The sequence below is a fragment of the Colletotrichum abscissum genome (genome assembly GCF_030869225.1).
Source record: "Colletotrichum abscissum strain IMI 504890 chromosome Unknown Scaffold_6.1, whole genome shotgun sequence".
NCBI lineage: Eukaryota > Fungi > Ascomycota > Sordariomycetes > Glomerellales > Glomerellaceae > Colletotrichum > Colletotrichum abscissum.
Window position 1 is genome coordinate 313,644 of NW_026850503.1, and position 207,089 is coordinate 520,732.

General features: G+C 50.9%; 53 protein-coding genes across 53 annotated transcripts; 26 read left to right on the plus strand and 27 right to left on the minus strand.

The window, feature by feature from the left end:
• Window positions 1–2,301: 2,301 nt before the first annotated feature.
• CABS01_03141 (WW domain-containing oxidoreductase) lies at window positions 2,302–3,300 on the plus strand (the record flags this gene model as incomplete). The annotated part of the gene is made up of 1 exon (XM_060536518.1): window positions 2,302–3,300. The coding sequence occupies one exon, from the start codon at window positions 2,302–2,304 to the stop codon at window positions 3,298–3,300; it is 999 nt and encodes a 332-aa protein (XP_060392437.1).
• A 258-nt stretch (window positions 3,301–3,558) lies between these two features.
• CABS01_03142 (uncharacterized protein) lies at window positions 3,559–4,639 on the minus strand (the record flags this gene model as incomplete). Its single annotated transcript, XM_060536519.1, has 2 exons — window positions 3,559–4,430; window positions 4,483–4,639. The coding sequence occupies 2 exons, from the start codon at window positions 4,637–4,639 to the stop codon at window positions 3,559–3,561; spliced, it is 1,029 nt and encodes a 342-aa protein (XP_060392438.1).
• A 714-nt stretch (window positions 4,640–5,353) lies between these two features.
• CABS01_03143 (uncharacterized protein) lies at window positions 5,354–5,842 on the plus strand (the record flags this gene model as incomplete). Its single annotated transcript, XM_060536520.1, has 1 exon — window positions 5,354–5,842. One exon carries the CDS (start codon window positions 5,354–5,356, stop codon window positions 5,840–5,842), a length of 489 nt encoding a protein of 162 aa, XP_060392439.1.
• Window positions 5,843–7,828: 1,986 nt separating this feature from the next.
• Window positions 7,829–8,900, plus strand: CABS01_03144 (uncharacterized protein; the record flags this gene model as incomplete). The annotated part of the gene is made up of 3 exons (XM_060536521.1): window positions 7,829–8,208; window positions 8,281–8,361; window positions 8,468–8,900. 3 exons carry the CDS (start codon window positions 7,829–7,831, stop codon window positions 8,898–8,900), a joined length of 894 nt encoding a protein of 297 aa, XP_060392440.1.
• A 6,126-nt stretch (window positions 8,901–15,026) lies between these two features.
• Window positions 15,027–19,711, minus strand: CABS01_03145 (WD repeat-containing protein; the record flags this gene model as incomplete). The annotated part of the gene is made up of 2 exons (XM_060536522.1): window positions 15,027–19,494; window positions 19,554–19,711. 2 exons carry the CDS (start codon window positions 19,709–19,711, stop codon window positions 15,027–15,029), a joined length of 4,626 nt encoding a protein of 1,541 aa, XP_060392441.1.
• Window positions 19,712–20,503: 792 nt separating this feature from the next.
• CABS01_03146 (ubiquitin-conjugating enzyme E2 35) lies at window positions 20,504–21,140 on the plus strand (the record flags this gene model as incomplete). The annotated part of the gene is made up of 4 exons (XM_060536523.1): window positions 20,504–20,556; window positions 20,617–20,705; window positions 20,764–20,895; window positions 20,962–21,140. The coding sequence occupies 4 exons, from the start codon at window positions 20,504–20,506 to the stop codon at window positions 21,138–21,140; spliced, it is 453 nt and encodes a 150-aa protein (XP_060392442.1).
• A 1,533-nt stretch (window positions 21,141–22,673) lies between these two features.
• CABS01_03147 (heterokaryon incompatibility protein) lies at window positions 22,674–24,050 on the minus strand (the record flags this gene model as incomplete). Its single annotated transcript, XM_060536524.1, has 1 exon — window positions 22,674–24,050. One exon carries the CDS (start codon window positions 24,048–24,050, stop codon window positions 22,674–22,676), a length of 1,377 nt encoding a protein of 458 aa, XP_060392443.1.
• A 423-nt stretch (window positions 24,051–24,473) lies between these two features.
• CABS01_03148 (uncharacterized protein) lies at window positions 24,474–25,157 on the minus strand (the record flags this gene model as incomplete). Its single annotated transcript, XM_060536525.1, has 1 exon — window positions 24,474–25,157. The coding sequence occupies one exon, from the start codon at window positions 25,155–25,157 to the stop codon at window positions 24,474–24,476; it is 684 nt and encodes a 227-aa protein (XP_060392444.1).
• A 670-nt stretch (window positions 25,158–25,827) lies between these two features.
• CABS01_03149 (uncharacterized protein) lies at window positions 25,828–26,750 on the plus strand (the record flags this gene model as incomplete). The annotated part of the gene is made up of 2 exons (XM_060536526.1): window positions 25,828–26,240; window positions 26,297–26,750. The coding sequence occupies 2 exons, from the start codon at window positions 25,828–25,830 to the stop codon at window positions 26,748–26,750; spliced, it is 867 nt and encodes a 288-aa protein (XP_060392445.1).
• A 126-nt stretch (window positions 26,751–26,876) lies between these two features.
• CABS01_03150 (phosphatidylinositol N-acetylglucosaminyltransferase) lies at window positions 26,877–28,508 on the minus strand (the record flags this gene model as incomplete). Its single annotated transcript, XM_060536527.1, has 1 exon — window positions 26,877–28,508. One exon carries the CDS (start codon window positions 28,506–28,508, stop codon window positions 26,877–26,879), a length of 1,632 nt encoding a protein of 543 aa, XP_060392446.1.
• A 3,645-nt stretch (window positions 28,509–32,153) lies between these two features.
• On the minus strand, window positions 32,154–32,483 carry CABS01_03151 (uncharacterized protein; the record flags this gene model as incomplete). Its single annotated transcript, XM_060536528.1, has 1 exon — window positions 32,154–32,483. The coding sequence occupies one exon, from the start codon at window positions 32,481–32,483 to the stop codon at window positions 32,154–32,156; it is 330 nt and encodes a 109-aa protein (XP_060392447.1).
• A 3,301-nt stretch (window positions 32,484–35,784) lies between these two features.
• CABS01_03152 (uncharacterized protein) lies at window positions 35,785–36,522 on the plus strand (the record flags this gene model as incomplete). The annotated part of the gene is made up of 2 exons (XM_060536529.1): window positions 35,785–36,326; window positions 36,384–36,522. The coding sequence occupies 2 exons, from the start codon at window positions 35,785–35,787 to the stop codon at window positions 36,520–36,522; spliced, it is 681 nt and encodes a 226-aa protein (XP_060392448.1).
• Window positions 36,523–38,660: 2,138 nt separating this feature from the next.
• CABS01_03153 (uncharacterized protein) lies at window positions 38,661–39,344 on the minus strand (the record flags this gene model as incomplete). Its single annotated transcript, XM_060536530.1, has 1 exon — window positions 38,661–39,344. The coding sequence occupies one exon, from the start codon at window positions 39,342–39,344 to the stop codon at window positions 38,661–38,663; it is 684 nt and encodes a 227-aa protein (XP_060392449.1).
• Window positions 39,345–40,809: 1,465 nt separating this feature from the next.
• CABS01_03154 (uncharacterized protein) lies at window positions 40,810–44,450 on the plus strand (the record flags this gene model as incomplete). The annotated part of the gene is made up of 4 exons (XM_060536531.1): window positions 40,810–41,451; window positions 41,507–42,125; window positions 42,179–42,803; window positions 42,866–44,450. The coding sequence occupies 4 exons, from the start codon at window positions 40,810–40,812 to the stop codon at window positions 44,448–44,450; spliced, it is 3,471 nt and encodes a 1,156-aa protein (XP_060392450.1).
• A 1,150-nt stretch (window positions 44,451–45,600) lies between these two features.
• On the minus strand, window positions 45,601–47,285 carry CABS01_03155 (fumarate hydratase; the record flags this gene model as incomplete). Its single annotated transcript, XM_060536532.1, has 2 exons — window positions 45,601–45,790; window positions 45,847–47,285. The coding sequence occupies 2 exons, from the start codon at window positions 47,283–47,285 to the stop codon at window positions 45,601–45,603; spliced, it is 1,629 nt and encodes a 542-aa protein (XP_060392451.1).
• Window positions 47,286–49,145: 1,860 nt separating this feature from the next.
• On the plus strand, window positions 49,146–52,178 carry CABS01_03156 (annexin ANXC4; the record flags this gene model as incomplete). The annotated part of the gene is made up of 3 exons (XM_060536533.1): window positions 49,146–50,942; window positions 51,004–51,318; window positions 51,483–52,178. 3 exons carry the CDS (start codon window positions 49,146–49,148, stop codon window positions 52,176–52,178), a joined length of 2,808 nt encoding a protein of 935 aa, XP_060392452.1.
• A 298-nt stretch (window positions 52,179–52,476) lies between these two features.
• Window positions 52,477–53,157, minus strand: CABS01_03157 (uncharacterized protein; the record flags this gene model as incomplete). Its single annotated transcript, XM_060536534.1, has 1 exon — window positions 52,477–53,157. The coding sequence occupies one exon, from the start codon at window positions 53,155–53,157 to the stop codon at window positions 52,477–52,479; it is 681 nt and encodes a 226-aa protein (XP_060392453.1).
• A 701-nt stretch (window positions 53,158–53,858) lies between these two features.
• CABS01_03158 (uncharacterized protein) lies at window positions 53,859–61,170 on the minus strand (the record flags this gene model as incomplete). Its single annotated transcript, XM_060536535.1, has 3 exons — window positions 53,859–54,320; window positions 54,375–60,644; window positions 60,709–61,170. 3 exons carry the CDS (start codon window positions 61,168–61,170, stop codon window positions 53,859–53,861), a joined length of 7,194 nt encoding a protein of 2,397 aa, XP_060392454.1.
• Window positions 61,171–75,815: 14,645 nt separating this feature from the next.
• On the plus strand, window positions 75,816–79,546 carry CABS01_03159 (uncharacterized protein; the record flags this gene model as incomplete). The annotated part of the gene is made up of 5 exons (XM_060536536.1): window positions 75,816–76,482; window positions 76,543–78,273; window positions 78,328–78,923; window positions 78,986–79,247; window positions 79,338–79,546. The coding sequence occupies 5 exons, from the start codon at window positions 75,816–75,818 to the stop codon at window positions 79,544–79,546; spliced, it is 3,465 nt and encodes a 1,154-aa protein (XP_060392455.1).
• A 1,047-nt stretch (window positions 79,547–80,593) lies between these two features.
• Window positions 80,594–81,824, minus strand: CABS01_03160 (RTA1 like protein; the record flags this gene model as incomplete). The annotated part of the gene is made up of 2 exons (XM_060536537.1): window positions 80,594–81,196; window positions 81,258–81,824. The coding sequence occupies 2 exons, from the start codon at window positions 81,822–81,824 to the stop codon at window positions 80,594–80,596; spliced, it is 1,170 nt and encodes a 389-aa protein (XP_060392456.1).
• Window positions 81,825–83,123: 1,299 nt separating this feature from the next.
• On the minus strand, window positions 83,124–85,278 carry CABS01_03161 (ab-hydrolase associated lipase region; the record flags this gene model as incomplete). The annotated part of the gene is made up of 4 exons (XM_060536538.1): window positions 83,124–84,557; window positions 84,613–84,908; window positions 84,988–85,083; window positions 85,146–85,278. 4 exons carry the CDS (start codon window positions 85,276–85,278, stop codon window positions 83,124–83,126), a joined length of 1,959 nt encoding a protein of 652 aa, XP_060392457.1.
• A 1,003-nt stretch (window positions 85,279–86,281) lies between these two features.
• On the plus strand, window positions 86,282–86,738 carry CABS01_03162 (uncharacterized protein; the record flags this gene model as incomplete). The annotated part of the gene is made up of 2 exons (XM_060536539.1): window positions 86,282–86,306; window positions 86,371–86,738. The coding sequence occupies 2 exons, from the start codon at window positions 86,282–86,284 to the stop codon at window positions 86,736–86,738; spliced, it is 393 nt and encodes a 130-aa protein (XP_060392458.1).
• Window positions 86,739–90,532: 3,794 nt separating this feature from the next.
• Window positions 90,533–91,763, plus strand: CABS01_03163 (phosphopantetheinyl transferase; the record flags this gene model as incomplete). The annotated part of the gene is made up of 2 exons (XM_060536540.1): window positions 90,533–90,616; window positions 90,912–91,763. 2 exons carry the CDS (start codon window positions 90,533–90,535, stop codon window positions 91,761–91,763), a joined length of 936 nt encoding a protein of 311 aa, XP_060392459.1.
• Window positions 91,764–93,239: 1,476 nt separating this feature from the next.
• On the minus strand, window positions 93,240–94,842 carry CABS01_03164 (uncharacterized protein; the record flags this gene model as incomplete). The annotated part of the gene is made up of 2 exons (XM_060536541.1): window positions 93,240–93,410; window positions 93,529–94,842. 2 exons carry the CDS (start codon window positions 94,840–94,842, stop codon window positions 93,240–93,242), a joined length of 1,485 nt encoding a protein of 494 aa, XP_060392460.1.
• Window positions 94,843–95,954: 1,112 nt separating this feature from the next.
• Window positions 95,955–99,691, minus strand: CABS01_03165 (uncharacterized protein; the record flags this gene model as incomplete). Its single annotated transcript, XM_060536542.1, has 6 exons — window positions 95,955–96,236; window positions 96,316–96,935; window positions 97,010–97,110; window positions 97,544–98,862; window positions 98,916–99,009; window positions 99,078–99,691. Coding segments are annotated over 6 exons (3,030 nt in total), but the record flags the coding sequence as incomplete, so codon positions are not given.
• Window positions 99,692–100,467: 776 nt separating this feature from the next.
• On the plus strand, window positions 100,468–101,613 carry CABS01_03166 (uncharacterized protein; the record flags this gene model as incomplete). Its single annotated transcript, XM_060536543.1, has 1 exon — window positions 100,468–101,613. The coding sequence occupies one exon, from the start codon at window positions 100,468–100,470 to the stop codon at window positions 101,611–101,613; it is 1,146 nt and encodes a 381-aa protein (XP_060392462.1).
• A 552-nt stretch (window positions 101,614–102,165) lies between these two features.
• On the minus strand, window positions 102,166–104,239 carry CABS01_03167 (PHD-finger domain-containing protein; the record flags this gene model as incomplete). The annotated part of the gene is made up of 3 exons (XM_060536544.1): window positions 102,166–103,147; window positions 103,195–103,488; window positions 103,665–104,239. 3 exons carry the CDS (start codon window positions 104,237–104,239, stop codon window positions 102,166–102,168), a joined length of 1,851 nt encoding a protein of 616 aa, XP_060392463.1.
• Window positions 104,240–106,430: 2,191 nt separating this feature from the next.
• Window positions 106,431–108,566, plus strand: CABS01_03168 (uncharacterized protein; the record flags this gene model as incomplete). The annotated part of the gene is made up of 2 exons (XM_060536545.1): window positions 106,431–107,355; window positions 107,530–108,566. 2 exons carry the CDS (start codon window positions 106,431–106,433, stop codon window positions 108,564–108,566), a joined length of 1,962 nt encoding a protein of 653 aa, XP_060392464.1.
• A 1,096-nt stretch (window positions 108,567–109,662) lies between these two features.
• On the minus strand, window positions 109,663–109,962 carry CABS01_03169 (uncharacterized protein; the record flags this gene model as incomplete). Its single annotated transcript, XM_060536546.1, has 2 exons — window positions 109,663–109,699; window positions 109,763–109,962. The coding sequence occupies 2 exons, from the start codon at window positions 109,960–109,962 to the stop codon at window positions 109,663–109,665; spliced, it is 237 nt and encodes a 78-aa protein (XP_060392465.1).
• Window positions 109,963–112,084: 2,122 nt separating this feature from the next.
• On the plus strand, window positions 112,085–116,924 carry CABS01_03170 (uncharacterized protein; the record flags this gene model as incomplete). Its single annotated transcript, XM_060536547.1, has 2 exons — window positions 112,085–112,123; window positions 112,293–116,924. 2 exons carry the CDS (start codon window positions 112,085–112,087, stop codon window positions 116,922–116,924), a joined length of 4,671 nt encoding a protein of 1,556 aa, XP_060392466.1.
• Window positions 116,925–122,461: 5,537 nt separating this feature from the next.
• Window positions 122,462–122,836, minus strand: CABS01_03171 (uncharacterized protein; the record flags this gene model as incomplete). Its single annotated transcript, XM_060536548.1, has 1 exon — window positions 122,462–122,836. The coding sequence occupies one exon, from the start codon at window positions 122,834–122,836 to the stop codon at window positions 122,462–122,464; it is 375 nt and encodes a 124-aa protein (XP_060392467.1).
• Window positions 122,837–124,774: 1,938 nt separating this feature from the next.
• CABS01_03172 (uncharacterized protein) lies at window positions 124,775–126,401 on the plus strand (the record flags this gene model as incomplete). Its single annotated transcript, XM_060536549.1, has 3 exons — window positions 124,775–124,880; window positions 124,939–125,129; window positions 125,184–126,401. The coding sequence occupies 3 exons, from the start codon at window positions 124,775–124,777 to the stop codon at window positions 126,399–126,401; spliced, it is 1,515 nt and encodes a 504-aa protein (XP_060392468.1).
• Window positions 126,402–128,300: 1,899 nt separating this feature from the next.
• Window positions 128,301–129,161, plus strand: CABS01_03173 (uncharacterized protein; the record flags this gene model as incomplete). The annotated part of the gene is made up of 2 exons (XM_060536550.1): window positions 128,301–128,456; window positions 128,949–129,161. Coding segments are annotated over 2 exons (369 nt in total), but the record flags the coding sequence as incomplete, so codon positions are not given.
• Window positions 129,162–130,320: 1,159 nt separating this feature from the next.
• CABS01_03174 (short chain dehydrogenase) lies at window positions 130,321–131,679 on the minus strand (the record flags this gene model as incomplete). Its single annotated transcript, XM_060536551.1, has 5 exons — window positions 130,321–130,501; window positions 130,561–130,677; window positions 130,740–131,048; window positions 131,114–131,183; window positions 131,253–131,679. 5 exons carry the CDS (start codon window positions 131,677–131,679, stop codon window positions 130,321–130,323), a joined length of 1,104 nt encoding a protein of 367 aa, XP_060392470.1.
• Window positions 131,680–131,963: 284 nt separating this feature from the next.
• CABS01_03175 (uncharacterized protein) lies at window positions 131,964–132,320 on the minus strand (the record flags this gene model as incomplete). The annotated part of the gene is made up of 1 exon (XM_060536552.1): window positions 131,964–132,320. One exon carries the CDS (start codon window positions 132,318–132,320, stop codon window positions 131,964–131,966), a length of 357 nt encoding a protein of 118 aa, XP_060392471.1.
• Window positions 132,321–133,952: 1,632 nt separating this feature from the next.
• On the minus strand, window positions 133,953–136,734 carry CABS01_03176 (uncharacterized protein; the record flags this gene model as incomplete). Its single annotated transcript, XM_060536553.1, has 2 exons — window positions 133,953–135,151; window positions 135,210–136,734. The coding sequence occupies 2 exons, from the start codon at window positions 136,732–136,734 to the stop codon at window positions 133,953–133,955; spliced, it is 2,724 nt and encodes a 907-aa protein (XP_060392472.1).
• Window positions 136,735–137,370: 636 nt separating this feature from the next.
• On the plus strand, window positions 137,371–138,215 carry CABS01_03177 (uncharacterized protein; the record flags this gene model as incomplete). Its single annotated transcript, XM_060536554.1, has 2 exons — window positions 137,371–137,804; window positions 137,861–138,215. 2 exons carry the CDS (start codon window positions 137,371–137,373, stop codon window positions 138,213–138,215), a joined length of 789 nt encoding a protein of 262 aa, XP_060392473.1.
• A 314-nt stretch (window positions 138,216–138,529) lies between these two features.
• On the minus strand, window positions 138,530–139,854 carry CABS01_03178 (acyl-CoA dehydrogenase; the record flags this gene model as incomplete). Its single annotated transcript, XM_060536555.1, has 2 exons — window positions 138,530–138,623; window positions 138,674–139,854. 2 exons carry the CDS (start codon window positions 139,852–139,854, stop codon window positions 138,530–138,532), a joined length of 1,275 nt encoding a protein of 424 aa, XP_060392474.1.
• Window positions 139,855–140,187: 333 nt separating this feature from the next.
• On the plus strand, window positions 140,188–142,014 carry CABS01_03179 (carboxyl transferase; the record flags this gene model as incomplete). The annotated part of the gene is made up of 3 exons (XM_060536556.1): window positions 140,188–140,738; window positions 140,798–141,839; window positions 141,892–142,014. 3 exons carry the CDS (start codon window positions 140,188–140,190, stop codon window positions 142,012–142,014), a joined length of 1,716 nt encoding a protein of 571 aa, XP_060392475.1.
• A 1,887-nt stretch (window positions 142,015–143,901) lies between these two features.
• On the plus strand, window positions 143,902–144,498 carry CABS01_03180 (NUDIX domain-containing protein; the record flags this gene model as incomplete). The annotated part of the gene is made up of 1 exon (XM_060536557.1): window positions 143,902–144,498. The coding sequence occupies one exon, from the start codon at window positions 143,902–143,904 to the stop codon at window positions 144,496–144,498; it is 597 nt and encodes a 198-aa protein (XP_060392476.1).
• A 1,619-nt stretch (window positions 144,499–146,117) lies between these two features.
• CABS01_03181 (dienelactone hydrolase) lies at window positions 146,118–147,011 on the plus strand (the record flags this gene model as incomplete). Its single annotated transcript, XM_060536558.1, has 3 exons — window positions 146,118–146,235; window positions 146,303–146,619; window positions 146,682–147,011. 3 exons carry the CDS (start codon window positions 146,118–146,120, stop codon window positions 147,009–147,011), a joined length of 765 nt encoding a protein of 254 aa, XP_060392477.1.
• A 40-nt stretch (window positions 147,012–147,051) lies between these two features.
• CABS01_03182 (uncharacterized protein) lies at window positions 147,052–150,698 on the minus strand (the record flags this gene model as incomplete). Its single annotated transcript, XM_060536559.1, has 5 exons — window positions 147,052–147,129; window positions 147,423–149,286; window positions 149,347–150,162; window positions 150,221–150,523; window positions 150,589–150,698. The coding sequence occupies 5 exons, from the start codon at window positions 150,696–150,698 to the stop codon at window positions 147,052–147,054; spliced, it is 3,171 nt and encodes a 1,056-aa protein (XP_060392478.1).
• A 1,257-nt stretch (window positions 150,699–151,955) lies between these two features.
• On the minus strand, window positions 151,956–153,002 carry CABS01_03183 (uncharacterized protein; the record flags this gene model as incomplete). The annotated part of the gene is made up of 1 exon (XM_060536560.1): window positions 151,956–153,002. One exon carries the CDS (start codon window positions 153,000–153,002, stop codon window positions 151,956–151,958), a length of 1,047 nt encoding a protein of 348 aa, XP_060392479.1.
• A 1,025-nt stretch (window positions 153,003–154,027) lies between these two features.
• Window positions 154,028–158,960, minus strand: CABS01_03184 (WD repeat domain-containing protein mip1; the record flags this gene model as incomplete). The annotated part of the gene is made up of 3 exons (XM_060536561.1): window positions 154,028–154,247; window positions 154,307–157,950; window positions 158,406–158,960. 3 exons carry the CDS (start codon window positions 158,958–158,960, stop codon window positions 154,028–154,030), a joined length of 4,419 nt encoding a protein of 1,472 aa, XP_060392480.1.
• Window positions 158,961–160,826: 1,866 nt separating this feature from the next.
• On the plus strand, window positions 160,827–161,060 carry CABS01_03185 (uncharacterized protein; the record flags this gene model as incomplete). The annotated part of the gene is made up of 1 exon (XM_060536562.1): window positions 160,827–161,060. One exon carries the CDS (start codon window positions 160,827–160,829, stop codon window positions 161,058–161,060), a length of 234 nt encoding a protein of 77 aa, XP_060392481.1.
• A 3,675-nt stretch (window positions 161,061–164,735) lies between these two features.
• Window positions 164,736–169,545, plus strand: CABS01_03186 (kelch domain-containing protein; the record flags this gene model as incomplete). Its single annotated transcript, XM_060536563.1, has 4 exons — window positions 164,736–165,011; window positions 165,076–165,487; window positions 165,558–165,840; window positions 165,891–169,545. The coding sequence occupies 4 exons, from the start codon at window positions 164,736–164,738 to the stop codon at window positions 169,543–169,545; spliced, it is 4,626 nt and encodes a 1,541-aa protein (XP_060392482.1).
• Window positions 169,546–173,625: 4,080 nt separating this feature from the next.
• CABS01_03187 (GATA zinc finger) lies at window positions 173,626–176,997 on the minus strand (the record flags this gene model as incomplete). The annotated part of the gene is made up of 3 exons (XM_060536564.1): window positions 173,626–175,665; window positions 175,895–176,294; window positions 176,465–176,997. 3 exons carry the CDS (start codon window positions 176,995–176,997, stop codon window positions 173,626–173,628), a joined length of 2,973 nt encoding a protein of 990 aa, XP_060392483.1.
• Window positions 176,998–177,678: 681 nt separating this feature from the next.
• Window positions 177,679–179,320, minus strand: CABS01_03188 (uncharacterized protein; the record flags this gene model as incomplete). The annotated part of the gene is made up of 4 exons (XM_060536565.1): window positions 177,679–178,019; window positions 178,369–178,414; window positions 178,647–178,878; window positions 179,154–179,320. The coding sequence occupies 4 exons, from the start codon at window positions 179,318–179,320 to the stop codon at window positions 177,679–177,681; spliced, it is 786 nt and encodes a 261-aa protein (XP_060392484.1).
• A 4,110-nt stretch (window positions 179,321–183,430) lies between these two features.
• On the plus strand, window positions 183,431–184,156 carry CABS01_03189 (uncharacterized protein; the record flags this gene model as incomplete). The annotated part of the gene is made up of 2 exons (XM_060536566.1): window positions 183,431–183,673; window positions 184,004–184,156. 2 exons carry the CDS (start codon window positions 183,431–183,433, stop codon window positions 184,154–184,156), a joined length of 396 nt encoding a protein of 131 aa, XP_060392485.1.
• Window positions 184,157–188,351: 4,195 nt separating this feature from the next.
• CABS01_03190 (uncharacterized protein) lies at window positions 188,352–188,950 on the plus strand (the record flags this gene model as incomplete). Its single annotated transcript, XM_060536567.1, has 3 exons — window positions 188,352–188,393; window positions 188,440–188,553; window positions 188,708–188,950. 3 exons carry the CDS (start codon window positions 188,352–188,354, stop codon window positions 188,948–188,950), a joined length of 399 nt encoding a protein of 132 aa, XP_060392486.1.
• Window positions 188,951–191,025: 2,075 nt separating this feature from the next.
• CABS01_03191 (RecF/RecN/SMC N terminal domain-containing protein) lies at window positions 191,026–194,604 on the minus strand (the record flags this gene model as incomplete). The annotated part of the gene is made up of 5 exons (XM_060536568.1): window positions 191,026–191,395; window positions 191,472–192,207; window positions 192,258–192,330; window positions 192,380–193,270; window positions 193,321–194,604. 5 exons carry the CDS (start codon window positions 194,602–194,604, stop codon window positions 191,026–191,028), a joined length of 3,354 nt encoding a protein of 1,117 aa, XP_060392487.1.
• A 1,519-nt stretch (window positions 194,605–196,123) lies between these two features.
• On the plus strand, window positions 196,124–200,016 carry CABS01_03192 (uncharacterized protein; the record flags this gene model as incomplete). The annotated part of the gene is made up of 5 exons (XM_060536569.1): window positions 196,124–196,794; window positions 196,846–197,565; window positions 197,617–199,361; window positions 199,422–199,730; window positions 199,796–200,016. The coding sequence occupies 5 exons, from the start codon at window positions 196,124–196,126 to the stop codon at window positions 200,014–200,016; spliced, it is 3,666 nt and encodes a 1,221-aa protein (XP_060392488.1).
• Window positions 200,017–202,405: 2,389 nt separating this feature from the next.
• On the plus strand, window positions 202,406–204,652 carry CABS01_03193 (malate synthase; the record flags this gene model as incomplete). Its single annotated transcript, XM_060536570.1, has 6 exons — window positions 202,406–202,766; window positions 202,838–203,415; window positions 203,477–203,634; window positions 203,694–203,936; window positions 204,208–204,438; window positions 204,595–204,652. 6 exons carry the CDS (start codon window positions 202,406–202,408, stop codon window positions 204,650–204,652), a joined length of 1,629 nt encoding a protein of 542 aa, XP_060392489.1.
• Window positions 204,653–207,089: the final 2,437 nt, after the last annotated feature.

A 207,089-nucleotide genomic window follows, 5' to 3' on the forward strand; every position in this document is an offset into this window, starting at 1 on the left:
ATAGAGCGCAATATACCTAGTTTTCTTTAATACGTAATATACGGTACGGCCCCGGCGGATTGCTCTATCGGGGGGTTAGAATAGTTATAACGAGTACTAAAAAGTATTTAAATACGAAAATAATATAACTTAGTAATTATAAATAAGTTATAATTATTTAAGTTATTAGCTCGTCGGGCTATAATATCTTATTATATATTATTATTATAAGTAAATATTACTTCTTTACTTAGTATATAAAATCCGGTTTATTACGTAATTAGGTTATTATAATATTTAAAAACGGATAGATAATAAATAAGAAAGGCCTAGATTAAGTAAAATATTTTAAATAGTATATAAAACTACGTATAAAAAGTTAATATTACCTCCTTATTATTAATAAATATAAAAGTTATTACTCTACGGATTTTAAGTTATATTATAAAAAGAATAATATTATTACCCTTTATATACTAACTTATTCGTTTTATTTACTATAGCCCTTAGATATTAAATATTTTAAGCTTTTAAAAATAGTATATAACTAAGAAATTAAAAAAAATATATAATAAAATAATACTTATATTATAAAAAAGGACTTCTTTTCTACGTTTTATAGGGTATTTATATAAGTAATTATAAAAAAAAATATTTAAAAAGGATTTAAAAGAGCTAGGCTTATACTTTTAAATATAAAAAGTATACTATCTAAGCTTAATATAAAGTTATATACTCTAACGCCTCTAGGATCCCTCTTAATAATATTACTAGCTTAGACTTTTTAAATACTAAATAACTTAATAAAAGTATTTTTATAATTATAACTTATTAAAAATCGAATTGCCCGTTATTAATATAGCTCTCTAATTTTAGTATCGAAGCTATAGAATATTTATTAAAGGGGGCGCGAGGATTTATATACTAAATTACTTTATTAAAATCGGAGTATTAGATCTTTTAAAAAGAGAATAACTTATTTAGCTAACGTAAAAGGGCTAAAAAAATACGTCTTAAATAAGAAAAAAGTCTTATAGTAGTTAATAAGGAAGACTTTTAATTATAAAAAGAGGTAATAACTTAGATTAAAAAAGAAACGCGTTAAAATAATAGTCGTTAGCTAAGGACTAAAATAAGTTAATAATAATATAGCGTTTATAAGAATACCGGTTATAATATATAAATATACTAAATCGCTAAAGAAATATCTAAAAAAGAGAATACTAAATAGTTTTAATTAATTTACTTTTCTTAGTACTATTTATTAATTATAAATATAATATAGTTACGGTCGGGTAGCTAGCTCGCTTATCTAGCTAGCTCGCTTATTATATACGTTAGTTTTTTTTAATAATTAATTTAATATTAAAATTTATAATCGCTTTTAAGTATTTTATTAAAACCTCCTTTAAATAAACTATAATTAATTATTAAAGCCTTATTTATTTTAGGATTTATAAACATAGTTTTAAAGAAGTTATAGTTATATAATTTATTTATAGTTTTTTTATTTTAAAAAGAGTTATTTTAAGTTTATATTTATATATATATAGCGTAGTAGCCGCTGCGGTCCTATAGGGCAGGCCTTAGTCTTATAACATGTGTTAGGTCGTAATACTGGGGAATAGCAAGGAGTCTAAATACAGCCAGCCTCGTAAGTGGCATTTAAGCAGTATTCTCTAGTGGTCCCTCAACAGGACTAAGCGTCGGCTCGGTCGACACCGAGATGACTAAAAGGCAGGACCCTTGGATCCCTTCTTCACCGACCAGATCACCAAAGCTTTACTTTACCTTACGATTGACAAACATAGCTAGAAAGCTATCTAGAGTTACGACACTGTTACTTAGTATCGCAGCCTCAACTTTTGCAAACATACCTCTAAGACTAGCTGGCCGTAACACCGTAACACTTTCCTTAACTGACCCGCCCACTTCGTTTTTGGGCTTTCCAACTTACAACTCACGGAGAGAGTTACTAGGCCGAAAGGGGGAAAATTGTCATCACACGAGTCAGACATCAGCGTAGAAATGGAAGAAAACGAGAAATTGGACAGAATATGACTTCGCGTAGACTAATTTATGATACTTGAAGTATCTATGAATGGTCGGGATTAGTGGTACTTGTTTCCTATCGCCGGAAAATATTTGTAAAGCGTAAGATCCTATCCTAGTGGTTGTGTCATCCCCTGAAATGACCATGGTGATTTGAGTATATAAGTGAACCAATTTCCCTCAACTTTAGAACTCAAGTTACAACGACCAGACTTATTCTTCTCTTTAACAGTCAAACCAACCTCTCAAAATCCTTTGCCAAAATCAATCATGTCTTGCTACGCTGAAGCCCACGCCAACCCAAATGGCCCTGGCGACGCGCGTCCGACGGCCCTGAAAATCATCGAGGACGAGGGTGTGAAGGGAAAGCTCGCGGGTAAGGTCATTATCATCACCGGTACTTCTTCCGGCATCGGTATCGAGACCACTCGCGCCCTGTCCGCCACTGGCGCCACCCTCTTTCTCACAGCCCGAGACGTCGCCAAGGCTCAGTCCGCCCTCATTGGTATCTTCGATCAATCCCGCATGGAGATCATCAAGATGGACCAGGCAAGCCTCTCTTCTGTCCGGGATGCCGCCGCCGCCATTCTTGCCAAGACTACCAAGATTCACCTCCTAGTGAACAACGCTGGCATTATGGCCATCCCCGACCACCGCCTTACCGCCGAGGGCCACGAGCTCCAGTTCGGCACAAACCACCTATCCCATTTCCTCTTTTACAAGCTCTTGGAACCTGCGCTTCTTGCTGCAGCCTCCCCGAGTCTACCGTCACGCGTCGTCAATCTCTCGTCTACTGCTCACAACGTCCATGGAATAAATGACCCCGACAACTACGACTTCCAGAAAGGCGACTATGATGCCAGTGTGGCCTACGGACAATCCAAAACGGCCAACATTTACATGGCTAACGAGATCGAGCGCCGCTACGGGTCGAGTCACCTACACGCAACGAGCGTCCATCCCGGTATTGTCCAAACGGGGCTGACCCAGCACATGCCCCCGGATGCCTTCAAGGGGATGGAGTACTTGTATCCCACAATGAAAAGTATTGAACAGGGTGCCGCAACTTCAGTATGGGCGGCTGTGGGCAAGGCATGGAAACATGAAGGTGGCAAGTACCTTGTCAACTGCGCCGTAGCAGAGCCGTATGTTGAAGGAGATAATAAGTTTCTTGCGCTCGGATATGCGCCGTACGCCTATGATATAGAAAAGGCAAAGAGGTTGTGGAGTCACTCGCTTAAGATTGTGGGATTGCCTGACGAGGCGTAGGGAACCGAGAGTGACGTGGCCCCCAGTATGCAGTTCAACGAGTAGTTTCTTTTTGATTGATAACACAATTATACCCAGGGACATACATACCATCCGTGATATCTTTGTGATGTATTGATCACTTGATGTCTCAAATTCTGACTTATTGAGCCGGCCTCTAGCTAGGTAATAAGTAGCGGCAAGAGCAGCAAATTTCGCCCGACTGTGTCTCTTGTTACGAAGGCTCGAGTACTTGTTACCATCATTCCAGCGTAGCGGCTACCTCCTCGGTCCAGAGAGACGTATGGGAGCTTCTCCTCTCTTCAGCCTCCAGCAATTACTAGCTTCAACCAAGTCATCAGATCCCTCCACTGCCCACGACCACTTCTCAAGAAAGCCGGGGGTGGCCTCCCAGCTCCGTATGTCGTGCGGCTCGCCCCAAACAATGAGGCCCTTGCGGTTCGCAGTGATGCCATCTTCGTGAGATTCTGCGGTGAAGGGGGAGGTCCCTTTGGGCTTGGGGTCGGAAACGGTGATGGTGACGGGGGTACCTTGTCGCTCTCGAGTCGGTGTCATGCTCATGAGCTCACCGATGAGGTCTTGTAGAAGCTCCCAGTGGTCAAATTCCCCTTCGTGCCTTATTAGATTGTCACGAAAGCGAGGGAATGGAAAGAGATTGATGTACAGAGAATGCAGCCGGATTTGCTGAAGGCGGGTTGGGATGAGGCAGGGTGGAATATTAGGATTCAGGGGATAGACACAAGTGTCATCACGGTAAGGACCGCTGATTGGACAGGTGGTTGGAGAAGAAGGCTTATTAGTTTGGCCTGTGAGAAGTATGTTGAGAGTGCGTTTGTTCGCAACGAAAGCGCGAAAGACATTGTACTGGACGAGATGGAGGAGGTGGTCGGTTGAAAGTGGGAAGATGAAGGACGGGGGGTTTAGAGGCTTCTGGGCATTGGCGGCGGTGGGCGACAGTGGCCCTTGAATAACGCAAGCGCATTCGGCGGCAGGTTTTGATTCGCTTCCTGATGCTGACGAGACGTTCTGAGAGGCGTCATTATCGAATTCGTCGAGGCGCCAGCGTCTGACTTCAAATGGGCGCGACAACGTCCGTGAAGACATCGAGACTTGCTGCTTCATCCGCAGCCCTGCCAAGCTTATGAGCTCATCAATTCTCGAGGCTATGGCGGAAACACTTACGGTGTGCTCTTTGATTATTCCGGTTTTGAAGCTTCCTGCGCTGCGTATTATTGGCTTTGGCCTCGACGTCAGCGTCGGCGTGGTTGGAGTGACAGCTGACCCTGTTCGACTCGCGTTCACTCCCCGATGAATGAAGAGAAGTACCGGAATCTGCCATTTTTCGTAGCTACCAGGTTTTCGATTGTATGTCGCTGCTGTTAAATCTCACTGGGAAGTACTGACATTCAGAAAAGTCACCAAACCGACGAAAACGAGGTCTTTGATTTTGAAATATACCGCGCATCGACCAATGCCAGTCAAACCGTCAAACGTGGGGGCTAGGCAAGGGCACGCATGTGTAAACCTCCACGCTATAGGCTAAGCTCAAGACGGGAAAAGGGTCATCGGGTGGGGCCAACCGATGTAGGGGAGCCGTTGGAAATCATGGCTGTGTTAAACTTTAAAGCCTGCGAGAAGACACGCTAGGCCGAAGAGGGGAAATTTGTAATCACGGCGAGTTATACCTAGGTCTGAGCCAGGGATGGTTTCTGGCGGTATCCATACGGAGTACCCCGTAGGTACGGATAGAAAATGATTATTGTTAATCGATCTGGCTCGTCTGTAGAACACCATCAAAGAAACGGCTTTTATCAAGGTTTCACCGCTATCTCCGGGAATGACTGCGGCCCGAATTGAATTGGTATTGAAGTCAATGTGAATGGTCACAGCCAGCTAATATCAGAGATTAAGGTGCCTGTATCAATGCGGATTATGATGGAATATAAAGGCTAGCCGAACCTCTTCACCATCTGTGCCTTGGTCTTGAATCACCACCTCTCAATTCTACCTTCACACTCACACAAAGTTCCAAAGATTATAGCCTCACACCACCATGGCCACTACCCCATCCTCATCAGACCTCAGGAAGGTGATTGAGGCTACTGCAGAAACGTTTTTGGCATCGTTCGAAGACGGTTCAGTCCAGAACGACCCCGCCATCATTAACCGCACCCTCACACCAGACTGCACTCGACACATACTCCCTTCCAGCGTGTCTGAGGTCCTTGGTCTGCCGGCAAATTTCAGCATCGACAATGTCACGTTCCAAAAAGTCTTTGCTAAAGACATCAAAGCCCTCAAGTTCCGCAACGGCATCATTTCGAACTTGGTTATCGACACTGAAGCTCGCCGCGCTGCGTTCACATCTATATTTGATGTGGTCGTAGTAGGTAGCGGGGAAAAATTCGCCTCGGAGGCCAGTTTCACCTTGTACTTCAACGAAAATGGTTCCAAGATCACAAAAGTGATTGAGTTCCTCGAAAAAGATTCGACTGTAAGGATGGCAGGCGTTCACAAGGAGAACGTGCCGAATATCAATTGAAGAATCCCCCTCTTACATAGCGCGGTGGTGCGTTTCGTTACAGGCCGTTCGAGATCAAAAGTCAGGGTGCGCCTCTGTAATTAGCCCCTAGAGATGATAGATCCATGAGTACGAATAAGATGTGGAAATCTTTTTCTTAGACTTTATAAGCTAGCAATTGGGACTGGAAGGAAATCAAGTCACTGACCGGTTTACCAAATTTTCAAGAACTATCATTATTGCCTTTCCTTTGCTAGATGCCTTCCATCTGGCGCAGAGATTTAGAACTATTTATGGTGTTTTGGTATTACGATGTTAAGGTGTGAAGAATGGAATCAAATCCCAGGTATGTTACGGCCAGCTAGTCGTAGTGAGTGTTACGACCCAACATTGTTACGAGCAGGTCAAGGCAACCAACTGTGACACAAAGCAAAAGTTTCGATAATGATGACTCCGGTCATCATTATCCTTTGTTCTGCAAATATAGCTACGCCATGACAGGACCAACTGTGTGTAACGGGCTGGGCCCATATGAGGCCTTGCAGGATATCGCGGCCATGAGCTACCCCTGATCAGGCCCACCGCGGAACCTACGATGCCGACAATCCGATGGCCGCGGTACGGCCTTGATCAGGCCAACGGCAAAGCGGAGATTTGTTGTTTTTCCTTTCTGGTCCTCATCTGAGGATACTCGTAGTAGTCGTCATAGCTAGTTACAGATACACTAACCGTTACACTCCCATAACTCTTCAGCGATCAACTTAATAAACATCTTCGGATACTTTCAGGCTTACCTTACCCTGCACCCTAACATTAGAGATACGACTGATCACTATATCTTCTGAAGACCGTTCTAGATGTACTCGACCTACAGCACCACGGATACTATTACAGCTTCATACCTCAGTTTCTATTAGGAGACTCCTCACTATCAGAAAGTCTAGCCATAACACCAGAATTACAACCAAGTACTACTACTATAGGGCCTTTTACAGCAGAGCAAAAAGGGTGGAACTCAGCCGGCAGCCACAAAATCTTCTAACCGTCAGAGATTATCCAATAACTAGCGATCTTTGCTAATGCTCAGTGTAAGATCATTACACGGATCCGTTGTTACACCACCTCTGTGACTGTCGGATTGGAAGTCCAATTCGACCGCGGCATACGGCCGACTGCGCAGGGGCCAATTGGGGGCCCTATTTACGATTATCGTAGCCAGCCCAACCTACGGTTGGAACCTCCTTTTTACACCTACGCAGAAATTCATATAGTTCAATTGATCTCTTCGTCAACCCACGGTTCGAACCAACTACCCTGTAATAGGGATACCAACATTGACTTTTTGCAGGCGTGGGTTCTTGGGCACTTCATTCAAGCCACAGGTGGTAAATTGAGCTCCCTGGGCGGGGCCTTCTGCCGTCCTTTCAAGGCGTTCTATTAACCCTATCCCACCTTCACCACAACTTTCTCTCCCCATCAACCTCACCCATTACTCAGGCTTTGAACATCCAGCGATCTGGACGACAAAGACACTGTTATCCGCGCATGTACCAATTCAAATGAACACAGGCCATTTGCTGATAAAACGGTGCCCCCAAACACCAACCTAAATCGTGCATCCAACTCAATCATAGTGCCAAACCAAATCAATGGGGAAGGCGACACCTTCCACAACGCTCTTGCCTTTGCATACCGTCTTGCGCTTGGCCGATTCACCACAGCAGATCAAGAAAATCCTTCTTTGCACTTATCGGCAGAATCGTACGAAGCTCTCCTTCACCGCTTACAGAGCGAACCTTCGCCTAACCTAGACGTCGGCTAACTCGACCTCAAACTCGGACTTAATCAAAACTAGCTTGACACTCGAGCTTGCGCTTCCATTTCCTTCTTGGATTCCGACTCTGGCTTCTCCTCCGACGGTGATCAAGCCGCTCGCTATTCCTTCCGCAGCAATCTCGACAACTCCGATTCGAGTACGATGCCGAAGATGGCCTTTTGACCTTCAAGATGCCCGAAACACGCGTCCATACCGACTTCGCTGCCTCAATCTGCCACAGGGTTACTGGTGCGGCCGAGCCTCTCATCGAGGATTTCCGATCCAGGGGCACCCCCGATATCGAGCTGAAGGGCAAGTCGAAATCGCGATCCAAGAAGGTTCCTGACATTGCGTGGGGTCGTTTCCCCCTCGAGACGAACCCTCCTAATGTCGCCGAGGTTGCCTACTCCCACCCCAGCGGACCCCAGGACCCCAAAATCCTGAAGGTCTGCCAGGGATATCTGGAGGGCACGCGCGGTCGTCGCAGAATCCGGGCTGTCCTCGGCTTCAAGATCTACTACCCTACTAACCCAACCAGCAATTTCGAGGCCATCCTGGAACATCTCAACGAGTGCTTCGCCGGCGTCTAGGTAATACAGCCAGACAGCTTCGCGAAGATTTTGATGGACTGGAAACCGTTCAGCGCCGATGCGAGCTTGTCGCTCTACTTCTCCGACATGGTCAGGGATACGTCGGACGTTCCTCACGGACAGGTTCGCCAGTGGTGAGAAAGTTCCCGTCCCCCGTCGTTCCAGCTCGGCCGCTCTCGCCAGAGGTCGGCTGTGACTACCAATCTTTCCAGCGGAGCTGTGCTAACTAGCTCTTTCCAGTTTCGACTCCCATAAACACTCCCACGACGATTTCGCAAACATCCACATTCCAGTCAGCGAGCTTCGAGACATGCTTAGAGTCGCCATCGCCACCGCCATCCAGGACCGCGATATCCCTCACGACGGTGATAAGTCGGAGGAGGAGGCAGAGATGGCAGACGGAGATATTGATGGCGTGCGAACGCGACAGTCAGAAGTTTGCTGGGGAACACGCAAGAGGGCGTGTCTTGGTGGAATGGGGCAACATCGGCAGACGGGGTGGAACGGACGAATCGGGCAAGATGGCGGATCACATGTATTAAGAGATCTCGGCCCGAACAAAACACAGGTTATCCGTGAAGGAAATTTGCGGTCTGGTGTGTATCTTGCCGGGTCTGGCATGTCTCACAGGCTGGCCTCCCAAGAGGTTATTGAAAGGCATGTCAGGCTGTAAGCTAGACGCGCGCTCCAAGAGAGGAATTCAACGAATGCTTATCGCAATTATCTTCACGTTCCGAGGCTAGACGACATGTGTTTGCGTAGAACCACTACAATATAGGAGAAGTGATTTGGTTTACTAACCTCCGTCGCTCATCATGGGCTATTTCCTGTCAGTATACGCGTATCAATCGGTACAGCACAGACCACTTATATATTCTTCTATTTTGTTTCTTCATTTACAGCCCAAGAGTGGCTAATAGGGGGGTGGTCATCCTTGGGGAGTAGTCTGCTTTGCTGCCGGAGGTACTGCGAAACTAGGTCCCGCTACGCGCGTTTCATAACCCATATCCATCCCGTTCAATCTGACGGCTTCTAGCGCACTTCCTTACTAAGCACACCGGAAGCAGGTTATTAATGCTGGATGAAGCCTAAGGAGCACATGTGGAGCGGGGTACCCAGATTCCAACCTGGGAAGCGCTACGGCATGAAGTTGTTGAAGTCTGGCTGTCCGACGGCATGCGGGAGTTCTATTCGCACGCCTTAGAGTACTCTAAGTTACCGAGCGTCTGACGGGCTAATATCCAATTTACCGTCCAAAACGGTATGTCTTCGGCCACATGATGTTCCGCATTGTCCGTTTCGAGGAACGGTACCCACTACTTTAGGTTGCCGAAGCCATCACGAAGTAAGCTGTTCCGGTTCCATCTAGATGATTGCAGTGAGGGCCGGATTAGTAGTTAGGTCGGTGACGACCAGCGAATACCTAGTGTTGTATGTTTTTGCTTTTTGTTGATGCTGCTTTTTGTGGGTTGGTTGAGGTAGGTGACGTGAGGGATCGATGTGGAGGAGTACGAAATGTTGAGGCGGGGTGGACTGCGTGAAAAGAAAGGCTTAGTTTGGGATGAGATGAACGGCGAGTCGTAGGTAAGTAGCTGGTTCACACCGTGCTTCCTGTCGCCGTGTCTGTTTACGTATAACCCAGGGCCAGTACTGCCTTCACGGTACCTCGAATTGCACGGCTGGGTGACAAACGCACGTCTCAGGTAGACTCTGGTGTACTCAAGTATCAACGACGAGACTTTGAGCTTTAGAATGAACTAGGAGTTGCGGTTTCGTCGTCATCGTTCAGGCATGGTGCAGGAACATGCCAGAGGTGCCGTAATCGTGGGGCTGACGAGCAGACGGCAGCCTCAGAAAAGACAGTTTGCAGAAATGAGGGCTTGCATTTCGAATCCAATCATACCAAGTAATTGTACCAGAGTCCTCCAAATGTAAGAGCATTCAATGTCCCTGCAGTTCAATTCTCAGAGGGTCTAGAAAGTATTGCCAGGCTCAGGGGCCTGGCCTAACTGTGGCACTTGATGTCTGCAGGTTTGCTTCTTCGTCTTGCGGATTATATTGTATATTCTTATACTAATTATGCTCTATACAGCTCTTCTTTGAATAGTGTTCGGGTGGATTGCCGTGATTACAGATATCTGATATGTCGACCTTGAGGCCAATAGCATCGGAATCTACAGCAATCTGGAGATAAATATCGTCTGGGATTCTGTGCTAGAAGTTGAGAGATCCTAGCCATGAAAGGTATTCCAGAGGTATCTAGAAATACTTTGAGATATTTCCTGAAAACCTGACCAGGAAGATGATCAAAAGATGGCCGGCCCGCACGGTGAGCAGTCTGTCGGGCCAACGCGTCGGATGCGATGGCACTATGGACAGAGCATCTCTCTCTCTTACTTCAGTATAGAGAAGCCCATGGAAACATGGAATCGATAGTGAAACTACCGTTGGGCGGCCTACGACATTGAGATGGAGAGTCTTTCTCACAAGATCATCGCCATGTGCTTCCCATGTGCTTCTCCTATGCTACGTAGGAATGAAACGCGGTGCCATCTGAGGCAAGAAATAGGTAGGATGTTTCTCATCGACACCGTGAGTCTATGGCTCTTTCCACCCCTCCAGACTTATACCTCCCCGCCATATTGTATACGTAAACACCCAGAAGGAAGCCTCGGAATGAGAGAAAGTAAGTGAACCTCTTCATGAACCGTTCAACCAACCATCATCACCACATTCGCCTCAAAACACAGAAAAGAACTCTATAAGCACTCAGTCTTAGTTAGCATGAATCAACATCGAATGATTAAATACAAGCAACGAGCAAAAAAGATCTCTAGAAAATTTCTCCTAAAAGTTCGGGCTCAGGGTGTTGAACACTGGCCCTATGAAAACCCCACCCCCCTAGGGGAATTTTCTGCTCGGTATTTTACCGCTAGGCTAAGGCGTTCCCGGGCGTCCCCGGGGCAGGTAAAAGTGAGGGAGAGGAAGTTGTAGATAAAGGGTCGATGGGCGGGCGGTGGGCGGTGGGCGGTGTGGTGGCGGTTTGGCTATCCAGGTTGCTGAGTGGTGATTCAGGCCTTCGAGTGCGGCTTCAATCGTCTCACTAAAGTTTTTCCTTTTCTTCGCTATACGTACCCATTATTAACTTGATGAGTTAAGTGAAATTTCATTTACCCTTTTCATTCCATGTTCACTGCTTGCTTAACTTTCCCTTTGCTTGATGATGACTTCCCCCTTTTCTTACCTAAGTCTTACCCCCTTTTACCCTCAAACAGGTTAGGACTCAGAAGATACCGTACCTGAATCTGCATCTGACTACTTCAATACATGTTCAGTCACCTGAGTGGTAGCCCGTCACAACGGCTTGGGGTTATGATGGCTTTCGCCACACACATGAAGGATATACAGCTGCCAAGGTACATGCTTGACTTGATCATCCGTGCCATCACATGAGATCAATTGAGGAGTCATACACAGAACAGATAATGTGGAAAAGCCAATAGGTAGTCCACGTATCTATCTTATCTCAATGAGAGAAGCCTCAGTGAGAAGTAAGTGGGATGAGTCCTCATTGTTGAATGAGCCCGTTACACGTTGAGGCTCCAGACCAGAATCACTATTTTCAAGACCTAAACTCAGCCGGATTCCACAGCGTACCTTCTCTTATTTGACAAATTCTCGAAAATCATGTTGACAAAGATGGCTCAGCTACCGACGTATACCTAGACTAAGCAGTACTTGGGAGAAAGCCTTGGTGATCGTTCTACAGACAGATATCTCCGTTATGAATCAAATGAAGAAATAAAAGCAGCATGGTGCCGGTGATGTGAGTAACATCAAGTTGCCATTTCAAAGAATCACATACAAAATGTAGCATAGGCGTACAGGAGAACATCTTCATCTCCATTCTTCGCCTGTCGTCTACGACCGGTCCGCTTATTGGCTCGCAGGCACCTGACAAGGGTAAACCAGGGTGGAGCCGGACAGGCCCCACGCGCCCTCGCACCCTGGAGGTCGGGACACCTCGATAGGCAGCCAGCCAACCCGACTTTCACATGAACCTTCCTTTTGTAATCTCAGGCGACCTTACATGACTGTCCATCAAATCCTTTCTTTCCCCTCCCTCTGTTTTCCCCCTTTCTCCCTTTTCTCGCGTTCCCTTGGGGCAATCTTCGACATAGAGAGTCTTCTTCCAGACCATCCCCATCGACGAGGTGAACGCAACAGCCCTTTCCCATGCTACATCGGACTCCTTGCCGCTTTGAAATGAGAAGATCAAGGCAGATTCATTCGGAGAAGGAGCAGGACACCGGTTTCCCCTAGAAAGACCCATAGCCCGCCGGAGGCCGAAAAGTGGCGCTAAGGAGAACCATCCAGCTTTCAAGAAGCCTGCTCCCACCCCCGAGGAGAAGGGTCATTTTGATTACAGCACATTCTGCTGCCTTCTATCTGCTCCGACCCTGTGTCATGTTGACACCGAAGATGGAAAGCAGGAATGGGAGGCTTGTAAGTGGACTCTTCCTGGGAGTTGCCTGACGGCCCCAAGTGCAGCCTCGATCATTTTCACCTCATCGACTCGTTGTTTTTTCTCTCGAATGCGGCCATAGCTATGGAAAGAAACCTCGAGATACGCTGCCATCGTCCCTTCTGTCTCGTCATCATTGTCTTCATCTTCATCTTTGCTTCTGTTTTCTCGACCACTTTTTCTGCTTTCTTCGCGAAAGGCCTTGCGACCGCCCCCCGCCCCCCCCTTCCCCGGAAAAGTACAGATCGGAATCCTGAGAGGCAGTGCCTGCATATGTGCCTGCTTGCTTTGCATACACCTGGGGCAACCATACACAATCACTCGGGCAATGATGAAATCTTCACATACACGGGACCGTGTGCCACTTTGCCTGGCATTACTGGCATGACTTGCAGAAGAATACTGAGCCTACAACTTTGCACGGGGGAGAATCACACCTTACAGGAATTGATATCACTTAGGAAATCTTACAGATGATGGCGTGGGAAAATGTATCGGGTTGCCGAAGCCTTGCTCGCGTGGTGATCGTCGTGGGGTGGCTCGACGGCCCAACCCTCCGATACCACAGTGCACCGCCGCGCCTCCATGAACGGGTCGGTGCTGAGCAAGCGAAATTTATCTTGGCTCAAAATTTGGTGTGGGACCACCATTGAAAAGGTGGCTCACAAGACTAGCGGCCATTGAGAGGGACAGTGATGATCATTGACCCTCGCAGGTCTACATTCTGAGTCTCAAACATAAGACAAGCAAACATGGATGGTTAAAAAGATGGGGAAGGGAGAGAGGGACTGTGCTTGACATGATAGTCTGGTGTTGAAGAAGAAGAGAGATAGAAGAAGAGTCTTGGGAGGGGAGACGTGTTTATATATCCCTCGAACTAGACGGCGTCCCCCATCAGGAAAGCATTCGGTTAGGTACAGAGCGGAAGGCAGGAGGAGGCAGGAGGAGCCAAAAGGAGGCAAGAGACAAGCGGTAGAGGTAAGAAGAGGTAAGAAGCAAGAGACAGGAGGTAGGAGGTAAGAAGAGGCAAGAGGCAAGAGGAGGCAGGGGCCGAGAGGCGAGAGGCAGGAGGTAAGTACCTTGGGTAGACAGCGTCAAATAGAAGAAGAATTTCAAGCCACCATAGCTGAACGCCGTGCGGATATGGCGAGAGTAGAGGCATCTATCTCGTCTCTTAATCTCATAAACACTTATAAAGACATGAATACAGTCACCTGGGATGGTCGCTGTACTTAAGTGTTGACCTCCCACAGATCGACAAGCCGGCGTCTAGCGTATCTTCTGGCTTGCCGACCCGACGTCTGGGACTGGGCTCAGACCACACGTTGATGAACTCACAAGCCAGCAGCTTTACTATGTATCTCATGAGGTCACAAAGCAGTCGCCGAGGAGGAGAGAAAACATGACCAGGGTTCTTGTGATACGAGGTGTCTTTGTTTTTCTGTGTATGCTGGGCCTGCTATGTTCTTCCCTATAAAGTGTGAAAACAGTAGGTATGGATGACCGAGTAAGACACGGCGCCCTAATAACTGCGAACCTGACGGCATTTCGACGTCTTTTGGAGTCAAGGTAACCCCTATTCATTACCGTTTCAGCGTCTCAAAGGAGTATTACAATTTCAACATTTTCAACAGTATGAAATCTCCAATTCACAAAGGTCATCAGCCCTGGGTGTCTCATTGTAGACCCTCAATCCTCACAGCGAAGAGGTGGCGTAATCTGGCCCTGATTAGAAAGACACATTTGATAATACTGTTATACGGTAGCGGATCACGACGCAAAATCTAGAAGAATATCGTGCTACTTGCAAAAAAGGGCAAAAGAGAACATCGAAATAGTGATCGCTTGTGGGTTCGAACCCACAGACTGCAGCTCGATAGCTTTGCACTTCAGGATTAGGGGTATAACCATTTTAAGCTTCTGGGCAAGAGTCCCTTTTACTGCTGCTGAGAAAGGTCGGAGGTGTCTAGTCTATATCCGTCACACCTCGGAGTCACCATCAACCCGCCAATGTCACGCACCCCGCGGACCATCCTCAAAGCCAGACATCTTTCCAAAGTGATTCAATCTGACTCGTTCCACTCGCATATTCTTCACAATGATTCTTGGCTAAGCGATCAGCTCAGTATCCCATGGCTGATCCGTTACGAGGCCACGGCATCAATAATATTAGCTGAGGACTTCAATGCTCTCTTTGAAATCATCTTGGTATTCATACAAACACCCGTCGCTCACAACAATAATACAAAAGTCCACTAGAATCATACATCCAAATCATTTCGCGCTCCTCCAAGTCCCACCAGCAGCCCCGTTCCCGCTGCCCAGTCCAGAACCAGGTCCGACACCAGCTCCGGGATGACCACCCCTACCCTTTCTCAAACTAGAAGCGCGGGACCAAGCAGCCGCGGTATCGCCCGCAGACTTCTTAAGTCTATTCCCCAGACTGATCCGCGCGGCGCTCATAACCGCACCGCTACCCGCTCCTCCCCCTTGCATCCGGCTAGGGATCCCCGCGGAACTCGCTACGCTCTCCCAGTCGCCCCTTTCAACCTCCTCGTCATCAGGCTCCTCGATAGTAGGCGGCGGCAGCACGAATCCGCGACCCATGACGCCTCCTGAGGGAGCAGAAGAAACGCCTGAGGCTGGCTGTTGACCCTTCCTCAGCGCGCCCATCATGGCAGCCCACGACTCGACCTGCCCGCTCGACGCCTCTTCTACGCAGTTACACTCGTCGCCAGCAGGACAGGTAACCTCGCCGGCGGCATGCCACTCCGCGAGACATGCCTCGTGGAAGGCGCAGCCGCAGCCTAGACACGGCGGGTACAGGGCGTCGACGGGCTCGCGGCAGTATACGCAGAGGAGCTGGTACTGCGGGCGGCGGCAGCGATCACACGCACCGACGGCGCCGCCGGAGCGAGTCGCGGAGGCGGAAGTGTATTTCAGAGGCTCGAGCTGGGTCTCGTGGACGCGGCATACGCCGGTAACGTCGAGACCGCGGCCGGAGGCGACGAGGGCTTGGAGTTGCTCCTTCTTCCCGAGGAGAATCGGGGAGGTATTGTGCGGTTGCTGCTGGTGATGCTGGGTCTGATGGCTCTGGTGCTGTTGATCGTGGTGATGCTGCTGGATTGTTGTCGAAGTATCGGCGATACTGTAGGTGTCTTGGAAATCGTCAATCGAGCCAGTCCCTCCCTGGTCTTGCTGAAGCACGTTGAACTTCATAATCTCCAGGCGAGCCAGAGGCTGGTTCCACATTTGTAGAATCTCGGCGTAGACATAGCGATACGTGGCGTACATGTCAGCGCGGTTCGCCTCTAGAAGCGGCGTGGTCATCCACCCGTCGTCATCGAATATGGTCTGATCCTCCATATGGACAGACACTCCGATAGGTACCATGGAGAATAGATCGTCGCGGTAAACCTCGTCGTCCGAGAGGGAGGTGCGAGCCGTGCCCGAGTCGCCCATGATGGTGGAGCCTCCCCAAGTGACAGCACCAGGTGCACTGGGGGCGAGGGTGCTCAATATGGTCTCCGCTGGACTCGGTCTCTTACGACCATGGTTAGGCGGCGATGATGCTGCGGTCGTTGTCCCCGTTGCAACACCGCTGAAGGGTCGAGGAAAATTGATAGCGAAGCTCGAGGTCAGACCCGAGTTGGCTCTCGACAGCGTCCTTCCACTGGGCGACGTGGAGAGACTTGGCGTTTGATCCCCCTCCCCGAGATATTCCTTACCCCTTGGTGGCGGTGTCTCGCCGCACGAGTAAGAGTTTGAGCCTGGGTCCCCAGTCCAAAGCATTTCTTCAGCAGAACCTTGTGACCCAGAGTATCGGATTGGTGTGTGCAATGTTCTAGGCGTGGTGATGGCTGAATTTGTCTGACTCCTGGTGTTGTAAGTCCAAAGAGATGCATCCGTGGGGAAGTAATCGAGTGAAAATGCCGGAGTCTTCATCGGCAGCGGTGTGTCTGGCTGCGTGAGGTGCGATTCGGCGTAGGCAACACTGTCTTCGGTGAATGCTTCACTAAAGATGCAGGACAACATAGCTAGCATCTGGATATCTGCAGTCTTCTCAAAGTAATCAAAGAGATCGCTGATGAAATCCCTCGCTAGCGGATGATTGCCCCACTTCACTCTCCCGTTGAAGTCAGCAGTGTCTTTGCCATTAATCGTCTTGGTAACCGGCGAACCCTCGTGACGGAATCGCGCAAGAGCGTCTCTGGCTATGATCAGAATGGAGTTTTGGTGACGGTCCATGTTTGACAATTCCAGTGGGATATCTCGGCGAAGAATCAGTGAGAGGTAGCGCCAGACATCTACCAGATCTTGGCAGCCATGCTTCTCTGCGACCTGTGCATTGTGCTCGCAGACCTCAGCACCATCCCCAAATATAGCATAATCTTCTGCGAATTCCTTCTTCGCAGGCAGAATATCCGATAAGTCGTGGAGGGAGACGACGTTCTTCGATTTTGCGCCTGGTCGCCTTCTAAGCGATCCTGTGCCGGTTCCGGTTCCCACTCCCGTGCCGCCACCGCTTGATCGAACAGAGCGATTGTCACTCCAAGTTCGCTTGAAACGATGTCGGGGCTGATACCATAGGCTCATCTTGTTGATAGATGTTGATTCCGAGTCACTCGAAGAGGATGAACCGGTGGAGACATCAGAGTCGGACTGCTCGTCTGTAGCGGACATCTCGTCGTTACCATATCGCTTTCCAGGCGGAGAATCATGCGCAAGACGGCCGAAACCGGCGAATACAGGCTCCCCTTTTGACCTCTCCCGCATGGGTTCTGCCGGCGTGAATAGCAATGCCCTTGCCTTTTCTTCCTTGGTTGGGAAGAAGCACACCAGCCTCCCGTCATTGGAAAACCGGGCACCGCAGAACCGTGGCAAGGGTGGAATTGTAGGCCTGTTGTTTGGTGCCAAGGTGCTTTCGGCCTCTGCGTTCGGAGGCAATTCTTGAGACATGGATGCGGAACCGCCGGCCGGGATATCGTTCTCGTCTTCGCTAGAGCTCTCGGAACCAAGGCCGTCTAATGGATCGTCAAGATCCTTCACATTCTTGAAGAAATTTGTGCTCGCCGCCAGGTCGATCTCGCCTAACAGATAAGAGAAAGCAACATCCAGGCAATTCTGCTTTCGCTCCAGAAACTGTTGGCAAAGCTCATGAATTTCGTGCTCGATCTTCCGATGCGTCTTGTCTGACATGAAGCCGGTCTTCTCAATGTAGAATCTTGGTGCTTTGGCTTTAGGATAGTTAGATGGTATGTCGACTGTAACTTTTATGAAGATGGGGTCGCTGTTGGCGCCCCACGGGCCATTGAGGGATGCGTTGAGCGTCAAGTTATCCATGTCGATGTGCTCCCATTTGACCTTGGGAAGCTGCATGCTGATGCGGAGAAACTCTTCCTGGATAGTCTCTGGTTCTCCCCACTTGTCATCATCCATGTAACCTGGGCTGAACATGCTAGAGTCCTTTGAATCTGCCCTTCTAGGGCTGTCTGTAGATGTCTTGCGCTTGTTCATCATGATTCCCTTCATCCAGCCGATATGTGCCTGGCTACGATCCATCTCTCTGGAAGTGCTTTTGGCTTTCATTGATGAGCCCTTCCAAGCCGCACCAAGTTTGGAATAGGTTGTCGGCCCAGACCGCATACCCATAGTCAGAGCACTCTGACGGTATTGCGCGCTATTACGGGGATCGCTCATTGTGGCACTCCTCCTGTCTCGGCTGACTGTGTCCTCAACCGTTCGGAAAGTTTTGTAGGCAGCGCCTTTGCGTGTGAGGACGACATTCTTGTTGGCCGCCATCCCCTTGACATATCCCACAGACTCGAGAATAGACGGGTCGACTTGCTGCAGGCGCAGCTCATTATCCTCTCCCCAAGAGACGAGCTGGAAGTCTCTGTTATCTAGCGCATCTTCGGTGATGCTCCCTCTACTTCTCCACAAGAACTCCTTGGCCTTGTGGTTGCCGTGGCCAGGAAATACTGCTACTGGCTCAGTCGGCCCTTCCTCAGGGTCCTTGGGAGGTGTTCGCCAGTCGTACAGGTACAGGTCGCCTGGTTCGTTCTGAGGCATCGCAAGGAGCCCCTGGCCAAAAGGGGTATGACGAGCGCGCCACACCGGGAACTCGGTACGTATAACGCGATCCGGGACATCTTGATCGCTCGCATAGTCCCAAAACTTGATGTGCTTATCCAAAGAGCAAGTAACAATCTTGGTTGACGTTGTCCGATTCCAATCAATCCCGTAGATCTTTGAGGTGTGTGCGCCGATTGATTTCAGGGGCTCGCTTGGTCGTCTTTCGTCCCAAATGTGTAACCACCTGTCGTGAGATGAAGCCAGGATGTGCGGGTCCTGGCGGTTGTACTTGACTTGCGTGGCGCCGGCAAACCAATCGCAGAAAGTAAGGACAGGCTGTCTCGGGCGTCTGAGATCCCAGCAGTGGACGTAACCATCGACAGCACACGAAGCGAGCTGGTCGGGGTGGTGGGCGGACCAGTTGATATCGGTGATGGCTCTGCTGTGGCCTTGAAGTGAGTGCTCAATGGCCCCCGATGTCGAGTCATCTCTCAAGTTGAGGTTCCATACAAGCGCGCGATGATTGGCAGTGGACACGACCCAGTAGTCGCGAACGGCAAAGGGCGACCATTGGACATCAGTGACAAGCCAAGGGGAGCCATGACTGCTGAGTCGACGAGGAGGATTGTAAGGTGAGTCCAAATCAATAATGGATAAACCTTCGGGTCTAATGGATGTGTCAGCTGGGGTTCAGTGGCTCGGAAGCCTCACAACAAGTTCACTCACGATGCTAAGGCAACATCTCTCTGAGAAGGAGCTATCGTCGCCGATCCTACTAGACCGGCGACGTGAATCGTGCCATCCGCATCAAAGCTCTCGCTGTCGAAGGCTGACTTGATCGGCTTGCCCTTCTTCGGCGCATCAAGCTGGTCGAAGTGCGGCATGATGGCGGTTTTGGCTCAGATGAGAGAGATGCCTCAGAAAGGCATCTGTAGGCGCTATGTCTTTGCCATGATCCGATAGCACGCGACAATGGGAGAGTTCTTCCGCAATGTAGGCTGCTCTGATAGTTGCTCTTTGACTGATGAGATGTCTTGATTGGATGGAATATCGCAACTTGATATCGAGGGTCTTTAGTTGAGGCTCAGAGGCTGATGCACGCGACGGGATCAGGTGCATCCATCGCTGAGCATCCTGGGCGGACGCTTGTGGATGGACGGGATGACAGTCGGGGACCCACAATCGGAATAATGTACCTTCGTGCAGCAAGTCTGCAGTTGTGTACTTACTCCCCGCCAGGACCTCTAGGCCAATGATAGCTCGCTAACACCACCGTCAGTCTCCACCCTTTTACTGTTATCGGGACAGCGTCGAGCCAGGCCTGGAGTGTGTCATGCTTCTGGTCCCTCCCGCGGGGCAATCCCAAGCAAGGCTTTCCCAAGCACATGCCCACCATACCCAAAGGTTGCCTTTCGAAACACTCCACCAGTTCCGCCTACTCGTCACCTTCGTCGCCGCCGCTCCAAACCGATATCCCGAGTATCCGATTGCGATTTAGTTTGCGACCTTTCTTCCTTCCCCGGCGAGTTGAAATCAAGGAAGCTCCATCTCATTCACCACTCGCTTAACCCCGCCATCAGCTTCTTGGCCTTGAACTTCGGTTTCTAGAGGAAGCTCAGACACCATACCTTTCCTCCCTCACCCTCGAACAATCTCCAGAGCATTTGTCGCCCAGCATGGCTTTGCCTAAGCGTATTGTGAAGGAGACGGAGCGTCTCATGGCTGAGCCGTAAGTCTCCTGCCTAGCTAGCGACATCTCGATGTTTTGCTAACAAAGACCGCTTCAAAGGGTACCCGGAATCAGTGCCGTCCCTCACGAGGACAACCTCCGCTACTTCGATGTCGAAATTCACGGACCTACACAATCTCCGTATGAAGGTGCGCAATACATTTACGGAAAGTTGACTGGATAGGAAAGAACTAAGAGGTATTACAGGCGGTGTCTTCAAGCTCGAGCTCTTCCTTCCCGACGACTACCCCATGACTCCCCCCAAGATTCGCTTCCTTACCAAGATCTTCCACCCGAATGTCGACAAGCTGGGCCGCATCTGTCTCGATGTTCTGAAGAGTGAGTAGCAGTACACGAACAATGGAGGTTTGACGCAGGACGGCTGACAAAGAAACCTTCGTTTAGACAACTGGTCCCCTGCCCTCCAGATCCGCACTATTCTCCTCTCAATCCAGGCCCTCCTCGGCGCCCCCAACCCCGACGACCCCCTCGCCGCCGACGTCGCGAAGAGCTGGAAGGAGGACGAGCAGGCCGCCATCGCGACGGCCAAAGAGTGGACCACGAAATTCGCTGTGCCCAAATAGAGGAGGAAACACTGGAGGAAGCGGGAGGCTATGCTGCGCTTAGGAAGAAAAGGCAGACGACGGCGCGTGGAGGAACAGCTACGGCAAGAGCCAATGCAAACACACTTTCCCTAGACCGATTTTGAGGCGGATGCTGCAGAGACGATACAGCCCTCCTGCTGTCTTTGACTTTGTAGAGCGGGGGCTGATTTGGACGTTTCAGGACCTGGAGTTGCAATCTTGAGATATGGCATTGCGGTCAGCTTTTCTGGTTTCACGGGAGGACCCATGCATTATGCCTTTACGACTTTCAACAATGAGAAGGATTGCTTTCATCGCATGGTGTGTTTGTGAGTGTAATCCGACTTCAGGCCGAAGCAGCCCGTTTGGCTACAAGTCTTGCCGAAGACGATATATCCTCTTAGCTCACGTCGACAAAGTCGGATGACCAAGCACTTCTCTTCTCCAGATTGAGAGACAGCATGATTGAGGAATGCTTCAAGTACAACCTATGGCATCGAAACTCCCAGCCGCGTCGATGGTTTAGTGGTAAAATTCTCCGTTGCCATTCAGCAGCGTCGGGGAGCCGGGGGTTCGATTCCCCCTCGACGCAATCACTTTTGCTTTTGCTCTATCGTGCTCTTAATAACAGAGGGTTGGTTAGTGGTCTTGTACTATATATCTATCTCACTGTGTTGAAAATGGGGCTAGGTAAATCAGAACTGATCAGTTATGTTCTTATTTCACTTGTTTAATCGAGGTGTTGACATTCTAGCTCCTGCTTCATATAATGTTGATCTCCTCATATTCTAGTGTGTGCCGTTCAGAAGTCAACTCGCTAGAGTAGACATCAAAATCAGAGAGCTCGATGTCTCCAATATAGCGGAATACTCGAGGTTGAGTACCCCCTTTGCCAGTCTCCGGAGCAGGTGTAACTTCTCGTAGAATGAAAGGAACAGAAGCACCTTCTGCGAACCAAATTTGGTCATGCTCCATTGCAAAATGAGAGCCCAGCCCGAAAGCCTGTCGAGAAGTACGATAGAAACATTCGTTATCAAGCTCTTCCCAGACTTGTTGGTCTACACACAAACGAGGGAAATGAGGAAAGCCAAGAATCTGGAACCGTTCAACCCACGCAAAGATCTCTTTGCGAATGAAATGCCCCGCCTCGGACCCGTTGAGTCGTGTGTGCACAAACTCTCGCCGTCCCGGAACGTAATATTCGACTCTGTGTGACTTATCAAGACCGCAATCGGACACAAGGGGCTCCAGATGCAATGCGTAGAGCTCTAAACATTCGTTCAGAACTGCTGCTGCTAATCTGTCCCACAGGTTCAGTTGAGGTTGACAGAGCCTCAAATGGTCTGGTTCGAAAGTAACCAACCATCGTCAATGCCATCTCGTAACTAGACTCTGGAATAAAGTGCTCATGGACTTTGCTCAATATCGTACCTATCTTCATGCCATGCAAAACAAGCTTTTGTCCAATGATAGAAGGCCTTCTCAGTTCGCGCGACCATATTTCTCCCTCGCACCGTCCTAGGACTTTGAGAGTTACCTCGGTCTGAGGTAACCCACCATATCGGTTGTGGCGATCCGTTTTCGACGCATTTGGTACCGAATAATCAGGTACCCACGACGGTAAGGCTGTGTAACGGCGGGTCTTCTCCTTTCCGATATGTCTGAGTTCTGATAGTAATGGAAGCCGTTCGAGAAAGCACGCAGCGACAGATGTGAAGACATCCTCCACGCTTTGATCGTAGTCAGGAATGATAGGGCTCGAGACTCCTTGGGGATATGATCGCGGTCATCCCCAAAGTGAAAGGAGCGGAGAGTGGAAATGATGACACTGGCACATGCGAGCCATGCGGGCCCCGATCTCATGCTCCAGCTTTCGTTTCCCGTGTAGAACACAAGTTCGCTTAGCAGATTGCGGACTCCGTTAATCTTGTGTAGACCACCTCCGATGCCAAGATGCCTACTGGTAGGACTTTGCGGCTTGGACAGGGCTTGACCATTGGGGAATAGTTTAACATGTTCGAACGACCGTTCGATGTGTGTTTCCAGGGAGTGGCTCCATCGAGACTCATGGAGAAACTGCACGAATGCACCGAGGCGCTTCCAACTCAAGACAACTTTTCCACACATGATATGTGTTTGAGCTGGATCTGCCAAAGCAATTTCCTGAACGACCCAACCGCGATCGAACCAGCGATTTTCCCCAAGGAACTTTGCAAGAATGAACCATGACGTTCCCCATCTGGAACATGTGTCGGGCCCCAAAAGATCGAGAACTTCAGGTTTCCTGCAGTAAGGGTCCTTGTACAATTGGGCCTTTACAGACTCCGGCTTCCTCAGTGCCCGAGATAGACGAGGGACAAACTTGTCGTGGATCCACTGAACCTCGGGATCAGGCTCCGAGAGCCCTAGCCACACAAGAACATTTTGCGCGGCACTGTAGATGCGGTGCATAAGGAGCACTTGATGTCTCTTTTCCTTGTTGTTGGCCTGGTCGATGCAGAACGCGTCTATCCACAGTGGCATTGTTTCCAGCGCGGACTTGACTTTGGGCGGACATTTCGGAGTCGTGGAGGAAGGTTCGTCCGCGCCAGCCTTTGCTAGGCATCGGAACTCGAGGATGGTACAGAGGAAGTTGAATAGATTCTCAGATATCTTCATCGATCTGCCGTCGCAGACTACCTCAAACGTCATTCCTGGCCCTGGCTCCAGGGTCTGTTCAGAGTTGCCATACTTGGGTAGCTGCCAAGTGTAAGAGAGCGCGGCAAATATTGGTTCATCATCCAAGCTGACCTCTTTCAGCGAGAGGCAGAGTCCGTGAGGATGATGGTTGTCTCGCGAAATGCTGAGGAGGCGTATGGAGTCGATTGTTGAAAGAGCCTTGTACTGGTAGTCCGCCAGTGACGCATTCATAGCTTCAAGATGGTGCAACAGAGCAGAAGAGGTTGAATCAACTACGTATGTTTTAGGTTAAGGAAGTGAAGGGACGATTAAGAGTTCGCAAATCAGGCTGCATGATTTCTACTTCAACTGGGGAGGGATGTGTCACAGCCACATGACCTGCATGTTGACATGTACGTAGTTCAGCGTACAAAGCAACATTAGTGTAAGCACTAGACATCCAGTCACGTTATTTTTGACCTGGTTTTTGAATCTCTGCAATGCCTCGCGATGTAACAGAGGCGGGAGTTGGTCGTCCTTAATGATATTGTAGGGTATCTATTCTGCACGCCAGCGTTGGTGTCTGCTCAAGCCATGATCCCTTCTATTAGCTTGCCCGATGTGTTTCTAAGTCATCTCTCAACTCCATTTGTATATTCTTGTGGTATGACCATCTTAATGCTCGGTAGAGGGCTTCTCCGTCTTTTGCTCAGATCCACCATCACTATTTATCCTATTTCCCTTGTCTCTGATCTCGCTGGCAGCAAACGCCACAAGAAGCGAAAGAGCAGTCGCGAGCACAACCCCACTCACAACGCAGTATGCCATATAAGAGTGAAATCTTTGATGCCTTTCGACAGCCTGAAGACGTTCCACAATCTCGCCATGGTCTTCCGGTAGCCTTTCGATCTTCTCCCCCCGATCTGTCCACCGGTTGATTGCGTATTCTCTCGGGTTGTCCAGAATCTCAACGACATGCGTGAAGAGACCCCTGAAAGTGCCGAAGGATGATAGGTATGACTTGAAGGTGGTCGGAGATGTTACTTGTTGTTTTCTATTGGGCGCTTCATATCTGTAAACCCCCTTGGTTTTCCTTGGACCCCGTATGAAGCCTTGGAATGGGTTGTCTTGGTGGGGACTGCCGTATCTGCTTTGGTTACAGTTTATGGAGGACTCAAGGATCTCTTGCGCTGATTGGATAGGGTTTGAGAGTGCCTGGGTGACATTGATGAGGCGACGATTGTGTAGTCCCACAGTTCGTGCGGTACTGGACCGAGTCTGGAGTTCATGCAAGATCATTCGGCTGGTAGCCAAGTGACTGTAAAGCCGCGGTGTTGTTTGTAGGATAGTGTTGAACATGATGTTGATCGTCGATGGTGTTGACCTTTGAAGGTATTGGCTGGTTTGAGATGTCGGTGTAGCTTGTAATTGATTCCTTCAGTAACATAGCTAACACGATAAAAACTGCGAGTTCATCTCAAGGCGGAAGTCCCCCTTTCTAAACCACCAGACAAGATAATTCGGAGATAGAACGTTGAGTCCAGCTTCCGCTCCCGCCTTATTTCCACACATTTCCATAACATCCCTATCTCTGGTAGAGTTGACAAGGTCCTCGACTGCTTTACATCGCTCTTCTATATATAGATGGATCAAAACCTCATATCACATTGCGAGACTTCATGGGAGCCACGGAAAAACACTCGTTCACGCAGAACTAGAAACAGCGCAAGATCATATTCGCACAGTTTGCGATACAAGTTTCATTACTTGATACGGTAGAAATGTAAATGGCGGCAAAATTGAGTCATATAAAAGGGATGGCTCTGGTGATATCAAGGTATACCAAAAAACCTTGACGACCATCTCAACAGTCTGAGGCTCATGCCCTCTCCGTCACATACTTTACCATCCCTCATGACCACAAGACTTTTCCCGCGTAAGTAATATATCAGACATCATCCTCGACAACTTCAACCACAACTCGAACACGACAAGAACAAAAATCACCGCCTCATACCAAACCAGAACAATGGCCTCCCAAACCCTCCTCCACACTCTCCGGAGGCACCTCCGCAGAATAATCACAAGACCATCACCCTTCACAACCACAACCACAGCACCGCCACACACCCGCCTCTTCTCAAACACATCTACCCTCCGCGCCAAAGTCGTACACCCAGACATCGACAGGTACATCCGCTACAGCCTCCGCGACGGCCCCCCGCGCACATCGCGACCGAAACCGCTCTTCTCCCTCCCGCATCAATGTCCGTGGCCGAAAATCATACCAGCGACAGCCGCATCCTCGAGCTTCACATCGGCATTCCAACCTACACCGTCACAGCGGAGAGCGTCCTCCTCATCATCGATAACGTCGTCTCTCGACGCCAAAAAGCTCAAGGACGAGGAAGATAGGAAGGAGCTCTCCCGACGGTCGCAACGGTTTGAATCTCAATTAAATGCCCTCGGCATTCTCCGGGAGGATCTGATAGACAGAGCGAGTCACGCCTACCGAGAGAATCATCGGCTCTCATCTCAGTGAATGCCCTGAACGTCATCACGGAGCGTATGGTCAGCAGAGGCAAGATTCTCTCCGAACTGAAGAGGAGGTCTGCGGCCGGCGAGACCATATTCACTGATGATTGTGACTACGACGGCGCCGGAGGAAGCACCAGGGACAGCAACAGGAGCAGCGCCGGGAGCGGCACCGGGGACGGCATCGAGGCGTATCTCTCCGACACTGACTTGGCGATGTGCGGGGTCTTCGTCTATCTCCTTTTCTGGGGTTTATGCGCAGCATGTATCGCCAAAATGTCGAGTGAAAGTCCAGAGACTCGGGAGTTGGAAAAAGTGACGGCGTCGGATAGCAGCCTACCTCGCAACGCCGCAGAAGTAAAGTCAAAGGGTGGCGACGAGGAGGTCCAAGAGCTGCAATATCTCGCGAAGCCATAGAATTCCAGTAGCACACACTCATTAGCCAGTCTCAACATCACTTCTCCGCAATATCATGATTCAACTTTTTCCAAAACATCTCTCATCAAATTACTTTACACTACGTGCTCATAAATGCCTACTACCTTACCCATCATCCCAAAGCCGTCGACTCATAATGATAGGCCTTGCCGGATCCCACGGCCCATAAATCTCGTTCTTGTACTTTTGCAACCCAATCAGCCACCAACTACACCCGCCCATCGCAATCGCGGAGATGAGCACGCTGACGACCATGCCCGCGACGGCGCCCTTCCAAGGCCAGCAGGATATCCCCATACCGGCACAACTACCGGCTGCAACACCACTGCCATTGTCACCCACGATAACTCCGACACCGGCACCCGCGCCAAGCACGAGAAACACCGTCATGGCATAGTGGTACCCCCAGCTCCGGTGCCTCGCGTACCGCCGAAATACGGGGAACAGCCCAAAGACCTCGATGCTGAAAAGCGTGAGGCTGAAGACCTGACCCGTGGACGGCAGCCGCGAAGCGAGCACCGTTGAGGCCATGAGCGCCGCGTTGGTGGATAGCGAGGCGGGGATGTTGACGCGGACGCCGCCCGAGTAGTCGAAGAAGAAGATGTTGATGGTCAGGAGCCAAAAGGACATGGCCCAAATACTGTCGCTCGAGGTCGATTTTGTGAGAGATTTGAGGATGGGGGAGAGGCCGAGAAGAGTGGAGTAGATGAGGATAGCGCTCTTGACGGTGCTGAGACGCTGGTTGAGGCGGCTGTTGTCGTCGCCTGGCAGAGGGAAAGAGGATCGCCGCGGGAGAGGCATGCTGCTGTTGACTTCTTGGCTGTAGCGGCGGTAGACGGACTGCGAGGTCGCCGACGTGGAAGAAATGAGGGAGCTCGCAGAGGCGGAATGCGAATGCCGCGCCAGACGAGGCCGCTCTGCGCCAGCGGTACTCGACAAATTCGTCGCGGAGCTCGTGGCCGTCGTAGCCGTGGACGAAGCCGCGGCGGCACTACCATCGTCATGCAGCGGCGGGCTCCGCTGCCTCATACTCCCCGTCCTTCGACTCGGCTCCAATCTCCGCCCCGCGGCCGTGGCACTGCTGCTGCCGCCGCCCGCCAGACCCAGTTCTTTCCGCTCCTCGTCGGCCTCCCAGCGCTCCCACAGCAGCCACCCCAAGAACGTCGCCATGCTGCTGAACGACACAATGGACACGGGTGACACGCGTTCCTGGGATATTAGGACGAAGCAGACGATGAAGAGGATGACGGAGCAGACATGCTGGACAATCACCGTCGAGTCGGCGACAAGGGGCCAAAAGTCGTAGGGCTGCAGGCGCGGGTTGCGCTGGAGGCTCTCGAGAAAGGTGTTTTGGTCCGTGTAGTTGTCCGGGTAGCTCTGTTTCACCCACATGAGCTTCTTCCAGGTCCGCTTGCGACTCCGGCGAGAGCGGGAGCGGTGGCTTCCAGCGACTGCAGAGGCAGCATTGTGGCGGAGGCGTGCGCGGGCGGCGCGGTGGTCTGCGCCGAGGGTGGACACATCGGGGAAGGAGGGCACGGGTCGGCGTGGCGGGGATGTCGCTAGGAAGGCATCTTCGGGAGCGAGGCGGGATCTGTCCTGGCGCTGCTGGTGGAAGTTTGTGGTGCTGTTGTTCGTGCTGCTGTTTGTGGTGCCGGTGCTGAGGGCCGTCGGGAGGGTGGAGGAGCGGGTGAGGGGCGGGGGGAAGGAGCCAAAGTCCGTTGGTGTTGTCGGGGACATGAGGCGCGGCTTGCCCTTGAGGGCCTCAGTGTGAAGGAACGACAAGAGTACCAGGACTCAATGGGGCGTGTTGGTGATGATTGTTTGAGGCGTTTGACCCAGACCTTTCTCAGCCTCGCGATCGCGAATGGACTGAAGTCGGCGCAAGGCTGCAGACCAAGTTGATTGGAGCCACGGAGAATGCGCGCCAGGAAGGCAGTGGCAGTGGCAGAGGAAGTGAAAGAAAGTGCCAAGAGGGGCCAGGCCACGCCAGGGAAGGCACTCTAGGAAGGAGTCAAGAACGACACAAAAAAAAGGGTGCGTGCACGGACGGGGAAAGGACATTGGTGGGGAAGGGACGCCGAGTCAGTCGATTTCGACAAGGGTGCATCGCCCGGACCAAGTCGCTGGATTCGGTAACTCTAAAGAAAAAAAAAATTCATACGAAGGATAGTTAGACTGATCGGTGGCCGAAAGAAGCGTCTTCCGCAATCCATCAAGGGAAAGGTGTGTCTACTGCTGCAGCTGGATTCTGAATGCGCATCTACTCCGCATTGCTAGGTATTGCCTCAAGATGATTTCAAAATGGAGGGTAGTAAATCTGGGAAATATCCCGTCCGTCCAACCACAGTTGCTACTTCAAGCTTAATTCTTCTTTTGTCCGAGTAGACTATCTGTCGTTCCGTACTCTGTACGTACCTAGTAGAGTCTCGGAACCATCACCGAACTTGCAAAGGTAAAGGTTGTTGTCCAAAGTATCGTCTGCAGTAGTCTAAGCTTCATGGATACGCGGACAGATCGTAGACGGATCATGGGAAGGAATAGATGCATGCCTACTATGTACAACCCTGCCACGGATTGCGTCTACATCCGCGTCCGCGTCCGCGTTCGCCTTACCCAGAAGCTAAAACCAAGTTAACCGTCTTCTTCATGACGCTGTCGTGGACACGCAGCTCCCGTCATGAACCACTAACGATCCGCGGCCCCCTTCTCGACACACGACAACCCAGCTCTCGGAGACTTTCCCATCCTCCTGGAAACCCAAATACCACGGTAGCTTGCGCGTCCATGACCCATGGAACCCCAAGAAAGGGAACTGTCGTCGTTCCTAACTTTCCGTGGCGATGCAAAGACACCAGGCACCACTGTCAACAATGCATCCGAATGCGTTCAGAATCGCGACCCGCGGCATTCCAAGCCCCGGATTCTGAACACCACCACCACGGTCCAACACCAGTCCAACGACAGCACACCTACTATACTGTAGTGACCTGACCACGGGGCTAGCGGTGCACTAGCATCCGCTCGACAGGTGCCCGATTTCCGAGAGAAACGGGGCCTCTTTGCGGAGTCCCACCTCGCCATGTCCTGCACCGCCTGCCTTTGCTCAAAGGATATCACCGGCAACACCGTTCCCCGCCAAACCCTTGTGCCCGGGGGAATACGAAGAGCAATTCCAGAAGCATTTTGAAGCCGGGCAGTCTCATTCCTGTCTGCCTAGATGGCCCCGAATTTCTTTGCAGGGAGGCCCGCACCGGCACAAAGCTTGTTCGTTGCTTATCCCTTGGCTGATTGGCTGTCCCACTGGAATCGACCCTCATGCTGCGTTCCTGAGGGCTGAATGGATATTCCCTTCACCCCATAGCCGGTCAATGGCGACATTATCCTGCATCGCTTTGGTGGTTTAGTGGTCGTGTGCTCGTCGGCGATTCCTAGATCCATACGGATACAGGTAGGCTGTCACACTGTCCATCGTCTGTCCCCCTTTTGGTGCTCTTACCAATCTTCTGGGCCCCTTCCCGTGCCATGCGCCCCTCCGCGTTGGCATGGTCAAGGCCCTGTGGTCCAGACTCTTCGGCGCGCCCTACAGGGACTAGGCCGGGAGTGTGGCAGGCTGCAGCGATGGCAGGCATGCCCTGTGGGCGCTGTGAAGACTGATAGTTCGCCTAGAAGGGACTGCTTATTTTGGAACTTTAGCGGGCCGACCGGAAGAGCGCCCACGCTGCCCTTTGCTGGGCGATACTACTGATAGGTGGCCAGGCAGTGGGTGCTGCTGGGAGTGTCTTTGGGCAGTGAGACCAGCTCAGATCTGACTCTGGCCCAAGGGGCTCGAGGTACCTACTGACGTTTCGGCGGTACTAGTGCGAATAGCCTCACCATCAGCTCGATGGGACGATTCTGAGTGAGTCGGGGCTGGCATCGACGATCCATTTCCCCTTTTCCTCCAAACCTAGGCACGAGAAGAGAGCAACATGACATCAACGAGCGGGCCATCTGCGACAATTCGGCTCGACCTCCTTGGTTAGAAACGTTGCTTTCCTGTTGCAAGTCTTGCCGGACGGGCTTGGCAAAGCAAGAGGTATGCGGGTTCGGGGTCCATCAAAGTCTCATTCCCATGGCATCCCGTGCTTTTGCGTGCCCATGGACGGTGGGCTGGTCTGAGAGCATCTGTTGAAACCGTTTTGACGTTCAGACAACCTCACCATGGAGGGCAAGAAGAAGCGGGTTTCGCAGTTGCTGCCGATGTGGGCCTCGGTTGCAATGGAACGAAACAGTCCACACTGTCGCAAAACTCCCTAGGAGGCAGGCTCCAACTTCCCAGGACGGGGATTTCATGTTTCTCCTTCGTCAATGCTTGCTCCGTTTGGTTGCGGTCACCCTGTGATTGTGACCCTGGCGACGAGCCGGCCATGGTCCCAAAGAAGAGAGACAGCTCCGCGGTGTCTTCAGTCACTACATTGCAACCAAAATGGCGAATGTGCACACTAGGTATTTGATAGCGGCTGGCAGAAGCTATGTCGGCATCTGCCGCGCCTGTGGTGTGGTGATTTCAAAAAAAGAAGTCCAAGCAATGGAACCGGAGCGCTAATCAGTGGATCCTTGGCGTAGATCCATTGCTTGGGTTCGCCAGCTGCGATTTGGCTTTGGCGCCAATTCTCACCTGGCATTGGACAGAGAAACCGTCGCATTAGGCGTTGGCTGGTGTTGTCATGATGGTGTCTCTGGCGTTGGTAGAGTCTAAGTTGATTTGGAACTTTTGCCGTCCCAGCCCCAGGGCAACTCGATGATTGCATGAACTGAGAAGATCATTGCTGACGATTGAAGTGTTGCTGACATGCTCTCTTCTTTTTTTTTTTTTTTTTTTTTTGATTATTTTTTTTTTGGGGGGGGGGGGGGGGAAGAGGCAGTGTCTTGGCGCTGGTTGGATGGCCGTCTTGTGCAGCGTGCTGCGTGCATATCCGTGGTATAGGGCGCAGCTGGGTGCAATTTCGTCTGTACGAGGACTGCAGCCACGGAAGCGCCAAGCATCGTGAGAACTGGCTGGCTGGACGGAGGCTTGACTAAGCATCCTAGACACGCCAAATCGACAGGGGCCATCGGCATACGATGGAAGACGATAACTGATTCGCTGAGTAGGCCATCGACAAGGACGGTGACCGCGGACAGGCAGGTGTAAAGCGCGCTATAGTCCATAGCTTTATCCGTAGAGGAGAGGCGGAATCCCGCGTGCCGTGCGCAATTCCATGGACCCATTTCCGTGGGAAAGCGTGCCGTGAACATGGACTATTAGTCTATTACCTGGGGATCATGGAGGAAAAATAAGCCGAATAGTCAGTGTCCATTATTGTGGCTTGGAAGACGATTGTCGACTGGGTTCCGTCTTCTTCATCTCTGTGGTCTCGATAGGTGACGGGTATCTCCTTCAGCTGCGGCAGAGCAAGGGGGATGATTTGTGTGCTCGTCTTTTTTCATTTCTCTTCGCTTTTCCTGGTCGTTTCTTTTCTCTCCGCGAGATTCAATGGGATGGGTGCCGGTGGGCTGCGGCTGGAGGCGACGATATTTTGGGTGCAAAGACTTAATAGTCAGGGAGCTGGAGAGAGGACACTGTGGGAAGTCCGGTTGTGACGGGGGGGTGGTATTATGTGATTCGCTCTCTCGTACGTCTTGGAATCGCCAAGAAAGGCAAGGCTCCTGGTGGGCTTTGATCGCTGCCATCTCTTCAGAAAGTAGAGAGTCAAGACTCGCACAGGGTTAACTTTGCCCACGTGCTCCCGTTGGCAATTGTGGACGGGCAGAAGGTGGGAAATGAGAGCTGAGGGGCACAGAGGATCCAGACGGGGGCACTGGGGGGGTTGGCCAAGCTGCGAGGGATCACTCGAGGAAAGCTTGATTCTCTTCCTTTTCTTCCTGTGGCGCCGTGAGATGTGAGAAGTGGGAAAGAGAAGCCCAGGTCACTTCCTCCGGTACGAATATTCGGACAGACCAAGGTACAAACTACAAAGTGTGCATTTAGCGGTACCTACCTTACCTATCTCGCAAAATACCTGAGGTAAACTGAGGTGGGCAAGTACGGAAGGTAACCGTTGGTCCTGCCATGGAGTAGGTAATTAAGGTACCTTAAGCTGTCGTGCTTGCGAGAGAAGCTGCAGCCTCAATAGCAACTATTGCAGGGAAGGTGGGAATCATTGGGGGAAGCACAGCTGGGAAAGCGCACCCACGAATCACAGCACACAATCGGCCAATGTGCCGTCGAGATGGGGGCATCGCTTACACCAAGTATTCCGTACAGATGTTGGGCTGACCAGACGCAGGCCCAGAGCAGATGCGGGCTTGCATTCTCAGCTTCAATAGCTTGCTTTGTTCGTTCGCTCTCGATGTTACTTTCCTGCACTTCTCCTGCCTGTCCCCCCTCCTCTTTCGACCATTGGCAAAATTAGACGAGACAACGGAGTGGAAGCTTGACTTAACAACCTGGCTTCGCTCCCGCAGCCTGTGACGGCAACCGTCGAGTCTTTCCCCTGACATGCCAATTGGAATCCATACAGACTCCATAGGGAGGCGCCTTTTTTGTCTTTCATGTCTTTCGTCTCTTTCGTCTCTTCTCAACCTCGGTCGACAAGCAAATCTACGCATGGAACCCCCCGTCCGGCCTTCGGCCGTGACACATGAGATCTACTGGCAAGGATTACCTCCTCTTCAGGTATTTGCACTCTGGAGTCTGGAGTCTCTGGGATTCTGCCAGGTTGTTGGGCAGTCTCATTCTCGCATTCAAGTCTGTCTGCGTAGTATGTCTCCTTCTCCATATTCTCGCGTCCCTCGAATCCCGCGGCCCCTTGAGCTGCCCGTGCAAACACTGACCATCCCTGGCAATAATCGTGTGGGTTGGTGCCCTATGGTCTGCAGAACCCCCGAAAGGCATGGGCAATCCGCAGCGGAAGGGAAAATCCAGGGGACCTCACCAAACCTGCCTGCCTGCTACGCAGTAACCCGCCAACTAACGCGCCTTTTGGGTTTGGGCGAGGTGGTAGTGCAGACGATCCAGCTCACCCCCGCGTCCACCTTGGCTCCTCGTCGTTCGATCCTAAATCGGGATACAGGAGAAAAGATTTGGAAACCGAGCTGCTCATGATTATGGAGTCGTGCTTTGAGGTGGCCCTCCATGTCGCATCTCACTTTTTCATTTTTCACCGATGATGGATGATGGAGGGGGCCGAGCAAACCGGGTACCGAAAAGAATGCAGACAAGAACCAGAGCCGCAAGGCCCGCGGGCCTATCAACTCTATGCAAAGAAACGAAGATCGCCAGAACACAGCGCTCGAGATCGGCTACTCGGCAGGCTCTCTCCTCGTTCTTGTTACAGGCCTCCAGAGTCAGTCATCATTCGAGTGTGCCGCTGCCGCTGCCGTTCCGTGCGTGCCTATCCCATCCCATCCCATCTGTCCATTTCGGAGAGAGCGCAGCAGCAAATCACTCGCCAGTCGCCCTTGCTTCTTCACACTGGGGGCCGGAGCTTAAAGACAAACGATCCTGGGCGCACCTCCTCACCAGAGTCACCACAGTAGGCATGCTGCTATGCTGAGGTACGAATGGACAGGACAGGCCCTGGCGAGGTCCAGGAGAGAAAAGAAGCTTGCGGCCGACCATGTTTGAATCGAGACACCCGCTTGCTGCATTAAACAGGGTGCACCGCAGCCCACAGGGTCCAGACCATCCCTGCATCCCTGGCTGAGCCTAGATCCTGGTCCTGGCCTGCCGCCCGAAGGCAGAGGGGGGACAGCGGCCGGTCCCCCAGCACCCGCTTTTTATGAGGGAAAGCAGAGAGCAGACCAGAGGGGATCTGAGAGAGACTTAGACAAGGAGGACGAGCATGGCCCTGGGCCCTTGATGGCTGGCTGCAGTGGGCTGGCTAGGTCTCTCTCGAGAGAAGACGGAGCGAGGGCCAAAAGGTGCGAACAGAAACGCCGCCGTCTTGGGTGAGGCTAATGTCATGTTAATCCCAATGCGTAAAAGGTTGGGTTTGCTCTCCTTTCTCTGTCTCTCTGCTCTGGATCATACATAATAACATTACCACCTCACCCGCCCCATGCCTCTTGTCTCCTGCACAAACATACTTGCAGCTACTCACGGATACCCAGTCCCATTTCTGATCAGACCCCATCTCTCCTCACTCCGGACGAGTCGAGGGTGTCTCTTATTCTTCCTATATTACTTTCAGACCTCGCTCGCCTTGGCACGTCAAATCCCACGAACACCTACCTCTTCCGTTCTGCTCTCAGCCGTCTATCCTTCCGGTCCTCCTCGCTGCCCCCGGGTCTCACATCTTCCATTAGTCGCCCCGTCCCATCTTCTTCATTCCTCATAACTTGGGAACACACCAGAGCCCGTTACTTGTTTTGTTTCACTCGCCTGCGAGCTTTCCCGCCCTCCATTACGCTGACTTTTCTGCGCTCGGTTTCGCGCCTCGACTTGTCTCTGGTTGCTCTGCCGCTGTCACCGGATCTCTTTTCCTCTAATAAATCGGCTTGCCCAGACCTGGACATATATCCCTTCACGTCTCGGCACACCCCGCACCCATTCAAGCATCTTAATACAACACCACTGCCCTCCACCTTGAACTGCCACCTCCCCTACTGGTCGTTTACAATCATCGTACATTGCCGAACACCGCCTTGGCTTGAGAATATTGGTGTAATCGTTACAGACGCAGTAGTACTTGGAGCACACATCCAGCACAAGTCAACAGGCTAGTCGCATCAACTCAGACGACCTGCTTCGTTGGAGGAAAGGCAAAGAAAAGGAACCAGGAGGCTTTCTTTGTGGCTGGAACTACTTCGACATCGACGGACATCGTGGGAAACAGACTTACCAGTCGAGCATACCTGGACATCATCTAAACCCTCGACAAACAGGACTGAGACAAGACACGACGACAAAGACGGAATCTCTTCGCGCATCAAAACACCAACTCTTGTATACATCACAATCACCAATTACCAACCCTAATCAGCAAAGAAAATGAAGCCTTCATCACTACTCTTCGCCCTGGGTTTCACCCAGTTCGGCTTGGCTGCTCCCGTCCCATCAACCATTTCAGATATGGTCTCACACGTCAAGACCGAGGCACGTCGTCTGACGAGGGTAACACGCGTGTCTATGCACCGCACACGGCCCATCTCTGACGTCTATGACATCGAAACCGAGTTCAACAACGAGCCAGTAACACCATCCGAGGACATGCCCCCGTCAATCGTTCTCGCCGCACCGCGGCCTCTGAAAACCAGCTACCTCCAATCCCTGTCAAGGCACCCAGCACCTCACGGCAAGGACAGAGTGGTGGACGTTGTGGGTGACGGAACCCCCGAGACGATTACGCCAATGTCGCTCAAGGATGGCCTGGCGGAGCTGCTGCCTTCTGGTCGCCTGCCGTCCTGGAAGCAAATCACCCGGCCGACAATGAGGATCTTTGAGCAGCACCCCGATCTGATTGTTCTCGGCGCCGTCATTGCCCTCGTTCTCGTCCTTTTGGTGCTGGAGTTTGTCGGTACTACCTTCCAAGGGTGAGTTCACATGCATCAATTAGCTATCAAAGTGCAATCGACTAACAGAGAACGCAGAGTACGCCAGCACTATGACCCGCAAGGAGTGATCCGGCTAGAGGTGGACGAGAAGGCGTGCAAAACACCATCGTTCCGATGTGACTCGATGCCTTACCATGACGAGGAGGAGCAGGATGCCGAAGAACCGAGACCGTGATTCTATGCAAATGGTTTAACCCAGGAAGGGAAACGAAAAAAGAAAAAACGAAAACAACAACACCTACGAGTCTCAGGACTTACGGACTACTTTAATGTGATTACTAGACATTGCGATACCATCTTCTTACTAGTATTGAGCGCGGCGCTGGTTAACGGCATGAATTAAAAAACAAGAAAAACTCATAAACAATCAACCTATCTGTACCCTCTCACCTCTGTGAACTTTGAGTGCGGCAAGGAAGTGGCCAGGACAATCACAAGGACGTTGAAACTTCACGACAAGAGGGCGGCTCTGAGTTTGAGACGGCGTCGGTGAGTTGCGGAACACCGAAGAGGAACCAGGATCTCCAAGCTTGGATGGACTGATCTACTTAATCCGAAGTCTTGCAACCTACTACCATAACCTCAAACTATGAGGCACGGTTGAGAAATGGGTCTCGTGTATCTGTTGCGGTGAGCGAAGGGGACGTTCCACAGTACTATGCCCGCACCATATCTGTATCTCGAATACCGCCTCGAAAGCCAGTATTCTCGGAATTGCACATGCAAGAATTGTAGTTGAAGTAGAACCTTGTCACGCAGTCAGATGAAGTGCTCCAGCCCACCTTCCCGGCGTATGATAAGGTGACTGGTGATGAGATAGCGGCTATTGCGGCCCGTCTACCTTATAGCAATGTTGCCGAAGTGCCGTGATCCGCCATCGACTACTCCCCCCACCTCCCGGGTTGAAAAGTATCTTTGAGCGATCGTTGGAAATGGGAACTACTTGGTACGGAAAAAACGCTAGAATGAATACACTCATGTTCTTGTGGTTGTTGTTGACAAACCCGGGATTCAAGTTCCGCCCTCGGTAATGCGGCTCAAAGACTGCAACGTGACAACACTCCAAGGTGCGAACTGCTAGAGCCGTCGCCGAAGGTCGAGGCGCGCTTGCGATGCTCTAGGCTCATACACGCGTCTCCTTTAAATAGTTCCTTTCACTTGATTCATTTACAAGGACTTGGTAGAGGCGGAGGGCAGCGGAATACCCACGGGTGCTGTGTCCGTCCAAAGCATGAAGCGTAAACCATCATCACGACACCCCTCATGCCATATCGGACAGCTCCGCAGTCTTTGCCCCAGCACCACAACTTCACTCCCAATTAAAGATCAAAGCATTGTTCCAGGTTTCATTCAGTCTTCTCCAAAAGACAATTAACAATCATGTTTTCTTAAGTTGATGTATTGGTCACCCGCCAAACGCAAGAATCCCCCTCAAACTTACGATATGAGCTCCTACCCTTTGCTTGACTACCACATACGACCATACCCATTGGAAAACTCGGGATCCCGTCCGCTCTCCCATAGATAAGCCAATGAGGGCCGGATTAGTAGTTGGGTCGGTGACGACCAGCGAATACCTGGTGTTGTATGTTTTTTTGGATTTCCTTCTGATGAAGCAAGGTATCGTCGTTTTGTTGTGGTTGGTGACGATGGGTGGAGTAGGATACGGTTGGGTGCTTTTTGGTGGGTGAGGGGTGAATCAGACGGGTCTTGGGGTATGTCGTGAAGGGGGATTATGCAGTGAATAGCATGCCCAGGCAATCACTCGATATATTCGCTTGTGGTCGTGCCGTGACATGATCTTGCTCAGAGGAGAGGGCCGTGAGAGTTGGCCGTAAGGTGAATACGATGGAAGTCTAGTAAACTAGCAAGCCAACTGCGTCTTGATGGTTCCTTGCTTAATAAACCAGTAAGATAAACCATACGACATCTGCGGGATAGAATCTCAAAAGAAGATGGGGCTACCGACACACGCCGAGTCCTGACTACAACATAACTGCTTGGAATCATAGAAAAGCGAATATCTTTGACTGCCTTTGACAACATCGGTCTCAGACTTGACCCAGACATGAAACGAAACTCAATGCTAAGCTCATCGGATATTCTCTTGACAGTGTAAGCCCAGAACAAGATGAACGACAGGTATCGATTTCACATAAGACTTATACACCGTAAGGCCTACACTTAGAACTTCGATTTTCTCATATCTAATATGGAGATGGCGGAACTATCGAGGACGAGCCTGGATTCTCTGGCGCGACGTTCCTCCCATGCTTCCCCGTGTCCCAGCTTGACCACCCCGCCCATGCCTTACTAGTGGTAGAACAAAGCAAAGGGATACGATCCATCGTTGAGCACGCCCGAGGCAGGCGATATGGAATGCTCTTGCTCCCACAATTCCTGTTTATATCTCCTCCAAGCCTCGTCTTCCTCCGCGATTCTCTTCTTTTTGGCCTCTGCCTCCAACATGGCCTGGTATTGCCCGATGGCGCCGTAGGTGCCGAGGGAGGCGAGGGTCGTCAGGCCGGCGACTTTCCATATGACGGGGATGGCGTTTAATTTCTCTGCCATCTCGAGAGTTCCGTTATAGCCGCTGGAAATCTTGTTCTTGAGGGCGGATATCTTTATAGGAGAGGCGGGGATGATTGCGCTCTGCATCGGATCCGTCTTGTTGACTTTGTTGGCGCTCGGATTGGGAGCCTTGACTCTTCTCGTGGGAATGGTTCTGTTGAGGAGCCCAGATCTGACGATTTCTTTTCCGCTCGGCTGACGAGGCCAGGTGAAGGCGCTTAGCTTTGGTATGGTGAGCGTCTTGCGTTCCTCGAAGGCTCTCCTTATGGAGCAGCGGTACTCGGAGGGGCTAAGTCTCTTGTTCAGGGTTGCGGTGGTTGAGAGGAGACATGACTGCTGATTACCGAGTCTGGTAGCTGGGGTGATCGCGGCCTTGAATGTGGGCATAGCGAGTCGCTGGATGGCGAGGTTGATTTTGGATGCCATGTTGTGAGTTATGGGTGATGAGTTTTCCCTGCGTTTGGTATTTCTTTTTCGTTTTGTAATTTGGGATTGGTTCAAGGTGGGATGAAGTAAATAAGAATCTGGTATGGATTCAGAAAACTTGGCTTGACTTATATCTACGTCTGGAGTATCGGAGAAAGGTCAAGTAACTAAGGTTTGATATGTGGTCGGTAAGGAACGTCCGTGGTAGAACAGTGTCAAGCTTTGAAGACGGTGCTCCATTTGTTAGTCTGATGAGTTTTGGTGAGGCTTGTGACTCTTAGGAAGAGAATGTAAGATACTCCTTCCCGCAGATATCAACCCATTACGCATACAGGTTGTCGGACGTGTCCTTTGTTACGGACTTCGCCTGTATGCGGACGCCATGCATATTTCCTTAGGTGTGAAGAAGACAGCATGCAACGATGTCTTGATAGCCTACTATGGAGTATATACAATACATGTGATAAATTTACTAGCTTCTTTCTGTTCTACTCGAAGGACGGTGATGAACGGTATTCCAATCGTCGTTTGGCTTTAGGAGGGTCATGCCTTGTCTTGACGACGCTCGATCCATCAAGGTGCTCCGTGAAGACGCAGAGGTCATCGTGGTATAGTATGGAAGACTCTCTCGTTAGTACTACGTGGTATTAGTACAGTCTGGTGAGGCTCATCAGCCTTTGCGGCTTCACCTCAATACTTGGTTTGACACAACTGATCCTACCAAGCCTTCGTGCACAATAACATATTTATCAGCTTATCGTGTCTCATTCAACCTCATTTTTCTGCTGTGACATTCATCCGTGAGGCATTTGTTATGAGAGCTCAGTTTGCAGCGTACCTTGTCCCAACCAACAGCTGTAAGTCCCAGCATCAGTAGGCTGCAGATCTGAACCCTGGCCCAACCCCTCCTTTGCATCTCCGTTGGTGTACAGAACTCAGAAATACCATATTCTTGGCTTCGTCATGTTTCGGAAGACGCAACTACTTTCGCCCATGGTGCAACTCTAACAGGGCAATTGATAGCCGCGTGTAGTTACTCGCGATGCGCCATCAGAGAGTGTGATTATCGGCGGGAAGCATGTTGGTCGACGGCTTCACGTACAACCATTGGATGGAAGACTCATGTTATGATGCAGCTAAGCGCTGCGACCTGCATGTATGTATGCCTCATGACCCCTTTTCTAACCGGAATCTTCTCAGGCTTTTGGCAAATCCCCGAGCTATCACATACCTCGGACTCTCCTCATGCCACGCCTATCTTTCGCCTCATTTCTTCAAAACCTGTGATATACTATGAAACCACGATCTCTATCGTAAGCTATATTTTGGGTTACTTCTGCCAAAGTTTCACATACTAGACGCGCCAATTGACACAGCTCATCACAACTCTGGGCAGAAGCTTTCGGCCCCGAGTCACTAGTGGGCCAATTGGTGTGTTTGAACAGCAGTGTTTCATACACCCGTGATGGCAGAAACCAAGTCCTCCGAGGACACAAAGTCCAGCTGCGTTTCGGCCTTGATCTCTTGTTTCAATCTCGGATCGAAGAAGAAGCCTCCCGCCTCACCAGGACCGACGTCAAAGCCAGCCGTTCCATATGAGCCAAAACCACAGTCGCCGACCAAGTCTACCGATGGTTCCGTTTCGAATGGCAAGGCCGAGTCAATCTCATCCAAACACGCGGGAACCGGAAACACAGACGCCGACAGCAAACACAGTCGAGAGTCTACCGAAGCACATGTTGAGGTGCCCTCCTCAGACGTTCAGCTCGTCAAGTATCAACCTATAATCGTTACAGAAAACGCGCCAGTCGACCTATGGCATGAGGCGCTCAACAAGACTCATCAAGACACCAAGTCTTGGATGGGAAAGTTCGGCGTCGACCGCTCGAGTACCATCCAAGTCCAAGAATTGACGACACTGGTCAGGCAAAGCGAAGAAACATACCAGGATGCCAGTTCAGGACTGAAAATCGGAGAACGGAACATTTTGTGGAGGGACTATGCGAATCGAGTTGTGGCTTGGGTGACTATGATCGGCGACATCAGCGTACCATTCGCCCCTGTGCCAGTCTCGCCGGTGTGGTCAGCACTCAGAGTGCTCCTGCAAGTAGGCTCGCCCAAACGGACTCCTATCAGATACTGGGTCTTGCTGACTGGTACAGGCCGAAACAAGTCGAGTTGAACAAATCACTGCTGCTTTTGGTGTCGCCGACCGCATTCTCAGCGTTGTCAGACGGGGTCAGATATACGAATGTGTGTACGGCCTTTCTAGCGCGAACTTGACAGAACCCTCGAGAGTGCTCCTGAGGGACTCTGTCATTGAGCTGTACAGATCCTCTCTGGACTTACTAGCCACGACATCAACTCAGCTAAACGGACAAGAATCCTGGGCAGCGCAGTTTCTCACGGCTCTCACTGACCCAGACCGCGCAGAATCGTTGTTATCAGATCTGATGGCCGCGGAGAATGACGTCTCGATGAACGTAGAAGCTTGCGTCTGCGAGTCAACAGAGAGGAATCTCGAGCTGTTGCAAAGCCTTCACAGCCCTCTGCGACGAATCGACGATAGGGTAGTGCAGCTTCTAGACTGTTTCAAGGATATCGATAGCCGAGACAGAGAGCATGCCATGAACTACATCAGTGACGTCAAGGTTGATGAGATTCACGTCGCCAAAAAAGAGTTGAGGACTGAGGGAACCTGCGAATGGCTTATACAGCATCCGAGCTTCCTTGCGTGGGAAGAACCAAGCTCGTCATCAATCCTATGGCTCAACGGCCAAGGTATGCCAAACATCCTCCTTTTCGCGTAAAATAGTGCTAATTGGTAGAAAAAGTGGGAGCTGGGAAGTCTTTCTTGACGTCTAAAGTGATTGATCGCTATCGGTCTCGTCCTGGCGATACCTTGAGATCATCAGAGAACGATGAAGGCTTTGCTCACTTTTACTGCGATCGCTCACTGATTGGCCGAAAAGATATAAAGTCTATTCTCAGCAGCTATATCGTGCAGCTCTTGGCGGTGTCACGCCACCGCGATCGATGGCACAAGCAACTTCTCATGTTTTGCAAAGATGCTGCGGCGTCTCGACGAAGTTTAGAAATATCCGAATGCGAACAATTTGTACGCGAACTGGTCAACACGTACCCGCGATCTATCCTGGTTCTTGATGCTCTGGACGAATGCGATCAGAGGTCAAGAACGCAGATTATGAGCTTTTTCCGGAAGTTGATCGAAGACTCTGACCGGCCCGTCAAAGTGTTCATATCCAGTCGCCCAGAAACCGATGTAATTGAGTTAATGGAGACGTCGTCTTGCATTCAGATCAGCACCTCGGACAACCATAAAGATATTCAGAAATACATTGACCTCAAGCTCAGCCAAGTCGGTCTTAGCCCTGTTTGGAAGAGACAAAGTGTTCAGTCACTTGTGAGAGAGACTCTTCTCAAGAAACATGGTGGAATGTGAGCCCGCTACCTACAGCTGCAAGTTCCGGAAGTTCCACTGATGTTCACTGTGCGACCAGGTTCAAATGGGTTCAACTTCAATGGGATCAGTTAGAACCGTTGAGGACAGAGATCGATGTGAAGCAGCGACTCATGAAGCTTCCAGAGGGCCTCGTGGCCTCTTACGAGGAGATATGCTCTCGGCAAGCCAGACACGCATTAGACATTCTCATGAGAGCCGCTATGTGGGTCAGATGGGCCGAGGTACCGCTACCGACAAAGGTTCTTCTTCAGGTCGTTAAACTGCCGTTCTGCAAGACCCATGAGGAGTTTGAGGCTGCCTTGGACAATGACAGCATCAAGGAGGCTGAACTAGGCGACATATGTCGTCATCTGATCATCTTGAAAGAGATACCCTCAGGGGAACGCGCCACAAATGCAAAACATTGGAATTGGAGATTTCCGCATGCCTCAGTCGCAGAATTTTTCGACAATAAGCTCAAACACTGGAAGGAAAATGAAAACAGTGAACTATACATTGCAACGTCGCTGCTCTTACAGGCGTCTTTACCAAGAGAGCACAGAGATGAAGAAGAGGGGAGCTACATAGGCAAAGGAAGCGCTGATCTGCGTGCAAGCTCATGGTACTTCCGTTGTCAACCACTCTTGATGGACATGAAGCCTCTCATGTCCCCCGCAGCAACCAATGCCAACTTCACCTTATCTGCATATGCCCATACCAGCTGGCCAGACTTTATCCGAAGTATATACAAACGGCGCCCCAGAACCCAGGAACTCTCGGGAGTCCTGGGGTATTGTCTAGGTCTTGGTGCCACTGCCGATACTTCGAGCTTTCGATATCAAAGTGATCTGGATGGTAAGGGGGCACTGAGGAGAAAGTGGCTGTTGAAGGATCATAAGGAAATGCAGCCATGGTGCAACCCTGTCTTCGCAGCCTGCGACTTAGGGTCACTTGACTTACTAGAGCATCTGCGCCGAATTGGGTATGTTTTCGACGAAGCAACACCTAGACAGACAGACTCTTTCCTATCCATTGCTGCAAGGCACGGATACGACGAGATTTGTTCATTTCTCATTGATAACGGGGCAAAGATCAATGTCATGGACGAACACCATTTTGATATGGATAATAAGTATCCATTACATCACGCATGTGGCACTCTCAGTACCGTCAAAATGCTGCTTTCGAGGGGGGCGGATCCTAACCTTCGCTATGTACATACACCTTTGTGCGAGGTGGTTGGTGATGGTGTGTCCTCCACCGATATTCTTTCGACATTGTTGGATTGGGAAGCGGACCCAGCGGACCCAAACCTACCTTGCAAATTCGAATTCCACGGAGCTCAACTTTTCGGAGGCAACGGAGTTCTGTGCTGCCTCATGTCTGCTTTCAAGTCCGACAATGCTAAGGGACTAGAGTTGCTTTTGGACCACAAGCTTGATTTGACCCTATGGAATCACAAGGATGAAACGGTCCTTGAGAGCGCAGCTTCTCTAGGTGCAATTCAATGCATCCGCGTCCTCCTCGACAGGAAGCTTGGCTACAACGTTGACGGTTCAATTAGGGAAGTCTATGACAGCATGTTGAGAGCTGCAATGTTTTCGAGAAGCGTGGATCGGTACGATACTCGATTGAGGAACTGAAGGTCGATCCGAAAATTCTCGTATCTAAACCTCTGGAACCTATAAAACTTCGGATCCATTACTTCGTGGCATTCTACCTCGCGAGAGAGCAACATTGGGCGCAGGAGGAATTCCTCAAGATTGACATACACCACGAAGGTACCCCAGTGTCGCCTCGTAAATGAAGACTCCGAATGAAACACTTGTTTTCTTTTGGTCCACCTCTCTCATAATCTCCTCACGCTTTGAACTTACTAGGGGGCCTCTTACTTGAACCAACAAAGGCCTTGCCGCTACTTTTCTTCTAAGCTATCATTGCTTTCGGCATAAGTTACTCCGCAAAATTCGTGATTTGGTGATGATAAAAGTGATTACGAAGGTGTAAGGGGCGGACCACTTTGTTGGCTCTGCCCTCTTGAAGTGGTAGCCGTCCCGGAGTTTCCACTCAGCCAATGGCATCACGAGACCAGACCAAAACTCGTCTCGATTCGGCAACTCGTACGGATTCATGAAACTCAAACCCGACGTTCACCACTATCTTCAAATTCTTATGACCTTGTGACTCGACTCATTGGCAAACAGACTTCCTGGGAGTGTGTCTCACAGCCACTAACAAGAAAGCATGTCAAAAAGTAGCCCTTAGTGCTGGTCACGGTTTGCGGCTGGCCATATCCGCTTAAGAGCGTGCATACTCTGTACATTACCTTACACACCGGAACTTCCACAGACGACACACATCGTCTGGAAATTGTTGAGGCAGTGCCGCGCTCAAGCTCACGCATGCGAGATGAATCCTCCCATCCGAACGGTGAGACGGCATCTTGACAGCCATGCGGTGCGCGGTGCGCTATATGCGGGGTACGGGATTACATCACATGTGAAATGGCGGGGTAATCAATACAGACAGCATCACGCTCTCATTCTATGCAAACCACGCGATTTTGTAAATGTTTTTGTTTTACGATTTCAATTCTACAAACACGGATCGCTCAAGACCGCATTGTTTCCCTTTTCACAGGTAACAGGATATCGTTACGCAAGGTAGGTAGTTTTACACAAGGCGTTGGAGGGGGAGGTTTTGGTGGGTTTCGGGGTTAGCTCTCCACTTTATATCAACACGTAACAACAACAGCAACATCATTCAACATGACCGATCTCCAGTGCGCCGCTTCTACTGCTTGTAAGCGCTGGGTCCGATCATGAGCTCGGGGCGGACGAGCTTGTCAAAGTCCTCCTCGGAGAGGGCGTTGAGCTCGAGGGCGGACTCCTTGAGGGTGAGGCCCTTCTTGTGGGCGTTCTTGGCGACCTTGGAGGCCATGTCGTAGCCGATCTTGGGGTTGAGGGTGGTGACCAGCATGAGGCTGTGACAGTGTTAGCAATAAGACGTATAATTTTGCAGATAATATTGGTGACTTACGACTCCTTCATGATGCTGGCAATCTTCTCCTCGTTGGCCTGGAGGCCGACGACGAGGTTCTTCTCAAAGGAGCGCATGCCATCGGAGAGGATGCGGACGCTGTGGAGAAGGTTGCGGATGACCAGGGGCTTGTAGACGTTGAGCTCGAACTGGCCGTTCATGCCGCCAATGGTGGTGGCGACGTGGTTACCCATAACCTGGGCGCAGACCATGGTGAGGGCCTCGCACTGGGTAGGGTTGACCTTGCCGGGCATGATGGAGCTGCCGGGCTCGTTCTCGGGGAGGTTGAGCTCACCAAGACCGCAGCGGGGGCCACTGCCGAGGTAGCGGATGTCCTGGGCGATCTTGGAGAGGGAGGCGGCGAGGGTGTTGAGGGAGCCATGGGCCTGGACGATGGCGTCGTGGGCGGCAAGGGCCTCGAACTTGTTGGGGGCGGTCTCGAACTTGGTGCCGGTCATCTTGGAGACCTCCTCGGCGATGCCCTCAGCGAAGCCCTGGAAGGTGTTGATACCGGTGCCGACAGCGGTACCACCCTGAGCGAGCTGGCGCAGGTCGGGAAGGGAGGACTCGACTCTCTTGATGCTCTGGCTAAGCTGGGCGACGTATCCGGAGAACTCCTGGCCGAGGGTCAGGGGAGTAGCATCCTGCAAGTGGGTGCGGCCAATTTTGATAATCTGCTTGGCGTCGAACTCGTCAACCTTCTTCTGGAGCGCATCGCGGAGGCTCTTGAGGGAGGGGAGGAGCTCCTGCTCGATCTCGAGGACGGCGGCGATGTGCATGACGGTGGGGAAGGTGTCGTTGGAGGAGGCGGAGCGGTTGACGTGGTCGTTGGGGTGGACGGGCTTCTTGCTGCCCTTGACACCGCCGAGGATCTCGATGGCGCGGTTAGAGATGACCTCGTTGGCGTTCATGTTGGACTGGGTGCCGGAGCCGGTCTGCCAGACGACGAGGGGGAAGTGGTCGAGGAGCTTGCCCTCGGCGACCTCAGCAGCGGCCTGCTGGATGGCCTTGCCAACCTTCTCGTCGAGGCCGTAGCGCATGTTGACGGTGGCGGCGGCGCCCTTGAGGATACCAAAGGCCTTCACGATCGGGGGCGGCATGCGGTCCTGGGGCTGGTTGATCTTGAAGTTCTCGAGGGAACGCTCAGTCTGAGCACCCCAGTACTTGTCCGCGGGGACCTGGATCTCGCCAAAGGCGTCGCTCTCGGTACGGGTTTCGGCCATTCTGGGAGCAGTGGTGTGAATGCTTCTCTGGAGGGAGAAAGGGCTGGTAAGGTTTGTTGATCTGGAGTTCGTCGCGGGGTAAAGAGCTGCGGGGGAAGAGGAGGTGTATCGGGTCGAGCATGTGGAGAGGCTCTTTGCGCATGTCCTCGGCATAACGGTAAGCCGTGTGTTTGCCAGGCCGGAAGCGGCGCGACGAGCTGGTGCCGATCGAAGCATGGTGGGCGGTTTTTTTTTTTTTTTCCTGTTGGTGGTTGGAGAAAGGGTCTTGGAGAGTAGAAACGGCGGTCTAAGTCGCAATTTCTAGCTTATACGGAGCCAATTGAAGCTTTGATGACCTCGATGGGTGATGAGAAGGAGTGCGTGAAGTTATTGCCAGATTAACCAAAGAAGATCTCCAAGGACGAGAGGAAGGAGAAAAAAAAGGTCTCGTTTTTGCCGGCTCAATAATTAACAGGAGTTCCATCACCTCCGAGTTCGTTCCGTTGGGGGGAGCTCTGACACTGTGGAGCTTGATTGTGGCCCGTGCAGCCCGGCTTATCCCGATAACCCGATTGCGCAGCAACGACCACCGGCGGCCCTGCCTTTGGCCGAAAGTCTCCGGTTCCCCATGCCTTACATAAGCAGCCGAGAGTGGGATACCTCAGTCTGTCATGGAAGATTACCTAAGGCATCTGGGAGCTCCTCTCGTTGACGGAATCCTTCGGCTTTTCATCCCACCCGCCGTGTCACCATCTAGTGTAGGTCCCGAGCCGAAATCGTCGACTTCGACCGGAATCCCAGCGTGCCATCGTCAATGGTGCAGCAGCAGCGGCAGCACGCACTCGTTCAGCCCCCAAAGGCCCTTGCATCGTCCGCAGCGGGAGCATGTTGATAGGACGAGTAGGGCAACATGGCGGGGATCCCGGCCCCGCTCCGCTGCAGCATGTCATCACAACACAAGACGGCCCGTTGGGAATTGCTCTCGAGTTTGCAGAAGCACCCGTTCCCCCCTCTTCGCCGCCGCCGCCGCCCACGGGGTCGGAGAGCTTAGCTTCCCTGGAGGAACCCGTTGCCACGGACTTGCCGCCGTTCACAGCCTTCTTCTCATGCCCACATTGACGGTTGACCCCAGCCCGCCCCCTGGCTTTCCGGGGGCTCTGTCCTGAGGGTCTTGGTGCACGCAGGACGCAGTACGACAGAAAGGCGGTGTTGGCAATCTTTGAGGGGCCTTTAGATTTGAGGCCATCGCGGCCATTGGACCAACCGGCGCAACCACACAGCCATTAGCGCCTGACGGTCTACCTAGACGGACAACTTTTGATCAGCAGATCCAAGAGACACGGCTACCTCATGATGCCAGGCCGGTGCTGCAGGTAATGTCATGAAGCATTACTCGCCAGTAGCTCATACGACACATTTCCCGCCAAGTTAGGTAGCCACCGAGGAGTCAGAACAGGGGATGGACAATGCGAGCTCCATTAGCTTACTGCATGGTACCGCAGCAGCTGTTGCTAACCAACTAACTTGCTGCTGATGCTGATGCCGTCCTGGTCAGGATGAGGAAGAGACGCTATGCAACTGGGTGGGTTTCACATCCTTCAGCCCAACTCTTCTCCTTTTGGGTGGCTTGCTCATTGCTCACTTACCCCATTTTCCCATGCCTACCCTTACATTAGTGCATCTATCTGTCTCCTTTCCTTTCTTTTACATGCATCCACAGCCTCCTCGTCTTTCGTTTCGTATCCAACCCTATGCTCGAGGCTCCAAGATCTGTACAAGTACTTGAAGTCAGCCGCACGCTGGTCAATTGAAGCTAAGAGAGCACGCGACATCTCATCTCTTCTCTCTCCCCTCTGATATATAAGAGCAAAAAAAAAAAAGAGGAGCTCCCGTCGCCCTACGCCCACGGTCCCTGTCCCACACACACACACACACTTGGGCCAGAGAGTGCCCCTCATTGCCTGTCCCGCACGTTTTGTCTCAACTTCGAGCTCCAAAACCCCACCTCGATTCCCGTCAACTCGCATTTTCGCAGCCAAGTTCAGACTCAACAGCGACAAACCCAGTTTGAGTGTCCAGAGTCTCCAAGCAACTACCATGTCTCTCCAGGTTGACGACCGAGGCCGTCGCACTCGTTCGCGCTCACCGGGCCGTCGCGAGCGCAGTCGGAGCCCCGCGGTCCCCGCCATGGTTGATCCCCCGCGCGAGCCCAGCTATGCTTACCCGGAAGACGACCTCGATGGTGGCAGATATGGACGCGAGAGAGGAGGCGCAAACGTCGTCACCGCAGAGCCGGGCGCCAGCCGCGCCATGTCAGGAGCTATCCCTTACCCAGAGGACGGCAGCGACGCAATGTTCCCAGGCACCAGGTCACTCTACGACTACGACGACCCGCGCGGCAGCAATCCTGCTTACCGTCCACCCCCATCCCCGCAAGACAACTACTACCGCAACTCGCGCGAAAAGTACGATGAGCCCCGCGACGACGACAAGCTCAAGTACTTGCCCGCAAAGTACAGCAGTCACGGCCGCAGCAACAGCAAGTACGGCAACGAGGCCGAATACGCGCCTCAAAAGCCGCCTCGTCCTGACGCGGGCGACTTGTACCCCCCAGCGAAGCCCCCTCGCCCTGTGTCGCCCGGCGGCTACGCTTACGCTCAGCCGCAGCCCTACGAATACGCAAAGACCGACGACAAGGCCAAGAAGAAGGAGGAAAAGAAGAAGGCTCTGGAGGAGAACCTCGCATACGGCTTCGACCCCAATGCTTCTAGACCAGGCGGCCTCGCCCCTGAGCCCCGATACTCTGGTCGCGCACCGAGTCCAGGGCCACAGATCTCAGCCGGCGCCGCGCAGTACTACGCCAACGACCCGCGCGTCTCGTCCAATGTCTTGACGGTCGAACCCGGCAGCCGCAGGCGGGACAAGTCGCCCCAGCCGCCTACTCACCGCATGTCGAACCTATCTGTAAACACTGGCCACCACTCCATGAACGTGAGCATGTCGCTAGCCAACGCACCGGGTTCGCCGCTGCTGGAGTCGTACCACGGTACCTATCAGGACATGTCACCCATGCCGTCACCCATGCTGCTCCCCTCATCACACGACCTGCAGGTCATGGAGCCCCTCTCGCCAATCGGCTCCGACGATGAGGGCCGACGACGCCGCCGTGCGCGGTTCCACGACATTGAGGACGATGCGTCGAGAATCGCAAAGGCGCTACGCAGCGACAGGAAAAACCCGGACCCGGAGCCTTTGATTGAGATCCTCCCCGGCCTCACCCATGACCAGGTCATGGACCTCCGCAAGGAGTACAAGGCCCTCGTCAAGACGGGCGCCGACCGCAAGGGCGTCAACGTCGCCAAGCACATCCGCTCCCGCCTCAAGGACTCCGACCCGAACCTGATGAAGGCCTGTTACGCCACGGCGCTCGGCCAGTGGGAGAGCGAGGCGTACTGGGCCAATTTCTGGTACCAGGGCGACAAGACGCGTCGGGAGCTGCTCATTGAGTCGCTCATGGGCCGCACGAACCACGAGATCCGCCTCATCAAGGACGGCTTCAGCGATAAAAAGTACGACAACAGCCTGACAAAGTGCATGAAGACGGAGCTCAAGGAGGATAAGTTCAAAAAGGCCGTGCTCATGGTGCTCGAGGAGCGCCGGATGGAGGAGTATGATCCTTATGGTCGCCGCCTGGCTATTGACTATCACTCGGTTGAGGACGACGTCTCGGACCTGCGCAAGGCCGTCAAGTCGGAAAAGGGCGGCGAGTCGCTCATGATTAGCATCGTCGTGCAGAGGAGCGACTCACATCTGCGCGAGGTACTCAAGTTGTACGAGCGGACGTACCGTACCAACTTTGCCCGCGATGCGCTCAAGAAGAGCGGCAACCTAGTGGTGAGTAATTTCCATGGTTACACAAAGTTAGACTCAGAACTAACCCAGCTTGTCTTCGCAGGGAGAACTCCTCGCCCACGTCCTCAACGGCGTCATCAACAGACCCGTTCGCGACGCTCTGCTAGTCCACCACGCTCTCACGGCAAGCCGCAAAGATGACCTGCGCCGTGAGCTGCTCATCTCCCGCCTCGTCCGCTTCCACTGGGACCGTCACCACCTCGAGGCTATCAAGCGCGCCTACCGGGAGCGTTACGGCCGCGACATGCAGGAGGCCGTCCGCGAAGGCACCAGCGGCGAGTGGGGCATGTTCTGTCGGGAGTTGTGCATCTATCGCATGCCCGACCAGGTGAAGAGCTACGAAAAGGTGCCGGCGCAGGTGCGGTGAGAGGTTTCTGGAAGTCAAAATGAGGAGCGGAAGGGGGAATAACTTAATTTTATGAAAAGATTGATGATGGGATATAATGAGAGCATGGGAGATGGGAGGTTATGTGAATGAAATATTGATATCATATTCTTAACTCGTAATGTCACTTGAACCAGGCCTTCCGCGAGCTTTTCACCGTGAAACTTGCTCCTTGGTGTAACCCCTCATCACGACCGTGGGTGACCCTGAAATCGAACAGCCTTCACAACCTCATCCCTCCTAGCAACGGCCGTCTCCCCCAGAGCATACGAACTCCCCTGCGACCGATCATCCATCTCCCCAACCCTCTCACTGACATCCGATCTCCTCTCCCAGCTCCTCGCCCGTCTCCTACTTCCAGGTTCGACATTACCCCTTCCTCGATCATCGCCGCGCCGTTGATCATGATGATACCCGCCGCCACGATCTATACCACGCTCATCACCGCGTCGTCCGTCGTCATATCCGCCACCGCCCCTGAACTCCCGTACCCCTTCACCCCCACGGCCGCCACGCATAAGATACCCATCCCTCCTATCTCCGCTAACCCCCCTCCTCACACTCCGGCTTCGACTCCGACTCCTATCCCTACTCACAGTCCTACTTCTGCTCCTCGTCAAACTCCTGCTCCTACTCCTACCCCTCTCACCCCCCCACCTCCCGTCATCACCCTCGCGCCGAACATACACATGCCGAACCCTCTCACGGAAGTACCTCCCTCCATCGCGAGATCTACTTCTTGCTCCATCCTGTGGCCTTCTCCACTCCTCATCGCGAGATCTGCTTCTCCGAGGAGGGGGAGGAGAAGCCTCATACTTCTTAACTGGGGATAACAGCCATCCGCCCCGCGAAGGGCTAAAGACCTCTTTATGCCTCAGACCATGGTCTCCACTACCAGAATTATGGTGATGATAACTCCTCGGGCCGTGTCTCGGTATATCTCGTTGTCCCCTTCCCCCTCTTCGGGGCTCCCTCATCGTATACGGCCGTCTTAAATCTCCGCAAGATCCAGTGCTGGTACAGTTATGCCTCCTCATCGCATTTGTAGGTCCCAAGAGGCATCCTCGTGATCCGCGTAATTTATCGTCGACCTTGAATCCCCATCTCTTTGGATCTTGCTGTTCCACATCATTAGCGACATTCAAACACAAACACCAAACCTCTTTCTCCTTTAGTCTCAGCCCTCACCTCTCCGCAAGACCTTAGAAGGCAAGACCCAAATAAAAAGGCCACAGAGAAGGGAATACCAACCTCACCAGGACACCTCGAAACACCTACAACATCACCACCCCACTCCCCCAGCTTCTTCACAGGATAAAGCTTACTCCAGAACCCCTTTCCCTTCTTCTTCTTCTTCCTCCTCTTCTCACATGTCTTGCACTTCTTCCCCGTCTCACACTCCTTACACTTCCTCCCCCTCTCGCCTCCACAATCCCTTGGTGTCATCCTCCCACCAACCTCACATCCAAATCCAATCCCACAACCCCCCCTTCCCCCTCCAGCCTGCAACCCATACCCACCAGCACAACACCCCACCATCTCAAAGCAACATTCATCTTCCTCCCAGCACCCTCCACACCCTCCCCGCCCGCCACAAACATCATCCCCCTCCTCGTCCGAAGTCGTCTCTGACTCCGAGGTATCTTCACTCCCGTCATCATAGTAATAATACCCCCTACTACTACCCCCACCCTCACCAAGTAAACCTACATCAACACCTTCCTCGATAACACCCTCATCATCAAGACAAATCACCTCGCCTCCAACATCGCTGAGTCCCCCGACTGGCACCCGCTGTCGAAGGTCCGTCATCTCCAAAAGAAGAGTGTGTTTCGACCCCGATGGGGATGTTGTCTTGTTAGGTCGGCGGTGTTCGCTTCGATTCAAGTCATCCGACTTCCGACTCCCAAAACCTTGAGTAACGAGGCAGATGATGCTTGGGATCAAATGTGCTTCAAAACAAAAATGAAAAACAAGTAAGACCAAGTCACAGAAACTCGAGGGAGAGAACAGCCGCTCCTCGCCCTTTTGTTTGCTCCCACCACCAAACTTCCCCTCCTCTCGAGAGCGCGTGCGGCTACCCGCATACCCAAGGTCACCCAAGTACAACCACCAAGACCAAACAACATCCACGAGAAATCTGGCGGTGAGTATAACGGAAGATTCTCATTCACGTATGCTTAGGTACGCATGTATGGCTAGTAATGCGCTCCTCTTCTGAACTTCCGAATCTATTCGTCTCATAAAGGCAACTGAAAATATGTAAGTTTGACCACTGCAACAATAAACCAAGCGCAAACCCGATGCTAGACACGCCAATGCTGTACGTATACAACAGGGAAAGAGAAAAACACCATAACACGCCCTTCGCGACCATGCGCACGCTCCGTTCCCCCAGACCTTTACGGTCCGTGGCTCGAACGCCGAAACGACCCGTGCTAGTCAATCCCATTTAAACATTACAACGTCTTTTCCCCATACATCGACATCATACCCTTGGCACCCCGCTTCTTTTACAAGAACCCCTTGGTGAGACTCGGTGCCCGACTAAGGCTGCTCTTCCGCTTGGGTACAGAAATCATGGAGGCGGTGTCATCATCAACACTAAACCCTGTGCGCCACGCACCGCGGACGCTTCCCATCGCGGACGCCGCCCCCTTTTCGAATCTCAATGCCTTGATGCCTTCGAGCTCACGCTCCAGGCGCATCGACCTCTCCTTCTCCTCGCGGAGTTCCCGTTCAGCACGGCGTGCCTGAAGCTGGTTCTCCGACTCGGACGACTGAAGCTCCTCGATCGTTTGCAGGAGCTTTTCCGCCTTGTCACGCATGCGGGCAACATCGTCTTGCAGCTGTGTGTTCTGCTTGTCCTTGCGGTCGATCTGACCTTGGAGGTCCTTGACGATCCGGTCAACATTTCGAACCGATCGCTGAGACTTGTTCTTCTCATTCTCATGCTCCTCAAGCTGAGACTCAAGCTGAAAGATGTTGTTAGTGACTATGAGAAGTGTCTTATGGTGGGCTATCCTTACCTCTTGGATGCGCTTGTGCAAAAACTTGATATCTTGGCTAGCGCTTGAGTAGCCCTTGGTCTCAAGGTCGACCAACTTGATCTGAATCTCGTTCAAAGACTTCTCCAGGGTGGCCTTAACCTTCTGGAGCTGTGTGCTGGCCTCGCGCTCAACCATGGCCTCCTTTTGCATTTCCGCAGCCAGTGCCTCGGCGCGTCTCATCTTCTCCACTGCAGCAGCAGCAATGTCTTCATGCTGAGCCAGGCTGGACTTCAACTCCAACATTTCCTTGTCCAGGTTGGCGGCGTCGCGGAGTGATGCGCTGTCGCCGTTGGTGAGATCTTCCAGACCAGCCTTGGCTTCCTCAAGGCGAGCCTCGATGCTGCGCTTCTCCCGGACAAGAAGATCTCGCTCAGAAGTGACTTCGTCCACAGAGGCGCGGAGAGACCGAACCTGGGAAAGCAAAGTCACGACCTTGCCTTGGGCCTCGCTGTGGGCGTTGACCGCCTCATCGCGTGACGAGACGACATCAGCCAGAGTTGACTCCAGCCGGGCCTTTTCCTTGGACCAGGTCGAGCTGTTGAGAACTTCGTCGTCCCACTTAGAGCGGAGCTCATCAAGCTCCTCCCGCAAGCGAGCAATCTCGGCTTGCTTGAAGAGTTTCTCCTCGCGGGCCAGATCGAGCTCCTTGGTCAATGTGGCGAACTCGGCTTGGTACTTCTTGCGTGTTTGCTCCATGCTGGTTTCCTTGTCCTCGATATCGTTGGCTCTCTGGTTCCTGTAGTCCTCGAGCTCGTGCTGAAGACGCTTCTTAGCTTGACTTGCGGCATCCAAATCGGTCGAAACGTCCTCGAGCTTCTCTTCAAGCCTCTGGTTCTGGCGTTGAAGGTCCTCAATAGTGGCGTCCATCTTTTCTCTTTCGGACATGACCTCGGCATACGTCTCCTCGGCCTCCTTAGCCTGCGTCTTGGCGAACAATTCCGCTCGGTTGGCCTTCAAAACGGCAATCTCGGCTTGCTCCAGTTTACTGAAATATTCATCTGCACGACTCTTGTATAGGTTCAAGCTGGACCCAACGTCGGCGAGTTTGGAAGTCTGGTTGTCGAGTTGAATCTGCAGATCAGAGAAGTCCTGCAAGAGCTGACTGCGGCTGGCAGCCTCTTGCTCGCGAGCCAGGCTCATTTCCTCGAGTTCGGATGTGGTGTCCCGAAGCTCGACTTCAAGGGCAGCTCGGTCGTGGCGCATCCGTTCGAAATGGTTCTTGACGTCCGAAAGTTCCGAGATGGCATCCCTGTGGCTATGCAGAAGTGAGCGACGCGCCTCCTCTTGGCTGTTGAGCGCGTCCAGGATCTCTTCGTGCGATCGGGTCTGAATATCACGCAGGGACAACTCGCCGGTCCTCACACTCCGCTCCAGAGCCGACACCTTCCTTGCAGAGTCGTCCAGCATGTCGTGCAGGCGGCTGTTGACCTTCTCCAACTTTTGCACTCGAAGAACAGACGAGTTCTCGTCGAATTCCTCCGGGGGCGAGGAACCGCGCTCGATCTGGCTTTGGAGGTGTCGATTTTGCATCTCAGCAATCTGAAGCTGGTTCTGCAACTCCTCAACCTCGGCCTTGAGATCCATGCGGTTGTTGAAGCTCAGGATATCCGCAGTCTTGTCAGAGCGAGCTGAGTCCATATTCTCTGGCTCGAAACGGCGGGTGGGCGTCGAGTTGTTCGAGTACTGACGATTCTGCATCTTGGATCGCCTAAAGGTGGGTGAACCATTGAAAGGGGCCTCGTTAGGGCTGATCTCTTCCAGCTTGGGCCTCATAGGAGATTCCATGCGAGAAGAGCGCAGCTCCGCCAACTGGGCCTCGGCATTTGTTCTAGCAGCCGTCTGGACCCGAAGGTTCTGCTGGAGATCCTCGACTTTCCTAACCAGATCGAAGTTCTTGCTAAGCACGCCCTCGTTTGTGCCGTCTGCTTGAGGCGGGACAACAACGTCGGGATCGACCGTCTTGAGGACCTTGAGCATCTGCGCCCTCAGCTCTTGCAATTCCTTCTCCCTACTTTCCATGGTAGTTTGCAGAGTTCGGACAGTGGCCTGAGCCTGTGTACGGAGCTGGCGCTCAGACTCGATGGTGCGATTGGCCTCCGCAAGTTGCACAGTAGCAGTCGATGCCGTCTTCTCGGCATTCCTCGAAGCCTTAGCTTCTCGGGCCACTTCATGGTTGAGATCCTCCAGATTGAGCTGCAACTTCTCGGCCTTCTTCTCGAGGCCAGCGATGGTGAATTGAGCTTCGCCAAGCTGTTTGTTCAACTGAGCATTTTGTTCATCGGCTCGGGTCTTTTCACGTTGCAGACCCAGCACTTGACTTCTTGAAGCTTCGCTGGCTCTTGAACTTGAGCGGGCGATTTCCAGCCCCTTCTGCTGGAGTTTGTTGAGAAGGGCACGATTGTCGTTCTCCGAGGCTTTGAGGCGACCCTTGACAGTGACCAGCTCGCGCTCGAGTCTCTCCTTCTCCTGATCGTTCTTTAGACCAAACTCTCCAGAAGAAAGGATAAGCTTATTGAGATCCTCGACTTGATGATTGAGATTGGCGCACTCGTTGTCGAACCAGTTCAACCTCTCTTGAGCAGCCTCGAGATCTTTCCGAAGGCTCTCCTCTCTCTCTCGAGCAGCCCGAGAAGCAGCCCGTTCGCCTTCAATCTCGGCCTGCACGCGAGCTTCCTCGGCTTGAGTCTTGGCGACCCGGAGACGTCTGATCTCCTGTCTCGCTTCGTCGCGTTCCCGTTCGGCGGTGTCGCGGGCTTCCTTGGTTCGACGCAGGTTATCTTGCTGAACGTACAGCTCTTTCTCTATAATGATCTTCGATTCGTTCAGATGATCGTACTCTTCTTGTAAGGCGTTGAACTTGTGCTCGCTCAGTAGGAGGACGTCGTCGCGTGACTGCCTCTCCCTGCTAAGCTCCTTTTGAATATTGAAGAGCTCGTCCTTGAGGTCCTTGATCTGAGCTTCCAAGACTTGGCGGTTCTCGTCTGCCTGGGCATCTTCAGAAAGCCGTGTTTCGAGAAGTTTCTTGGCATCCTCGGCTTCCCTCTCAAGCTGAGACTGTTGTGATTTGATGGCTGTGATCTCGGCCTGGACTTCGCGAAGCTTGGATGCAGCGGTCTCCTTCTCGGAGACGAGAACCTTCTTTTGCTCCTCAAAGGTACGACGCTCCATCTCAAACTTCTTGTTGTCTCCCCGAAGAACGGACAATTCGCTCTCTTTCTTGCGGACAAGATCCTCGTAGTCGGTCGAAGTCTTGGATAGTTCAGAAAGTTGCTGTTGGACCTGGCGGTTCTCGAGAGCCAGTTGGGATTCTCTCGACTTTGACGATTGCAAATCTTTCTGTGCTGTCCGCAATTTGACCTCGAGGTCCTGGTCGATCTGGAGGAGTTTGCTCTCCAAGTCCCGTGCTTTGCGATCCTTGAGACTGAGCTGGCTCTGCAACATCTTGATCTCGTCCTCGAGCAGTCTCTCCTGTTCGCTACGCTCCGATTGCTTCTGCGAAATCTCTTCGATAGAGCGCTCCAGCTCTTCGGTGCGTTCTGAGAGCTCTGACTTCTCCTGCTCTAGCCGTGCGATAAGTAGTGCAGCTTGCTCCAGTTGAGCCCGGTACTTTTCAACGTCGTGCTCAGCCCTCTTCTTGGCTTCTAGTAGGTCGTCAAGTTGGTCCTCCAACCTCTCTTGGTCTTCTATGGCGCCGGAGAGCTTCTCTTCGAGTTCTGCTTCTCTCACTTGTAGGCGCTTGAAGATCTCTTCCTTGTCCAACGCGAGGGCACGTTCACTTTCCAAGGTCTGTTGAATTCGGACCATCTCGTTGTGTACATTTCGGCGATCCTCTTCCAGCTTGTGGCGATCATCAGATTCTTGTTTCATCTTGTCCTGAAGCTGGCGGATCATTGCGTCCCTCTTCTTGACCTCTGTTGCACTACGAGTAGCGCCCAGGAGTGGCTTCATCTTGCTAACAAGCTGCCACCACGGATTCTCCATCAGGTCGAGGTAGGTGTTGAAGTTTCTCTGGATGATGCGGGTGGCCTCAGTCCGGAACAGCCTCTTGTAAGCGACTCGTCGCTGGATGTAGCCACGTGCAACTGACTGGAATCGAGACATGATTTCGGTGATAAGGGCATCACGCTGTTCTTCCAGTTCGGCTAGCACACCAGCTCGGAAGAAGACCTTCGTAAGGCCCACGCGATACAAGCTCCTATCTAGGCCAAGCTTCTCAAGCATCATGGCCGCTACAGCTTGACCCTCTTGATAGCCCTTGGGCATGTTTCTGCAAAGCACTTCATAGCGTTGACGGAACTCGGCAAAAGGAAGGCGATTAGGAAAGCCCGTCCGGGCAATGCGGATACCCTCGAGAACACCATTGCACCGCAGCTGATCAAGCACGAGCAGTTTGTTGAACTGCTTGGGCTTCTTCTTGTGGTTGGGCAGAATACAGCGGACGAAGTGAGGATGGGTAGAATGAAGCTGTGCCATCAGACTGTGGAGCTGCTCCTTGTGGCGCTGTGCGACAGTCCGGAACAATCCCTTCTTGACCCGGTTGCGGCTGGCACCTAGATCGTCGTCGACATCGGCGCAGTCGGCGAATAGATCGGCAATATGCTTGTCAGTAGAGGAAGCAAGGAGGCGAGTGATGTTATCATTCAGCGGATCCTTGTTCTTCTCCAGCCAGCTTTCGGTGGAGTACTCGACTTCCGCCGCATAATGCGTGAGGATGAAGCCTTGGCCGAGTCGAGAAGGGCGATACTTGTTCGATTTCTTGTCCCATAAGGAGTTGAGCTTTTCGGTGAATGACTTGTCTGTGGCCTTGGGCATCACACAGTCTTCGTCCAAGCAAGAGAAGATACCAATGGGGTTGGGTAATTCGATGAGGTCAATCGTGGGCTGAAGGTCGCGTCCAAAGTCTATGAACTGCCATTCAATCTGTTCCCTCGCGTACTCTTCTTGCTCGAGCACAAACATGTGATGGTTGAAGAACTGCTGGAGCTTTTCGTTGGTGTAGTTGATGCAAAGCTGCTCAAAGCTGTTCTCTTCGAAGATTTCGAAACCAGCAATATCCAGGACACCAATGAAGCGCGAGTCGTCGATGCCCATGCCTGTACGATCCAGTTGACGGTTGATGCGAGTCACGAGATTACCGAAACCTCTCTCGTAGATACCCTTGGACAACGCGTCGAGTCCCAGTCGGACCTGCTCGGGAGTTTGAACCTTTTCAACCCATTCACGGCCAGCCTTGACTCTGGGGTGAAGCAGGCCCTGCAGGAATGGCTCGAGCGGAACACCAAGGAGCTTGCAAACCTTGGCTGCCTGTTCCTTGGCATCAGGTGCCAGCCGGGCTTGATCTGCGGCACGACTTTCCTTGACGACAGAGATATTTCCGAGGTGTAGCACGGCGGCGATTGTGCGAATGATTGAGTTCTGGTCCTTGTCTGAGAAGCCCATGACGTTGAAGGCCTCCATCAACGAGTCCCACTCTTCGCGGTCGGAGACGCCGACGATTGTGTCGTGGCCAGCGCGCGTGTAAGCAAAGTCCTCGACATCCAAGCCGTCAAGGAGGAATTCCTGCTTCATCTTCCTGTCTGCGCCCTTGAGAAGCTGGTAGAAGATGTGGTAGTTTCTCTCATGCCCGTTGATCCTCACCACCCTAGACTTCTCCAAGAGGTACCAGTCGATGAAGGCGCCAGAAATGGCACCTGCCTTGTTGAACTCGATCCGGATGAATTTGCCGAATCGTGAAGAGTTATTGTTACGCACCGTCTGAGCATTACCAAAGGCCTCAAGGATAGGGTTGGCTCGGAGGATCTGTTGCGACAGGTTGGACTGCTGAGACTTATTCTTTACGGGGGACTCGGAGTGCGCGACGGCTGCAAGGTACTGGATCACCTTCTTGGTGTTCTCGGTTTTACCAGCACCGGACTCGCCGGTAACAAGAATACTCTGATTCTCGCCTTCGTCTACCAGATTGCGGAAAGCATGGTCGGCCATGGCAAAGATGTGTGGTTTGGTGTCTTCCCTACTCCTCCCCTTGTACATATTGATATATTCGTTTGTGTAGATGGGTAGTGGGCAGTAGGGGTTGACTGTGACCAAGAAGAGGCCGGAATAGGTGTAGATGAGGTCGGCTTGGTATCTCATGTGGAGGTTATGAACGACAGACGCCTCGTTCAGATGGGTCAATTCAGCCATATCGTTTGCCTTGTCGAACTTGGCGGGATTGACCTTGTCGACGCTTTCAGCGTCGACTTCTCGTTGCTAAACGTTGCATGTCAGCGATCTATGTCATGACGGCACATGACAGTCAGATAAGAGCACTCACTGTACCATCGTCACACTGAACGAGTATCTTGTTGCCTCCTGTCTCCTCAACCACCCAACCTCTTACGAAAGCAGCTTGCGGGTCCTTAAGCCACACATAACGTTTTCCAGAGAAGTCGTTCTCGCCCTCGATGCCTTTGACTGTGTCAGAACCACGGCGCATCTCCTCCGTCTTGATGAAGGAAGGCGCAAAGGTCCCGGAACCAGAGCCACTGTTTCTCGAGTCGGAGCGATTGTGACGGAAGTGGCCGGTGCCTGAGAACATGATAGGGGCCGCAGGTGCCGCAGATGCCGCAGGTGCTGCTGCGGGTGCTGCTGAGGCAGTGGAATGGTTTCTGACGTGCGATACGGGCGTGGTAACGGCTGACAGCGGAGACGGTGATGAGAAGACTGCGGATTTCGGCCGGCCGCTGCTAGGACCGGGCGAGGTCCTAGCAAAAGGATTATTCCGTGGTTGCGCCATGATTTGAGGAATATGAGAAGAAGCAGGGTATCGTCAGAAGAGCGCAGCCCTCAGGGCGGCGTGTCGTATTGGGTTCGTGTCTTTCGTCGCAAAACGTCGCTCATAGAGTACACATTAAGATAGAGGCAAAGCTGACGAAGGGCAACGGAAACGACGAATTTCTGAAAGAAAACAATATGAAAGACGTCGCGGGATCGCAGCCTCTTGGGCGAAATTGCCAGTGACGAAAAGACGAGATCAAGGCAATGTCGGGGAGGCTGGGAAAGTGGAGGATTTACAATCGACGTAAGGATGGATATTGTATTGTTGACTCTGGACTAACAAAGAACAGGGATTCAGGAGTACGGTTGCTCAGGGTACGCCTGAGCAAAGTAAACAATGGAGGGGGCCAATTGGGGGGGCCCCCACGTGACAGACGCCAGCGACAAAGGTGACGCGAGACCGTCTCAAGTCACGCTAGCCGGATGCGAACTAGGGGGAAATGGAGTGTATCCCCACTGATGGCCACGGCCATCCTTGCAGCCTCACGGCCTTGAATTTCCATTTGACTCGGGCCTTCCAGGTAAGGTAGGTACTGGTAGGCAGGGTTGGAAAAAATACTACTAGTATTTAGTATTAGTCTAGTCTAGTACTAGTAAGTCTAGTATTAGTCCACCCTTTGAGATACTAGACTAGTATTAGTACAGCTAGTACTAGACTAGACTAGTATTAGTATACTAGTAGTATACTAATTAGTATAAAATATACTATTTATAGTAACTTTGTTATTATAAATAGAAATTTGAAATTTAAGTCTAATTAATTCTAAAAAGATTCTAAAAAATAAAATTTTACTACTTTAATATATATAATTTATAGAAAATACTAATTAAATTATTAATATTTTTAAATGCCTAAATTATTACTTTAAGTCGAGTTGGGTAATATATGTGGGAGAAAAAGTTAATAATTTCTATTAAGTAAATATATAGAATAGTAGTCTAGTAGTTTAGACTATAAACTATATAATTCCTTAATTATGTGGGCTGAGGGTTTAAATCTCTATATAGGCGTTGGTTTTTTATATATTAGGCTGGTTTATAATTATAATACGTAAGAATATTCCGAGGAATTTTAATATATTCTATTAGTTTTAATACTTTCTAAAGCTTATATAAGCTTATATAAGTAGTATTTATAATAACTTATAAAGTTTATAAGCTAGTGGAATATATATTATACCTACGTAATATAGAGAATAGAGAAAATAAGGTTATTTTTATAATAATAAAATTTAAAAAGCTTTTTTTATAATATTCTAGAAGATTCTAAAGGATTCTAGAAGTTTTTAGAAGATTCTAATTAGTAATATTCATTTTTAATACTTATTAATATAAATTATACTAGTACGATAGGTCTATATATACTTAAAAGTATATTACTAATATATTTTCTATTATTAATTAAATGGAAAGTTATAGAAATACGTAGAATATTAAGGAAATAAAAAGAAACTTTAAGAATATTTAAGTAAGTTCTAGAAAGTTTAGATTAGTAATATCTATTATTAATACTTACTAATATATATAAAGTATTAGAAATAAGGTTTAAAGGTTAAAAAACTTAATTTTAATTTATAATATATTACTAATCATATAGAAAGATATAGAAACGGATAGAATTTTTAAAAAAATATAAAAGATCTTCGATTTTCCTTTTAATTCACATTCCGCTTCTACTTTATAAACAAAGATATATTATTATATTAACTTATATATTATTACTATCTCTATATTATTATACTTTATATACTTATATTTTTATAAAATTATTTTTATAAAATGGATTCTTCTCAAGACTTTAGCCAGAATTCTACTCCTCCTCCTCCTACTCCTACTACTACTAATATATCTATTAATAGTAGTATTACTACTAATAAGTTTAAGGATTCTTTATATAATAAAGAAGATTTTAAACTAGATATTAGTAAAGCTTATATTTTTAAAAATAAGCTTTTTATTCGAAGTCTTTTACCTATTAATTATAATAAAGAAAGAGAAATGAAAATAAAGTACTCGAGGTAAGTAAATTAATATTTATATTAGTTTTAATATATTATATATAAAATACTAATAAATATATAGTTGTTCCCAAAGCTGGATAGTAAAAGTAGAAGGTTTTTAAACTTCTAATTTTACTAAGCATTATCGAAAAAACTACCCTTTTATTGCTTATAATAAAAAATCTGAAAAATCTCTTAAAAAAAGTAAGTTTATATATTTATTTACTATAATACTAATTTAGTTACTAATTATATTCTTAGTAAATGATATAGTACCTAAAGAGGACTTTTTCTCTAGTTTAGAAACTAAAAAAAGACCTAGAACTAGTACTATAACTGAATTTACCGAAGAAGAAGCTACTTTAAAAATATTAAATTTAATAATTGAAAATAATTTATCATTTTCAATATTAGATTCTAATTCTTTTAAAGAGTTGTTAAACTATTATTATAAGTAAGTTTAACTTTATATAATAAAAGTTTATGAATTTTATATATATTAATACTTTTAAAGGGCAAATCCTATTTTAAATCGACATAAAGTAAAGAATTTACTTGAATTTACTTTTAGTAAATTTCTTTCTATTATAAATTTCGAATTAGAAGACAATATTAAAAGCTTAGGGAAATTTTCTCTTATTTTAGATATTTAGACTTCTAAATCACAAGATGCCTATTTGGGTATTATATTAAGCTATATTAATAGTAACTTTGAGCTTAAATATAAGCTTATAGGTATGTATTTATTTATTAAATCTAAATATATATATATATTAACTAACATTATTATAATATTTAAAGATCTTCATGAATCTCATACAGGTTTTTATTTATATATAGAGATATTAAACTCTTTAAAAGAGTATAATAGTCTTTCATTAAATAATATCTTTAGGTAAGTTTACTTATATATATATAAATAAAAGATATACTAATATTTTATGGTATTACTAAAGATAATACATCAAATAATACTAAGTTTTTAAAGTTTTTTAAAGATTCTTATAAAGAATCTTTAAATAATAATTTTGAAAACGGTATTAGATGTATAGCTCATATTATTAATATAGTAGTACAAGATATATTATCAGATTTTATATCTAATACTATTATACAAGAAGATTTATTTGATTATACTAATAATATTAGTATAATTAATAATACTTTAGATATAGAGGACGAAAGTCTTTTTTAAACCTCTAATTTATTAAGTAGTAAGTAATATTTATAATATTTGAACTTAATATATATTAATAAATTATTATAGGTCTACTTAACCGTATACGTAAAATCTGTATTATGGTTAAATATACTAAAGAAATAAAAAGACTTTTAGTAGAAGGTATTAATAGAGCTAAAAGATCAGAGCATTTACCTTCTAATTATAATAAAAGAATTATCCTTATAGATAAGTAAGTATTTTAAATTATTCATTATATAATACTAATTTATTATAGATAATTCAACTAGATAGAATTCTACTTATAGAATGTTAAATATATTCTTAGAGTTACGAAAACCTCTAGAATATATATTTATTACTACTAATAATAAAAATTTTAAAAAGATTTTTATTAGTAATAGTGAATTTAAAGCTATAGAAGATCTTCAATCTATATTTAAAATCTTTATAGAACTATCTACTCGACTTCAATCTTAACTTTATATTAATTTAAATAAAGGTTTATTATATATATATATTATATATAAAAAATTAGACTATTTAATATTAAAGTTTCGAGATTCGAGATCACGATTACCAGAATTAGTAAGTATTTTTATTAAATATTATTGTATTTTTATTAAATATTTATTAATCATATAACTAATTTTAATAGGCCTCTTATTATAATATATTAGTTAATAATTTAACTAAAGGAGTAGTTAAATTATCTGACTATTTTGATAAGAAATTAACTTCTAAAAACTTATTAAAATATAAGCCTCATATATTGGGTTTAATTTTAGATCCTCGATTTAAATTATTATATTTTAGTAATAATAGAATTTTGGATCATTATTATCCTATTAAAGAGGATGTAAAAGATTTATTAATTGAAGAATATAATTCGTAAGTAATATTTCTTTTTATTATTTATTAAATATATACTAATTAATATATAGAGTTAAAAAAGAAAAAGATAATACTTTTCCTAAGGAAGATATATTAAATATTAATATATCTTAAGATATAGATCCGGATAACGAGTTTTATATTAGTAACAATAATATAGAACTAGAGTATAATACTTATTTAAACGAAAGTATTCAACTTAAAAAAGTAAGTTTTTTTTATATATATTTATATATAATTATTTATATTTATAATTATTAATTATTTAATAGGTTAATCCTTTATTATATTGGAAAAATAACTCTATACGACTACCAATATTAGCTATTATAGCTAGAAGATATTTAGCTATACCAGCTACTTCTGCTTCAGTAGAAAGGGTTTTTTCTATTTCTAATAATATTATTACTAAAAATAGAAATAAATTAAAACCTAGTACTATTAAACAGCTAATTCTTTTAAAATATTAAAAAATTAATACTTTAAAAGAATTAGAAAAAACGTATAGTATTCAAGAAAATGATATAAATAATATTATAGAAAAAGAGGAGGAAAACGAAGAAAACGAAAAAGAAGAAGAAAAAGAGAAATAATAATAATAAAAAGAAAATAGGATTAGAAATATCAATAATATTTATAATAAATAAGTATTATTAATTAAATTAATTAATTAGCTTAATTATATAATTTATTATACTTTTTAAACTTTAATATATAATTAATATTAAATGCGTATTTAAAGCTTTTTAATATTAATTTAAAAGCCTTAATAGTTATAATTAAGTAATTTTACTATAATTAATATATAATATTAATTATAATATATTATAAAATCTTAAAAAAGTACTACTTAAATATAAATTTAAACCCCTAGCTTTTAAAATTAAGAACTATTTAATATAAGAGATTAGGCTATAAGTACTTAACTAGCGAGGCTATAATATAAGTATAAGTATATTATAAAACTAAAGCTTATAAAGTCCTTTATAAGGGCTCTACTTCTTAAAAAGTTCTTTTATAATACGAACTATATACTAGTTACTAAGTTATTAATATCTTATTACTAATTATATTTTAAATTTATTATAATTACTCCCCCCTTATATAACTTTAGTCCCTAAAGTTATTACGTAATATCTTTTTTTAATATTAATAATAAAGCTATTAACGTCGTTATTTATAATAGATTTTATAAGGCGTTAATAATATCCTTTTTTACTTAGGAATAAAGTATTATTCCTATTTCCTTATTTAATAAATACTTTATTATTATTATTTAGTAATAGCGCGCCGATTAGTTACTAAGTTAGTAATATATATTCGTAATAAAGTATTTTAATTATTATAATATATAAGAGCCTACTTAGCCTCGCGGTTATTATTATTACTAAGTTATTAAGTATAATAAAGGATTTTTTTTTTATTATTAATTACGTATTTACTTTTTTTTCTCCCCTTTTATTTAGTAACTATTTTATAAATTCTTTTTTATATAACTATACTTTTTTTTTTATAATATTCTAATTCCGTATTATTTTTTAATTATAACTCTCTTACTATACTATTACTAAGTATTTACCAAAATATTTACTATTTTACGTATTTAAAATATATTTAATATAGAGTATAATCTTAAGAAGGGCTTTTATAATCTTTATAATAGTACTCTTTATATACGCTACTTAGTTAGTATATATTACGATATTAACGAGCTCGTTTATATTACTAGCGCTTATATTACTAAGTATATTATTTATTAAATTAATAAAAAGAAGTGTTTTATTATAAGTTATTAAGTCCTCGCTAATTTATTACTAAAATATTAACTAACGATGTTTTTTAGGTTCCTAAGGAGCTATATAGCGCTACTTAGTTTATTTAAAATACTTTTATAGAGTTTTATAATATTAAAAAATAGGGTAGCCTTAACTCCTATAAGTATAGTTACGTTTTTTATACTTTTAGCTATACTATTAGTACGTAAGAAAAGGTTATTATTTATATTATTAACTTATTAGTGAGTAATAAGGTAAAGAAGGTCTATTTTAAATAGGCTACTCTTTAGGAGCTCGTTATTAACTATAAGTATTTAAACTTATTAATTTTAATTATGGTAAGTTATTAGCGATCGTTTAGTAAATTTTTTTTTTACTAACTTAGATTTCTTTTTTTAAGCTAGTATCCTTAATATTAATAATAAAACTAAGATTATTTTTTATTTTAGTTATTTTTAATTAGCTTATTTTTATAATAATAATTATATAACTACTTTATAAAATAACTTTAATACTCTAACTTAATATTATAAAGAGATTCCTAAGGGTATTATTATTATACGTATTTAAAAGTTTTTTATTTTTTTTATTTTTTATAAACATATTACTAAGTTTTTAATAAATAAGGTACTTACTTATACTGTTATTATATATAATACTATTTTTATTTTTTATAGTCCTAAGACTTAGACTCTTATTAAAAAGTATACTCTTATTATTAATTATATTTTTAATAATAATAATAAATAGGACGACTTTAAGTTTAAGTTTAATAAGCCTTAGTATGAGGATACTAAATTTAAAAAGCTTAGTAACGACTTAGAAAATTCTTTTTTTTAGTATCGTAATAAATATTATTACTTTAATATTAATAACTTACTAACCCTTACCTATAACGCTCTTTTTAATATAAACGAGGGTACCTTAGTCCTTAGTTATATTACTTTAGATTTTAATAAAGTTAGTATTACGTTCTTCTTATTTTAAGTAAAAGCTTTATAATAGCTTAACGAGGCTATTACTTATACTAAAGTTAAAGCTACGGGTTATAATAAGTAGTTCGACGTTAATATATTCTTTATAAATATTAATATTACTAAGGTCCCTTAGCTTAATTAGGATTATAAGAACGTTACTTCGGATAATATTCCCCTTTCTTAACTTATTATTAATAATAATAACGTTATACCCCCTATTTTACTTTCTATTCTTATTATACTTCTTATTATAGCTCTTATTATACCTCTTATTATAGCTCCTATTATGCCTTTTATTATAGTTTTTATTATACCTCTTATTATAGCTCTCGTTATACTTTTTATTATAGCTCCTATTATACTTCTTATTATAGTTTTTAATAGTAACTAAGTAGCGAACGCTCTATAAACTACTATTATTAATATATATAATACTCTATATAACTTTAATTATTTCCTTTTTACTTATTATAGTATTAATAAAATTAACGGCTTTATTTTAAATAATTAGCTAAGTATATATACAAAGCCTCCTTATTTCTTACTTACTAAGCGGATTATTATTATTAATTATTAAGCTTTAGAAGTATACGCTAGAGCTACTATTATTATTATTAATATTACGTAAGTTATTCCCCCTATATAACTAGATTTTATTAATTTTTTAGTAACGTATTACCGAGGGTTATAATACTATATATTTTTTTTAAAAATTATACTAGGCTAGATAAAAAGGGTTCTATAAAGTATTATTAATTAACTTATTTTTAATAACTTTTTATTACGAACTTAACGTTTATTATCTTATTTTATATATACTCTTTTTTTATAGTATTTAAATCTTTTAACTATTTTTATTACCCTTTTAAAATACTTAATAAGCTCTTACGTATTATACTTAATAAGCTACTTAGCTTATTTAACGAAATATTATAAGTTTTCTCCCTTATTTTATATTATAACGATTTTTTTAACTTTTTAAACGTCTTACTCGTCCTTTAATTCTAAGAGATTTATTATTTAGTTACTAACCGTTTAGTAATTTCCCTATAACTTAAGCTAAGAAATTAGGAAAATATTATATATTCTTTAATACTATTTTAATAAATATACTTAGTAAGCCTATTTTCTTACCCTTTTAGTTATTATTATTTTAATATATCTTAGTACTAGTTTATTATTTTTAAATTATATATTTTTTATTAATAAACTAACGACCTCTTTATAATTAAACTTTTTTAAAGTATATCTTTTATTATAATAAGTTACTTAGTTCTTAGAGGCTTATACTTATGCTTATATAGCCTAGGCCCTAATCTTTTTAATTTTTTAAACCTTTTTTTAAACCCCCTAAACTATAGTTTTATAATTAAATATATATTTAACGTACTTAAAATAGTAGCTATATAGTACTATATATAGGGATATTTTTATAATAAAATATTAGCTATTATTATATATAAACTCGGCCTTTTTTAACTACGCTACTTATTTATTTAGCGAGCCCTTAGTATAAATTTTTAAATACTTTTTTAATATTTAATAAGTTTATTTTATTTAGCCGTCTATTTATAAATAATACGTAGTAAATAGTTAGTAATATATTACCCGTTCTTTAATAAACTCTTTTTAAAATACGCTTATAAAAAGCTTATTTTTATCTATAATAATACCTTTTAGTATACCGAACTTATATTTAATTTTTTAGTATAAAATACTTACTATTTATATTACGTTAAGTATTTTAATAATAAATAAGAACTTTACGAACTTTATTATATAATAAATAATAACTAAAATACTATTATATTTTATACCGTTATTACGAGCGCTTAGTAATAGCCCCGTAATAAAGTTTATAAATATTTCTTAGAATAAATATAAGGGTAATAGTAATAACTATAATTACTTATATAGCTTATATTTTAAAATTATAACTCCTAAATAATATTTATAATTCTTAACGTATTTTTAAATATTTTATTAAATATTTTTTTAATAAAACTTTTTCTAAATTAGCTCGAGAGTTTTTATAACTTTTATATAACTTACTTTATAATTATTATAATATTAATAAAAGATCTCTATTTAAAAAGACTTTATTTAAAAAATAATAAGTTTTTTTTTAAAAAATAGTATACCCTATTTATTAAATAAATATACTCTTAGCTCGCTAGTTATAGTACGAACTCTTATTAATTATAATATATAAAACTCGTTTTTAGCTTATAATTTTCTAACGAGCTCTTTAATTTTTAATAAAAAACGAGAAGCGAATACTATTTTACCCCTTATAAGCTCTTTTATAATAGGATATAAGATATACTATTTTAGTATAATAATCCTAGCTCTATCTAACTCCTTTTTATTTTTATAAGATTATTAACGAGCGTTTATTAATAACTCTTTTACTTTTTTATTTCGAATTATTATAATAATAACTATTATTATTTTATTAATACGCCCTATAGTACGCTATTAATATAGGGGAGAGGGTTTTTTATTTTTAAAATTAGTTAATATCTAGCTAGGATTATAAAAAGAGGCCTTAACTACTTAAATATATACTTTAATAATATTATTTTATTTTTTAAGTTAATTATTTTTTACTAAACGTTAAGTAATAGTTCTTTAATAAGACGTAGTTTTTAAGTTAGTATAAAGAGGACGTTTTTATAAAGTACTTCCCCTTTTATATAGTTTAGCTTTTTAAATAGACCGTTTACTAAGTTCGTTTTTTTTAGTTAGTATTCTAAATTAAAGTTAAATATTAATAGTTTATATACTTATTTTATAAGCTTTTTTTAAAAGTCCTATATTAATATACTAATTACTCTTTTAAATACTTAGTAATCCGTTAGAACTATAAACTTTTATAAAAGGCCCTAGAAATAATAAGCTTAGTACTTTAACCCTTTTATTATAATAAATAGTTCTTATTAATTTATAGCTTATTATTACTCCGTATTTAAGAGCTTTTATAACTAATAAGTAACGGGTCGCTATTCTTTATTAGCTTATTATAATAAGATTATTATAATAACTTTAATTAAAATATTAGTTTTTATTTATATAATACGTTATAAGTTTTAATATATAAGTACGGTTATTAAAATAAAAGCGACTTTTAGCTAATTAAATACCTCGTTTACTTTTTTAGTTTATTAAAAATCCTTTATTTACCCCTTTTTTATTTTTAATAATATTATTATTAATATAACGATACCCGAGTATTTAATAATAAACTTCTAATAAAAATTATAAAACCCTAAGAATATTTAGATATCCTTAATAAACTTTAGTACTTTTTAATTAATAATCGTTCGTATTTATAACGAGTTAATCTTAATTCTTTTTAATATAATAATATAACTTAAAAACTCGACCCTTTTTTAATAGAACGAGTACTTTAATAGTTTAGTAAAAAGCCCGTATAACTATAAACGTTAGAGGACTTTTTTAATATCCTTTATATACTACTCTTTTATTATTAAATAGATTATTAAATTATTTATATATACTATATAGCAAGTATTTAAAAAATTAGTAAGCGCTTAGTAAATATACGCTTAGAACGTTACGGGTACGTTCGTTAGCTTAAAAAGTATAATAGTATATTTAAAATAACCGTATTAGCTCCGGAACGCTATTTTTTATTAATCTTTTTTTAAATTAAAATACGGTAGTAAGTATCCCTAATATCTATTTTTAAGATCTATTTTATTTTATAAAGCCTATTTAAGAGCTTATTAATAAATAGTAATAAATATCGATTTTTTATAATTATTTTATTTAGCCCGTAGTAATTTATATAAAAGTATAGCGTACTATCTTTTTTTAATATAAAGAGGATTAGTACTTTAGCCTTACTAACTAAAAATATAATATAACTATTTATTAAGTTTTTAGTAATATATATATAAAGCTTATCGAGTTATTTTTTGTTTAATAAATAGATAGGATTATATAGTAGTTTAGTACTTAGAACTAGGTTAATTAAGTATTTTACTTTATTATATAGCTACGGTCCCTTTACTAACTACTCGTTAAATATCTTTATTTCTAATTAAAGTTCTAATAATAAACCCCCTTATAGTTTAGTCTTTATTACCCCTATAATATTTTTTATAATAGCGATATATAGTACGTATACCTTTTTACGATTTTTAATAATATTACGAGCTATTACTTCTAGTTTAATAACCGAGATAGGCTCGTATAACTATATATTTATTATTATATTAATATAAATGCCCTTTTAGCCTATTAATAATTATGATAATAAGAGGTTTACTATTTTTTTATCTTTATTAATTATAATAAATAGTTATTAAATCTTCCTTAGCTATTTATAATAGTTAATAAAGAAGAGCGTTAATTAATAAGCTTTCCCCTAGCTTACGGTTTTATTCTAAAAGTCCCTTAATAAAGGAGCTATAATAATAGCCGGGGTTAACTTTAAATAAGTTACGAGCTTAGTATTAATAATATTTATCTTAAAATATATATTTATATTAACTTTTATTAGCTTTTTAATAATACTTTATAGAACTATTACCTTACTTTTCGTAATTATTTTTATTAGTACTTTCTTAATACTTAGTATAAGTATATTAAATATATTATTTATATTTACTCGTTTTTTAACGAGTTAACCTCTATAACTCTTAGCTTAGTAATAACTTATTAAATAATTATTAACGTTAGTTTTAATTAGGGGTATGTTAGCTTATTATTACCCCTACTTCTTAACTTATTTTTTTAATACTTATTAAATATATAGCCTATTTTATTATATATAAAGTACTTAATATTATTATTACGACGCTTTTATAATAGCTCGGTGCGAGTATTTTTATTATATAGTTTTTATAATATTACTCTTAATAAGTCCTTAAAGCTTAGCCCCTTAGAGCTCTCTTTACTCTTTTTTTTATAAAAAGGGGATATTTAATATAATTATTTTAATAATAGATATAGCCTCTTTTTACCGTTTTTTTATAACTAATTACTACCCTTTTACTAATTTAATAACTATAATCTATTAGTTTTATAAACTATATTATATACTTTCTTAATTAAGACTTTATAATAAATTAGATCGTTTTATAACTAAAATAGTAGTTTAAAAAAGAACTAGTATACTTTTATTTTCGAATTCTCTATATTTTTTATATTTAAGTTATAATAAATTATTAACTACTTAGTAAGGAAATAAGTAGGGGTCTAGCCCTTTTTTAGCCTTTTTATCCTTAGCTTTTTATAATATTCCCGTTCTTAAGTCTCGGGGTTTACGTATTATTAATAAATAAATATTAAGAAGTTATTTTAAGAGAGGGGATTTTAGAAGCTCTTTTTATAATTATATTATTATATTTATAATAATAGGGATATTTTAAATAGGGCCTATTTAATATATTATTTTATAATACTTTTTATATAAAGCTTATTACTTACTTTTATAATAATAATTTAGTTTATTATTTAGGTACTCGTAGACTCTTTTTTAATTAGTTTATAATTATAAAAAGGAGGCTTTTTATATTCTCATTAATTTAAATATATTATTAGCCGCTTAGTAAGCTATTAAATAAGCTCCTCGTATTAATACTATTTTTAGTTTCGATTTTTAATTATTATTTTTATTATTTTATAAAAATAGGTTATTATTAGGCTTATAGGGTTTATTAAACTAGCTATTTTAGTATTATTCGCGCTTTTATACGTACCTTAACCTCGTATATTTAATAATTAGTTATTAATAAACGCCCCGTTTATAATAAATAGGGTCCTTAGAGTATTAATAAAGTAACTAGCCCATAAGAGTAATTTATCCTAATTATTTTTTTTATCTAGCTTTTTTATAAATACTAGTATTTAAATAGGACTTACCTTATAATAAGCTCGTTCCCTTAGATAAAATAAAATTAAATAATTAACTCTAAATAATTATAACTCGTTAATATTAACGGCTCTTTACTAATAACTAAGTATTATTTTATTAACGTTCTATTCGTTTCCGTAATTTATTATTACTTATACTAATTATTTTATAAAAATAAAAGTTTTAAAATTATAAAAAATTAGGTTATAAGTACTTAACTAGCGAGATTATAATATAAATATAAGTATATTATAAAACTAAAGCTTATAGAGTCCTTTATAAGGGCTTTATTTTTTAAAAAGTTTTTTTATAATACGAACTATATACTAGTTACTAAGTTATTAACGTCCTATTACTAGCTATATCCCGAATCTATTATATTTAAATATAAAGTAGGTTTTAAACTACTATACTAAACGCTTAATTAATAATAATTATAAAGTTTTTTTCTTATATATATTACTTAACTCGACTTAAAATTAAAATAAAAAACTTTAATAAAATCTTATTTATTTTTATATATACTAATATTAAATATAAAAATAATATAAGCTTATTATTTAGCTAATTAGATATTTTATTATTTAAAACGTTATTATATTTAATAAATAAAACTAAAATATGATTAATATATTATTAAAACTTAAGTAATAAATACTAGTTATATTAATATATATTTAATAATTTTATTAAATATATTTAAACGTTTTAAATTAGGTTTGAAAAACAATTTATTAATCTTAGGATGTTTTAATATAAGTATCTATAATAATAACTTTATAAAAAAATATTTCTAAATATAAGTTCAGTATTTAAAAATAATAATAAAAATCTTATTTAAAATATAAATTAAAAAAATTTCTAAAAATAGTAACTTTTTATTATATACTAATTAGTATACTAATACTAGTCTAGTATAGTATTAGTCCAGGCCGTACTAAACTAGCCTAGTATTAGTCCAGGCCGTACTAAACTAGCCTAGTATTAGTCCAGGCCGTACTAGACTAGACTAGACTAATTTCCAACCCTGCTGGTAGGTTGTTTGGACCTGCCTGCCCACGCTGAGCTGCCCTTCCGTGCCTGCCACTTTTGCCCCAGTAATCCCGCCCGGAAAGACTCGAAATTCGAGAACTGCCCGAGAGCCGTCCACCCGCCCCAACCTCCGTCCGTCGCAGTCGCAGTCGCAGTCGCACTTTGCGGCTACTTGAACCTTTCAAAGACATCAACGTTCCAAAGCTCGCTCACAGTCGCATCGTTCTGTGACGCAACGGCTCAATCCAGACAGAGCATTACGAGCTTTTTTTTGCGTCGCTTTTTTTTTGCGTCGCTTTTTTTTTGCGTCGCTTTCATCCGGCAGATTTGCTCTTTTCCCAAAAAATCAATCCCAATTCGGAGATTCGGATAGCCGCTGCTACGCGCCCACCGCCCACTGCTGACCGCTGTACGGAGTAAGTGCATGACGATTTATTTTTCCGACGAGAGCTTTTTTCGCGCCGTGAAATTCTCCCTCCTGGTGGCGCGAGGCAGAGCAAGTCATTTTCAACACCACACTTGCCAACCCTGACCTCCCACCAACACCACCCCCGTCTCCCTCTCTCCACCGCGAATGCGAATTGCCATGCTCCTTTCGCCCTTGCCCACCGACTCGGCTCACCCAGATTTTTCCAGCTTGCACCTTCCACATTCTAGCGCACCAAGCTAGAGGCAACCTTCCTCCACATTTGTTGAAAGGACTGGCAATCAGAAGTACCATCGCGACCACATACTTACCCGCCACCACTCCCTGCCTCTTGATTTTGGGCTGAACTCTCTCTTTGAACGGTCGAGTACCTGTACCTCTTTGTCACATTTCACAAGGTAGGAGGTCCAGCAGTCACAGTCGCCGGTACTCGCCATGAACAATTACTACCCTTTCGGGTACCCGCCGTACCCAGGCCAGCCGCCTGTTCAACAGCAGCCGCAGCAGCAGCCCTACTCCTATCCGATTGCGCCGCCTTTCGCTCAATACCCTCAGCACACCGAAAACACCTATGATGGTGTCATGCACTCGCAGACCTCCTACGAGCATAATCAAAACATGATTCCTGGCCTTGGCGGCTACGGCCATCTCCCTCAGCTTCCCCAGCTTCCTCAGAGCTTTGGTTGGCAGCAACCCCAGCAGTCGCAGGAGCAGCAGCCACCTCTCCAGCATCACTGGCAGCCCCCGAGAGAGGGTCCCAACCTCATCCCAGCATCGCAGTACTATCACTCCGACCAGACCCCGAAGCCCAAGGCCCCCGTCGCCTCCGGCGCTCTCCCTCCTACCGCGCCGAAGCGATCTACGAAGCAAACCTCCAACGATGCCGAGGAAGGCGAGCTTTCTGACGGCGAACTTGATGACGTGTACGAGCCTCAGGAGATCCTTCCGGAGGCGAGCTCACGCCAGCAACGCCAGAACGTTCCGAATGCCGTAACTGCAAATGCGCGCAATGGCAAGACCAGCGCCGTGTATCCCAATCCCAGCTCCTATGGTGGTTCAAGAGATGGCGGGATGAAGCGTCCTGCAATGGCCGGTGGTGATGGTGCGTATTCCTTATTTTTGAGATGAAGACTTTTGTCGATTTAGAGCTAACACTCAGCAGATCGAGAGCATTCCGGATCATACTCCCCTCATTTGTCTCCTCACGAAGTTCACCCTCGCACAGCGTCCAACAATCAAAACGGCGCTTCCACCTCGCAGCTGCATGCTTCTAGTGGACAGTTCATTCAGCCTCTCGCAACGGGTGCCGGTCAGCAACAAGGCAAGAATGCGGTCGAGGAAGCTCGGCAGAGGGCTCGGTCTGCTATTGGGAACCTCTGGCCTCTGGGTGTCCGCCGCCAGGACTTTGTCGATGAGGGCATTGACAAAACCATTGTCGACAACCTTTTGACTGACTTGAAGCTGGATACCAAAGCGCCCAGTCAGTTCTCCATCCCAGGCCTTTCCACTGCCATGCCCCTGCCCGGGCTCTCGTATGCCTCTGGTCAGTCTGCCTCTCAACAGGCCAGAACGGCAGGTGCAGCGCTGCCCCCGAAGCTCCCGGCTCAGCAACAGTCATCACCTTCAGCAGTGAAGTCGGCTGGAGAAGAGAGAAAGGATCGAATTGCTCGCCTGTTGGCTGCAAAGGGTGCAAAGGCAGCAGCATCTTCATCCACCACCACTGGCGCACAAGCTGGTACGCCGAACGATAAGGAACTCGTCCAACAACAGAAGAAGGATGCTCTGCAGAAATCCCGTGAAGCCCGTGCTCAAAAGGCAGCGGAGCGCAAAGGCTCTTTGCAATCCTCTCAATCAAAGGAACCTTCCCCAGTTGAACCTCCTCGCAGACCTCAATCAGCAATTGCCAACGTGCCGGTTGTGGCGCCTGCTGCAAATCAACTTGCTCGGCCCAACGCCCTGCAACCATCAGCTGATCGTCAGACTGCTCCAGCTTCGGCCATTCCTGGTCTTTTCACATCTGCTCCACAGCCTGCGCCTCTCCTCAACCAGCGCAAAAGACCTGTCGCATCCGACTTCGTGGCCAATACTTATGCCCATAAACGCCCATTCGGTCATACTCAGCAAGACACTCGGTTTGTCATTGATGTTAGTGACGGGTCCGATGACGAGGATGTTGAGATGGAGATTGGGTCTCCCACAGACGAGCCGTCAAGCACTCAGCAAGACACGCCCTCTGTTAGACCGGCGTCTTTCCGCGACTTTCCGCCCCTATCCAACGGTCTCCCTCAACGCCAGCTTTCGAGCCCTGCTCCAAGCAACATAACTACTCCTCAGTCCGGCGCTGTAGGCCAGCCAAAGCAAGCTCATATCGATGTCATGGATAAGCAGATCGAGGCCATGAAGCGCAAGATTGCCTTGGCCGAGGCTCGCGCCAAGCTCAAGGCTGCCATGGGTGATAAGTCGCTTAGCCAGAAGTCGGCGGGCCAGACGCCGGATACTGCTCTTGATTCGGATGGCGGCAAGCCAAGCATGCGCAGAGTCCAGTCAATGGGTGATTCCCATGTATCTGATCCGCCTAACGGCCAGCAGTCGCCCGCGATTGCCGAGCCCAGCAGTTCACTGCGCTTGCCCAAGCCATCGGACAATCGCATGCAAGGAGAATCTAGCCGTTCTCAGAGGCTCCGGACTGTTAGCACCAATCTTCCGCTTCTCGAGAACAGACTTCAGACGAAGAAGAGCAAACTCCGCCTTCTGCAGATTCAAATGTCTCGTCTAGAGCAAGAGATTCAGGAAGAGGAGACTGAGAAGCAGAATTTGACGCAGGAGATGGAACAGCTCGACCAGGACTCGAATGAGTCGTCTGAGCCTCAGAACCAGTTGAAAAGCAACTCAGGTAAGTCCTCATTTTGAAAAAGATTGAATTAGGTTGATTATTAACTAAACAAAGTCGATCCCGTTATCCCTACAACATCCACAGGCCCTCAGTCCGAGATGCCGACTCCTTTGCCTGCTGCCGCAGACGCTGAGCAGAGTTCCAGCAAAGTGGCTGAACAATCTAATGCTGCAAGCGTGCGTCATAGCAAGTCTCCTTCAATGGGTCACGACAAGGACATTCGCAACACGGCAGATGATGTCGAAAATGCGGTCACTGGTAAAGCCGCAGCGAGCCCTTCGCAAGCCCCACCTTCCACAGAGACCCCCATGCCTGCGCTTCATGAGACTCCCAGCAACCCTGAGACTGTGGGTGATGATGATGAGTCGCAGCCAATCACTAGTGATGATGCCTCCGATGTTGCCATGGCCGAGTCCGATGACTCTAGCTCCTCCGAGCAAGAGCCTGAAGACGACTACGAGCCCGCTGAGAATGTTGTTCCGGCAGCTGCCGCGAAGTCTCCGTCCATCAGCCCAGTCGCAGCAGATAGCGCTGTTTCGCTTGTCAACAGTGACACTGACTCACAGCAAACGAGTGCCAGAGCCTCACAGATTCCCGAGCAGATCTCGTTGGGAGTCAATGAGTCGACCCCTGAGCAGGGTGTCAACGCCGTGAGAGAAGTACAATTCATTTTGCGCCAAGGAAGCGCTTCGGTTACTAACTTGGTTGCTAGGTCCCGCTTGCTACACAGAGCACTGATGAGGCATCATCGTCTGGAGAACGCTTCACCCCTTACGAGAGTCCACTGCAGTATTTCCGTGCTTACCGATACCATCCCAAGTTTGCTGAAACCGTCCCTGGCGGGCTTCGGTCCCTCACCTACAGCAACAGGATTGATCCGAACCTACCCATCTGTCCAGACCAGCTAGCCAGCCGGGACTGCCCTCGGGGTGCTGACTGCATCTTCCAGCATTTCGAGTCCATGAAGCTGCCGGGTAGGTCGCCTTCACCCCGCAAGGACTAATAACCACGTTGCGTGTCCTCGAGGCATGTCGGGCGCTGACGGTCGCTCCTCCGCGCTTTAGACGACCAGATTCTCCTCCAGTTGGGTGGCACGACCCTTGAAGGACCCGAGAAGACGCAGTTCAACGATGGCTTGCGCAAATTGTTGCAAGAGATGAGATCCCAGAACATCAAGGACTTCCCCAGCATTGCAAAGGGCATAGTCGATTACCGCAACCGCTTCAATGGCGACCCGTCAAAGATCTTGCCTCTTGGCAATGTTTCGATCTGAATGGCGGAAGAGACACGAGCTTGATGAAGCTTCGTCTGTATCTCCCCATGTCCACATCGATTGGACTCTTTGAGTATTGGCTCATTTCCTTCCCTTTCCTTTGGCATCAGAAGATTTTGTTTCCTTCCCTTGGTCTTTAAACACATACCCACCGCATACCTCTCAGCAGAGGCCCTTTTGGCCAGCTGAAATGAGTCTTGGGCGGCGTTTGCGAGATACCCCCTCCTTGCGTTATTTTCAGAAATGATTCGGCCTGAGGCAATCAGGAGTGAGGCACAGGTACAATGGAAAACGGCAAGTAGGCAAGAAAAAAAAATAGTGTTGGAAAAGAGTGGTTGAGATCACTCCCATGTTTTGAGTTGAGACTACTGAGGTTTAGCAAAGCCTTTGAGTTGCTTGCTATCACCTCGAAAGAGCTGTTCAGGTGGCCCGAACTGGGTCGTACGTATTCAAATCAAACTCCATTGTCTTCATCTCTTGCTCAGATGGCTACTTTATGTGATGATGATGCGCCGATATGTCATTGTTGAGAACACAACAAAAAGGGACTTTGCTTCGGTACGTGAAGTACAACTAGATTTTATTTCTAACGGAAATACAGTCGTTTTCAAACTACGTACTGACGACCCCAAACTCTGCATGCCACTTCTAATTGAACCCTTCATTAAACTCTCGTACCCCGCCCAAAAAGCCACCTACTCCCAGATATGTAGGTAGTATTTACTACCAAGACAGGTTGAACAGAAGAAGAGAGAGAAAGAAAAGAAAGAAAGAAAAAGAGCAAGTAGAGAGAAGAAGAAAGGAGGAGCGAAGAATCGTAAGAGAGAAGAAGAAGAAGAAGAAAAAGAAGAAGAAGGAAACCATCCACCCACGATACTGAGCTTTTCCAGCAAAAGAAAACAGAAGCGATAAAAGGGGTAAGCAGTCGATCTATACTACTGACGCTTGAAGCATGGGGGAAGCGTCTGGAACAGTATTACATGCTTACATGCTTTTTGAGAGAAAAGATACAAGGGCATTTGGAAAGCTTGGCAAAGGCCCAACCCATTAAGCAGTCTCGATGGAGCTCCCATTGCTCTTTTCATATGAATCAAAGTTGACCAACCTCGGTCCCGAAATGATCCTCCTACGCCTGTTTGGCACGCCAGCAGTACGATCAGCCGGCGGCTTAAACAACTGCGAACCACACAGCGCAGGATGAAAGAAATTCAACCCCACGACGGAAACGACAATCATGACGCCCTCAAACGCGATGAAAAGATCCTGGCGCGCCATCAGGGGGCCCGTCCACCCGCCGCTGAGCTCAATGACGCGAAAGACGCAGCGGATGAAGATGCAAACGGTGGACACCACGAGGGCGCCCAGGAAGCCCTTGAAGCGCGAGGAGCGGCGGAGGCGGACCATGTCCGGGTGGTTGTCGAGGGCGCAGGAGAGGTTGGGGAGGTGGGCGTGGCGGGAGGCGCGGTAGGTGCGCAGGGCGAAGTCGGCGGCGACGAGCATGAAGGCGAACATGGTAAAGACTTGGAAGGCGAGGCCTGCGATCATGACGGCGTCGCCTTTTGCGGTGGGGAGGTCGCGTTTGGAGGCGACGGAGGCGAGGGCGCCGCCTACGGCTTGGAGGGCGAGGGAGATTAGGTCGCAGGGGATGAACTGGGTTTGTTAGCTTCCTCTCTCTCTCTCTCTCAGTGTCTTGATAAAGAGAGTTCCTTACGATCCTGGTGTACCATTTCGGCGGGATCCTCGAGTTCTTGGGCCCAAACGCTGTGACGATCCGCCGCAGACAGAGATAGATGCCCGCGGCGAGGAACGCCGGACCGACAGTCAAACAGCAAACCTGCACCAAGAAAGGATTCTCGTTCCACTGGTTCTTCCAGCTGAAGATGCGTCCCGAGTATCCAATCATCTCGGACACGATCCCCAGCATCATGGCGACGCTAAACAGGTTCGCCCGGCGCGTGCGGTACATGGTATACGCGAACCCGCAAAACGACAGGAAAAACAGGACGAGAAAGACGACGTTTGCAGCCAGGGAGACGCGGTACGAGTAGAAGGAGATGACGCCTTCCTGGCAGTACTCGAGGTCGGGCTTGAGGAAGCAGAAGGCGGGGAGCCAGGGTGCAAAGTCGATTTTGAGCTGTTTGATGACGGCTTCGGGAGGGGGATTTTCTACGCTGTAGCCCGTGGAGGCGAAGATGTGGTTCAGGATGCGGTCTGGGTCGATGGTTGAGGGATCTTTGTGGGCGTCTTGGACGATTTTCATCATTTTGTCGTAGTCCATCTTGGGCTGGGGTTGGCCGCGGTGCTCGCGGTGTGTGATGAACGGGGAGATGGATGAGGTGGATGGACAAGGAGGGGGAATGGGAAAGGGGCAATGGGCCGGAGGGGGCTTCAATGTCTTTTCAATGGCAGAAGAAGACAAGGGGAATGATGGCAAAACTCTCCGAGAGAGAAAACATATCGAGAAAGAAGAGGGAAAGAGCCTGGAGGTATGATATACCTCCAACCCCTCAGGGTAGACGGGACCAAAATTATTCGTGGGGAGACAGAAATCATGATTGAGCTCATCTTGGGAGCAATTGACCTCGTAGTTAGGTCAAGGGCAACATTGCACTTGATACGGGGTAAACGCTCCCCGTTCAATGTCCTCATCACTTCTACCCGGCTCATCCCCCGACATATGAGGAACCCTTTCGGTATCATCTCGTTCGACTTTGACAACGTTTGGGGTCTAGACACTTACACATGGCGCGGCTCGCCATGCAGGGGAAAGACTTAAAAGTCGGGGGGATAGAAATGAAATGCCTGTGAGGTCGAGCAGGCAAAAGCACACTGCATATTGGATAATTCGCTCATCATAGTGCTTTAGGTAGCTCCGTCATCTATGACAGTTCGTGGCGTCCCGAATAATTGAATCCGTATTGATTCGGGCTGAAAACAGTTCTCCGGGGTATTCCTACACTCCCATCAAGTGGAAGATTGTCTCGAGAATCTTCTATCAAGCATGGGACTTGCCGCCGACCTGGAACTGGGTCTGTTCAAATCATCCCAGAGGTGCCATAACAGATGCCGTTCTTTTCACCATATTTGCATCCGTGTGAACAGCCTGGGTAAATCGAAGGCATTCATGCTTAATCTTCAAATCACTTCCAGTAACAGGGCGGCAAGGCTACAAGGGTGTTCGTCCAAACTCTCCTAGTCTCGAGCTTAATCTAATTTTCTACATAGCTCTCCGCAATCCACAAGGTAACTTGTCCTATCGGCCCGCAACACAGATATACTTTTGCCAGGTGAGGGGGAGCTCCCGATCGATGAACACGTGCAGAGGTTGCATCAAACGATGAGCAGGAGAGCTTTGACACTTTATTCAATTATTGAAATGCACGTCTTCACTTATTGGGTACAGGCGTGGTGGAAGGGCCTCAGAAATGCTAGAGACAAGTGAAGCACCGGGAATCAGTTCGCCGTCTAGCTCAATCAGGACGAGTCTAGTGAATAGATTACACTACGAAAGATGTGCTGTTTTGCCGCCTTGGTCCAATCCATATCCTACACCTCCGAAGCCCTTGGCATTCAAGGCCTATGGCGCAACCGTCACGCGCTTCTTCTTTTTCCCACCGGTCTTGCTCTCGTCAGGAAGCCCCTTGGGATCAATGGGGTTCTTTGTGACCACGCCGCCCAAGGCCTTACTCGTTCCGAGACTGATACCCCGTCCCTCGCGCATACTATCCAGGCTCAGGTGGCTGCCTCCGCTTCCGCGCCGAACGCCGATGCCCTTGAGCTTGGACGTTGGAGACTCGCGATGGCTCAACGAGCTGTCCGGTCGCTCTTCGCCTTCGGCCGCGCGGCTGGATGGCCTATCTGGAGAGGGTGACGGCGACTCGTCGTCGGCTGCAACTTGGGAGTATGGAGTACGCAGGCGGGTGGTGTTATACGGGGAAGGGATCCCAGAAGGACGGTCACGGGTCTTGTTTTGGGAAGTCGGTCTCTCCACAGTCTCGATACCGTTGCCGTTTCGGCCCTCATCCACAGTATTGGAGGCTTCGCTGGCAGAGACATCGCCAGAAACATCGCTATCTCTATAAGCGTGTCTCTTGTATGCGTTCCCGGAGCCCATAAGACTCTCTTGTCTTGCCAGCTGGTAGCGGTCGTATTCCTCCTTGGTATGTTGGGCATCGGTGAAACTGTCGAGAGCATCGAAAACGTGAGGGAACACCTGAACATTGTTGTCTTTACCCCATAAGAAGTCGAGGTGCTCATAATGAGGGATCTCTGTGGCTATTGTCTGGGTTGGGAGCTCCTTGAGCATCACTTTGATGTCGACTAACGAATCGCTACCACCGTAAACAAGAACGATAGGCGTCTTGATGTTCCGTGTGGGGTATTTGGCGACCTTGGTGTACTTGCTAGAAGAGCTTATCGACATAGGTTGGTGGACATCGTCATCGTACATTTGGAACGACTTGTTCCGGATGATCTGGAACCAGTGAACCACACTCTTTGTGCTGGTGAAGGAGTACAGATGAGGGTACGCCGCAAGCTTTTGGCTGAGTGTGATGTTTTTCGTCTGCCAATTGAACAAAAAGGAAAGACCCATATCGATGACTCTAACAAAGATGGGCGGGTAAAGAATGGACTGCCACATGGTGGCGGAGCTGAGGATGGATCGACGGCCGAAGAGAAGGAACAGAACCTGAGGTGAGGCTTTGATCAGAGCGTCGACGATTCCGTTGGAAAGACCTGCTGGCGACATGGCCGGGGCCAAGGCAATGAAGACATTGACCTGCTGGTTGAGCTTGGGATGGATAGCAAGGGTAGCAAAGGCCTGGGCGGTTCCCTGAGAGAAGCCAATGTACGACAAGCTCTCCTGCGAAGTTGTCTCCAGGATGTACGAGATGCTGTCCGGGATATCGTGGAAGGCGAATTCGTCGATGGAAAAGTTCCAAAAATCAGTCGACTTGGGCGAGTGATGCACCGACTTCTTGGAGTACTTGTTGCCACGGTTGTTGCCAAACTACACGGATAGTCAGCAAAGGCGCGCTCAAGTTATCACAAGGCGAAGCACCGACCCAAACATCATAGCCCTTCTCGACGAGCACAAAAGGAAGACATCGCTGCTCATCGGTCAAGCAGACCCACACCTCGGAGTTCATGAGCAGTCCATGGTGTAGATACAAGACCTTCTTCTTCAGACTTCCCGGTCCGCTGTTGATCTTTTGTTCCTCCTCGCCCTTCTTCCATGCCAGGCGGTGCAGACCGAGCAGGTACCCATCCTTGGTCTGGAGGACATGCTCTTCAGCTTCATATCCGTACAGGCGGCAAAGATCCACAAAGTCGGAGGCGTCTCGCACGGAAGTGGAGATGGCTGCGCGGCATCACCAACGGTTAGCGCAATGTGAACCACACAAATGTAGGTTGGAACAGCCGCCAGACGAGAGACGAACATTTCTTTTTTTGCTCGGCGCGCTTCTGCTCCGGAGTCGAATATCGGTTAAATAAGCGACGGGAAGCTCTATAAAAGAGCGAGATGAGCGGCGAAGCTGTAGGGAAACCGGATTAGCTAGCTTGGACGCCACCGCTCGGAGGGAGGCGCATTTCGTACGCAGAGCCAAGGTAAGGACACGGATGATAGCCTCGAGCCCGACAAGCAGGAAGGACCCCACTAGAGCTACATATTCGACGCTGCGCAATGCCGTTAGTGCCAGGCCAAGTCTTATTCGCGAGTTGCGCTGCATTGGAGAGGGAGCTCGAGCTCGAGCGAGGGAACGAGGGGAAAGGCCAGGAAAAAGGAGGAAAGGGAGAGAAAGGAAGGACGATAAAACCGCAAATACAGGCAGAAGGCATCTCTTACATGTTCAATCGCCCAATGAAAGGGATAGCCATGGTGGTTGCGCAATTGGAACGAGATTAATCTAACGTAGAAGCCGTGGCGCGGCAGGAACGAGTATGTCTAAGAGAGAAAGAAGAAGAAAAGGTTGCAAGGGGATTTCAAGCCATTATCGCTGAATGCGCAGACGACAAAAAGCTTAAGTGATTTGACTACTGCGTAGTTTCTCGACTGGCAATGGCTGGACGCAAGAATGTGTGTCAGCGGAACGAATCTGGAAGTGAGTGGTCCGCAGTGTGTGGGAAGTCTGAGGTTTCCAGAGGGAAGAAGATGTGCAAGGTGAACGAACCTAAGGTACCTAAGGTGAGGTAAGTGATGTCACATGTGAGGATGGAAGGCATCCCATCTGGGCGGGAAGCTCCCAAAAAGGTCCAGGTCCAAGGTCACAGCACACCTTCCCGACTTCTCCCACGCGGCGCCACGACTCCTTGGGCCTCCTTGGCCCCTCTTGTGCTCCCCAAATCATTCCAATCAACAGATCTGACAGTGTGTCAGTGGCAGGGACGCTGGCGTGTGAGCACGCGGTTGGACGGAGGAGCCCGCATCCTTGCCAACTTGCTCCCCCAAAGTGGGGTTTTCTTATTGAAGGACTGCAGGGACATCCAACTCTAGCGGCCCTGCTCTTGCCTCTGCGACTCTCGCACCTTGCAGCACACCGCTGCACAAAGGTGGGTCTTATCCTTCCCACTTTGGCCAATCACAGCTATCATGTTTTTTTCCCTTCTTCCCCGGGGCCCGGGGGACCGCTCATCGCAAACTTGAAGCTCCGACAAGCGACAGCTCCCAAATAGTCGCACCACTTCCGTGTACTCGTCTCTAAGGTACCGAGGGAATGCCAAACCACCATCACCATGCCTAGCTCTTGCAAAGAACTGCGTACGCTCTCCCTTATCCTCCCACTCATTCCGCGACTAGACGGCATACTGACCCTTTTCCCCAGGCGAGGCTCTCGCGCAATGCCTCCAGGAATCCGAGTGCGTCATGGTCCAGCGCAACAGCGCCTCCGACTGCCTCCGATCGCCCCTCGTCGAGGGCCTCCCCACAAAGTGCCAGCAGCTGAAAAAGGGTTTCGGCGAGTGCAAGCGCGGCATGGTTGACATGCGCAAGCGCTTCCGCGGCAACATGCCCGTCAACTACAAGACCATGAACGACGCCGAGAGCGGCAAGGGCTACCAGCTCTACGCCGGACGACCGGCCTTTGCCGGCGGCAGGGGCGAGACAGACGGCAACGAACCCGCGCCTAGGGACTGGCGCGAGGTCGAGAACGAGCAGTACCGCAAGGAGCAGGAGGCCGCGCAGAAGAAGTGATTTGCCAAGGGCAAGAGAGGCAAAAAGAAGAGTCAATAAGAGGGGGAAAGGAGGGTGACCGCTGACAGGCGCGGTTGTGGGATACAATACTTGTACAAACTATGTGTATGATCTGAAGAGCGAGGCATAGGGAGGCGTCATGGCGTTCTCAAAACATACAAAAACGATGGCCCTGTTTAGGACAGGCCCGAGCTGCATCTTCTTGGGTCCTCACACGACGAACCACGAGGTAAAGCATGCTCATGTATTCGAAAGGAATTGTAAGATTCGCACGGCCATAGAACTTCTCCACTAAGAAGATTGGAAACTAGAGCATCTGATTATGATGAAAGATGAATCTAATACTACGGGACATAATCAGCAGTACAGTCGCAAGCATTCCGAGCAAACCCGTACCATCTCATCGGTGCGACTCACCCTGGGACTGTGTTATCTTCTGAACTTCGCTGCTTCAACCAATGAGAGGGTCAGGGAGACTCAGCCCAAACTTCCGATGAGTGAATGCTGTGTCAAGTCTTACCCATAGCATGGCCCAGATCTTAGTATCAGCCCCTCTTCGCTCGGCATGAGAGATACATCGTCGGCATCACCGCTAACAGACCGGTTTCCCTTAGTACGTGGGCAAGGCAGCCGGGTCTCAGGGAAGTCTCAGAAATAGAGAGAACGAAAAAAAGAGTTCACCCCTCCCGGTGCTGAACTGGGGGCTACATCTCTTGGTGCTCATGCTGGGAAATTTAATAGTGCTCATTTCGGGATTCGAACTCGTGATACTCGTATGCGCTAAGCCTGTCGTCGAGTAGGCTGGTTGGCGATTTTAATTGTTGACCATGAACCACTCCACCACCCAGCCAGTTTGACCTGACCAACCGACCTAGGAAGGCGCCTGCTGTGCTGGTGATAGGAATGGACTTGAAGGGGTATATATGGGCTTCCCATGTATTCCATCATGTGTATATTCGGGGCAGGTCATTTTACCACCCTCTCGGCTCACTCATGAATGAATCACTTAGATATATGCCGTTAATCTGACCATCGGTACTTGGAGAGGCTCACGCTTTGCAAACTCAGTTTACGTGCCTCAGCGCAGTTCAATGTGTACTAATATGGCTACAACCATAAACTCCTATCACGAAACATGTAGGCGTGGGCTCTTTTCTCAATAACACAAAGGTGCCTAGGACTACGCAGCGCCCATCCCTTGGAATCATCTTCAGTATGGACGGAAGTACTTATCAGGCGAAGCTGACCGAGTCTACTTTCTCTTTCACGTATACTGTAACTTCTGAAACTTGGTTACGGAAGAAGATATCATTGGCAATATAGGGTTGGGCTTGGACAGTTCAATTGAAATCGCCTTTGACACAGTCATCAAGAAATCTTGTTACGTATGCAAGAATTGGAGGCACATCTACTTCAGCAAGGACAGTTGACTCTACATTTTATCTACAGTCAAATGATCACGGAACGGGACCCTTGTTGAGAAGACAGCAGGTGCGATGAATTAAGATTATATTATCAGGCTAGTTCGGTTGCCCTTAGAAATTAATCCTTCCGTACCCCATCGGATCTCGCATCTGATCGTCGAGAGCTTCCTCCATATATCCGTCATATTACGGCCCCATTAATCGTGTGAATTCATCTCCACAGCCCCGTGCCCCGGATTATCCCCTCTCCACAGATCATCTCCATTAAATCGTTCCAGTCTGGTTGGTCGATACTCTCACAAGAGCACCATAATCCCTCGCACCAACGAAAAGGTCCAGACTTTGCAAGGGACCCTCCACGCAATTTCGGACCCGCGCCAAATCACTCCCGTGTAAAGACGGACTTAACGACGCGGGCCCATCCCGAGCGCTTCAGCGGGCTTGCCCAACTCTCGGCGTTATGATGGGCTGACATGAAAAAAAAATAAGAAAAAGAAAAGGTTGGCGCCCCCTTCCCGCTCTGTCACTCTCCTCCTTCTCTAGCCCGTCCTTATCTCACGGAGAGACCAGGCCAGGCGAGTCAGGACGGAAGCCCACCAACCTTCTCAGCCCTGTTCTCTATCTCGACGAAGAGACCAAGCCCAGGTGAGGCAGGCAGGGGACGTGTAGGATCGAGCGAGAAGGGAAGAAAATAAAGAAAAAGCGCCGTCGCTTCAGGCTCACGCGGCTCTCTCCAGCGGACTCTCGTCATCCGCGGCCAGCCGCGCCGGGGTGTTCATAGTTGTGCCGCACGTTATCCCCGGCGCGTGGACTCTTTCGGACGGATTCATCGACGCTTCAGGCCCATGCGGATGCCTCCCAGCGGGTTGTTGTAAAAAGAGTTGTTTTGAAGAATTCGGTTCTCGACTGGACTTCGGCTGGCGTCCCATTACCGCGTACACAGGAAAATCGATTGAAAAAAAAGTTTGCTCTACGCTTCCGAGATCAAGTCTCACCTAGAAGGGAGACGACCTGGCCAGCGGAACAAAGGAAGAAAGGTGCACTCCTGGCCTGCTCGACGTCGCAGCATGACTGTAGGCTTGTGATCGTGGCTTGGTTGGCGGTCATGGCGGCGGAACAAGGGAGGCGAGTTGAGACGATGTGGAAAGAAGAAACGCAGGAATCTTTGGATGAGTTTGGCTGAAGAGACTCGGCTACGTGGCGAATTCTGTGAACGAGGGTAGAATTGCGCTGAAGAGAAAAGGAGAGGAAAAGACCGGTAGAGATGAAGGACGGACGAAGACTGCTTTATAGCGAGCGTGAGACAGTGTAAGTCACGTCAATTTGATATCCAATGTGATAAAAAGGTGGAGTTGAAGTTGAGAAAAGGTTTGGGGCGGTAAAGGTGGAGGGGTCAAGCCGCGCATTCGGTGTGATCTGCAGCCGTGACACCCCTCCACCAGGGAAAAGGGCGCTAGCGAGCGTTGGTCCGCCTTGTTCCGGGGCTCGGAGGTACCTCACCTTGGGCGGTGCTCACCTCCACTGGGCCACGTCCCTACGGATAGGTGGGCTGCGGGCACTTTGGCCCCTCCTTGGTGCCCCTCCAACCCCCCCGGGCAGTTTCCAGCTTGAAGGGGACGTGGAAACGTCTCAACCTGCCCACCCCTTCCCTTTCCCACTCCAAGGACTAAAACCCACGGAAACCTGTGACAATCTCACCCTCGTCCATCAACGGTCCAAACCCCTCGGTGAAACTACGAGCGACTCGCAAATTCTCCCAAGAACTCGATGGCCTGATGTCTGAAACCTGATTCTGCAAATCGTCGATCCGTCACCCTCATACGTCGCCGGGCTGCCCGTCTGCCAAGAGCACCACGCAATCAAGCTTACCTCACTCTATCTACCGAAGTCTTACTCGCTTGCGGCTTTGCATCGTCACTCCGCTTACCTTACCTCACCGAACCCCTGTCGTCCAATTGCTTACAGTCTTACCCACGACGCTCGTCTCGGCGTCCTTGTCGTCTTGTCAACTTCTCAACCGGCAACGGCGGGGCAGATAGCGTGTCAAAAGACGCAACTTCAGCTTGTTGCCAATCTTTAACCTTATTCAGGGTTTCTTGGCAGGCACATTTCATCCCTCCTTCCGACGACAAAGCCGGGTCTGGAATTTGGGCAGAACACCAACGCCAAAGACAGAGCAGGCTGAAATCGTGCTGCCGACTCTTCGAGCAATTCATCCTGCCTCGGGTAAACCTTCGTCGAGGCTGCAGGTTGCGTCAACAGAGGAAGCAAACAGACGGGCATTACGGCACTGCGAGAAACCAACCAGTGTTTCCAAGTCCGACAAGCATCCTCGAAACACCCAGAAACTGAGGGAAACCACCCATCAAGATGGCCCCGACTATCATACAGTGGATCCTGGATACACGGCATCTATGGCCGGAAGCCACTGAAACGAAGCAACTCGAACAAGCCGTACGTACTGCACCCCGTTCTTGATCGAATCTGCATTGCCGTTTGCCCGTTGCCCCATGCCCGTTTCGCGGCTCTGTATTATTCAAACATGTCCCGGCGAACCATTCCAAAACTGCTCATCCCAAGTCGTCGCCCCTCCCTCCCTTTTCTATGCAACAGCAACTTCGAATTTCGAAGCTCCCCTGCCCCCTGCATGTCATTTACTCCTGGAACAATGGGGACCTTCATAGTGGAAGACAGAAGGAAAAAAAGAAACTGAGAAACAAACTGACACGAAACTGAACCCGCTGATTAGGCATCCCGAGCTTTCGCACTCCTCAGCGCCGATGAGCGTAAAGCCGTGCTAAAGTACTACCACGTTCGCGACGCGAAGCTGTCTCTGGGTTCGCACCTCCTGAAACGTTACGCCATCAGTCGCTTCTGCGGCGTCCCCTGGCACGATGCCACTGCCATCCGCGACGAGCGCACCAAACCCATCTTTCGCACTGCTGACGGCACCAGCCCGCTGAGCTTCAACGTGAGCCATCAGGCAGGGCTGGTCGCCATGTTCGCGGTCCACGGCTACGATGTCACCGCGAGGGGCCCCGTCGACGTGGGCGTCGACATCGTATGCACCTCGGAACGCCGCACCAGGGACCATGGTATGCTGACCAAGGAGGGCTGGCCCAAGTTCGTCGACGTCCACGCCGACGTGCTCTCGCCCATCGAGGCCAACTTCCTCAAGTGGCAGGTCCTGGCGGCGATCCCACCAGGGTTGAAACCGGGCGCCTCGCTCGAGGACGCGGCCGACTTCAAGCTGCGGTGCTTTTACGCGCTATGGTGTCTGCGGGAGGCGTACGTCAAGATGACGGGCGAGGCGCTCCTCGCGCCCTGGCTGGGGGATTTGCAGTTCAAAAAGTTCCGGCCGCCGACGCCTGCGGAGAGTTTTGGTGCCGAGAGCGAGGCGGTCGCGGATCATGAAATTGTGTTCAAGGGGGCCAAGGTGGAGGATGCGAACGTGTCCCTGAGAGCTCTGGGTCCGGATTACATGACTTGCTCTGCTGTCCGGACGCCGGAGCACAAGGAGGATGGATTGGCCTTCGAGCTGGGGCCGTACAAGATGCTGGATATAGACGAGGTGCTCGCTTTCGGAGAGGAGCACCAATAATTCATACTTGCCTGTATATTTGGTCTTATACAGATGTTTGTAGATCTGTCTCATGATAGAGGTTGACGGCTTTGCATATGATAGCACTGGCTATGAGTGATCTCAAACTTGATTGATTCTTAGGAGACCTTTAATGACTCGTATCTAGGCTATCTGTCTTTCTCCCCTTCTTCTGACGGAGCGGATTGGAGTCTGCCTGTAATCGGATAGGTTCAAGCTCTCTTAGAATTCTTTGAATCAGTTTCCAATTTCAATTCGTTGTGTGTCGTATTGAGCGACCGTTGCTTTTCCAAGACAGTCTTCTTCCCATCCGCCCACACCGTCGATCACAGGGTTGACGTTTAAAAACAACGCAGACATTCGTTCTGCACAACAATGATCACAGACACGCACTTCGTTCAGCATGAACATGAGAGATTCAGATATCTTCCTAGAACCTCGGTTCACCAGAGATTATATTCATACAGCTCATTTGTTGTTCTGTAAGCATAAGTACTAATCTACCTGCACCCCACCATCACAGAACCAAGTGTAAAAGCAGTGTTGAGACCATCGTGCATTCACAATCGTAGGCAAGTTTTGCATTCACTCCCCTCGGGATATGAACCCTGATGGGTCTCTAAATGTCTCTTGGAGTTGCAGGAACCTTGGTTTGCTCTCTCTCTCTCTCTCTCTCTCTCTCTCTCTCTCTCTCTCTCTCTCTCTCTCTCTCTTGATGTATTCTTAGGCCCATATGGCTAGATCCTAAAGGAAATCTCCCTTTGTCGCTGTTAACGTCGTCTTCGACTCTAAACGTATTCGTTGTTCCTCTAAGACGAATACCTCAATGAGAAGACCACAAGGTGACGGCAGAAAACATAAATTAGGCAGTTCTTTTTCACCCTTTAGGTATCGAGGTTCGCAACTGGCGCTGTGGCTTCAACCGTGAATCATTGAGAATGTACGCATCTCGAGCATCCTCTTGGACGGCGGTTCAACCGTAGATGTCATCAATCTCACGTTCGTTGAGAGACATCGCATCCCCCGAGGAGAGATGCAAGAGCCAATGTCATTCGATTAGCCGACAACCAAACGACGATCGTGCACGAGTACGGCATCATGCGCCTTGTGGTGGGAGACATCCTGACCATTATCCAAGCGATCACCATTGGACGCAGTGATGAGTGGGACCTTCTCCTCGTTCTCCTTGGTATCTGCCATTGCCCCGACTCCTGCATTGCTCATGACTACGGATTGGCCCTATAAATGGCGAAGTTGGGTGCGACACCACCTTGTAAGGTTGGGTGTACCCAGCCGAACTTGCACCGTCCCTCAAGGTAACGATCGCTTGCGAAAATGGTATCGGAGATACCCTCCTCGCTGACATCAAGAATGATGCCGCCGCCTCGAGTCACTGATGTATACCACATTCCAACACCCACTCATACACGCATCACATCTTCGTTACCTCGTTTATTTCGTCAAGGTCAAGAACCACTACAGGCTGTGGCTATACGTCTTTACACCATGTCTTACGTTGATTATCTCTTCTATGTCTTCATCGATACATTCGTCGATTCCGTTGTCAGCGACCTCGCTGACATCTTCGTCAACGCCTTGTTTGGCAAGTAAAGTATGGTTGAGTTGGAATCCACAAGCAATGAGCGACTGTATAGAGTCACTCACAACGCATGAGTGTCTTGGCGTCTCTTATTCTCAGTCTTCTCGAACACTCATACACCAAATCGACCCCCAAATCAGTCGCCAAGATCCAGCATCAACATACATCTACCAGAGCCAGTTCAGGCCGATGCGGACTCAAATCCCATATCCACTTCACCTTCAACCAGCTGCTCGTCTCCTCCTCCACTCCTGGAATGCCCCCAAACGCCTCGACAGGAAATAGCCAAAACCCAAGCGCCGGTCTCGGCGCCGCAGCCAACACCTCGGGCCCATCAAACTCGGGCCGCTTAGCCTGCAGCCCCGACGCCGTCGAGAAACATCCCGCCGGTCTCTCGCCGCCGGCACGTCCTCCGGCCGCGGGAGTGTCCCACCCGTGAAACCACCATTGCAGCCCAAGCCACCGAAAGTCCTCTTCATGAAGGACCCTCGCCGCATCCTCGCGGGTGCGAATGGAACCCTCCTCGCTCGAGGCGTACATGATACGGACGTCCAGATCTCGGCTCTGTCCTCTGTTTGCCACGTCCTCAGGCCGTACGCCAGCATCACGAAGAAGCTTCCGCCAGCCGAGGGGGCCTTCCCTCGGATCATACACGGTCCCGCCAATCTTTTCGAGATCCCGCACGATGCCGACCCTTGGATCCGGTAGCGGTGCGTCGAAGAAGGTGAAGTTGGGAAACACGGGGACGCCGTAGTTGAAGACGTGGACGCGCCTCCAGTCCAGCACGTTGAGGGCGCGGGCGCCGCGCGGTGTGCACTTGAACCAGAGGCTTTTGAGATTTTTTGCGGCGGTGGCTCTGAAGGCGTCTAGGGAGGGGCCTTCGGCGAAGGTGTGCTTGAGTGGCGATGGGTTGTGGGTTGATGTCCGGTAGTCGGATCCTTCTACGACTAGGTGCTGGAGACCGCGGCCTTTGGGGTCGTAAGCGCGGAGATCGTGGATGAAGTCGAAGAAGATAGTGTGGGCTTTTCCGTGGGAGACTCGGAGGTAATCCCAGTCCAGGTTGAGTCGGATGATGGATATTGTTTCGCTATGTTTGTCACGTCTAAATCGGCATGGTAGTTGCGTTGAATAGAACGATGATACGGCGTCTCGTGCTTCCCTGTTCACTCTCGTGAGATCGGGTAACAGGGACCGTTGCGTCTCGATGATGGCCTTATAGTGGTACCCAGAAATTCGACGACCCAGACTATTAATGAGAGTATCCGTTTCGTCGACAATGCGTTCATCTTCTTGTCTCTGCTCCGTTCCTTTTTCAAGGATGATATGTATCATCCGATGACGCTGCAACGCATGCTTCCAAATTAGAAGACGAATTTCTATCGGAAACTGTTGGAATACTACAAAGCTGGCACCTTTGGTTATTGCAGAGTCTGGATTGAATAGCTCAAGGTGCGGCCGCCTCGGCATCGTCGTCTCCATCTCAATGTCTTGATCGGACCATGGTCTTCATAGAGTTCCGGAGAGTCGAGACTCGACGACCTAGACACTGATTACACAACAGAAATGGACATGAGGCTTTGAATTCCTGACGTAAGATCGGGCAGGAATGCGGAGGCAGTGGATGTGGCGTTCGACGATGTCTCAAATCGTCGAGGCGCAGCTGTCATTTTGGGGTATGGTCATCTACGTCTTCCCCGATTGGGAAATTCGATTAAGTGATGTAGTTGCGATATGTCACGGAATCCACTCCGGTCGCTGTCGCGGACTCACACTTCTGCCGCTGGCTGGCCAGAATCGTTCCTGGGAAGATGTCATAGAAAATTCCGAAGTCGGTAGCAGGCTGTTGCAGCAAATGGTCAAGGCCGACTTTGTCCAAGGTAAAAATACTGTTGACTGTTGCTCCCAGGGTACCCAAAAGCGTAGCCGCGGTTTCGTCGTGTTGGACTTTCTTGAACCTCGTCTCTGGCCATTGGGGAGCTCTGTTCTATTGAACATTGAGAAAACTAAGATCTAGGTCGGTGGCTGGCGGCGGGCAGCAGCTATAAGAGTTGTTTGATTCGGCGATGATGTTGATAATGCCAGACTGGATTGGTAGGTAATGTTAGACTGGCCATCCTGATGTTTTATCACACTAACTGCACAGCTGCTGAGCGACTTTCACCCACCATATTTACCTCTTTGTTGTTGGTTTCCTCGATCTCCTCGTTGTGATCATCCTAGTATGCGTTGGTAGCGTCAATCCACTCATTCGTGGGAGACTGGACGAGATCTGTCATACAGAATCGCAATTCACGTATCGATACCCTGGGCTTGAACTAGACTATAAGTGCCGCAGTGCGTTTCTAGGTGTCACATGCATATTCGATGAAGAACAGGCTATAAACGGGCAAGGACGCCCCGTACTTTTTGTCTGAGTAGTCAGTCATTTGCTAACACCTTGGTACGCGAGATGGAAAAAACCATGCTGGAAAGCCCGGGGGCCGAAACTTCGATTCACCCTCTTCAGTGGCAGTTATGCAAAAAGTTGGCAAGAGCCAGATGGCTACTGACGTTGAATTTATACCTCTTGGCTACCAGCCCTCTGCGGCAGACTAAATCCGCAACCCAGGACCCTCAAGCTTCTTCCACACCTTTTCCGCATTCTCAGCTAGTCTGGGCAAGACAACACCAACACCACTAGGCGGCTCAGCCCGATATAAAGGAACCACGCGCGTAGCCCCCTTGGAAACCTCCAGAATCGTCCCGTTACCGTACTCTGGATTCTCGCACAACTCAAGCATGCCCCTTGCAACCTCCTCCGGCTCGAGGAACAGCTCGACGCCCTCGCCCTGCGTCATGTGCTTCTTTCCCGGGTCCTCCGACCACATTGGAGTCTGTGTCCTCTCGTCAGCAACAGTCTATTTCAGCAACCCGCACATGAGAGTGTAGACATTGACATGGAATACTACTCACCATCACGGCCCCAGGCGCAACAGCACTACACCGAATTCCCAACCGGTCCCTCATCCCCGCCATACACCTCACAAAGCCGTGAAGGCCATGCTTGCTCGCAATATACAACGGCGACCCGATCCCCGCCGCGTGCCCCGCGATACTACTCACGTGCACCAAACACCCCCCTTTCCCCTCCTGCGTCCAGTACCCGATCGCAAGCTGGCTCAGCCGGATCGGATGCGTCAGATTCACGTCCAGAACGGCGTACGTTCCCGGCTCCGCGTCCGCCGCGTCTCTTGATTCACTGTCCGGGTTCGTTCCTGTCTTGGGAGGGTGCCAGAAGGAGCTCCATGCTGGTTCGAAGAGACCCGCGCCGGGAACAACGATGTCGATTTGGGGGAAGGAGGAGAGAGCGCTGGACCAGAGACGGGATAGGGAGGGCCAAGATGCGACGTTCGTTTCTTGGAAGAGGGCTGAGGGGCGGTCGCTGTTGTTTTTGTTGTTGGAGGTGTTACTGCCGGGTTGGGGGTGAGGGTATTGCTCTAGGAGCTTTTGTGCTTCGTGGCGGAGGGCGAGGTCGCCTATTATGACGGAGCAGCCCTTTTCCAGGAGTAATCTTGCAAAGGCGAGGTTTATGCCTGTAAGGTGTTAGTATACCGGTGGTCCCGGGAGGAGCGTTGATGTCGGAGGAGTGGGTTAGGAGAGGGATGACCTGATCCTGCGCCGGTGATGACTGCGTATTTTCCTGCCACGGACAGAGACATGGTGCCGACAGCCCTTATAGTTGGTGAAGCTGAGGTATCGTGTAAAAGTCTGACAGAAGGTGAAGTTGTCACAGCAGAAAAATTAGGGCACCTGTCATATCGAGTGATCGAACAGCCGTGCCGAGGTGTCCCAATGGGGTCACACATTGCCCGCTCGACTCTGCAGCCTCTGAGGATGCCGCCACTGACGGGTACCATCACCCGGTGCAACCATTCAACCTGTATTTGAAAAGGACTGGATGTTGTCGGATTGGTACGTGGCTTGAGGGGTCACTGGATGTTGGCGTGGGGGGTAGCTGTCCATTAGAAGAAACCCCACCTGTTCATACAGATTTGGCATGTGTACAGAGCTTTGGGGTGTCGTTCATGTCACAATGCGACACAAATACAAGGTCCCGGTACCAAAATGAACAGAGAGCGGGACAGTTGTAAAGTACACCATTGGTGCTAGCCTACCACCAGGAACAAAATCCAACCCTCACCCCGTCTTGGACCCCCTTTCCTCATCAGGAACCCGTCTAGATGTCTCATTCGACGCAACCAAACCCTCCCGGCGCCGATCATTCTCGTCGTCCTCCGGCTTTCCCTCCCGCGTCGCCCATCCATCAACGTACCGTAACGTCTGCCGGCTCCAAACCTTATTCATAAAGAACAACCGCACGGGCACCAGAATGATGATAATGATGGGAAACCCGGGTGCGGCAACGGTCAACGTGACACCAAAGACGATGCCCGTGAGCACGATCTGCGCGATCGTGTAGCAATGAATCCCTATCCAACTAGCGCCGTGAGGCAAGGCAGGCAGCTCCGAAATGGGCGTCAGAAGGTGCCAGATCCTCGTGAGGATCGGGTTCACAGACAGCGACTGGAAACCCATAAACATGAAGAGGCCCGCTAGGACCGAAGTCGGCGTGAAACCCAGCACGTGCTGAAAGGGCGGCGAGACGAAGAGCAGGATACCTGCCGCCTGGAGGAAGGCCGAGTATCGCTGCTCGTGGACGCGCTGGACGGGTTTTGCGGGGGGGCCCTCGCCGGGCCCTTCCTCCTCGGCTTCTTCGTCGACGGGCGGCGGGTCCTCGTAGACGGTGTACATAAGCGACTCGGAGTGGAGCGGCGCCTGCGGAAGGAGGCCGTTGGCGGGCGGGATGCCGAGGATGCCGCACATGATTGTCGTGATGCCCAGGAGCATGACGTCCCACGCGTACCCGCCGGGCTTCTGGGTGCCGTACCTCTTGGCTGTGCAGATAATGCTGCTGATCTCGTGGTCAAAGTAGAAGAGGACGGTTATGATGATGCCGGGGACGATGGCGATGAAGATCCAGCCGACGGGAAGTTTCCAGAACTCGACGAAAAAGTACTCGCGGCTCGGTGATGACGGCCGGAACGACTTTGAGACCTCGAGCCTGTTGTGGTCGAGGGTCGCCAGGTCGCCGACGTACGGCATGCCGATGAAGAAGACGATGGAGATGGCGGCGGCATACTCGGTCAGGCCCATGCGGATGTACCGGTGGAACAGCGGCTTCCACGACACGGCCGTCGAGAGGGCGATGGCGAGGAGACAGGTGCCCGCGGCGCCGATGATGGAGTAGAGGAAGGCGGCGAGGGAGACGGCTGCTTTGGTGCGCTGGAGCTCCCTGATGGCCTTGTGGAAGTAGATCACGCTGTTGAGGAGGGAGAAGATGTCGGCGCTGAAGTCGGTGACGTATTGCATGGTGTAGTCATGGGCGTTGAAGATGGCCAAGAGGAAGTGCATCCAGCCCGAGTGAACCAGGGACCAGGCCATGAAGGGTAGGAAGGGGATCTGTCCGTAATTAGTTTGCTGGTCACATTGTATTCTTCTGAAAGATGATACACCTTGAATGAATTCTCGCATAGTGTGTAAATGTTCTCCGCCAACACTGAGAACGGCCCCGTAACACCAAGAATCGTCAATGGTTGAGCTGAGAACCTGGGGAAAATGTGTTAGACGATGATGTCTCAGGGTAACGAAACTCTCAGGCGAACAAGATAACTCACAAGGCAAAGATGATGCCGCAAAGCCCAGTACTAAACACCACCTCAATCGTGCCCCACGACTCCCCAGTCAAAACATACAAGTCGCTCGCGAACGTGATGCCGGGCAAGATATTGGTGAAAAAGACGTACACCGCGCTCGCCAGGACAAGCTGATTGAACACGGTCCAGTCAGAGAGGTACCTCAGTCTGAAGTTGCCAAAGTCCTCCTTCAGCAGCCTGAATGGCCTCAACTTGCCGTCTCTCTTCATGTAGCCACGCCATCTGTGGTTGTTCCTGTTGCTGGTGTCATTGTCACTGCTGTGTCGTCCGCTTCGGCGCCTTTCTGAGCCCGTATCGTGGACCGAAACTTCATCAGGGCCTTCTGCTTTTTCAGTAGACCTCCTCCCTACCTTGTCGCTGATGAGACCGTGGGACTCGCGGACCGGCGTTATGACATCGTCCTGGTGTCGAAGTGATGTGGCCGAGGGTGGTCCGCGGTCATTGTCTGGCCCCGCGGGCGTAAGATTTGGTGGCATGTGGGAGGGGGCTTTTACGACTATCAACACAGAACGAGCCTGTGTGCAGTCGTTAGATACACGAGAGATGGCAACCCAGTGCGCTGGTAATGAGAAAAAATATGCTATGGCGATCTACACGATGTAGAAGTAATCATGTACATGATCTTGAAAGCCCAGAAATAGATAGGAACCGAAGATTGGTACTGAAAATAGACAAGAAACACTCGACAAAAGCCAGAACGGTTAAACGGCAGAGGCGTAAAGAACTCAAAACACTACAAAATACCGCTAATGCAAACCTTTGCTCATCCCAACGAACTCCATCTTGCAGCCCAAGGTCCATGGATTCCCTTGACTCGAACAAGTTTTCTCAAGCACCTTTACCAGGGCTTCTCAAAAGAGAGAAGGTTCGGGCCCCGTTTCGACAAATCGACATCCCACCGTTCCCCACGTGCTCATTGGCCAGTCTTGGCAGACCATGACCCCACTGACAGCCAAGGGTACGTAGTGCGCCCGGTCCGAGCTGGGATAGCTCTCGAGGCTGACGTCATGGCTCGTCGGCGTCGGGGCCAGCAGGTTGCCCCTCCTCCCTTTTCAGGGATCATCCAAAGCCACAGCCAATCAGAAGATGCGACCGCTGCGAGGCTATCGGACAATCGGCGCCAGGCTGAAGAAATTTCGACACGAACCAACCTTCATTGCTCCGAGATTATCAGCTTCAACCACCTGCAAGCGTCAACCCCTCCCTCCCACCACCGAGCACTTCTTCCAAGGAAGTCATTTGCTCTCCCCCAACGATGAAAAGGTGATCGCAAGGAACGGATCCTTAGCACAAGGGTGCCCAAATATCCCCCCCAACCCGCGTCCCCGTCCCAACCCCCACAACCCCGGCGATGCTGCTCCCGACCGCCGCACGCCGGAGCGCAACCACGGCCACCACCGCCGCCTTCGCGCCCCGCCTCCGCTTCGACGTCTCCGAATCCATCCCCCGCTCCTACTACCTAGGCCACCACCACGCCGCCCTCCGCGAAATCTCCTCCCGCCTCTCCGACGTCGGCCTCGTCCTCGAGTGCCGCGACTACCGCGTACCCCTAACCAGCTGGAACCCCGTCCTCGACCGCGCCATCGCCGGCCGCGAGCGCATCGTCGTCTACACCCACCGCGACCTCGGCGCCGACAGCCCCGCCTCAGTAGAACAAGCCCTCCGCCGCTTCCACAATGGTACAGGTCGCTCTGCCACCGGCGGCGGTAACACCTCCACGACCCGGCAGCGCGTCGTCTTCTGGCGCAAAGACGACCCCGCCACCACGAAACAACTCCTCTCCGAAATCCGCAGCGTCGCCCGCTCAGTCGACAGCCTGACCGGCATGCGCGCCCTCGTCGTCGGCATGCCCAACGTAGGCAAAAGCACCCTCCTCAACAAGCTCCGCGTCCACGGCATGCACAAGAAACAATCCGTCGCAAGAGTCGGCGCACAACCGGGAGTGACGCGCAAGCTCTCCTCCCCCGTGCGCATCCTCGACTCCGAGACCAGCGGCGCCGGCGACAGCAACGACACCATGGGCCTAGGCGAGGGCGTCTTCGTCCTCGACACGCCCGGCGTCTTCATGCCCTTCGTCTCCGAAGCCGAAAGCATGGTCAAGCTCGCCCTCGCCGGCTCCGTAAAAGACGACCGCATCCCCATGGAGATCCTCGCCGACTACCTCCTGTACCGCCTCAACCTCGTCGACCCGGGTGCCTACGCCAGGTACTCCGAGCCCACGAACGAGGTCAACGAGTTTCTGACGGGCGTCGCCCGCAGGACGGGCAAGCTCAAGAGCGGAGGGGAGGCCAACGCCGACAGCGCCGCCGACTGGATCGTCAAGCAGTGGAGGGTCGGGAACTTGGGCAAGTTTGTGCTCGACGACATCACCGACGAGGCCTTTAAGGACAAGGAGCTGGCGAGGGAAGGGCAGGGCCCGCTCAGCATGAATCAGGCGCGGAGAAAGGAAAAGGAGGCGAGGAAAGAGCGGGCAATGAACAAGAGCAAAGCGGTTTAAGGGGCACAAAAAGTGAGTAGTAGTAAAATTGTCCCGTGTGAGAATTATGGAAAGATACCCCCACACTCTGTATCAAAATACATGTAAAGTAAAGACATTGCCTCTTATGAGAGCAATTTTTGTACACCTCATCCTTCAAGAAAATAAAAACCGAGTAGATCAGGTTGGAAAATACTCGAGATGAAAAAGCAAACTCAACCGAACTTGAGTGCATCACTAACAACGTCGACCGCAATCTTGGAGACTCGCAAGTGTCCGGGTATCCGACAACTCTCCTCGAACCTGACATTATCAACTGACAGTAGAACCGCACAACCAGTGCGTACATGAGCAATGGCTCGTGATTGAACTGCCTTCCAGTCTTTTGTTCGAGTAACATTTTCAACACCCCAAAACAGACCAAACGCCGCGAAACATCAAACCGTACAGAGTCGCCAGATGCCGTCGAGGGCAGACTCTTAGTATCGTACTCCGAAACGAAAGCAACCATTCGGCTTCAAGTGAGCGACTCTTCGCTTATATAGAGGGCAGCTACGGCCAATCTAGGCCAGCTCATGACGCATATTGATTCTGCCATCGCAGCAGGTCTCGCGTGAGGGCATCCATCATTTCCACGCAATTCAATGCTTTAAAATCTTTCGACTCCGGCCCATTCCCGTCTGTTGCTGCAGTGCCGATTGGTGAATTCTTTGCTACTGCGGAGTCGCCGTTGACGCTAATCTTTGGCGCATCTGGCGCAGCCGTTGCGCGAGGACTTTGTTGTTGGGAGCTATTCTGGCTACTCCTGGATCCCGGTAGTGCTTCGCCAGCCAATTCCACTTGGGTTTTGGAAATGAAGTCGAGGAACGCCGAAACTCTGCGTTTCATGTCGTTCATCGATACTTTGCTATGCGCACTATTTGCTTTTGTCCGGGTGTGCTTGGGGTGGTCGGAATGGGAGTGTTTGCTGGTACTAGCGCCAGTATGGTCGTCATGATTCCGGCCAATGTCTCTAGACATTGACCTTGCTGGTGTGTCTTCGTTATCGTCGCGGTCTTTTGTGTATTGATTTCGACCCTTGCCCCTCTTCTGGTTGTTACGACTGGTCTTCTTGTGTGAGCTTCCGACCGGTGCCTGATTCGCAGGCGGAGTATCCGGGGTCGGGGCAGAGGACGGTGGCGCCTCGACAGGCACCACAGGCTCGGTGGTCGGTTTGACAGCAGGCCGAGCTGTCGCGAGGGGGACCTCTTCTGGCGGATCCGATTCTGCGCCCACGTGAGCCTCAGATTCCTTACCCGGATTAACAGGAGTCGTACCCTCAGCTCTCCTACGATCTGCACGACCCTTCCGTCGATTGGCTGCTTCCGCTCGCTGGCGATCGCGCTCTTCTCGATCCGACTTTTCACGTTGCGTACGTGTGCCGCGAGGCTTCTTTGATTGGCCATTTCTACCCGTACTTTCTTCGTCTGTTTCATCCTCGATGGCTTCGGTCTTCTCTGGGGGCGGTGACATTGATGGCGAACTGGTTCGCTGTCTCTTGAGGCTTGCCGAGTTCCTGGGACTGTTAGCGGGAGTCAGCGTAGTGAAAGATTGAAGACTCACTCAAGACTGTCACTGCGACCTCGCTTCGTTCGTCTTGACGTAGTCTCCGTGGGCTCCGAAATGGTTTCTTCTTTGCTGGCCTCGATGGCCCGCCGCAATTGTTCATCCTCGTCGTATGCGGCATCCCGGCTGTTCATTGTTGACCTCCGCTTCGAGGCCTGGGTAGCAGAAGAAGCGCGGCCCCCGTTCCTGCCTGATTCTCTGGGCGATCTGGTGCCATCCTTAACTAATGAGGCGGCTCGGGATGTTGCGCGCGACGGACGATTGAGAGGCAAGTAGTTTGAGTACCGTTGTCTGAGAAGCAAAAAATCAGCATTGTTAAGGTAATAAGAGGTGTTGTTGGTTGAGCCTCGCCGCATCCGAGTACAAGTCTTCCGGTGACCTCGCCGCCGACCGACGCTTTCCAGCCAATGGCGGATTTGTGGGCGACAAGTCACCGAGAGCTTCTGGACGGAAGGTGGAATGCTTACCCGTTGGCTGCTGCGTGGATCTTGTGCAAATCCTTGCGACACTTTTCGCAAAAGTACTCATCGGGAGAGCTCTCCTCGGTGAAAATGCCGACACAAGCACCATGCTGCCAGACTTTGCAGATGTCGCACTGGACGAAGAGACCAGAGACCTCATCTGACAACTCGATGCTAGCGAAGAAGTCGGCCTCTGGGTTGTGTTTCCCGTGCTTGGAGTCCTCTTCAAAGGGCGGAGGTCCCGGGTATTCGTCGAAACCACATACGCAGCGTACGGACTCGTCGTCCTCTTGGACGTCGTCACTGCCGGTGGCCATATCGTAGGGATCGACACGAGGCTTGTCGCGAGCGTCTTCTTGCGCGCGGGTTCGGCGCCGTGAGGGGAGGGCGTCCTCCAGGTCTTCGGGTGGCTCCGAAGAGAGCGAGGCGCTCGGGGTGGACTTGGCGGAAGAGGTCTTGTTGAGGGATCTGGTCGTTCGTTCGCCGCGACTCGAAAGACTCGAAGTTGTCGAGGATTGCTGTGATTGAGAGACTGTGTTGCCTCGGGCTCGTGAAGAACGTCGAGGGGAGGGTGGTGCCATTGAGGCAGCGTAAGGGGACGGCGGAGAGAGAGAGGAGGAGGAGGGTGGAGGAAGAGTTCGGAAGAGCGAGGAGGAGGGGAGGAAGAGTCGGCGGCGGCGTGTGAGTGACGCAGTAAAGGATGTCGCAGTCGCAAGAGTTGAAGCCAGAAGGCAGAGAGTAGAATTGGAATGTCGGGGCGAGGGGGAAGATTGGTAAGGTAAGGTAACGAGAGTGGGCAGAGAGCAGGTCGGGTGGGTTGTTGTGGTTGTAGTGGGAGGGCAATCGTGCGAGCGAGAGAGAGAGAGAGAGCAGGTAGCAAGAAATGGATGGGCGCGACTCGCAGTCCGGGCTAGTGAGAAGGGAGGATTCGGGTACTCGAGCAATGCTTTTGAGGGGATCGAACAGTTCGCATATCTGACAATCGAGAACAAGGTAGATTCATGTCGTGACGGGTCGGTAGAGTGAGGAAGAGAAGAGAGAGGAGCCGGCGTGGGGAGGTGGAAAAGGTCAGAGGAAGAGTGCGCCCTGGGAGAATGGTTCTCTGGGTGAAGGAAAACCGACAGGCGACAGAGCAGCAGCACCGCACTTCTGTCGGGCTTGTAAAGTGTGGTGCGGCAGCCTCTTTGGCTCTGGTCTGCAGGAGCTGCCACTGCGTCTGCCACTGCCCTCCGAGCAACGCACCCAGGGAAAAGAGCAGCTTTGCGGGGCTGGGGCCAGGTGCTGCCAATGGGCTGCCGTCTACCAATGGCTACACAGGTGATTGTGGTGCATAAGTCCCTGCACAAAACAGAAGAAGAGAAGAAGGGATCTCGGGGGCGGAGGTGGGATGGGATGGGAATTGTGTTGTGCGTCTTGTGCTGTGCCGCCGTCGGAAAAACCATGGCGATGACAGTCTGTGTACTCGCGACTTTGGGCGGCACTGTGCTTCTCCCACAAATTGCCCTCCAAAAAGGCAGAAAATCGGAGTACCTGAGACCAGCCAACTGAGCAGCATCTGGGATTTTCTTCCGAACCCACTCTCCATGGTCTCTCCATGGCCTCTCCCAGAGTCCCAAGCACAGGTCCCCCGCCCAAAGCTTCAGTTCATGATTTTCCCCTGCCAACGGTGCTCGTCTACCTAATCTCCAAGCCCAATTTACCACCCGCTCTCCCGCCGTCTCTCCATTCTGCATTCTGCGGCGAGTCACTTTTATGCACAGCACACAGTGTGTGTGCATCCCTTCTCTTTCCACTTTCACCTCAATCACTTTAAACCCTTCCGTGCTCCGTCGCTCCGTCGTCACTTTCTCTCGCCTGTCCGCCTCGAGCTTTGGGTTCTGGATCCATCAGGTAAACCCCCCCCCCCCCAAAGGCCCGCCCCAACCTCCCACCCCGACCAGTCCATCCGCAGCGGAGCCCTGGCTTGCTTATCTAATGCGTTTCGACCGGCCCTCGTTGACCTACGTCTCCTAATCACACACCAGACATTATCAAATGCTGTCATTAGCAATCAAAGCTGGGAAACTCGGTACCAACGCTGACTTTCCCACACTTCGTTCAGAGCTCGAGCAACCCAGCAGTCGCCTTTGCATTTTACCTGAACAGTGTTTCGCGCCTGACTGCACACTCTGCTTATTCTAGCTCTTGGGTGCCCAAAGTCGAACACGGAGCAAACCCGGCCGAATTCTGGTGGATCGAGTTGGTATGCCCGCTCCCCTCTTCTGGCGAACAAGTAGAGGTCCGCTCGTACCTCACCTGAGCCTCTTTGCGCAGCCCTCCCTTGATTCCCTCAAGGGTAGGAGGAGGAAACTATCGATCGGACCTGGTTGAACGTGCAGCATATGTTTGTCTGGCTTGTCGTTGGGCCAGCTCTCTATTGCCGACATACGCTGATGGTTGGGCAAACTCAGGAATCAAGGGTTACGAGCTCCTCCCGCATTTAATACGGATCCATACCCCCCCCCCCTCTCGAACCTCCCAACCCACCACCGAACGAGAGCCTTTTTCTGCTTCAGCAACACCAATACGAACCCCCCCGTCGCACTGCTAGCAGCCTCAAGCTTCGTAACGTGAATCGCCCTGTCCGCGTTGGCCTGCCTTGCATGGCTTGTAGCATGAGGTGTTATGGGTATGCGTCGCTCTTCTCCAAGTTCAACTCCCGCCACCACCTTGCCATACCCACCTTCTCGACCACTGCTTTCGAAGGATGCTGCCACTATAACCCTCCGGCGAATGTCAGGCGCTGCTTCGCCGGCGCTCGAGACTCTGGAGCTGGCTGTGGCGGCCGACTGCACAGGTCATGCGCCTTTGAAACTCACCGGCCTGAGGCTTTACCATTCGACCGAGAAGCTTGCTAACCTCGATGGTTCTTATGCGGAAGCAGGTCATAATCGAACAATGTCTCCCGAAAGCGTTTCCTCTCTATTCCCCCAGAGACCGATTCGTCCTTTGCCGAAGCGTCGCTTGAGGGAACGCCTCTCTCCCGAGGTGGCGGACTCCATCGACTACCCCCCTGCAAACCACAACAGTAGTCCTCTGTTCTACTACCCAAATATCGTGCGAGATGAGATGCCCTTCAGGGCAGGAGGCTTGAACGGTGCGAGTCGAGGTAATGGAGGGTATGGAGGAGCAACCCGAGGAACACCAGCGATTGGAGAGAGTGACGAGGAGGAATTAGCCCTGAGCAGCAGCAAAGTGGTTCGGCGTTCACATCCAGAGATACTCAACCGCGTCTCAACGAAGCCTCCGAAACCGGAACACTCCAAGCACCCCAGTCCTCAGCCGCCACCTTCGACAACATCCTCAGCAGATGGGTACGAATCGTTCGAGAACACCAATAACAAGAAGAAGAGGAAGATTCCGACTGCTGGAGACTCGACACTATCTGGTGTGCACTCCATGGGTGATATCAACTCTATAGGTGTATCAACAGTCATGTCTCCGTCAAACGACCATGGTGAACTCGCTGGATCGATATCGCCGTCATACTATGGCGCTGGAAGTTTTGTTGGAAACAATCAAGGCATCTCAGGACCAGGACGAGGCAGATTTGGAAGATCAAGAAATGGCAGAAGTCCACTTAGGGCTCTATCTGACGCAACAAACAACTGGGTGGGCAGAGGAGCCAAGATCCGGCCGCCTCAATGGGCAACGCCAAGTAAGTGTGAAGATCTGATCCCTGTGTATTAAAGACGGAAACCAGATGGGAGAGGCGAAAGACGCCTGATGGGATGCTGTAGTGCTTGGTGGGTTGGTTGCTGTTGAATGAAAGGGAAGGCGGCAGCTGCACCTCACAGTAGATTGCTCCTGCACCCTTTGATTCCAAACGCAGGCATCCACGCCCTGGAGTACAAACACCAGCTTCTCAGCTCCTTCAACTCGACCTTTCCCACAGCGATCACAGCATCCGCATTGTTTTGCGTATTTATCGCAACGCTGCGTTTCTGGGATGCGCCGCTAATTCTTACATCTACAGACGAACATCCCGGCATCATTTCGAGTGCCATTGCGAATGCAGAAAAGGTCCACTCAGCTCCGGGTCAGGAAAACGTGAGCCTCCTCCATCAGCAATCCTCCAGCGTCAAATCTAGCCCCACTGCCACTCAATTCACCTTCACTTGCGACTCCCCAGTTCCAAAGCCTCACTGGCCCGGAACTGATCCTGCGATCTCCCACCCCGGATACCCCAGACAACCCAGGCACGCCTCGATGGCGACACAGACTACGCCAGATGCCGCCGGCACGGAAACTGGCTCAGGCGATCCTGCGCCTGCTGGCAAGAAGGCTCCCCGGGCCATGTCAAAGAAGAAGCGGCGTCAGCTTGCTGAGAAGGAATTGCGTAACGCAGCCAAGTCACGTCGTCAGGAAGCCGAGGAGAAATACTACAAAAATCCACCCAAGCTTGAGGATATGTGGATTTGCGAATTTTGCGAGTACGAGAGAATCTTTGGCTCGCCTCCTTACGCCTTGATTCGGCAATACGAGATCAAGGACAAGAAAGCCCGCGAGAAGGAGTCAGAGCGGAAGCGACTTTTGGAGAAGGCCAAAACCAAGGGCAGAAAGGCCAGGAAGCAAGCCAAGTCCCCCGCCAAGACAACACCATCTCATAACCACACCGAGGACCAAGGCGCTCATGCTCCTATGGGCCCCGATGAGAGCACCTCCAGTCCCGGCGATGACTATCTTGACGATTATCCGAATGGCAACTATCACAACGACGAAGACTTTGAAGATACATACTCTCAAGACGACCCGCCGATGTTGCTCAGCGACGACCCAGACCAAGAGTGTACTTGCCCACATACAACCTGCAGCGATTGCGGCGGAGACCAGAATGAGGTGGATGACCCCGGCGAGGCAGTTGACTGAAGAGGTCCACTCGCGGGCTTCCTGGGGTGCACAGCACTGTGATTTTGGTGACCGCACGTGGTCTCTTTCACTTACCCATACTTCATTATACCCGTTATCGCATCAATACAACAACACAGCATTGGCCTCACAGGTCTCAGCATCGGAGGCTGATCATTGGTCGGTTGGCTGGCAAGTGAAGGAAGCACCAACCTACTTGGACATTGCTTGATGATATTGGAAGTATCATGACCCATCAACTTGGGTTTGGACAAAGGCGCCTTTCAGCCACCCTTTGGACTACGCCCTCATCATCAAAATGTTACTATCACTAGCGACCACCATTTTCAGCAATTGAAGTTAACAACCGAAAATATCAGAAAAAAAACAAGGCAATACTCGTCTCAGAGAGTTCGAGTTCTATGCCACGATGATGGAACGCACCAAGCATTGCCCATGCCTTCCAACAGACCGTCGAGCTCAGAATCAAGCTCGTTCTGTTGTCCATTTGGAAAGCTGTTGAAGGAGGCTTGGAACTTTAATCAGCGGGTCAGGATGGATATTGGTCCAGCCAGGTCTAGACTTTTGAGGCTCAGGAAAGGGAGACGGGAGGTTGTCAAACGCCTCGTGAAGGTTACTTGTCAAAGATACATACACACACCCCTTGCCCCTAGACTACATCAAGTCTTCCCCAGCAGAATTGACCACCCTTACCTGAATTTCCTCTTGTTGTTTGCGACTTTCTCTACCGAACGATGTTTAAGGGTATCTTTGATGAACTTTCACCACCTCAGGCACAAGGTTCATTGGAAAGACCCGTAGCTCGATGCACCCTCGAGGTATGACGTCACGGATGTCTGCACTGACTAAGGTTGTATTAGCGGTAGGTCTAGCCTCCTCCATCGCGACCCTAAAGCGAACGACTCATTAATTGCAGAACATTGCCTCGCTAAGCAGCTCCTTCAGACCATGTCTCCGTCATTATTCGGAGTTTTCCAGCCGCTCCTAGTCCGCCTCACTCATGTTGCTTGGGTTGCAGCTTGGCCTTTGTTTCCTCACGAACCAAGGAGAGGTGTATTGGTAAGTGAGTGACATGGAGATTTTGAAGCATCGGAGACTATCCCAAAACAATGATTTCCATATTTGGTTTTGGGCTCTTTCATATTTAGAACTTTTGTCGTGAGGGTGGGAAGTAGAACAGAGATAGCTTGGCCTACCGGCGGATGTCGCAGCGTAAAAGACCGGATTCCGACGCTACCGTGGAGGGCTCTGACCGCGCTATCCGCCTGGGGAATGTTTGGGTCTTCTGGGAGCTGGGACTGCGTCGACGGTTGAGGAGATTTTTTTTTCTAATTTCTCTTTCGTTTCTTTCCGTTTCCCTGCGTGGCAGATCATTGCGGCTTGAGGGAGCATGCATAGACCCTGGAGGCTGATGATGTGTTATTCTCGGGGGGGTGATGGAGCTGTCGGTAGTGGGTGTTATTGGGGTCGTCGGAGGGGCATCTTCGGAGAGTCACTCCGAATCGCATTGGTGTCATCAAGTATCTTCTCTTTCGACATTTGAGAACATGTTCAACTATCGCAAAGCCTCAATCAGGGCAGCGCGTCCAACGTAAACCAGGGAGAATGAGAATAGACAAGATCTGAAATCAAGCTTCCCACCATCCGCTAAAGCCGTTTCCGCGCAAGCCGTCGGCGGGATTGCGCCGGAGAGTTCCAAATCATAACACCCAGAGCCCACTAGGAAACAGGCCAGGGGTGGATCACGGAGATTCGGGAGGGAGCTGGAGGCTGCACAGAGCAGAGAAGAGAGAACTGGAAAAGCTTCGCTGTCAGTCGGGCCAGGCCTGAAACAACCCTGTCCCATCCACCTACCGCACCGCAACGCAAGCCCCCCCAGGCTCAAGGTTCTGCGAGGACGTCGATCAGCTACTCCACTCCACATGAGGTTCGGCACTCTGGAACTTTGACGTATCCGTCGGTGGATGTGGTCGTGTACATAGTCTGGTATGTACACCCACAGGCGGCGGTGGTGCTGGTAGTACTTCCTGCCATTGGCTGAGCCGCCTCCATGGGGACCATAGCTCATGGGAACCACCGAACACTGGGAAAGGGCTTTTGGATTGCGAAAGACAAGAAGAAGACCGGCTCCTCGGTTGGCTGCCGTGGCTGCCTCACCACAACAGCCGAGACTCGATTAGTTCGTTCGGTAGGACCTGTGCCCTCAAAGACGTGAGACTTCTGGGTAGACTTCTCAGACACGATGGATGGATCGTCGGGGGTTGGACAAGGGGACAATGGAAACAGATAGACGTCCCAGATTGATGCGTGTTCCATGAGTCCATTGCGACACTGGGTAAGTAATTGTGATAACTGGCGCGATATCTCTGTACTTGGGTATAGTACCTAAGGTATATCGGTGACGAGACAGTTTTCGGCTGTGTGAGCTGTGTCTTAATGACGACGGCATTGTTGGTATTTCCCAGCATCCAACCCCCCAAGCAGCATCATCTTGGGCCGAAGTTTTGCTTGAGTCTTGCCTTTTCTCGGATGGAAGTGGACCAATGCCTGGGAGACACAGGGTCGCCAGGTCATCGAAGCTGTCACAAAAACGTCGTAGTAGATCGCCCTCGGTAAGTACCTAACTGTGTAGATAGGTACAGTAGCCAGCGCCGCGAGCGAAGGAACTGCCAGCACCGCGAGCGAAGGTAGCAACAGCTCCCAACCCTGCCGCATTGCTGCTGCCCAGCGCCAGGCCAGCTCGACATGGGCATGGGCATCTGAATTTTTAGCAGCAGGGCCCGTCGGATTGGCACCCTCTTGCTTTGAGACACTTGGGCCAGACCCGGCATGGCGTCGTCCCAAAGCAGAAAAGCGGCAGAGCCGAAACAAGGGTGATTCCAGCAGAAAGAAGAAGCCTCCAGCCAGCAGCGGTTAGGTGCAGGTCGCTCGCTGCCTCTGCGTCGCGTTCTGCTGTCATTCTGTATCCGTAGGTACCTTACTCTCTCTGTACGTAGTGTGTACGGATAGGTAATAATGAGTGGATAATGTACTGACAGGAATGGAATGGGAGCCAAAAAAACGTGAAATGAAAGCGGCGCACAGAGCAGGGGCCCCTCCCACCCCATCGTGGCCGAACCCGACTCACCTCTTCCGTCATCATCCCATCGCATCCCGTCCCATCCACGTCCATCCCTCTAATCCACCACATCTCCCACCCCAGCTCGCCCATCCCCCAGAACATCACTAGGTACTCAAAGGCGCAGACGTCCACCAACACCACCACCACCCTACGCCCTCTCTTTCTCTATCTCTCGGCCTCCCCAGGACAAACTCCAATTCTCCAGAGTCATCCAAGCTATCTCCCCCCTCCCACCACACCCTGTGGCCTTTGTTCCTCAGTCTACCTTTTTCTTTCTACTTACTTTTCTTCCTGCGCTTCCGTTTTTCTCCTACTACACCTTTAATCCCATGCAACCTGCTACGGAACCATCTCAGGCCATGCGCCGTTGATCGATATTCCCGAACCCAAAGCAAACATGTTTGGAGGTTCGCGAAGGCACCGTCAGGCCAATCAGGTATGTCGTCATTGTGCCGACTGATGCTTTTCAGCTTTATAGTTTTCTCACCGCACCGGCTTGCTGCATGTTTGTTCTTCACCACCACCAAGAGCATTTGCTCCCATGCGACTTGCGCTACCTTCCTGCTCGGAGTCTGCGGTTCACAACTGATCCTGTTGCCATCTAGCCATTGACCGCCGCAACCGCAAATCCTAATGCTGCTACCGCAGCTGCCTCAGCATTCGCGCGACGCGCATCCAGCTCGTCTCTGTCATCTGCCGCCGCCGCCGCCGCTTTGCGATCACGACCTACGACGCCCATCAACGTAGCCGAAGTACAAACAAAGCGAACACAAAGGCGCAGTCGATCGGTCTCGTCGCAGCGAAGCCAGGATTTTCAACGGGACCTGCATCGATCGCCTAGCCAGAGCTCCATGACGGAACGCACCTTCCGCTCACCTTCACCACACCGAACACCAGTCGCTGCTGCCGCCGATGCGCCGCCGGTCCCGAACATCCCGGACGACGTACGATCCATCACAAGCCAGAGCTCCTCCCACAAGAGGTCGACGAGTCTACAGATGCAGCCGTTCCGCGTAGCGAGTCAGAAGAAACAAGATGGCGCCGGATCGTGGTTTGGCGCCGCACACGAGGGCAACTTGGCCAACGTGAGAACGTCGGATGCCCCAATGCGCGTCGCCTCTCCAGAATCTCGCCCGGGAGCTGTAAGCCCAACTTCTTCTATAAACTTTTCATATCCGAGGGTGCCAGGCGCATCGCCCCCGGCATCACCAACCGTCGAGAGCATGTCAATGACAAGTAGCCAGCGATTTGTCTCACCCCGCCGAACAGAATCAGCAGCGTCGCGCAACACGACGGCGTCGGAAACCCAATCACTTGTTTATGACCCCAATTCAAGGAGGATGGTTCCTAGGGTGAACCTGCTGGTAAGCGAACAGAAAGTTCGGGATGCTGCTGAGAAACCCGTCAAGAAGTCAAAACACCAGCAAGAACTGTCCAGAAGTGGTTCCCACTTGACCAAAGGTACAATGGGTAGAGCGCAAGGCACTGCGGTACCAACTGATGAGTCTTCGCCCACCACGCCCGTACCGGCACCGGCACCAGCCCAGACGCAACAACCGCAAGTTCGGGTTCCTACAGGCGCACCTGAGCAACAAAAGCATTTTCAAGCCGAGAGGACTATGCCGCCGAAGACTGTGCCGACGCACCAGCAACCGTCTCCATCACCTGTCGTAACCACCAAACAGCCTTCTCAACGTGGACCTGAACCAGCAACCCAACCCGAGGTAGAGCAGCCGATTGTGCAGGATGTACGTAAAAGTGATGGTGCTACGATTCTACCGCATTCGGAACCCCGCCAAGGTGCTCCCATATTAGGAAGGAAGCCTTCTATGGTGAAGGAGGAATCTGAGGACGACTTTGAGGACTCCTACGAGGCCGAAGCCGAGCAACCGGCAGTTCGCCACGATGTTTCTGATGTTCTTGATGCAGTACCCGTGAGGTCCTCAGCGCCTGCACCAACGCTGTCATCCGAAAGCACAGCTGTCGAAGCTCCAGCACAGATGTCGTCTCAAAGGCAACCCAGCCCTCCACAGCTTAAGCAGCATGGCAGTATCCGAAATGGACGTGCGCACTCAAGCAGTCCTGCAAGATCAGCCCGCTTCGCATTAGGCGCAGATCAACTAGCCATCAGGCACGAGCCTCCTTCGCGATCCGTCTCTCCTCGAAAGTCCGCCATGAAACACTCAATTAGTCCATCTCGTGGTGCCTCACCGTCAGACGAGGGCTCTGAAGCGTCCGGGCCAAGCCGTTTTGGTAGTGAGGCCACCGCAGTGGAGGCGCCGATGCCGCGTAAGAAGAGCGTACGGGTCAGCTTTGACGATGAGAACACCAAGGTCGTAGGACAATCTGCTGCAAAGTCCGAGCTGGACCCACCTCTTCCTCTGAGTCCTCAAAACACGAAGAGACATTGGTACAACCACCTGGGTAGGAGCCGGAAGAAAGATGCGGTTGCCCTCGATGAAGACGAGGTTATGCAGCCGCGACCGGCTCTGCCCACATTCGGCAGCGTCCGTGAGAAGATGCCGCGGGACAGTGAAGAGGAGCGGCCACTTGTCCGGCCCACTGAATCGCCGACGACATCTGGTCCAGATACCCCGGAACGCACGCCAGACCGGTCGATCCCACTTGGACAGTCCAGCGACCATAATGTTGGCTCGATTCTTCATCTTCAAGAGCAGACGGCTAGGAACCCTGCAAACATATCGAGATTCAGAGAGCCCTTGCCGCCCGTGGTCACGTCGATGGAAGGGAGCGGCTATTATTCGCCCAGCAGCACGAGTTCTGAAGACGAAGATGAGACGGAGGTTTTCCAAGATTCAGAGGTTATCCAGGAGCCCGCGCCAACGTTGCCTCCTGCTCAAGTCAAGGAAGAGATCATTGCCGACCATCCTGAATTGCTCGACCAGCCACAGTATTCGACAGATCTTGTTCATGAGAATCACGCTGAACGGCAAGAAGACTTCGTCCCTTCCATCTCCATCATTCAGCCGACACCGACTCCCAGAGAGGCAGCCACCAACGGTCCGGCCAGCCAGTCAGGTCCAAGTTACTTTGACGTACCGGGAGGCTTCCCAAATGACGACAGCGAAGACAACGTTGTGCATGCCCGCGCTGTGCCTCGTACAGCTGTGACAAAGCTCGATCAGCCGACAACGACTGCAGTGTCCAATGGCACAGTCAAGGCACCCGTAGAGGCTATTCCTCACTCTGTTCCCACCGACGAATCTGCGTCTGAAGGCGATAGCATCTACAGTGACGCTTACGAAGATCTATCAGATATCGACGGCGATGGATTCATGTCTCTCGATGCCGTCGTCGCATCACCTGTTTCTGACAAGGTTTCTCAGAAGCTCTACCAGAAAGCTCTGGCAGACTCGCATCAGGAGACTGCTCGTGACGCTGATGTCTCGGGAGCACACCACGCGACTGAGGTTTCACAGGTGTCAAGCAGCTCGCAGCAACCAGAGGACGAGTGGGAGAAGGCCAAGCTCTACTGGAAGGGACTGACAAGCGACAAGCGAAAGCAACTTGAGCAAGAGGCGCTGGAGGAAGCTGGGGCCGAAGGCGATCTCGAAGAGGTCATCCAGCCCGTGAAACCCAAGAGGAAGAAGTCTGTTCGCAAGAGCGACCCAGTTGAACAACAGCAGGCCTCTATCAACCCCGAGCGCGTTTACCAAATTGAGCCTGGAACGAGAGCCCCCAATGAAGAAGATGAAGCAGAGCCTCCAATCGCTATTCGGAAGACTATGCGAGGACGGCAGGGTCAAGAGGCTGCGCCAGCTAATGGCAGACTCCAGAAGACAATGCGTGGTACACCGACTCAGCCGTCCGCCGCCACGAATTCTGGCATGCGAAAGTCGATGCGATCGGACAATCAGGCTCCTCAAAGCTCTCATCAAGCACAAGCTGCGGCTGCTGGAGGTATGAGAAAGTCTATGAGACAGAACGGCTCATCTCAATCAGGGCCTGCTCCCCAGCAACGAGCAAACTCGGCAACACTGGCCAGTCGGGATGTTCGCTCCAAGCACCTTTCTATGGACAGCAACATGTCCAGCGTAGAGATGGCGAAAGCTATGCAGGCAGCAATGCAGTCGACACCTCGTCGACGCGGGTCCGATTCCAGCGAGACCAGTTTCCGACGGTCTCGACCGAAGCAGGAAGGATTTGGCTTCCGAAAATCGATGCGATCTAACGGAGAGGTCGAGCCGGCCGCAGCTGGTAGGAACTCGCGCTTCAGCCTCCGGTCAATGTCTCCACCTGCATCGCCGTCTCAGCCACCGATCAGTATGGGCAATCGTACAACTATGCGAGGCACGCTGCGGAGTGATTCGAGCGACGGAAGCACGCGTCGCATGCGCTTGCCGTCTTTCGGTAAGTCATCTTCTAAGAAGGTGACTGGAAAACCTGGAAAGAGCCGCTTTGGCGACTCCAGCGACGAAGAAGATGCTGGGCCTTCTGGATTCCGCAGCCGATTTGTCGACTCTAGTGACGAAGATGAAAAGACAGCGCCTGCACCCGCGCCACACAACATGCCCAAGAGTATGCGCGCATCAAGCTCTGCTGCGGCGGCTGCAATGAAGGTTCCTCCTCCGCGATACGACGAAAAGGCAGAAGATTCTCCCGACCTGCCTGACAGCAGTGACGAGGAGGCGCCACCGCCGCCTGTTTTGCAGAAGCCTAAATTATCTCCGAGGAAGGTTTCTGGCGCTAGCGGCCGCCTGGTGAAGTCTCAATCGGACGGCCAGGGTTTGCCGCCTTCCGGATCTCCTCGTGAAGGGCTTACAGAGTCATCCACAGCTCCTGCTGTTAGTACCAGACCGAACCACGAACGCAGAGGCAGCTTCCTCTCTATCCTTCGGCGCAGAAAGGATTCTGATGCCGGGAAGATCTCTCGACCCGCCGCCGCCGAGAGCGGTGCCAGGATGGATACGAAACTCGAGCGCAGCGCCTCGGAAATCTCGGCTCTGCGTGGCACAAACGGCTCGAAGCTCCAGAAGCTACCCATGGAGAATTGGCCGCTCGTCGAGGAGAACTTTGACGATGAAAAGCGGCCGATGACGGCTGATAACAACAAGCCTGTGGACGCGTCCAGGCCGACGTTCATGAAGCGCAGGAGCACCAACCAGGTACTTACCTCAGGGTACCAAGAAGACCAAGTGAGCGTCCAGTTGGATCCCTCGGGCAAGAAGAAGAAGAAGTTTGGCACGCTCAGGCGGATGTTCAAGCTTGATGACTAGTCGTCTGGGGTATGCTGTTAACTCGGCCTCCCCAACACTACTTACACTTGCCATCACATAGGCCCTCATTCTCAATTTTGTTGAAATTTTCCCCTTTTTTGGCATACGACCCCCAAAGAAAGTTTGGTCGCTCAGCACCTTTCACTTTAACTTAATAATGACCCAGCTCGTCTACCCCAAGAAGCGGACTGGCTTGCTCACTCTTTTTTCTCACATTCAAAAGTCACGAGTGGGAGCGGGCGTTTTGAAGGAGGCTTCTGGCATAGAGCATGTGCAAAAAAGGAGTCAATCAACTGCTGCTTCCGTACCACGACACACACGCATGTTACAACACACACTTGCAACAAACCTTTACTTTTCTTTCATTATTTGTACGCGTATGAGAAGAGCGCCGCTTTACGAGAAGCGAGTTCTCTTCTTCAATGGAAAACATGATTTGGGGACACGGGGAGGAGGAGTGCCACACACATACCACTCGATGGCAACGAAACGAGGGTGGAAGAGAATGGGATATGTACAAGCACCGGGGACTTGATTTCTTTTTGGTAGTTTTTTTTTGTCTATTATGATACCAAACAGTAACTACGGGGTATGGTTCGAATGCAGAGATGTGTGTTTTCTCATCACAACATGATCTTGTCTGGAGGCGGTGATCCGTTTTGTTCCACGTAACGTGCTGTGATGAGGGGTGTTGTGATGGGCACCCCCGAGTTGAATGCCAACGGAATATATTCAACATCAAGTCAATGGCACTTCCGCCCAAGCCCACACGAGAGCTACCTAGGTGTTGTCATCTAGTTGGAAATAAGAAATCGGATGCCTCCCCAGCCCCCGTTCCTGGCGGCGACGCATCTTCGTCAAGCATGGATGAGAGTTTGCATGATGTATCGATACAGATTGGTGTCTCCATATCCAAGGGGAAAATAGCAGGCCAGGTTCTACTCGACAGCCCCTTCACTGGAACGAGGAAAGATCCGGCATACTAGATTCCCAGACGTGATGTTGGAATTCGATGACTCCTGGTGTTTCGGTCATGTTATCTTTCCCTTTCCCCAACCTGACCAGAGCTCGAATTCCAAAAGAGTAACAAGAGAGCGACGAAACGGGATCCTAGCAGTACTGCCCAGATGGCAGCTATCCATGTGGTAAACGGCCATTAGTCCAAGTCTCACCGTTCTCGTTGGTCAGTCTTCTGCCTCCTTTCCCCCGAGGTCCAAGCGGAAGAGCTGAGTTTGGAGCTCACACCCACCCTCCTACCACGATGCCTCGGCCGTAGGAACTGCGACCTCAACGTCGAGCGTGGACCTTTCTCAATCTTACGGGTGCCCCTCCATCTCCTCGGTCGTAGAGCGTAAGACTCAGGTCCTCTCCGCTCTGCCAACTGCTCAGCTGACACCCGTCCGAGAACTTCGGCAGAGAGCGAGAGCTTCGGAAGAGAGCCCACCTGGGAAAAGAATCTCCCACGAGGCAAGTGGCATTCGAGAAGCCGAGGATGCAAAGCACTCGTTCGGCTCATCTTCCTCCTCGCCTCTCCCCCCTTCCCGAAGACACTTGCCGGTGGTGCGTCGATCGATCCGGAACGCACAAAAGGTACGTTGCGGACTCGGTCCCTACTGAGGAAGCCGAGCCCAAAGTTCCCAACCAGAAGCAAAGACATCCGTAGCTGCCTGGAACCTTTATTTCCCCATGGGCCATGAAGAGAAGACCGTTCTTGACAGACGCGCTAGAAAACGGTCCGTCATCAACGGCCTTCGGGGGCTCGCGCTTGCGAGAGAGATTGCTGCGCACAATAGCATTGTAACATTTCCATCGCCCTAAACCCCCGTCCGTCCCCCCTGTCAGACGAGTGCTTCGAGAAGGAATCCAAACAACGTCATGGCGGACGATACCCCAGAGTCCAAGCGGGCCTTGACGATTCATGGCTCACCCCCCTCATCGGTGAAGTGTTAGCTTTACAGTCGGTGAGCGGCTTCGGGAGTAGTCATTGGCGCAGTGATTTAAACCATCGTCCCACTCAATTACACGTCGTTGAATGGGGCCCGCCTGACTACGAAGTTGACTTGGCCTTTCATGCCATCGCGTATCGTCCGTCGGCTGGAAAAAGGCGGAGAAAAGAGACTATGTGTCCCAACGCTGTGCCTGCATCAGGCGGGCGTGTTGAAATTCGACTTCGTTAGCGTTACGTAGCGCAATGCTACTATTTGACAATGGTGTCAGGGAACTTCGGCTGTTGTCATTTTTTACCTCATTCGGTGGTGCAAAAGTTCGTCTTTGGCTGGGTCAATGTCTTCCCACGAAACGACCAACATGGGATGGGCTTGCCAGACGGGGAAATGAGGCGACAGAAGAGGTGATCTTCGTCCTCCACCATGGTGTCGCGTGTGAGTGAGACGGGAACAGCGTTTCCACTCCCCCGAAAGTAGCAGCGGTTGGCGGTTGTGTTCGGACTCTTCATCAAGTGATTAGCCAATGGCTCCATGTATGGTTGTTCTGGGGAGGAGCTGTGGTGTCGCAAGGTCGCGGCACCTGGTCACACGACGTGGTTCTCGGATGCTCCCCCGCATTGAATGAGATCAGAAGACCACGGGGACAAGGGGAAGTTGGGGAACGGAACGGGACCGCGAGGTCGGGAAAAGCAAGCTGCCCGGTCCGATATTGGTTCCCCAGACTTTTTGTCTTAGCTACTCGGGCAGCGAGGCACAATAAGGGGCTGCAAAGTGATTACCACGACAAGTCTTTTTGCATATGTAGTCTGGTAATTGAATTTTCGCAGAGAGGCCCAAAATGCGGGCGAATGGAGCTCGCTGCAAACGATTTTTTTCACTTCTCTCCCCTTTGTCACCTACACACTTTCGATCCTCCGCAAAGATGGACCTTGCGCCGGAAGCCGCTCCAGAGTCCCGCCAGTTGTCAGAAATATCGACTCATGGCTGATGACAAGGTAGCGAGCGGTGAGAACACCGAGGACTTATCGGTGAACGGTTCGCCTCAAACGTCGAAGAACCATGACTGATACCCTGGAGTTTGGTGCACATTGTCTCGGCCAGCGCGAGGTTTGGACCAGTGGGAGATGCGCCGGCTCGCACGCGACCGAAATGATGGATTGCTGTGGCACCAGACAGCTCTATGGTAACTTTGCTGGGGATAATCGTCCCTTGTCAATGCCCTGGCAGACTGGGATACAGGGTATAGAAAGCCAAGTGAGGCACACCAAATCGAGACGGCGGCCGGAAATCGTCCCAACAAGATGGCCGGCGGGCTTGCTTCGGGATGGAAGGTTGACCGGAAGACGCAGTTGAGACAGCACATTCAGGGCAGTGCTACGGATACATAGCCCCCAAATCACCGACACCAGCATGTCGACCTCCGTCCCGGGCCAAGGTATCCGTAAGCATCGTCTCTCTTTCTGCCTGGCTGTCGCAAGCCGTAAAAAGCCGTGGCCAGGGGGTGATTTTGGGGCTCTTGTGACACCCGCACGAATGGCTGTTGGACTCGGCCGGTTCCTATCTGTCAATTCAGAATTAGAGAACAGGCAATCAATGAGTAGCGCAACTGGCAATTAAGCTGGGCCAGGGCTGGGGTTTGGGTGTGGCAGGTGGATGGTTGCCGGTTCCCAACTCCCAGGGGCGAACACCACCAGAGGCGGACCAACTCACCAAGCCAAGGCACACACCAATTTGTTCTAGAACGCCATTTTCTGGGGACGTGGGGGCCGCATCCTTGCTGGGGTTATTTTCGCGGTTTAATCCCGGTGCGATGCGCCAGTGCCCTACTACGAGGGTGTATTTGTGGACAGTAGGTGTCAAGAGAGCTCAATACACACTGTAAGGTGACTGCTGCATGTCTAGTCGGTTCGTCACTCAAAGTGATGGATTATGGTGGCGAGCTGTGTCCGGTGAGTGTTGCCTCGCAGTGAGGGCGAGGTCGCTCAGATGGCGCCTCGTGAATATCATCTGCCAGTCGCCGGAAACGTGGTTATCGAAGGCCGTGTCCGATACTGTCCATACGCAGTAATGCCGTCCAGATCGCTCTTGTACGGATACAGTGGCCAAGCTGCGTCGCCAGTACTTGCTGGGAAGACGAGACTGGGTGTGTGCGGTCCAAGCAGCTTGACGGAAATAAAACAGGCGCAGGTTGCTGGTCGTAGTCGGGACGGTGCAGACAGTCCCAGTCTCGTCACAGGCGGGTGTGCGGCGGAAACATGGGTGGGCCCGAAGACGATGAGATATGTGATCTCGTGGATGGCAGATGGAGAAGTTGATAGAGAAACAGATGTCTTGGTCTAGAGCCTGATGGACCGAGGCATGTGCCCGATCCCTGATGTTGATGTGTCGACTTTTTTAAGCTCTTGAACGCGCATGAAGTGCGGACAAGAGGAGAAGGGGAGAGGGAGAGGAGAGAAAAGCACATGCAGAAAAGGGAGGTGCTGGTAACTGTGGTGGTTGCTCTGGTTGTGGTTGCTGTTTCGAGGAGGTACTTTTGGTCAAGGTTTTCTCACACTGCACCGCCGGCAAAAGTTGACACAAGCTCAAGTACCCAATGTGCTGAGGACCCTCCCTACCTTGGGTACCTACGGACACCTTGATTGCGGAACGAAACTAACGTCAGGTAACCTCCATCTACGACGGTGAGGCCGTGAACTAAGGTAGGAAGGCGGACGACGGACAGACATACTTCGTACACACAGAGAAGCAACAGCCCATGGACAGCAGTCAGTAGGAGCATACGGAGCAGGCCCAAGTCACACCTGAATGGTGCGTAAGGAGCCTCGTGTAGCTTATCTTTACCTCCCTATGCTCCATCAGTGCACATCCCCCGGTGGCGGTCTTTCACCGACCTTACTTCTATTTCAAGATCAAGGTACCTTGGGTTGAGGTGGGTTGAAGTGTACTGGAATGCGCCGTTTGTTCCCGTTTTGCCGTTTTCCCACCTCGCCCTGCACCCCTCCCAGCAGTTGTACCGGGTTCTACGAGGACCTAGAGCATCGTCCGTACCGATACAGTATGAGGTATCTATACCCAGTGACACTTTTCCAAACGGTATTTCGACAGAAGAAAAATGGAACAAGGGGGGAATAGCAATCAACCATCGAGTCCACTTGGGAAATCACAGAAAAATCCCAGCATGCAGGTAATGTCCCGCTGCCTGTCACCTCGTCTAAAAAAAAAAAAAAAGACCCCCGCCAGTGAGTCCAGTCGCAGTGTCTCGGCCCCCTTAAAGACTATCTTACAATGGCTGTTGATATGAAGTATATGTCAAGGTACCATTCTTAGTACTCTCCAGTCCAAAGCCTATCTACAGGTACAACAGAGGCTCCGCACGCAAAAAGCTACACTCTGCGCCGTATAGGCCCAGGGCCCAGGCCATGCATGCAGTTCATATTTCATCCGAGAGAGTAGCATGAACGGAAACAATGGCAGGGGAGTCTGAAGTGCCTCCATCCGTTCGTGCTCGAGGTTATCTTGAGTTGTGTGGTTGTGCCGAGGCAGTTGCGCCCTTCCCTTCTGCTCAATGTCCAATATCCAATGTTAAGTACCTTATTCGATGGAAAGCAAGTGCCCAGACGCAGTCATCTCTTGTCCTGTCTTTACTACTGCCTCCACTTGGAACTGAGCAAAGTACATACTGTGAGGTATATGCAGAGCCAATCCTTCACTTGCCATATGCAGCGTTCCTGTTCCTGCTTGACCCCCTCCGTCCTGATCCATGCTTAAGTGCCCAACTCCAACTTCACTTGCTCCTGGGGACTGGGAGTGAAGTGCCTGTTCCTGTGGCCCACTAAAGCTTAGACTTCCATGTGCTCTGCTGGCTCCACGAGGGTTTAATGGACGCAATAGACGCCTCTTTGCCCAGGTTGTCCGAGTCTGCAACTGGCAGTACCTTAGCAGGGAGTTGTCGGGAACATGAGGCATCACACTAAACCATGAACCATAAGCCCTTTACCTTGCTACCTGTCTCTGTACCTTGCCCAGTAAGTATGTAGATAGGAGTAGTAGAGAAGAGCTCGTCACTCTCCTCCTTGCTCTTAGTCCTCCCACCCCCGCCAGTGTCAGACCCAACAGGAGCCAGTCGGGACGGAGCCATCGCAAGCACCAGCGCCAGCCCAAGCAGAGTCGGACGGAGACTTGTAGGGGGATGGGAACCACACTCTCACAGCCCTGAACCGTGGACGCCTGATGTTCTTGACTAGTGCTAAGAGCGGGCACCCAGACTTTTCTTCCAGCCAGGGCACCTCACCTCACCCACCTCACGCGTCCTTTCCGACAGTCTTCCTACCTTAGCTCCTACCCGTACGGAGTACATACACTACTTTACGGATACTGGTACCACCAAATATTCTAGCCCCAAGCCAGGTACATGCGATAACACCTCCTCCCGTACTGGCCCCGAACCGCCCACACACACACACACTGACACGCTGAATAGGCACTCGTGGCACTGCGACTGTGAATGTGGTCCAAGTCAGGCCAGGTACTTCGAGCTTAGAGCCTCTCAAGTTCCCCTTCCAGGGCCCATTTCTTCCCTCGCCGTCTCCGTCTTTGGACTCTCTTCCCTGGCAAGCCCCCTTCTCTCCCCTTTTCCCCCTTCTGCCGCCTGTCCGCCTATCTTTTGTTCTCAGGGCAATGTAAGGCGCGGCACCGTAATTCCAGCCATCCAGGGTACGTTTACCATGCCTTAACCCCCGACTGGCCCTTCCCAACTTTGGAAGTCACATCTGAGTCGGAAGCATTCCAATTTTTTTCTTTGCGCGTGCTCCATCCACGCCATCTCCCCTCATCCTCCTCCGCTTTCCGACCTTTCTCTCAACCAGTGCCATTTCTTTCTCTCTCATTCGGCATCAACAACAAAACAAGACAAACGCCTTGACGCTCGCCAGAGACCTAGACCATAGACTCACAGTTGCTCTGCTCGGAACAAACAGTCCATTGGGCTGCCCCGAGAACACGAATTCGATACGTGTGGCTCCCTCTGTCTGTCGACCTAGCTTCCTGGCAAAGTTCTCCTTCAACTTTGCCTGCGTTACCATCCACGGCTTGCAGTCTCTATTGCCGGGCCCTTGGCCCTACTTCACTTCACCTTGCCCGCTCTCATCCGGACTTGGAGGCTCAAAGCAAAGGCACCGTACCTCATTCTCCCGTATCTTACCGGTCGTCTCATCTCGTCATCGTCATCCAACGGCTGTTTGGGTTCGTCTTTCTTTTCCACCGGCATCCCTCCCGGAGCCATACACGCGTTCCGTACACCTCTCATTGTCGTTGACAAACGGATGGGCTACTGCCCGTATCACAACTACTCCGCCATACCGTACCGTCCTCTCTTAACTCTGTTCCTCTTAATGCCCTCTCACTCTCCACAACCCGACGACAAATCGAACCCGACCAAAACCCGCAATCCATGAAAACGGCCATTTAGGGTCAACCAACCCACAGCAGCCCGGGGCTTACCGCTTCATTCTTCACTCTCTCCAATTCTTGATACACTTCTCATCACCGCCTTTCTCAACAAACCAGCTGTCTGCCACACGCGCAGACAACCGCAAACCAAATAGCCAACCCAAGTTGCAGATTGCCTCTCACTTGCAGCTCTCTGCATTTTGTTTGCGTTCCTACAAATCGGCCACTGAGCAAACCACATCCCGACCACGTCCGACTGAATCGTAGAGCAACGACCATGACCACCTCTCCTCGCTCCAGGTAAACTCACATCGCACTCAGCAAGATTGCCCTACACGGCGGGGCTATCTTTGCCAATCAGCGCTACTTCCGCGTACCCTCTACTTCTGTCATTCTAGTTTCCAGCCGTCTTTGCCGTTGACCGTCTGGTCTCGGTAAAGAACACATTCGCTTCAAATGGATTTGCCAAAGGGACTCGTCAAAGACGACAGGCGGATATACGAAGATGTTGCAGCGCTCACGCAGCCTCTACCGCCGGATTTCATCATAAGAATGTGGCGTCGTAAGTCAACAGCCGCTCGGAGTGTGCTTTCACATGAAAATCTAACGTCACGTCATAGTCTACACCACAACAAATCTCAAACTTGTTGATCCAACCGCACGCCGCTTGGAAAATCTGTGGTGGCATGTCATGGGCAGCGATAGAAGCAAATTGAAAGCTGCGACCGTGGCCAAGATATGGGAACACATCTCCTATGGTCCAACCTTTGTGCCTCTCAAAGGCTCGCCGAACCGCTGGGAGGGACCTTCGGTATTTAAATGCCTCGCTCGATACGAATTGGCACTTTGCTAACGTTATGCCCAGACGCCTCGTTTTAATAGCCAGCATGAGTCTGATCCGGTTCTCAGCGCTCAGCAAATGAACCAAGACATTAAGATGATCTCTGAACAGTCGGCTCTGAAGGAGTTGTCCGCCTCATCATCTCGACCCCCGCCACCACACCCGATTCTCAAGAAGCATAGGGGTGACTCGAAATCTGGTCCTCGGCCGACAGCCCGATTTGTGTCGCCTCACGAGTCTGCTGATGAAGACTACCAAACTAGTGATGAGACGTCGTCGGGAAGCACAGGCGCCAGTGGCCTAGAAATGCGCACTTCATCAACAGTCTCCCCAGCAAAATCGAGCAAAAAGAAGCCCTCAACACCAACGAAACGATTTGTTGCATCAGTGTCGGGTAAGAGAAGACCGGTTCTGCCAAGGAGAATGAGCTCGCAGTCGTCAACAAACTCCGACGTTGGGATCAAGGAGCCCGGTTCTGCCAACGGAGGCAAACACGTGGGAACTTATAACGTGATGCATCCTCATGCTGAAGAAAGTGCTATCCTGAGCGTATCCGGGTCAGAGGGATTCGAAATGCCGCCACCTAGCGCCAAAGCCCTGGGGAAACGACCAGTCGAAAGATCTATTTCGGAATCTCCGAGATCGGTGGGTAATTCCCGACCTACTGAAGAACGGCGGAAACCGGTGCTTGTACAAACAGCAAACCGCGCGCCAGCACCAGAGCCCTTGAGCAAATCCGCAACCGACCGGTCGAGTCGCGAAGCTGGCACGGTCAAAGCCGGTGGTCCCAGGACGCCTACGTATATACCAGCCGCATCACCCGCGCTCTCATCACCAAGAATCGGGTCATTCTCTTCAGCACGTTCCGGCTTTTCGGCGCCGCGTATGGAGCGGGCACCGTCGAATTCCGAGTCCTATCGACCGAGGGAGGCTAGCTTTGGTCGTGGTTCTGCGCAGGGGCTCATATCGAGCGCTACCGCGAGTACGTCGAACATTGCAGCCATGGGGCAGGTGACGATATCTGGTGAGCCGGATCGACGCGCTCTGGAAACCTTGGAAGGCTTTCAGGACGAATCTGGACCCAGGGGCAACCCACGCCGAATTTCCTCCTCATCGCACTTCGCGCCGACAATGCCAAGCTCTACTCCCGATGTGCCACTAGCAAGAACAAGAAGCCAGCTGACGCTACTGCTGGAGCGCGAGAAAGAGCGCACTGGGGATAGGCCAAGACACAGGTCGTGATCCCGACAGCCAAAAGGAAAAAAAAGTCTACTTTCATGACTCACATACAATCCTATGTACTAATTCGCGAGGTATCAACTGCATTAAAAGGGGCTTCTGGAGTTCATGGAACACAAAACGGGTGCAGTCATTCGGAAGTGGATGTCTTGCTTTCGACTGAGGTTGCCGCTACTGGTAGTTGCGTCTGCCACTGGCAATACCGACCTCATTGCCTTTTTTTCCTTTATTCTTTTCATCAGCTCGACGAGGCCGGCCTTTAGGAAGAAGGTTTGGCGCATTTGCATCGCACGAGGCGTTTTCATTACCGGCGGTCACGGGGCCCCTTTCGCAGGGAAAACGCCTGACATGCATTACAGGAGGGGACTGCCACCAAAAAGGGTTCATTGTATGCGTTCACAGCGGTTCAACGGGCAGCGGCGGGATCATTTGAAGTTCGAAAAGAGGAAAGACGAACGGCTTGCTCTTGGTGCGCCATCATTTTGTCAGCGACCCACCGAGCTCTTACTAGCGAGCCATTCTGAATGAGAAGATATTTGTTACCCAACCACCCAACTGACCAGATCATCCATTAAGAAACAGAGATAGGTAGGCGAGTGAAGGCAATGTGGCCATCAAAAAGACGAGTGCGTATTGCCCGGGCTGAAACATGACAGGGGATGACGAGCTTAGGTCCAAGGAGGATCTAAACTGCTTTCTCTCCGGACTTGCTCACTCGGCTTACTCTGACTCCACAGCATCGGTCGTAATTCTAGCTAAGGCTATTGTACAGTCCCCCGATGGGAATCTGACTCGATGATCAGGCTCTAGGTAGTCTCTTGACTGTGAGCTCTCTACCAAAAGGTAGTAGTGAATTGCCTAGTTGTGAGGGGTAGGCCACAGAGGATCCGTCAAAAAGGAGGGGATGTGGCCAAAGACGAGGAAAAAGCAAAATCGCAAGTGATCACGAGGTCAATTGTCTGGGACAAGGGAGGGGGGGTCCGACTTGCAAGCGTGAGATGGCGTCGATATCGCAACCTGGAAAGCCATTACGCAATCCGAAATAAGGGGTCTCTTGCTTGTGTACGATGAGAGAGGGCCCCCTCCAAGGCTCCAATCCCCCTATCAAGGAGAGAGTGAGAGTGATCTGCAGGCTTTTTTGATGGTAAGCGACTTCTTCTCAAAGATTCCCCCGTGGCAAGACTGGGGTTGTCTGTGAAGATCACTCAGTCCGTCGGATATCACTGGAGAGAGTTGAAGGTGACAAGTATCCGTACACCTAGGCCCCCCCTCCGCCTCCCCACTTCCCTCCCCCCACGCCTTGGCCACGCGGACCTGCCGTGTCGAGCGCGAGGGGCAACGACAGGTCGGAATCGGTGGTGAGTGTGGGAGGAGGAGCAGAAGCTGTCGAAGCTACCCTGGAGCTTCTCTGTTGACAGGGGGGTAGCTGTGCGGGGTAGGTATACACAACCTTGGAGGGGGAGGAGGGAGCTCAGAGGTTTGGGGGCAACGCGGTTGTGGGTTGTATTAGCCGTTGGAAGCCGCTCGCTTATTAAGGTAAGGTAAGTTGTGTGTACTCTTCCCATCGTCCCCCCACGTCTGTAATTACCTTACTACCTGGGAATCCTGTCACGCAAGTTTGCGCACAAAAGGAGTTGACAGGGCTTGCGCAGTGATGTCGCTTGGATCCCTATTAATAATGTACTGCCTAGTCCCCCCCCCCCGGGCTTGCTCTTTGTAGTGGCAGATTTTGCTTGAGAGAAAACTTGATACCTGCCCGGCAAGCACCATAACGACAATGAACCAGAGTGTTGACTGGTTTCCCCCACACTAGCGGGATGGGCGGCATCCACGACCATATCTTACACTACCGGTACTGTGACGACCTCCCTCCCAGGTGAGATGGCAGATGGGTTTTGACAAGGGAGGGGGGGGGGGGGGGGGCAAGAAGGACGTGGCGAGCATAAGGTGAACAAAAGAGCCATACCTATAGTATGCTTATCGCTCTTCGAGGTCCTCACCATGGCTTTCTTCCTCCTCCTCCTCCGCAACATGCGCGCTCCCCGGCACGTCTCCCACGTGCGCTGACAACGGCGCCGGGTTCGAAAAAGCACCAGGGGAGGCTACGGGATCCTCGTCTACCCTGAGTCCCCTGGAGGCCTGTATATTCCCCATGCTGTGGTCCAGAGCTTGGGTTCCATCGCGCGGTTCGTTCAGTTGAATAGGTATCCGTACTGTGAAAAAGTGTTGAGAGCTTCCTCGGTGTGATTCAGTCAGCGTTGGCACGGTACTCCTTGGGTTAATGAACGAGGTGCCATGTCGACCGGAAGGATGGTTCAATAATCAAGAATCTCGTCACAAACGTTGATACTACTCTCTACCCATGCCACATGCAGCCCTTGCTAGATTACTTGCTTTCCTTCCCATGTCTTTCTCATGGTGCTCAGTCCTGTCCCTGTTATTCCCCCCGTCTGCCGAGCCGGCGGGATAGTTCCTATAGTCTTCCTGCCTCTCATCACATCCGGCTCCTTGTATACTCCATGAGTCCGTATCACGTTTCCATATGGATAGGTAGGTCAGGTGAGACTCAATCCTCAACGGGTCCGAAAAGAGTCTCCGTATTTTAAGCCGCTTGTCACATGTCCGCTAGACATTGACCACCAGTTCCCAACGTCTGGTTTCCGTCGTTTAGCTCCCACGCCTACAAAAAACTTCAAACCTCCCACCAACACGAGAGCCGCGAACACGACAACAGCAGCAAACAAGTCTCTCGCCGGGGGTTAGACAAGACACATGCTGGTCTGCCTGCCTGCCAGCCTGCCAACATGCCTACCTACCTGCATATAAGTACGGGGCGTACATACAGCCAGAAACCTCCGCCTTTTCGCCTATCTACCTTACCACACGCACCTCCCTCCCTCGCACCGCCCAACCAAACAATCTTACTGCAAGTCGCTCAAAACCTCCAAGACAACAAAGTTCTAGACTCTTGACCCCCCGAACGCCCGACCTTACCGTTCCCCGGTTCCCACCAACACGCCGGTGCCGTCCGTCGCACAGCATATGCTGGTTACATGACAGGCAGTGCACGAAACGCCAAATAAGACCGGTCCAGCGACCGCTCTCCCCGTCTACCTACCCATGTGCAATACCTACCCTTCCCCCCCGCAAACGCACGGCACGGCGTTGGACCCTCGATCGTGCAGATGTTCCAGTCATTTTTCGGTGTGTCGGTGCATGTGTGTGCTTATACTGTGCGTGTGGTAGCAACGGCGGAAGGTAAGGTAGGAGGGGCAGCACTGACCAGTGCCGGCCGCCATGTAGTCTTCCTTCCGGCTGTCATGCATTCGTCATGTCTACCGATCCCTACAGTCTCTCACAAGGAATCATATAAGCCAACGTACTGTAATTTCTTATGGTCATCTCACTGAGAATCAGAGCGTCGGGAGTACCGAACCCCAGGCCGGCCCTCGAGACGAGGCCTCAGACAAGGCTCAAGACGAGGGTAAGAAACAGAAGGCTAGAAGTGTTAGATACGGGACGGCTCAGGATAGGGGAGACCCGTTGATATGAGAGATCGGATAACTGTCGGTGGCCAGTCCGGTGACCCTATGCTGCGGGCCCCGTAACACTGCATGTCGGGGTGGTGGAATGCCTCGATCGGTACCGACGAATGAGCCTCATCGAATACGCTGACCGGTGTAGAGCTACCTAGCTTAGCCGCCTTTCACATGCCACCCCCATAGAGACTTAGTTAGCCTCTTCGGAATCTTATCACGGATTGTTTAATCATTATCAATTTTACTATCTGTCGACGTATCAACAAACCAACCTTCTATGTTCTCACAGCAAAAACGCCAATCACTCTAGTGGAATTGCAAACTTTTGACGTCTTCCCTCCTCTCCTTCTTCAATCCAATTCAAATTGAGGACTCGTGGCGGCTCATGTGACGGTGTAACCGCCATCAACGCGGAGATCCGCACCCGTGACGTAGAGAGAGGCATCAGACAGCAAGAAAGTGACGGGTCCCATGAGGTCCTTGGGCTGACCCATCTTGCCCTGGGGGATCAGAGAAGTCCACTTCTGCTTGAGGTCTGGGTTGTCGTCGAGAATCTTCTCAGTTCTGCACATGTGCGTTAGTACTGGCTGCCCGGACACAAAGAATTTGGGCGGTAGACTTACAGAGCTGTGAGCATGTAGCCGGGAGAGATACAGTTGACACGGATGCCCGCACCAGCCCACTCGACAGCCAAAGAGGCAGCCAAGTGACGGACACCAGCCTTTGCGGCGTTGTAAGGTCTGTTTGAACATGTATTAGCGAATTTGATGCCTCGAAAGAAACAAGACTCGATGAAACCTACGCCTGAGGCTGGGGAATGTTGACAATGGAGCCAGACATGCTGCCGATGAAGACCATGCTTCCGGGAGACTTGCGCTCCATGAGATGCTTGGCGACTCCGATAGCGAAGAGGTACGTGCCGTCGACGTTGACGCCCCAGAGCTTACGCATGCGCTCAATTGGGTAGTTGATGGCGTCGAAGTTCTCGGTGAAGCCGGCCGACGTGACGAGGTTGTCAATCTTGCCGTGAGCGGCGAGGATCTCAGCAATGCAGGCGTCGACAGAGGCGGGGTCTGAGACGTCTGCGTGGTGCGCAGTCACCTTGGGAACTCTATTATACGTTGTTAGGCGTCCGTCACTTCCTCTCGAGGTCAATAGGGTCATCCGAGTGCATACCTCTTGGCCTCTGGGTTTTCTCTCCTGAATGCCTCAAGCAGGTTCTTGGCTTGGAGCTCAGCCTCCTCCTCTGTCTCGGTGTCAGTACTTTGCTCTCACGGAAGTCTGAAGCTTGCTGGCAATCAGTTCGAAAACTCACTGTTCAAGTCGACAATGGCAAGGTCGCTGCCGGAGTAGACCATGCCTTGGCCCATAACCAAGCCAAGGCCGCGCGCACCGCCGGTGACGACGCCGGTGTGGCCATCGAGAGAGAAGGAAGCAAGCGTGGGCTTGCCAATGCCACCACCGTGGCCGCGGACCGGCTGACTGCTAGGCAGCTGGTCGTCTTCAGGGTACTCGACAGTGACATCGGGGTCGGTTCTCGAATACTGGCCCGGGTGAGGCTTCTCTCTGACGTTGGGGCTGCCGCTGATGGATCTAGACTGTTGCTGCTGCTTGGGGCTAGTGGCTGCAATGCTAGCTTGAGCTGCAGAGGCGGAAGACTGAGAGGATTTGCCGCGGACCTGGGTGTGTCTCGCGATGGGACGAATGGTCCGCGCCAGTCGGGCGCTAAGAGGACGGAACATTTTGAGTGTCTGCGGGTGTGAAAGTGTTACACGCGGTGTTGAAGTGTATGTACGTGAATGTTGCCGTCTGAAATAATACGACGGTCAGAGTCGATTCGAGGTGCCCTTCGGAAGGAATAAAAGTGTGAAAGCGAAACAATGATGGCGTTTGTTTCGGTTTTGGAGAACCGTTGACTTTTGCAATTGACTTCAGCCGGATGATGTCACGGAATTAGTTTTTGTTGAGCGGCGACCTGGATCGAGCAGATGAAGCTAGCTGTCTCTGGCAGATGCGGAGTTGACGATCAAATCTGGCAGAGGGCTGGCGGAATTCGAGGCGCCCAAGTTTGGGCAAAAGCAACGATGAGAGGAGCTATGGTGGGGTAGATGACGTGGGACGAGCGGGAGGGTGGTGATTGACTCCTGATCGTCTGGTTGTAAGTCTGGATCGGGAAGTACGTCTCGTAATTCGGGGTCGGTTGGACTTGGTGTGTTGTATGTGAGAAGTTGGTAGATGGGAAGGGAGGGGAGGAAGAAAGTCGCGGGGAGGAGGACACTACCTTAAGGTAAGTATGGCAGAGGGGAGGAGCTTGGAACCTTGAAGAAGGCGCGGGAGGGAAGGAAGGGAGCTCCCGTTTATTATGAGTGTTGGAGCTTTCCATTGGGAAGGACGGAACGACGGGACGGTAGGGAAGGAGGTTTAGGTAAGACATTCGTGGACACTGGCAAGTAAGGAAGGATCGTGGCGTGAGTTGATCTAGTGGTCAATTGGTTTACTTGGCAAGGGCAAACAAGGATTGGTGGTGTTGGTGGTGGTGGAAGGAATCATGGAACTTGGTAGCAGCCAAAAAGAGAAAAGGGAAAAAGTTCACGATACTTTGGGCGTATGGACGCGTCTCGCAGCTTCCCGGCCCAAAACCACGTCTCAACCGGTCAGGTCCCAAGTCGCAGGTTCCAGGCGCCGCATGTCGCAGGTCGTAGCACGTCCGCCGCTCTCGCACTGCCTCGCGGGGAGTTGCCCCGGAACTAGGGCTGGACTCAAGGAGCCCGAGCGGACACCCATGGGCCAAAATAAGGATCGCTCCATGCCACCCACCGCGCCCACCGCCCACACTAGAACCACAACCCCGGGGCGGGGGTGGGCCATTGCCCCCAAATGGCCCTCTTCTAGGTGGACTGGCTCCTCCATCCCGGCATGCCCGGCTGCCGGCTACCAGGCCAGACGGGTAAGTCCCTGATTTTGTTTGCCTCTGAACTACCACCGACACTGGACGTTGCAGCGCATTCGATGATGGGTAGTATGGTACCGTGTAAGCTTAAGGCTAGACTTATATACTATGCAGTCTCAATGATACATATAGACAATAACAGTGTAGATGCTGTGAGTGTAAGGCCTTATGCATGAATATGCGATGTGTATGAAATCTTTATGAAAAGTCCCTGACTAGAATGCCAACCACGAGCAGAACATGAGATGAGAGAAACAAGACGGAAACCCCTTAAACCCTTGACAAGGTCTCCATGTCTCCTGCTCATCATTCCGAGCTCCCCGTGTCCCTCGTGTCCCGAAAGGGACCCTGTGGAGTCAGGGAAAGAAACAACGAGAAATCTTGACAGAGCTTGTGACCCAACCGGGCCAAGAAATGCGAGAAGCTCCAACTTTTTTTTCCTCCTCTCAAGAAACTTCCGGAGGTTTTGGGGGTCCTTGGGGGCAAAACATTGGGCATCTCTCGAACGCCATTCTCCACATTTTACTCCAATTTTCCCTGCACGGGATGAGATTCTAGAATGCCATGAGATTAGGACTGGCCAACGGTCTGGCCACCGGTGTTCATCCTCACAGACACACACTCAGTCTCACACACCTCAGACCTCAGACGCAGACCAGACAGAGAAATCCTGACCTCCGGTTCGGAGACCGCCTCGATCATGCAGCCTGTAACACCGTTACATTATCACGTTGATTGGGACGGCCATTCTGTTGGCTTAGCCTGACATTTTGTTTACCCACTTTGTTTCTTTTAATTCTCTGCTGAACACGAGGTCCTCTGCATCGAGGCTGACTGACTGACCGATAGTCCGGACATCACTGCTCGCCATGCTACCCCCGTCGGGCCACCGGCTCCTAACCCCAGTCTCTAGACTACTACTTGTCAACACTGGATCGCCGAACTCGGCTCTCCGCTTGCACCTGCCGTGTAAGTTATTGAATACTTCTCTGCACGATATGCGGAGTAGAATCGTCAATACATAAGGGTATTCTCTATGGGGGATAAACCCTGGTCAAGGCATCATCAATAATAGCATCGGCCGTGCTCATCCCCTTCAAAAGCACGAACAAACCAGTCCCAATCGTCGTCAGTCACCACGCCTCGAGCCAACGGAGCTAGGTACAGCAGTAAGCGTTGCGAGTCCTCCTCGTCGCTGCAACGTGCTCCATGTTGCATGAGGAATAGAGCAAATCTGGCTGTCTTTGCAAAAAGCAAGCCTCTGAGGTAAAGGTCCAACAACGTGAAATTGTCAGACTCTTCGTGCCGCCAAAACGTGACCCTAGCATTGATGTCCTCGTCCGTCAACAGCGGACGCTTGCAAATGCCTTGTGCAACAGCAAGGTTGAAGTTTGAGTCTGAAAGTTCGAGAACCTTCTCTGATATCCTCAAGACCAGCGAACTCTTTCTAGGGTCTGCCACCTTACTGCCAGCTTTGATAAGCATAGACACCACTTCGAAGCTGCCCCTGAACAAGGCAGTGTCAATGGCCTCATTCTCGTAGCCAAATTCGTAGGAGGAATCGTAAAGTCTTTCCAAACTGTCTACCACAATAGGATGTAGTGTCGTCTTAGCCTTAGACTCAGAAGAAAATACGTCCTTGATGTCGGGAATGAGACAGGCACGCAACAGCTCAGCGCCAATGCTGGGATGTCGAGCAGCATATCCAACAGCACTGGGAAAGATGTGAACATCGCGGAGAACTCTGCGATCAGAACGCAAAAGTCGAGAGATGATCAAGTCCGGAACGTCCAAGTTGTCTCGTTCCCACGGATGACCACATACCGATCTTCTCCACGGTGCCAAACTGAACATTTCCTTCATTTCGGTGATGTTGATCTCGATGTGGTCCAATACTAACTCAGCGAGCTGTCTGCTCTTGGTGCCTTTGGATACGCAGGCTTTCTCGCAAATCAGGTAGATGCCCAGCATAACTTTCCGAGATGGATCGTCCATCTGAGCGCAGGTAGGCTTGATTAGGAATCTAGCCAGCCGTACATTGGCGTTGGCGAAAGCATTGATAACTGGAATGTGAAATGCATACTCAAGATTGTTCCAATATATCTCGTTTATTTGCCTCATGACGTGAGCACCATAGCGAACGAGCAGCTCGGCAACATCGCTATGGTTATAACGTGTAGCATATGAGAGAGGTGTGTCGCCGTCCTCCTCCTCTTCGTTGACGTAAGATGCGGCGTCTGGATGCTTTTCTAGCAGCGTCCGGACTATTTGAAGGAAGCCCAACCCTGAGCAGATGTGAAGAATGTTGGTTGACGGAAGTACCTCTGCGATAGCGAGCATTGTTCTTGTGCTCGTACCACCAAACAGTACGAAATAGCGATTCCTCATGGAAGAAGATGCTGTCGGCTACCAAGAAATGGAGGGACTCCTCGCCACTTCCTCTCGTATGCCATGACCAGTAGTCTCTCGCATATCTAAGCCATCTAGTGTGGCAAGAAATAGAGGAATAGCCAACTTCGATAATAGATTCCGTCTCTTCGGCACGTTTGAACCAAATTTGGAGCTCATCGAGGCATATTTTGGCAATTTCGTAGTGTGTTTTCTCTGGCTTGAAGTAGAAATCTTTGATGGCTGAATCCATGTCGATATTGGTCATGTAATCAGCAATTGACCGATGTAGAGGAAGAATTATGTCCTCTTCAGCTTCACGTTCCTCATAATCCCAGCCCGCTTTCGTGATCCTCATCAGTGGATAGGATTCGCTGACGAGATCTTGTATTCTTTGGCGTTCTTCTTCAGGCTCTTCAGCGTCGGGGTGGATAAGGTCTGTCAATTCAGCCACTGTGACAGGTCTTCGGAGTAAAGCAACCCATTGAAGGATCTTGGCGGTCTCGCGGCGGGACTTATCGTCAATCTGCACAAGGAGGCGCAAAAATACGTGGCGAAGACCACATGGTATTTGATCCATCTTCTTCATCATTGCCGAAAGTGTCTTCTCTGGATAAAGATCCTCAAGCATGAAATCAACCCATGAAAAAAGTCCTTCGGAACGAAGACTGAGTTCACCAGCCAATGCATCTTGAGATTCCTTGTCGAGAATTCCCCAGTGTCGATGGCGCGCAAGTCTGGCCTTGATGACACATTTGAGATCATTTTTGGGGTCTTTCTTGTCAAGCGTCGAAGTCAGATGAAGGCATTCATGGAAACCTTCATTGGCAGCGCTGGATATGATGAGTTTGAAAGTGTTGAGAGTTTCTGGTTGAACCTGAGCTCCAGATGATCTTCCGAACTGCGCCTGAAAACTGCTGACAAGCCATCTACGCTCGTCTGGAGGAAAGTCGTTGAGCCCATCCAGAACACAATACACCGGACCCAGTTCGGGATCCTTTATTGTAGCAGTAAAAATAGCCCAGAGCGTGCTGCGTGATTTCAAGGTGTTCTCGGTTCTCCTTGGGGTCATGCGCTTGACAGCATATTTAGCAACAGTTCGATGGTTGGTGAAGATTTCATGAAGCCAGGTCCTAAGAATTGATGTCGTCGTGTTCTTCTCGGGGTACTGAGGGTTGTAAAAGTAGAACAGTACGTCCCCTGGTATACTCTGCGTGAGCTTTTCGAGTTCTTTGGTGATGAAATAGGAGAGCATCGTCTTTCCTGTACCGGGAAGACCGGATATACAGAGTATCGCCGACTGCTTGGATTCCAACCAAGATCTGTAACTTTCCTCAGATCGGACCCATCTACACGTTCCTTCAACGAATCCGCCTTTTGATTCGATCAATTCCTCCAGGTCCACTTCAGGATCTGCGATGAAGAGAGCGTCGATGCATCTTGTCAGATTATCTTCCATATCCGCTCCTGTTAGCGAAATTGTCAGCATATCGATTCCTGTAATGAGCAAAGAAACGGATAAGAATCAACCTGAATTGACATGATTCATTCCAGCGACAAGAGTTGAACCGCTGCCAACATGAATATCGCCAATTGATATCGACATGCTAGGCGATGATGGTCTGGATGGCGAGGATGAGGGCCAACGCGAGCAGGATCGAGTCGAGGCAAAACGCGGAAGGGATTTCAGCCCCTTTGTGGCAGAATTTGCTGAGAAATCTTTGGGAAGTTGGGAAGAAAGAATAGTGAAGGTAAAGGTGAAGGATCCCATGACCGGAACACTGGGGTCCCACAGGCAGACGGTCCATCTGCTCTAGGGCTTTCTTATGCGGGATTACCAAAGACCAGTAAGGCATCTATGATGCAAGATGTAATCAGGTGATTCAATGCACCTCTTCTTGAGCCAAAGAAACAGTGTTGCCCCTTTGGCACAGTCCAAAATCGAGGTATCTGCCTGCCTGTTTTCTGGGAGCTGGCAATCAAAAGGGGATGACACCGCCGCCGTCTAGAATCTAGAGGCTTCACTTCTGTATCTCCTCATCACTATCACAAATCACTATCAGTGGATCCGAATACACTGCAAGATAGCTCAAACATGGCTGAAGTCCTCGCAACCTCAAGTGCCGTCGTCGCCTTGACAGCCACAACTTTGCAGGGCATCAGGGGAGCGAGAGAGAAGATTGACAAAATCACGCGAGCCCCTGAGCTCATCGCCAACATCAAAAAGGAGTTGCAACTTATCCAGAATCTGATGGAGCGCCTCGAGATCTCGGTCAAGTCAAATGACACCGAAGTACTGTCCGTTGCCGCAGACACCAACGTGCAATCCGCCCTCACGGCCTGCGGCGCCTCATGTTGTGCCTTGGACAACGAGGTGGACAAGCTTCTCAAGCGCTCGAAAGACGGATGCGTTCAATTGATGGACAGAGTGAACATCGGACTATTTGGCAAAGACAAGCTCCAGATTTTCGTGGACGAGCTCAGAGTTTGCAAGCAGACTGTTGACTTGGCTTTAGCCGGCGCCAACTTGTGAGTAATTTATCACGATCATTCAGTTTTGATAGCATATCTGATTTCCCTCGCAGTTTGGCATCTATTGAGCAGACCAAGTACCTTCAAGCTATCGTGGAACGAATTGAGGTCAACAGTGGAGATGTACACTCCGAAACCAAGCTCCAGAAGTCGAGGGACTTGATCAAGGGGTACGAGGAGCTTCAAGCATCCCTGTTTGTCCAGGTCAATGAGAGACGAAGCAAGTTGGTGGTGGACAAAGTCAAGGTCTTGCAGTCGCAGGCCGTCATCGGAATCCACGGCGCGGACGGGACTGACGGGGACCTGAATGCCCAGCTTGGCAACGTTGAAGGCCAAGGATCCAACATGCTGGTGGGATACTCCAAAGGCATTGACCTGAACGCTGCCTTTTTCAAGAAAGACAACTAGTTCGTAGGTCCATGATTCACAGAGTGATGTCACTGCGAAGTGACAGACGAACACTCAAAAGACAGGAATGGAGATGTAGATTTGGATGTAGAGGAAGAAGCCAGATGGAGACAATTTTTTGCAACACAAATACCTCCAGACTGTGAACTTGTTACTTCCCGATTCTCTGTGGTGGCAACCTAATAGAAGAAATTTACCATTGGAATTCTACATGCTTTTGCGGTGACATCAAAGGTCCCGTCTTGATTCTTTGCTCCTGAGATCCCAAAGTGGCTCGCTCGTTGTTCTTTATATCCATGCTACATGTATGTTAATCACCCCAGGTGGGCATATTCCTTGTTGAATGCCCTTCCAATGACCATTCTCCGGATTTCCGAAGTTCCGGCACCAATCTCATACAATTTCGCACTGATGACAGTTAGAACAGAAGAGCCGGAGGGACTTTGGGCTTGACTTACTCTCTCAACAGCCTCGAAGCTGGCATTTCCTCGACATAGCCCATGCCGCCAAGAAGCTGGATACTGTCCAGAGTGCACTCTGTCGCCCTCTCGGCAGCATACAAGATGGCGCCGGCGCAGTCCTGTGTCTTGATGATCCCCTCCTCGTCAACAGCCTTGGCCGTGGCGTATGTGTATGCACGGGAGGCTTGGAGCTTCGTGTACATGTCTGCCAGCTTGCCCTGGATGAACTGGTTCTGAGCGATAGGGATGCCGAACTGCTTCCGCTGGTGGGTAAAGGGCAGAGCGACGTCCAGCGCGGCCTGCATGATGCCCAGAGGTCCGGCGCTAAGAACGAGACGCTCCAGGTCCAAACCCTCCATCAGAACTCTCACACCACCGTTGATCTTGCCGAGAATGTTCTCCTTGGGCACGAAGACGGAGTCAAAGTTGAGCTCTCCGGTGTTGCTTCCGCGCATACCCATCTTGTCGAGCTTCCTCGCGCAGCTGAAGCCCTTGGTCTTGGTCTCAACGAGGAACGCCGTGACGCCCTTGGAGCCCTTCTCGGGCTCCGTCTTTGCGTAAACGACGATGACGTCGGCGTCGGGACCGTTGGTGATCCACATCTTGGAGCCGTTCAGAACGTAGCCACCATCGACGGCCGTCGCTGTCGTCCTCATGCTCACAACATCGCTGCCGGCGCCAGACTCAGACATTGCGAGCGCGCCGACGCTCGTGCCGGCAATCAGACCGGGAAGGTACTTCTGCTTCTGCTCCGGAGAACCGTTGAGCTGGAGCTGGTTGACGCATAGTTGGGAGTGGGCGGCATAGCTGAGACCAATTGAGCCAGAAGCACGCGAGATCTCTTCCATGACGACGCAATGCGCCTGGTAGCCCATGGCCAGACCACCAACGTCTTCATCGGCAGTCATGCCCAGGAAACCCGCCTCGCCCAGCTTTTGCCACATCTCATTGGGGAAGGCATTGCTCTTGTCCGTGTTCGCGGCAACTTCCTCTGTGATCTCGCGCCTTGTGAACTCCTGTACGCGCTCGCGCAGCTCGGTAAGATCGGCTTGTGACGGTGCTTCAAACCCCTTGGGATGCTTAGAGGAGTGGTGTCGGATCTGGAGGGCGGGGGCAGCGACGGGTCGCAATTGACGCGCTGGCCGCGCCAACGATCTGAATGCTCTAACACTTGACATGGCTGTAGGATGTGCAACGAAATCGAGAATGAAATAAGTTGAAAGAGAGGAAATGAAGAACAATAACTTCTCCTACGATTGATGATCCAAGTTACCTTAGCTTGATGCCGAGCTGGAGGTCCAACCGGGACAAGAAGGTGCTCGGCTACGGGCGGCTTTCAGCGGGCCGAGGTGAGCGATTGGACGTCACTGGAATGGTATACCGTCAGCAAGCGAGCGGCCCTCGAACCTCTCCTTCCCGTCTTCAAGGGCTTCGTCGGCACATGTAGTGCTCCTCCTTCATACTCTCAAACTGCCGCACCCTTTGGATCTTCCTTTGTAAACGTCCAAAATATGTCTTTCTCACGGTCATCGAGAGATGTGCTGCTTCTGTCGCGTCAATTGACCCGGCCGGGGTTTAGGGCACCCCGCCTCCCGCGATCCGCCCGTACCGTTGCGACCTTCACGCCGCCGCACCAGGCGAGCGCCATCTCCCGAATCCAGACCAATGTCGATCCAACATCCGAAGAGTATAAGGAGAATGAGAAGCACATGGGGGAGGTGATGAAGAAGATGCAGGACTTGACACGCAAGGTGCACTTGGGTGGCTCAGCAAAGGCGAGGGAAAAGCACCTGGCGAGGAAGAAGATGCTGCCGCGCGACCGAGTCACTGCATTGATCGACCCTGGCACGACCTTCTTGGAGTTGTCGCCGCTGGCCGCCCATGAGCTTTACCCCGAGGCTGATGTACCCGCGGGAGGCATCATAACGGGTGTTGGTGTTGTCGAGGGCGTTACGTGTGTGATCGTGGCGAACGACAGCACAGTAAAGGGCGGAACGTACTACCCAATTACCGTCAAGAAGCATCTGAGAGCACAAGCCGTTGCTCAGGAGAACAAGCTGCCGTAGGAACCCCATGATTTACACGCCGCGGCCAATTTTACTAATACTGACAATGACACAGTTGTATCTACATGGTCGATAGCGGCGGCGCCAACCTCCCACATCAGGCGGACGTGTTTCCGGATCGCGACCACTTTGGGCGCATCTTCTACAACCAAGCAAGGATGAGCTCCATGGGGATTCCCCAGATTTCGGTCGTAATGGGCCCGTGCACTGCGGGCGGTGCCTATGTGCCGGCAATGAGCGATGAGAGCATCATCGTTGAGAACCAGGGCCACATTTTCCTCGCTGGTCCGCCGCTAGTCAAGGCTGCCACTGGCGAGGTGATTAGTGCGGAGGAGCTGGGCGGCGGCAAGATGCACTCCTCTGTCTCAGGAGTAACAGACTACTTGGCAGTCGACGATGCCCATGCCATTACACTTGCGAGGCGGAGCATCAGCAACCTGAACTGGCCTACAAAATCACCTTCAACAGCAGCACCCGTGAAGGATTATGCTGAGCCTCTATACTCGCCGGACGAGCTTCTGGGTATCGCCAGTACCAACCTCCGGAAGCCCTTGCCCATCAAGGAGGTTATTGCTCGCATTGTCGACGGCTCCGAATTCTCCGAGTTCAAGCGCGACTTCGGTTCAACCTTGGTCACCGGATTTGCTCATATTCATGGCTACAAGGTTGGTATTGTAGCCAACGATGGAATCTTATTTGCCGAATCTTCTGTGAAGGGCGCACACTTCATTGAGCTGTGTGCTCAACGAGGAATTCCGCTAGTCTTCCTCCAGAACATCTCCGGCTTCATGGTCGGCTCCGCCGCCGAGCGCGGTGGCATCGCCAAGCATGGCGCAAAGCTTGTCACTGCTGTAGCATGCGCCGATGTTCCCAAGTTTACCGTCGTTGTCGGAGGTAGCTATGGTGCCGGAAACTACGGCATGTGCGGGCGAGCTTACAGCCCCCGTTTCCTGTGGATGTGGCCGAACTCACGCATTGGTGTCATGGGCGGTGAGCAGCTGGCTGCTGTTATGGAGACTGTTGGCAAGGCCGATCCCGAGTTAAAGGAGAGGATAGAACGGGAAAGCGACGCAACGTACTCGTCAGCCAGATTATGGGTCAGTCATTACCACTTACACGTCATACACTTTTTGCTAACCATGCTCATAGGACGACGGCATTATTCCTCCCCAGCATACCCGTAAATATTTGGGTCTAGGCCTTAGAGCAGCCATGTCAGGCCGGAATGAAGTCAAGGCTGGTGATACCAAGTTTGGCGTGTTCCGAATGTAAAGAAGGTAGATTTTGGTCATTTAGAAAAGGGAGCGCAAAACAAGCCATTTACTATCATTTCTTTGTGAAAATCGACAGCCCTCTATGAAGTGTGCCCTAAGTTTGGCGATATGCTCGGTAGCAGTTGGTAAGTATTCTTCATCATTCATCCGCCTTATAGCAAGAACGTATGTTGACCGATGACCGATTGCCGATAAAAAAGACCATAAACGAGCCATCAAGCCCATCTCACTTGCAATAGCTTACGTTTTATTAAGTGCCTAAGCTGGTTGACGAGGTTCTAGGTTCATCCGGGTGCCTTGCATGCATTCCCGCCGTTGCACTCAACGGCGTAGTGGAGAACTTTATTCGGGGCCCTGGAAGGAAGATGGCAGTTTGGCAGACGGTGAATTTTCCCACTCATATTCGCAAAACTCGCATCTTTCACGAAAGGAAACTCCCCGACCGGAGCAGACTGCCAAACAGAGACAGATTTGGCAGCATACGGAGAAGGTTTCTGCAACAGATCGGGAAAGAGCCAATCGCACGGAGCTCTCTCCGGAGACCCACCGGCCAAACCCTTGCCGAACGCCGGCGGTGAAAGCCCCGGACGTGTTGCACAGCCAGCCTTTGGTTCTTCCCCTTTTCGTTGCCTCTTCAACACATCACTCACATATCCCCATGTCTACGCATTTCATGACACCTCTCCACAAGTCTTGCAGATCAATCGTCAGCAAAAACGAACGTGGCCACAGCTACAACCGTCCACGTGCTCATATTCGTGTGACGTTTATAACGGGTCTTGAGTGTTCTACACGAGACGTGCTGATCAATTTCTTTCAGAAACTTTTTACATCGCGTGTTCTACTGGCTTCGAGAAGCAGGAAAGTACCTGACATCACCGGATGGGGTCTGGCCGAGGTTGAAGTATGGAATAGATGGTGTTATGGTGACACGCGACTAAACCTGCCCAGCCAAAAAAAGAGTCTCCGGCCACGGCAGCAAGGAGCCGATCTCATTCGCTTGTTGTTTTCATGCCGAATATCTCACCACCCGGCCAGAGATGACTGATCATATTTCCTTCCGTTTCTTCTCACCCACGTGGTGTGCATCATGCCTCTCTTATTCCCAAACAAGGCACCCTTCACTTTTACCTTCTCTCCCAGGGCAGACCGCGATTTGTGGGCAACCCATGCGGTACACTCACACCCCAGTCTCACCGATCGCCAACCCATGCTTCACCGGTATGCGCTCACCGGGCTAGGCCCTGCAGTTTGTTCTTTTCAATCTTTTTTTCAGTCTTCTTTAGGGCTACTAGTACGGATATGGGACCCGGATAGTGGAGTGAGTGTCTTGATGCCGGCTGCGGCGGGCGCAGCAGGATTGCCTTTCTGGCACCCTTTTGAAGGCGGTCTCCTTTCTTTCTTGTTTGTCAATGTCTCTGTCTTAAGCCTTGGCTCGGGGATGGCGATGTGCTACTGCATGAAACAGAACCGGTCAGTGAAAAATGATGTTGGATGGTCCCCGGAGGCTTGGAAGAGACGTCGACGCCGAGGGGCTGGATGGAGACAGACCGACAGCTCAAGTGAGCCTTCTTGCCAGCAGGCTCTCGTGATACGGTTCACCGCCATAAGATCAAGGGCGGGTATATGAAGAGGGAAGCCCTAGTCGGTGAATTGGCTCGATTTGGTTTCTTTCGACCCAGACTAAAGGCAGTTGCCGAGGAGAGTTCTTTGTTCTGAAAACAAGCCATCCCAAAACCAGACAGCTTCATCTCTTTTCAGGCCGAGGGTACATACCATCAGCTACCTTCATTCATCATTCTCACACTATCAATTTGTCTCTCACTTCAGCTCATATCATATCAAACCCTCTCATAGCCTATTCATCCCTCCAAGTTGGAACAAAATGGCACCCTCCGCTCTACCGGAAGAGCCCCAGATGTACGCATCAAGCATTTCAGAAATGGCACGCGGCCGCAAGTTCTACCCTTCAAACAAGTTCATCATCAGCTGCGGCACCGTCACAATCGACATGCGGGCACGGCGCGTGCTGCTGATCTATAACAAGAGACACGCTATCTACCAGATGCCCAAGGGGCGGAAAGATATCGGCGAAGACCTTCTTGCAGCAGCGCTGCGCGAAACGCGCGAGGAGACGGGCGTTACGGTGAAGCCCGTCACCTTGAGACTCAGCACGAGAGCCACGCCTGCGGGTGGACCCTCCGGTGCCCCGGAGGTGTCTGAGGAGATCACTGACACGGAACCGATCGCTGTGTGTCACTACCCTGACCCGGCTACTGGCGCTATGAAAATGGTGTTTTACTTTGTTGCGGAGGGGAATTGTGATCTTGGACCCGAGGGCTGGACGGGGGAGGACAGAGTCAAGTTTGACGTGAGCTGGGTCGATGTTGATGAAGCTGCGGACAAGTTGGCTTTCAAGGAGGATGGCATGGTCGTCACCAAGGCTCTGGAGGATTTGAGAAAATCGGGGTATGATATCTGATTTTAGGGGGCGCTTTGTGTTTCTATTGGATCAGGCAAAGTTGGGCGTTGGCCATTGGAAAACGGGAGGCAGGATTCGCGTGGGGTAATTTGACTTGAACACGACGCGCAGGCATACGGTGTTGGCATTGTCGGAATCTTCTACTTTCTCTGGGTTTGGGAAAAAGTCAAGAAGACAATGGAATTAGGCTAGATTGTTCACAGGAATTAACTTTTGATTGAAGTCTGTTTGTTCCGGCCATTTTGATGAATCTCAGCAAATTAGCCTGATGAGCTCATGAGAGCTACCAGCCCAATGTCTGGAGGTTCACCCCAAGGGCTTCCCGACCCGTTGTCTGCGAAGAAGAAGGAGTCTAAGTGGAAGAAAAGAGAAAACATGAGGAAACGGTATCACGACCGCGGACCAACTCCCGAACGCAGCAGGAGTCTGACAGCTTGGCGGTGACAGGGGCTTCCCATCCATCTCGGATGCATTATCCAAGTCTCCCCGGCGACATACTTACCCCTAACTTGCGATCGATTCATGGGAAGAAATTTCAATCTGACAAACCAGAACGCTGGGTCTTGCAGGGCGGGGTGGGCGGCGGTGGATGCAGGGCTGCGGCGGTCCAGCCCACCGCTGCCCGCGGCCGCTTCCCTGTCGTCAAGACATCTGATGGAATAGAGATGTGCAGTTGAGAATCGTTGAGAGTTATTTGGTTCAATTGCATTTCAGCCCGTTTCATGATTGGTTTACTGTCACTTCACCGCGTGTATGTCTCGTCGTGCCGTCCCTTGGCGTCTCTCGGTTTCATGAGTACGATTCATTCACCGTAATGGAATCGAGGAAAGACAGAAAGAATAGAGACAACATGGTTGACCGAGAAGGTTTAGATGACTAGCTGCATGAAGCTTTACCTTAGCGAGTCTTTCTTGACTAGCAGGCGCAATTCGTGTCTCGGGTCGACCGTGACTGCCGATGCCGGCCGGTCGAACTCGGGACCGGCGCCGGCATTCTTCGACTAGTGGGGCCGATCATACCCACCCTTGGCGGGGTCGACCCTTTTGCCGAATTGATTTTCATTGAAGCAAGTGGTGACATCACCCCCACGAAACCCCCCTCCCACTTGGAAGTCCCAAGCTCCTGATGGGGCCCTCATTGCTACCCCTCCATGGAGACAATCGAGGACCGCGGCTCCCCCCTCTCTTGCCAATCGCGAACAATGAAATCGTCCAAACAGAAGGGGCGCAGAAAGCTTCCGTTAGCTTCGTCTGTACTGCAAACGTCAGCGAAACGGAGGAGCTCTTAACCCCGCCAAAACGCAGCTTAATCCGTCATTGACTCTCCACTTCGAGGAGCCCGCACCCGCAACGTACATATTAGTACCTCCACTTGACGTTTGAAGCATAATAAATCCGATGTCTTCCCACACTGCCAAAGCCGCGCGCTCCGCTTCCCAAGCTTTATCCAGATCGTCGTCCCGGATTCCCAAACAACCTCACTCCCCCACCCCTGCGATAGCTTCCCGACCAACAACCACAACAACACCAAAGAGCTTTGCGACTTGCTACAGCTCAACCACCATATCGACACCCCTTACACAGCAATTTCACAAGTCGTTCTCGACACAAGCCGCCAAGATGTCGACTATGCCTGCTCAGCACGGCCACAGCGAGGGATGCTGCAATATCCCTCCTGTCGTCTCCAAGGGCTACGATGCCAAGGGCAGCTATGAAGAGATTGGATCAAAGAAGACCTGTGAGTCAGCTGCCAGGTCTACCTACCTAGCCAATGCGTTACAGTGCTAACTGAATTACCACTACAGACGTCACCGGTCCCGCCGACGCAAAGAAGGCCATCGTCGTCACTTTCGATATCTTTGGATTCTTCCCCCAGACGCTTCAAGGAGCCGATATCCTGGCCACCAGCGGCGCCGAGAAGTACCGCGTATTCATCCCGGACTGGTTCGCTGGCGAGCCCTGCCCCATCGAGTGGTTCCCCCCCGACACCGAGGAGAAGCAGAAGAACCTCGGCGGTTTCTTCCAGAAGTTCCCGCCTCCCAAGATTGCCGAGCAGACCCCGGACTACGTCAAGGCCATCCAGTCAAAGTACTCATCCATTGAGTCTTTTGCTACCATTGGCGTAAGTGTTTCTCAAGCCTACCTCAGTACAGAGTAATTGGGTAGACGCTTACAAAATCGCAGTACTGCTGGGGCGGGAAGGTCGTTTCACTCGTGACCTCGGGTGACAAGAACCCCTTTAAGGTCGCCGCCGAGGTCCATCCTGCTATGGTCGAGCCCGAGGATGCCAAGGGCATCAAGATTCCGCTCATTATGCTCGCTTCCAAGGACGAGCCCGAGGAGGATGTCAAGAAGTTCGAGGCCAACCTCAACGTGACTAAGCACGTTGAGACTTTCAAGGACCAGATTCACGGATGGATGGCTGCTCGTTCTGACCTGGAAGATTCCAGAGTTAAGGAGGAGTACACTCGTGGATACAAGACAGTTCTCGAGTTCTTTGGAAAGAACTTCTAAGGTTGTGTGTAGATGGTAATAAACACGAATGAATTATGAATCACATCAAGGGCACAAATCGAGATGATTTCATGGGGACCTCGTTGTACTTGCGCTTCATGATGAACCATTCGCCATTCTGTCAGAGAAACCAGGACCACAAGCCTCTTCTGTGGGACGTGGCTAATGAAAGACAAGGCTATCTCGATTTTACAACAGCTGACCTTTGTGATAAGACCACTTGAAGATTCTCTTTTTTTTGTCAATTTCCTTAAATCTCCACAAATTGATTGACAGTTTTTCCACGTTCCTACATTGATTCTGGCCCCACACAGCACCACACTCTTTGAGTCTCATGAAAATCGACAAATTTCCTATCTCAGCTGCGCACAGCATAGGACTCTTTCCATTGAACTCCCCATAGACACTCACATCCTCGCGAGTGACCAGAAATTGAAAAAGCTCCACGGAATTCTGATGGATCGTCTGGATCAGAGCTTCTTGCCCGTTAATGCAATTATGGTCGACTTTGGGGTCATCCAATATCATTCCGACAACCTCTGTGTTGGGTCTGCGCCCAGGAGCTCCCGTCACTGCATACCACAAAACCGTTCGTCCGTGGTCGTCCTTCGAGTTCAAGTTCAGATTTGTCGACTCTAGGATCATCTTGAAACCTTCCGCAGATCCATGTTCCGCAGCATAAGACAGCAACGTTCTCCCCCAGGCGTCTTTGGAGCACAGGTCGAAACCATTTTGACAGAACATATCAATGATGGCAAGACCAAATTCGCGACGAGCGTAAAGCCATATAGCACCGGCGCTGCCCCCAATGTCTGGGCTGGCGCCGTGTGCCAGAAGAGTCCGGATGATTTGGTCATTTGTGTCTTCCGCTGCGCATGCCCAAGCCAAGGGAGTTCGACCGCTTTCATCAGGGACATCAACCTTGGTGCCTCTCTGCAAGAGAAGCTGCACAGCCGCGAGATTACCGCGACCTGCAGCCCATGATAATGCAGTTCGTCCGTTCTTGTCTGTAGCGTTAATGTCGGCATTATGGTCAAGAATAACCTCCGCAATCGCCGTGCTTCTCCTGCTAATAGCCTGTAGTAAAGGGCGCTCCCTCCCATTTGATTCGTCCTTTGCCTCAACATTCCTTTCTAAGAGAAAATTAAGCGCAGGGGCATTTTCAAAGAAGATGGCCCAGTATACCGGGGTTTTGCCCTCGTAGTCTCGGGCTCCAGTATCCACTCCCTTCTCCGTGGAGAACCTGATAAAAGCCTCTAGCACAGCCGCATGTCTTTCTTCTATGGCCACTTTGATGCATTGACCAAGGGATTGAATCGAGACCGTCCTCCGAAGAACTGTCGTGCGTGGTGAATTTGACTCAAGTGGGGTGTGCTCGATGGCGTCGCTGTCGAGGTAAAACTTGACAATATCCAGCCGATTTCCAAAGGCAGCCCACCACAACGCGGTTCTACCACTTTCGTCAGCTGAGTACATGTCGCTTTCTGGGAGAGTATTGTTGGTAAATAATTGGAGAATCCCGAAATATGCTGCCACTTGTGCTGGCGTGCCAGGGATAAATAGCATCTGACGTAGTCGTCTTAGCACCAAAGCGGATCTGTTACGTGCGTCTTGGTTGCGAAGAAATCCAACTACTTCTGTCGGAATAATTGGGCTCTCTCGTGTGTGTTCCCCCCAGTATAGAGTTGCATAGTCGAAGAATGGAGCGGACGTGTATCTGCGACGTTGCTCATCTTCCTCTTCGAAAGGGAACTTTAACTCGTTTTCGGAGGGGCCGTAGTATCCGGGACGCTTGAAAATATTCTTGATGGAAAGATAATTGGTACATGCCATTGCGATTCGAGGGTCAGTTTCTGGGAAAAACTGGTGTCTTTTCCTCTCGAAGTACTCTTGTGTTGTTTGGTGAACAAGTTGTATCACGCCACCACTCCGCTCACTGACTGTTACAAGCCCAGCACATACAGAGATCATGGTTTCGACTGGTACAATATTGTCCTGGTCTATCTCCATTTCTCCCTCTTCGACGGCGAGGGCATGCTGCAGCTCTTTGATTTTAAGAGGCCTCTTGGCGCCTGTTGTCCAAGAGAGAACGTTCAGCGCGAGCTCAACGTGCTCGGAGGGTTGAGACCTAATCCGATTCATGGCCTCATCGTATACGGCTGAGTAGATGTTTGCCTTTTCACTCGTTTCTCCAAAGACTTTGAGTGCCTTCTTGAGCTCCTTCGGGCTCAGCTTGTTAGACCAAGCATCGATGAGCAGTCTCGCCAACAGGAACCTATGTGCGTCAGCACCATTTTCATGACGGTAGATACAGAGGTAGAGCTTGGAAACTTACATTCCGTTAACCTTTTCTGCAATGGTGTGTCTGATTTCCTTCTGTAAATCAAGGTTGTTGCGTACAAAGCTCTGCATGCGGGTCATACGATCTGACGTGTATCTTAGTACGTCCTCCTGAACAGCCCTGATTTCTACAGAGATAGAATTCTCAAATTCCTTCGACTCCAAGATCTCAGGAATTTCTCTGGTGGTTGCAAAAATATTGACTTGGGATCTTTGTTGTAGCCGGAGGATTTCTGGAAGAAAAGCTTGTCTAGCGTTTCTATCACACTCATCCAAGGCGTCAACAACGATGAATGTTCTTTCGTAGCAGGAGGATAAGACCTGGAGCAGATCGATGGTCTCTTGAGTAGATCTTGAGGTCTTCCGCTTCTGGTGTTTGTCGTAGAGCGTCTCAAGACTTTGAGGGAATGCAGAGCAGAATTGCGCCAGCTGCTTCGCTAGACCAGACAAGAGATCGTGGCAATCTTGGCGTTCGGTGTCCTTGAAGTTGCAGTAAACGTAGGCTATCCCGACCCTCGGTTCCTCACGGAACCGGTGTATCAAATGGTCTATGACGACGGAAGTCATGATGGTCTTGCCGGCCCCTGGCATCCCATGGCACAGCAGAGTCTGGCCTCTGTTTGCTACCCATTCAAATTCCTTGGACTCTAGTAGCCAGGATGCTGTTTCTGGGTGCCTTGTGGAGAAGTAATCTCGTTGTTGTGATGAATAGTTGGATGGCGTCAGCCACTCCAAGATTTCCTGTCGATGTTTACTGACTTGCTCATGGTACATTGAATCCACCGCCTGCTTTGTGCTTTGGATGGCTCGACTGTGGAGCGTCGTCAGCCGCCGCCGTACTGATAAGGAGTGCACGGATTCACACTTACCTATCTGACGCGTTCTTGAGGGTGTTCAGGAGTGCAATCTTGACGGACAGACTCGATTGAATGTTGTTGATCACTCTTGGGTCGACTTGTAACCGCTGAAGAAACTGCAAGAGCTTTGCTTTGTCCCATATCTTCTTTTCGAGAGGCTTTTTTAGTTCCTGGCAATCGTCTAAAATTTGTTTCAATCTCTTCAAGTCCTTGTAGGAACCTTCAATGATGTCCTCCAGTATCTTTTTCTCCCCATCATTGAGATTCTGCTGTGGGCAATGTGCTTCCTCAAGAAGCGGTTCGATGATCTCCACGCTATTACTGGCTGTGAGTAAAGACTTCTCTGACGGATAGACGATGAGGAAATTCCGGAAGCATACTTCCTAACTAGAGAGACAAACAGCTCAGGCGCCTCAGAAAATCTGTCGTGGCAGTGTCTCAACTTGTCTATGACAGCGATGAAATCGCCGACACCAAACCCGAAACTCATCTTGGACGAATTTATCCGCAGATTTACGTAGGCGCATGAAATCGGAGCAAAGAAAGGAACGAGGATGACAAGGAGGACGAGGGAGGAACTAGGAGACTTAAGGAAGCGATGTCAATGGGAAACATTCCTGCACACCTGATTGGGCGTAACGTTGACCTCCAGCCGCGTCAATGTAGCTATGCAGGCTACGAAGTGGCTGCAATACTCCCCAACAGAGGTTTGAGATCAGATTGGTTTATCTGCAACCCACGTTTCTGTGGCTGTATAGGTGTGAGAGGCTATGCCAGACCGGCTGCAGCAAATTAGGCGTCGACACGCTTACCTATTCCTGCCTGATATTTCATAACCTTCTGAAGGCGCAGGCTCACGCACGCATTGTGGCTGTCTGGTCGACCAGTAATTCACTTTAGATACCTATGTCATCCCCCAACCGGCTCTGGGCCCTGTCTTCGCCTAAAGACCGAGCATACAGCTGTTTCACAACGCCTGGTGAAGGAAGGGACCAGACCTACAAAGGAAACAGAAATCAAGAAAGCAATATGAAGAGCCGAGGGCTACGGACTCTGTTGTAGGATTTCAGACAAATTGGCAAGAGGCCAACGTTTCCGGGGCAAGCCCGGACATCAATACTTGAGTATTCTGGTTTTTCTTGCGATGACGAATACGGGACAATCGAGCTGGGCATATTTCATTTGCCACTGAGTATTTTATGTTTAGATGTGTAATTTGGAGTTGCTGTCACATGTACAGGTCAATAGGGCAATCAAATATTGCAGGTGACACTACGCTCGATGATAGGGAAGGTCGAGGGAGATTTTCGTAATTGTCACTCGCTTGAATATCTCTTCTGGATCTCATAGAACAAAATACCCAGACTCGAAAAAGAGCGCCTCTGTGTTCTCTGTCAGAGGATTTCAAGGAAGGATCTGCGGGCTGCAAAGCTGGAAGAAAGCTCTTACTATGAGCCCTTGCTTCCCAAAACCTCTATGTAAATGTATGGCGTCTACTGCATGTTCTCCATGAGCGTACCTCGGGCAGGGCCAGAGGCCTGGCAAAGCTATAGAAAGGGGCTCCTCTCATTAAGCTCTATGGGAGTGAGGGAGAGCACCTTAGTGGTTTCCCATCTCTGTGACCGGATTATTCTGTCACACTCATGTTGATCCACTATCTTTCATGCTACCTTTCTTAAAGGAATACACGCAAAAGGAAAAGCTGAAGCTGGAGTAATTGTCAACAGTGACATTGAAGATCCCAAATTCAGTCTATGATCCGAGCATAGCACCGTCGCCCTTCAACCCACCTTCTCCTCCGCCTCGGGGAAACAACCTCAAACCCCTTCCCCTGAACCACCGTGATCCCAGCACCATACTTCAACAACACCCCAAGCACCCCGACATCCTTCCACCCCAAAGCATACGCAACAGCAGTATGTCCCCTCCCATCTCGACGATTCACATCGACATCACCCCTGCCACACAAAAACTCCACAAGATCCGCAGCCCCAGCCGCAGCAGCAAGATGCAGCAACCCCCTCCCCTCCCCGTCGACATCCTCAACCCTCACCCTCTCGTCCTCAAGAAGCACAAACAATGTATCCGTATCAGGAACAAAGATCCGACCAGACTTGATCCACGCGCAGAGGGCATACCACGCCGGCGCCCGAAGATCCCCGTCTTTGAGGTTGACGTCTATGCCCGGGACCGCCATCAGCAAGCGGGCCATGCCCGGGTCCGTCGTTTCCGCGGCGTAGGATATTGCCGTTCGACCGCTCGCGTCGGATAGGCTGATATCGGCTTCGTGGTCGAGGAGTGACTTGACTGTGTCCATGTTTCCGCGCCTGGCGTGTTCGCAGAGGGGCAGGGTTCCTTGGGCGGATAATGTGTTTGGGTTCGCTCCCTGTTGTAAAAGATCCCGTATTTCACTCAGGGATCCCTGGGCAGTGATTTCGTGTAGTTTTCTGTCCAGGTCGGTCTCTGCTCTCGAAGCGTTTACGGTGATCGGTTCTCGCTCAACGGTTCCTGTACCTTGCGTATCGAGAGACGCTTCGGTCGTGGCGTCGCCAACGTCGACCCATCCCTGGTCGATAGCTTCACGAAGCTCACAATCCATCAAAACCTCCTTGCTGATTTCGCCGGAGCCAGAAGCTTTGCGATTGTCCACAAGTTCCTGAAGCTGTCTGTCCAACATGGCATCTACACCGGAACCGTACACCTCAGGCTTCACCGCGAGAGCAACCTCAGCCAACTCGCGCCGCCGCGCCTCCGTTTCCCGAATTTCGGGCCTGGTATTGACTTCACGAACCATCGTCGGTACTGCTGAAAGGGGAAGACAGAAAGGTCAGATAAATTCAGTAAAAGTTCGTCCGCCTTTGAGGGAATCTACCACTGGCCTACCTGTTGCTGGTATACTATTCTTTTTACCAAAGTCGGAATACGCGCTCGATCTAAGACGTCTGGCAAAGAAGAGACGACAAATTGCTAGATGACACTCCTCAACGTCGTCAGCACGGCTTTTGTTGAGCCGACAGAAAACGCCAGCCTCGCCAATACCTGACACGTCCACACATGCACCCAAGAAAAGCCAACCCACGGGACGGACGCATATGCACCAGCCTATCACAAGGCAACCAAGACCAACCCAACTCTCTAACCCTTTTGCAACTCCCTGAAGCCTTGCAATTCGCCCATCCATTGCGCCCAAGAGTGCAGATCTCACTGGTGCAAAGGTGGTTACACACCAGGCAGCTATGTGAACTTGTTCCTGCGCCACAAGGTCACGCGCGGGGGAATGTGTATGTGAGGTGGGCACATCGCCCAGCTTTCGGCTGCTAGGTCAAGTACTGTATAACTTCCATGGAAGACTCTCTCCTCGACCAGCAGATTAGCGTTCTTGGAGTGTGCTCAGAATTACAGCTCCCCGTTCAAGTCGTGTGGGAATAATCGCTCTTGTACCTGACTCCTGATGAGATTGACGTAGCCATCCTCGTTTAATCTGGTCCTTGCTTCATTGTCACGTTCAAGTCCAAACAATGTATGAATCTGGGGGCAATTTTCATTTTTTTTCATACATCAATTGGCTTTCGAAACAGCCAACCGCATCCATTAGCTAAGTTATCTCATGCAACCATCTGTCTGCCGTTGTCGCATAACACGACCAAATCGAACGCCAAAACCTCGCCAGTCCCTAGTATGCTACCGTCCCGGAATGAAAAGAAGTGAGAAAAAGAAAATAGTTACACAAGCAGCAAAGAAACCCTCCTATGCTCAAGATGTGAGGAAGAAGAAAAAAACCAAACCACAAGACCGAGGTCACGTCCGCCGGCTTGTCAACTAGGCAACCAGGGATTGGGGCTCGGACTTCTCGCAGGTAAAGAGGTTGACGTGGTAGTCTCCACGAGCAGCGCAAGCCAAGATCGGCTTGTGCGGGTGGAAGGCAGTTGCTGCGATGGGAGAGCCCCTGTTCTGTTGAAGGAAGCTTGAGTACGGTTCGACACGGGACAACTCTTGACCGTCGAAGTTGAAGACCTTCACGGCATGTGCAGATGTACCACTGCAATGGGATGTTAGTTTCAATATCACAATATTAAGAGGCCCAGGGTGATAACTTACACAGCAAACACCGGCAGATGTTCATGCGTGCTGGCTGTTCGCAGGGTGTCTCGAGTTGTTTGGTAAACATGGAGAGGTCGATCCATGCGAATATCCCACAGTTTGACCTTTCCGTTTCTGCTTGCGCTGAGCAGTTCTCGTTGTCCGCCGCGCTGCAAATGAACGCTCTTGATCCATTGCCTATCCGTTTCGTCTTTCCACTTCTTGATCATGGAGTCCTGGGGTCTGATACGGGTGTCGAAAACGCGGACAGCGCCGTCGCCGAACCCTGCCACAACTGTGTGACCGGTCATCTGGTCAGATGTCAAAGACGTGACGCAAGAGCCAGACCGGGCGGGAATGTCAATGACGCATTTCTCAGCGCCAGCAGACCACACCCGAATGACACGCACATCGCCAGCCACAAGTACGCGGCCGAGCGACTGCTGCCAGTCGAACACCATACCGGAGTTGACGTTACTGGGCACCATGTGTGTAAGTGCTCGCCAAGACGAGGCTAGGTTGATGGATTTGTCGGAATCGTAGTTTTGGTAGATTCTGAGGACTCCATCTGACGAACCAGTCATCAGGAATGCCTGGTCGTCCTCATTGATGAACTTCATATCACTGATCCTCGACCCTTCAGGATTTCCGTTGGAAAACTTGCTCAGCCGTGCATGCTTCTTCCAATCCCAAACGCACACCGTGTTACCATCGTCTGCAACCGCAAGCTGGTCTTCAAACTGGTGGAAGGTGAGTTTGGCAGGTTGCGAGCCATTGTTGGTGATGCCCAACTGATTATTCCACTTATGGCTACCGGCGAACTGCTTGAGTGGTTGCGTTTCTGTCAAGATGAAATCGTTCCGGGATCTTCTCCAGAGCCGTTCGTTATACTCAGTGCTGCCAGGCTCGTCCGACTCGCTCGGCTTCATCTGAGGCTCGCAGAAGTATTCAATAGACCACTCTAGGAAAGAACTTTGCAGTGGCATGGCTGGTGCTTCGCCCAGCTTACGATCCTCAAATCCAGTGGAGACAGGCTCTTTGGCAATGTGATAATTGGCATGGATAGCTGTTGGATCGCTCTGTTCTGGTGGCGCTTCAGCAAGCTCAGGGGCCTTGATCTTCTGGGAGCCAACCCTATGCAGACCGGGTGACGGTGCCGGAGAAGAGTAGTTCGGCTTTTCGCTGGCATCGGCCTTTCCATCATTGCCGAATAGTGGCAGCTGGAAAAGCAAGCTTGCCGTGCGACGCAACAGGCCAGGAGATGGCAGTGGTGGAGTAGCCAAAGAGTTAGAAACGCCAATCGCATTACTTCTTTGGCTCAAGTGCAAGTGATTCTTTGTCGACGCACGCTTTGCCCTCTTTCGGATGTCATCGATGAGGCTCTGCGCATGCTCACCAACAGCTGAAGCCATCACAGCTTGATGGACATGGTCCACAATTACTGTAGCGTCACGCTGAACCTCAGGGTGAGGATCAACATTGAGCATCAGAGCGTGCTTCCAGCAGGCTGAGAAGACGGTATTGTGAGCAAAACCGTGAACATTGGGCTTGATGGTGCCGTCTGCATTTCTGTTCTCTTTCCGTGCATAATGCAGGCCCATCTTGTGGTCCATGCCATCCTGGCCAGGAGGGAACAGGAGATATTCCCTTTCTTCTTGAAGCTGTTCATAAGCAGCGACAATGAACTTGCTCTCAAAGCGAAGAATAAACCTTGACAGGAAGACAAGGAACTCGCGACGGACCATTGGACTTCCGTCGTTGGCCATGTCTAGAAGTGTCCAAGCGATGGATTCTTCGATCCGAGCGACCTCATCCGTCAGGTCGATGATGCCAAGGAAAGTAGTCATGGAATACACCATGGCAGCTCGGACTTCAGGAACAGGATCCTTTGTCAGAAATGACAACTTGGCTGGCGCATTCTCTCGAATGCCACGCCATTTAGCCTCTGGGAGTTCCTGCCACAGCTGACTGATGCACAGACACGACCACTGACGCAGGAGCGGATTCTCTTGATTCTGCAGGTGCATTAAGCAGTAGGTCATTATGTCGGTTTGGTTGCACACATGCTGCCCTGGCTTATAATCTTTGCAGAGCATCGATAGAATGAAAGCGCACATCGCCTTATGCTCAGCTTCGTTAACGACTGGCAAGCCCTCGGACGGCTTCAATATCTGGGCAAAGTAGTTGTATCCGCTGTCCTTGATAAGGTCCTGCTGGCATGAGATATCCACAGCCAGAATGCGGGTCCAAATGAAGATCATGACCGGCTTCAGCTCTGCGGCAGCGGACTGCAACAACTTGAGGACATATGGGAAGATGCCTATGCTCAGGGCAAGCTGGACTGCCCAGGGGCCTAAGTCGAGGAATCTTCCGAGCAAGATGAGCGCTCTGACTCTGTGCTGTTGGCTCAGCAGAACTTGCAGCACCACTGGAAGCTGCTCAGGGGGCCTCTGAGAAAGTGCATCGCCACGAGTCAGGTAAACGTCGAATGCTGTTAGTTGTTCGGTGAAAAAGGTTGAGTTCTGGTACTCGTACTCGAGACCTTCGTTCTCCTTTCTCTCCAGCATAGGCAGTTGGGCTAGTGCCATATCCACGGCCAAGTCCCAGCTTGCCCACAATGGGTGCTGCCGGGTCTCAGGGAGCTCGGGGAAAGACTGCGGATGGCACCCATAGACAGACATGATTCTCTGGGCTAGGAGAAAGTTGCGGAAGAGAGCGGCCACCATGAGATCCTGCCTGAAAAACTTTCGGAATAGGTGTCGGGGCAGTGTAGTCCAAGCGATAGTATCCGTGATGGCTGTGAAGATCCAGTTCAACTCGCCGAGTGGCGTTCTTCTCTCCTGTAGCCTACCGGGCAGCTTCTTGGCGCGCTCTGGGGTAAGATTCGTCTTGAGGGGGTTTTGAAGAACGAAGAACCAAAGAGCCATTTCGATAGGGGTAGTGAGACATGCCGTGAATAGATCGGCTGGGAGGAGAGGGTTGGTAGGGAGATTCTCCTTGACGCCGCAGGCAGCTAAGTGGATATAGGGCTGAAACACGGTCTTCTCGTAGTTGGGATCTCTCGCGGCAGCTTCGTCCTCTTCTTGTTCGTGCTTCTCGACAAATCTGTGGTAGTTGTTGAGGATGTTGCCGGCTTCGGAACAGTCCCAGACGTAAATCGTAGGGGCGTGAAGCCACTGTTGAAGATCGTATAGCGATACTGGGATGTACTGAGTGTAATTCTTATTAAAAACCCAGATCTCTCCACTGGCAGTGGGCTTCGGCACGCCGTGGCCATTGTAATGAAGAAGAACCCGCTCATCCTTGGCGTTTCTACGCAGGGACTGGCAGAACTTTTTGGTCTCTTCCACCGACGGATCGAGGTACTGCTTATATCTTGTGCGTATAGCCAGTGTCTCGTACTGCGCCTGGAGGGCTTTGCCGATGTTCTCGAGGGCCTTCTGAGGTGGCGGCGTTGTAGGGTCTGTCCATGCTTCCAGTTTGGCGCCCGGGTTCGTCTTAAGCTGGTCGGGAGGCTCGACTGAAATATTAAGGCAGACGGCCAGCGCAGCAGATACTGTCTTAAGTCTATCTCGCATGCGCCAATCCTGCAGCTTGTGTAATGTCGCCTTGGGCTTGCCGGTTGTCTCGTGTCGCTTGTCGGTCCAATACATGTACCAATTCTGGAGAAAGGAGTCAGCACGGCTCAAGATGCGAGTTGAAACCAACGAGTCCCAATGGCGCAAAAAAGCGATGTTGTCGCACTCGGGCTCGTCTGGATCCAAGACTGCCAATACGGTTGTCGGCCCCATCCACCCGGGAGACTGCATCGTCTGAAATGTCTAGATGGTAGTGGAATGTAGATTCGCGCCCTGGATACGGTCATGCCCCGCGTTGCCCCTCGGGACTGGATTCTGGGCAACAGCGTCCCAGCATGTCGTACGAGCAAGCCAAAAGAGCAGAGCACCAAGTCTCCTTTCTTTGCGCGACGCGCGCCGATAGGAGACTATGGTTAGACCAGTCCGGCTGGACAGCGCCGCCACAAGGCCGCCAAGTGGGGAGGCGCAGAGCTTGGGGTGGGAAAAAGGAAGAAGGGCACAAAGTGTAGATGGAGAAGGCGAGAGAAGTTGTAACTCACATTTGCTATTTGGGCCAGGATTTCCGGCGACTCGTGATATTCATCGAAGCCATGTCTGGCGCCCCAATGAGGGATATCTTCTTCAGAGTGATCAACCTCCTCGGGGCGGCTGACTCCAAATTCGCTCTTGGATCGCATAAGCAGCGGTTTCACGGATGGCCGCTTCGGTCGATCCGAATCCGATTGTTCGCCGGTAGAGAAGCCGGCGGCCAGATTCTGTTTGTTACCAGGGGCACTTGAAGGGCGTCTTGCATTGCTATCATCGTGGCTCGTGGATCGTTGAAGTGCTAGAGGGGGAGCAGCACCGCCGAATGGTGAGGGTTGAGTTGTCGCATCGGGGAAGGCGGAGGATCCGTTAGGACCCTGAGTTTGCGGCATGTTGTTGGGACTTCCATTAACTCCGAGCAGCGCAGTGCTGTTTGTCCTCCGCGATATGCTGGCGTAATGTCGAGGTTGAGAAGTTGAGGGTGTGGGTTTGGAGGAGCTCGACTGTCGAAGGTGACTGGCGGGCGAGGGGCGAGAATGGGTCTGATCTTGCGCAGCGGCAGCCGTCATCTTGACGGTGACACTGTCGTCGAAATTCGAATTTGGCGCGCAAACCAGCTATAAATCGATTACCGCGACGACATGTCGGTCGTGAGGTGTCGGGTAGGATGAGGTGGATGAAGATATTGGATAGGCGATTGCGTCGGTGACGCGAATTTGGAGTTTTTGGAGAGGTTGACGGGAGTGACAGGTTAGGTCGGGTCAGGTTGGCAGCGCAGCGCAGCGGCTAACACCCGACTTCAGCTCAGCGTGGCATGCAGTGGAGGTGCCTTACACAAGGTGAGGTGCGGCAGAGGTGCACCAGCCAAAATTTAGGAATGGTACCTTGGGCTGAGGTCAGCTTCGACCATCAGCCTATCAGGTGCCGGGAGCAATCACCTGCCTTCTGCTTCGCTCGCTCCGACAGCTTCTTCCGATGTTCCGATAGAAGTATTCCTAATATTCACCTGTTTCCATCCTTTATGTCTTTTGATATAATCACTTGATGCTTCTAGCCAAGAGACAAGTGATGATGAGCATTTCTTAGGTACTTAGGATCAATGGTTCATCTTATGTCCAAATTGTACTTGGGTCACATGGAGATACCTTAAGGCATGTTACCTTAGGTACCTTATGTACTATAAATGTATGGAAATGGCAAAACGAATCAGAAATGATGGACGGGAGGCAATTGATGACCCGACCCTGACCGCCTTTCAGCTCCACATCTCCGCATTTCGTCCAGTCTCCCGCGTCCACTCTGGCGAAGCGCAGAAGACAGGAACAGATCCAAATCGGGGGGAGATGAGGTAAGACGGCCTCGGCCGGATGCACGGTCCAGGCCCGGCTCAGAGAGTCAAAGGCGCTAGTCCATAATGAGCAACCCGAGTTCCAATTCAATGCACCTTCCTCCGCAGGTTCTTGAATCTTCACATGGCTCTTTCTTGTGGCCTCCCTCGTGCGACCAGCATTTAGCAGGACCAAAGTTCAATCAGTCTCATTCTGTCAAAGGCTAGGGTGGCATGAACGAACGCATCGCGCTCCGCGTTTGTCCTGGGAAAGTAGTTGTGGGCCGGTCCTTGCTCAAAATTGTACTTGCGAACGCTGAACTGGTTTTATGCGGCAGGTCCCGTTGGATCACCGCAATTGCCCTCTGTAAATGAACACATGGGGATACTTCGAAGGTGGTGGTGGATTCCCAAGAAATGGAAGTGTGCCTGGCAATCAATTGGATGTTTATCAATCTTGCGACATACGCTATCTACGCGGCTATACCATATCGCAGGCTTATTCACAGCGCGAGCAAATCGGAGAAAACATTCCTCGCAACATCACTCAAGCACGGTGGGGAATGGGCTGGCGGGAGGCGGGCGTGTCAGAAACAATGTCTTGCCCCAAACGGCCGGCTCGCTCTTCCTCTCCTTTTTGTTTCCCTTCTTTCCGTATCTTTTGCGGGGGTGTCGTTTTCCTTTTTCTTCCCTTTTTTTTTTCTTTCTCCCCTCTCTTCTTTTTTTTATGGATCGTCGCATCTCTCTCCGTTGGCCTTGCGCACGTCATACCCGCCGTGGTGCGTATCCATGACCCATTTACCTCTGTCCTGACTCCTGGGTTTCATTGGCCTTTGTAGCTGCCATGATACGAGGTGGGATTCGCTTCAAGTTGCAAGCTGCAAGTGGACTATGGAAATCCATCGCTTGTGTTTCTTCTGAATTGCGGCTTGGCCGTTTCTGCCTTTATGCTGACGACGACGATCACGACGATGAGGGGGGCGCCCGCTATGCTTGTAGTTCACCGCATGGCCTGCTTCAGGGTCATTCGTTGTTGAGACGGTTTATGCTTGGAGACCTGCCCGATCGCCGAATGCGGCTGCGTTTTTAAGACTCTCGACGTTATAAGATGGACTGGTCGGTTCGTCGTCGGCCGGTGCGTCCAAGCGCCATCAGAGGTCATCGCGAGGGTCCATCCTGTTTGCTCAACCAGCTCGAACCTGGACCGACCCTGCCCCCAACACGAGCCTCAATTCCCATCGCCCTCGCTCACGCCGTCGACGATCAAAGTTGGACGCCAGCCGCCGCCGCCGCCGCCGCGTGGCCAGCTTTCCGTCTCCCGCCTGCTTCAGGCCAACGCTAATGCTCGCTCACCAGAATGAACGTTCACATCTTGCTCTCAGACGCGCCCTCTCAGTACAACATTCTTGCGCCGAATTTAGCAGGCAGGCTAAGCCGATAGGTTAATTTGCCAGAATTCCATGCCTTTTTCCATCAAAGTCTATCTCTGCGCCACCACCACCCTTCCATTGCACATGCGCCAGGAGTCTTCAGGCAAGGCTCACGCCCAATATGGCATGGTGAGATGTTTTCAACGTCTGTGGTGTGGAGCACGCTCCCTGTCCTGTCCTGAGCCGTGGTTTGCACAGTGTACCTACTCGGACATGACAGACATCGCGACAAGTGCCGGTATCTATTTACATGCTTTGAAAGGAGACCAACAACGTCCGTTTTCTCCCCCGTCACTCATGGGACCTTCGTCCTCGGAAGTTTTTCCCGTCTCCTTGCTCTTACGCCGTCCAATTCTTTGCGGCCGCTGCCGAATTTCGAAGCTTCAACGAGTCCGTGTGCCATGAGGGCTGCCGAATGGCGTTGAAGCTTTGGGAGACTTGAAACGCACCACCTCATGGCAGATGGACCCCCTGAAGGGAAATTATCCTCAACGTATCAATGGAACCGCCGCCCTCTTTGACTGCTACGGAGGAGATGACCCCCTGAAGCCACGAGTTTTGCGGGCTACCGTTAACCATTAACAGCGTCTGTTATACCCTAGAGTAACATGGGAAGAATCTTCTCATTCCCACGAGCCTCATCGTCTTTTCCCTCTTTTGTCGTCTCTGTTCCTTGGCGGCTGGCCCGGGGCCCGGAACGAGGGCGGGAACAAGATGAGGATGTTCATGAATTCCTGTGGCATGGATGCGCCGCCTCGGCCGCTTGTCAGACATGTACGTACGATGAGTACATGCGCCGAGGACATTTGTTTGAACAGGCCGGGATGAGATCCTTTGATACGCTGTTTCTTGCTCAGCTTGCCCAGACTGGCGGCAGGGTGTTGGGGGCCGGAATGCCAGTGACTGGACGTCATGTGCTTCCATGTCTCATCCCGAGACCTGATGTTTGTCAAAGAAGAAATACACGACGAATATCCTAAGTGTACTGTACTTGTCGCCCGTCCAGTCCACGGGCATCACATTGACTTTTAGGACCAGCTCGTGCCTCGGGTAGGTGGCACAGAATACGACATTTACGGGTGCGCGGACGTTCAGGCTTCAGCAACAAGAAGGCTGACAATTTTGACTGCAGAAGATGTTCGTACTAGAACGGACGTCGCCCGACTCGAGCCTCAGGATGTGTGCTACCTTTCATAGTATCGTAATGGGGGCAGCAGTTGGAGTAGTTGGAGCCTTTGATGGGGCCCGATGTCACGTTGATGATGTGAGCGGGTTGTTGTTGAGGTTTCCTGTCCTAAATGGGCAAGATTCCACAGTCTCTTGACTGATGGCCATGGGTACGCATACCGGGGCCAAAGACTGGCAGAGAACCCAGAAGGTATGTGTGTCCCTTGAAAGGAGATGGAACAGCTGGCTCTAATAACTCCGTACAACTCGTTTCTGGAGGGTCGGGAAGATCAGCGCCAGGAAGGCTGATTTGACTCTGACTCAAAGTCGCACATGGCACTTGGCGCGCATCAGCTTTTGTCGAGAGTGCAGAGGCAACGAGATGTCGAGGGTGCGAAGCTTTCCACCCGCCTGCCTCGCTTTGGAGTTGAAAGAGGAGGTTGAGAGAGAAGTCTTCGAACAATAGGTGGGCGGAAAAGTGGGAGCTAAGCACCCAAGGTAAGTAAGGTACAGACTCGGTCGGCAGCCAGCAACCAGTCGACGGGACGGCCGCCTCAGGTCGTGCTGGAGAAGCCCTTGGTAGTAATAATAGAACAGAGAACCTTTAATCCTCATCGAGATGTTTAGATGTTAGTGTAGATACACGGGATACCAAGCCAAGGCAAGCCAAAGTCAAGTACCTTTTTCGCACTTGAGCCAACACCTAGCTAAGCAGCACCGGTCCCCTTTGTCGCTCCGGTGGCAGCCTGTCAGGTAGGTACCTACGTAGTACGCTCTTACGGCATGCTTAATGATACGGTGCAATTCGCAAGGCCTCGTCGTGTCTCCAGCTAAGGTACCTAGCCCGCCCCTTTTGAAGGAAACGGGAAGCAGGCCACCGTGCATAGCGATATACCGAAGAGTGACACAGTTTGAAAGGTCGTGGCCCACGTGGCGTCGAGTACTCTCAATGTCCCGCCTGATGTCCGAGAATCCTAGGTGCCTTCCATTCTCTCCTTTCCCCCACCCACCTTCGCGAAGAAAGCGCCTGCAGCCTCCCCGTGCTCCTCTGAAAAAGTTTCCCCTTCTGCTTGGATGCTGGGCTCTCCCCTACTCAGCCCTTGCACCCCCATCCATAAGCGAGCGGAAACTCAAGCTGCACGACATCCCATTGGCCCAACATCAGCTAAGAACAGGCCCCTAGACGCAAGTGCAGAGTGCAGATGTGCAGGGCAGGTTGCAGGGCGGGCTAAAGCAGTCAAGTTGGTGGGCGGAGAACAGGCCAGCGCAGCGACCCAGCGGAGCCAGTCAGTGCAGGGACAGGAGCCCCCCGAAACGATGGAGAGAGAGACTACGAGTGCCCAGGTAGGCTGTAGCCCAATGGCAGAAGGTACTTGGTAGCTAGCACTGGGCTGCAACATTTTTAGGTGCACTTTACCAGGTTCCGCCGTTACTCCTGCATTTTGGAGGTGAATTCCATCAGCCCAGCAGCATTGGTCCAATGTCTTTTTTTCCCCTTCCGCCCCCTTCCCCATCGCTTCCCAATCCCAAGAGTGGCATTTCTCCCAAAACCTCCTTTCTACAACGGCGGAGAGAGAGAGGTAACGAAGTGACCGACACACTCTCGGAAAGACCACTCTAGCCAGGCATTCTTTTCTTTCGCTGCATCACCAGCTTCCTGTCCAACTTCGACCCTCCTTCGCTTTGCGATCGCCGTATCTATCAGCAGACACCTGACTGCGTCTTCCTGGCCCGAGAGCCTAAAGTAATAATAAACCGACCACGGACAGAAAAGATACGGCAATCCGAAGGGGAAAACGCCTAAGAAGGACCAAAAAAAAAAAAAAAAAAAAGAGTAATCAAACCCCTAAAAATCCGACGAGCCAACCCCCGTCAGCAACAGCTCTGCGTACGCGCGGAGTCAACATCGTCCCGTCTCGCCCAACACCCAGCCTCCTTTCGTTTCTCACCCCTCGCTCCCTTACCACCTTACTCGCTTCACTGCGCCGACGAGGAGGACCGCAATAAAAAAAAAGACGAGGTCGAACATCGCAGGACGCTCCTCGCCTCAGCAACGCGCGCTACCCCGGGCACACTCCACCGATGCGAACCCAGCCATCCGCACACTCGAGCGTCGACTCCCTTTCCCGTTCCTGCGTATCTGCTGCGTTCCTGCATCCGCTGCATCTCCATCGCGCCTCACCCGACTCGGCTTCACAGCGAACTGGCGATAGCACCCACTACCCGCATCATCGACTCCACGACTAACGTGCGACTTGAGCGACTTTTTCCATTATCCTGACGCCCCTAAACAACTTGTTCAACCAACGACCGAAACGATTTAATTGATACCCTCCAAAATTCCGGGCGCTCTGGATACAACTTACGAGCAAGTCTCTTTGCAACTGCCGCTCAGCGTGCAGGCCTCGATTTGATTCGCCATGGCTTTTCTTTTCAAGTCCAAGAAAAATCAGGATCGAGCTCTTGCAAGCCGCGATGGAAACTCTGGCGGCTCGCAGGGTTCAATCCAGAGTCAGCGAGAGAGAATCGCGAGAGAGGAGAAGAACGGCACTCAGCGCTCAACACCAACCGGTAGCTTGAACTCAATCGATCGCGATGGCAGCGCCGGTGCTGGAAGCCCTGACCAGGGCTACACTCGCCAGCGAGGACCCAGCGTGGACCAAATACCGACACAAGCGCCTTCAAATGATTTGCCTGTAAGTTTCTCCAGCTCACTTTGATGAGCTGGCACTGCTGGGACACTGCTGACCTGTTTCCCAGCTTCGCAACGCTCCGCCCGTATCCTCGCAAAACCAGATGCCTCCCCAACAACAAATGATGAACCCTAATGCGTCACTATACCCCTGGTCGCAACGACGACTGACATATACCTCTTCACACCCGAGCCCTTTTCCCCGTTATGGAGCGGCTGTCAATTCGGTGTCGTCCAAGGAGGGCGATATATACGTGATGGGAGGTTTAATCAATAGCTCTACCGTCAAGGGCGATTTGTGGATGATCGAGGCCGGGCAGAATATGGCCTGCTACCCTCTGGCGACGACAGCCGAGGGGCCAGGACCGAGAGTTGGGCACGCAAGTTTGCTCGTTGGCAACGCCTTTATCGTCTACGGCGGTGACACCAAAGTCGATGAGATGGACGTCCTGGACGAGACACTCTATCTTCTCAACACCTGTGAGTTCTATACTAGTCATTCCCCGTGCGCCCCCTTGCGAGAAGTTGGGCAATCGCTAATCAATACCAGCTACGAGACAATGGTCGAGAGCATTGCCCGCTGGCACCAGGCCTTCCGGCCGCTACGGCCACTCTCTCAACATACTTGGATCCAAGATTTACATCTTTGGAGGTCAAATCGAGGGCTATTTCATGAACGATCTCGCTGCTTTTGACCTTAACCAGCTCCAAATGCCCAACAATCGCTGGGAGATGTTGATCCAGAACACTGAGAGTGGCGGACCGCCCGTCGGCAAAATTCCAGCTGCCCGAACCAACCACTCTGTGGTTACTTACAATGACAAGATGTATCTGTACGTAATGCGTCAAGTCTTGCGCTGGTATCACTGCTGACGTACTCTAGTTTCGGTGGTACAAACGGTTATCAATGGTTCAACGATGTTTGGAGCTACGATCCCGCCACGAACGAATGGACGCAACATGACTGCATCGGCTACATCCCAGTCCCTCGAGAGGGTCACGCTGCATCAATTGTCGACGATGTCATGTACATTTTCGGAGGACGAACGGAAGAGGGTGTTGACCTCGGAGATCTCGCCGCCTTCAGAATTACCTCGCGCCGCTGGTACACTTTCCAGAACATGGGCCCTTCACCCTCTCCCCGATCCGGTCACAGCATGACTACCGTTGGCAAGGCCGTGGTTGTTGTCGGAGGCGAACCCTCTTCGTCCCCCGCCAGCGTTGGCGACCTTGGAATAGTCTACATGCTCGATACAACAAAGATCCGATACCCGAACGATGCGGCGGCAGCACAACAACCAAATGGACCGCAGGCGAATGGCCAGCAACGCCCACAACAGGCGAGGCGGCCCAGTGCTGCAGCTGAGACTAGGAATATCTTATCACGAGACGGTTCCCAGGGCCCTCCTGATCAAAAACGACTAGTAGGTGCCCCTGGCGCACCTCGCGATGCCTCCGCCGTCAACAGCCCCACCAACGTCGTGCGAGGATCTCCCAACGGAACGGACGCGAACCCGGCGGCTGTCAACAACATGTCGAAACTCCCCAGATCTGCAGTGACATCGCCCCCGGCTGGGCCCCCGCCCCAAGGACCAACACCTGCAAAGCCTTCAGTTCAGACTGGAAACTTGGGAAGAGTTAGGGGACAGTCATCGGAGAGAGATGGATCTGTTGGTGGCTCACCGCAGATTGCTGCAGGCCAGTCTCCCGTAATACGTGAGGTTAAAGAGCCAGCGTCCAAGGACGCAGAGAGCCCAGTCACCAATGGCCGACGTACCCCTCAACAAGTCACAAGATCTGGCTCCAAGTCTGAATCTGGTCCTTCTGAGCCTTCCAAGACCAGGTCTAGGCAAGGCAGCAGGTCTCAGACCTCCGTGGATAGTACAACTGAGCCAGCTTTGAAGGCAATGCAGATTCAACAGCAAGCTCAAGTTCAACCACCACCTCAGACGCAAGCACCGCCACCTGCTCCAGTTCAACCTCCTTCTCAGGCACAGCCGCCGCCGCCAACCCAGAAGCAGTCGCCGATACAAGTGCAGCAACCTATGCGCCCGGCCTCGCCACCGGCTCCCACCCGTCAAGCCAGCAATCCATTGTCCCGACGATCCTCTGGCCGCACCTCACAGACTGTCGCTATACTGAAGGAGTTGGATACAGCTAGGAACCGCAACGCTTGGTATGCGTCTGAGCTTGAGTTGGCCCGTAAGGCTGGCTACGTTCCCAACGCAAGCCTCAGCCCTGTCCTTGACAGCAGAGCCGCAGAGACTTTCGATGACGAGGACAAACCCCTTATCGAGGCTCTTTTGGCCATGAGAACCGAGCTCGCCAATGTTCAGGCATCCGTTGATAAGCAAGCCATTCTCGCTGCGAAACAAATCGCCGAAGCAGAGAAGCAGCGAGACGCTGCGATTCAAGAGGCGGTATATGCTAAGGCAAGACTCGCAGCCCAGATGGGCGGGAGCGTTGCAAGCACTCCCCAGCTGGATGGCGAACGCGACGTAGATGACCGTTCCACCGAGATCAGCCGCAAGTTGGCTTCTGCCCTGAACTATCAAAAGGACCTCCAAGCCCAGCTTGAGATGATGAAATCCGAGCTTGAAGCTGAGAAACGCGCCCGCCTCTTGGCCGACGACACCACCAATGCTTCCCAGAAGCGGATGAGCGAACTTGAGTCTTACAAGACCATGACTTCTACCGAGCTCGAGCAACTCAAGGCCGAGCTGCACATGGTGCAGAAAGAAGCTAGGGAGCAGGCTGTTCAATACACAGAGGCCATGGCTGCGATTCAGCTCATGACCGTAGAGAAGGACGACTTTGAGAAGAAGTACAACGATTCCATCGGCAGCTCCAAGGAGCAGAACGATACCTTCGACTCTCTCCGTACCGCCATGGCTGCTTCCGCAGAGATGAAGGCGCTTTTGGAGGGCAAGCTGGAGGAGGAGCGCTCTCAAAGGGAGCAACTCGAGTCCAAGTTCAACAAGCTCAAGGCTGAACACGAAGCACGCACCACAGAGCTCGTAGCTGCAACTCAGCGACTGCGTGACGCTGAGGAGATCGCCGAGAAGCACGCCAACGAAGCCAAACTCCATCAGCAAGCGGTGCTGGCCGGATTCGACAAAGTCACCGCGAGGAACATCGGAGCTGACGGCAAAGCTGACGAGGGACGCGCCAAGGCATTGCAGGCCCAACTCGTCGCTGCGAACGCGCTTGTTAAGAAGTACCAGCAAGAGGCCGATGCTGCGGCTGATAAGCTTCGCACTGCGGAAGAGCGCATTGCTGGATTGGAGGTCTACCAGGAGCAGTCCAGTCGTGAAGGTGTGGCAATCAGGAGACAGCTCCAGGCGGCTCTCAGGGACACTCAATCTCTGCAGGCTAAGAATTCAGACCTGAAGCACCAACTTCAGAACCAACAGCTGGAGACCAACGCGATGACCGTGCAACACAACACCCTCAAGGACATCCTCGTAGAGCGCGGCATCAGCCCCACGGGCATGTCACGGACCCGAAGCATTGGCAGCCCGCGAGTGAACACTCCCGAGGCGGCCCGCATTCGCGATCTCGAGGATCAGCTCAACGCCGCGTTGACCGCCCACGAAGAGAATGCACAGCGCAGCACAGCTCAGCAGGAGGCCAGCGAAGCTGCGTACCGTGAAAAGCTCAGCCAATTGGAAAACGACTATCAGTCTGCTGTGCACTACGTCAAGGGTACGGAGAAGATGTTGAAGCAACTCAAGGAGCAGCTCGCCAGGTACAAAACCGAGAATGCCAAGCTCAAGAACGAGGTTATCGAGCTTGAGGATCGCGTGGAGGCATCCGCCGGCAACGACGGAAGTGCTCCTGCCAGCTGGGAAAGCGAACGCCACATTCTACAGGAGAAGATTGAGGCCCTTGAAGAAGACTTGCAGGCGTCCACGGAGCAGCTTGAATCTCAGCTCACTGCGGTCAGAAAGGAACTGGAGGATAGCAAGAAGCAACGCGAGGGCGCTCTCAAGGACGCTGAAGAAGCTTCCCGCAAACTCGCCGCCAACCGCCGGGACTTGGAGAGCCTCCAGCAGGAGAACCTCCTCCTCGAGCGTCGCGCCCAGGATGCCGAAGGCAAGGTCTCGCTGCTTCTTGACCAGGTCGAGAACTCAGTCGATAGCTACCGCCGGCAAAGTAGGCAGGCACCGAGCATGACCTCCGACCTGACCGAGAGGGGTACCAACGGCAACAGCGTGGGACACCGACGACAGGACAGCTCTGACGCGGACAGCACCTACGGTGCAGTCGCTGGCGGAGTCGACGGACGTAATAGCACTGCGTTGGACAATCTGGCCGATGAGCTCGAGACTCTGCGCACCCACTGGGAAGCCACCAACAAGAACTACCGTCTCAGCAACACTTTTGACTTTGAGGGCGCCGCAACCCCTACTCGTAAGGACGAAGAAGTCGGACTTGGCCTCAGCGAAAGCCTGGCCGACTGGCGCAAGCGACTCGACGTAGACGAACAAGCCGAGAACGACCGAGCGAAGACGAAAAGCCGACCTGACCGGCCTTAGTCTGGCGTTCTGCGACGCATGAATTCTCGCTTCTCTACGTGACAACCTCCGGCGCTCATCACTACACTTTCTGTACATTCTTTGACTGCACACGGTCCGCCGCGGTTTGCAGTCCGCAGTTGGAAGGAGTTTTCGGATTTTGGGGATTTGGTTTCGACGCGTGGGCTCTGTTCTTCGTTTCGCAATGATTCAACGTACTCACGACGAAACAACCTTCGCTTAATTCCCCCGCCCTTTTTTTTCATCGCGTTTCCTTTTCTTTTCTTTCTGAGTTCATGGATTTCTCACTTTTTTGATGATACACTACACACAACCATGACCTCTGCTTGCTTGTTCGCCGTGGACGTACGAGAGCAGGCCAGGCGCATAAGGGTCACTTCTATTCTTTGAGATGGGTGGATGACACTATCAGAAAGATTGAGCACGCGTGCCCAGTTGCCTTTTTTTCTTTTCTTTTACCATAATGTACAATACTGTTGTTTTTTTCCTGAGAAGCCTCATCCTGATGCTGAAGGGTTCCATCCCCTTCACGTCAAGAATATGGGGGAGGCAAAAAAAATGAAGAGGAAGCGCGCGCGCAGGACGTTTGATGACTGGTCAACGAGTGGAGCGGGGCTGGCTCAGAGGGGCAAAAGATAACGACAATAAGCGACCGTCGAGGATTCTCCCGTACGGTTTTGATAACAAATTCTTTTTTCACAATGCGTTCATACATACTGAAGATGGGGCTGGTGATTCCTGATGGCTTGTGATGATGGTTGGGGTTTAGCAGCGTGACGATATCTACCTAGGGTTTGGTCAAACGATGAGACGATTGTTACCAATGGATGCGTCCGATGTTGTGATGTGATGTACCCACGTTTGTGTGTATAGGCGTGTGTTTTCCAAACCAAGTCGATGCCCGCATAAGGAGCTTGCTCCCTGTTATCGTCAACAGCAGTTCTCACTGTTGGGCAGGCAGGTAAGAGCCATTGTCGAGCTCCTCAGGGTGATGGATGCTCTAAAGAGACAGTTGAGATCGGTTCTTGGCTAGAGGGTCTCCCCTTTTCCATCACAGAGGTCGCGGTACCATGCTCAGCAAAGCACGGATCTGGTTACTGTAGTCTTTTTCTTGACGTATTGTCTGTCTTCTAGAGACGGTTGGTGTTGGGGAGTATATCGCATCGTTACCCGGCGTTTAGGCGTCAAGGCGTCAAGGGGAACGGGGTATATAACGTGCGTCTTGATTGTACTCTTTTGCGGGCAGGCCGATTTTGCGGAAGCCTGTTGGAGCCGTGGTGCCGAGTGGACAAAGTTGACTGACGTGACGGGAACTTTCCGACACGTCGAGGTAGGCTTTTATATTGTAATCCTGTGACTGATCCTCGCACAGGGAGACTTCTTGAGCGTTGAATCTTGCTCGAGCACACTATCCCTTGTGTATTCGCGTTGTTATGCTCTCACGAAGCGGCTGGCTACCGGGCGATACACAGCTTCATTTTTTCTAGGGTAGACGTTGAAATGAAACAGACTCGGCGAGTTAGCTTTTTTTTTTTCCCAAATCTGTACAGCGTGCTCGGCCCCTCGGGAGGGAGAGGACGCCTTCCCTTCCCAGCCTGTCAGCAACAGGACGCTGACATGCTGGTCTCGGTGTCGGATAGACTACGCAGCATCTGGAGCTCGAGTTGTACATTACATAGTACTACGACAGATGAGGCTTGCCCCCTGTGGGTTTTCCCTTGGATAGCTTAGGTGTACATATAGGATATCCATCCTGATCTTGAGGGTAAAGAGTGCACAAGAGATCCAAGATTTCGGGCGAGGAAACTTCATTGGTGAATTGCTCCCATGCTTGACGTCGTTCGAAATGTTTCCGTCTTATAGCCCAACGTCCAACCCACCAAGGCTAGAGATTTCCTCATCGCTAGGCTGTGTCTTTGTATATACATATCCGCGGCGGACTATGATTGAGATAGTAAAGGCTTAGCAAGGCTACCTACCTGAGAATGCTCTTTGCTATCTTACCACCTGGAAATCCTGTACATTCAACGGTATTAACGTCAAAGTGCACTCCAACGTAGCGCAGTTGACCTGGACAGGGTCTAGTACTCATGTACCTCAACCCATATCGAATTGGCGGTGCACGGGAAGACAAACATTCCGGAGTCCCTTCCCTCCTTAACTATGATATCCAGCCAAGGGCTAGAGCAGTGTTTCTCAGTAGTACTTCCCACTGAAGACGGGATCTCTAGCCCCAGAAAACATGAAGTGGCTTAATCCGAGTGAACCCTCCTTTGCGTCGACAGATTCGGATACGTCGGCTTCCTCAAACGTAAGAGGCCACAAGGCATAGTGAAAGAGGTACTCTTCTAGAATAGTAACGCCAGTTTGTCCTCTCTCGAAGCCAACCCAAGATCTCTCTTGATCACCGCGGCAGGTGGGAGCGGTAATCAGTGTTTGCTCTAGGATTGCATGGGAAACTTTTGATCAGGTTACCCGATCTCCTTTGCGGATCATGCTAAGCTTCCCGGCTATAGCACCAGTTGCGCAGAGGAGAAGCAACTTTAATATACCAATGAGAAAATTCCATCACTATCACAAAACGCCTACAAGACAAGAACACATCCATCCTTACTACCTCACCAGCATCCCTACCTCCGAAAGCGTACACTAAGTTTTTCTTTACCTCACCATGACTAAAAGTAATCCTCCCCTCGCCCCACAAACCACACCTCGGAACCTCCATTCCACCGCACCACCGATCAAGACCCCTAACGCGGGGGTGGAAAAGTGTGACGTGGAGTCACGCGTGGAACCGGGCGGTTCAAAATCCCACAGCCAGGGTTTCGAAGACATCGGGGTCGGGGGGTCCTGGCAGATCAAACAGGGAAGTCGCCCGGAGCAGCGGCGGACGGACTGGGACCCACATACCCTTTCCGGCTCCGCAGCGTCTCCGGCAAGGCGGTCGAGTCGGTACCCCACCCCCATGCCACCTCAAGTCAGGTAGTCCGTGCTCTCACCGACGGATAACGGCCTTTTGAGTCTTTGGCCCCCCCCCCCCCCCCTTCGTGCCCTTGAATCTCGATGCTTGGATCGTTCCAAGGCAGACGCGGCACGAACCCCGCCATCTCCCCCGTTTTCCCCGCCCCCCCCCCTCTTCCCCCCTCTCTGTACTACAGTCTTCTCCTGTCGCTCATTCACTGCCTTTGTGTAACCTCAGATGGTCAGCTGGAATTAGACAGGCACATATCACAGCTCACATCACAGCTCACATCACAGTACGTCCTCATCAGATGAAATCATGTTCAAGCATAAAAGAGGTATCTCAGTTTATATCATCCGGTTGCAGAGCTCTAGGTATAACAAGATCCAAAGTGATAAACCCTCTGAATTCCCCAGTCCCATCTCCTCCCGCAAAAAGAAATCATGTGTCGCCGGCGCTTGTCCAGGTCTCTCAAAGACGCCCTTCTAGAACGCTTGGAAAATGGAATCCTTATCCCGCCCACAAAGTCTGAAGACGCCCAGATACGTAACCGTACGCTCATTGTAAGCAAGAAAGGTCCCAGTCATGCTCGTAAAATAAGATCCGCCTCTTCGCGTCAAAGCAGCTTCGTGATATCCTTCGACTTTGGTCGGACTCCTTCAAAGTCTCCTTCATTACTCGGCGCATTAGGTCATGTATCCGTGCTGACGAGCGCTCTAGTAGTCCTCGGTTCATTGGAGATTCGATTCGAGTGGGAATCCATCTTGGATGTACCGTAGGTATCGCCGGCCTCGCATGCAGGATATCGAGTAAGCAAAGCATATAGCCCAAATTATCTTTCTTCGTGTAGGCGGACCAAAAACAGAAGACCGCCGCGCAGTGACCAATAATCGTGGCCATGGTGGTATCAAACAAAATTCGTGAAAATAACAGCCAATAAATTCATGATGCGCCGTGACCATATCAAAAGTCAGATAGACCTTGGAACAGAAAATTAGCGTGCCACGACCCCACCGCCCCTATCGGGGAGTAGGTTAGAGAGAGCCTTCGTGCAAGAAGCAAATACTGCCACTCGCTACTATCGTCTGGTCGTTGCGTGAGGGAGATTCGCATCTCCTTTACAGACTCATCGTAAGCCATTCCCACTCCTGCGGACCGGAAGCAGGGCCTCCTGGGTTCATCATCTGGCCATTCTGGCCCCCAGGCATTCCCATCATGCCAGTCCCCATCATGGGGCGTTGAGTCATTCCGAAGCCATTGGCCAAGCCCAGCGAGCCCGCCGTCGGCATGCTCGCAAGACCAGTGGCGGATCCAAGTGACTTTGCAGCCTCGTTGGGGGATCCGGTCGAGGTCTCGGGGCTGTCCACGTCCATGCCTGCGAGGCCTTCGCTGCCAGCACTCTTGCTGTGACGACGCTGGCGCTTGGACGAGCCTGAAGAAGAGGATGTTCCGGCATTGCGTGACAGGGCTGCAGCACCGGGCCCAGGGGTGTTCTTGGGTGGTGCAGCAGCAATCGGCACGACGCCCTTTCCTCCAGCAGCAGCGCCGGTAGAGGAGCCTGTGCCATAGCTTGTCGGCGTGCTACCCGCCGTGTTTCCGCCCGATGCGGCACCGCTAGCAGGGCTCTCCCCCTCGTTCGCACTACCAGCTCGAGCGGCAGCAGGTGGTGTAGTGACGTTGTTCGCCGGAGTAGAGACCGCAAGCGTTGAGTTCTTGCGGGAGCCCGGGCCCGAGGCGCTCGCTGCGTTCTTCTTCGATCTCGTGCTTGTCCCCCCCACAGGCAAACTGGCTCCAGAACCGCGGTTCCTCTTCTTAATCACGTCCGTCTTCAAACTCAGAGGACGAACAACCCCGTGCAACTTGAGGAACAAACCGCAGGCGTTGCAGAGGGGTTGACCCTCGGGATTGCGTCGCCATAGTGGCGTGGTCTGAGTGAAGCAGTTGGTGCAAGTTGTCGGAGCGTTGCCTTCGCCTTGAGCACCAGCAGCGGCCTGTAGGTTGGTTGTGGAGCCCGACTTGGAACCGGGAGGAGAAGACGGCCGGCTGGGAGCGACGGAGGAGAAGCCAGACACCGTGCCATTGTTCTCCGGTGGGGAGTTGGGCGTAGATTGTGCCATGCGGTCAAAGGGGTTTCCGTTGCGGCCGAGATGACCGGCGGGCGTGGACGCCGTGCGCGGGACCTTGCCGCCCCTCCTGTCGGATCCTTGCCTGAAGGACTGCGACTGAGACCTCGGCAGGTTACCGCCTTCCCAATCGTTGTCAACGTAGTCCGTTGTGGTACCGCCGATCGTAACCTGCTTTCGCGGGGGACCGCCGGGATAGCGCGCCGCTTGTGTGCTGTACTGACCGGGCAGAGAAGGATCCCAGCCCAATGAGTTGCTCTCGTCCATCGGTCCCGGGGAGAAGTCCTGAGACGACATGACCAGGTTGCGATCAGCAAAGGCGCCGCCATCCTCCTCGTCCGAGTCGGCGCCAAAGGTGAACATGCCCTCGTTAGGGAGCGACATGCCAGGAGAGCGCACTGGATGGTCAGACTGGAAGACTTGTGTCGGGTCGATGTGCCCAAATGGGCTCGGTGCGCTGCTGGAGGCGAAGACAGACTCCGTGGTAGGCGCGGAGGCAGGGAACATGGGGTTGCCGTTGGTGTTGTTGTTGTACATGAATTGCTGGTTCATTTGGTTTCCCATGCTCTGACCGCCTTGTCGGAATTGTTGTGACCTTTGGCCACGGATGTCCATGGAGCCAAAGTAGAAGCCGTCGTTATCAGTCATGGCATGCGGTGTGGTGACGGTGGAATGATAAGCCGATCCTGGGGGCGAATAGAAATCTGAGGGGTTCAGAGAAGAGGATTGAACCGAAGATCCGTTGTAAACACTGGAAAACGGGCCGTGGGGTATCATGGGTGAGGTGGATGGTGAGAAAGAGAAGTTCTGTTGGAAGGGGCCGGCGGAGGTGATGATAGGGTCATTTTCGATGTTGTAGGTATCTAGTGGGAAAGGAACACCGTTCTGATGCGGGTTCTGCGACATATTGTTCTGGTTGGCGTTATCGAGAGAATATTCGTGAAGTTCTGAATCCGCATCCAAGTCATTGGTTGTTGTCGTGGTGCTGTTGACTGCGGGCACATGGGGAGAGAAATCGGCCGGACGTTTACGGGTCTAAGTGCGAACGGGGTCAGCTCAGCGAAGACGAAAATGGCACTAACATGATATCGGGGGCGTGTCTCAATGTAGCACCCCGAAGGGGGGTGCGCAAGATAGGAAGATAAAAAAGCGCCCAAAACAGTCGAGCAAGCGCCCAGAGGAAAAAAGGGTGCATCCAAACGCATGGTTTACGGCAAGAGGGAAGAAGGGTATTTCCAAGGATGCAATGAAATTTTGGACTTACCCGTCGCTCGTCAATGCTCGTTTTCCGGTGATGGCGAGTAATGTAGTTGAACTCGTCATGGGTCTTTTGGTGGTGAGGCGGGAAGGGGACGGATTGTGGGACAAAGTGCTGCTGGGCAGCCGAATCTTTGCGCGATTTGATGGGGATGGCGGATGCGAAAGAGGGATGCATCTGATTCTTCTCTTCGTGGTGTTTTGTTGTTGGTTGAGGCGAGGGGTTTGTGACTGGCGTTGCGATATTCTCGGAGAAAATGAAGTCATCGAGGTTCATGGGTTCTGGGTGGTTCACGTTCTGTTCTGACGACTTGCGCAACTGGGCGATGCCGCTGGGTGGGTTGACATTGAATGTCGCAGCGGGCGTAGCAGCTGGTGGTGCAGGTGCCGGCGCAGATCGAGCGAGCCTGCATCATCCCACAATGGTTAGCCAGGTCCGTCAGCGGCATGGCCGTCGGTAAAACGACGCCAGAGCCGGGACAAGTGTAACTTTTTTTTTTGTGAAATCGACGAGGGTGAAAAAAAGAGAGAGAGAGAGGAGCAAAACAAGGGTACGGGATTAGAGGTTATTGCTGACCTTGCTCTCTCCTCCTCCTGCTGCTTCTTGCGCAGGTTCAAAGCCATCATCCTCCAAGTCAGATTTTCCATGCGCTGCTGGTTGGGCAACATGTGCTTCGTTTTGCTGAAGAACTTCCACACCTGGGTGGCTAAAGGATCATCCTTTTGCATCTCCTCGGGGCTCTGGCTAGAGTCCATGGTTGCCTTTTGGAAGGGTGGAAATTCTGAGGATTTCAAGAAATCGTCTTGCGCGTTCGGGTAGAGGGCAGCAGAGAGGTCGAGACGTAGGTCCCGAAGACCGGCGGGCAGTTCGCTGGGGCTGGCCTTGGAATGCGCCCGCGTTTGCGTCTGGGTGTGCGCCTGGGCCTGGGCCTGCTGATGTGCGTGGGACTGGGACTGGGAGTGCGACTGCGACTGCGACTGCGACTGTGAGTTGCTGGCGTAGTGGTCGTCAGGCCTCCGCGGGAAGCGAAAGTCGTGTTCTGTTGTTGTGGGATTCATCGAGGTGAATGGACTTGAAGTCGCAATGGGTGACTGAATGGTGGCAGCCATGTGAAGAGGAGCAACGGGGGTGAAGAGAGAAGTGGTTGAAGAGTGGTAGGTTCAGGAAAAGAGGAAGGGGAAGAAAAAAAAAAGGTTCCCAAGGTAGTGTAGAGATGGAAGTCAAGGTTTCGGTTTCGGCGAGTCGAGTCGAGTCGAGGGTCACAGGAAGGAATTTCCCCACGTTCGCTTGGCTGCAACTCTCTACCTACCTCACTTCGTTTTCTCTGACTGGGTGGCTTGAAGGGCAGCGACAGCAGCAGCAGCAGCAGCAGTTTGTCTCCGACTCGGACAGGCCCAGGTTGGTCGGTACGTAGTAGCGTGGGTATGCGTGCGGTACGAACAGGTAAGGTCGGTAAGGTAGGTAGGTACCTTGTATTCGTAGTACCTAGCGCCGCAACAGGAGAGACAGGCACACACTTTTAGTACCCACGCTTGTGACGAAGGAATCCGTATTCTGAATTCTGGACGTAGTTTGTATGCGCCTGGAGTTGGAGCGGACGGGTGTCTGGAATGTCCAAAGAGGTTTAGAAAGTGTTTAGATGAAGAAGAAAGTTTCGATGGCTGGGCTTTGGACTCGATGTCGCGGCGTCGCTCGCCTGGATTTTCCGGGTACTAGCGCAAGATGTAAAGAAAAGAAAAAAGAGGCAGCGTCTGTCCCAAGGCACGGGGAGGGGGGGAAAGAGAACTACCTTACTGCGTAAGGTAGACTAAGGTAGACGAGACGGGTAACAAGTCGTCACGCAGGTTCGGCGGCGGGAAGGGATCTCTTGACGCAGCAGTAGCCGGCGGAACAGTGGGCATTATTGCGTAGGGAATCGACCGGCTGTTGCTGTCGCCCTTAGGCCCAATAGACGTCTGCGCCTCTGGACGACGGCCGTGGACGGACGAGGGAGTACGTAGTTGTGCCGTGCCTTCGTGCAGGGGCAGGCCACGCAGGAGGAAGAGGGGGGGAGCGTGAAGGTGAAGGTGAAGGTGAGGGGGAGGGAGGGGAGACCGTGTGAGGAAGAGGGGACCGTCGACGTGTGGTGGCCCTGGTGGGTGCGTGGGAGTTGGAGTTGGAGTGGGAGTGGAAGTGGGCGGAGGGTGTGGGACATCCATGGATCAGGGACCCGACCTAGTCCCTACGGAGCACTTCTCCTCCTCTTCCTCCTTCTTCGACTAGAGTCTGACCTATTCCTAGACACCTAGACTCGGAGAGAGCTCCTTCATACAATACCTCACCACCATACCCAGTATTGAGTACGGAGTAGGTATTCCTCTCCCACTCTCTTTCACGTCCCAGTCCAAGCAGTGGAAGCCGCGCGCTGTACACATATGAAATGCGGCAGGTGGGTGTAGAGTTTGCCCAGAAACTACGCCGTATCCAGTCCCTTCACTCACTTTCATGATGATGCTCGTGAGAATCACCACTCATCTTTTCCTTCTGCTGTTAGAGCTCGAGATCCAACCACCAGACCTGACTGCCCAAGTACTCACCGTCACCCTCACTGTCTGGTCATGACCGTAATGTAATCTTCCGTCTCTGGACTGAGATGCACCGAAACTTGTGGCCGATCTGTCCCAGAATTATTAAGTTCCTGGTGCTGCTGTTCTTGCTTCCGCTGCTGCAATTGCTAGTGGGGGGAACAATTTGAACGGGAGAAGATCGGGACACTAACGAGACGCCCTCCCTTCTTCATCTGCCAACATGCACGCAGGAGGCGCGCCTGCTGCTGCTGCTGCTGCTGCTGCTGCTGCTGCTGATGCTGCTGGGAACCTGGCGCCTCGGCCTGTCTTCGTTCTCTAGAGGCGGGCAACAGGAAGGGCCCCTCTTCAGGGACCACTGGGACCGCTACCTCGCAGGGAAGTGAAAGCCCATCGTCCTTGGAAAGGCCACAGGCCGATCCTAGCCTGCGGTGACAGCAACCGACTGCTCTTCCCGGCACCCAAGGACCAAGGGCCTGTCCACTGCCCAAATGGAAGATTACTTAGCCTCACGAATCGTTGGAGAAACTGGGCCTTCGTCCCCGACTCCCCGTACCATACTGCCGCACTGGCTTGTTCCAAGCTGGGAGTATCCCTCTTTTGACCAAATATCCAATACCGCTTCTCTGTAACCCCGATACCTATCGGGCGGTTCGACCGAGACGAGACGTTGAGTTGAGCCCAGTCATTCGAGTCTCGACTGCTCCAGCTCTCTGCTGCTCTGCGCCGTATCTGTATCTCTGAGTCCCTCGTGAACTTTGTGTGAACCAACGTTGAGGTGGCTATAGAAGCTGATGCTCCGCCTATTCCCCGAGACTACTTCAGCCACAGCGGGTGCGAACCTGTAAGCAACCAGTTCAGGAGACATTTGTCAGGCTGACAATGAGACGGCCGTGGACTGACCAAAACGAACAGGCAAAAAATACCGCTCGACCGTACGATGCCGCACTGCCTTTGCTGTGAAGGTTGCACCGAACCGGACTGGTCTGCGTACCAGCGTGCCGGACAGCGGACGTTGAACTGGATTAGAAGAGGTGGAGGCCACTAAAATCGAGAGGCGGCAAGCCCCCAAACGAATGAGAGTCTCGGTGCCGGGTTTGGATGTACCGTCTAGGCTCCGTTCTGCGCTTCGGATTGTGGCCGGTCGGCATTCCTAGCTTGCCTATACGTTGTGACTTTTCGTTTCCTCTCCCTCTGGTCGGCTGGTCCCCAAGACAGACAAGCGCAGACAAGTGCCTGGCTGCAAAACGCTTGCCCAGGAGCTGAAGAAGCGAAAATAGTAGGTATCGTATGCCTGGCTCTGGTCGGCCCATCCGCCTGCCCCCATCTGTCTCTCGGACTTGGAAAGGGAAGGCCTGTTCATGAATATACCGAACTCATGGGATTCACCGCCCGCTCTGTCATTTCTCTTAGGCTTCAGTTCAAAGGCCAATCAACCGTCGACGGCGCCATGATCCAGGAATCCGTAGCTTACACGATCCCGCCGTCATGTTAGATTTCAGGGTCCTGTCGGGAAACATGGGAGGGAACTTGCAACAAGCAAGGCACGGTCAGAAGCCCGCCCGCCCCTTCGAGTCCCATCTCGGCGGAACTCCACCCAAGACGACTTCACCTCGCGCTAAGGAAGCAAGAGAGAGGAGCAAATCGAGGCACCGCTGCACCAGCCGCGCCGGGCGGCGGTCCCTGACCATGCGTACCATGGTAATGGCATGGCAGCGCCAACACGCGTGCCCAACGACGTCGCCTGTGGGACCTTTTTCTGACTCCAGAGCCACAGTGACTCTGCTGCAGCGTCTTGGCCGTCTTTGACTTCCAGAATCCAGTTCCGGGCTTGGATACCTCGGATTGATCATTTGTTAGTTGGGTTATTTGGTGGATAGTGAACGGGATCTCAAGTTGCTCCTGACAATGGAACGCGGCCCCAGCAGCTGAATCCGTCGTCTGTTCATCAGATCTTTCCCCATCCGTTTGCCTCTCCAAACCCCTCCAAATCGTGACCCGCATCCATCATCCACCGCACCACTTTGTTCTCGGGAATACGTTGGCAATTCTTTGGCTTGTGCATGGTGAACACGCATTTCAAAACACTGGGTTAATTTCAGTTCATTACGAATAGAGATCTGCTGTCCTTGAATGATCGCAGGCTGCGGTACCCGCACATGCTAATTGGAACCCCATGGAGACGGAGGAGCCACACATTGGTGATTTGGTCCAGGGTCCAGCGCCTTTGACTGGCGGGCTCACTTCCAAGGGACAGCTTGGAGTTTCTTCGGTACGTTTGGTGTTGTTAATTAGAGGCTCAAGTGCTGTCCGATACTTCGTCCTTGTCGCAGTATAATGCGCTTCGGGCTGCCATCGGATCGGAGATGGGTGGCTAATGGTTCTTGAAGGAGTGAGCGTTCGTAGCCAGTTTAGGACAAGCTCATGCCAGGGGGCTGGTGATGATTAATGATTGGTGCGCTCGCTGCGGCTTAGTGATGAGGTTGGTATGGCTATAGCGTTAATGAGTGCATTGACAAGCTCGCAAGGAACTGCAAGTTGGAGGCTTCATCCAATGCTCATCACAGATCTGTTGCTTGATTGATCCTTGGGGCACCCACCGAGAAGCGAGCGAGAATTCGGGCGCACTGGACCGTGGCAAGCGTGGCTTGCGACCGGTTCGAACCCCACCAGCTGCCCTTCACCTGCTTTCTTCCCTGCCGATGCGCTTGGATCGATGCCGCCAATGAGAGACGTCGGCATGCAATAGTCTTGAACGGGTCGGGAGTCCAAGGTCTCGTACCGCGGCACTACTTTGCCCATGGCCTCGTTGAAGCTGTCGAACGTCTAGAACCAGGCTTCTAGCCGTCGAAAGGTACCAGTATTGGCGACAAAGCCCCCCCCCCCCCTTGACACTTCATCCCACGCTGCATGTCTGTGTCTGAGCCAGTCGAACGTGCTCGGCCATTGCATGGAACGATGCCGCCCACCGTGAAATCGCTGCGACTTAGGCAAAACCGACCACCCGTGCCATCTTATTGCGGCAGTAGATGAGGCTGGGTCGTTCTAGTGCATACACCCGCTGGTGGCTGCATCTTCGCCCGTTTCATGACGAAGCTTGAGTGGAGTTCACACGTGCGGTGGACAGACCAAGATGGCAGTGGCCAGCCTCTCGCTGAAGTCCCTTGGCGGCGGATACGTTATTGCGTAGATGCGTGGGTAGTCATCGGTACGGAGTACCCATCCTTGCTTCTTTGTGATGATGGGTCTTGTCAGCCTTAGGCTTGGAGAAGACGGGAATTATTTTGAATGTGCCGCTGGACTCGCTGTGTTCCATGTTGAACATAGGGGATGGGGGCAGGACAACGGTGGCACGGCTGCGACCTGGCCTGTCGACCTGGATTCGCGTCCACCTCTGGTCCCCCACGCGGCAGGCAACGTCTGAGCAATTGATGGTCATCCGATGGCAGGTCGATGGAGTTGGAGAGTTTGGAGGGAAGCACGGACTCCAGCAGGGAGTCAACTCTGCTCGAAAGACGTTGTAACTTGCTACCCACAGGGCCGAGCATGACTTTAGGCTAATGAGAGCCGCGTGTTTTATTCGATATCCGTAGATCGTTCGTCCATGCTAATGGAGGCAATCTCGCGGCAGGCCGCAGGAGTGCAAGGTGGTAGGCCCAGGCCACGAACCAGGATTGGTGGCCATCTCAGAGCAGACTTGACTTGGTGGCCGGTCGAGTTGAATATGATATGCCAGCGACTGTAAGAGGAAACGAGAGGGGAGCAAAAAGGCAACGGAAGAATACCGAGCTCTATTTCGGGGCCATGCCGATTCGGATGCAGAGGGTGAGGAGATGTCGAGGCAGAAGAAAGTGCCTCATAGCTAGTCGTTGTGGTTGATGGATGATGCACTATGGGGGTGGGATACTCGAGACTTGAGAGTCGAGAGTGGCCTTCGCTTGTATTCCGATGCTCCGATGCAGGTGTGCTGCAGCTCGCGAGACTAGGCCGGCATTGAGGGTTTGGGAGAAACAAAGGGCGTCAGCGTGCAGGAGAGGACGGAAGGAGATGCAGGAAGATGATACCTTGGGTAGGGAGAATAGCTAGCAAGCATTGAACCCGGCTGCAGACCCTCTCGGATGGACGTTGAGTATTCGTACGGATAGAGGTAGAGTTGACAGGTGAGGTGAGCGTGGGATCCGCAAGGTGAGGAAGAAGGGGAGGGGGGACAATGCAATAAACCTCGAGGTGTGATTCTGGATGAATGTACGGGATACCACCTCTTTTGCGGTTGCTGCATGTGCCGGGGAGGTATCCGGGACCGTAGAGGCAAGGACTCTTGAACACTTGCAGAGAAGGTGCAGGGAGGCCATGTTGGAGGACCCCCACATGAGACTGGAAATGGCAGCAACATCCAGTTCTACCCAAGGAACCTTACCTTATGGTCTACCTGAAGAAAGTACGGAGCAACATTGGATAAATCCGGAATCAGGTCATACCTACTGCCTACCTAACTCAAATACAGACCTTTAATTCTCAGGGCGGAATCGTTCCTGCCTCCCCGTCACGGACTGGGAAGGAAGGTACAATGGTAAGGCTGGAATGAGAAGGATATAGAAAGAAGGAAGGAGAGCCTAGAAGCACAAGACGAGGAAGGCGTGAGATGTCCGTATATCCGGGGAAAGAGCCATGGGGCCAAGTTTTACAACCTACCGTAGGTACCTAGCCCGTTCGCAAATACCTACCTACCTAGGTTGAGAGGCAGGTAGGCAGTTGCTCGCTCCTTCATTCCGTACCAGTGTTTCTTCGTAACACTCTACGAGTCCGTGGTCTCTTCTGACCATGGGAAAGTGAAGGGAATAAGAAACGAAGAAAGATGACTCCATCCACAGACGCATTTCCCGCCAGACTTCTCCATTCTCTGCCCCATGTGCTCCATTCCCCGGTCCCATAACTTGTAATATATCCCTACCGAGTACTCGTACTCTGCACAGAACCAATGCTACTGCTACTGCTACCCCTACTGCGACTCCTCACTTCCTCCTTCCCATGCTCCATTCTCACGCGTCCAAAGCGGCCTCCTCAATCCGACCTACAGTCCTCCAACCTGACATCTGGGCTTGTTGCTCCCGCTATCAACGCTTATTCACGAACCTCCCTGTCTCTCTTACCGAAACCTTTCCTGTCATCCAACATCACTCGTCTCCCCTTGGTCACTTTCGTATCTCGATACCGACTGACTGTCCATGTCATACACGCACCTCGGATAACTCACCATCAACTTCTGCCTACTCCTCTTCACCCGCTCCAAACCCGCCCGGAGCTGCTCCGCGACTCCTTACCCTCGTTGCCATCGACCTGGATCATCAAGGAGGCGTCTCAAGAATAGCTCCGCTTACAACTCGCCAATCCCTGCTGTAGTCGGTGAGCCAAAGACCCAACCCTCGATATAACATTGCAGAAAACAGATACACGTTACGCATACGCATCGCCCACCCGGCCCTTCTCTGCTCTTACGAGTCATTTTGGAACCACCCATGGCACACTTCACAGACCAACATGGGCCTGATAGACCGAAATCACCCATTACCTCGTGGCAGAAGGGTCTCATACGGGCATCTTCCTGGCCGTCACTTCGAGCCTGGCGGGCGCTCCTCACAAGGGTGCTTCTCGGAGAATTGCCATTGTACGATTCAAGTTACTGGGCAGTTGCGAACCCAAATAAACTCAACATGACAGCGTTGTATAGCATTGCAGCAAGCTGCTTGTTTTTCCGGATGCTCTTTGTAGTATTCGTACGGGTACTCCGACCGTACGGCACCGCTGACATTCTTTCTAATACGAACGCGTCCTCGATCCAAGGATGTGCCAACGAAGTTGGCAAGATGTGGAGACATGACGCCCGCAGTGTTATTCGTCTTTCCTCGAGCAGGCCTGCCCGGTTCCGCCAGGCTTATTGTTGCTGTTCAACATGTCCTGCGTAAACTGAAGCTCAACGGCGAAGTCTGCTCCGTACTTGATGACATGGTTTCTTCGGACGCTAAGATGCCAAGAGGATACGGGGGGCAGATTGTCACCAGCAATATCATGGGGGCCGCATCGACTTGAAGCAGACCTCCGTGGTAGGCTCGGATGTCGACAAAACACAACTTCTGATATGCACACTCCTCTGCTCTACCAGCCGCAGAGTGCGTGAAAAACAAAGTCCTTCTAGGACACCTTCTAGGAGAGCTTCTTCAATCGACTGTCACCTTTGCGATAGAGATACTGTGGCCTAGCAAAGACATGACGAAATTCTGTTTGTCTATCTGTCAACACTAGATGGTCAACGTCGCTGCCGAGCCATTCAGGGCTCTCGGTTCTATGCAGGGTGCACTATGCAGTCTCGCCCCCAATAGACCGATCTCCTACGACGACAGCGGCGCGCAGGGGTATATGCATCCGACCGCGCAGTTCTATCCTCAACTCGGTTCAACTTGCATCAACTGTGGACCATACGGTCCTATGTAGAGCTGCCGAGGGTCTGCGAATATCAATACACCTCAGTAGCAGCAATAAGATATCCATACGGTGGGTTGAACCGCTGAGATCAAGTTGGTTCCCCATGCCGACTCCCGACTCCTGTTGCGGCTTGCCCCGTCTGCACAGCTGTGGTCCTGTGGATGTTCGAATGTTAAGCCGCAGCGGCCGACGCGTTGCGTTAGTCCTCAGACACCTTAGGGTTCGACGAAAATGGAGCGGAAGGCAATGTGGCTTCCCAGCCTCCATTATCGGAGCATGCAAGACATGCCTTGATACCCAGCACCAGGCTAGAAATTGTACCTCAATGACTTGCGGAGCTACAAGGCCGTTCCGGAAACACTTCTTGACACACAGAACAGCATCCACATCGGGGCTCTTGCTGGGCCTGACAGATCCAACACACGCTTTGGAAGGGGTCCAGCAAGCTTTGTCCACCGCTAATCTCACTACGTCGCACTTTGACTTCAGTGGGAACCAACTTGACATGTGATCCTATAGAAGGAGGCCCAAGTCTGTGATGGAGGTTTTTGGTATTGTGGCACAGGTTGTCGCAAGTGACGTCTTGTTCTAGAACGTCCAGCGCGTGCGATGATATTGCATGGTGGTATTTGTGCCGCCCGCTGTGTGGCAGAGGAGAAAGTTTGGGACCGATGATGTGCATGAACGATCTTTACGTCTGGGAGCGGACAATAGGCCCGCGATCCCAAGGCATCGCCAGCATCCATACGTTTACCTTGAGACAATAAGCAAGCGGTTTGCTACTGGGAGGCTGAGAGCGATGAGAGTAAGCTTCGTTCCGTGTACGTTGCCTCAATTTTCGCTTGGGTTCTTAGACAATGACATGAACAGGAAACACGCCGAGGGAAGCTCAAAAAACTCATTGTTATAACCTGGGATGGCCGGTATCGCAAATGTATTTCACCGCACAAGCACCGCGGCGGCGGTTTCAACCTACCAAACAGGTGTGGCAGCCACATAATACGCAGCAGCTCTTTACGCGAGAACGAGTCTTGACAGGCTGACACTGCCCGTCAGCCTTCTCGAAGGATTGTCGGACCTGAGCCGATGGCTCTCTGCTAACACCGGCGCGATGTGCTCCGTAGTTTGAAAGTTAATGTGGATGGCGGTGAGTCGGAAGGAGGTGGACCTCAAAGTCCCCGGCAACGCTACCACAAAGTTGCCAAAAGACAACTGGGTCAGCATGGAGAAAGCGGCACGACTCACGAGCCTACTGCATTAGAATGGGCAACGGCTCCCTGACTTGGTTCCCTGCTGGCATGCATCTGCCAATCGACAGAGAAGCGAGCGTTTAGAGCAAGGACCGGTCAGCCATCGCCTATTGGTCTGACTGATGTCTCTTATCGAGTCTACCCCCACATGGATATTTTAGGGCCCGGCAATCTCGGTCAAATTGCGTGCCCCCCACCGTCACCAACCTGCGGGTTTTTGTCGTGTGCCTCTCCTCGCTCGTTGCTGATCAACGAAGCCAACCAAACCACTCTCAATTGTCATCCAGAGGAATCGCAGAGCTCTCGGCCGAGGATCGGTGCCTATGTTCGTCACAAGTTGTGGAACAATCTTGTTGCGTCGCTCCTGGGTGCCGTGCCGGATCCATCGTGGTTCCAAGGGTCCATCGGGCAAAGTCGGCCGACCTGCGAGCTTCAGGCTTCAGTTGGTTGCCGGTTCTCAAAAGTGTCGGATATTAACGACCATGGTTTTTCGGAGGAGCGAAGAGCGACAAGCGCATGGTCGATCAAGTCTGAAAAGGGTTGCGTCCGCCGTGAAACCCTCGACTGCACCGGTCAGGCATGAAGGAGCCCCGCGTGGGGGTCTGATTCAATTCCGTCCTCACTCTCGCGACCCAAACAGGGCAGGGAGCATGCCAGCTGCGACCTCGATTCCTGTGGCGTGCGGCGGGTAGGGTGATCAACACCAGATCACCAGTTCGACTTCGCTCTACGGAAACTGAGGCGAAGTCACGGCCTCCATGCTTCAGGGGCGCATGTCCTCCACCATGACGCCTACCACGGTTCCTAGGCGGTAAGAAAGACGGCAGTTGTCTTGTGACGTTCAAACAGGTTCGACTTCGGGCCAATTAACCCTTCTTGGGGTTGTGGTGATTTGATGGTCGAATTCTCCTGTCCTCTCCACTGCCTGTCTATCACGGCGAACCTCTCTGAAGCGGTTCCTAGCCCAAGAGATTCGCATAGGTGAAATGAGAGGTTGCGTCGGCTTGGTCGAAGTGGTCGTTGCTGCATACCGGTAGTCGCACGTCTGGTTCGAAAGAAGAATATTGGGGGAATGAAGACGACTTATAAGTTGCCCTCTTATCTGGTGCCAGATCTATCAAGGTGTAGGTTTGGCCAACAACGACCTGCCCCAAATAGGGCAGCTGACTCCTTTGCACCATTTTTCTAACAAATTAGCAATGCGATGCCGCCAGAGATCGGCTCGCGTGCGCAATCGTCTCCCTGTCGCGGTATCACTGACTTATCTGCCTTGTCTATCTCTCCTCTATCTTCTCCTCGGACCTGCCCTATCTGCCAAAAGATCAGGGCGTGCTGTGTAAGAACCAGAAACACTGCCCACGCTTCATTGGCCTCGCCGTCCCTTCAATGTCGAGGCGTATCTGCGAGGCATTCCCCTCTTATCTCCAGACTCTTTGGTTGCTGCTCGCGTGCCCACCCTTGCCGCAGTCTGTTGCCCGTAGCGGGAAGGCATTGGAGATGGCTTCCCCTTTGAAGATTCGCCCTGCAGCGCGCACATGTACGATGTTATGCATGTTTGGCGGCGGGAGGGGAGTGGATGGAGGCATTTTTCTTCTTTTCCAAGTGTGCGCCCTTCGTCGTGTCTGTTCTTTATCTATGCTCTGCGTGGGATTGTTTCAAGCGCACCTTCTTATCTGGAAGATGGGCGGTCTGGGCGGGAACGAGGGGCCCCTTATCTTTTCTCCAGGTTTTCCTTTCCCCGGATATCGCTTGCCGGTGGGCTGTGTGTTGTCTTGTTGAGATATAGATGCGAACTGCTGCTGCTTCTGCTGCCACTGCCGACCTGGATTGTTTGCTGGCCCTTTTGGAGCTTGTTTCTCCCGCTAGTTGACGGTTTTTGCCGATCCGACGCTCCTCGAACTGCCTAGTGACCTACGAAACGACTATTTGAAACTTCTTCACACCGAACATGTGAGCACCTTTCCGTATGAGGGTTGGATGGATGATGGTGGTCAATTCGAATGGGACGCGAGGTCGATATACCAGTCAACAACAGCTTGAGTTAGGAGTATCGAACATGGTGGAAGGAATACTCTAGCGGTCTACCGGAATAACACTCTACTATCATGAAGTGGTGCTCCTCAGACGGGAGGTTTCTATGGTTCCTTTCGATGTCGAGGACGACTTCGAATGCGCTGGCTCCATCCTGCTACTACGTGGTCGGCCCGGACAGGCCGAAGGGGTGAAGGTGCTGATAGACGACGACCGGTCCGGCCAGTCTGTCGGGGCGCGGTGTCTGGGACTACAAACATGGGATGATGCTGTTGTCCTCGCACACATCCAGGTTTGCTGTTGCCTCTCTCTCGGGTTGACGAGATCCTGGGCGAACGAAGTATGTCGCAGGTTATTCGGACTGTCCTAGCTTATTACCGCCTTGGAGAGGTCTTGGGGAGTGGTCTCTGTTGTATCGCGACACGTGGTACACATCGTCACCTTCACTTTGCTATACAATACTCGACGAGCACTACTTACCTAGGAACACACAGTCCCAGAAACGATGTCGACGTGAGGGGATAGAAGAGACAACGCCTCCAACTCGAAATCCCGATCGATGTACGAAGCCCTATATCCCTACCTACGATTCGAGACCGATGCGTCACCGTAAACGAGACACATTTCTTCAATGCCCACAACTCTCCTTCCTGGATTGGATAACTGTCGACTTCTTGACTAGCGGGTCGTGGGGAGCAAATACCTTTGTACACGTACCTCCCCTCTCGGACACATGAAGTTGGGCTACGGCTCGACAGTTAGCCGGTCAGCCAGTGGACTGGATGGACTTGACGTCCCGTGTTGAAGCGACAGATCACTGAAGAGAGGAGCAGGCCAGGATTCTCGTGTGCCTGGGAGAAACTAGCATGCGGACAGCAGATCGTTATTCAGTAAACCTGTCGAGACGGGGTATGTGAGGGTATGACCTAGATCTGTGCATATGCCGACATCGAGAGAGGTGGTGGATTGCTGTAGGAGTCTCTAGAGGTAAGAAAGGGTTGACTTGCCCTTGTACTTGCCTATTTATACGAGGCCAAAGAGAATGAGGATAGGAGTCGTACATAATGATACTATCCTGCCAACTCCATGGCGAATACTGATGCATCATGTGGGCATGTGCAATTGCATCGTGGACGCAAACACCAGTTGCCAGTCTTAGCGTTTGACTTCTCCTTCGCAGATAATGCTCGAGGAGGATGTAACAATAGAAACGAGAAGGGTTTAATGCTCAGCCAGCCGGAGCAATAGCAGGATTATCACGAGCAGAGCATAAGTTCCATCGCGAGACATCTGTCTCTCGGGCCTTCACGGCCATTTGCTCAAATATTGCAAAAACCTTGACGATGGACCGACCAGACAAAAAGTCTGACACAGAGGGGCCGGAAAGGCATCAGGGTAGCAGAAAGGAGGCCGAGTGAGGCATCACGGTCTTGGGCCTGTAAACATCATTCCAAAGAATTCTTGCAACACTGGATCCAGGTCTTCCAGGTCGCGAACCACAGAATATCTCGAGGACGACGCGAATTCGAGAAGCGGTGGCTGCGGGAACAGCAAGATGGAGTACCATACTGGAGTACTTGCGGTGATTATGAACCAGTCCATCCTTTCCCCTTGCCCAGGCGGTCGTGATCAAACCAGACAGACTGGCTATTTTATTGACATCGTCGATGCGTCGTAAGCCGTGATCAACCTAGGTCCTGGATGTGATTTCAGAGTACTGACAGAAACACTACGCTTTGAGATACTGCTATAGCCGCATCCGTATCTGGATATGTCATAGATGAAAAGCAGCGTTGTGGCGTGGATAAGAGCATCGTTGTGTTCACCGTGCCGCACTTCCTTCGGGTTGAGTGCGTGGCCCTCTCAGTACTTCCCAATGTAAGCGCCGGAGAGATGCATCATCCCCTACACATAATCCGAGGGGAAATCAGATCAGTCAGATACGAGAAGATATACGTGTGCAGGACGAATTGGTATCAAACCATTGCTACTAAACTCGGAGGGGGAAAAAACCATGTTTCAACCAGCGAGGTATGCTTCGAGCCGTGCGTGTCCAATCTTAACACTTGTATAAAACGCTCGGGAACATATCCATCGGGTTTCAACACATGCGTACTGATATCCTGTGCTCTTCCAAGATACCCCAGACTGACGAACGTCCTCGTCTACGTGATACCTAGATTCAGAGGGCGTGGATACCTATGCAGTAACCACTTTACCATGTCTCAGTGATGTGCTTTTATTTCAGATGCTTAGATGCGAGGGGAAATAATCAAAGTCCGCCTCGGGTCGGGCCTGATTCTGACTGCTCAGATCGAGGAGAAGGCGAGTTCTGGTCACAGCCACAGAGACGACCAACCCAGTCGTACTCCGATAGTGCTGTTGTCAATGTTGAAGAGCTTTAAGTTTGTAAACGCCATGAAGCTATCCCGAGGATATCCTTAAGTCGGAGTAGTGATAGAGTACTTTGCACCATTGAGCCTGATCATGTCTTCGCTACCCAGTCGAGGCTCCAAACTCGACATGTCTTGCGCTTGTGCAAATGGTGTAAGTTGTCTTCGGTATAGATGCTACCAGAATAACTTCTGTGGGCTCGGAATAAGCCCTGAGCTGTCTGTCTACTAATCCACCCTTCTGGACCCATCCCTGTGCTTCCGAGCTTGGGATCTTCGCGACCCTTTTGTACATGTCAATCCCATCATCTAGATCAATTCGAGGGTATCTTGCTTGACTGATACCTGTCCCCCGAAACGCCGATAACGCCACATAGATACTGACTAAACCCTTTCGTACACCGCCGGCAGTGAACCCCTTATGCGCCAGCCGTGAGCTGCTTATGTCTTTTCAGACAGCGAGCAAAGTCGAGCTTCTTGCCCTCCTTGGGCATGTGAGTGCCGCTCGCAATGCAGAGCACGCGCATTCGAGGGTCATATCGGAGACCCGTGAGGAGCTTGGGCGTAATGAGGAAATACTGCGACGTATGCTCACGGCAGGCAATTTCCACCATACGCTCATGCACCATGCGCTCGTTACGAGGATCCATACCTTGGTTGATCTCATCAACCACCCGGAAGGGCGACTGCGCCATTGATTGTAGAGCCATCAGGTAAAAGATGGTCGAAACAGCACGCTCACCGCCGGACTGGCGATGCTGGTTGAGCTGCTGAAGAGTCTCGTTTTCTCTATGTCATCGTCAGCAACTGCAATCTTGGCACAAACAAAGACAGCAAGACTCCTCAGTGAGGGATGTATGCGTACCTGAACTTGACCATGATATCCAGGGCCCACTGGTCAAAGTCTTCGTCCTTGTGGACCCGAATCTCGCCAGCGCAGTTGATCTGCTCGAAATTGTAGCTGAAGGCGTCATTGATTTTACTAATTAGTTCGTCGAGCTGCGGCTCCCACTTCTCGCGAATCTTTGTGATTTGGCGGTTGAGATGGTCGAGTTTGGCCGTGGTCGCTTCCATTTTGGAGCGCAGCTTCTCGATCTCCCGGGCCCGCGTCTCGAATTCGCGCAGGGCTCCTGGGTTCGCAACATGGATTTGTTCGATCGTGTGCTGCTCGGCTGCGATCTCGTTTTCGACGTCCTCGACGCTCTTGTCCTTGGCCAGAGATTCAAGAAGGTCTTTCCTAGTCTCATCCTGGGCAAAAATCTCAATGACTTTGCCCTGTGCTTCCTCAGCTCGCTGCCTGGTACGCTGAGAGTCCTGGGTCAAGGCAGCAATATTGCGCTTCTCGTCCTCCAACATCTGTACAAGCTCATTGTTCCTAGCTTTGAGACCCTGCACGTCAGACTTAGCCTCGATTTCGCGGATCTGAGCCTCTAGCAGCGCCTCTTGTGCTGCGCGAACCCCCGCAATAGCCGCGTGATGCTGCAAGGTGGTCTTGGCCTTGCGTATCGTGGCTTTGTCGATATCAAAGCCCAACTGTAAAATGGCCGATCGGGCCTCCTCGACCTCCGCCTTCTTCTGGTCCAAAGCTCTCTTCTCACTTTCTGTGTCAAGATTAGCATCTTCGTCGATAGTATTGTGGTAAGCTGCTTACCAAGCTTGACTGGAATCGCTTGATAAGCGTTGTGGGCTCTCTGGAGTTCATTCTTTCTTTCCTTAAGTGTTTTCTGGGACCGGATTAGTATCACGGTCTCGAGTGCTTGTGATGTGACTTACAAGGTCATCAAGGATCTCATTTCTCCTGTCGTTGAAACCAGCTATCTGGCCTCGCACTTCGGTGTTCTGAGCTTTCAAAGCGTCAAACTCTGCCTCAACCTCGCTGATCTTGCGTTTGATTTCGCTCTTTTCCGCTTCATCGACTGGTTGATCGGTCCAGAACATGCCTTGCTGAATGCCCCTGGTCATCGTCGAAACGGCTCCAGGACCAAGATCTTTGCGACGAGACACTCTGTAGAGCTGCCGGCCCGTCGACCAGTTGTTGATCACCTCCCCTTGAACGATTTGATCATATTGGGCGTCGTTGATGTCTTTGAGTGCGATACCCGAAGCATCGATTTTCTTTTCATTGCAAAGCATCGCGAGCACTGGTTCTGGCCCAGTGATCATGTCCAGTGCAAATGCGTCTAGTCCAAGGGCGTTTGCCTCGTCCCGACTCATCTTTGGCCGGAACTCATGCAACGGCTTGAGGATTGACCGAACATTGACAGAAAGACTCATGACCTTGTACAGGTAATGACTGAGCTTCTTATGATCTTCGCGAGTCTGCGCCGTGAAACACAGAAAATCGTCGTTGTGTAGCAGCGCTTGGATCTGATCCGAATACCGTTCGTCCTTGACTGAGCAGCAGAGAGCGGGTGGCCCAAAGACCTCTTTCTCGAACTTGTCCGTGTTCTCCTGAAGCCAAGCATAGCCTTTAGCCACATCGGGCCATTTCTTCTGGATGAAGCTAAGCATCTGACCCTGTTGAGAATGAAGGCCTTCAAGCTCCCGGTTCAGCGCCTGCTTCATATGTGTCTTGGCATGCCCTTGTTCTTTGATATCCCGAAGCTTGCCTTCAGCTTGACGGGATTCGGCCTCAAGCTCTCGAAGTTGATGCTCCTTCTCTCGCTAAGGGCCATGTCAGTTTGCACTGCCAAACATTAGGCTATGTGACCTACAATTTGGGTGTTGTGTTCTGTGGCATTGAATTCTGCCGGCTTGTTCTTTTTTTGATTTTCCAAAAGCCCTATCTTGCTTCGAATCTTGCCTAGCTCTTGCTTTTTGGATTCGAATCCCTTCTTGCTACTCTCGATGTTGCCCTCTATTGTCTTTACCTGTTCGTCAACATCCTCAATCTTGTTGAGTGCTGCATCGGCCGCAGCCTCTGTGCGCCGTAGAGCTTCTTTCCGACTGCGAACCACAGCCGACACCTTTTCGTGATACACTTGCTTCTGATTAACAGCTTGCAGGGACGGTGCAGCCTCTTGCTCAAGCTTTCGCAAGTTTTTCTGGGCAAGTTTTTCCTGCTGCCTCTTCTCCTTGTAGAGGGCCTTAGACTCGAGATAATCCGCTACCGCTCTGGCATCGGTGAGGTCCACAATCTTTTGCAGGGCCTCCTCTCGCTCGCGAAGTCTATCAACATCGTGCTGCATATAGTTCTGTCGATCCTCGAGTTGCTTTAAATGGTCGCTAGCGGAGTCGGTCCCACGCTGAAGCTCCTTTCTGTCCTTGTGAAGATCCTGCAGGCTCTTTTGCCAGTCCAGCATCTGCTGCGGCGCTGCAGCACGCAAAGTTTCGTGGAGTAGGTCTATTGGTGTAGCGGAAGCAAACTCAACGACGCGGTCTTGTGGTAGAAACTGGCACAGGTTGTCGACCTGAATCTTCAGATCCCTCATCAACCCTTGTATAGCTTTGTGTGACGAATCCTTTCCATTCAACCACCATTTCTGACTGTTTCTTTCGCGGTCGATTTGAACCCGGATGACGTGATGTGATCTGTCCTCTGGTCGGCGCTGCAGTTCAATCTCGATGATAGCGGAAGGCTTCCCGTGCTTGACAAACTCCTTGACATTGCCTGCGCGCCCTAAATGTTTCGGGCTGAAGCCAAGACCGAGGCAGATGGCACAGACGAGCGAACTCTTTCCCGTTCCGTTGGGCCCAATCACCATATTCAGGTTGGGACCAGGAAAAAATTCGGCGAGTTCGTATGTGACAAAATTCTCGACTTTCACCCGGCGGATTGCGCCAGGCGAAAAGCCATCTTGGTCGCCTCGGCTCGATGTGCTCTTAGATCCATTTGTACGAGATTCGTTCGGTAATTCGTGATCATCGTCGTCCTCGGAGTCATTGGCGTGTCGGCTCAGGCGGGGGCGCTTGGTACTTTCAGAGCCATCGGAACGCGGTTCTGAATCGTCGTCCTGGATGTCGCGTCGTCTGCGACGACTTGAGGGATGGGAGGGCATTTCCGGTCGATGTGGTGTTCTGGAAGCAGAGGTGTGTGTGTGTGTGTGTGGTAAAGAAATCGGTAAAGTCGGTAAAGGGCGATGCTGATCTGAGGGAGGCTACCTTACCTCGTTGGCGTTGGTGGACGCCGAGTGCGACGCGAAGTAATTAATTTAGACGCGTCGGATCTCACCCCGCGCGCCACACTCCCTGTAGGCTCCCTTCGTCGTTGAGGAAAGAGCTACCTAAGGAGCGTCCGATTACATAAGAACCGAGGAAGGCGCTTAGCTAAGACTCAGATATGTAGCTGCCCGGCGCAAGGTGGTAACAGTGGTGGGGTTGGTGGGGCTCTCAGCTGCCGTGCGCTCCAGCGTAGGTAGGTCCCGTCCGGTGCATCTCAGTGGGGCTGAGGTCCGCACGGATTCCAGTGCCGCGGGTGGCTGCCAACTTCATCCCTTAACATCAGCCGGCTGTTGATCCGTCGTCCGATGCGGCCAACGTTGTCTATCGCGCCCCGATGGCCCACTTCTCAGGAATGTTCGCTGACACCTGATGAAACCCTTCGTCAGTTTTCTTCGCAAGGTGTGGTGACACCTGTCGAGGATGCTTCGTAAGTGAGGTTGTGGGTGTGACTCCACTCATCCATAGGACTGTCCACAATGTGATTGTAGGTACGCCAGAAGAAAGAGGCAGCTGTCACCCACAACAATGGAGCGCACGTATGTAAGTACTCTGAATGATACTTCGATCGCAGATAAAGAAGAGCAAAAATTTCTTTAGCAAGAGCAACACTCGTAAATGAGATAGTCACGATAATCAACGATGATAAGAATGACCAGAAACCAAAAATGACGTCCGAGGGAGGCAAGTGTGGTGGTGGGTGACAGACTCAGAAAAGAGCGCCATGAGCGCCTTGAGTTTTTGTTTCCTTCGCTTGGTTTCTTCTCCAACGTCAGGTGAGATGTCTAGTGGCCGAATTCTAGAGCTCCGCCTTCATTCCAGTCGCCCTTGGCTACTTCGGAGCGTGAACCCCAGTGAGACCTGACCGCTGCTGTATTCGTCCATTCAACGGGCCTCGAGGTCGCTCCTTGGAAGGGGGCAACGTCTGTCTGCTGTCTCCCTTCGAACCTTCTATTTTCTGCCGATTGCCTCACCTGCCCCAGCACCCTGGCTCCCACTTGCATTCCCTTCTCCCACCACAACACCTCTGCCTTGACTCTGCGCGTCTTGGGCTTTTCCCCCGTCACCACTCGGATATCCGCGCTGCCTTTCTTTCTAACACCTCCAAACACCATCACACACCACCCTCTCGGTATCGTCTGGCTTTTTTTGGCAATCAGTCTATCAAAAATTCCATCCATTCGTTCAGATCCTGGCCTTCATCACCCTCTCTTCTTTCTCACTCACTTAGTCCATCCAGGATCCTTATCTCCTTTCCCAAACATCTCCCCTTTCAACGCCTTACACACGGTAGACATCACCACTTGCCGTACTCGAAACCGATCATGTTCTGACTGCGACCCCGGAACTACCGCTGCAATGTCCGAGACTGGTCGGACGATGGCTTCGGCCGCTCAAGCTCGGGCTCCTCTTGCGGATGCGACTCAACGCATCAATAATGCTTCATCCAAAATCCCCATCAAATCATCAAAGTCACGCGACAAGAACACCGGTCATTCCCAAAATGCTGCGGCTTCGGATCGCCAACGCTACACCAGCGACTATGACCCGCCGGTCTCTGGAGCGAGAGCCACAGCTGCTTCGGCTGGTCCACCTACCGCTCGTAACCCTGCTGTTGCAAGAGCGCGAGCATCCCATGACGTCGATCCGTCGAAGCGCATGTCCCAGGCATCTCAGGCCTCCACGACCACATCGAGCAAGAGAAGCAGCGGCTATGCTTACAAGACACACATTGGTCCCTGGTTGTTGGGCAGAACCCTCGGAAAGGGCTCATCGGCTCGCGTGAGACTCTGCAAGCATCGTTTGTCTGGTGAATTGGCAGCCGTCAAAATTGTGCCCAAGAAGACAGCCTACTTGATCCAAGCCGGCAGTCTCGCTCAACTTCACGACTACGACGACAGTCTGCCCGAGAAGATCAATGGCGAGATGCGTGTGCCTCTCTCGATCGAGCGAGAAGTGGCCATCTTGAAGCTGGTCGATCACCCAAACGTTATGAAGGTGTATGATATTTGGGAGAATCGATCAGAGATGTTGGTTGTCACTATCGCATATGGACGAGTCCCGAGCTAATTTTCGAACAGTTATCTGGTACTTGAGTATGTTGAACAAGGCGACTTATTCGACTACATCAATACCAACGGTCGGTTCACTGAGGAAGGCGCCATGTTTCTCTTTCGACAGATGATGAGCGCCCTTCAATATTGTCATTCCTTCAACATCTGCCACCGAGACCTCAAGCCCGAAAATATCCTGTTGACACCCGACAACAAGGTTAAAATTGCCGATTTTGGCATGGCCGCTTTGCATCAATCTTCGGAGCACCGACTTGTCACGGCTTGCGGCAGTCCTCACTACGCTGCCCCTGAGCTCTTGAAGCACAAGCACTATCGAGGAGATAAAGCCGACATATGGTCTTTGGGCGTCATTCTCTATGCCCTTCTAGCCGCGTGCTTGCCCTTCGATGACCCCGACATTGGTGCACTGCTACAGAAAACCAAGAGGGGTATATACGAGATCCCAGATTTCTTGAGCCCTGAAGCCAAAGATCTCATCCGTCGCATGCTTGTGGCCAATCCTGACACAAGAATCAGCATCAAGGAGATGTGGCAGCATCCACTCATTCGGAAGTACGACTATCTCGACGACCTTGGCAACAACCATCAGCTCAACGATCTTCGCAAGGGCTTTCACTACACTCCGCTGAAGCCCCATGAAGTTGACCCTCACCTGGTTAGGCAGCTTCGGTCACTATGGCACATGCTCACCGAACATCAGATCAAGTTGAAGCTCATGGACTCTGCGTATGTAGATTTACCGGCCCGCTGATTTGGCAAAAAGCTAACTTGACCCAGGAAAAACGACCAGAAGCTGTTCTACTGGCTTCTTCACAGCTACCGCCAGAAGCAGCTAGAGAATTTCCTCCCCGAGTTGTCTCAGTCTCCTAGTGACTACCATCATCTCCACGAACCTGTTTGGAAGAAGAGGGTATCCACTGTCGAGTTCAACCAGCCCAGAGCAGACGGAACGGGCAGAAGTGTGTCGCGCTTCACAGTCATCTCCCATGTTGCGGAGACAGATGATGGAACAATTCAGAGCTACGATCCTTACAACTCAAGCCGGCCTATGCGAGGGCATTCTCAGGCAAGCCATGCAAAGATTGTCGTTCATCGCAATCGTCGCGGCTCCATGAAGCGGGACAATACACAGACATCGCAACTGTCGCGCATCAAGACAGGCTCGACGTTGCGTCACTCACGCGTCAACTCTCAGCGAACAACACACTCTGGCCGCTTCCAGTCCCCCCGCAGCTCAATGAATTCGCTCCATAGCAGCAGACCAGGAACCTCTTATAGCAGACCGGCTTCCCGTCACAAGCGAGGTATCGACTTTTCTCACATAAGAAAGAAGTCTACCGATAGCCACGCCGACAAGCGTCGTCGAGGTGCCCCGAGCGTCATTGGAGAGGAAACTTACCTGAAGAGACCGCAATCTCCCACCAGTCCGCCAAAGCGCATTTCTATGATGGACAGACCTAGACCAAAGCTGAAGATTGTGAAGCCTCAGGATCCAGCTGTCATTGTGAACGAGGAAGTTCGGCACTTCAGCAACAGCATCGCAAAGGACTGCGATGAAGCCTTCAACAGCTTCCTATCTGTCGATGAGACAACAGAGCTGGTTTTGGAAGACAAGAGTAGTGGTATCAAGAGAGAGTCTACGGGCCTGTCTTTGGGCCCAGTAACACCCTCTCCCGAGACTTTGACGAATCCTTACCATCCATGGGACACTCGACCCTTGCCGCCTTTACCGCCTCCTAAATCGACGCCATCCTCGATTTCGGAATCTGAGAGGCCTAGCAAGAATTACGACCATCCCAAGGATGCACAGCATTCTGGCCGGGTCGGAAAGTTTGTTGATCAAGTCAATCGTCTAGGCTTTCCTACTCTGCTTCCTAAGCAAGATCGCCGTACTGTATCCGCACCTACACATAGTCAAAGCAAGTTGACTGGTCGCTTGCCGGCAATCAACGAGAACGGGCGAGACTCAGAGTCTTCATCCCACTGGGGAGATGCTGATCGAAACAGGATTGTATCTGCCCCGCCCAAGACCCCTGGCGGATACGCTGAAAATGATGGTCTTGACTATCTGGTCCAAAGAGGAGATACCATCCGTGTTGTCAACTCCCCCAGTGCAACGAGTCCGATCCCGAAACCTCTGAACGTGCGAAAGAAGACTGCCGAGCGACCAGCTTACGAGGACCAGGTCGAGGAGCGCTACGTCTATATGCATGGTGCGTCGGGCACAGATGAACCATCGACTCCATCTGCTACTACTTATGGAAGTGGCACAACAAAGCAGAAAAAGTCCTCGTGGTTCAAGCGATACTCAAAGGATAGCACTTCTAGAGAGGGTAGTATCAATACCGAGGCAACTCAAGAAACCCAGGCATACAGCATGACAACACAGTCTACAGCCCCAAGCCGCTCGGAGACAAAGATCCACGAGCATCCTCCCCCGGTTGCAACCAAGAAGAAGGGCTTCGGCTTGCTTTTCTGGAAGAGCAGTAAGGCCAAGTCAGAGGGGAAGATGGCGATCGCGGGTGAGCTACGAACTACGAATATTGTACCCATTGAGAATGCCTCACTAACATGTGTCACAGGTCCAGATTACGATGACTCTTCCTCTCCCGACAACCAAAGAGTTATCGGACACGAAGCGAGCCGGAAATCAGTTAAGAGCTGGAACGGCTCTGAGAAGGGAGCTCGAACAATTGCGGTTCATCAAAACTGGCTGGCTCGCCTGTTCGGGGTCAAGCCCGCGACGAGCTACGTGTGCTTGGTCATGTCACGCAAGCGAGCTCGGCAGGAAATGGTAATCCTCCTCAAAGACTGGCGACGTTATGGTATGAGAGATATCCAGGTCGAGAAGGAGAGGAACATTGTGTTTGCCCGAGTTGGGGCGCAGAATTGTAAGTCATTTTCCACCCTCCCATGGGAAAGCCAGATTTTCTCTCCCTACTAACTTTGTCCGTAGACTTAGGCATGAAGGAAGTTGCATTTGCCGCGGAGATTATGACAGTGATCGAGCACGGGAAGAAGGGTCCCCTCTGCATTGTACGATTTACACAAGAGCGCGGGGCGGCCAGTAGTTTCCACAAGGTTGTGGACACGGTTCGAATGATGCTCGGATCGCGAGGGCTGGTTGTCGCCGACAAGTCCAAGGAGAAGATGATGATCAAAACGCTCAATTCCTGAGGATGGACGAGATTGCATTTGGCGTCAGAACGTGGGCGGCGACATTCTTTTTTGGGGCACCGGCTCGGGGGGTTGCTTGACTGAGGATCGACGGGTTCCCCACGATTCTGCTTTTTCTTTTCTCACTTTTTCTTGCCAGTCACATACCTGGGATCAAGCATAGGCTGGGCATTTTCATTTCGGAGGATAAAGATGGATTCAATGTGAGCATGGACTGCGGATGCAGCTCGACATCACAGGCCTTGGAGAGCCTTGGAGGAACTGGAGGATGGATAATTACTGTGGTTGGATGGCTTTCCCAGCACTACAGCTGAGGTTTATATCCATATCACGATGGATTGGTGGTTTGGAGATTCCGTCCGATGATTGAGATTATTCTTCAGCCATCAACAGTTTCTTTGTATGGCTGAGAGGCAAGGAGGCTATTGTTCATAGAGTCGAGCTGCATAGGTACCCAAAAAGTTGATTGCTATTACATTACAAAGGAGGGCTATTATGTTCTCAATACCTTACTCAATATGCGTCGTTCTAGGTGACGGCAAGGGCCGGAAACTGTCGGCATGCACGAGGGCGCTGATTGGAGTACGCGGAGCTGGGGTAGCACGTCTGCCAGACCTCGGCAGCTCGGTGAATCGGATCTAGAGGTGAGCTCGAGCCACGGGTAAGGATCCATGTGTCCCGCGTCATAATAGCTCGGCAAGTGGAGAGAGCATTGGTTTTTTAAGCATGTCAAGGTAGAGTCGAGTGCCGATTTGGTGATACCTTCAGGTTGCTTGTTGCTCACTCTTAACCATGCTCCCATTCGAGTCTTGGGGGAGTTGATACGCAACAAATTCACCGTCCCAATTTTGAGAATGCATCCGTATGTGGATCTGCGGCAGACCCTTATTCTTTTCTTACCTACCCCAGAGACGGAGACGAGCTTCAATTGCGGGCCTCGCCCCCATCAAGCATGGCTTTCGCCGGCGGCGACAGTGCATTTTTTTTCTTATCGCGGACGGATCCGACTTCGGCTTGGGAAACTGGGGTTTTTGGGCGATTACGTTGGGATACGGGGTTGTGAAAGCACGCAAGGCCATGACTTGGGGCAGAAAGAATTTGCATATAATTGCTCGATTGTATCGAGTAAGAGATTCAATTGAGTGAGTTGGTTGAAGTAGTCTTGTAGTAATTCAGGTCGATGGCAGAGATGGCCATTGTTGCTGCCGATTTTCTCTGCAAGTCTTATCGCATTCTGACCCCACCATGCGATGCCCATGTCACTGTCAGCCCAATAAGACTGGCCAGAGGTATTGCAATGAGGTCACTGCTGCTGGGGCTCACTTCTCACTCGGATCAGAACCCGAGCTCGACTACCATAGAATGAAGCGCATGGAAGGCAAGGGTCATAGTGCGGTACATGCCATGAAGCAAGCTGGAGGAGCACATGCAAAGTCACTTTCCTGGCCGTACTGTAGGTAGGTAGACTTGGAGGTTCCCGTCGGCTTCTTTTGGAGGTCTAGTTTCACTCTTTCCCCACACTTTCACAAGCGTCTGGCGACTGCTTCTCCTTGATGAACCCAAGGAACCTCCCTTTGTAACCCGATCTCCAACATCAACCACAACGCATGGACGCCTCTCTCGAATCTTTTCCTTCCCCTCTTCTCCCCGCGGTCCGGCTGTGAAGCTCTCCATCCACCCGAATCAGCCCGATCACTGCCGACCCAGGTATGGTCACTAGCTGTTTCTGGGTCCCTGACTAAAGTGTCATGATACTATCCCGGTACAAAAGATGGCCAGCCAGTGGACTTTGCCCTTCGGCTACCATTCCGCCAATTTGCATGTACCTCGGGTGGATCCCGAGAGGTTCCCCAGGTCCCTCTTTTTACCTCTTCCTCTCTTGGTCTACACAATCGAAGTCTGCGCATGCATCATTCCTGCCCTTGTCATGGATAATGGGCGCCGGCCAACCCCTCGCTCGACTCGTCTGTGCCGAGCTTGCGACGGCACTCGCCCAGGTCCAACGCGCCAAACCCCCCGTCGGGAGCTGTCTTCTTCAATAATTACATGGTGCCTTGCATTCTTCGTCCGTTAGCCAGCAAGCCTACTTATTCCGTCTATTTCTTCCAGAACACCCAGCCTCATCTCTCCTTTATACTTCTTCCATCCCAATCCAATTGCTCTTGTTCTCCTTGAAAAACTAAAGATACCCCGTGTACTACGCTTACCATAACCGTCCTGTCTCACGACGAAGCTTGTGCACATTCCTCTTACACGTGAAAACCTTCCTACGACTATCAGCCAGCACAGTCGCCGACCGGGAGATACTACTATTTTGCGTACTACCCAATACTAAACACCATCACGAAGTGTAGAGACACACATATTCGCACACACACATACACACACAATGGCTACCACCGAAGCAATCCTTCAAGGCGTCAACGTCTTGGGCAACGTCACGGATGCCCAGCGCAAGATCCTTACCCCCGATGCCCTCGCTTTCCTTGCCCTATTGCACCGCTCTTTCAATGCCACACGCAAGTCACTGCTCGAGCGCCGCAAGCTCCGCCAGGCGGAGCTCGACCGTGGCGTCCTGCCCGACTTCCTCCCCGAGACGAAGCACATCAGAGAGAACTCCACATGGAAGGGTGCTCCGCCGGCTCCCGGCCTGGTCGACCGTAGAGTTGAGATCACCGGCCCCACCGATCGCAAGATGGTCGTCAATGCTCTGAACTCGAATGTTTGGACTTACATGGCTGATTTCGAGGGTGAGTTTGCGCCACACCGGAATACGCACTCGACCTCAATGGTATACTGTACTAACAATCGTCTGCCACAGATTCGAGCGCGCCAACCTGGGATAACATGGTCAACGGCCAAGTGAACCTGTACGATGCCAACCGCCGCAAGGTCGACTTTAAGCAGGGATCCAAGGAATACAAGCTCCGCACCGACCGTACCCTGCCTACTCTGATTGTTCGACCCCGTGGCTGGCACTTGGAGGAGAAGCACGTTACCGTTGACGGCGAGCCCATCTCTGGTTCTCTCTTCGACTTTGGCCTCTACTTCTACCACAATGCCCGTCAGACCATCGATATTGGCATTGGCCCCTACTTCTACCTCCCCAAGATGGAGTCCCACCTCGAGGCCCGCCTGTGGAACGACGCTTTCAACCTCGCCCAGGACTACGTCGGTGTTCCCCGTGGCACCATTCGTGGAACCGTTCTGATCGAGACTATCCTGGCTGCGTTTGAGATGGACGAGATCATCTACGAGTTGAGAGACCACAGCTCCGGCCTCAACTGCGGTCGCTGGGACTACATTTTCAGCACCATTAAGAAGTTCAGAAACAACTCCAACTTCGTTCTGCCCGACCGCAGCGCCGTCACCATGACGAGCCCGTTCATGGATGCCTACGTGAGTTACCCCGCGCCCTCTCGCATGCCTTATATAGAGGAGATACTAACCCTCGCCGTAGGTCAAACTCCTCATCCAGACCTGCCACAAGAGAGGCGTTCACGCCATGGGCGGCATGGCCGCCCAGATTCCCATCAAGGACGACAAGGCCGCCAACGACAAGGCGATGGAAGGCGTCCGCGCCGATAAGCTGCGCGAGGTGCGCGCTGGTCACGACGGGTGAGTCGGCTGTATTCTTGCCTCATGACACTGAGTTAGCTACTAACATAATATCAAAGCACATGGGTCGCTCACCCTGCTTTGGCTTCGATTGCCTCTGAGATCTTCAACAAGAACATGCCCACGCCCAATCAGCTCTTTGTCCGCCGTGAGGACGTCAAGATTGGCCAGAACGATTTGTTGAACATGAACGTGCCGGGCAAGATCACTGAGGAGGGTATCAAGAAGAACCTCAACATCGGTCTTGGCTACATGGAGGCCTGGATCCGTGGCGTTGGCTGCGTTCCCATTAACTTCCTCATGTAAGTCCCACAAACTGCCTCCCCCCCCCCCCCCCCCCCCCCCCCCCCCCCCCCCCCCCCACACCAAAAAAAAAAAAAACAACACACCGCAAAGGACAGGGGGGCGCGGCCCCCCGCGGGCGCCCTCCTGACCCGTCCCGAGCAGACGCGGGCGTCCGCTCCCTCACTCCACCCACCTGATCCCCCACACCACCCCCCCCCCCCCCCCCCCCCGGCACCCTTCATCAATCACATCATCAAGAGAAAAAAAGCTCACATGTCGCGCGTATAGGGAGGACGCCGCTACCGCCGAGGTCTCTCGCTCTCAGCTCTGGCAATGGGTCAAGCACGGCGTGTCCACCGCCGAGGGCAAGAAGGTCGACAAGGCCTACGCTCTCAAGCTCCTCAAGGAGTCCGCCGACGAGCTCGCCAGCAAGGCGCCCAAGGGTAACAAGTATCACCTCGCCGCGCAGTACTTTGCCGGCCAGGTCACCGGTGAAGATTATGCCGATTTCCTGACCACGTAAGTCAACATCATACCACCTTTCGTTCCCACAATGCTGCCGCCACCACCACCGGCGCTATCTTGTCCTTCTTCGGGGCTTTCTCTTTGCGCTCCGTGGCTTTGACCCGCTTGTGTTGGTTTCTCATGGAACAACTTTTCTGACTTGACCAACAGTCTTCTTTACGATGAGATCACCGTCGTCGGTAGCGCACGCCCTGCTTCCAAGTTGTAAACCGGGAGGGCTAGTTGATAGCTCGCTTCCGAAGCGAAGGAGGTCACGCGTGAGATGTCGTGCGTAATCGATCTTCTGGTTGGTGCCTCTTGACGGGATGAATACCAGGGACATTTGAAGTGTTGTTTCACCGAACGGGTTGGGTCTCGGGGCAAAGGCAGGATCTGGGTCGAAAATTCGCCGGCCAGAATGTGGAAATCTGCTTGATGTATTGGGTCTACGAATGTAAGAATGAATGAGATTGAAAATTGATTCTTATTTCATGAGTCACACACCCCCTCCATACCACTAATAGTCACGCCGCGTCGTGGCTTTCGGTTGAGTTTGTCCAGAGGGGGGTCCGGAATTCTCCAGAGTCTACACGTCAACGAAGACGATAAGTTGAGGTGTTGGGCTTGGCCATGGATGAGAAGCACTACTCGGTGTGAGTGAACCCGGACCTAGATCCGTGGCTTGACTTGCTCAAGTTGGAGCCAGGTTTGAGGCGAACAGCTGCAGCCGAGATTTTCGAAAGTCATTGGTCCCGGGGTGTGCTTGTGGATCTCATGGTTCATAGCCACTGTCTTCCGTGGTTGAACGTAGTCCACGGTTTGGCGAGACACGAGGCTGATAATGGAGTCTGTAGTGGACCCCGCCACTCGGTTTCTTCTTTTGCCTTGGCCCCTTCTCAAGCCGTTGCTCGTCACGTATGAATACTTCCTGAGGGATCGACATACCTGGAGAACTGTTGGGCTGTGCGTTTGTGAGGGGCGTGTAAGTTCTGAGTTGTGTGGACGACGGTTCGGTTGTCGAAGATGAGGGAAGAAGAAATACGGTGCACCTATACAGATAATCAGGTGGAGGCGGACCCTTCATGCAGGCTACTTCTGAGACCCCGGTTCGCTTTCAAGGTCCAGTCAGGTGTGGAGGAAGGCCGTATTGTTGTTATCAATGACGTCTTATACATTACAGTTGTTGTTCTTGTGATTGAAGTAATGAGCTAGGGAGTTTGAAATACCCCCCAAACCTCGGTGAGATTGGGGATACTTGACATGTTAACAGAGGTATAGGAAAGGAAAGGTGAAGGGAATAAGAAAGCTTCGAAGAGGCGCGGATGGCCGCCAGGGTTCGAAATCTCCCGAGGAGTTCTCTAGGAGCGGGCCGTGATGGGGCGGCGCTGTGAAGGATGAAGGGATGGGACAAGGGGGTATAGTCCGGTTGCTGGATGGTTTGAACGCGGCCATGGTATAGGACGCCCCTTTGAAGGCAAGAAGACGGGATTCTCACTAGACTCCGGAGTCCGGCGTCGTCTATCATATCGACATGTCATAATTGGGCGTTTTAGCGGCGTGTAGATGGTCGAGCAGATGTGCTGCCCACAAGTAGATGCCGCGGTGTCGTTGGGGCGGAGCGGGCCGTCTTTGATGAGTGCGTAAACTCAAAGACAACCTCGTCCTATCGCATCGTCAGTTGAGAAATAAAGAGGGGAAGGTAGATAGATCATATTCGACAGGGCGATGGCCTCTATCGCCACCAACAGAGGTCATCGCTACCAGGTCCCGGAGATACGGGTTAGTCGCTACAGCAGGTTCCTTTTCCCAACGCCCGAGATGATTCGGCTGATCCACCTCCGCCATCTTCAATCGCAAAAGAAGTCTGGATCTCGGGGTGGAGGGAGTCTAGGCCAGTTCGGACTGGAGCGGACGCGCGATATCGGATCGCCGGTGTAGGAGTGGCAGTAATGGGCTTCCTGTTGGAAGTCTGCTTTCGCATCATGTACCCGAATTTGGGAATATGGTGAGCTGTTTCTTTGGTTAAGAGTTTCTTATGCTTGGATCGGCCGCCGAGATTCGGGTGTCTGGGCTCGTCGAGAAGATTGTGATCAGTCGTTTTCTTCGATGGTAAGATGACGAACGAGTAGGCTTGTGTAGAGTGATGATTCAACGATGGTTGGTCTCCCTCTGAAACCCGCATCGGACGCTACTTGACGCCTACCTATACGTGATATCCTGCTGGTTCTAGGGAAGGAGAGAATATGTCTTGAGACTTGGTCGTTTGGGCGTTGGTGAGATATGGGAGGTTTCTTTTACCTCGGCAACGCCCCTTCCTCCTTTTGGTCATTTATGATATGGATGAGGGAAGTCACGAGACGGCATAGCGGGAGGGAATGGGACGTCGGCGCCGGGCAACAGGATGATCGGGAAAGAGTTTCACGTTGGTCGATGGGAATCTATCTCCCAGAAAGAAAGCGGACGGTGTCTTGAGCGTACTTCAATCTCACTTTCCTGTCTCGGATCTGAACGCCACGATGTTCGCTAAGCAAGAAGACGGGAGAGGGACGTTGAATGTAGGCCTCCACTGAGATCGACTGCAACATACCCACAAGACGATTTACGTCTTTGAGAAGAAACCCTGCAGTTGCTGTCTTGATCTGTTTGCCCCTCGTATGGGAAGATAT